At 48.5% G+C, this 222800-nt stretch overlaps 7 protein-coding genes across 20 annotated transcripts; 4 read left to right on the top strand and 3 right to left on the bottom strand.

The window, feature by feature from the left end:
• Window positions 1-663: 663 nt before the first annotated feature.
• FAM78A (family with sequence similarity 78 member A) lies at window positions 664-10517 on the bottom strand. The gene is made up of 2 exons (XM_082295104.1): window positions 9378-10517; window positions 664-2086 (listed from the first exon to the last, which is right to left on the bottom strand). The coding sequence occupies exons 1-2, from the start codon at window positions 9638-9640 to the stop codon at window positions 1558-1560; spliced, it is 792 nt and encodes a 263-aa protein (XP_082151230.1). The 5' UTR covers window positions 9641-10517; the 3' UTR covers window positions 664-1557.
• A 7162-nt stretch (window positions 10518-17679) lies between these two features.
• Window positions 17680-31068, top strand: PLPP7 (phospholipid phosphatase 7 (inactive)). The gene is made up of 2 exons (XM_082295045.1): window positions 17680-18279; window positions 30232-31068. Exons 1-2 carry the CDS (start codon window positions 17829-17831, stop codon window positions 30594-30596), a joined length of 816 nt encoding a protein of 271 aa, XP_082151171.1. The 5' UTR covers window positions 17680-17828; the 3' UTR covers window positions 30597-31068.
• A 14897-nt stretch (window positions 31069-45965) lies between these two features.
• PRRC2B (proline rich coiled-coil 2B) lies at window positions 45966-92900 on the top strand. Of its 10 annotated transcripts, none has more exons than XR_014227018.1 (32): window positions 45966-46150; window positions 59476-59643; window positions 60568-60745; window positions 60962-61064; window positions 62003-62075; window positions 64777-64920; window positions 65548-65789; window positions 66151-66272; window positions 66728-66870; window positions 67470-67560; window positions 67963-68155; window positions 68514-68829; window positions 69440-69636; window positions 72048-72252; window positions 72941-73160; window positions 73793-75853; window positions 75986-76185; window positions 76872-77017; window positions 77463-77604; window positions 78213-78295; window positions 78989-79180; window positions 79320-79514; window positions 79939-80025; window positions 80970-81074; window positions 81668-81860; window positions 83040-83137; window positions 83787-83914; window positions 84522-84759; window positions 86157-86333; window positions 86611-86702; window positions 87006-87097; window positions 87664-87745. XR_014227018.1 is itself a non-coding variant. In XM_082295328.1 (32 exons), exons 2-32 carry the CDS (start codon window positions 59529-59531, stop codon window positions 88278-88280), a joined length of 6741 nt encoding a protein of 2246 aa, XP_082151454.1. In that variant the 5' UTR covers window positions 45966-46102; window positions 59480-59528; the 3' UTR covers window positions 88281-92900. The 10 variants fall into 10 exon arrangements, 8 of the variants coding, with proteins under 8 accessions (XP_082151454.1, XP_082151451.1, XP_082151452.1 ...); XR_014227019.1 differs by having other exon boundaries at window positions 87625-87733; XM_082295328.1 differs by lacking the exon at window positions 86611-86702 and adding an exon at window positions 88140-92900 and having other exon boundaries at window positions 45966-46102; window positions 59480-59643; window positions 87625-87745.
• Window positions 92901-93917: 1017 nt separating this feature from the next.
• Window positions 93918-105742, top strand: POMT1 (protein O-mannosyltransferase 1). Its single transcript, XM_082295186.1, has 20 exons — window positions 93918-94043; window positions 94654-94797; window positions 95467-95573; window positions 96150-96200; window positions 96544-96690; window positions 97651-97762; window positions 98245-98310; window positions 98438-98531; window positions 98963-99118; window positions 99689-99819; window positions 100045-100140; window positions 101459-101551; window positions 102558-102654; window positions 102744-102836; window positions 103347-103467; window positions 103730-103827; window positions 104342-104455; window positions 104948-105074; window positions 105158-105335; window positions 105542-105742. Exons 2-20 carry the CDS (start codon window positions 94676-94678, stop codon window positions 105714-105716), a joined length of 2178 nt encoding a protein of 725 aa, XP_082151312.1. The 5' UTR covers window positions 93918-94043; window positions 94654-94675; the 3' UTR covers window positions 105717-105742.
• A 62-nt stretch (window positions 105743-105804) lies between these two features.
• On the bottom strand, window positions 105805-112831 carry UCK1 (uridine-cytidine kinase 1). The gene is made up of 7 exons (XM_082295187.1): window positions 112730-112831; window positions 112334-112493; window positions 111481-111577; window positions 111216-111358; window positions 111044-111138; window positions 109911-109959; window positions 105805-108941 (listed from the first exon to the last, which is right to left on the bottom strand). Exons 1-7 carry the CDS (start codon window positions 112814-112816, stop codon window positions 108754-108756), a joined length of 819 nt encoding a protein of 272 aa, XP_082151313.1. The 5' UTR covers window positions 112817-112831; the 3' UTR covers window positions 105805-108753.
• Window positions 112832-114098: 1267 nt separating this feature from the next.
• On the top strand, window positions 114099-115001 carry PRRT1B (proline rich transmembrane protein 1B; the record flags this gene model as incomplete). Its single annotated transcript, XM_082295487.1, has 3 exons — window positions 114099-114446; window positions 114627-114767; window positions 114855-115001. The coding sequence occupies 3 exons, from the start codon at window positions 114099-114101 to the stop codon at window positions 114999-115001; spliced, it is 636 nt and encodes a 211-aa protein (XP_082151613.1).
• A 4668-nt stretch (window positions 115002-119669) lies between these two features.
• Window positions 119670-201948, bottom strand: RAPGEF1 (Rap guanine nucleotide exchange factor 1). Of its 5 annotated transcripts, none has more exons than XM_082295439.1 (26): window positions 201767-201948; window positions 169893-170032; window positions 165457-165635; window positions 162607-162763; window positions 158153-158241; window positions 157621-157773; window positions 156122-156245; window positions 154648-154831; window positions 153559-154074; window positions 147002-147204; window positions 144403-144561; window positions 135014-135295; window positions 133622-133714; window positions 131891-131979; window positions 130520-130631; window positions 128806-128881; window positions 125704-125788; window positions 124153-124245; window positions 123590-123775; window positions 123350-123434; window positions 123034-123128; window positions 122505-122583; window positions 122260-122361; window positions 121728-121825; window positions 121223-121351; window positions 119670-120726 (listed from the first exon to the last, which is right to left on the bottom strand). In XM_082295439.1, the coding sequence occupies exons 1-26, from the start codon at window positions 201789-201791 to the stop codon at window positions 120576-120578; spliced, it is 3684 nt and encodes a 1227-aa protein (XP_082151565.1). In that variant the 5' UTR covers window positions 201792-201948; the 3' UTR covers window positions 119670-120575. The 5 variants fall into 5 exon arrangements, with proteins under 5 accessions (XP_082151565.1, XP_082151566.1, XP_082151567.1 ...); XM_082295440.1 differs by having other exon boundaries at window positions 144403-144558; XM_082295441.1 differs by lacking the exon at window positions 201767-201948 and adding an exon at window positions 186559-186582.
• Between the last annotated feature and the right edge of the window lie 20852 nt (window positions 201949-222800).

Raw genomic sequence — 222800 nt, 5'->3', positions numbered from 1 at the left:
CATCTGGTTATCTCAGAAGCCATCTGGTCCTCATTAAAACCTACAGATTTCACCTCCTCCTCCAAACGCTCCTTCCTCACTGAGGATCCACACCCAAGGCTCAGGTGTTGCCCTGCCTGCACCTTCTCGTGCGTTACCCTTTGCTACAATGGATGTTTGTGCCATGACAGACAGGGACGGTGTCAAGGTCCTGTCTGTACCTCATTCCTGACAGTCAGGTAGATTGTGAGGTCATTGGCAAGAAAATTATCTACTGATCCCAATGTGATTCATTACCACAGAAGGAAGAGTTTTCCACAGCTGTCGCTGCTGTGTTTGCCGGGAATGGATGCTGTTACTTCCAGACGTGGCTGCTCCTGAGCTACAGATCTTGCTGGGTAGACTCGGTAGGTAAGATCTGCCCTCACTGACACCTGTGTGTCTCCACTGGCCTCAGAAGGATCCTTTTTACATCCTGCTCTTCGTACAGCACCATCATTGGGATTTCACGGGCAAATGGGGCAACAGGGCTTCACCCAACAACAGCAGGCACACGAGCCCTTGGCTCTTACCCATGAGAAGGTGGGACTGTGGGCTAGCTGGGAAAACAACTGTGTGTCCTAAAGACAAACCCAGTGGCACATCCCCCCCCCCCCCCCCCATTGGTGTTGACTCCCAGGGCCACAATTACAGCTGTGAGGTTATTCCATATTAAACTGCTAACGGGAGGCTGCAATCACCACAGGTGAACAGCAACGAGGAGCTTCCCACCCCTCCTGCAAAGCAGGGAGATGGCCTGGGAGCTCCCCCTCAAGAGCCACCTGACAGCAGGTTTGTTATTTGCATTGCTTTGAAACTGAGATTATTTCCGTGCTTCCTTGTTCCAGGTTTTGAAAAGAGGAAGATTTTCTGGCTTCTTCCAATTTCATGCCCTTTTCATCCATCAGCCCATGCTGACAATCTATTCCTTGTTCCAAAACTTTTTCTCCAAAATTCTGTAGAAAGGACATTCTGCCTGGCGGTGTTGTTGTTGGTTTTTTTCAAACATAGCTTTAAGGCAAAAGTTTGGCAATGCAAAGCAAAGTCTACATAAGGCCGCATGACTTGGATTTGCAACTCAGAACCTTACAGCTTAAAAAAAAATACCTTATCTTAAATAGTCAACTTTTTGCTCCAGGAACTTGTTTCATTCTCAACCAAAAAGAAAAAAAAAATAATTCTTAAAATCCCAAATAAAATGTTCTTATTGTTCTGGGCAGTTCTGGACAAGCTAATGAGACTGAAGTTCAAACGGGAACTAAAGTAGGGAAGAAAAAAAAAGCTATAGGATAGACATCAGTGTTAGTTTCTTCCCTTAGGAATCCAGTGATGAGACAGACCCAGTCCAAGGTCTCCTCTTTAGCTTTAGCACAGTGAAATCCGTCCCAATGGGAGAAGGTAGAATGGTTGCATTTGTTGAATGAATAAAAAGTGCATTTTGATTTTGCTCAGATTATACGCGTGTATCCTAATACCTAAGTGATTGTTTTGCTTCGGGTTTCGTTTTCTCCCTTCCGGTGCCAGGACGCCAGGTGTGTATTATCGATGTTTTGGGGGTATCACCACGAGTGGTGGTCCATCCTTTGGCCTCCACATGAGTACCTGAGCATCATTGGCATTGGGTTTGACAAGGGCACTGGGTGGTATTGGCTCATTCTTGCTAAGGACCTGGGGCTGCTCTTGAGCAGAGGGCTCCTGCAGCTTGGCACGCTGCCCCAGGGGCCTGCTGGGGTTCACCTCGATGCCCAGCCTCATGCGCCATTTGATAGTCTGCAAGGTCACCATCTCATTGGTGGCCGTGTTGGTTGCCACCAGCCAGGTGGTGAAGCTCTGATCCCGGTGGATGCTCGTGAGCTTGGCCACGTTGCTCTCGCTGACGGGCACTGCCCACGTCACGCTCGGGTAGAAGTTGTCGTTCATGCTGATGTTGAACTTGGACTCCTTCTTGGTGGGACCCACAATGGTGCAGGTTTCTGTGGTGTTCCCATACCAGGGATAGTTCACTCCATCTGAGTCACTGATGGCCTGGATTTTACCATCCAGTAGATCTGGAAGCTCCCAACTTGACCTGCCATGATCAATAGCAAATTATGGACAATGCATTAATTAATTAGTTTAGAAACATGTCAGACTTCAGACAGGAGACAGAAGAGCTGTGGATGCATTCCCTCTCCAGCTTTTACTGGAATTTGTGCCCTTCGTGCCATCCTGCTCAAAGAGCTCATCCCTGCCATTAAAAGCATCCTTCTCGTCAGGCTTGCTCTCAATCCATTCATCCCCTAAATTTCTCTCTGGATGAGCCACTGTCCCTCCCCGCTGTCTGCCTGGCACTGTAAGTGTAACCCATCCTCCTCCAGCCCTTGGAAGGACCCAGCTCGAGGGCTGCACAGCAGGCTCTGGGCTGGGGATGGTGTTACAGTAATCAGAGAGCCCGAGGTCGAGCTGCTGGTGAAACTGCCCACGCCGGTCACCTGCGAGAGGGACAGAAAGGTCAGTGTTTCTAGCAAGAATGTAAGTGAAAACAGTCCCCTGTCACCTTGTACTGCTGATGCACAACTTGGAGTGGGTTTTTTCATTAAATTCTAATTTAATTTTTAAGATTAGATTTGCCAATAGAAGGAAACTGCAGTAAATGTCTCAAAAGAAGGGTTGGATGTTTGCTCGGAGGCAGCACAACCACAGATCGCTCAGTGCACACCAGCTGTTCTAAGGACAGTCTTTCACAAACCAGGCTGGCAGAGGTGGCTCTCATGTACCTTCTCCCTCTTGCTCATGAATCAGCACTCCCCACCACCCAGGGATGATGTCCCAGCCATCAAGGTGGCAGAAGGGACTGGGTGGCAGCAGCAGTGGCGTTTGCACCTGACCCCGCCACGGGACTGACTGTGCTCCAGTCCCCCAAGCCTTGTGGCTCCCTGCTGCAGGCTGGGACATGGGAAATTATTTATCTTGGAGAGACACAGAGGGGACGCCCTGAGGCTCGTCAGGGACAGGGTGACTGTCCAAGCCTTTCATAAGTCTGGTGCTGCAGCTTAAAATAGCCCCTTGATTGCAGAGGAGGCTGTGGCTGGGGGTACTCGTTGGCCTGGCTGGCTCTTACACAGCTTTGGGATGAGCTGCTCTGGCCAGGACTGATGTGACTGTCTCATAAGGCTGTTTTGACTGTTAATTAGTTAATGACCGTGAAGTGCCTCCATGTTTGTACCCGCTGGATCGTTCAGCACTTAGCTGTGTCCGGCTCTGGCTAGAGGATACCGTGGGGGATTTAAAGGTCTCATTTATATTTTTTCTATGCAAGCAGGGGGTCCTGGCAAACACCTCCCCAGTGGGAGATGAAGTGCGAGACAGGACGTGGGGTGCCCCGGGGGCTGCAGGGATGCTGGGAGCGGCAGGACCAGGGGATGCTCGGAGCGTCAGGACCAGGGGATGCAGGGATGCTCTGAGCCGCAGGAGCAGGGGTTATGCAAGCACAACATCTCCCTGCACAGATTTACAGGCTGCTGTCCGCTACGGCACCGCAGCTGCAGCAATCCCTTCCTCCCGAGCTCATCGCCAGCAGGCAGAGGGAGTCCTTTCCCTGGAAGAAAATTTTTAGTGAAGGCAGCCAAAAGGAGATCCCTGAGCAGTCCTGCCAGGACCCTTGTGCACTGCAGAGATGTTTATACACTCTGCTCTGCAAACCGGAGTCATCCTGGCTCCCCACCCCTTGCGCCCTTCAGGAGGAGCTGAGCAGGGGAAGGCCCCGGGAAGGCTCCAGAAGGCTCTGGGGATGTTGGGTGACCCAGCCCTCGCTGATGGATGAGTGGAGGTCACGCTCTGCAGCCCCCACCCCTTCCCACTGCATAACCCAGCTCTGAAACCCCATCTGGGGGCTCTTCTCTCCCTTTCAGGAGCTGGTTTAGGATTACTTTCCATTCAGACAGTGGCCAGTCCTCAGCTTGGCTGTCACCCAGGGATGAGATGTGACAGTGTCCCAGAGGTTGACTCTGAGGTGACAGGAGTGGTGCAGCCACAGCATCTCTGCAGGTACAGAGGTGCCAAACCAGGGGGAGCTGAGATGCTACAGAGGGTGATAATCCTCCTGGGCTGCTCCAGCTAAATCAGATCAGAGCTGGTGGGTGAATGGCAGGAGAATCTGGTAGAGTAAGCTCAGTCCTCTAAGACCTGCTTGTCCCCATCTTCATTCCCAGTGCCCCAGGTCAGTATGGATTTGCCCAGGGTTTAAGCAAGAGCACAAAGGTGGAGCTGTGCCTGGGGCCTGGGCAGGATGCTGAAAGCAGGATGGTGCCTGCAGAGCCTGCAGCATCCCAGGAGAAAGATGAGCATGGCTGGGCTCAGGGTGGTCCAGGAGGGCACCCAGCTTGAGGAAAGGCGTGGGCAGGAACACGGAAGGAGAAACCAGCCTGTGTTTCATCACAGAGCACGCTGTGCCTAATTCTAGCCAGTGTGGTTAACCCCAGGGTTTCAAAACAATCACGCTTGAGCTGCACAGCTTGGAATGAGCAGAAAAACGAGGCCTTGTGATGATCCATGAGCAAAGCAGAGGCTGCATGGTGGTTGCTCCTGGCAGTTGCCCCTCGCCTGGTGCTACAGCAAAGCCTCTGTGCCAGCCAGGCTGGCAGCCTCTGCTTGCAGAGCATGTCCATGTTGAATAATATGCCAACAACTGGATGATTTTGGAAAGAATGCTGTGGAATGATCTTTGGCTGCATCAGCATCTTTCTCTGGTAGTGTCGAGCCAAGGAGAGACCAGAAAGTGCCCAGTAAACACTTTGCTGACAATAGCAGGAAAGAGGCATGAAAAGAAACCAAGCTATCTGGTTTCGTGGATTCACTGATCAGCTCCAAGATCAGTAGGTTCTGGCTTATAACAGTGACAAGCCTGTTTCTGCCTCTTCTGAAACCTCCAGAGTCTGGGCATTGCCAGAGACTGGAGCTGCCAAGAAACCTCTCTTAACAAATGTCTTCTTGCTACCAGAAGGAACTTTGAGCTATTTCTTGTGGTACAACCGGAGCCCTGCTGCTGACAGCCAAGCAGCTTTATGTAGGTTTTAGCTTCCCAGTCCTCATTCAGACACTTTTTTCCTGTTCTGTCACACGGAATGAATCCCCCAGCTCATCCTGAGCTCCCAGATGTCTGTCCCACAGCACCCACCAGGGCAGTGACAGCAAACCCAGCACAGCAGCCTCCAGCCCTGGGCACCCAGCAGTGTGGATACATCCAGTTAACCTTTTCAGACAGGCACCAGGTACTATTGAATCCTCAGCTCTAATTGCTTAAAGCCAGCTCCTAATTAGTCACAGGCCAGATGGACTTGCATAACCTTGTGCTTTCCAACACCTTCCTCTCCAGCAGCTCCCTAAATAAGAGCAGCCCCTCTGGGACACAGCCCCTGCTCGGTGCAGGGACCAGGGCCATGTGTGGGTGCAGTAAAACTCAGGCATTTCACATCCCTGCTCCTGCCTCCCTCCACCACTGGCCTGCACTGGGGACTCACTGAGAGAAAGAAAACCTGATAGCCAGAACTGCTTAATTTTAAATTCTCCTTTACAGTGCCTCTCTCACCTACTCCAGCACGTCAGGCAAGTCAAGGCAGGGTTAGAAGGAAGAACAGGAAGGAAATTTAAGATGCTGTTCCCCAGCTGACAGAGCTGTGCTGTTGTGGTCCCTCTTCCTCCCACCCTCCAGCTGCGTGTTCCTGCATCTCTTGAACCAGCAGCAGCGTTTGATGGCTGGGTCAGGGAGTAAAACTAGCACAAAACTGGCATTAGGAAAAAGGGAACAATTTCTGCTGGTTTAGGGGAGCAGACTCAAGTCCGACTGGACAGCCTGTGTAACTGGGCTACGCTGGCTGCTCACAGCACAGGTGAGAGCCAGGGGCCATTCCAGGGCAGCAAAGCCTTTTCCTCTAAATCCCTTGAGGGGTAAATTCCCACAGTGAACTGACCTCCCTTCACTTCCTTTGGAAGAGATACCCTTGTGCGTTTTTTGGTGAATTTTGATTTTGTCCTCCCTCCTGGGGACTGGGGGTTTATTCTCTTGACAAGTTGAGTTCATTGTGTCCCTGCTGCAGGGCATGGAAGATTTAATCTCACCAGGGAGAGATGCCTGGTAAGATGAAGTGATGGTGTAATGATGCAAGTGCTCCACTGGGCCTTCCAGGGGGAGGAACATCCACATGAAACTTCTCCAGATTCTTGCCTGATCATATTCCAACTCCAATTTATTTATCTCTCTCTTTTGCGTATCTCCATCTGCACCGCTTCTTGCACATCTCCATGGAGATGAAGGAGCTGGATAATGCCATTCCAGCATGGCCCAGCCGCTGACACAGGTGCAGAATCCAGCACCCACCCCAGGAGATGCCAGCAGGGACCTGGTCCCACTGCTCCTGCACAGGTCACGGCTCTGGCCTGATCCTGATGTCTCCCTCTGCAAAGCAGCGTCGCTCTCTAAGGACAAGGGTAAAATCCTGCATGGGAGGAGCAGCAATACCAGCCACAGGGTGAACAGGAGTTTGCCCCAGTCCTGCACAGAGAGGGGTCAGAGAGCACATCCACCTCCTCATCCTGGGAGTCTTAATGTTCCCTGCAGCATCTACCGACTCACATGTAAAGTAATGCCAGCATTTATGGGTTATCTGAGCTTTAATTCTTTCCCTTTACATTTAAAAATGCTGCATTTAGCCCCCAAATTGTCAGTGCCACTTTAAACGTGCGTGTCTAAATTATCCCCTCCGTAGCTCCCATCCCTATAGCAGCATTATGCACAGCTCCATCTGCTCCAGTATTTCTCAGCTGTTTCCATCCTCAATGTAATGGCCAGCTTATGCACAGCTAACAACTTCCCAGCAGAGGAGTGAAAAATTAATCCAAAGCCTGCTGTAAGTATTGGTGCTTCAGTTGGCTGACTGATTTTTGATTATTTGGAGTTTTTTGTTTGCCGGTCACCACAGGGATTAAAAACATGGATGTGGCAGTAGCCTCTCCTGAATCATGGAAAGTTGGGACTCTGTTGGCATCTATTGATGCAGCTCTGTGGAGGTCAGTGGGATTACATCCAGTTACACCAGCTAAAGCCTTGGTCCATCCTTTCTCTTAGGTTTGTGTCCTCTCTCTCTCTGTAAAGGTCTTCCAAGCCCATGTTTCAATGGCATTGAAGAGGCCTTTCCTCCTAAATGCCTTTATTTATAGCCTTCAGATGGCAATGAGTCTATAGAAAGAGAGTGCAGGAACAGACCAATTCCTGCTTGTGTTTGGGTAACTTTTTTTTTGTATCAGTTAAATGTCAATGAACCTCCTAGGGAAAAATCTTTGTTTCCATGATTTTCTGGCTAAAAGCTCTCATACATAGCTGCAGTGTTTAATTCCACCTGTTTACAGCAGCAGCTACTAGATACCCCTTTTTTGGTTTTTTGTCCCAAAACATTCCAGCAAGGGCAGACTGTACCAAGTCCTCATTTTAAGCACAGGGAAACTCAGGTGCAGGGAAATAAAAGGCCACACAGAGGTTTGCAGCCCACAGCAGCACAGGCAGCATCACTGTGCCCAGTCCTCTCTATTTCGGTGCATCTGAGCTGTATTTATATAAAGTGCACTTTTCTATTTTCCTTTGCAGCTGGTCACTAAAGACAGGATTCCTAAATGAGCCTGAGAATTACACATGCAAATCCCAAAGGCCTGGAATTGGGAACATCTGAGCAACAAATTGTCCTTGCTAAAGATGCTTTCGGAGCCAAAAAGCCTACAGATTTCGGGCCTGCTGTAAGTACATTTAAAATCAGGATCAGCCGGTCTGCACTGCTGGTGTTTGCCAGGTGCCAGTTCGCTTCTCAAGGCACTTTCTGCTTGAGCAGAGAGGCGACACGGGGACAGGAGGGGGGGCAGCCTGTCGCTTCGGGCTGCTCCTCCCGTGCCCTTCCCTCTGGTCCACATCTTGCAGCCTATCCGTGTGATGCCGAGCTGCTGAACCCGTGTCCTCGGCGGGGCTTAGAGGCAGCGGGGAGGGAAGGAGGGCCGGGCTGTGCGTGCAGATGTTCAGGCCGTCAGGAAGGCACTGCATTAAGTCAGAGCTTGTCCTGCTCCCCAGCCCCCCGTGTCCCCCTCCTCCCTCAGCACTCCTCATTCAGGGATTTTTTAAGCCGCCCAGACTGACCCTCAGGGGCTGAGCCAGCATCCCCCTGACTCGGAGCACTCAGGATGAGCAGGGAGAGGATTGCTCAGACCTGACCTTCCCGTCCTTCCTCCCTCACCCCCAGAGGCTGGGCAGCATCAGCACCTCCAGCCACTGACCCATCTGCCAGCACTGGCTCTGCGGTCAGGTTCTGTCCCCGTGGCTGGACAGACACATTTCTGCTGCGCCAGGAGGCTGCACCTGGTGCTGCCCAGCACCGTGAGTTGCAGAATTGCTGTTCTGTGCAGGCATTTGGGGATCAGGTGCTGGGGCTGCCTTAGCTGTGGGCCAAAGCCTGCAATGTTTGGAGAACAATCTGGTGGGGGACTGGGGAGAGATGACTTTTCTCGGCAGGGAGGTGACATTCTGATTTGACTCATTCCTGTCTCACTATGACTGTCTGACCAGTAACGTGGGGATTTTTGGTGTGCAAACAGCCCCTGGATTCCTCCCACCTCTCACATATACCTATATATTCCCTTTCACATTACCCATAAGGAGGGTAACGTGAAATTTGCGCCCTGCTCCAAGGTGATGCAGATAGTTTAATTACCAATGGGTTAAATCCAGCTTGTGCTTTCCCTGTGGGCTGCCTGCTACCGTGGGCAAAGCAAGCAGGATTCCTCTCGTGACGTTAAATGTGCTCCCAAAGCTGGTGGGCTACCGAGCTCCCAGCCACAGCTCACTGCAGCAGCAGCAGCACAGCACTCCAGGGACGGCTCCGTGCCACAAGTGGCAGCCCTTGGCTCTCCCTGGGGCTCCTCAATGCGCAGTTTTGGGATGGGGAGGGATGCAGGCAAGAGGAGCTGGAGGTCAGGAGAACCACTCGTGTCAAACACGTACCAAAGCAGGGGTGCCTGTCATGGCAGGGCTGCCCCCAGGGTTTCAGGATCCCCTGTGCAGCCCAAAAGCTGTTGTGAAATAGTGTTGGTTTTGGGTTCCTACCAGAACAAGTGGGGTTTTGCTGGGGCTTGGGCAAATTCCCACTACTCCTTTAAAAGGGCAGGGACAAGCTCTCCTGTATTTTAATCACACGAGAAAGTCCTGTTAAGTTTCAGAGGGGCTGGGTTTTCAAATATGGATTATAATTTTTGGTTTAATCCACTATTTCCCAAGCAGGCCATGGTCCTCCCGCTCCCTCTTCCCTCTAGGCAAACGCACCGCACGCGCTCTTGGAAATACTTACATTCCCTGTTCCCCGTAGTGATTGTAAAATTCCATGTGGCTGCAAGCCTGGATCCAGCCCACGATCCAGGTCTCCTTCTTGGGAAGAGGGGGCACCAACACTTGCGCAGAGGCTCGGAAGTGAGGGGTCCGGTAGCGCAGGACCACGCTGGAGGACTCGTCAATGCTGGTGGGAATGGGATCAATGGAGGCTTTGACTTCAATCACCGAAATACTTTCACGGAAAACTTTGGATTTGCAGCTAATACTCTGAATACAGCCCATGGCATACCCCGAGTACAGTCTGACGCAGCTCCTAGGGTACTCCAGCAATCCTGGGGAATATTAGGCATTGAAATTATCTGGTGCTAGATCAATTACAGATCTTCTTGGTTTGTAATTTCAAAACTGATATCCATAGGATAGAAAATTCATCATGTAAAGCCTTAATTTGAATATCTGTCTTACAAGTACTGCTTCTATTTTTGAGGTTAGCTGCGCTTCAGAAGCAAAAGGGCCTTTAAATTTTTTTCCCCTTTTAATGACCCATTAAATCTCTTGCTCAAACAGTCTTTGGGTTAAAAAAAAGTCTCTTGAGTTCAATAAATAACGGTGGTGTTCTTAGCTGATATATTTAGTCCTTTCTTTTGCTCAGATGCAGTCTGTCATTCACCGTCAAACATAGGACCAGCCGGTATTTCCCTTTATTCTTTGGATGAAAAGCAGAATGTTGATAGACACATCTATATAAATAATGAAATAGTTTTTAGCTCCAGCTTGTCACAACCGGTGTGGATTTCCACTTCCTGACTTGCAGTTGTTCATAACTTCCTTTCGCGCAAAATTACAATAATAACAGAAAGAAACGACGGCTGGAAAATGCAAAAAGTCGCCAAATCTCCGATTCTGGAGGCTCCTCTGCCAGCAATGTCTGGGCTTTGGGGATTAATTTTTTTTTTTTTTTTCTTCCCCTTAGAAATAGCCGGACGCAGAGGGAACCGACCGCGGTGCCGGTGGGGCCGGCGGCTCCGGGAGCGCAGCGGGGCAGGCGGCGATGGAGCCTCCCCCGCGCCCGCCGGGGCCGCGCCGCTCCGCGCCCGCTCAGCGCCGCGGAACCGCCGCCCGTGACATCCCCCGCCACGCACCGGCCCGGGGGGCGCCGTCCCCGCCGCTCCCCTTCCTCCTCCTCCTCCTCCTCCTCCTTCTTCTCCTCCTCGGCGAGCGGCTCTCCGCAGGGGTGTCCGACCTTCCTCCTCCTCTCCTCCTCCTCCTCCTGCCGCCGCTGCTGCCGCCGCTCCCGGGCGAGCCGGCTGTGGCTCAGCCGGCGGGGCTCATGGGCGGGCGGCGGGGCTGCCCCGCACACGCGTGGGCCCCGCAGGGCGTCACAGCATCCCGGGGAGCCGCGCCGAGCCCCGGCCGCGCCGCCGAGCCCCGGCTCCTGCGCTGCGGGGGCGAGCAGCGGCGCGGGGCGGGGGGAAGGCTCCTTCTCTCGCTGGGTTTTTTTTTCCCTTCGCCTCTTTGCTGGCTGCCCGGGGAGGTGAGCGGAGCAGGGTCGGTGCCTCCGCCTCCCGGCTGCCACAGGCTTCCTCTCCCGCAATACATTCACGCACCCGGGGACGGCGCCGGCCCCGGGTCTCAGCCTCGCCGGGGGAGTGGGGGGGCGCGGGGGGGCTCCCGCTCCGCTCGCCGCCGCAGCATCAAAAAGGCAACGGGGTCAAACTTTGCAGAAACTCCCTCGCAGCCCCTCGCTGCCCCCGGGCGTGCGCGGCCGCTGCCGCCGGCTGCCCGGGCAGGGAGCGCCGCATGCCCGTGGCTCCCGTGGCTCCCGTGGCTCCCGTGGCACCGGCTGCGGGTCCGGGCCCCCCCGCGCCCCCCGCCGCCCTGTCCTCCCTCCTTCTCCCAGTCCCATCCCTCCCCCTGTATTTCGCTTTTAAACTGCAGCTGTTGAAGCTAAACCTCCTTTGCAAAAAAACAGCATTTCCTCCCACACGTCCGTGAATTGTGGGTAATGTAGTTTTTTTATTTTAGAAACGCCTTCCCCCCCCCCCCCCCTTATTATTATTATTTTTTAATTTAGCTGCAATGTGTTTTTTCTTGGGGTTTCAGATTAAGATTTTCCTCTCCCGGCTGGAGCCTGCTGGGTAGATTTGGTACCAACCAAAGGGCACCAGAGGGGACGGTCTCCTTATTTGCAGAACCTCTAGCCCCAGGTTGGATGTGATTCCAGCAACGAATAATGTAAAGCTCTCCATAGCAGCAGTGGGACTGAGGAGCAGCTGGAGCAGGGAGTGAGAAGCGTCTGAGGTAGCAGTGGCCTGTGGGAAAGTTGTAAACTTCTATTACAGGCAGTTTTAGGAGTAATGCTGCCGGCTGGTCCTGCCGGCCCTCAGCTGGCTGAGGATCTGAGCACCAGGTGAGGTGAAATTGTCTGGCTTTTCAGCAATAGCTGATGGACATTGGACATTCGGTGGGTGTGTCCTCTGTCACTTGTTTCTAAATGGGAAACTTGGGGAAATGAGAGGTAAAAATCTCTTTGCTGGTGCTGCCTGTGGTGTGGCACAGCAGCGCAGAGCTGCTGTAAATGTCTTTTAGTCCTTCCCACCTGGCACTCTCAGCAGGCTGGATTAGCCCTTAGCAGGTAGGACAGACCGGAGCTGCCAGGTGATCCTAACAAGTGAATGTCACAGGGCGAGGGGAGGCAGATTTGCTCCTTTCCACCCACAGCAGGTAGAAAAACTACTGTATATTGTCATGTTTTTCCTCCTTGTGTGTTTCTCAAAGCATTGAGAAGTATTTATTTTAAACTTCCCAGTTGCTGTGAAAGGCACAAGTTAGACACTAGTCCTGTGACAGAGAAACACTAAGAACGTGCTCAAGTTACAAGCCACTTACTATCATGTAGTACAAGGAAGACTGAAATTAGCATCTTCCAAATGAAATATCCAGCAGCCTCCAGAAGGTGCTGAAATCCTTTGACATTTCCAAGACTCTTTCACACTTTTCAAACAAGCTTGTCACAGTTTCCCAGAGCATCATGAGTCTGGTGAAACTGCATATTCTGCGACTCTAGTTTCACTGAAGTTTCAGCCAGGTCTTGCTTCAACTTGGCTGTCTCTGGTGCTCTGGTCAACTAGGAAATTGCATTATCTCGTTCTAATTAAATCAGCTTTTCATCTTCAGCTGGAGTTTTCATTGGGTTTTGGTCATGCCCGTTTCCATCCCGCTGCTGTGAGTGATTAAGGCATTAGCACATCCCACCCCGGAGTGGCTGCTTTAGGCCATGTGCAGAAGGGCTCCTGTGCCTGAGCTCGTGGTTCTCTCTGATGGCATTGCTGGATATGTGAGGCCAGGCTGTGATAAATAAGAATTAGGAGTGGCTGGTGATGCTGTGAGTTGTGTTTCCTTCTGCTGCTCATTTGATGAACCTGACCATGTCTCCTTGTAGCCCGGCCATGCTCCATTCCTGCGGCCACTCCCCCTGGCATCATGGCCTGCACTGTGCCTCCGTGTCTTTCCAGCATGTTTTCCAGGTTTATAAAGGACAGGCTCTCCCCTCACTAGCCCACCAGAGACTGCATGCTGTAAATACTGCAGGATATTATATTTTATTTTGGCCAAGCTTTCTTTTTTGTCCCTAGAAGAATCCTACCCGGGAACTCTGCAGGTTTGCTGGGTACACTTTGGTTGCAAGTGCTGCTTCTCGGCCAGCTGCTGCCAGAGGCTGGGATGCACCAACACTGCCAGTGAATTGCAGAGAAAGGGGATGGGGCTGTCACTCCTGTCCCACCCACATTCCAGCGCGGTTTGCCTGGCCATGCTGGCCACTGACACCGCGTGTGGCCAGGGCTGTGCAGGGAATTGTGGCCAGCAGCCCTGCAGGCGGGGTGGGCAGGACAGCAGGGAGCACAGCCAGGGCTGAGCAGACTGGGCACAGAGAGCATGCCGGATTTGTCTGTCTGGGTGTTCTCCCAGGTGCCCGATGGCCCCTATGGATCATGTGTCAGGACTGGAATAGCCCCACCGGAGCAGGGAGCCTGTCTACAGGGATATTTATAAACCCCTGGGTTAGTGGCTGTTTTGCAGGATGGGGCTCGTCATGGCCCCAGTGCAATCAGGGATTTTTCCCTCCGAGCTCAGCTTCTCCAGCTGGGACTGTCAGTGACAGCCCATCTGGCTGCAGGAGAGACCAGACAGTTTTCCTTTCCCACTCCACCACTGACAGGCGTTTTGCTGGCACTGCATCCGTCCCACGCTGCCCTTCCTCCTCCAGCCCCTTCCTGCTCGGGACTCCTGCTGGAGTGCAAGGCTGGAGTCTCATGGGGAGGCTGGGGCAGAGAAATTCCCTCATATCAGTGTTAGCAGAAGAGACAGGCACCAGATTAAATTCACTCCCAGGGCTTTCAAGGTATTTTTTAACCCATGACAGCTCCTGAGGAACACGTTAAGTTGTAGCTCAGCAACCCCAGCACCAGACTGGGCAGGAGTCTCCCTGTTTCTGCGGGGTCCTGGCCACCAGTGCCCTCATCCCTCTGCCCACTGATATTTGCAGAGCCCCACAGAGCAGCAACCTTGCACAGAGTGGGAAAACCCAGGAGGCCAGCCACTGGGGAGGTGATGGCTACAGCCAAGTGCTGCAGTGGTGACAGTTCTCCCCGTGGCTGATGTCAGGTAGGCTGAGGTTTTCCACACGCCTGGCAGCCGAGCAGTGGGATGAAGGCAGGCGGATAGGGATGGGGTGCTGACTGCCCCGATAGCGTGAGAATGTGGCTGTGCAGATGGGGATCAAGCAGGAGCTGGTGGGTGTTGGTGATGTGGCAGCTCCTGTGCAACCCCAGGGTTGTCACAGCCCCACGTGGTACCTGAGCCAGGAGAGTTGTGTTTTATGGGCTGGGTAAGGGTGCCTGAGAAGGGAACGAGCTCTTCCTCCAGCTGGGATCATAGAATCACATGGTCTGGGTTGGAAGGGACCTTTAAAGGTCACTTATTCCAACACCCTGTCATTGGCAGGAACACCTTCCACTATCCCAGGTTGCTCCAAGCCCTCTCCAACATGTCCTTGGACACTTCCAGGGATGGGGCAGCCACAGCTTCTCTGGGCACCCTGTGCCAGGGCCCCCCCACCCTCATTGTACAAAATGTCTTTCCAACATCCCATCTAACCCTGCTCTCTGTCAGTGTGAAGCTATTCCCCCTTGTCCTGTCACTCCATTTCCAGCTCTCCTGGAGCCCCTTTAGGCACTGAAAGGGGCTCTGAGGTCTCCCGGGAGCCTTCTCTTCTCCAGGTGAACACCCCCAGCTCTCCCAGCCTGGCTCCAGAGCAGAGGGGCTCCAGCCCTTGGAGCATCTCCATGGCCTCCTGTGGACTTGCTCCAACAGGTCCATGTCTCCCCTGTGCTGGGGATCCCAGAGCTGGATGCAGTGCTCCAGGTGGGGTCTCGCCAGAGCAGAGTAGAAAGGTAGAATCACCTCCTTTGACTAGGGATAAGTTCCTGGAGGGTATGAATCAGAAATAAATTGATGTATATTATTTTCCCTGGAGAGAGGAAAATATGAACAAAGCCCAGGAGCGAGGGCTCCTCAGGATCTCAGATGCTTGTCCAAGTACTGCTGTCACCTGGATGGTCTGTCAGTCAGATGGGCACAGCCCGGATGCACAGTTCTCTGAGAGAACTTTGAGAGCTACATATAAAAGTGCAAAGAAGATGTAAAAATTTTGTTATTATCTTTGGAAGCCAAAGAATCACCTTCCATTTAGCACTTCAACTCCCCAGTGCATTTCGGATAAGACCTTTAAAGACACGTGGGCGCCCTGTTCCCAGGGTTACCTGTACTACCACTGACCTCTGTAAACTGGACAGTTGTGTAGGCAAATGTCACTGGCTCCAAGAGACGTGGCTGTTCTGCTCCTCACTGTAATATCCCTCTTCTCCAATTCTCCATCCACGGGGGATTTCCAGCCTATTTGCATAGGAATAATCGTGTTCCTGGGACCCGTGGGTGGTGTGGAGAGCCCATTGTCCAGGGAAGGTGATGGCAGTGCAGGTGACCTAGCTCAGAGGTTGCTGCAGCTGGGCTGTCACCTTTCAAGCAGGAGGAGCTGAGATGGATGGTCTCTCCAGAGGTGCTGGAGGCTCAGATCCACACAGCTGCGGTTCAAGGACTGTAGCGTGATTATTCAGACCTGTGAACTGGAGCTGCAGGCTCCGATGGGATGTTCCCAGGGGCTGCTCAGCGCTGGGAGATGTCTCGGGGGGGTTCGCCCCAGCTGCGACGGGGAGGTGGGAGGCTGACAGCGATGGAGCACAGGGTGTGTGGCAGGAGGGACAGCAGGTATTCCCTGTCCTCCTTGGGGCCTGGCGCAGCCTTCCTCCTCCCCGTGCCGCGATGCCCACGCTGCACAGTGCCCGTGCTGCTGTCGGGGGACACAGGCGCCGGTGTCACCTGCGTTAGCACGGGCTGCGCGGTGCTGGGACACGGCAGGGACACGGCACGGACACTGCACGGACACGGCAGGGACACGGCAAGGACACTGCACGGACACGGCACGGACACGGCACGGACACGGCAGGGACACGGCAAGGACACGGCACGGACACGGCACGGACACGGCACGGACACGGCACGGACACGGCAGGGACACGGCAGGGACACGGCAAGGACACTGCACGGACACGGCAGGGACACGGCACGGACACGGCAGGGACACGGCAGGGACACGGCAAGGACACTGCACGGACACGGCAGGGACACGGCACGGACACGGCAGGGACACGGCACGGACACGGCAGGGACACTGCACGGACACGGCACGGACACGGCAGGGACACGGCAAGGACACTGCACGGACACGGCATGGACACGGCAAGGACACTGCACGGACACTGCACGGACACTGCACGGACACGGCAGGGACACGGCAAGGACACTGCACGGACACTGCACGGACACTGCACGGACACGGCAGGGACACGGCAAGGACACTGCACGGACACTGCACGGACACGGCAGGGACACGGCACGGACACGGCAGGGACACGGCACGGACACTGCACGGACACGGCAGGGACACGGCACGGACACGGCAGGGACACGGCACGGACACGGCAGGGACACGGCAGGGACACGGCAAGGACACTGCACGGACACTGCACGGACACGGCACGGACACGGCACGGACACTGCACGGACACGGCAGGGACACGGCAAGGACACGGCACGGACACTGCACGGACACGGCAGGGACACGGCACGGACACGGCAGGGACACGGCAGGGACACGGCACGGACACGGCACGGACACGGCAGGGACACTGCACGGACACTGCACGGACACGGCAGGGACACGGCACGGACACGGCAGGGACACGGCACGGACACTGCACGGACACGGCAGGGACACGGCAGGGACACGGCACGGACACTGCACGGACACTGCACGGACACGGCAGGGACACGGCACGGACACGGCAGGGACACGGCACGGACACTGCACGGACACTGCACGGACACTGCACGGACACGGCAGGGACACGGCAGGGACACGGCAGGGACACTGCACGGACACTGCACGGACACGGCAGGGACACTGCACGGACACGGCACGGACACGGCACGGACACTGCACGGACACGGCAGGGACACGCGCGGTATCGAGGCCACGCGCAGCGCCGCGGGCAGGAGGATGGGAATTCATTAGCGGCTCCTTCGCGTGTAATCAGGAGGCAGGTGATGCTTCTCCTGCGTCCAGGAACGGGGTGAGTGATGGAAGGCGCTCCAGGGGCGCATCCTGAGCGGGGAGGGAGGGTGGGGTTAGAGGTGCTTGAAAGGTATCCATGGCAGGATGGGAGGGGGTATTCAGGGTGCCCAGGCAGGGGGGCAGAAGTTGCGGAACAGATTAATCAGGAAGATTTGGGGGAGAGCCCCTTGAGGGGAAGCCCCTGAGCAACGCCTGGTCTTGGTGCTGCAAAGCCAGGCAGCACAGCCCCCCACGGGGTGCCCTGGGGAGGGGGATGTCATCATCCCCAGCTCTGGCTCTGGTACTGAAATGTGAATTGCAGCACAAAACGAACTACGTTTCCCAGTTTCCCTTGCAGCCCAGGGGAATAAGCAATTGGAAGATTTAAATAGACCAGGCCAGAAGCAACCAACCTTTGGCACAATGTTTTTCCCTCCTCTTCTTCACATCTATTGGCTGTCCAACCTTTTTCCCTGGCACTGGAGTGGCTGCCAAGCCTGGCATTAATTTTCCTTCCAAGCTTGCTAGGCCCATGAAGTAAACAGCCATGTGCATTCCTTACTCTATATTTAACAGCTGCAGTCTGTGCTGGGGGCAACTGCAACAGAGGGGAACCTTTGTAGCTTCCCAAATTCACAGCTTGTGAGGGTGGGAGTGGGGGAAGCTTTCTGCAGGGAGAAGAGGGATTTCTCTCCTTCCCGGTATTTGCAAAGCAGGTTGCATTAAAGAGAGACTGCAATGCCAGCATCCCAGCCACGGTCCAGGGCCAGAGACAGGAACAATGTCCTCAACAGGGCTGAGTTCCTCTCCCTGAATCAGCCCTTGAAGGGGAACCAGGAGAACAGGAGCTCCAGCAGGAAGCAGAGCGGCCAGGCCGGGGCAGCCGGTGCCCAGAACACCAACCCCAAGGAGCGGAGGCAGTCGCAGCAGCTGCCCGAGGAGGATTGCATGCAGCTCAACCCCTCCTTCAAGGGAATCGCCTTCAACTCGCTGCTGGCCATCGATATCTGCATGTCCAAGAGGCTGGGAGTGTGTGCCAACAGAGCCTCCTCCTGGGGAGGTGCCCGCTCCATGATCAACCTCCTGGGGATAACGGGGCACGGGATCCCCTGGATTGCGGGTACGCTCATCTGCCTGGTGAAGAGCAGCACACTGGCAGGACAAGAGGTCCTCATGAACCTGCTGCTAGGTGAGTGGCAAACCTCCCTCCCTGCCGGGAAAGCCCAGCCCTGGTCACAATGGACAGCAGCACTGGGACTCCTCCTCTGGCTGTTCCCAGCATCAGATGTGGTTGGGTAGCAGGGAGGGACCTTTAGGGTAAATGTTGCACTTATTGGCCCTCTTAGTCCCAGGTACTGTGGGTGGTGGATGTCACAAGAAGTTGTCTAAGAGGGATGGAGTAATGGTGGTAGGTGGGGGCACCCATGGAGCAGGGACAGGCCTCTGGTCCTGCATGGGGCAGGGTTGTCCAGTCAGACCAAGGGAGTGTCCGTGGTGGGAGGGTGGATACCAGCAGTGATGTCTTTTATTTAATCTGTGGTCATCTGCCTTGGTGTTTGATAGGTGAGGAAAACATAAAGATATTAGTCTTTGATATCTGGATCAATTCCTGAGGACGTTATTTCCATCCCCTCGCCACCTTCTTGACCAGACCCTGGCTCCACGTGATGGAGTCCTGTCACCTTCCCTGCTGCAGTTCTCTCTCACATCCTCCTTCCCTTGGGTACCCTTCTTGCTGCTGTCCCCATTTCCATGTGCTAATTTGACCCAGAGGCTGCATAGGCAGGCTGGGATGCCTCTGGCTCTCCTGCTAGTCATTCCTTGCATGGTGGTGGTCAGTGTCCCTGGTTCTGGAGATTGGGATGTGTTGAAGGGTTTGGCTTCTCCATTGTGCAGGGCCCATCCCACCCTGATGTCCCTCTAACTTACCTTAGATCCTGGCCCCAACCTGCCCTGGCCATGTATACCTGAGGACCTTGCTCTTCTTGCTCTTCTGCCTTTGGCACAGGGTCCAGTTATTCTATTTTTCCTTGTGACTAATTACCCTCTCCTCTGGCTGTGACCCACTCTGGCGTTTCACCCTCCCTAAAAACTCAGCAATCCCACTTTTGGTTGGTGGGAGAAATTGAAAACATTGGATTTAGACACTTCCTTCTCAGGGAGCGTTTTGAGGGGCAGAAGGGACACTTTTATTTCACAGGCACCACAGGAAAGGGACATCCTGTCTGCAGGGGCTGACTGTGATGTGATACAGCTCAGCAACGTGGCCTCAGGTTTTGGGTTTTTTTCACAAATTCATCCTTCAGAGAGGGTGAAGACTGAGCTGGACTGGCTTGAAAGGCACAGTGGTAGCTGTCCTCCCCTGTGCCTTTGGAGGAGACTGTCCTCGTGCTGTGGCATCTCATGGCGGGAGGCCGTGGCAGGGAAGAAGCCAGAATAGCACCAGCGTGATGCAGAGCCCGCCAACGTCAGCAGTTCTTCCAGGGGCTCCTCGGTGCGCGGGGTCAGCCCCTCGCTGGGAAGAGAAGATCCATTTAAAAGGGCACGAGGATGAAATAGTAGGTGACTAACAGGGGCCAGCACAGTTTCCAGGTGTCTCTTGACCCAAGAGCCTCTGACAGGGCTGGAGTCTGAACACCGACCTCTTTGACTCCAAAATATTTGAGATCCTTGCAAAGAGCTAATGCCCCTTTTGGCCTAAAAACAAGGAAAGTTTTCTCACCTTTCTGTTGCTGTATGAGGAGGCCAAATGCAAAGGCACCTCGGGGTCGTGTTCTAACTTTATTGCGTGGTGGCTGGGAGAGCTCAGCCCTGCATCACTACCCACATCTCCAGGTCTCCTGAGCTCCAACGCAGTGCCCAGGGACAAGTTGGGGGTTCTGGAGTCTTGCATCCTTGCCTAGACACACTACTCCCACCCCTCCTCTCCCCCTGCCAAGAAAGGAAATAGTTAATTGGTGTAAAGGACCAGTTCCATAGGTCTGGCAGCCTCCAAAGAGCTCCACTGCTCCCTCTGAAAAGACAGCACTGACTGGTGGGACTGCCCAAGGTGCCCTCAGCCTCTCTTGTGAGAGCTCCTGCAGCAGGACTTGTGTCACCCCACAGAGCAGATCTCTGCTGTGAGAGTGGCCTTGGGCTGATATTTAAGATTGCAGTCAGGAACTCTGAGTATCTGAGTAGCTGCTGCCATGATACCTGCACTGCTGGTGGAGAAGGAGCCTGGCTGGGAGCCTGGGGCTGGTGGACCTCAACAGGTCTCAGGAAAAGTGGGGTCTTGTGTAGACAGGAAGGTCATGGCACCACTGCTGCATCTGGCATCCTTGGTCCCTCTTGCTGCTGCTTTCCTGTGGTTCAAATCCACTGGGATGTGGTGAAAAGCCCTCCTGGACAGGCACAGGTCAAAGGGAAGGGAACCTCCTGGTGCTTCCCTGCTGGAAGAGGGAAGCCGGGAAGTTGGGGTTGTCTGTGGCACCCCTTCCGTACCTCCCCGGGCTCTCCTCCCTTCCCCCTGCTTGCTGAGGGTTTGATACATCAAGCAGAATTTCTGATGCAGTCTCTGGGCAGGGAGCCAGCCCATCATAGAGCACTTGTTTAGGATTTGCAATCAGGCTTCCAAGGCGAGGAGACAGGAGACTGCTGAAATGGGACTGGGAACCTGGCAGAAGCACCACTGCAGATGGAGGAGGAGCTCTTGACGGGGGCTTTGCCAACACATGTGGGAGCATTCCAGGTGAAGGGGTCTGACCCTGGGCTGCTCCATCCATCCCCACTGCAGATGTTGATTAGCAACCCCAAGCAATGTTTTCCCTCCATGTTTATCATCTGTGATGGAATTTATTGATTCCCCTTCTCGCAGTAATCTTTTCCAGCAAATGCCAAACAGCCAGAGAAGCACACACAGCCTGTTACTGAAAAGATGGAAGAAACCAGATATGTGTGCCCACTGTGAAAATCTCTGCCAGGATATGCTTTCAGGAACACTGTCTCAGCATCACCAGCCCTGGCTGAGCAAAAGTCAGGGAGAAGGTCCACACCTCTTTGGCTAAATTGAGAACATCACAACTCAGGAAATCCCCAGGTTATAAAGTTCATTTTATTTGTCTGCCAGTGTTGGAACTTTTAGGACCATTCAAGCTTTTCTCTGCAATCACAAGTTTCATGAAAACTGAGGTGCTTAGAAAGTAATTTGAACCTTGCAATTGGGCTTGCAGGGGGAAAGTAGTTATAAAACTTTCAGTAAAATGCCCAGATCTGCTTCAGAACCAGACATAAACTCCATTAAACCCTGGGGCCAGTGGTACCTTGGTTTCTGATTCTGATCCATCTGGTGAGGATGTGAATCCAAATTTAGTGATTCATTGACTGCAAAGCCAGCAAAGAACATTTGGATCATCGATCTAACCCACGGCAAAATACAGGCTGTAGCACATCCTTTAATTTATTCCTGTTCAATTTGTTAAGGGAAAAAACCCAAACACTCAATCTGATGTCCAGTTAAAGTGAGGGTGAACTTGTCAGAGTCATTTCTGTATTACTGCAGTGGTAGGGATTCTCACAAGTGCTTGTAGTTGGATTCTTCCCTTCATTGTGTCTCCATACCCTTCTCCCTCCAGCTGAACAGCTCTTTCAGCCAACATCTCTTCCGCCTTTCAGTATTTTGGATAGTGCTCAAGTAATTTCTTCACCTCCTATTTATTAAGCTAAACAGATTGATCTCGTTAAACTGATGGTCTTTGCAGATCCAGGCACCTTCTCACTGCAGTGGGGTTGGAATATGGTCACTGGGGATGGAATATGGTAACCCACCCACAGTGGTCACTCCAGTAAAGTCCATCTTTTGTGTTGTGAGCCAAACCACCACTGTGTTTAGTTATTTTCAGTCCAGCTGGGTGCCTTTGCTGTTGGGAGGTATCTGCTTGCACATAGAATTGTATTTGTGCTTGGTTTGAAGTACCAGTAACTGGTTCTGCTGTGCTCATGGCTCTCTGGAATAGGTATCCAGACTAGGAGAAGAGAAAGCCCTTGTCTTCTCTTTGCTTGCAGTCTCAGTGACACTGGTCCCAGTGCCCAGCCATCTCCAGCTGGCTCTGCATCCCGCTTGGAGGGGCAGGATGGCTCTTTGGTGCTGTCACTAAGCATTTATCCCATTAAGTAAAGCAGTGCCTCGGGGCGTGGATGTATCATCGAGCAGTGTGTCAGGCTGGGGATGGGTGAATGCCACAGGAGGAGGAAAGGAGGGAGCCCAGGACCGCCTCTCCACTCCTGGAGGTCAGCAAGGAGGAAGTTCTTGCTCTGTCCAGCCTTCTTTCTGAATACTGACATAGCTTCACTCTGACCAGGAACCAAGCCATGATCTTCTGAAGCATAGTCCCCTGCAGACCCCCTAAAAAAGATTATAAATACATATATATGGTCAGAACTCTGTGGTCCCACCCTGGCAGCTTCCAAGCAAGACCAGAAATTGGTGGATTAGGAAGGAAAGAGAGCAAGAAATGCCTTCACCAAGCCCCTCGAGACCCCACTGACCCTGTTCTGACAGTATGGATGTGCTTCAGGTATTGTCGTGCTTCTCTTTGGAGGCTGTGTGATGAAAACCCTGACAGTACAGCCCGTTGCTGGTAAAGGTCACCAGGCAGATGAAATGCCCAGGCAGTGAGATGAGCTGATCCTGTCGAGCCTCAGGGAAGCCCAGACCCAGCAGAGAGGCCGGGGAGCTGCACAGCAGATGGATCAGTCCATATGCGGCAGAGATTGCTCAGCCCAGAGCCCCAGAGATGGTTTGGGGCCAAATGTGTTTGTTTTCTTCCCTTTCATTTTTCCACTGTGAGAGCAGGGATTTTCTGAGCCAGGCAGGGCAGAGGACACTCCCATCAGGGAAGGGGAGAGCAACTCGGGAGCTGGTGCTCCATCGGAAGCATCCCTCCTTGGACAACCTGGCACATGGAGGGGGCTCAGCCGCTGTCCCACTCCCCTCCCTGCCCTGCCAGTGCCCACCAAGGTCTCACTGAGCCAGCAGCACGTCTGCCCAGTGAGGTGGAAACATTTAAATGCCAAATAACCCAACATGAGTGACTCATGGAGGGTGCCAGGCAGAGGGAACAACGCAGATGCCCACTCCCTGTATCCAGCATTTAGACGCAGGTCCTCTTCAGCATTCCTCTTCATCACTCCAGGCTGCTAATCTGCCTCTGTTCTGCCCAGATACAGCAGTTGAAGTCCGTGGCCCTTTGGTGGGTGCCGTGCTCAGCCTTCATCCCTTCACAGCTGATGAGCTCAGGCATCTCTGAACAGCCAGCAATGCCCAGCTCTCCCGGCTTCCCTGCCCCCCTTCCTGCCTGCTTCCTCTACAGGAATGTATCTTGCTCACTGCAGGGCAGGCTGGCGTGCCTGCAGTGTCCCTTTGCATAAAGGACGCTCAGTGACAGGCTGGGACTCTTCTGATTGTGGCTGGAGCAGGCACGGGGGTATTTCCAGGGACCTGCACAGTGTCTCCATCAGACCCAGGGTCTGATCAGCCCCTCGGGACCAGGCAGCACCGATTTGCTTAGGTCCTGGCAGGCTGCTGGGGATGCTGCGAGCCCTGCAGGCATCAGTGTGCAGCCCTTGGGGAGCGTGCAGCGAGCTGGAATCCAACCCTCGCAGAGCAAACAGCGAAACGTTCCCGAGCCTGAATGCAGAGCGAAAGAGAAAAGAAGTGCGAGGGTTGTTGAATGGGAAGAGGGGGAATAAACATGGGAAATGAGTCATCCTTATGTCTGTCACTCTGGGAACAACTTCCCATTGCCCCTGCCTGCAGCTCAGAGGGGACAGTAGCTGTTTCACTCAGGCAGAGCTGGAGAAGCTGAGCCGGGCTCTGGCCCGAAGGGAGATCCCAGGAAATGGGTGAGTGTGTTTGCCTCTAACACGCCTTGACCGGAGCAGTGGTTGGGAAGAGGAAGGTGGGGGGATGAGGTGAGTTGTTGGGAGGAGCAGCAGGCAGGGAGAGCCCGTCGGGTCTCCTGCTCCGGGTCAGGATTGGTGGAGGATGGGGTGGGAAAGGCGGGTCAGATGGACTCTCCTTTTTTCCTCCGCTTTGAGGAACCCTCCATGTTTTAACCTGGAGCAGAGAACCAATTCCATCTCTACATGGATGCTGGCAGATGTACCTGATCTGGGTCCACACTGTGAGTGGTGGTTGGAGAGCCTCTGAGCATCACTGAATCAGACTTTTTTTTTTTTTTTTTTTTTTTTTTGCCAGTTTGCCTCTTTGAAAGCAGTGGGGTGTAGATCCAAGCCCAAACTACACTGAGGCCGAGCAAGGAGCCCAGCCTTTGTGGGCTAGGCCATGCTGCTGGTCCTCAGCCCAAGGCACTTTTCTTCCTCCACCTCATCCCATACAGTGCTGTTGGTGCTGGTGCATGTGGTTCTGGGCTGTGCTGATGGTACCTGTGCTGCTGCCATGGAGTACGGGGGCATTTCAAGCTGTCAGAGCCCTTCTGGGAGGCAGATGAGCCATCCTGGTACTGCTCAGCTCCTTCTCCCCAGCGGCATAAGCCCTTTTCACTGTGCTCCCCCTCTTGCCTGCATCTTGTCCCAGCCTGTGCAGACCGCCAGTGAAGCAGCCACACTCAGTATTTGATGCTGAGTACAAATTTCCCAGCTCCCAGGGCACAGTGTTTCCAAGGGGGGAACTCCAGGCAGCCTGTGTTTGCACTCAGGGCTGCTTCTAATCATCTAGAATATAGCAAATCTATTTTTAGTTGTTGTGGGTTTTAATTTTAATTAATTGCACAATTCTGCTCTCCACCATTTTTTCACCTCCCCATGACCACTTACCCCACACTGCTGCTTGTTCAGCCAAAAAATAACCCCCCCACCAAACGCTACAATGCCTGATTCATTGGCTCTTCAATGTGTCATGCCATCTGTGCTTTTTGTCAGCTCTTACGCCCAATAGTGCCACATTTGGGGGACAAAATGAAATGGCGGGGTTCATTTCCAGAGGAGTGGACCTCTTCCAGCTGCCACTGACTCCACTGGAGAGAGGGTGAAGATTTTTCTTTTATTAATGTCAATGAGATAAGGCTTCAAACAGCTCATTTACCAGGTCAGGGAGCCTAATGCCTGTGGGAGATTTGGGAAGTTCAGAAGGAGTAGGAGGGGGCATATAACTAAAAAGAAAAATGGGGGAAAATTTACGAATTCTAACTATGGAGCTAAAGAAACTGTTTCCTGGGAATGGTGGCATTTGTCCAGAGTTCGCTCCTGAGTGAGGGTGGGTAATCTGGGCAATACAGCACCTTCAAAGCCAGTCTTGGCCCTACACGTGGCCTCAGCAGCTGCAGTAGGGAGCACATGCCACCTCCAGCACGGTGGGTTTGAAGCCCAGGCCATGAGTTGTCACTAGCTTGGCTCTGCTCTGTGCACATCTTGTCTGAGGCACATCTGCTCCCACACTGGGAGCCTCCTGAGTTCATGAGATGGGTTCTCTCTTAATTCCTGGGTATTTACCTCCCTGTTTTCCTCTCCCCATGTGCTCAGCTGCAGTTCTGGAAGGCTGAGTCCAGCTTGTGACTGTTTCTGATCCCGACCTCACAGGCTGGGCTCTGGAGAGCTGCCTTGTCTCATCCAAGCAGCCCCATGTGTGTGAAGTCATGTGGATCTTGGCTGCAGGAGCAGATAAGGCCAAGGGCTTTTTTGGCTTTCTCCTCTTTTCCTCCCCCCCTGCCCCCAGCACTGCACCCAGGTTGTTTTTCAGCTGTGGTTTTGATAACTTGTTTATATATAAACATCCCAGCTGGAATCTGCCTCTGTCCCTGGAGACGCTGCCTGGCTCCAGCCTGGAGCAGACGATGTCCCCAAGAGTGCTCACACCATCCACAGCCTCTTCCAGCCATAAGGGATGGCAGCAGAGGTGGCACCTCGGGGACAGAAAGGACCTTATGGTGGTTGGGGACATCCAACTATTTCAATTTCTCTTAAATACAAACTTTGGAGTTTGGTTTGGTTCTGCTGACAATGGTTCAGGTTTGTCCTTGTGCCCTGCCTGCACAGGGCTCCTCTCTGCTCACCTCTCCGCTCCTAATGGGCTCCTAACATTTGGTGGTAGGAGCAAGGCAGATAATTGTTTTCTTTTCCTTATTAATAGGTATAAAATGCCTGCCGAGGGGGCTCACTTTCAGCTCATTTACTGTGCATCCGATGCCAGATGTTGGTTTTACAATGCCAAGGTGATCTCTGATGCTAAAATTGTCACAGGCAAGAAAAGACTTGCTCTTTGTTTTTGTAATTTAGGGAAGTTTTAGATGTTAATGTAGGATTTGGGGATTGGGTGGTTTTGCATTGGAAATCTGAAGGATTCTTTCACTTAACACCAGGTCAACAAGGAAATTCCTGATCTTTTTCAGAAAAATGTGAAAGGAGCAAAAATGGGCAAGAGCTAATCCTTCCTTTGCTTGTATATACAGTGCTACCTGGATTTTACATCCAGTGCTGCCTCTGGTTTAAATCCAGTGCTGCCTGACTCTGGGGGAATGGCATGATGAAAAAAATGCTTCAAATTAAAATTTCTTGCTCTTCTCATCTCACCCTCAGTCAGGTGGCACTCTGCCATCTCTGCTGTGCTTGTGACAGCCCCGAGGGTCCCCAGAGAGCAGCCAGTGCAGGCTGGTGCATCAGTTGCAGGCTCCCTTCCACGGGCTCCCCTGGGGCTGTGTTTCTCCAGCCTCCAGTCAGGTCAGCCTGAAGGATTTGCAGGGCTCTGTGTGAGGGACCGGGGAAGGACGGAGCCAAGGTGGCCATGCTGATTTGCAGGTGGCAGGTGCAAGGCTCGGGGGCTTTGGGTTCAACAGCAAGAACAGTTCCCAGTGCAGAGACACCCACCTGCAGATGGAGCACCGAGGGGACCCATGATAAAGTTAACCCCTTATGTGCCTGATGCTGTGCCCACCTGAGGAGGGAGGGTTTGATGTGCATTAAGGGTAGGAAGGAAGCGAGCCGAGGTCCAGGCGGGTATGTAGGTCATGGGATTGCAAGGGAATAGGGCTGGGGATGGGGCTGCTGGGCAACGGCACTGTTTGTATCTGTTCCTGAAGGATGGGCCCTTGGCAGCACCGTCGGCAGCAGTACTGCCTGCTGATTCACCCTGCCAGCACCGGCGGCAGCAGCAGGAGCAGGAGAGGGAAGGGGAACAGCAGAGACCCAGCACTGGGAGAGGGCCATGGGACCCCCATGCCTCGGGGACCAGGGCAGGGCAGGCTGCTGGGGCTGTTTGATAAAGAAATCTCCATAAAAGGAACAGAAAGTGCAAGGGGAAGTGACAGAAAAAGCACCAGACGGAGGGATCTTTGGTGTTTTTTTCTTTTAACGGCAAATTAACCCCCGGTTTTAATGCTGTCATGCTTTCCAATCTTGAAATGTGGGCAAATGAGGCTTTTTGCTTTCTGTGCATCATTTGACGAAAATCAAAGCTAGCAGTACTGAAGGCCCATTTTATTCATCTTCTGAATGAAAGGATTATTAAAACTGCTCTTTGGCTCGTTCTCCATGCCCTGAACACCTCCATGCACACATGCCTGCATCCCTCGAGTTGCCCTGACATCACCTTTGACCATAAAAAAATATTGCCGGTGCAAAATACTGATGAGCAATGGTGAACACCACACATTGCTAAAGCATATGGCACTTATGCTCTGATCCATGGGCAGGTTTGGTGGTGAATTTATTGAACACCATGGAGAAGACACTGGGATCTGTTGAGGTGCCCAGACTCCTTCTGGAGCTGTGGCAACGCAATGGGTGCTGACTTCAGCAGGAGCAGCTTGGGCCAGAGTCTTCTCTTGGCAGCGCTGGCGCATAATCTCTCCGATGCTTCTGGGTTCCCAAGAATTTGATGAGTCTGGGTTCCCGAGAGACCATCCCAGAGCTTTGGTTTCACACAGTTCTCATCCAGGGTGAGATGGGACTGGAGGGAAATGCAGCCAATGAGCTCTGAAAATCATCTCCTGAAGCACTTTGTTGGATCAGGGCTGCGGCGGGGTCATTTGGTGGGGTGGGGGGTTGGGCTGGGGGTGATTTAGGAAGCTGAGCCTGAGCAGAGCCGTGCGCAGCGGGGCAGCCCTGTAATGGTGAGCCAGGTCCGGGCTGACAGCATTTGACCTTAACAGGGAGCCAGGGTGAGTGGCTGCTCCAGGGCTCCACAGCCTGTGTCTGAAATCCCTCCGTCCCTTTCTCCCCCCTGGCCAGCATGTCAAAAAAGAAATCAGCAAATTGCAGAAACTGCTCTGCTGAGTGCTGGGGTCCTGGTGGGCTGCAGACTTCCCCCTGCTCTCTCCCTGTCTGCCGGTCACATCCAGCAGGATCTGGGCAATCCCTGGTTGTCCTTGTCCTCCTAAACCTATCGCTAGTGCTACAGCCCCAGTGCTGTGACCAGCCTCCTTGCCACCTGCAGCCTCAATGCCTTTGTTCAGGTGCCACCCATGAACCTTTCCTCCATGTCAGCCTCCTGCTTCTTGTGTCTAGCCCGGATTCCTGCTACTGTCCATGCCAGGGAGGAGCTGGTATTCAGATCTTTTCCTCTGCTCCATCTGCCTTCCACAGCTCTGAGACCCCAGGGCATGAGCTGTTGGGCAGAAGATCCAGGGAGGTCCTGCTGTCCCATTTCCCAAGCAAGATGGCCTGCAGATGAGGGAGAAGAGCGGTCTCCTGTAAGGAGAGGGTTTGGCCAGGATAAGTACCAGCCCCTTCCCAAAGCAGTGCCGGGGGCTGGGGGTGGCACACAGGGAAGGTGGGTGAGCAAAGCTGCCGTGACAGCTCCTCACTTCCCAGCTTCTGCCAGGTGCTGAGCAGGCACGAGGAGCTGCATCCCATGTGCCGTCTCATTTCCCATCCCCACCGCCACTGCACTCCCATCCATCCTCCTGAAACGTTGTCATCTCTCAAGGAATGGTCTCTACCAGGGCCTGGGAACCAAACAACTGGCCCCTGGCATTCCTGCCGAGGGAGCAGGCTGTGCTCGTGATGACAGATACGTTCTTGTCATTGCTGCGGGGAGCTGAAATCAGCACTCTGACTAATTAGGAGGGGTGGGGAAAAGCAGATGAGGGGATTAAAGAGAAATAAAATTGATGCTAGGAAATAGGAATGACAGTACCTGTCGGCTGGGACGAAGCAGGTGGGCTGAAGAGAAGGATGATGTAGACAAGTGCTGATGGGTTTCACTCCTGAAGCTGTTAGGGAAGAAAGGTGGTTTGGAGAGAGCTGCAGCTGCAGGGATGGTGCCTGTGCCATCACAAGCCTGGGTGTGCTGTGGCTGGGAGGTGTCTTACCCTCAATGCATTTGCACAGGGAAGGGGGTGTGTGGGGTGACTTGCAGGGAGAAAGTCACAGGGAGCAAGAGGTGAGCAGAAACAAGAAATGACTCGTGAGTGTTTGATGCATTGGCAGAGGAAGAAGGATGGGTGTGGGATATCAGGGAGGATGTCGCCCACCCTCCAACACACTGTGGTGCTGTTTTTAACACAGAAGCCCTTTTTTTGTTATTGCGTGGCTTTCCCCTTGGCTCACTGGTCCTAATGCTCTTTTCTCAGTGAAATCTGTCAGCGTAGTGCAATCCCCTGGCTGCTCTGGGCAGGAGGAGGTGGTGGGCTTGGGAGAAGACAAGGGACAAGAGTAGAAAATGCTGTGGGACACCTTTCCTCCAGCAGGCTGCTCACTGCAGCCTGGTCACCCTGGCACAGAGCCCCAGGCAGGGACCTTGCTGCACGAGGTTTCTAAAGCACAGGGTGGAGACAGCAAGAGAACACCCAGAGTGGTGGTTTGAGGGCCAAAAGAGTTTCAATTTTAGCTTTGCCAGTTGCTCTCTTCCTCTCCAGGTGGATCGCTCGCCTCTGCCGTTTGGGGTTCTCCTCTGTCAGATGGTGACAGTGGTATTTGCCTCCTCTGTGGGTGAACTGGGAGGGTTAATCAACATTTGGATGGTGACCTGAGGATGGAGAAGTTGTGTGCAGCTGCACCGTGGACTGCAGCTGCACTGCGTCTGGCCAGAACCGAACCCAAATTTTTTATTTAAACACTATGACAAACCATTAATGTTCTGCCTTGAAAATTTCCCTCAGCTCTGCTTCTGTCTCTCACCGTTCCCTCTCTATCTCCCTTTTTGCAGCCCTGCTGCTGGACATCATGATTGTGGCAGGTTTGCAGAAGCTGGCCAAGCGGAAGGGTCCGTACGACATCAACCCTGGCTTGTTGGACTACCTGACCATGGACACCTACGCCTTTCCCGCCGGGCACGCCAGCCGGGTGGCCATGCTCTCCAAGTTCTTCCTCAACCACCTGGTCCTGGCCATCCCTCTCCGCATCCTGCTGGTCCTCTGGGCCCTCTGCGTGGGCTTTTCCCGCGTCATGATCGGACGGCACCACATCACAGATGTTCTGTCTGGCTTTGTTTTCGGCTACTTGCAGTTCAGGCTGGTGGAGTTGATATGGATGTCTTCCAACACATGTCAGATGTTGATATCCATCTGGTGAACATGGAGGACTTGGAAACTAGAAGATACTTTGAGAGTCCCCCTCCCAGTATTTTCTACGTGTTGTCTGTTGGAAGCAGTTGTAACTTCCATGAGTAGTGGTGTTTTTTAATGTTGCTTCCCCACCTTTAAAAAAAAGTTTCTTGTAATGGATTGGGTTTTAGCAATCAAGGGCCATACCTGTGTTATGGCCGCATTCTCAAGCTGTGTTTGGACAGCAGCCTAATTAAGCTTTACAGGTGAGAGAAATGAGCTCCATGTCTGCCTTCTTTAGGTGGTTCACATTGGCACCTTGATATGTCCTCAGGATGGGCAGTGCCTGAGAGCTTCCTGAGAACACATTTGTTAACTTTTTAGAGGATAAATGATTTTGGCCACAGTGCTTTTTTTCTTTTTGTAAGCCCAGCAGTTGTGTCTTGTACAGAGTCAGGACACTGCTGGCACTTTACAGATAATAAATAATCATAAAAATCCTGCCCTGTTTGGTTCTTATCATGAGGGAAGGGAGAAAACGAACCCAGTGTGGCTTTGAGATATACATTCAGCATGGAGCAGGTCCTGCAGTCTTGCTGCCCAAGGGGATGCAAACTTTTGCTTTGGATGGGGTGGGCCTAGATGGTGCTCAGGACACTGAAGGAAAATCTGTTCTGTGAGGGTGTGTGAGGAGTTTTTGGTCTGGTAGGGAACACACGATGTCCTGACGTGGTGCTGTTTCTTCCCATTATTGACAAGTGGCCTCCTTGAAGCCTGGTGGATCCTTATCCAGGTGATGGCCATGCTCAATGTGCTGTCTCTGAAATGGATCCCCCCTCACAACTGCCATAAGAAAATCCTGTATTTTGAACAGAATGTGCCAGTGCTGTGTGGTTTATCTGTCTCTAGAAGACAGTTTGATATTTGGCAGGTGAGGGATACTATCAGACATAGCACCTTCCCTGACTGGATGAATCCTGCAAAATGGAGGGAGCCTGTCATCCCTGTCCTCCTGTGGATCCCATGTGAGGAAAATACACCTGGCTTGCAAGGTCAGGGAGGAGTCAGCTGGGTCCTGTGCCGTCATCTCGCCCTGCATGTTGGGAAGCCTCTTCCTACAGGGGCTGGTGAGAAGAAGACATTCAGCTAATGACTGTTGTTAGCTGCTGACATTTGTTGCTCTTTGATGATTAATATGAAAAGAAGCTAAACAGAAAATCTATCCCTGGCATGTGTCTCCAGCTGGGATGTCAGTGCAGAGCCCTGGGAGCTGCTGGCTTCCCGCGCTGCCGGCTCCGAGGCTGGAGCAGGAGCGTGGTAAGGAAGGCATCCATGTCCTTTAAACACAAGCCTCCCACGGAGCTCACGGATGAGCTGTCCCCTGGGAAGGGCTGTCACTGAGTGTGTTGAGGAAAGGGGAGAGCTCAGGGTTGTCCCTGGAGGCTGGTGCAGCAGCAGGCAGAGGAGCGTGGGTGGCGGGTGCTGTCCTGCTTCCCTCCTGCTGCTGCGGGTGGGAGCAGCAATGTGCTACCCTCCCATCAGCGTTTTCCTTTGCCTCCTTTCCTCCTTCTCCTGCAAAGATTTCTGTGAAGAAGTGAGCTGTGGTGCTTTTTTTTCCTTCCAGGCATTACTACACACAGAGTTTCTCCTCACCCCTAGCGAGGATGGAGCTCAGGTTCTGAGCTCTGATTGTGGGTGATGCACTGATGTGTAGCTGGAGATGACAGGTTCCTGAAGGGGCAGGGAGCAGGGGATGCATGTTCCCCCATGGCTTTGTGGGAAACTCTCACTTTGTAGCTCCAGAATTTATTGAACCTTTGCAAATAGACTGGATGATTCTACAGTCGTGTCACCTGGTCCAGGTTTCCTTGCACTTGTGTTGTCTTCTCCTGGTATATCCAGAGTGGCAGGATGGCTTTGTAGGAGTTGCTCCTGATCTTTGCTGGTGTAATCAGGAGAGCATGGCCTGGAGAAGCTGCCACAGTGGGTTAGATCAGCTGAGCTGGTCTCGTCCTAGCACATGGTTGCAAAGCAAGGCAGGAGAGCAGGAGGAGAGGAGCTGGAGTGATTCCCGTGGGTACATTGGGATTCACAGGCTGGGGCTTTCTCCCACACAGGGTTTCTCTGGGCAGTCTTCCCCTTTAGCCCCCTGCAGCCCATGCCCCTTCTCTCCCGCAGTACTTCAGTGCCCAGAGCAACTGAAGGGAAGGTTTTGGGAGACTCCCCACAAGTTGAGTGTGGATTTGGGCAAGAGGGACCAGGAGAGGTCTGGCAGACCTTGCCTCAGCCATGGCTGCCCTCCCAGCAAGCCAAGACATTCCTGATCCCTCCCTCCCTGCCTGCCACACCGAAGGTAGCGCTCAGAATCAACCAGCATCACTGTGGAGAAAAGCAGCTTCTGTCTCTATAGCAACAGCAAGGGATGGTGGGTGCCGTGTCCCCTGTCCCTGTGAGCTGGAGCAGGACACTGGGGCTGCTCTGTGCAGATGCTCACCATGGCAATGTGGGGAGACAAAAGGACAAGTGGTTTGAGCTCCTTCAGGATTGTCCAGCAACGTGTTTTGCTTGAACCTTCAGATCCAAACTGGGCCACACAGGGCTCAGCCTGTGAGGCTCGGGAGGAGGAGTGGTCCTTCCAAGCCAAGACCTGTCCAACCAGAAGGAATGAAGAAGTCCTGACCATGGCATCTTCTGCCTTTCAGTTTGTCTCACAGATTAATTAAGAAAGTGGCCAGGAGGAGGCAAATACAGTGTGTGGGCTGGGGAGTGCTGCCATCAGCAGTCCATGGTGCCACTGGGAGAGTCCCAGGCTGCTGTGACAGTGATTTCGTGTGTGATCCTGCAGGGGACAGTGAAAGGCCCCTCCTCCCCTCACCCTAATGCTGATTATGCTTAGCAGCAAAAAGAGATTTTAATTTATTAAATTAAAAAAAAAATAAAAGGGTGCCAGAGCCAGGGCAAGTAGCAAATCTGGATTATATCTTTGGGCATATGTGCCAATCACGCCTGGGGTGTTTAGTTCTCTCCTTAACCTAAGCTGGTGTTTTTTTTCTGACAAGCTGTTTTGTACGTTTGTGGCTGGGGCTGTGCTGAAATGAAGGCGGGACAAATCCTTTCCCACATCAGGGCTATGCTGCCCTCCCTGCCACGGTGGGGTCCTCTCTGTTGTCCATATCCTTCCCAGGATGAGGCAGCTGAAGGGGAGGGAAGTGTGGGAGATGGCTGGAGGGTGGGTTGGCAGATTTGAGGATTGAGGGGAGCATTAGAAAGGTCTCCCAGCAGAGCACAGGTGTGGCTCTAGGTCACCCCAGGCTGGGTTTTCTTGGGCAAACACACTCCTTTTATTCAGTCAGGATGTTTCTGAGGAGGGTGAAGGGACCCATGGGTTTATCTGGCTGCCAGGAGCTCAGTGCAGCAGCCCCGGCTCCTGTCACAGCCCTGACACTGCTCCCTACAGCACCAAGCTACACAGGATGTCCCTGGCAGCCATGAACTCACTTTTGGGGCTCAAAGGTTTCATCCCAGTTAGGGAGGATCACCTGCATGGCATTCAGTTAAGATTTCCTATTAAAGTGATAATTAACCATGAAATTTCCAGGCTAAGAGTTTAATATATTGGGCAAAGCCTAAGGAAATGGGATGGTGTCTCCCCTTCACACATGTGTATTCCAGAGGCTGCTGCCCACAAAAGATACATGAACACAGATGATGCCTTTTATGTGGTTTTGGTCACCTGAACTAGAGATGCGGCCAGTTCTTGCCTCAGGACACCAGACTTCAGGCAGAGACATGGACATGGAGGCTGCAGGGTGGGAGCAGGTGACCAAAGAGGTGTTTTTCTCTGGTGTTGACCCAAGTGCCTGGCTGATGTGCCTATGTCTGCATACAGTGCTTTATTTAGGGGTGATGCTGGGGCTCTGCCCCCCAGACAGGCAGGGATGGCGTTGTTTTCATTCCGTGCCTTGCTGGGACTTGGAGCAGCAAAGATCTCCGTGCTCGTTCGTTCCCCAGGACACAGGAGTCAAAGCGGATTAAAGGTCCCTCGGCTGATCACATTTATTTCATTATTTGAGTGAAATCCCTTGTAAATGCCGCCTCCCTCCATTTTCTTATTATAAAAATAGAAGGCACGAAAGAATTGGAGATTTAGGAAAAGTTAATCACAGGAGTCGCTTGAAATCCATTAACCTCACACAGCCTGAGCGAGGCTGATCCGTGCCCGAACCCTGCTGTAGAGGGGACATGCTGAATGGCCCGGGGGGGGGGGGGGGCAGCCCCGCCAAAGAAGAGCTTTCCCTGGAAAATACCTGGTTCTTAGCAGGCTGGGTGGTATTACAGCCTTTGTTCACAGTCTGGCCATGATGAAGTGCTAATTGCAGTGTTGGAACAAATTAGCTCAAGCTCCCAGGCGGCTCCAGAGCTCTGGGCGAGCGGGATCACGTGTGGGAGCCCTGCAGCAGATGCTGCTGGCCAGCCTCTGGGCTCAGGGCCATTGGAAATGCCAGTGCTCTTCCCATTACTGTGTGGTTCCTCTGAGCCTCTCTGGAGGATGGGAACTGGGCTTTGCACAGGGATCTCCCCTAGTTTTTCTAACAAATTTCAAACAGGTGCAGCTGGTTTCCACTCCCCAGAAACTGCCCTGAGTCCTCATCCCTCCAATACCCCCACACCCTTGGGACTCTCTCTGACTTCCTCTCTTCTCCCAGGACCAGCAGTTTTGTGCAAGACCATCAGTGCTGGTAAGTCAGACCTGCAGAAATTAATTAAATGAAAAGCAATGGGAACAGAAGCTGAGAGCTAAAATGATGGATGTTCATGAAACACTTGCCCAGAGCCCAAAGTGCTCTGGGCATTCGGTGATGTTTGCTTCCAGCCAAGGAGCTGTGCAATAGTTAAACAGACTCAATGCAGTGGTGATAAGAAATCAGTCTCTGGTATCTGGGTGTGGGTCCAGAGCTGGTGCCCTCTCTCCATTGGGATTTGCACCTTGGAGCTGCCAGCACTGGTCTGTCATGGATTGCTTCTCCTGGCTGTGAGGGGGTTTATTTGCTTTAAATCCTAAACCTTGAGCTGTGTATTAATAGCACAGTAATGCATTGCTTTTGTGTCCAGCACAAGCCAGGGGTTATATAAAACACAGATTAATGGGAATCAGCAAAATACAGGAGCATGTGGAGGGATGCTGTGAGAATGCCTTGGAAGATGGGGCAGGAGGGAGGTGGCAGGTCCAGACAGTAGAGAAGGTGGCTGAGTGGGTTCAGAGCACTTCCTGGCAGGATTTGCTCCAGTAATTGTTCTGCAGCCCCCGATTCAGGCCATTTCCTGAACCAGCGTGTGTGCGATCAGGGGTCTTTTGTCCCTGGGTGATAACAAGAAGGCAGAATGGGGGTCAGGGAATTTAAGTGGAAACGGCTGCTTTTTGTTTTTTTGGTTTGGTTTTTTTTCCTTTTCCTAGCTGATATGCATCGTTTCTGCAACTGCAAAAAAGCAAACATAGTACAGGCAGAAAGATGAATGGACAAGCAGTCATCTAAAGGAAAGGCATATCTTTCACTAGGTGGTAAATGAACCTCCATTCCCAACATGGCTCGTTTCTTCTCTCCCATCACAAAAAGCAAGGTGATACTTGGGTTAAGAAAGGCTGAGAATTCTTAGAAGCTCATTCCTGCTCTTGCTCCTTGGTGATCGGCGGGAGGTTGGTGCTGATTTCCAGAGAGCCCATGCACAACCCAGAACAGCAGTTCCTCACATTTGGGCAGAACAGTGCCCTGTTGCAGACTCCTCAGCCCAGAAACATTGAAGATATGCTGAAGGGCAGCAGGGATGCTGATCCAAACCCCTCCTGCTGCTATTCCTCAGAGCAGGGACAGGACAGGAGAGAGGGAAAGCAACAGGTTTTTGGGCACCTGCCTCTGATGTGACCTTCCCTGGGAGAGCATGACCTCGGCAGCTCTGCCCTCCCCGACGGGAAGATGCCTCCCACCCCGGGAGGAAGGCACAGCTGGACTCCAACCATCAATCACATTCCGCCGGGAAGAGCTTGTATGGGTTGTGGGATTCCTGGTGGGGTGACTTTTTTTCAAAGCCTCCTGCAATAACAGCAACCGTTGCTCAGCTTCCTTTCTAGATAACCTTTTTCCTGCTGCCCAACATGTTTATCTGCTGCAGACAGGCTGGCAAGATGAACCGGAAAGCTGATACCTTATCTCTCCCCCTCAAGGAGCCTATTTAAGTGCTGGAATGTGTTGAGATGGTTAATGATTGTTAAAATCCAAGTGAGGAACATGGACCTAAGGACAGGTCCTGCTGGGAGGGAGCACTTAGTCAAAAAGGAGACTTGAGGGACTACAGCCTTTCCAGGCTCTTCTATCTGCCAAAAGATGCATCACCTAAAATGTAAAGTATTTGTTTAAAACTAAAAGGTACAGACTGGGTTTCTGGTTAATCTGGGGGTTACCACTGCAGACTGCTCCCAACTCAGTGAGGTTTGTCATGTCCCTTGGATATGGTTTTATCTGTGTCTCAGTTTACTCACTGCAGGAAATACACTGCTGTGGGTCTGCCCTGCAAGGGATGCACTGTGTGATTCCTCACTCACCCTTTAATCTGACTGCTGTGGGAAGCAGTAAGATGCTCACACATTTATAAAGGTAAATAGGATTGGAGAGCTATCGGGCTAATTGAAATGAACGGGGCTCAGCGGCTCAGACAGCCTTACACAATGAAATGAGACCTCTCCAGGGACACAGGAGTCAAGCAGAGCTTCAGCACTTCACTTATTTCACCCACTGCAAGTGGCAGCTACAGCAACAGCAATTGTAGGCACCAGGATCTGAGCACTGTGACAGGAGAGGGGCCAGGGAACGCCGGCGTGGCCAGGGTGATGTCTGTAACAGCTGCTGGGGATGGGTGAGACAAGCTTATTTTGGTCCTGACCTGGGTGAAAAAATAGCTGTTGGAGATGTTGCCAGCCTGAAACACTCTGCCAGAAAGAGCCGGGGTGCTCTCCTTCTTGATAGGCAACTGTGTCCCAGCATACCCAGGGGGGTAGGATGGGGAAAGGGGAGCAGGGCCAGGCAAACCCTCACACTGCTGCATTGTGTGGCCCTAAGGAGCTCTGGAAGTGCTCAGATCCCAGAACACAGAGCAGCAAACGATGGGAGCTCATGTGCATGCGAGGGGTCCCTGACAGCACCCCTGAGGGCTTGGCTCAGACCTGGGGATGGTTCTTTGCCACTCCATCTGCTCTTGGACTGTGTTTGCTAGAGAAACTGTTCAGCTGCAATGCACACTGCTACCATGGGCTGCTGCATCTGAAAGTTAATCTGTTCCACATCACCGACTACTTTTCCATAGCGATGCATAAGGAATCACCCTGGAGCAGACCTCAGCCTGTCTCAGCCAAGAGCTTCAACAGAAACACAGGTGATCCTGTGGCAGCCAGGATTCAACAATGTGGTTTTTGGGAGGTCTGGTCCCATCCCAACTGTGCTAGAGCTGCCCTATCCCCTGGGGCTTTTCATCCCCTGCAAAACTCTTGAAATTAGACACTGCAATGTGCATGTCTGCAAGATCCTCCAAATTCTCTTTGCCTCTTATGAGGTCCTTGGCTCCATCCTTTTGGGTAGGAGCAGGACACCAGCCTCAGTCACAGTCTTTTTGGGGGTTGCAGAGAGGACCCTGCAGGGAAGCAGGATGGGAGGCCTGTGGTACTAATTTTTCTCTCCATGATGGGATTTGATTACACTGATGAGGAATGGGGCTGTTATGGCTGCTGTGTCCTGGCATAGCTGATCAATCCTGTGTGTCTCTGCCCCCAACCTCCTTGTTTAATTCCTTTAGGACAGCTCTTGTATTTTTGGGGACATTGCAGCTCCAGTCCTCACCCTGCATCTCTGCCGGGTGCAGTGGCTATCAGGATGGGGCTGGGCTGCCCTGCAGATAGAACAAGGCCAGCTTAGCAGTTGTCCCTGTCAATGTAAAAAGCAGGAATGAGGGAGATCCATCTGAGCTGCTCGGCGCCTGTCTTGTGATCCTGAAACCCAAGAGCCCCCCCTGACTCAGCAGGTTATTAATAACCCCCTGGCTGTGCTCCCACCGCAGTGCCTGCCAGCCCTGGCACCGCCTGGCTCTCCTCCGTGGTGAAGTGAGATGCACATCCCAGGCAAGGGCAGGAGCTCCTTCCTGACAGCCCCCACACCCCATCCCCACTCACAGGGCTGGGCATGAGTCTCATGGAGGGATCTGGAGAGACCCAAGGCCTCTGCACCTCCTGCAGCACAGGAGAGGCTCCTGCTAAAGTCAGCCTCATTGCATCCTTGTCCCAGATCCTCTGGTTTTTATATCTAAAATCAATCCTGGTCCAGGCTGCAGGACAAGTGAGTTTGGCCTCCTGGAGTGTGGCATCAGCACTGCCACCTACCCCCTCCCCAGGCTGGGGTACACTGGGTGTCCCCAGGCTGCTGCAAAACCTGGTGGCACTTGGCCCGTGTCTATTTGAACAGGACAGGGTCTGCCAGCCACTGAGCATCCATCTGTCTCAGCTGAACCTTTTCTGTGGTCATGGCCTTTGCCTATGCTCCTCTTCCAGGCTTGTGAGGGCAAAGCAGATGAGCCACAGGTCCCTTGGAGACGAGGTGGGGGGAAAGAATGGCACATTCAACAAAACTGTGGTGATGATGCAATCTGACTTTGGTCTATTCCAAAGGGAGCACCCGGGCTGCAGGCAGCCTCCTGGGGGTCCCTCAGCTCTGGTGGTCCCTGCCAGCCCTGGCGTGCACAGACCAGAGCTGCCCAGGTTTCCTCCTGCCCGGGGAGGGCCGTGGCACACCCACATCCCCACCACATTACACACAACAACCCTAGCCCCAGGGACTCAGCAAAGCTGGGGGTGATTTGGTGTGAGGGTGAGTCCGGCTGTGTTCACCAGGGCTGCTGCTCGCTAGCCAGGTTCATTGGCACTCCTGGGCAGGTTTTAAACAGCAAAGTGGAGGTGCCCACAGCACCAAGAAAAACCCACTCCCACGTGGCGAAGCATCTACTCGACACCTCGGCCGCCTCTGAGCACCAGCGGTGGGTGTGAGCCCAGCGCACCGCGGGGTCTGTCCCCCGACACAGGGAGTTGAGATGCGGGGAAAGGGCTGGCCGCTGCCGGGGGCCACCCTCCGAGCCCTCCGGCCACCGGGACACGCAGCAGCCGGGACTGGGGACAATGGGGAGAGCGGGGCTCGCCCGCCGGCGGCTCCAGGCTGGGTTTGTCGCTCCATCTAGTGGGGACGCGGCGGGATGTCGCCGCCGCCCGGGATCGCGGCCCCGGGAGGGCGGCCCGGAGCAGCCCCCGGGACAGCGATGCCCCGGGCCCTGCGATCCCCCCCGCCGTGTCCCGGGAGCTGCGCCTTGTGCCCCCACTACAAGCAAAAGTCCCGTGGGAAGTCACACCCCGAGCCGTGCGGCCGTTCCCGAAGGGACAGGGACGGAGGGGCAGGAGGAGGGTGGAGCTTTTGGGGCAGAGGTTGTGTTTTCCCTGAGTAGAGGTAATTAGCACCCACTGAAATATTTAGGAATTGTGTTAATAATTAAAGAAGAAGCTGAACTCAAAAGGGACCATGTGTGATCTCCTGAGATGGGACAAATCTAGTCACGAGGAAAAAAACACTCACTAAAGAGTAGAGTTATTTCATGAATTCCCCAAGAAAAAGGAAATGCTGCAGCTCCAGAGGCGTTCCAAACAACGGCCTTGGCTTCGGGGCTCTGGAAGTGCATCCTGCAGCCTGTTAATTGCAGTTTCCATTTCTGTCTCTGCACGTGTGCAGGATTCACACGCTGGCCGGGCTGTGATCATCCCGTCAGTGATCAGAGCCACGCTCGGCAGGGACAGCAAGAGCTGGCTTGTTTACAGCAGGGGCTAAAGCTCTACCAAAATCCACCCATTTTCATCAGCTTCAGCGCATTCAGAAGCAGCTGATAGCTCCCTTTGTCCGGGTGAAGCAAGATATTTTTGAACTGTGAAACAGCAGATGTCTCGCTACACATGGAGGGGAGGAGTCAGATTGCTGTGATGGAAGGTTGGAACCATGACCTCAAATGTGTCCGTGAACTCACATCCTGACCGCAGCTATGGTCATTATGAGGGTTTCAAGGTAGCAAACAAAATTATTTGTTAGTTTAAATTTGGACTGATCTTCAGATTTAGAGTGAAAGAAGTTTGATATATTTATGTTATGAATTGTCATAAGAGTCAGACAGGTTGATCTAACACAGGAATGTTTTGACTTTCTCAGAAATATTGTGTTTTGAGATACAGCTTTCAGGACCCTATGTTAAATAACTGGATCCCCTTATTTGTCTTGGATTTTTTTTCCAACCTCTTTGAAGAAGGGGGCTTTGATAGAGTAAACAGATGTGTTAACTGAAAAAAACCCCAGGTGCTTCTGTAAGTGTTTTCCTGTGTATTTTGGAAGTGAGTGTTGTATTGAAAAAACACCCAGGTCTTTGCCTGACAAAACTTTAGTAGTTGCACCTCCATCTCCCTGTTTTCCCCTCTTTTCTGAATGTGCTGAAAACTCAGCATGTCACCAACCATCTTTGGAGTCTTTTGAAGAACACAAGCTGACACATTTTAAGAAAGGTGTATGATGTTTCTTGATTTTTTTTTTTCTTGAACCTCTTGCTATTTAAGCAACCAAGGTTGTGTAAGGGCTTCCAAGTGGACGTAGCAAGAAAGGCTGGGCTTTAAAAGCTGCCTAAAGAACAGCCTTGGTGTCTTCTGAACAGCACAGGCAGAAAAATCACAGAGCCAGGATGAGCAGAAGCAGTAGACTTGTTTTGCAGTTATGCATAAGGAAAAACTGAAGTCATGGCCAATGAAGTGCCTCCAAAATACTTGCACTATCAGGCAACTGGTATTTGGTTTTTGTTGCAAGCAAAGCTCAGTGCTCAGGCCAGCTGAAAGCAATTCACTTCTCCTTGGAAGAATAGTTTCTTCCTTTTAATCAGCTCTGTTCTAAATGATTTCCATTTTTAGTGCCTTAAATAGTCATTTTGGTTTGTCCTTCAGGCAGCCAGCATTTTCTCATGAAGAATGGAGTGGGTCTGCAGCCTTTTAAAGGACAAACAATAGCCTGGCAAACAAACAGTTCCATGGCATATTGTTTTCATACAGAGCCTGCAACTCCCATGGACTGCAAAGGAGTAAAAACCAACAGCCTCTACCTGATCTGGCAGCTAGAAGAAGCAGTAAATAACACAATTATCACAATTAACTCAGTTTGGAGTAAAGGCCAAGATTCCTGGGTTTTCATACTTTTTCCCCATTCCCAGTATTTCATACTCTATTTCAGTTTAGACTGGCGAGAGACTCCAGCTTCCTCTCTCATCAAAATACCTCTTCATACTTTTTAAAAAGCTTCTCTATTGATATTAGGTCTTAAATAAGAGGGGAAAAAATCTTTTCTATTTGAAACCCAATGTCCCTTTGTTCCACTTGAGGTCTGGCTTTCAAAACATTTCCTTATATTTGGATAACAGAGCCTAATACGTGGGATTACAGAGAGCTGCCAGAGCTACTCATGTCTTCTCTCCCACCTCTCAAATATGACAGCTCAACTCTATTGATGTTCTTGCTGACTGGGTTTTGGGTCCTAAGGCCCTGCTCACTTAGTTGCAGGCTTGAATTTCCCTGTAGCTGTCTCAGATGAGCTAATGAAGTCAGTGCAGGCATGAGGCATTCTTGATCTAGACACAACTGAATTTGAAATCATTTTCATGCTTCAGGGCATAAACAGCTCCTACTTCATGGAATTATAAAGCATATTCTCCCGTGGACAGGTTATTCCACAACTGACCATTGCGTGTTTCTCCTGCAGCAGCTGATGTTGGCTGCTCTGAGACAGAGGGAAAACTGGAAGGACTGTGACCTGACCCACTAAGGTAAATGTGTACTTTGTGGTGCCAAATGGCCTCTGGATGGGGAACAGAGAAGGATCACTTTGCTTTTTCCAAGTGTGTTGTGGAGCTTTGTGAATGACTGCGAGGGCAGTAAGGCCCTGTCCTGTGGTGCAGGCTGCCATTTACAGCTGAACAAAGTGATAGCAAAATGGCACAGGAGCACTGAGCCTGTAAATCACCCTGCTTGGTGCAAGGCAGGGGCAGATTGATGGATTCAGAGCAAATTTTTGTAGAAGCCGTAGAATATAATAGAAATTCTGTTATTTCTAGGAGGCCTTATACCAGAAGACATTTCTGTAGGTGCATGTGCTATACTAGGGCTGTAAGTCCTCTGTAATGGGTATTTTATATTTGGCAGGATTTCTCACTAGTGGAAGGATGAAGCACACAGCAGGATTTCTGCTCTCACTTGTAATTAGTCCTGCAAGGAGGAAGCAGAACATTCCTGAGTTTGACTCTCTTGTCCAGGGGATAATTTGGTAAGGTCTCTGGAACAGGTGAAAAATCAGAGTGGGTGAGCTGTTTTTCCAGAACAGACCCTGCATAGAGCTGTGCACTGAACTTCATCCAGATGAAACCTGTTCTTCAGTCTCTGCCCAAACTTCTTCTCATTGTTGACACTCCTCCCTCACAGTCTGTTGTGGGTCTCATCCTACCAGTTCTCACTTTACACCAGTTGTTTTGGTTTATACACAGGCTGGTGAGAGGTGGTGCAGGTCTTTTGAAGAGCACCAGAAGAAATTCCTCACCTTATACCAAGGTCTGATGGTGTCCCCATAGACCACACGTAGTTGACGAGGATGTAGAGGAGCCACACTCTTCCCTGTGGTGGTAGAGACAAGCTGTGTCCTCTGACTATCCAGATTGTGCCCAACTTTGAACAGTGAGGTGGTAGAAAATCCAGTTCTAATGCAGTCCTGAGCCAGACTTGCAGAATTCCAGAGCTGGCCCTGGCACACTGCTGGGCACAGGTGGAAAAGTCAGGAGCTCGTGGGCACTGCAGTGTACACACCTGGTAATGAATGTACAATTCATTTGTCTTCCATTTGTTTACTTTGGCCTTTTGATCGCCACAACTGTTTGCATTAATTTTTTCTTTAATTGGTGCATCTCTTCCCTTGGCGTTGGATCGTTGCCTTGGAAATGCACAGGAGACCTTCGGAGAACTGCTTATTACAGCAGCAGGTGTGGATAGTGCTGACCTGGACAAGCCTGTGTGAGTCACCTGCTGATGGTGAGGGTTGTAGGTGTCTGAATGAGTCACTGAAAGTGAGGGGACCCCACATTCCTGATCTCCCGAAGGGAAATGTCAATGCCTTTGGGTGGCTTCTTGTGACTGTGCACCTGTAGCTGCTCCCGTGGAGGAGGACAGTGAGGTTTGTATGGGCAGGAAGCAGGTTAGAAGAGCTATTTGTATGTGTGTACTTGTCTGACCAATGGAGAAAGAAAGAATTAAGTGGACTAGACTAATGCCCCAGCTGCCAGCGAGTTGGTGAGAGAAGGAGTTGGGAATGTCGGGAAGGAGGGTGAGCTCCTGTAAGGGGAGAAGTGGAGAGCATTGTCCTACTGTCTCTGGACAGGCAAAACACTTCTGGAAAGATGAGGTGAGATGAGACACCAAAGGGGCAGGAGTGAATACTTTGATATGCAGAAAAGGACATCTGACAACCAGATGATGGTTTTCAGCAGTGCTGGTGCATCTCTTGGTAGCTCAGTGCCTGGCAACTTCAGTAGCAGCGCAGATCAACTGTAGGAACATCCCATATGGCCCAGAAAGCTGTTCATGCATTTCTTCCCTCTGCATTACTCCTGATGACTGTTTGAGATCAGACATATCTCTCATGAGCAGTGATCCGGGTGCCCGGCCTTACGCTGTTCCTGTAACGTGGAGAGAGGTGGGAATTGTTCCTCCTGAGACATTGCCTGCACCAGGGAAACGTGCTGCAAAATTCCTCTAAAGCCACCTTCCCTTCATGGGCAAGGGCATGTGGGGTGACAGCGTATGACTGGTGACCCGTGAATAAGCTAAAGAGTGCATTTGCATGAGACCAGCAATTGCCCAGGTGTTTGTTCAATATATACAAATATACATAAATATGTGTGTGCACCATTTTTCTGAACTGCTGAACAGTCCCTAAGAAATAAATGCACGTGTACCTGCAGTCTGGCCTTCTGTCACCAAATGTCACACTGACAGACACCCGTGTGTGTTACAGGACAGGGAAGGAAAATTAAAGAGAGGCTGCTCTGTCCTTGGGTGCAAGGAGACCACATCTCCAAAGCTATAAAAGATCCACTGGGCAGAGGAACTGCAATTTGCAGTAACTTTTACAACACTATCTTTAGTGCCAATTTCTTGCCAGTGCTGCTGCTCGGGTTGTGTCGACCTGAAGCTCTTTTCATCTGAAGCAGGGACTGTGTTTGCCAGTGAGGCTACTGGAATTTTATGGCTCTGTAGAGTGTTTTGGGAGAGGAGTGACTGCCTTGCTCTACTGCATTCATTTCCATCATCTTTAATGACAGACCAAATTAAAAGATATTTCTGGACTGAAGTCCTTCCAAGGGGTAGCTCCTCCAGGTTGCCTTTGAACCTGCTGCCCATGAAACCAGGGGGGAACAGCAGGCAGCCTTCAGTGGTGTTTTCTGGTCCCTCTCAGGCTGGACAGGAATCCTCGTGGGCCTGTCATCGCCCCATGTCCCTGTCACCGCCCCATGGCTCTGGGGTCATAAAAATGTGAGGGAAAAACTTCTGGTATCCCCTTGGAGACATTGTCCCTGCCACAGGAGGTTTGAGCTGGGATGGTTGTAGCAGTGATGACCCTTGCCTCATAAGAGAGATGCTCCAGTCACCCAATCCTCCTCCATGCCCTTCCCCTGGACCCACTCCAGAAGCTCTGTGTCCCTCTGAGAGAAGCTCATAGAATCACAGATTAGTTGGGGTTGGAAGGGACCTCTGGAGATCAAGGCAGGGTCACCTGGAGCAGGGGACACAGGAATGTGCCCAGGTGGGTTTGGAATGTCTCCAGAGAGGGGGACTCCACGCCCTCCCCGGGCACCTGTTCCAGAGCTCTGCCACCTTCAACCTAAAGAAGTTCTTCCTCATGCTGAGGGGAAACTTCTCGTGTTTTAGTTTATGGCCATTGCTCCTCATTGCACCGCTGAAGAGAGTCTGGCACCATCCTCGGACATGCCGTGGAGATACTTACGTGGATTGATGAGATCCCCTCTCAGCCTCCTCTTCTTCAGACTAACCCGGCCCAGCTCCCGCAATGTCTCCTCATACGAGAGATGCTCCAGCCCCCAAATCGTCTCCGCGCCCTCCGCAGGACCCTCTCCAGCAGCTCCTTGTCCCCCTGAGGGAGCTCCCCCTCAGCGCCGCCCCCGCGGTGCCGGCGGGGCCCTGCAGGGGGCGCTGTGTGGCGGGGCCGGGCCGCCAGCGGGAGGAGGAGGAGGAGGCAGCGAGTGCCCGGATCGGCCGCAGCCGCCGCCGCCGCCCCGCGCAATCCGTCGCCATCCGCCGCGCCCCGCGCCCATTGCCTGTCCGCACCCGGCTCCGCAGGCACCCCCGGCTCCCCGCCACCACCACAGGTGGGTATCGGGGGCCGGCGGCGGCGGCGGCCGCGGATATTTGGGGCGGTGAGTGGGGCCCGGGGGGGAGGAGGAAGGGGAGGGAGAGGGAAGGTGGGACGAGGCAGCGCTAAAATGGAGCCGGAGCCAGCGGCTGCGGCACCCCGCGGCCTCCCGGCTTGGGCGGGTCCCCCGGGCGGCTTGAGGGGAGACTCCCCCCAATGTCGCGCTGCTGTAGCCGCCGGTGTTTATTGTGCGAACCGCCCCCCTTCTCCCTGCGGGAACGGGGCCGCCGCGGGGCCTGGCCGGGCCCATCCCCGGTGGGGCTGGTGGGGCCGCCCGGGCTCGGGGCCCCTTGTCCGGGCTCCGGCCCCCGGGGCCGAGCCGCCCCCGCCCCGCTGCGCTCCCCGGTGGGTGCAGCCGGGGCGGGGGGCTCCCCGCCGCAAAGGCAGGTTGTTTTTCTTCGTCGTCTGGAGTGTGACACAAAGATATTTTTGTCGCGCCGTGTGTGTGTGTGTTGTATGTGTGTGTGTGTCTGTCTCAGCAAAACAAGGGGGGGGGGGGTGGCATCCAGAAGGCTCGGCCGGTTTGTTATTGTGCGGGAGCTACAAAAGGGCCGCTGAGGCCGAAATGCGGCTGGGGCGGGGGAGCGAGGATGGAGTTTATGCGCTGGGCGAGCTCGTTCGGTAGGTTTGGAAAGATGTTTTAGGGTTTGGTTTGTTTTTTTTTTTTTTTTGTTCAAGAAGGAGTTTCTCATCTCTGTGTGGGAGCAGCTGTGCTGCAAGCTGGGGAAACCCTAATGTGGGTCCTGGGACACGTGCTGAGCATCTTCTCTGGGGGGTGGTTTTAGTCGTGTTGGTTGTGAATTTGGAGGGTTTTTTCTTTAAAAAAACCCCCATGATCTCCAAAGTCAAAGCTGCCGTAAGGGGTTTGAATGAGCTGGGAATTGTGGGGTTTGTTAGGAAAGTTGTTTTGTTTGGTTTCTGTCTTCTGAGTGTGCAAAGGGTGAGATATACATTGAGTATCTACTCATCAGATGCTTGTATATTGACGTTACTGGTGTTTGGGGTGAAAAGGTACAGTAAATATTAAACGTTTAGGAATTTAGTAGTTTTGTTTCTCTCTAGGAAGAGGTATAAAGTGTAAGCACCTTGCAGTGCCTACTTCATCTCCAGGGGGGAAGGCATCCCACCCCTTCCAGCACTGAATGCAGGTTTATAATGTAAGTTTTACTTTTGTTGAGCCTTATCTTACAGATTCACTTGAGGCCTTCACTGGAATGGGCTCTTCCATGATGGATAAATAGCTGGTCCCTGTCTTGGAGAGTGCAAGTTTGGAGAATCAGCTCCTGATGAATAGGTTTCTCAGATATAAACTGGCCAGGACAGTACTTTTGTACCTGCCTTTTCCATGTTCACTGGTCACTGGGGTACTGAAACCCCAGTGTTCCAAAGACTACTGCTCTGAGCTAGAGACTGGGGAGTAAAGTCACCTGGAAGAGGTAGGGAGGCTGGGACTATATTCTGAAAGTGGAATTTAAAGAGAGGATGAAAAGTGAAGTTTTCAGGCTGATTTCTGACTGAAAATATGAAACAATTATATGCATTTTTCACTCCAAATGAAGTGTTGGAAACGAGCCTAGGTTTTATCAGAGGCACATCTCTGGTCCATGAGATCTTCGTGGGCTCATCATGGGTGATGCTGCTTCTTTTGGGTCTCTGGCTTAAGACGTTCTTCCTAGTTAGCAGAGTATTTTGGGGTTACAATAAACAACACCTCTCCTGTAATGATTTTCTTGTTAAAATTTAAAAGTTCAGATTTAAAATCATACTCAGAAAAATCACAGATGCTATTTGGAATTGCTGCTTTGTTGTTTCCACAAGCCAGTGTGAGTACATCTGCTGTTAGCTGTATTTTGATTTTTTGCTTAATTTGCTAAGTGCCTTGAATATAAGTTGATTCCTTTTTTTTGTTCATTAGTCTGGTCTGCTTTTCTGCAGGGTTGAGTAAACTAGGTATCACACATCTGAGGATGCTTTCTGCAGTCTTCACTGTTAAGAAAACAAATTTTTACTTGAATTTGACAGATACCTTTCTTAAAGAAAAGAAATTAAACCACGTGTTAAGTATGGATTTCGAAATTTGTCATTATAGACAAATTGGTGCCTTGGTTTTTCTAAATTGGGAGAATTTTTCTTTGGTCTTACAGTGCATTTTCTGGATGAACTCTTGAGCTTTTCTTTCTTTTTTCTGTGTGTGCATGAGAGCTTAAAAGGGCAGCTCAGCCAGCTGGCTGAAACTGGAAAAGTGAGTAAATAGTCCATAAAGATGCTGGAAGGGAAATGCAGGGTTTAAAAGTATTTTTGTTTCAATAAGTGAGTAATATTCCTAAATATTTTTTATTAAAATTATTTCACTTTATAGTGACATCTCAATAAAGCCTTTTAATAAAGCTCTGTGTAAAGCCTGACTTCAAAGGCTGATTTATTTGAACAACCTCCTAAAGGTAGTAGTGGCATTAGAGTATGTTTGTCTGACGCAGCTCCCTGTGGTACCTGAGTGATGGTACAAGACAGACAACCCTCAGTGCCCGTGTGGCCTCCTCGTCCTGCCGGGGTCACACCTGAGGTGTGACTGAGGAAAACAAGGGCCCTGGTGCTGCTGGGCTTTACCTGAGCTGTGCAGTGCAGCCTGGGTGATGATCCAGTACAGAATTACCTGCCTGTTCAAGAGTGCTGCTTGCTCAAGCCTTCATTGTGCTTACCTGAGTAATTGAAAGTATTTAAGGGCAAGCTGGGCTAGGTTTAAGTGCTGTTGACAATAATAGCAAACAAACCTTTTGTATTTTTTTTTTTTTCTTTTATGATGGTAGTCTACAAAGAGATTTTGCTGTAGTGGCATTTCCACTTAAAACTGTGTATTTTCATGTTGAAGGAATAGAAGCAGTATGAGCAGGAGAAACTTAGTAATACAGGATAGTAACTTTAGGAGAGGGAAAGGGTTTATTCCAAGGGCTGGACCTCTCTGGTTCCCTGTTTCTTTTTACGGACATTCCTCATTTATTCTGCAACTTGGCACTGAGCCGTTGTCTCAGTATCAGACCTTGCTCTTCAGCTGATCCTGCCTTGTAAGTGGGTTTTGTTTTTCATGTGTCACTGACTCATTCTCCTAATAGGTCGATAAGTCCACAGCTCGTTATCACTAATTTCTCATTTGGAGCAGAAGAAATACAACGGTGGTTCTGTCAGGTATCAGACAATGAGGTGAGAGCACAGAGAGCAGGTAAAGGCTGGGGAGCTGCAGCTCTCTCCATCACAGAACAGCCTTTTCTAAGTTCTGAAATTGACTTCCTTACCAAAGGGAAGCGCCCTCTGAGGGTGGGTTTTGCACACATCTGGGTTGGTTGAAAAGTTTTTCCTTCCCCTACAAGGCTAAAATGGGGCTAAAGCAGGACATTGCATTATATTCAGCCTCACTGAAACATAGCTTGAGCTCATGTTCTGTTAGTAACTTGTACTAGAATTCAGGATGTTCCCTGCATGCACATGTAGTTCTTGTGCAAAACTAACAAAGCAACTGGAGCTTATGAGCTGTTTATTTCAGAGCAAAGCTGTTCAGATACATATAACTGTTAAATCCTGATCTGTTTTTTTTGTCTGGGAGCATTTGGACATTAACTGAAGTGGACTGGAGGCCGCTTTAGTTGTTCTGTAATTCCCTGTGGCATTGGTTGGTTGTGAAGCTGCTTGACCTGCCGTGCTGTGGGGTGTGTGGGGACAGAAGTTGTTAAAAGGTGTATATGCAGTTCTGCAGGGGGTTATTGAACTTGTGGCCAAAATCCAATGTCTGTGTTTTGATTCCAACACTTAGATTTTCAGGAAAGTGTTGGTAGGCTGGAAGGGGTGGAAAGGTAAGAAGGGGGTGGAAGGGGGGGATGTCAGCTCACTGTTACATCTTTAAGAGACTACAGGTATTAGTTTGTGGGGAACCGAAGAAAAGTCATACCTTGGGTGAAAGGGAAGAGGTAATGACCAGGTTTGAAATGTGCAGCTGAGCCGGGCTTAAGTGTGAAGAAATACGGAAAAATAACCGGGAAGAAAGTGAGGACTTGCTAACAACCCTCTAGGATCTGGCCAAGAGCCACCACTATGGTGAACCATAGTATTTCAGATGTCTGCCAGGCTTCAGTCAGCTGTTGGGAGCATCCTCAATAGCCTTCTAATTTCAGGTGGGTGGCACTTAAGAGGAGTGAACTACCTGGTATTTGCACAGTTAGCACCCTTATGGAAGAGATTTGGTGGAGGAATCCTTCCCAGGTAGCCACTGAGACATTTAGATGGGAATTGTAGTGATGGTGCTCCAAGGAGTGAATAGAGACAGATTTGAAGAGCTTGCACTGGGACTTTGCCTCCCCCAGTCACTTATTGTGTGGGAATATGGTGATTTTTTTGGAAGAGTTCTGCTGCGGGGTGAGTTCTTCAGCTCTTCCTACCTGTATGTGGGCCGGGAGGCTGCATAAAAGCCTCAAGTGATCTTGTTCAGAGTTGGGAGTGGGCTGTGAAGCAGGCAGGGGAGTAGGGACATGTTCAAGAGGTGCTGCTTCTTTGGCTACAATAATAACTATGGTTTTATCTTTTATTGAAATAACCAAGCTTCAGGAACCGTCATTCAGAAGCAGATTCATGAGAGCTTGAGTGTTATTATGGTGTTAAGTGTTCTGCATCTGAGCTAAGTGTTGCCTCTAATGATGCCTGTGATCCTATTGCAGTGAAAGCCGTGTTTGGGGTGGTTCATTTAGGAGATGTTTGCAGCATTCCCCATCCCAGCATGCAAGGACCTGCTCCTCCCAGAACTCCTCTGGAGCAGGACTTCATGCTGCTGCTGGCCCCACAGCTTCAGGCAGGCAGTGTGATTCAGAGGGTGGTTTTGAGCCCCAGAAAGTGGGAGATGCAGGCTCTATTTCTTGCTCTGCCGCTTAGCATAGCTGCCGAGTTCTGCGGTGTCATTTTCCTATCTGGAAAATAGAAGTGATGACGCGTACACACCTTGTCAGTTATGCATTGCAAATATCTGTGTAAATTAAAGCATCTGTGAAATGTTTTCACTTCCTGTCTGGCTCGGTGTAGTCCACATGTCCTGGGCATAGTCCGAGTTGCTTAGCTCTCCAGAAAAGCTGAAGCTTCCTAAAGAGTCTAAAGCCTCTTTCATCAGAATACTGAATCACAAGGCATGTGAGATGCTTTCTTACCACTTTGTACCTCTGTCCCTTTCCCATCACATTCCTGTTAACTCATTTGTAGTGCAAATGGCTCCCATGAATAGGCTTCCTGTAAGGAGAATTGCTGTGCAATGCTGCATTGTCCTAGTGCTGTTCAGATTGGGGAATCTAGAGGAAGACTTGCTTGGAAGCTTCAGCCTCTGCAGTGTTTATGAGCTGCAGGCCTGTCTGGACTGCTTGTCATCTTATTAATGGCTTGAACCAGCTGCATCAGTCTTGATGGCTGTGGGAATTGGGAGAAGTGATAGAGAAAGAGGAATTAAGCTCTTGCCAGGGCAGCTTTGTACCCTGCAGCGTGTACCTGCCAGGGGAGCTCCCAGCAGTGCCTTGGGGAGGAACAAGGCCAGAGGGATCTGCTCAGCAGGGGTGTAAAGGATCCTCTCCCTTGTGCAGTGAGGGACTGGCATTTGCTGCCTGCTGATCAGTAGCATTGGGCATATTTATCTCTTCATAAAGAAAACCTTCTGTGCATAACCTGAGTGGGAACTGAGGCCCTGAAGTCGGCAGACAACCTGAGAGAGTGGAGAGGTGTTACCAAAGTCCAGATTTTGTTGTGAGGCTCATCAGGCACAAGGTAAACATCCACATCCCCACTCCAGTGTGATCCTTCCTGAGACTGCAGAGAAAACAGTGCAGCTTACTCAACAGCTGATGGCATTTATGTGGAGAGAGCTGTATCTGTTCCTGAAAAAAGGGCTGGTAACCCAAAGGACTGCCAGCTTTGCTCTGATTTCATCTCTTGGAGCTGTGACATCTTTGATTTTCTCTCTGCTTGTTCGCTATAAAATTTATGTTCACTGCTGAGAGATGGAATAAATTGCTGAGCTTGGGACCTGGTGAAGGATTATGAAATGTTTGACAGAGGAGCATTCTCCAGTGGCCAGTGGTGGCCTTGGATGGGTAGTGCTCTCTCCAAGATAAGCTACACCTAATGATTTGGAGCCTTATGCTTGGGTTCTGCTGCTGGCAGCACAGGTGTTTCACCTATGCTACTCTGGCTGTGTCTCACCTGGTTATATGGGTATCATGGCTCTGATGACTTTTAAAAGTCTGTGTAGGCAAAAGTATCAGGACTAAGGGACTTTCACAACCTTAACATGCAGTGGTGTTTATTATTAGTGATGGAAGAGTCTTTGCTTTCACCTGTCAGACCTAAGGTGTGGTGCAGTGACTGAGAACAGTTTGTGCTTGTGTGGGTGCATCCTGGCCTTGTGGGCTCCTCGGGAGCAGTAGGCATGATTGGGTCCACTTTCTGTGCCAGTGGACAGTCTTTTCCACTGGAAGGGAGTGTTCCGGACATGGCAGGTGCTGCTGCAGTGCGTTTCTTCCTTGTTTGATTCTTCTTTGCAAATTGCTTCTTTGTGATGAAGAGCTGCATTTTCTCTGAGGGTCTCGGCATGCAGGTTTGGGTGGCTGAGTCAGGGACCTGAGCTCTGGGACTTCTTGCTCTCTACAGTCTTAGTTGAGCAAACTGTTCCTCTGCCTTGGACTGATAGTGCCAAGCCCTGTTACCCATCAAGAGATCCCCACCAGCTACTCACAGTCTGTTATTGTTGCTCAGATACCTAAATGCCCATTTACCTTACAGTTGCCAGGAGCTTTCTGAACAAGTTTTGCCAACAGAGCGTTGTGCCAGGTATTTCTTTTGTATTTGGATTTAAATTGCTTGCTTATGATCAGCCTCCTTGTTTTGGTGTTGAGGGAACGGGATGTTGCATCTCTGTGTTCCCCCTGGACACTGAGATCTCAGAGGAGCCTGAGCAGGGCAGAGTGGAAGGCAGAATCATATTGGAGGCTGAGGGTTGTGTTTTTCAACTCTGACCCTTGGTTGTAGGGGAGCCAGAGTGAAAGTACAACTCTGAAGGGTAAGGATTTGCACTTGAATATGAGCCTTGTTGGCAGGCCGCTCATGGAGATCATGAGGTCACTTCCCTTTTCTCTTGTACCAGAGGGGTCGGAATCTGGATCTGTTGAGGCCACAGGTGATCCTTGCTGAACTGAGTGGCTTTGTCCTTCCTGGGTTTGGCCTCTGAAATGTGTAACAGCAAAGAAATAGACTCTTTTACTTCAATTCGTGCTGATCCTTGTCTCCTTTAACATCCTCATGGCCTAGATGAGAGGGTAAGGAGTGTAATGTTGGTAGCTGGTGCCTCCAGGTTGTTCCACATGAGATAACCTTCCTGCTTCCCTGCAGGGTATGAAAGCCCTGCAGCACTTCCTCTTGGGTTAGAGGTAAGGTTATACCTTCCTGACCGGCTGGCATCAGTGGATCAGTTCCTTCTCTACAGCATGATGGGGCAGATGGGTGAAACTGGCTGTTTCTCTGGTGGACTGTTGTAAACAGACACTCCTTTCAAGGAAAGAATTAACTGCACACCTTGGGTTTTCTGTTGCTTGAAGAAGAGGGGGAGTTTCATGAGCACAGGATCTCGTAAGTACTTTTTGTGGGCTGTGGACCAGCCTTCTGATTGGTTTTTTTTTGCTGTGTGCCGTAGTCTTGCATACTCAGGATGAACTATTTCTTTGTCTGCATCCTCAATTACTGGAGGTCAGGGCTCCTTTCCAGGGTGTGGTATTGTCTGTCCAGCCCGCACAGAAAGGACCACTCGTTAATGTTTTTGTGTAAATACAATTGAGCTATTCTCTAGACTCCAGTCTGCTTTATCTGTTTTACAGTAAGTTACAATTCCAGCCTCTCTGGCTGCCTTTGCCTTGCTTGCCTTCCCAGCACTGGAAAAGTTGTTTAGCATAGAGGTGAAGCTTCTGTATTTTAAGACCAAACCTGACACTGTGAAGACCTGGTTTCTCTACAATGTGCAGTGATTCACTGGCAGTAGTTGTGATTCCCAACCTGTTGGTACATTTAGAAGAGGGAACAGCAGGTGAGCTTGGTGAAGGCAGAACTGAGGAAACGAGGTCACGTCATCTTACAGGACATGCCCTTTCTGTCCCCCCTCCCTGTCGTCATGTTTTACCTCTGTCTGTAGAAGTCCACAATGTGTAATTAATGATAAATCCACTGTCCAGAAGACTCCGCCTCTCCTCTTTATAGTCCTGCTCCAAGTTTCAAATCCCAGGAGGTCTGACTTAGAGATCTGAGGATGGGACTGGACTGCAGGCAAGTCCTCTGGCAGGCAACTTCCAACAGTATTGCTTGGCTAACAGCATACTTCTGCAATAAATCATGGGAGATGTGATCCTCCCATTCCCTGAGCCAAGGTTCATGGGAGATGGTGAGAAACTGTAATTGTGCAGGATTAAAAGAGCTGGTACCACCAAATACGGCTATTGAGCTAAGCAAGGAGGGTCCCTCTTGTGAATCAGGCGCTCGGCGATGGGGTGTCTTATCTCTTCTCTGCACTGCAGACTCCTGACTTGCTTTTCCCTGTCTGGCAGGATTCGGTGCCATTTTCTGGCACTACATCCAGATCTTGGCAGGGCCTTTTTCAGGTGTACCAGCAAATCTTGGCATCTCCCTCTGGAAATAATGCAGTAGAATGACAGCGAGAGGGTTTTTTGTGGCTTAGACTCTTGCTACAGCCTCTGCTTGCTGCACAAGTCTTCTGTATTGATCCCATTGACTTTGTACTTGGATGCTGATATTCTCCTGTTGCTCCCTGCCTACTAAGCAATGTGTGCTGGGAACTGAATGCTGATCTGGTCCCTTCCTTGCTAGGCTCATGATCACTGCATGGCCCAAACAGGGCTTCTGCAGGATATAAGGGCATCTGACAGCAAGTCTCTGGGCAGACAATACCAGTGTCTCACCAAAGCCCTTCCAAGTGGTGTCTTTCATCGCTGAGGCAGGTGGTGAATGTTTCACAGATAGCTGGTTCTTGGTGGGACATGGTCCAGGAAAAGTAGTGGTATCTCTGTGTTGACAGATAAATGTTTAGTTGTGGAAGTACCAGTAAAATTGACCTGTGTATATTTAAAGAAGAGTGAACGTTATTAATCTCCTGTAAAACTATGCTGTGTTTTTTAAAAGGTTTTGCATTGCTGGTGACATTAGGAACTGCAGTATATTTCAGTTTAACATGACTCCAGACACTTTTCTCTTCTGAAAGTACTGTTTAGCCTTTCCAACCTGTGAGTTTCTGAACAATTTGCATAAAGTTACACGTCAGAAATCTTCCTGCTTGTGGAGAAAAGCCTTTTCACTGTTAATCTCCATCCTGTTGCTTTGTTTTGTGTTGGTGACTGTTGCTGTGAAGTGAGCAAGGAGTGAAGGTCTGCAGTAGTCAGGACTGTGCTTGGTGTAGAGCTCAGTGGTGTGTGAGTAGCTGAAGTGATTCCTTCTAGTATGTGTGTTACCTTTCATAAATCTGTTTGCCCTGCTCAGCTAAGGCTGGCTGACTTCCAGGTACTCAAGCTCCATTGAAGTCTTGTGAATAAAACACCAGCAGCCCAGCCTCCTGCATACATAGATTTGCAAAGAGCTTTGCAGACAATCCTGTTTGTCAGGAGTTCCTCCATTTGACTGTGTTTTCCGCTCAGGAGTTTCCAGTTGTTACCAGTGCCAGGAACTCGAGGTTTTCACATGGGCTTTTGCAGGACAGGCTCGGTAGATGCCTGCTGTAGCTCCAGGACTTGTATGCTTGTAAGGCTAATGTCTTTAAGACATTAAAATGTCACTGTTGCTCTCTGGATTAGAATTTACCCTTCTAAAAGGCAGTTAGACAGGGTCAATACCTAAAAATCGGATGCAGGGCAGTACAGAGTGGACATGAGGATGCCTGGGCAGTGGAGCTCTCTGCCCAAGTGCTTCTGCTGCAGTTATTTGCATCCTAGGATCTCTAATGGAACTGGTCATACTGCAGTATTTTGTGATTGCTCAAACACTCAGTGTTTTGCTGTCTGGTGCTGTCCCTGGATATAGTAGGAGATGCTGCGAGTCCTGAGAATGGGAAGAGCTACACTCCATGCTGAAACTGATAGCAAACCTTCCCCCACAGACCTCTGTAAACCCAGAGAGAAATCTTGCAGAAATGCTGGTGATTGATTTTTTTTTTTTTTTTTTTTAATGATTTCTCTGTAACAGGGGATACTGCTTTCTTCAGGGTCAGCTGTCGGGCACAGAAACCCTGAGCACAGGTCAGAGGCTCTGCCGAGGCTGTCGGTTTTCACTTGTCAGCATCAGCGTGTACCTTCTGGTTCCAGCTCTGCTAATAATGAGCATGCAGACTGGCAGTTCAGTTCTAAATAAATCACGATTTTTATCAGAAATGGCTTTGCTCTTCAAAGCTAGAAGGCCTTTATGGTCCCTGCCTGGATTCCCTGCTTAACTGTGTGATGGGAAGATAGTCCAGTGTTGTGCCAGTCTTGGGAGGCTCTGTGGCTTCTTTGAAGTGCTGTGGGTGAGCTGGGTGATCTCCCTGGCTGATATACCCTTGGAGTAGCTGGGATCTGCAGCTGGCAGGAGGGACAGGCAGCAAGGTCCTGCTCTCCCCGCAGCTCTGACCCAGCTCAGTTCTGCTGCAGCCTCTTTGCATAGTGACTATGGAAATTGCTCCACCTCTCCATGGTCTTGTTGTCCCCTTTGGAGCACACACATAACACATAAACAAAGATGTGTTTCATGTCTTGTTGAAGGAGTTGAAAGTAAATTTCATTTATCCAGAGAGCAGTTTTGTCTGTCCCAGAAAGTTTGACAAGGGGCTTTATCCCGACGTCCCCAGCTCCTCCGCTGTGAAGTGGTTGTTTATTCTTCCTGCATCCTTTTAATGATATAAGATGTAATCAAGAGGCAGCTGAGACCTGATTACGTAACTGTTGTCAGGGTTTCTCTTTGGCAGCATTGCCCTGTGTGTTGTTTGCACATTGACTTTCAGGAACTCAGGGGTTTTCTGTTAACCAGATAACTCCTGAACCTGATCTGGTAGATGGTTTGTTGTTGTTGGGTTATTTTTAAACACCTTCTAATTTTGTCCGTTTTGAGCTTTCTAAACTTCAAAGTGGGTTTTACTGCTTTTATTGTGAGTTTGGTGCAGGGTTGACATGGTGTGGATAGGCCCTGAGCCAGGCACCCTCTGCAAGGCACAGTATACCTGTACAAGTAGGTGGCTGTGCTTTTGCCAGCACAGCACCCTCTGCTCTTTGTTCTGCTCTGGGGCTCCCCACAACTCTGCCCCTTCAAAAAGCTCATTGTTCTCAGTCCAGCTTGTGCTTTCCTGCCAAGATTGTGCTAATCAGTGTGTTTTCTCCCTCTCTCTTTTATGTCTGTCCTACTAATAAAATACAGTGCAAATGGGTAAGTGAGGGAGGAGCTGTTGTTTCCTTTGGCACATAGTGGCCATCCGAGCAAAGATGAACCAGACTGGAGCCAAAGATCTGTTTGCTACTCTGCAGGAAAAGGTGCCTCAAGACTGCCAGCCAACCCTGTTGCCTCCACAAAGCCTTCATGCTGCATCCCCATGTGGTGGTCCAGCAGAAATGCTGTGAGGGGCTTCTTGGGGAGCCCGGTGTTTTTCCTGAGCAACCCGTGGATGCTGTTGTTGAGTGACAGAAAATACTCTTCTGTCTCTCTCCCTGGCTACCTAGCACAGAGTCCATGGCTTCTTGCACCTGACAGACCTGATTTAAATCCTGCAGTGCAAGAACAAATGCTGCACAACAAATGTTGTGCCAGGCTTATTGGTCAGACATCTGCCCCCAGCATCAGCCTTTAGATGGGCTTTACTTGACCGGTTGCACTTGGCACTGCGTTCCAAGCCTGGCTCTATCCAGCGTGTTCTCAGTCTGTGCTTTAATTTGTACATAATGTGTGATGGACTAATCCTCTTACCTGCAAATTGTGTTTGATAAGGCATTGCTGATGGGAGTTGTAGCCTTTGGTCAGATAGTTTCTTTCAGAAAGTGATGCTGTCTCTGTTGGAAAAAGGCTTTCAGCTGGGTGAGTTTCAGAAAGTGTGAGGTGTGGGAAGATCTGAGGGGTGTGTGTGTATATATATACATATATATATACACATGTATGTAGTGTTTTGTTACTCCCAACACAGAGTTGAAACCCTAGGATGGGACCTAGCAGATGGTAAAATGAAACTGCCAGCAGTTTTAGGCTCAAAGTAGAGGCTTTACAACAAGAAATGTGGAAGTCTAAATTATGTGCAGAAAGGTTAGATGAAGCTGCTAGATTTGAGAAAATTTAGAACAGAATGATGCTTTAAAAAAACAAAAGACAGGTCCATTGAAAGTAAACAAAGTGTCTTTTCTGACATAAAAGTTGATGTTACGGTGTGTATTGCCCATGTTTCAGCTTTGTCCCAGGCTCCAGGAGCCAAAAAGTCAATGTAAGGAGACTGGCTGCATGATGGGTGTTACTCACAGCATGTTGTGCCAGCAAAGATCAGATTGAAAAATAACAAACTGCATCTGCTGTGAAAAGTATATTTCAAGCTAAAAATTATGTTCAAGGTGCCAGCAACAGAGGAATGTAATTTTTTGGTAATGTGTTTGGAGAATTCATAGTAGAACAGCTGAACTCACAGGCTCAAGAATCTGAATCTGGTATGGCTGAGCAGGTTTTTTTTGACTCCTTAATTCTCTTTCCTGGCCAGCCAATGTGAAAAGGGTATTTGGAGAAATAGTTCTGTTGCCTTTCAGTGATGCTGTCAAAGCATTAATTGCTGGTATAACTGTGGCCAGTGTGGAACCATAATCTAAACATTACAAACCTAGCTGCCAGCGTTTCAGGGGAAATGCAATGATAAATTGCAGTGTGGTATAAGATACAAAGATACAGTGCTTTTCTGGCTTTTATGTTTAGGAATCCCTGTGTTTAGCTGCTTATTGTCAGACTTACCCTTCTAAAGCAAGGACTTGTTGACCCCCCCTCTCGTGTTCTCATACTTAGAGCACCTCACTTCTTTCAGCACTGGAGTGGTAGGAAAAAAGATGCTGTGAGAAGTGTGTTCCTGCAGTTCTTTTCATTCAGTTTGTGAATCTTAAAGCCCAAAAGCTTCTTGTGGCTAAAGAGGAGGGAGTTAAAACCTTGTAACTTGATTCGTGTGCTCACTGAGTATGTTCAGTTCTTGCTGTTGTGTGTGTGCTGTGTTTTGCTTGTCTGTGGCTGAACAATCCTTTTGATGGGGGTTTCCTGGTTCTCTTCTGTTAAAAGGCAGATCGGGAGCGGCGCAGAGAAATTTCCTTACTAGATGACATTTCATCGCAATGTCCGATCGTTTGGGGCAAATAACCAAGGGAAAGGATGGGAAAAGCAAGTACTCGACTCTCAGCCTGTTTGATAAGTATAAAGGAAAGTCAATAGAAGCTATCAGAACTACAGGTAAGAAACACCTCCAGAAAACTTTTGATGTCTTCCAGGAGTATTGTTGCAGAACTCATTCAGGTTGTTGAGCCTGTGGGACACCACTGGGTTGCAGTGTCTGTGCAGGTGTCAAAGCCTGTGTTTCATTAAGATGTAAAGGAAAATGTCCACGACTCTTTGTGCTGCTGTTGCTGTGGAGACATAGAGGAATTACCCAGGACAGCTGGGGGGCTCTTGGCCCTTCCATTTTGCCTGTGTCCTTGCTGCAGAGTGGACAGGTAGCAGGCTTAAATGGAAGCCTTACCAGGGCCTTAAGCTGTGCCAGGGCAGGGCACCTGAGCTGACTGAAGTGCCTTAAGCTGGTCAGACCTTGTGTGAGGTGAGAGTCATGGACTGAAGGCCACTGGGAAAGAACTGAGTTGGTTTTGCAATGGAAATATGACCAAAATTAGATAGTGGGTTCAAAAAATTACCTTGCCTGGACTGGTGCTAGATTTGGTGTGACAGTAGAAAACAAAAAATAAAATACTTTCTTAATAAATGTGGTCTGGTGGATAGAGCTGGAAAATGGAGACCTCAGGATTCCCGGGTTAGGTCACCTGTTTGTCTGCTGAGATGTGGACTTGGGTGGCCATTTCCCCAAGCTGTAAAAAGGGGGTGCTGCTTCTCCTTGGTGAAATGAAAGAGCTACCTGTGCAATCCTCCAAAAAGACACTGTGAGCACTTTGTTAGGGAGAAGGATTTTTCTCCTTCCCGCTGTAGGAGCTGTTTGCCAGCTGCTACAACAGACAGCTGCATCTGTGGTCCTGTGGGAAGCAACCTGTGTGTTGACATAGCAGCAGCACTTCTGTTGAGGCTGCACCCAGCCACAGGCTTCCTAATTAAGGTTAGTTATCTAGCAGGATACAGCCCTCTGACCTGCTGCTGTTCCTTTCTCACCAGTTATTCCTAGACATGGCTTACAGAGTCTTGGGAAAGTTGCTGCTGCCCGGCGCATGCCACCTCCTGCAAATTTGCCTAGCTTGAAGTCTGAGAACAAAGGAAACGACCCCAACATCATTATAGTACCCAAGGACGGTACAGGATGGGCAAACAAGCAGGATCAGCCAGACCAAAAGAGGTGGGTAGAGTGAATCTTTGGTAAGTTTTGTCAGGCAGGCAGCAGTGGTTGTGCCCTACTGTGCTTGGTGTCAGACGTTACAGGGATCAGTTCTCTGTTGTCCAGGCCCCTGCAGAGCCAGTGTTTTAGCTTGATCTTTTAGCAACTGCCAAATTGCCCAGAGTTGTTTTCCTGCCTTCCTTCCCCTTTGGTCTCACCTCTTCTGTCTCTGCTCAGTTCCAGTGCGACGGCTGCACAGCTGCAGGAGTCGCTGCCGCAGCAGGGTTTGCAGAAATCTGTCTCCAATTTACAGAAGCCGACACAGTCAATCAGTCAGGAGGTAGGTGCCAGCAGTCTCTGACTGCCACCCTGCTTCCCCTGTCCCCAGGCAGCTTGAAGGCTTTAATTGCCTGTGCTGCCTTGCACTTAAGAAAAAGCTCCTGTATAATCGGTTCTCATGGAAGTGACTCTCTTGAGTCCCAGCTGCTGTGCACTGGGAGTGTTGTGCTGCAGGTTACAAAAGCAACATACACAGAACTATATTTCTCAAATGTGTGCAGAAAGTCTAGTTGCAGTCTAGAAAAAAAATGGCTGGAATATGGGATGGCTGGTTAGCACTTCTAAACTATTCTACTTTGGTTGTAATTCAAACGTCACTTGGTGACAACAGATCCAGCTCTTGCTCCCAGCCTGATGAGACTTGATGGGAAAGATCTGGTTATGTGGGAGAAATAGCCAGTGAAAGGACCTGAAAAAGCTACTGGCAAGCAAGAAAGTGTCTCAGAGAGTGCAAGGACCTGGCCCCATGTGTTGCAGATCTCACACTTCCTGGCTTAAAAAAAATTCCCAACCCTTGAGGTTCAGGGAAATCAGGACAGGAGTTACGTTTTGAAGAAGAGTAGTTAGTGCATGAGAAAGTAGGGTAGCCTTCAAACTGAGGTGTAGCATGGAACAAATCTGGAAGATTAAGGAGACCATTTGGAAAAATGCAGCAGAACAAAGGGAAAGCTTGATGAGAGTTCAAGTTGGGGAAACGGTGAAGATGGGCAGAGGAGACATTAGGGCAGAGCAGAGAAGAGGATTTTTGCTGTAGCTTTTGTAGTACACTGGAGTGGGGGACAGCTCACTGTAGCCCCAGCTTGAAGCTGTGGAGACCTGTGGTATCTGGGTGATCTGGAGGCCTGAACCATAGCAGGTGCCAGTCAGGAAATGAGAAACAGTCATGAATCTTAACTGATCTGTGTTGGGCTTTCTTTTTTTGCTTTGTTTTGTTTTCAGAGTACAAATTCAGTGCCAGGTGGACCAAAGTCATGGGCACAGCTGAATGGAAAGCCAGCAGGACAAGAAGGTGGTGAGTATGATAAAGAGGAATGGTGTGTGCCTGTTTTTCCCAGACAGGCATGAGATGGGGTGGTGGGCTCCATTTCTTCCTGCCCTCCCTGTCAGCCTGGTGCAGAATGGGAGTGAGGCCTTCTGAGTCCTGTTTTCAGTCTGTGTGGTGTGTCGGCTGGAATATGATGCAGCTGAATCAGGGCTGCCAGTGCAAGACAGTGCTTGAACAGAATGTGTCTCATGGCTGCATTGAACCAGAGCAAATCATGCTCTTGGGGTGCAGCAGGGAGTTCTGGGAGGGGAAGGTTCTGAAGGAGAAGGGAAATGTTTGCCCCGGCATGAGAATCTTCAGTCAGCCCAGAGCAGTGTGTAATAAAGGTGCAGTAAGCAGAGTGAAATTCGGGGCGGGGGGGATTGGTTTAGAAGAGAAGAAGAAAGGAGAAGGGACATTAGAGAGGGGAAATGTAGGCATCTCCATGGGTAGTAGCAAGAAGGGCATCTTAACCTAACTGGGTAGTCAGAAGTGAGGCTGGAATGTTCTTGTACAGAACTCCTTGGATCCATGATCCAAGGGAGTTGCAGTGGCAGTGGAGCTGCTGCAGGGTCCACCTGCCTGCACATTGGCTGAGGCCTTGCTGTTAAGTCTCCCTCAGTAACTGTGCTGCTAATGGCTTCTGCTTGACTGAGAATCCTGAAGCAGTGTTAACATGAATTGGGAGTTTAGTTGTCTTCAGATGCATCCATTTCCACACAGGAGGTGGTTTCCAGCTGCACTGAGTAGTGCCATTAAAACCATAGGGAGAATAACGGCTCAGTTCCACTTTTAATGTGAACAGACCTGGAACCATTCACTTGTCAAGTGAAATTGCAGAGAGATTTGAAAGAACTGCTGAAGAGACAGCTGCTGATTGCAGAAACAGGGGGGACAAGTTTACCCTAAATTAAATGAGGCCCTTAATGAGAGGGTGTTTCTTGAAGGCTAAATGTTAAAGCAGAAATTTGTACTTGCCTGAGGTTGGTGGCCAGTGCAAAGACTGTCTGGTTAATTGGTACTTTCTTGAGTCTTGCTGTGTAGACCTCCTGTACAGTCATTTTGAAATCTGATCATCTAACGATGTTCTTAAAAGATTTTTTGAAAACTCATTCTAGGTCACACTTAACAATGTAGAGTTCTCAATCCAAGAAAACAGTTGCCTATGTGGCTAAGGGCAGCTTAATTAGAAGATAATTGAATCACAGAAGCAGCAGAAACCTGTCTGAAAGGATTTCTTAGGCCATCCCATGCTTGCACCTCTTCTCTAGTGGCACTGAACAATGGCTTTTCCTTCTAAGCTAATTCAGATACTACTAAGAGGAGAGTCTCTTGCTTTTTATTCTTTTTTATGTCTTAGAAGAGGGCTGCACCCTCCTTTGGAGGGTGTATCCTGAAGAAAAGTGGTCTAATAAATTAATTATGGACTTCTCCATGCCTGTGTTTTCTGTATAAGGGACATTTGGAGGGAAAAAAAGAGGCACCAGACTTTTTTCAGTGTGATGCTGCTCAGGGTTAGAGTACAAATTATTAATGGCTGCACATAAATAGTTCTTACATGGTGCAGCCTTACCTGGGGGTGGATGTCTCCCCTGAAAGACACTTACCTGTGCCGTTCTAGTTCAGTAAAAATCAGAACTCTTCAGGAAGTCTTAGCTATGTTGTGATGTATTTAGGCAATGTCCTTCTCAAGTAATTTCATCTGTCTAAAATTGAGGGTGTTTCGGGCAGCTGTTGCAGAGTCTTCCCTGGAAATTTCACATGGGAGGTCTTGTGCAGTGTGCAAGTTCCAGAAAATAAAAATGACTTAAGCCAGTCTGTCTTGACTCTTCAGGGCAAGGAAGGAGAAGGATGAGACTCTTGCAAGTGTTCAGTACTCATTGCTGATGCTTCTAATATAATTCTGAAATGCCTTTTTTAGAGAGCATTAGCCAAGTAACACTGAGAAACAGTTCTCAGAAAAAGCAATTCTTCTAATGTCTAATAGTACAGTAATGCTAGCAATTTCCTTTTTTTCAGTGTTATCTTGCCAACAGATTTAGGAGAATTGCTGTGTTTTGTGTTCCAGTCACTGGCAGGTCTTTAGAATTGACAGAGAACTGTTGTTCTGGGGTGACTGATGACTCAGCAAGACAATTTCCAGTGACTAGAAATGAGCCTGGCCTGATCTGGCCAGTGATCTGCATCTTGAAAATGCTGCAGCAGGGAGGAGAGCGTAGCACGTCTGTCCTTACCTGTGATCTTTCACTGATACATCAACAGAAATTTTAACAATTTGCTTCCCTGGCAGAGTGAGGTGTGAGCAGAAAGAGTCTCAATATAAATGTCAAATACTTGATGGCAGGGTATCATTTATGAGTGATCTTGCAGAATTTTTATCTCTGCCTCTGTCTAAGTTCTGTACTTCACAAAAATATTCGGAAGCTGAGAAAGTTCACTGACTTCGTTGAATGTGAGAATAAATAAAGATCCTGAGTGTAGGAGTGCTGGGTGAGGACATGTGTTGTTGTGTTGGTGACAGTGTCTGAGAGTGTTGGGGATGTGAAGTGAGGTGCTGGTACGATAGCAATTTGGGTTTAAATATGCCAGAGGCCCAGATTCCCAGGAAACACATTTCCAGGCTGATCTCATAAGGGAGTTGAAACAGTGGAAGGATCTTCTCTGAGTCCAACACTTATTTGTCTGACAGGTTCAAGGGCCTCAAGCCGACTGTTATCCTTCTCTCCCGAGGAATTTCCGACGCTGAAAGCAGCTGGCGAGCAGGACAAGGTTGGCAAAGAAAAGGGCGCCTTAGATCCGTCGTATGGGCCAGGACCAAGCCTCCGCCCCCAAAGTGAGTGAAGGATTGTCTTTCTGCCTTATCCCAGCACATGAACCATTGAGTCTGTTTTGGGCAGGGGGTGCCAGTTTACAACAGTACCAAGTACTCCATCCTTATATTTCCTTTTATCTTTCTATGAGCTTACACGTGTCAGGCCGCTTAGCAGATGATCACGTGGTGCTGATGTTCTGTGGTCCAGACAGCCAAGTATGGATTGTCATCTACTACACTGTTTAGTAAAAATTGCTGTGTGATGTTGCAAAGCAGGCCCCTTCCTGGGCAAGGGGAGCCACAGTGAAATTAGTGTGTGGTGTAATGTGGCTTCTCTTTGAGTGTTTTTGCATCTAATTGGCCTTAATTCTGCAGGGTAAGGACTGTGGAGATGGGGAACAGAGTTGGTAGGAGTTCAGGTTTATTGGCAAATAAGGACACCACTGATGCAGCAATTACTTAGTACCAGCTGATGCTGCTCCTCTCTTAAGAAAATAAACACAGTTGGAGATTTTTATTGGTCCTTGATATTTTTCTACAACCTTAGTGTAATTAGGGCTTGACCAGAGCACTTGAGGTTTTGAGACTTTCTGGTAGAGTGGCTGCCTGCATTTACAAATATTAACATAGTTATTACCTCCCTTCCAGATGTCACCAGTTGGAGGGAGGGCGGTGGGAGGAACATCACCTCTGCCACATCTCTGACCGCCTCCCCTGCTGAGCTGGGCAGCAAGACCTCCAGCACTGGAGACGGGGCCCCCTCCTCAGCGAGCGCCAGCGATCCCAAGGAGCCGTCTCTCCGCCCAGCTCAGCCTGTCCGCAAAGGGGCTTCACAGTTCATGGGAAATGTCTACCAGCCACCCACATACCATGACATGCTACCTGCTTTTGTAAGTGACCCTTTTTCCACAAGTGTGTCCTCGATTCTTGGAATGTGTGTGTGGGTTTGAAATCAGCTGAGATGTATTTTCTGGACTCTCGGTTGGTTTTTGGGGCTTGCTCAGGGATCCTTCTCTTGACGTGTTTTTAGTTTGTGTAGCACAGCCTTGCTCAGCCCAAAGAGAAGTTGCCCCTTTGCCTCTGGAGCTGGGGAGGGAACCATTAGCATGTGGCCTGTTGGGCAGACAGATGTGAAATGTTCGTTTTCCCTTTGTGCGGGTGCCACTACTGTGCACATGTTGTAACCTCATCTGGGTAAACCTTCCTATGGCAAGGAGAAAAACCAGGCTGTTTTGCTTTGCCTCATTCCAGATGTGTCCACAACAGCCATCCGAGACCCCTGCATCGCTGGACCGAGGGTCTTTCCCCGTTCCTCAGCTTCGGCTTGAGCCCCGGGTACCTTTCAGACAATTCCAAATGAATGACCAGGATGGGTAAGGCTGCCATCACTTTCCCACTTGAGAGGCAGGTTCAGGGTGTGACATGAACCTTAAACTAGACAAGAGTTTGGGCCAAGGATGCAGCTGCATGTGTGAAGCTGCAGGCACCAAAGGGGAAACCCTGTTTTTTGCCCAAAGGAGGAGTGCTTTGCTCCAGCTACACAGCAGCTGAAATGTTGCAAGGCTGTAGGCATTGTGTGTCTGAAGAGCAGGGGGACATGGGAATTGGTGTGTGATCCTGGACTGGAGGGGTTGCAGCTCTGATCTGTAAGTTCTAGGAAGTGCATACCAGGTATACAAGGCGAAGAAACTGCTGGACAGGGAGAGAAACTCGGATGCATTGTTCATAAGTGCCCAGTAGAAAAGGACTGATTTGGTGTTACAAACTTGGCTCTGCATTCTTTAATTTTCTGTTTGCCGTTTCTGACCAAGTCTGTGTTTTCCTGCAGAAAAGAGAACAGGCTCAGCCTGTCTCGCCCAACCCGCCCAGTTCGGCAGCAGATGGAGCGAGTGCCTCGTCCCACCATCATCAACGCAGAGAACCTGAAGGGGCTGGATGAGCTGGACAATGATGCAGATGATGGATGGGCAGGTAAAGTACCTTCATGCTCTAGCTTTGTGTAGTTGTGAAATTGCTGTTGGTGTAAATGATGACACAATGGATCCTTCTGATCCTTCCATCACACTGTGCTCAAGGAACCGGATCTGAAGACTCCTAAAATCTGAAAACACCAAACACAGCAGGAGGAATAGCACTGTGGGTGCTGGGAAGGAGACTTAGTCCTGCCTTCTCAGTCATGGCATTCAGTATCCAATTGCACACAGCCTATCTTGGTGACTGTCTCCTCATTTGCAGCCCCCGTTCCCAGGCTGTTTGTGCTCCTCCTCTGGGACCAGCCCAGCTGTTCAGCAGTGTGTGTGTCCACACCGCTCACATAATTTCTTGCTTGATGGAGTTGAAGTTGTCCCTGCTCACTGAGGAGAGGGCTTGGTAGATGACATTAAAGGTCCCTTCCAACCCAAGCTATTCTGTGATTTCCAGGACCAGTGCTGGACATTTGGCTTTGCGAGTAGTTCATGCCAAGCGTGTGTGTCCTGTAATTTAGTGCTAAAGTGGGGCATAAGCTTTATCAGGACAAGAGACCTGTTTCTTTCCTCTCATAAATCCATTCTCCCTTGCTGCCTTCATAGGCATTCATGATGAAGTGGATTACTCTGAGAAACTAAAGTTTAGTGAAGATGAAGAAGAGGAAGAAACTCTTAAAGATGGACGACAGAAGTGGTAAGAAGTTGCTCTGTTTGCACCTACAGTTGTTTCAGTAAAAGTGAACAGTACCAGGGTCTTTAAAGACTTGTCCTAAATGTGGAGTCTTGATCTCTTGGATTTGTTGCTGTGACTTTGTAGATTCTACTGGCCAGTGTTTGAGTGGTCTTCAAGGATATGTGTAGGTCTAGCAGCTGACTGCCAGTTTGCCAGGCTTTTTTCCTCCTCTTTTCTCACCTTTATCCTGCTGCACAATAGTGGAGTTGATCCTTATGCACCTTAAAGAAAAGCACATCACTTCTGGTAGCGTTTCATGATCTTTCCTTTTTATTAGAGTCGGTTGCCTTTGCCACTTGATAAGGCTGCAAGTGCTTTCTGAGGCAAGTAGCAAATGCAATAATAAAGCTATTTATGTGACAGGAACAGCTGGGATCCCAGAAGGCAGCGACAGTTGTCCCTGAGCTCTGCAGACAGTGCAGATGTCAAGCACACCTTGGAGGAAGGAAAAAATTGGAATGATTCAGTTGGTTTGTCCCGGCCAGTCCGGAAAGTGCAGGATTCACAGCAGCCTCCAAGGAAGCTGAATGGCTGGAGCTCTGCCTCAGAGTACCAGGTAGGTTGAACCCACATGGGTGAGCTGGAAGCCCATCTGTGTCCTTAAGAGGCCAGTTTGACATTTTATTGAAAATGGGATGCTGATGAATTTTTCTGTTCTTAGTTTCTATCCACATCTTTATGCATAACACTTCCACTAGGGAAAAGAAATTGAAGCTGGTGCAGAACAGTGGGATTGTCAGTGAGAAAATGGAGTTACTGAACCAAATAGCAATAACTCTCCCCAGTAACGGGGATTTGTGCATGAGGCTAGAGGGGAGAGAGTCAGAAGGGGATATCCTCAGCATGGGATGCAAAGCTCTAGAGAGAGGAGCTAGCTGGGTCATGATTATGGAGGAATGTTTTTTCTCTGGCAGAAGCCTGCACTGGGAAGTGTTCTCAGGCAGCAGTCCCTCGAGGATAAAGAAGAAAAGGTGCCTGTGAGACAGAAGTTTGTGCACTCTGAGATCTCTGAGGCTGTCGAGAGAGCCAGGAGGCGACGGGAGGAGGAGGAGCGGCGTGCCAGGGAGGAGCGCCTGGCAGCCTGTGCTGCAAAGCTCAAGCAACTTGATCAGAAATGCAAACTGGCTCAGAAGAGTGGGGAGACACAGAAACACACAGGGAATGAAGATGTGCGACCTCCCAGCACCGAGAAAAACACTGCACAAGAGAATGGCCATGCTTTCCGTAAAGGTACAGAAACACTGCCTGCCTCACCCTGTAAAAATTGCTTTTTTTGCCATTGTGCTCATCTCTTACCTGGAGTGGGGGAGTTCCTGGGAGGGAGTGTTCAGAGGGCCCTTCAGCTGCCCTTGAGGGATCTGCTGCTTCTTGCATTCTGCAGAGTATTTTGCATTGGTGAGGAAGGTTGATTAAATAAAAAAAAGCTATTGAAATAAATACAAACTTCTTTAGTTGCTGTGCTCAGTGAGCTGTGCTAGCAGGGGCCTTGTTGGAATGGGCCTCATGAGCTTCTCATGATTGGGTGATAATATTAAGTGCTCATGGCTGTAGATAGAAAATCAGTAAGTGCTGGCAGATTTAAGGACTAATGGGAAAAGGACTTTCTCCCCAATGCTTAAGCAGAAGGCTGATAGCAAAGGAGGATCTCAGAATTTATCACGAAAACCAGATGGACAAAACCCTTTTTAGGCTGTCAAGATAGAGGTTGTGCTATATATGGTTGTAATAAGGTTCAGCCATGCAGTCAGGACATGCCCACACCTGTGTATGTTTGGTGGTGGTGGGGCACTCCCAGCTCTGTCATGAGCAGGCTCTTGAAGGCTTGTTTTCTTCTCTGCAGCAACCCCTGAGTTTCACACGCAGGATGCCTCTGTTGGCTATCTGGAAGAGGAGACTCCTGCTCCAGCAGCAGCAGCCCAAAGCAGCAGTGAGGAGGAGCTCAGAGAAGCTCCCTCGCCAGCACAAGAATTCAACAAATACCAGAAGTCTCTTCCCCCACGATTCCAGAGGCAGCAGCAACAGCAGCAACAGCAGCAGGTAATGGCTGTGAGCTCACAACCCTCTTTTCTGGACCCCCACTGAATCATGGGGTTCTCAACACCATCAGTCTTTGGGCTGGGAGGAGATAAATGGGTTTTTACCCTGGCCTTTTTCAGTACTTCTCATCATGGATGTATCCTGACTGATTGGGTAGAAAGGCTGTATGAGCTACATGAGTTTTCCGTGCACCCTGTGATGCTGAAGCTGTTGTGGGTAGGGCTCAGCCAGGTTTGTCACTTGCCTAGGAGAAAAATACAGTGCTGTCAGAAATGCTGACTTGTCTTGCGTGGTTGTCTGGGCATCTCCTGACAGTGGGAGCTCTTAGGACTGTGTGGTTTGTGGCAGAGCTCTGGTTTACAAATGGCATGAGCAGGAGAAGCTGGGGATGTTCTGCTTCCCACGTCCAAAACCATGAGCGCATCAGTGGCTGTCTTGGTGCTTGTGTAGGCCTGGCCCAGGGAAGCTTCTGTTCCTTGGGCTGGCGCTGAACCTGATGAACATCTCTTCTTACTCTCTGGCACAAGATGAGCTGCTGTTCTTCAGCACTGCTGCAGTGACTGAATACACAGGACAGGGGAAGGGAAGGGAAACCCTTGGGCTTCAGCTGCTTCCATTTCACTCGGTGCTTGCTGTGCTCTTACCATTGTTATGTATGGGCAGCCATTTGCTTGCCAGGGCAAACTGTGCTTAGGTTGGCAAGTTGCTGGACTGCTTCTGGACTGGGAGGGAGTTCTGGTGTGGCACGCTTCTCATTCCACCTCTTGCCTTTGCAGAGGGCCGATTCTTTGCTCTCATCTACTACCTGCTTGGGTTTTTTTCTGTGAGGCTCTTTCAAATAATTGTTTTCTTTGCACCATAAAAATGTTTGGTCTTAAATGTTTCACTTTTGTTGCATTGAAAACTCTCTTCTGGGGCACTGAGACATCAGCTGAACTGCTTTGTGCATCTTTGCTCTTGCCTGACCTTTCCGTGCTGTATGTGCCATATGTGCTGTGCAACTCTGCTTCCAGATGCAGTGAGCCTCTAAAGGCAGCAGGGCCAAACCAGGGGACAGAGGACTCAGGCTTCAGATAATGCTAAGTTAATTGCCATTCTTCATAAAATAACCACTTGAAATGTGATACAATCAACTCTGCCGCAGATCTTAGCAAAGAGCTCACAATTGGCTTTTGCTTGGAAGCTCAGTAATTGCTCTTTTATGGATGTTTCCTGTGCTCGTTGCTCAGCAGTTGACATTTTCATGATTCAGATGTACAGCAGCAAATGCTGCTTAATGTTACTCTTGAAAAGAGATGCTCTTAAACAAAAAAGAATTGGATGTCTTTGCTGTCATGCTAATAATACCACAGGTCATTGCTACTGGAAGAACACGAAGTTTTATTTTATTTTCTCTTATCCTCTGTGATGTTAGTATGTATGAGGCAGTGCATGTTTTGGCTGGCTTGTATTGCTGCTTTAGTAGCTCTATGAAAAGAATAAAATGGAAAAGTTTTGGTTTCACGAAGGAAATATTTTCTCCAAGGTACCGGAGGACTAGATAATGTAGATATAATCTGCGTTTATCAAAGCCTTCCTTGCTGTAATGATGTGTCAGATTCAAAGGTCTCTTTTTTGCTCTGCAGTTGGGGATTGGCTTTTTTAATAAACAGTTACAGTATCTGACACTTGTAAGCTTAGCAAAAAAAGATGGTGGCAAGTTTGACACATAAGTAGATGCATTTCATGTTAATTGGAGCTGTTTAGTGTTTGAAAGCTTTCTTCAATATGTAGAACTCCCTTCAAATATATATTCTTCTTGGATCTTCAGCAAAAGTTAAATGTCAAATCAAATTAACATCATGACAGTCCTCAGCTAAAGGAAGGTGGACTGGCCATGTGGGAGATATGGAAACAACCTGCAAGTGCCAGCCTGTCTCTGGAGGATGCACAGGAAACACTGTAAAATATTAACAGCTCTCTTAATTTGGTTTAGGTTGTTTTTATATAATCTGTTCAGCTGACAGGGGTGGAAGTAATATATATACACACTAAATAAGTTTCATTTCCTGAAAAAAGTGACATCTTCTAAAGTATTTGGTTCCAGTTAGGAAGTGGTGTTTGACAGGAAGCTGTCCTGTATTCATAGGAGTGTTGAGAAGATGCAAATTGTGATCTTAAAGCTGATCTGTTGTGTTTGGCCACATAGCCTGGCCCACAGTGGTGTGATAGTCTGGCTGCTCTGGTATTTACAGAATTAACAACTGCCACATTCCCAGTTGGTAGTGAATTGCCCCTCTCTGCTCCCCCCTCCTATCTGATATGGGATCGAGCCTTTGATAGATGGCATGTGTTTTCCTTTGCTTGACCAGTATGTCGGTGTGATTCCTGGCACCACAGCCATGTCCAATGGCCCATCCTCTTCCCTGCAGGAGCAGCTGTACAAGATGCAGCACTGGCAGCAGCAGGTCTATCCTCCCCCATCCCACTCCCATCCCCAGCGGACATTCTACCCGCCGCACCCACAGATGCTCGGCTTTGATCCCCGCTGGATGATGATGCCGTCCTACATGGACCCTCGCATGGCCCAGAGCCGCACCCCCGTGGATTTCTACCCTTCAGCCCTTCACCCTTCAGGTGAGGTGTTGTCAGTGTTTATCTTGGCTGTTGAGTTGGTTCATATCTGGAAAGTTGTTGTGTCTCTTAACCTCTGTCCAGACTTTGCCTTCTGGCTGGTATCCATTCTCTAGGGATGAGAAAGTTGGTTGAAATGCACTGCAGTGAGAGACCTTCCCTGACTGCTTTGTGAGCTTAGCAGATGTGACTGATCTTGCCCCTTGGAGGAAAGGGTAGCAGATCCACTGGTCTCACCTGTTGGAGAAGAAGGATGAGTTTTGGAGTTACTGTAATCATGTGAAATCTTAATAGACCCCCTTTAGGAGATGTGATGGAGAAACCATGTAGTTCCTGAGCTGTGTGCACTATGTACCTTCCTATCTTGTTACTAATCTTCAAAGGTGTGAATGCAAACATCAGGATGTATAAATCATTCCCTGGAGTTTGTGGGTTGCTTGATCCCAAGCCAGTGATGCTGTGTAGTGTCTATGTGGGTTGGGCTCTGAGAGCTATGTCATGTTCTGTATCACTCCAGGTGTGTTTCCCAGCTGTGCATTTTCCAAGCACAGGCTCCCCTTTACAAGAGAGGTTTCCATGGCTGCAGTGGCCTGCTGCCTGAGAAGGAAGGGGGAGTCCAAGCTAGGAGATTGTTAAATTCTTCTTGTCTGTGAGATCCTGGTGCTAATGGCATGAACTCTGTCGTGAGCAGGAATTATGAAGCCCATGATTCAGCAGGACTCCATTGGTGGGAGCAGCTGTCGGTCTGAAGATCAGAACTGTCAAGCAGGGCAGGCAGAGAGGAAAACTGCTCCCTTGGATCCTGTGCCAGTGTGGGGCCAGGACAGCTACACGTCTCTGCAGAGCAAAGGATACTCCCTGTCACATCAAAAACAGGCTGACAGCATGAGCATGGAGGGGCTGCATGCCAGGTGAGTGCAGAATTCCCCTGTCCTCGTGCATGCTGCCATGGGAGGTGCTGCTGTAAGTCATCTACTGAAAAGTGGGTGTAGAGCTGACCTGAAAGATGTCTGTGAACAGGCCCAGGTGCTGATCTGGGAGCACCCTTACTCTCCTGAGTGTTTTTGCTGTAGAGGTGTTTACAGACTGAGCTATTCAGAAATTCTATATCTGACCAGCTTGGAGCCTGTTCAGAGGGAGAGGGGGACTTGTCACCTCCATGGGAAAGGTATAAAAAACAATGAGGCAAAAATTCTGATGCTTTCTAGTTTGTCTCCTACATTTTTTGGACATTCTAAAACCAGTTCTTTGTTTTCAGATCTCCATGTTGTTGGAGGTAGAATCTCCGTTTATTTCTTAAGTTTGCTGCCCATCATAGGGACTGTTTTCTTTATCATGCATTGATTTAACAAACCAGGCAGTACAGCCTGGGGCCACAGCAGCTCTGCCCAGCGTTTTGGTATTTATAGGTTCAATGCCTCATGATTTAGCATAAACCCCAGTTTATTTCTTTTCACCTCTTATGTGCAGCCTGGGCCCTTGGAGCTGTGCTGTGCTCTGCATTACCTGACTTTCCTTTGTTTGTTGTTTGTTTCATTCTCAGGAATGAAAGTTACTCTGCTTCTGGAAGACCAGAGAGTCTGAGCACTCAGCGAGATCTCTTTGAGGAGAGAGGGGAGGAGTATTTGAATGCTTTTGACAAGAAGGCCCAAGCAGACTTTGACAGCTGCCTGTCTTCTCAGAGGATAGGCCAGGATCTCCTGTTTCAGCATCAGGAGAGCGTGCAGGAAGCCTGTACTGCTGGCAGCCGCCATGCGAACCTGAGGTGTTCGCCCCTCGAGCCTGATTTTATCCAAGCAGAGAAGAAGCCTGAATATAATGGTTGGGATATCAGCCACCATCAGAAACCTGCGGAGACGGCAGCAGAAGCTGCTGAAGAAGTGCCCCGGGATGAGCAGTCGTTCAGTGCTGACCCATGGAAGAAAGAAGGAGCCAGTACCAAACAGGCCACTGAAGAGACAGCAGAGTGGGCTCCTGAGAGCCGCAACACCAGCGGGCAGCACCAGGAGCAAATGGGGAGGACACGGCGGTCGGGCCCCATTAAAAAACCAGTCCTGAAAGCCCTCAAGGTGGAAGAGAAGGAGAAGGAGATGGAGAAGGTTAAACTGGAGGGAGAGGACAGCTCACGCCCACTGAAGGAGAAGGCAGCTGTTCAGAAGGCAGAAAATGAGTCAGATGACTCTGCTGCCTTGCTGAACTCCACACGTTACCTGCTGGATGACAAAGGTTGTTCCCAAACCAGTCTTGCACGAGAGGCTGAGAAATCCCAAGAAGAAGAAGAAGAGGAGGAGGAGGAAGAGAAGCCAGAAAGAACATGGGAGAAAAAACTATCCAGAGAGACCAGTGATCTCCCTCCCACTAAAAGAAACAACTGGATCTTCATTGATGAGGAGCAAGCTTTTGGTGGGAGAGGTCAAGGGCGTGGGCGAGGGAGAGGCTTCAGAGAGTTCACTTTCAGAGGCCGAGGCACAGTTGTGAACAGCAGGGGTGTCTACAACAACCAGAGGAGCAGCCGGGGCCGAGGGCTCCGGGAGTTCAACCAGCCAGAGGACTTCCCCAGAGGCAAACCAAGGCGCCGGATTGCCAGTGAGACGCACAGTGAAGGGTCAGAGTACGAGGAGCTCCCCAAGCGTCGGCGGCAGAGGGGCTCGGAAAATAGCAATGAAGGCTCTGTGCTGGACAGGGAGGACAGTGATTTGAAAAAGGGAGACTTCAAAGAGTCTTGGAGGTCCAACAAAATCTATTCAGATGATCACAATGGCCTGGATCCTAAGATGAGGGCTCCAAGAGCCTTTGGGAGATCGCTGCCACCGAGACTGAGCAACTCTGGCTATGGGCGAAGGGGGTTCCTGGGTAAGGAGCCCAGCCAGTGGCAAGGCAGGAGTGGGGGAGGAGGGTGGCAGGAGTACAGCCACACATCTCCATCAGACGCTTTTGGGAGCAGGCAGCAGTCTGACAGGGACTACATTCAGGACTCTTACAAACACACGGATTCCTTCTCCAGCCGGGTTTTTGATGAGAGTCATCTGGATGACAAAAGGCACTTTTTCCAGGAGGATTACTCAGCGGATCAGGAGAACATAGAGAACAGGCCCTTCAGGAGGCGGCGTCCCCCCCGCCAGGACAAGCCCCCACGGTTCAGGCGCCTCAGGCAAGAGAGGGAATCGGTTGGGCAGTGGAACCCCGAGGAGGGAGGCCCCAACCTGCTGCCCAGCCAGTGGCCAGGGAGACCCAAGCTGAGCCCTGCAGAGAAGAGCAGCGTCTCGGGCAGACGCTCTCCTGAGCTGTCCTACCAAAACTCTTCGGACCATGCCAATGAGGAGTGGGAGACAGCGTCTGAGAGCAGTGACTTCAGTGAGCGGCGAGAGAGAAGAGATGGAGTTCCAGAGAGTGAGAGCCAGCTGGAAGGTGGCCTTGGCACCGGGAGCTTGGGAGAGAAGAGGGAACTGGCAAAGAGGAGCTTCTCAAGCCAAAGGCCGCTGGTGGACAGGCAGAGCCGCAAGGCTGAGCCAGCAGGGTTTGCAGAGCAGTCCGTCAGGACTGGGGTGGGAGCGGCTTCCAGATACGAGAGCCAGCAGAATGGAACCCTGATAAAGAGCAAAAGGTAACGTTTTCTGATCTGTTACCTGATATGCAGATGTTGAAGGAGTGGACATACACCCCATGCATTTTCTTCTTGTCACTTTTATTCGTGTTCTACTGACAAAACTAAATTGTTTTCCTTCTTTCTGTGTAGGTCTCCAGAAGAAGGAGGAGGCCTTGGCAACACCAGTGGTGGGAGCAGCCATTCCATTTACAGCTTGGATAGGGCCTCCCATGTGAACTCAGAGAGTGCTGAGGGGCCGGGTAAAAAGCCAGAGAAGGAGCACAAATCCACTGCGCAAAGAGCAAATGAGAAGGGAGAGGCCTTGTCACAGTTTGAACTGAGTTATGGAAGTGAGTGTCTTGATTAATTTGTTTCTTTAAGGGGATAACACATTGTGGCTGACTTCCAAGCCAGACTGATTCAATCCAGTGCAATTTTTAATATCAGATTAGGGCCTTTTTTCCATTCGTTTACAGAAACGAGAAAATTCTCGTGTATCTAAATAGAAAAACATGGAAGGTAAAATTGTTGTTAATTTTTAAACGCAAACTTTTCAGCCAGATCTGACAGTGTCTCTAATGTTTCTTCTATTGAAAGGTTGTGTTGAGGGAGAATATTTCTGTAGTTCTCTCTGAGATGCTAATGTATTTTGGGCTTGAAATTTATACTGTGTGAAGGAAGTTGAGAGAGCATCCATAGAGGGGAATTAGAGGCTGAGCTAATGGCAGGGAGACAAGAAATGAGTATCTCTGAAAAGAAAATTACCTGAATTATCACACAGCTCCCGTTCCCAAGTTCTCCAGCTGAGGTGTGCTCATCTTGAAGCAGAGGAGACAGCAAAGTCCTGCAAGATAAAGTGGCTGGTAGATGTCAACAGACTATCATGATTTTGTTTTCAAAATGTAGCTGTGATGTTGCTAGGTGAACTTATTGTGGCATGGATCCTCTTTGGAGTGCACTGTTTAAATTACTGCTATTATAAAGCTTTATATGCACATACATGCACACTGTATTTTCCCCTGTGTGCTTTGTTCAGGTACCATCATTGATAATCGTGTGTCGAACACAGCAGAAGAGAATGAAGTTGGTTCCATGGCAGGGGAAGGCTTCATTGAGGTTCTTACTAAAAAGCAGCGTCGTTTGCTGGAAGAGGAGCGAAGGAAGAAGGAACAGGCTGCTCAGGTGAGGAATGGGAGGCAGAAAAGTTGGATCTTTTACATGGTTTGGATTGCAGTCAGAAACAGGGCCCCAGAAAGCGTTTGTGTGAACAAAAGAACGTACAGCTGACAGTGCCAAAGTAGTACAGATCCTGTATTGGGCCCCAGAAACATATTTAGGGCCGCTGGTCTGAAAAGGAGAGTTGGATTTCTGACTATTCTTGGCTTGCTGCAGAACTGTTAATTGGGAGTTAAGTTTGTAGAGTGGTCTTCATCCAAAGCAGCTTGGCTCTCTAAGCCAGCTGCTGGCTGTAGTTGGTGGGATGTTGCGCAGCAGGAGCAGTGGGGGACTTTGCACTCTCACTGTGTTATTGCCAGAACAAAGTCTCACACTGCAAAAGGTGGCTCTTTCCAGCCTTGTTAGACTGGGAGAACCTCCCAGTCTGACACCTGCGCCTTTCCCGTCACAGGCACCAGCCAAGGCCCGCGTCCTTCAGTCACGCATTCCACCTCGATTTGCTAAGAAACAGAACAGCCTGTGCTTGGAGCAGAGTGATGTAACAGTGTCTGGAAACAGCCTGGGCACAGAGATCTGGGAGAGCAACAGCCCAGGTAAGTTTGGGTCTCTTTGTTCCAAAGGGTTTCACAGAGGTGGGGAGTCCTTGAGTGTGCAGCAAGGATGGGGTCCATGGTTCAGAGGAGACAACCCTCTCCTGTCTGATGCTGGAAGTGGCAGGGGAGCTGGCAGACATGTGGAGTAGCATCTGTTCTAAGCTCTACTGTTCAGCCATCTTGCTCCTGTTGCTGGCCATGTCAGTCTCCTGATCTATTTCTTGAGTCTTCGTTTCACGTCAAGATCCTACTATACAGCATTTTCTAGCTGGTTGGGCTGGATCTACTTGAGGCTTCTTTTTTTTTGCTTTCCTACATTTTCTGATCTCTAGCCCTGTACAGCTAGTGCCTCTCTTGTTTCTCTCTGTCCTGTCTTTCTCTTGTTGTCATGTTCCCTAAGAAATCTGCTCCCTGTTCTCTACTCACTCCTCATACCCTGTGTTCTCTGCTGCGTCATGTCTCAGATGTCTGGGCAACACTTAACTCTCTGAGGTGGTGAAAATACCCTTTCTCATGTCTAGAAATGGAAGGTTAATGGTGTCATGTGTACAGAGTGTGCTCACAGCTGTGTTTCAAGCAGCTGAACCCTGCCCTCCATTCTTTTCCAGCACTTTCTGTTCAATCTCCTGGCAGTGATTCCTGGAGCAAGCCTGTAAATACCTTTAATGGTACCGAGTCTAGCACCACTGAGGTAAGTGGCACCTCATGTGCCCTTCAGGTATTGTGTGTTTAAAGTATTAATGCAGGTGGCTTTTATGCTTCTCATTGCTCCATCTCTGCTTAGTGACTCTCAGCTCTGCTTGTGCCATTTTAAACTGTCTCTTTGCAGTTATAATTTGAGCTTGATGCTGTTCAAATCTTGACCTAGAGAGCCAAGCACTGCTTGTGTGAGGGTATAAATCTGGAGTAACTGTGGTAGAGCTATTCCAGGGTTGTGCTCATCACTGCATGCAGACTGTGGTCGAGGAGGGTGGAATCCCATAGGTCTTGTTTGTGCCTCATGCCTGTGAGCAGTGTGTAGCTGTAGCCTTAATGCAGGGAGGGCAGAGTAGTTCCAGAGCGTTTCACCTCTGGAGACCAAGAGTTCAAATTTGGCTTGAGTCACACGTGAAGTGAGTTTGGCAGTCTCAGCCTAGTTGCTCTGTGGGACACTTTCTCCTTACTCTGAAGCCATGGTCTGGTTGGTGCATCAGTTCACCTGTCTCAGGGCTGTATAGAACTGAAGGAGCAGCCAAGGGGTGCTGCAGGTCAGGCCCAACTCCTTTGCAGTTAACCAGGACGGTGATTTGAAAAGGGGACATGGTCTTGCTGTTTTCGGGGATGTTCTTCCTCGGTGGCGCTGGGTCGGAGTCCGGGGCTTTAACACATTTCGTGCTTTGCATAGCAGGGATTTAAAGGCAGCCAGGGGGATAGTGGCATTGACTTGAGCGCGGAGTCTCGGGAATCCTCCGCGACCTCCTCCCAGCGCAGTTCTCCATATGGCACCCTCAAACCAGAGGAGATGAATGGGGCTGGCCTGGTGGACCCAAAGCCTGACTGCCAGAAGGAGCAAGTGCAGAAGCAAACTGATAAAAAGGTAATCTGGACTCGCAGCCAAGCCAGAGCGCAGAGTGAGAGACCTTGTGAAATGGTTGTGTTGTTCTTGATAGCATTTTTAAGGCTTGAGGTTGGGTTATTTGGTCTTTGTGTCTCAGCCTCTCTGCTTTCCTGTTAAGGATTCAGATCAAGGCTCAGGACAGAACAAGGAACACAAGCCTGGACCAATCGGCAACGAACGCTCCCTGAAAAACAGAAAGGGTTCGGAGGGAACGGAACGGCTGGAAGGGAATATTCCCCCTGTTAATGGGGTGGAAATTCACGTGGATTCTGTACTTCCTGTGCCACCCATTGAATTTGGAGTAAATCCTAAAGTGAGGATGGAATTTAATTTTATCTTCTTGGTGATTTGATCTTGTTGAGACATGAAAGTGGTTTGAGGCAGAAGGATTATTTAGAGGAAGCTTCCAGCTGTAGATTTGCCTTAGATTTCATTACTGACACAAACCAGGTACTCAAGATGTCCTGGCAGACATGAAGCATCCACCTGGAAATACTGTCCCGAGGACCAGCTGGGGTGGTAACAGAGATGAGGGACAAAATTATGGCCAAGCTTTTGTGTGCCTCTGGGGGTTGCCTGCTGCTGAGCGCTGAGAAATGTTTTCTGTTCCCAGCAAGGCTTATGGAGGCCAATCTTTAGTTTGTAATGTCATGATTCAAGCTAGAGTCATTAACCATGAAGAGCAGATGGGTGGTCCATGGACCTGGATTTGAATTTTATGTGTTTTGCCTTTTCAGGACTCTGACTTCAGCTTGCCACCTGGTTCTGCCTCTGGCACTGCAGCTAACCCTGTCACCAAATTGCAGGATGCCTTGGCCAGTAATGTAAGTATATTTTTTCTTCTGGCATTGATTCATTGGAGGTACTCCTCAGGTAAACCTCAGATGCTTCCAAGGAGAGCAAGCATATTTGCATCTGACTTCACATTTCATGCTTAGGTAGCACATGTCACTAAAATCCAAAATGGAAATCTCGAGGTATCTTGGTAAAATCAGTGTCACAAACTCAGAAGTGATGCAGGGAGCAACTTCATTGTCATTGTGACCTGTGTAAAGCCATCTCTGAGATTACCAGTCCCTTCCCCTGAGACACACAAGTCTTGGACACGGCCATGATGCAGATAGTGGCATGTTTAGACCCTGACTGCCCAGCTTCCTCAGAAGGTCTCATCTGCCACAGCAAGGCAGAGAACTGTAACGTGCTGGTCAGGCCTTTTTGGAGGTTTCCCAGCTTATTCCAACCATCTGGGTATTTCATATTCTGTGTGAAAGAGTGAGCACACTGAAAGCCCAGCTGGTAGCTCAACTGTGGACAGCAGTGTGAGACACACACAAAGGTGCTTTTGAAATGTCTTCAAGTTTCTAGGTTGTTTGGTTTTGATTTTGGAGATTTGTCTTAAAGGGTGTTTCTTTTCAGAAATGCTTTTTCAGAAACAGGTTTTGTTTGAAACCTCGGTAGTTTCTAAATAACGGGGCAGGAGAGACAACTCTTCTGCAAATGGAAGTTACTGATCAAACTGATTTTTTTAAGTGGAAGCTGGTATAGTTCAGCATAGAAGGGTGTCTTTGCACGTAACCAAAGCTTCCTTTATTGCAAGAGCAGAATGGATCCTGGTTGAATGTGGTACTTGGCTCCTGCAGTACTACAGGGGACTGAAGTCTTTGAGGTGCAGTTACTGGAGCTGCACAGCTGAGCCTCTGTCAGCCTCAGTGGCTCATAACATTCTCCTAAGAGTTCACAAGTTCACCTTTTACTACTCTCCCCTCAGGCAGGGTTAACACAGTCCATTCCCATCCTGCGAAGGGATCATCACCTCCAGCGCTGCATCGGCCTGAACCCCATGTCCTTCCCCACTGCAGACCTTACTCTTAAGGTAAGGAAGCTGAAGGTGTGTGCATACCATGTCTCTGTGAGCAGAGTGGTAGGGTGTGGAGAGCTTTCCCAGAGTGTTTTGTTAGGTATTGCTGAACTTGAATTAGCTTCTGTAAAAGTTGTGCCTATGTGCTATTCAGCATGAGTGCAGGGGTGTGTGTTTCAAGGCCTGGATGCAGGAAGTCCTTGCCGATTGTAGAACCAGTGCAACAGAGCTTTCCTATTTCAGTACTGGGTAAGGTGGCTGCTCAGGGATCCTGGGAAGCCTGGTGGTGTAAGGAGAGGGAAAAACCAAACAAAACCCACCCAAGTGTACAAACAAGAACAACAACAAAACCAAATAAACCAAAACAAAAACCACCTCCACCCCAAACCCAAGAAGCTGAGCAAATACCAAGGGGTTTGAGTATTTGTGAAGGATTCTTGCCCATTAGAAATTGTTGTGGAACCCCGTGACCTCAGACCTGTCAGCTTTCTACTATGTCTCTAGACTGCAGTGAATTTGAGCTCATAGGACACAGATGAGCAGCTCTGGGCTTTGGTACTGTCCTCCCCATTTGAACTGTCTGTAGTTATTGTCCTTTGTTTCCATAGATGGAGTCTGCTCGTAAAGCTTGGGAAAACTCTCCGAGTTTACCAGAACAGAGCTCCCCAGGAGGTGCAGGCTCAGGCATCCAGCCTCCTTCCAGTGTTGGAGCTTCCAACGGTGTCAGCTACAGCTCTTTTGGTGGAGTTTCTATGCCTCCTATGCCTGTGGCATCTGTAGCACCTTCTGCATCTATTCCAGGTACCTGCAAACTGCAGCAGCATTGGCATTGTCTGGTTGCTATCTGGGAGTCATCCTCTGGTTCTAGTAGATGAGAGCATGGTGAGAAGAGCTTCCATGTAGAGTAACTGGCTGGCTGGTGTTTGACAGATTCTTAACAATTCAGGCAAGACAGAGAGAGTGACTGTCTCTCCACTTAGAAGAATGTGACTGGTCTAAGCTTAATACAAAGACAACTCTACCTGTGTAGTGGCAAGTCTCTCTGATGTCTCAATAGATCTTGCTTACCCTTTACTGTGTGCCCAGTAGAATAGAAGGAGAGAGACCTATGGCTGAGAGGCTTCAACAGTCCCAGTATCAGTATCAGCCATTCCTCTGCTTGTTTTGCCATTGAAGTCACAGGTTCTGAGCACCTTCAGCTCTTTGTATGTAATAACAACAGCTGGCTTACAGCTCACAGAACTCTGGGAGGGGGGAAGAAAGCTTAACTCAGTCATGGTAGTATGTGTAATTAATGTAATAATTGCTTTTTCCTCTGGAAAGAGGAAATGTTCCGGGATTCTCTGACTCCTGGGTCCCAAAGGGCTTCTCATGTATGCACTGTCTTTCTCATGTCTCAATTCAAGAACAGAGTGAAATGTGTAGTGACTCTGTTACTAGCTTCCACTTGGTAAACAGATTGTTTCAAGTCAGGTGATTTCCTTCCTCACCCACTCTAATCTTGCTGCTTAATCCTGTGGTTGAGATCTGCACAGAAGCACAGGAGTGGCTAGCGGGTGCCACCCTTGGGGTGAATATGGCTTTTAGATCTCCTGTGTCAAGGTCTTAAATGCCGTGTTCGCTCTTTCTGTCCCTCTTAGCTGCAAAGATGAGATGGTTGCAGAGCAGATTTCTGGCATTTAGTTTGGAGTACAGGTTACTAGCTTCTGAACTGCTAGTGTCTGACTCTTTTGTGGAGGTGGGAAACCTGGGTTTACATTTAGCCTCTTAGAGAAAGGTATGATTAATTCTCAGCAATCCTGCTATTGCTGATGTTGTTATGTGGAGGTAGGAGCTTTGCAGACTCTTCTGAATGGGTACCATGTTTGTGTTGACTTGCTGAGAGGTAGGAAATAGTATTGACCTGCAGATCTCTGCAGTGTACTGTGTCTGTGTCTCCCTTGTACCTTGAATTTACAGCCTGCCTTTTCTGATGTCCAGGTAACCATATTCCACCCCTGTATCTGGATGGCCACGTGTTTGCAAGTCAGCCACGCCTGGTCCCTCAGACGATACCTCAGCAGCAAAGCTACCAACAGGTAAGGGAGCAATACAGCTTGCAAGTGGTTTTTCAAGGATTCTTCAGGGTGGCACTTAAGAAATGAGGAGTAACTTTTCCCTTTCATAGCCCAAAGGAACTTAAATGTGGCTCCCTTTAGGTTCCTTGAATGTTACTTCCCAGTGGGTGTCAGAGGTTAGTAAAACTGAAAGGAGGGAATTGAGGAGTTTTTCCCCTTCTGTACCAGTGCCCTTGGACTGGTTTTAACTGAAGCAGATGCTGAGCCTTATGTGAGATGAAGTGACTTTCAGTAAATTCCCCAGCCAGTCAATAATGATTAGTAACTTCACTAGTAAATAGGATGTTGGTAGGGCTGGGGAGAGCTCTTCCAAGGTAGAGTACAGGCAGGTGAGACCTGGGATTGTCAGTGCCTGCTTTATGTGAGGAGCATGTTGGTTCCTTTGTGTCCATCAAATGCCTCTTGCTGGCATCAACCTCTGGGTGCCTGTGCAGTGTCTTCTTCCCTGGCAGTGCTGCTGTTCTGGGGAATGATGCAGGGCTGGGTAAAGGCACGGTGTAGATAATTGTCACCGCAGATTGACTCATGCAGGAAACTGATGGGTTTTTAACCACCTTGGAGAGTTTCTGGCTCCTCTTGTACCTCTCAGTCATATTCATTTCTTCTGCAGGCTGCTGCTGCTCAACAGATTCCCATTTCCCTCCACACATCCTTACAGGCCCAAGCTCAGCTTGGACTGAGGGGTGGTCTGCCTGTTTCCCAATCCCAGGAGATGTACAGCTCCATACAGCCCTTCAGGTAACTGCTTCCAGTTTTCCTTTCCTTGTGGCTTGCTCTCTTATATTCCTGATTTCTGTGTACATTGATCAGATACTCCACACTCATCTTCCCTTTCCCCTTTGTTGGACTGCTGTTCCCTTCCCCTAATAACAGTGCCAGTGTAGGGAGCATGAGAGTGAAAAATCTGAATTAGTACTTAGTGCCTCAGAAGCCTAAACACTGAGGTTTAAAAAAAAAAATCCCTTATTTGCTATAGCTGTTGGAATCTTTAACTTCTCATTTTTTCCTGGTTTGCAAAACTGCTGCAGGCTTTTGGTACCCTGAATCCTCCCTTAACTGGTAATCCACAGGTGGTTCCGTGGGATACTGAAACATAAATATTAGATACTACTCAATGTTGTTCTGTTGGATATTCCTGCAACACAAGGACGTGGTTGTAAAAGTTTAAGAGTGGAAGTAAAAAACCCTAGTAACTAAAATGGAAAGTGGCATCACAGCTTATTTCTAAGCTGTCAGTTTAGTTGTCTGAGAACTGATGGCAGGCCAGATACGGTTTGGCAGGGTGTGTTTGTACAGTCTCCAAAGGTTTTGTGCATAATGACTGAAGCATGTTTTTCTCCTGCAGGTCTCAGGTGTATATGCACCCCAGTCTGTCCCAGCCCAGCACCATGGTCCTGACAGGAGGCACTGCTCTGAAGCCTCCGTATTCCGCCTTTCCAGGCATGCAGCCCTTGGAGGTGGTGAAAACCCAGTCTGGGTCCCCCTATCAGCCCATGAATGGAAGCCAGGCACTGGTTTATGAGGGCCAGATAAACCAGGCTGGTATGGGAGCCTCCCAGATGATGGACTCTCAGCTCACACAGGTTAGGAGCAGGACTGGCGAGCCACTCCTTTGGTCCAGGCTAATTCACAGCCACTTGTTTCTGAGAATGGGTTGTAACATGTCTGTCTGAACTAAACGCTTTGTAAAGAGGCAGAAGATTTCCCTGAGACACTGTTTTGTGAACCATGGTTTCACATATGCAGCACCTTATTTAATGAGATGGTTGCTAATGCCTTGTCTGTCCCTGCTGAGATGTCATTTTGTAACTTGGAAGTCAGACCTTCCAGTGCTGCATGCATAGGAGGCCATGATGCAATGGTTGTCCTAAAAGTACCTCTTCTGAGAGCCAAATCCCAATCATCTCTCCCATCACCTCAGCTTCCAGGGCAACTAGGAACTCGTATTAAAGGCTCATCCGTCTTCTCAGTTCATTTGTCGTCCAAGTCTTATTTACAACTTCTGCTGATCTGTTTGGCAGAATTCTAACAGGAATTTCAATGTGTGAAAATGTTTTAATAAAGCATGGTTCACATAAAAACATTGAATTCTACTGTGAGCATAGCTGTGTTTGTGGGCATGTGCTCTGATTCTCTGGAGAAATTTGATAATTTTATTAAACTCATCTTACGTTTATCTTGTGCAACTTGTTAAGGTTTATTTTTTGTTTCAGAGGGATTTTTATGTTGTGACTGACGTAAAGAGTTAATCCTGAAAGTAACTTAGGTGAGGAGGAGAATACTGGCAAAGTAAATATTTGAAGAAATGCTTTATCCATCATAAGCAAGTAACTTGGTTTCTTTTGCCAGCCTTAGATTGGTTTATATATTTATTCCAAAGTGTTGATAGAACCTCCCAAATCCAGCAATTGTGCGAAAATCTGAGGGAACAGGAGGCGCCTCAGCCCTGAGCTACGTTGTCTTTTGTAATTGCTCTTAATTACATCCATCATTGGTTTGAAGCTCACCACAAAACATGGAGCTGAGGTCCCCATCGCTTTCTCTAGAGGTCTGATCCTCAAAATGTTGTGGTGTAAAAGTGTAGGAGATTTTCTGGCTTGGGCAGCAAACACAAAAAGCACGTGACACTGCGCTGTCTGACACTGGCATTGTATCAAGGGAAAACAGACCTGTGAAGTGACCATGAGGAAGACTGGGAAACTGGGCTCTAGGAATGGAGGAAAGCCCCCATCCAAGGGCAGTTATGTTAACTTGATGGCATGTTATAAACCCAGCTGATAAGGGTGTTGGCAGCACTGCCAGAACATCCATTTCGGTGTGAAAGTCCCTCCGTTACAGTGATTTGAATTTATTCTGTGCCAGACTGCGCTGCTTGGGAGCTTCCTGTTGGCAAGGCTGTGCTGTCAGGGTATTGGGAGGCAGCATGTCAAACACGAGACTGTTACTGCCATTGAGGTAACTACATGTCCTTGTCACACAGCTGACAATGCCTGTGCCTGGCTCCCAGCTGCCTCTGCCCCGCTACGGCTCTGGCCAGCAGCCCCTGCTTCTGCCACAGTCCATCCAGCTTCCTCAGGGGCAAAACCTGCCTGTAGGAGCTCCCCGAAGAATCCTCCCTCCTGGATCCCAACCTTCTGTTCTTGCTGCCAGCAGGGAGGTAAGGATTAAGTCCTGGTGCTGCTCATGGCATTCAGTAACCCCTCCTGCGTTGAAGTTCTACTTCTTGCTTGTTAAAGGGGAGAATGGCTTGTTTGGGATCCTTAAATATCCAAGCCAAGGATTGCTGTTAAAATGAAGGAACCCTTTTCCCCTCATCTCCAAAGTGCAAGCCAGCAGTTTTCAGGTTTTGCTGCTGGTCATCATTCTGTTTCCAGGGAGCCACATCCTGCCTTGATCCAGTTTGGAGTCTCCAGTTTTATTACATGTTTACACAGGTTTCCCCAGAGTGCTTGAGGGGTGGTGAGCTCCAGACACAGTTGGAATACTGCCCAGATATTTCACTCTGTTGTGAAGCTTGTCCATTTGAGTAGGTATATTAATGTCATGTCTGGTTTGATGGATTCATATAATGAGTTTGACTTATTACAGGGGAGAGAGAGCACAGCAGTTAACTTCCAGGTTCTGTATTTGCTTGTGCTGATGGCTTGGTGCTTTAATACAAACAGATTATTTCACTTACAAGCCTCACTTTCTTCACCTGAAAAATACTACTTCTTCTAATGGGCACAATGGGGAGAAGGGCAAAGATTTGGCTTGAGTGTTTATATGAAGTAATGAGTGATTTGTAAATGCAAAGATGATACTCTCTCTCACTCATTTTCCTCTGTAGTCCTCCCAGATGGAAATGAAAGGGTTTCATTTCTCCGATGGTAAACAGAGCATGTCCTCCGGAGGGTCTGTACCATCCTCACACACGTACAGGTGAGATGTTCACAGAACTTGGGCTCCTTAGTCAGGATGGGGGAGAAACATGTGGTGCACCCATCATCCCTGTACAAGATCCACCTGGGTCTTCGTGTCTAGAATGTGCTTACTTCAATCCAAATACTCGTATCTGAGTGCATGGTCATGGCTTTCATTTTGGGCGTGGGCCAGTGTGTGTATCTGACGTGGTGCTTTGTGGGAAGTGCATAAAGTTACCTGTTCACTAAGTCTCAAAGGTTGGAATTGGTGTGTGCTTTTGTTCCTTGTGGAGGTGAGAGGATCATTGAATAAATGTTAATGGTCCTGAAGATGGGAGTGTGTATGTCTATACACATCAGGTCATTGAGGCTTTTGGGACACTCAGGTTTTTTTTGGTTTTTTTTTTTCTCTCCTAACCCACCTGTGTGTTGTGGTTTGGACTGTGGAGCTCACTGATCTGCACAGCACAAACTCGTGCCCTGTGTATTGCTGCTTTGCTGTCTCTTTTACTTTCACACATGAATAAGGCTCTCATTCCATTGTAGAATTTACTCCATGAATGTTGTCGACTCTTCGATTTCCAGGCCTAGCTCTGCCAGCCCCAGCGGGAAGCCGTCGGGACCAGCAGTGAGCATGGGCTCTGTGCAAGGACACTATGTACAACAGGTAGTGTACCTGAGTTTTTTGTACAGCCCAAAAAAATACCTGCTCTTCTACACTGTTGTGTTTGTGCCTTGGGCTGCAGAGGAGAGGCAGCAAGGTAGAAAGGCCTGTGTTAGCTGAAGGTCCATGTGGGAGCTGGTATTTTCCCCTGGCTAGGTGGGTGTTCTACTGAGTCCAAGAGTAATGCTGTGTAGTTTGAAAGTCAGGAGAGATTAGAGGATTACCTGTTCTACTGTAGAATATTTATGAGTTACTTGCATTGCCAAGTATGTGAGACACTGAGATTCTTAAATGTGAGGTGTTACAGGAGCAAATTTGATGTCTTTCATGAAGTTTGCTTATTCTGTCTGCCTGGAGGTGTCTGTCCTAGCTAATGCTTTGGTTTTTGTGTCAAAAGGCAAAGCAGCGGGTGGATGATAACAAAGCCAGTCTGGGAGCAGTGAAGCTGCAAGAAACAGCCTCCACAAACCAGATGAAGCCAGTGCGCACAGGAGCGATCAAACCTCAGGCAGTCAAAGTGGAGGAGAGCAAGGCCTAGGAGCACCTCTGATGCCCAGCTGGTCCTGCTGCCTGAGAGGCACCACAGCTTAGACTGGACCCCACTGTATGTCCTGAAAATCTCACCAGATCTATCCCCACCCCACACTGACTGACTACAGCGACATCATTCAAGCCCCTCTCCCAACAAAGCAGTTTGAAACAGTGGATATGACATTGACCTGCTTGCTTTAAAACAAACCAATCATGTGACTTTTAAGTGGCTTTAGCCATTTTTTTTTTATTTCCCCCCCCCATGCCCCATCCACAGGTAGCTGTGATCGCTCACTTGGCAAAGCCCGTCCTTCTCCTTCCTTACTTCTGTCTCAGCAGAGTGGCAACTGGGGGAGAGGGGTTAGTTTGAGGTTTTTCATTTTAAAGGCAGCTGAGGTTTTTACAAAAAAGCTGTATCTTTGTTTATAGCAGAACTTTTATATGTTCTCTCATTCCCCCCCTTTCTGCTTTCCTCATTCCTTTCAGAAAAGAATTCCCTTCAGCTAAAATGTGTTCTGACAAAACTCTGCTTAGTTTTGTATATGGTTCTGTGCTATGTTGAGAGTTTGAGTTTGTTTGGGTGTATTTCCCCAGATGATTTAGTCTTTCAGACTATTTGATTAAAAAAAAACAGGACAGTTACAGCATTTGTTAATTTTTCAGTATTTTTGTTTGAAGCTAGAAGCAGTACTTGCATTAGGAGTAAATGTGTACTAAAGACATAGTACATCAGTGCATAAATCCTGAAACTTGCACCACTTCAACACAGCTTTGGGGTGCTTTGTGCACAATAAAATTCGGCATTTTCATTTTAAGGAAAAAAAACCAAACCACCAAATTTCTGTTGCAAGCTCATACAGATCTAGGGGTTTGATTTTTCCTTTTTGCGGGTTTCGGATTTTTTTAGTGACTGCAAAACACACAAGAAGATGTAAATCATAGATTTACAAAACGTGTTTTGTAACATGTTAGGAAGAAAAAAATTCTCCTCACAGCACATGGGTCAGAAGAGTTGGCTAGAGCCAACGGGTCTGTATGGACTACTTTTTGTAGTTGTGATGCTCCCTCATGCTCCCTGCCTTGGCTGCTTGAATTCTTCATTTCTCCTGAGACTTGTCCTATATTGTGTCCGTCCCTCGGGGCTGCTCTCCTAAGCTTTGCTCTTTTCCCTGAGTCTTGCTTTCTGTTCCTCTAATCCACAGCCTTTTGTAAAATTTGCATTGAAACGTGTTGGTAAGGGAGCCCCTCTGCAAGGCACACTTGGAACCTCCTGTTTTGGGTTGGAAGTGCATGGTTACAGAGGCAGTTTGGAATCATCCTTCTCTCCTTCCCCAGGTGAACAGCAAAGGGTTCTTTACTCTGATGCAGTTGCATACAGTGTGTGTACAGCATCGTCACCTCACCACTCCTCTCCAGTATTTGATGATCTACACAAGGAAGATCCCAGTGGGAGAGGTTGGGTTTTATTTCTTTGGCTGTTTGGTTTTGGTTTATGTGCGTGTGTGTGTGTGTGTGCGCGCGTGTATACGTAGATTTTTTTAGGACGGACTTAAAAGTTCCTGAAAGGGCTTGGAGTCCTTCACCTGATGGTAGTCTAAAGTAAAAACTACTTTCAGCTAACTTGGTTTGTGTTGTTTAGCTCTTTCAAAATGTAAAGTAGGCTGGTCACTCTGAAGTGAGGGACAGAACCATTTTTGGAGATGATAGCTTGCTCATGGGCTGTGTGTCAGCCTCTGCTGGGTGGCAGAAAGTCATTTGGTGGTGGTTCCAAAGAAGATATTTTGAACAAAGAATGTATTGGGGAAGGGATCTGAAAGGTGTTCTTGTTTCTTTGTTTGCTTTTTTTTTTTTTTTTTCCCTCTTCCCTTTCTGGAAAAAGATCCTTTGTAACTTTGTAAGGATGCATTTGAAGTTTTAAGCTAGGCATAAATATGATTTTTATACAGTAGCTTTAAAGAGCTTAGAAACCTAAACTAACTTAGGCATAGTAATGTCCCCTCTGCACAGGTGTCCCCATGGATCATGGCAGAGAACCCGAAGGGAAAGGGATAGCATGGTACTTCAAGAAACAATAAGAGCTCTTTTTTTCTTAGGTTTTATGGATTTTAATTTCAGAGCAGAGTGTGCCAGCGTCTCTCTAGCATCCTCCTTAAAGTACAGGGTTTGAGATTTAGTGACAAATATTTCCCCCAACCTTCAGACATCTCCCAGACCTGCATCCTCATCTGCTAGTCCTGCTCCCAGTGTTTTCCAAAGATTGCACCACCAGTAAGTCATCCCACCTTCATTTGTATTTTCTCCCTTGAAATACCATTAAACAGCAGAATTGTCTGTTCGGGATTTTTTTATTATCCTTCTGCCCAGCTGGTCCTAGCTAATATGAGCCCACAATCTTAACTAATGGCTAAAGAGACTTACCTGAGCCCCCCTCTTCTCATCTCTTCCCTACTCTAGACACACTACTTCAGCTTTACAAAGACAGTAACCTCCTTCCTCCCACCTGTATGACTTCAAAATGGTCAAACGTGTTGGAGAAACTGGGTTATTGCAAGATCCAAGTTACTGCAGTCCCTCTGGTGTAAATGCCATCAGAACTACAAAACTTCCTGTTGAAAAAGGTCACCCTTCTTTCTCTTTTAATCCCTCCATTCCTTCCCCCAACAGAATAAAACACTAGAATTTATTTATACGTATTTGATGTTGTAGGTCTAGGTGAAAAAGTAATTGTTTCACTGCTCTATTTATATATTATGTCTGAATTATTCTGTGCAGGAAAGGCCAAGAAATGCATGTGAGCTTCATTCCATTCCTCACCTTTGTGTGACTGTCAGCTGCAGTTGGCAAGACTCTCTCACTTAGTGGAGTTTTGTGTGATGGAAAGCAGTTTTAGAGCCCAAATTTCTACGGTGCAATATCCTTCTCTGGCATATATTTTTGCTTGTTTGTTTGTTTGTTTAAAGCTAGTTCAAGGTTAGTGCAGTTTGTGGTGCTCTGGAGTCAAAAGGAAAAGCCTCTGATCCTCAAAGGAGCAGAAATGCCAAGGGAGCTGGAATGCTGATAAAAAATCCAGCATGGAGAGGAGGATGGAGATGGCACAGTATCAACAGTTACAGAGAGTCCTTCTGCTTGCTGTCTGCACTCCTGAAGGGTTGATTTATTGCTGATTCATTCCTTTGTGAGTTGCTTTTGCTTTAACTGGAAGTCAGCTACCAAATTGCAGCTTCCTTCTGCTGGGAAAGATGCAGGGTGCAGTGGGAGGGAAAGGTGGAATCCATCTTTCCAGCAACAGTGGGTGAAGCAGGAATGTTCAGAGGCTGACTTCGCTGCTCATGTTCAGCAGAGGGTCTGAAGCCCCTGTGAGATCAGTTCCCTGTCACACAGTGAGTCACGGCCAGCAGCTCCCCAGTCAGTGCTGCTTTCCTCACCACTTCTGCTGTTAGCTCTTCATTTAAAAATAAATCAACGTTGAAGTCGGGGGGGGGGGGGGGGGTAAAAAAGCACTCCAGTATATTTTAAATGACAAGCAGAAGCAGCACAGTCACCAGTGACACAGGTATTGCTGTTGATGTTCCATAGCTTGCTCCTGGCTGTGCCAGCTGTGCAGTGTCAGCACCTCTGGATGTGTTTGCTGTCCGTTGTGTGTGGTGTTCACACAGAGGCACTCACTCCATCAACACCTTCCTTGCAGGAATGCTGCAAAGCTACAAGCTGCCCTGTGGTTCCTGTGTGTTTATAGATAGGTATTCAAACTGAGCCGAGTGTTTTTGCTGTGTCTCACCTCTAGGCTACTCCAGTCACGTTGCAGCCAGCACCCTTGCATGCCAGGACCTCCTTCTGTTGCATTTTCTTAACCCTCCCTTTTACTCCAGGCTGGTTAAGCACAGGTTAATTCCTTGTAGCACTGGTTATTTTTTATTCAGCAGCCCAGTTTCTTCATAAGAAAGTTGCATTTGTGAATAAAATTTAATTCACAACAGCCACCAGCGTGCTTAGTTGTGGCCCATGGATAGAAAAGGTGCATTTTACTGAAGCAAAAAAGAGACGGTAGAGTCCAGCTATTTTTGTTGTTTATTTTAATCCAAAGACCACCAGGTTTTCCCAGTGGCCATAGACACTCGCTTGGCTTGTTCTGGCTGCTCCAGGTGTCCTTGGCTGTTCCCCCAGGAATCACAGCTGCAGCAGTGAGGCGCTCACTCTTTAGCATGTCTCGAGGCATTGTCCTTAGCTGGAATCCTCCCTCTGGTTCTGTATAAATTGCATTTGTTGTTTCTCAAGGGGATATTGTCCTCCTTAAAGCTTTTAACTTCATGACCTGTATAGTAAATTTTTTTTGGCCTTTCCTCTCTTTGTCTTTTCATGTAGACCAGATATTTGAAAGGGCAGACGATGGATAATTGTGTAACGTGCAACCTGTTTATATTTTTTGGAAACTTTTACTCGGACCGGAATTTGAATCACGGAATCACCAGGCCAGTTGCGGCACACTCTTTATTGCCCTTCTCGTTTCAGTACCTATTGTTTCTCCTTTCAAATATGTGATTGTATTAGCTCTTTCCATATGAAAGAATTCTCCTTATTTAAATAAAAAAAAATTAAAAAAAAAAAAGCAGATTATGCTTTTCTCAAATTCCCTAGTGCCTTGTCTGGTTATTTTAGTTAGAAACCTGGGCGGTTTTTTTTTTTTCCTATTAAGTTTGTGTGAATGGTGGTGCCACACCACTGATGCCCCAGAGTGGGGAGGGGGATGGACACAGTGTTTGGGGTGCTGTGGCACCCTCGGCCGCGGTCCGTGGTTATGACCGTGCGCCCTCAGAGCCGCCATTGCGGGGGGGCCGGGCCCGGTCGCTACACGCGGGCGTCGCCATGGTAACACATCCGGGTTCCCCTGGTTCCGCCCCGCATCGTGGCGTGCGCCTGACGTCACATCCGGCGTCGCCAGGTAGGGGGCGGGTGTAGCGCGGCGCGCGGAAGGGCCACGCCTCCGCCCCGGCGCGCGGGGCCCGTGAGGGGCGGGGGGGTCCCGGTCCTGATCCCGGTCTTAGTGCTGATCCTGCTCACGCTCCCCGTCTTGGTCTCCATCCCAATTCCTAGGGTCGTGGCCCCGGTCCCGCTCGCCGTCCCGATCCTAATTTCGATCCTAGTGCTGGTCCCGGTCCCGGCTCCGCGGTGCCGCCGGTCACTTGCCCCCATCACCTCCGTACAGCTGAGGGGGGTGGGCGAGGTCTGGGGGGGGGATTCGGGTCGGTGTTCCTTTGCCCCCCAAAAACACTGAAGGGAGGATCCAGGGCTGGATCTAGGGTGCGCGGTGGGTCCTAGTGACCCTCTGAGGGCGAGCTGTGCGGTCAGCAGTCCTGCTGTCCCCCCGAGAGCTTGAAAAGGGAACAAGGCGGGGTGGGGCGGTGGTCTTGCTGCCCCCTGATGAGGGGTGCAGAGCCTGGCAGGGGTTTGAGGGTGCCCTGAGGAGGAGCCCGAAGTGGTGCTGCACACCCGCTCCGAGCCCAGCTGCACTGCGGGGACCGGCGGGGCCTCCGTCAGGTGCTCCCGGGGTCCCAGCGCCTGCGAGGGGCTAACAGAGCCCAGGGGGGAGCACAGCTCTGCCAAGGGCTCCTGAAAACCTCTGTTCCACGCAGCGCTTGTGTTTTGTAGGCAGAGAGAAACCAGGCCAGTGGCACCGCTCTGGATGGTGGTGATGTGCTCGCATCCCACTTTGTTCTCTCCTGATCAAAGCCACGCAGATGGATTTGTTCTGGTAACTTTCCGTTGTGTTGAGGTGAGGAGACACAGCGCTGATTCTCTGTTATTTTCTGACCTAGCTTTTAGCACTTCTGCTTAAACAGCACCTATACCTGTGCTCCAGTAACCAGCTTTGTAAGGCAGAGGGGATTTGGAGGGGTCTGCCTCTCCCTTCCCCACCCCCAAACAAATACCTAAGTTGGCGAGGAAGTAACTTGTTTAAGGGGTTTTTTAAAGCTACCTGAGCTCTAAATAGCTCAGTTAGTGAGGTAATCTGGTGCCTGAGCACATGGGTTGTCCATCACTAGCATCAGAATTTGGGCTGTGAGGTTTGCTTGCACAAAGCAGAATATAGGCTGGAGAATTAAGCTGCTGTGTTTCTGGAGAACCAGTGTAAGAATAAACAGGATTTCTAGCTTACTACTGCAGGCAGAAGCAGGGCAGATTAAAAGTATGTCAGTTTAGTAACTTTATTTTTACAATTAGTCCTGTACATAGAATAGAAATGCAGATACATGAAGAGCAAGAGGATTTTGGGAAACGAATTACCATGAGCTGCTTGTAGCAGAAACTAGGCCTGATGCTTTCTGTGAAGTGTTCAGCTCTGTGTGCCAAAGGGTGACTGCTGGTCTCTTCTGCTCTTGAAGGTTCAGACAAACCTTTGACAGGATGTTGGGGTTTCTGAAGGAGCCAGTTGTGGTCACTGCAAAGATCAATGTGAACCTCGTGGCACTGACTGTGATGGGATTAATAAGTCGTCTTTGGGGGTTTTGCTATCCACGGGCTGTGGTGTGAGTAAAGTTTCTTTTCTACCTGAATGACACAAACTTGTTTGTCAAACATTTGTGGGTAAGAATACAGGAGCAGAAGAGCACAGCTTGGCTGATGTCAGCCTCTGTAAATCATGGAGTCACAAAATCCCAGACTGGTTTGGGTTCAAAGGGACCTTAAAGTTCATCCCATTCCACCCCCTGCCATGGGCAGGGACACCTTCCACTATCCCACGTTGCTCCAAGCCCTGTCCAACCTGGCCTTGGACACTTCCAGGGATGGGGCAGCCACAGCTTCTCTGGGCAACCTGTGCCAGGGCCTTCCCACCTTCATGGGGAAGAATTCTTTCCTAAAAATTAATCTCAGCCCACTCTCTGTCAGTGTCAAGCCATTCTCCATTGTCCTGCCACTCCAGGCTCTTGTAGTCTCTTCACATCTTTCTTGTAGGCTCCCTTCAGGTACCAGGAGGCCACAACTAAGTCACCCCTGTGGGCCTTCTCTTGTCCAGGCTGAACAATCCCAATATGGTGATAGTCTTTCCCTAATAAAACCCCCTGAGGAGGAGGGGCAAAGCCTCAGTGCTTCGTTGCATTCTTAGCTTTCTGCCAACAAGTCAGTGTTTGCTTTCCAAGTATCCCTGCAGGATAATTCCAGTTAGATTTGACATATTTCTGCCTCTGGTGTCTCAGGTTTGATGAAGTTTATTATGGCCAATTCGTTTCACTCTACATGAAGAGGATCTTCTTTGTGGATGACAGTGGCCCACCTTTTGGCCACATGCTGCTGGCCTTGGGAGGTAAGGTCTCCTGGAACTGGGAAGTGCCTGTTGCGTGTTCCTGTGGAAGAGAGAGGTGCTGGTTAGAAATGAATCATCAGATCCAGTTATGGGGGGAGGGCACAAGGCAAATGAGAGACTCTGAGCTTGACAGAATTGAGTTTTCCTTTATTTAGGATTGTTAGGGGGCTGTTGCATGAGTAGAGGGGGGATGATGAAGCCATGTATCCATCACCTCACTGCTGTCTAGTCCTTTGGATAAAGAGAAAGGTAAGATGAGAACTGCTAGTGACAAGAAATAGGCAACAAGCCTCAGTTCCTTTCTGTAGCTATCACAACATGAAAGTGTCTGTATGGGAGGGAGAGATTAAATATACATCTGACTTTGTCACTGAGAATCCCTTGTTCCCAATTTATATTCTTTGTGCCTCTGCACATTCTCAAGCATTGCTGCAGACAGAACAGTATCAAAGAGGACCCTTTTGGGAAAGAGGGCCTTCATGCAAGGAAAAGCTGTGTGTTTGGGAAATGGTTCCCAATTTAGCACCAGGTTTTATACATGTTTTGAGACTGGAAATTCTCTTGTTCATGTTGTAGGTTACTTAGGAGGATTTGATGGAAACTTCCTATGGAACAGGATCGGAGCTGGTAAGAGCTGTTTTCAACTGTCTCATTCTTTAGAGAAAATAAGCAAAATTTCAGCAACTGACAGATTCCTTTTGCCTGTCTAGTGGAAGTAACACTTTGTCCAACACCTTCACTTCTCTTTTTAAATAAGTCTTCTGCAGGTCTCTAGCACAAGTTAAAAGCACTATGAATTCATAGCACAAGCTTTCTAAATCAGCCAAGCAGTTTAAGCAATACAAGATGGACAAATTAGTACAAGTAGGAGTTAGATTCATCTAACAGCTAAGAAATTTTGTCTTGGTCTGTCCTTTGTGCAGTTAAGTTTCCAAACTGGTGGATCACTGTTTCCTGTTTTCTGTTTCAGAATACAGCATGAATGTTCCTGTGTGGTCCCTGCGACTCCTGCCAGCTCTGGCTGGTGCTCTCTGTGTGCCTTTAGCCTACCAGATTTTGGTTGAACTGCACTTCTCCCACTGTGCTGCACTTGGAGCTGCTCTTCTTATTCTCTTAGGTAAGGTTGTTCCACTGAGCCCCATTCTTCATACATGGGGAAAAGAGTCCCTTTTCCCCTTAGGAATGTTTAGGGCAGAGTAGCATCTCCCCAGAAAACACTGACAACATGTCAGCCCTGGCCTTTGTCAGTCTGTGCTGAGCCTCCCTGGTCTCCTCCATCCTCACTGCTCTGCAGCAGGCTGCCCTTCTAGGCTTTACACAAGTCCATTTCGATATTAAGCAAAGTAGGCAGCCTTAAAAGCCTCACAAGAAACCACATTTCTTGTATCCAAGGAGGCCTGTACTCCCTTCCTCAGAGGCTTGCAGGATGAGTTACAACATACTGGTTTTTAACAGCAGGATGACCCTACTTGCAGTCAGAGCTCATCAAATTTCTTCATGTCCAAACTGCAGCAAACCAGCCTATGTCCTTAGCACAGTGGTTTGACACTGTTCTGGTGTGTACAACTCAGCTGGTTCTGTTTCTCTGAGGGGCTGCTGCCAGCTGCCTGAGAGGAAAAGAGCCTCTCAGCAGCCTTTTAGCAGCCTGATAAGAGACACCTCTCCTAGCTACCAGCTGCTCTGATTCTGGCTCATTGCAGCTCCCTTTTCCGCAGTTCTGTTGCGGTGCTCATTGCTTGCTGTGCTCACTGCCTGGACTCTGCCTTGAGAAGCACCTCTCTGGATTTCCCAGTACTGATTTCCTTTGCCTTTGTAGGAAGTACAGCAGCTTTATCTGCCTCCTGACAGACTTGACTGCTCACCCAGCTCTGTCTTGGAAACAGTTATGGCCATGTAATTTGCTCCTGCTGGAAGGTTTTTGTCCCTCTAAACCCAGCACTTGCCCATTACAGCCAGTAGGAATGGGCTGTCCCTAAAAGGGCAGGTCCTTCTGTTAGATAACGATTTAAAAGTCTGAGGTAGCACTTGCCTATAGAGAAGTTTCTCTAATTTTGTGTCTGTCTCTCTTTTCCAACAGAGAACTCTCTGATCACTCAATCAAGGTTCATGCTTCTGGAATCAATACTGATTTTTTTTATCCTGCTTGCAGTTTTGTCCTACCTGAAGTTCTATAATTTGAAAAAGCACAGGTAAAGCTGAATTGTCTCCCACTTTTTTGGATATTCTCATGGTGACATTTTTTTTTGTCACAGACTGTGTTTTTCTATGCCTCTTAACCATTCTGCAACTCACTTCATCTGTCTGTAAAATCCAATGCTTTGACCTCTCGTATGGCTGCCCAGATGTTTTCTCCTGAGCAGTGTTAACTGCTGTTAGCAGTGTTAACCCTGTTAGCAGGGTTGTCTTTTTTTAATATTAAAATAGAAATAAAATCCCTTGGTAGCACTTCTTTGCCCACGCAGATTTTTTACTGGAAGGTTTCCTCCTGTGCACAGAAACTCTGGTGATATCAGGTCACTTAATGCTCCTTTATAACTGTTTACAGGCATTCAATTTAGAGATATTTGTCTCTTTTGTTCTCTGATCCTTGCAGAGGATGAAGTAATCCTTAGTACAGTAAAATTATCTTTAAACTGAGCCTAGCAAGTGATTTAATACATTTATCTTTAAGTGCCTTCTCTGGAAGCTGGTGGTTTTGGCTCCTGCTGACTGGAGTAGCCTGTTCTTGTGCAGTTGGGTAAGTGATGATGTCTTACCCGGACTTTAATGCCTCCTGTTCAAGAGAATGTTTGCATATTTATATCTTGTGTTAGGTAATTGTGTAGTTTTTAACCATGTTCATTTTTTGTGCACTTTCTTTTCAGAGTGAAATATATGGGCCTGTTTACCTATATGCTGCTCTTGGCCATTGCAGGACTCCATTTCTGGCACATGATAGGAGACCAGGACTTGTCAAATGTAGGTAGCACAGCATGCAAAATGTATTATTTGTAACTTTTCAGTGCAGGAGCCTTTCAAGCCCACAGATAACACTGCTGTCTGTAGCTGGCTTTTGTACTAAAATTCCTTGTCTGGAAACCTTCCTGTCTTAGCACAGTTCTCAGCTCAGTTGCTGGGGAAGATAGAAGTAAGTTTAAGAACAATATGTGTGTGTGATTGTCTTTTCTGCTGTTATCCGTGTCTTGGTAATGTGTGACTCAGAACATGCACTTGTCTCACACACTCCTGCCAGCTCCACTTCAAATCCTTGCTGGAAGTTATCCAGTGGCCCACAAAGTTACAGCTGAATGAACGTGGTGGGGAAAACTTAGAAAAAACAAAACAAGCTAAGTGCTCTGGAACTTTTAATATCTAGAACATGAACCAGTAAGTTTTCTCTGTTCTTCCAGGTTTCCTTGCTGTGCCATTTTCTAGCCCGGGGTCTGGCCCTCATCATCATTCCCATGGGGTTGTACCTGTCCTTCTTCTATGTTCACTTGGCTTTGCTGTATCGCTCTGGGCCTCATGACCAGATCATGACAAGTGCTTTCCAAGCCAGCTTAGAGGTAAAGGAAATGTGGTCTTGGAACTGATTTATTAGAGAGAAGAGGGGGAAATGTTCACTATTAGGCGGTGTTCAGTCCTGTTCCTCTGATCCTGCATATTTTTTCCCCTTTATGTCATTTAACTATTTTGCTGCTGTAGTACTGCTTTAAGGTGAAGCAATAATGACTGAAATCCTAATAACAGATGAAAAGCTTTTCCCAGTGAACCAAGAGCAATATATTCACTCTTCTGCTGTAGGTTTGTCCCTTCCTATGGGAAACTCCACAGAAGTAGATACAGTGCTGAACTCTCATGTGGTGACGTGGTATACGATAGGAGTTCTTAGCCTTTTAGAACATGGCTTTAGGGATTTCCTGACACCCTGTAGTCTTTTAGTTTTTTAGGTGTTTAGGTGTCTATTTACTATCTATTGAGTATGGTGCTGCAAGAATTGATTTTGGTAGATAAAACCAAATGAGAAGGCACTGTGTGAAGATACTGCTGTGTTGAAGTGGCATGTGACTCAATAGAATTTAAACAGCCTCTGGGTTGTTTCTTCTTTGTATTTATCCTGTCCTTACCCTTCTCAGGGTGGGCTGGCTCGAATCACTCAGGGTCAGCCCTTAGAGGTGGCCTACGGCTCTCAGATCACCCTGCGGAACGTGCTGGGCAAGCCCATGCAGTGCTGGCTCCATTCTCACACCAACACTTACCCCATCAGGTGAGCAATCGGGGTCTGTATGGGGAGGGTGGAAGCAGGCTCTGCTGCTTCACCTGCCAGTCCAAGTGTAGCAGTTCAGGTCCTGGCAATGTCATCATTAATCCTTCAGATTCCCTGTGTTCTGTAGGAGTGATCAGTGATGTGGTGCTGGTTTGTATTGCTGGCACTGGTGAGTGCAGCAATGTACCTTTACACTTCTGTGGGGTTTTGTAACTTCCTGTGCAGGTATGAGAATGGCCGAGGGAGTTCCCATCAACAGCAGGTGACCTGCTATCCCTTCAAGGATGTGAACAACTGGTGGATTGTCAAAGATCCTGGAATGTGAGTATGCAGGAAATTTAAATTCAATCTATATGCTTCCAAAACCCAGCCAGGGCTTGGATTGGATTTGACATAACTCTTCACTGCTTATGGGTGCAGAAGCCTTGTGTGATCTGAGCAAGTGATTGCAGCTCTTTGCACAATCCTCCTCAGTGTGGTAAAAGCATTATTGAGAACTCTCAAATCCTGTCTGAACTGCTCCTGTCGGAATGTGGGCTGTGCTGTGCACAAGGGGAACTTGAAAGACTCACAGGACCAGTGGAGATTCTTCAGGTGTTTTGCATGAAAGGGAAGCTCTGCTTTTTGAAGTGTGTGAGCCGTGGTGTTAGAGTGTCTTGATGAGTTTCATCAAACTTGAATGAGTCTCAGGAAAGAATAGAAAACACTTTTGAAAAATGAGTAGTTCTTTGTATTAGAAGCATGGAGTGAGCTGTAAGATCTGCCACATAGGGAAGGATTCCAAGTGGTGCCTTTACCTGAGAGGCCTGGTTTGTGCTGAAGTGTTTTGCCATTGTCACTGTCAGTGCAGGACTCTCTGCTCTTGTTTAGCCAGTAAAAGCCCTTGAGTGATACAATTCCATACTGATCAAAAAGTTGCTTCTGTAGGTTTCTTACATTGTTCTGGGAACTTTATAAGGAGTCCTACCAGAAGGACTGTGTGCCATTACAAGTCAAGTCCTCATTGGGAAAGTTTGTCCATGGTGCAGACCTTTCAAGTAGGGGCTTTACCAGAACCACAGACCCCAGATATATTGTTATAATTCTTCAAACTCAAAACACTCCTATGAGCACTGGAGGATGTGAAGTCCTTCAGTAAAATACAGACAGCAGTTCAGTGAACTGCAGTGTTCCCCCTTGCCATGGCCCTGCCCAGAAGCAAGGTGAGAGTTTACTCTGTATGGTGGAGAAAGCCATTAATTCTCCTATAATTGTGCCAAAGTGACATCAGCTGTAATACAGTACCCATCAGACCCAGTGAAGCACTTAGTGTTTCACACAAGCCACCAAACAGCTGTGCCACGGGAATAACCTTAATTCACTCCTGACTGACCTGGATTCAGAGACTGACCTAATGCCTGGAGTGTCAGTATCCCATTACTGATCCTCTGACTCATTCTGCCCTTAACTCACCTTTGCCTTGATGAGCTTTGTTTCCATTCTGGTACAGCCTAGATACTGCTTTAATTTCTCATTTTCTTGCCTAAATGTCTGTCCCTGCCTGCAGCTTCATGACCTAACAACTTGGTTGTGACAAGGTTGTGTTCTACATAAAGATACATATAATTTAACCATTTTCTCTTGGGTGTCCCTTCACCAGGCAGCAGCTGGTGGTGAGCAACCCACCGCGGCCCGTCAGGCACGGGCACATCGTGCAGCTGGTCCACGGCATCACAACTCGCTACCTCAACACGTAAGTCCTTTCCTCGTGCTCTGCTGTGCCAAGCCTGCTGGCTCATTCTGCTGAGTTGGCTCTCAGAATAACCACTCAGGGGTTGAAGCACAGTGAGCTTGCGTTCAGATAGGCCGTAAACTGCCTGTTATTTGTGGATTTTTACACCAGTGAGCCTAGGAGGAGCCTCATGTGGTTAGTTCCATAAAGCATCCTTGTGGCCCAGAGGAAGGGTGCTGTATGCTTATTTATTTTTTTCTGGTTGACTCGGCAGTGGAATTTGATCCTAATCACAAACTTCTTAATGGTTGCTTACTGCTTCTGTTCTTCCCTACTCGTGGCTTTTAGAGGATTTCACAGTTGTTCACATTTCACGGTAGTTTTGCAGATTCCTAAATACAGAGTCCCCTCTGTGCATCTTCATCCTCACCTCTTCACTGCCCCCACTCCAGACAGGTGCAGGTATTCAGTATTTTGGGTGACTTTTAACCCAAAGCCAACTCCACTGACTGTTGGCATGCTGCTACCCGAAGGATGTGCTCCGGAAGTTAGGAAGATGTGCTGGACAATCTGCTGTGCTGTGGCTGATTGCCAGAGATTCCTGCCTGCTTTGAAAGCCTACAGTATGAAGTTGCCTCCTGACTGCCTCCCAAAGGGCATCTGTGTGTACTTGAATATCACTCAGATTAGGAAGGGGGTTGTTCTGAGCTTGGGTTTTTGCTATGTCCCTTCCAAATCTAATTTGTTCATTATTGGAAACCCCAGTGAACAGCGTCTCTGTTTGTCACAATCAGTGCTTGTTCTCCAGCCTGGAATCGCAGGCATCTGCATTGGCTTCCTCTGAGCCTGTTCCTGGCAGCTCTTGGTTGTGGGGAATGCTCTCTCTCAGAGTAAACAGTGCAATCTCTATAAGTGAGTTACTTTTTGCTTTATTACTGAATCCAGTCTAAGCCAATTCCATATGGGTTTGCTTTTTATATGTATTTGGGAAATGGTGGTGGAGGATCTTCCTTTATTTGTTTTCTAGGCATGATGTTGCTGCCCCTCTTAGCCCCCACGCCCAAGAAGTTTCCTGCTATATTGATTATAACATCTCCATGCCAGCACAGAACCTCTGGAGAGTTGTGAGTGGTCAAAGGGAGGGGAGGAGCTGATCATGCTCCAGCAGAAACAGCTGAGACAACATGGATCAAAAGCCATCTTTCTGTTGTAGGAAATTGTAAATCGTGAGTCTGACACGGATGTGTGGAAGACAATTCTGTCAGAAGTGAGGTTTGTTCACGTGAACACCTCTGCAGTGCTAAAGGCAAGTGGGGTTATGTTTATTTGCCTGTAGCTTTTGCTTCATGCAGTTCTTGTAATCTCAAAAACTCTGCTCCAAAATAGCTAAACCACTGTAACAAATAACCCCAATAAGTAAATTAAAGGAAACAATAAACTTGCTCACTGTGACAAAAGAGCAGCGTGTGTTTTAAGGTAGTCACACTGATACTTCATCCCTTTCAGCATCAAAGCTGTGCTGCTTCTCAAGAGGTTGTGACCATTGTACACAACTGGGGCTTACAAACTGATGCTGAGTCTTTGTGTCTGTGAGACCAGCTGGAATAATTAAAGATCTTCTTCTTTACAAAGTTTACCAGAATCACTGATTTTATGGCTGTAGCATTTGTTGAGACAGTTTTGCATGGTGACTCTTCACATATTTTCTGGCAGTCCCTTGCTGTCATGCAGTGCTCAGGCAGAGCCTGGGAACTTCTTCCATCCTGAAGTTCAGATTGGCAGAATTTTTAGTTTAAAAGTTACCTTTCTCTTGTAGCTCAGTGGAGCATCTCTACCTGAGTGGGGATACCGGCAGCTGGAGGTGGTTGGAGAGAAGCTGTCCAAAGGCTACCACCAGAGCATGGTGTGGAATGTGGAAGAGCACAGATATGGGAAAAGTATGTCTCAGCCATGTTCTTGAGGCAGATTTCTGTGACTGGGGGCACATCATGGTGATGTGAAGGTGGCTCTGTGTGTATGTGTCTTCAGTTGGCTCTATCATGATGTCAGAATCATTACAAAGTCCCTCCAAGTGCTGTTGCAGTTGGATGATGTATTGGAGAAGGGCTCCTGGGAGAGTGAGGAGCCTATGTGCTCTCTCCCTTTTCTAGCTTTCTGCCTGTTATGTGGTTATTTCTGAGCTATGCTGTTTTCTTCCAGGCCAAGAGCAAAAAGAGAGGGAAGTGGAACTCCACTCTCCCACACAGATGGACATCAGTAAAAACCTCAGCTTCATGGCAAAGTTCACAGAATTGCAAGTGAGTGTCTTGTTATTCTCTTCATTTTTCCTTCTGCTGCAGAGCAGGAACCTGAGCATTTCTGCAGACTCTGGGTCTGAGGATTCATTGTTTAATCCTTGCTGATACTTTGGCTTCCTCACTGAAAAAAAAATGTGTCTGAATGCACTTATAAGGGCATTAAAGACCTGAGCTGTCCAGTAATGAATACCCGAGTGATTGTGTAACAAAAAAGGGGGAGGAAAATTGGTTGGGCACCCAGAGGCTGCCTGAAACTGAGCTGTCATGTATGGTACATGCAGTGAGTAGTGTTGATGCTCCTTTCTATCTTTATAGAAATTCACTGAGGAAAGTGCATCATTTGATAGCAAAATAAAACTGTGGTATTGGTCAGTATCCATATGAGATAAGCAAAATGTTTCTCCACTCCCAGGTTAGGAACTTAACATCTTACATCTGGAGCTCTTCACCCATGCCTGCTATCCCACCCGTTGTTCCAATTCTGAAAGCCTTCTGTTCACCTTTCTTTTTCTAGTGGAAAATACTCACATTAAAAAATGAAGACACAGAACATAAGTACAGCTCCTCTGCCCTGGACTGGATCACAATGGACACCAATATTGCCTACTGGCTCCACCCGACCTCGGGGGTAAGTACAAGAGGTAGAAGTAGCTGTGAAGCTGTTGAGAAAGCAGAACAGCTCAGATGTGAGCTCCAGGAGAGGGAGTCAGAGCAGAGCTGCAGCTTCCAGCCAAGGGACTCTTCCTGTATTAATACATTTTCCACAAGGGGTGAGGTATTTATTTTAGCATGAGATACAGCTTTGACAGTACTTGCTTTTAATTAAATCATGTCTGCTTGTGCTTTTTTTTTTTTTTTTTTTTTAAGGTATATTGCAGTATAATAGTTTCCATTCTTGATTTCATTTAGAAGATGAGTGCATCTCCAATAACATATTTTAAATGCCTTCCATTACACGAGTCTTAAAGCAGTAAAGTTTATCAACCAGCTTTGTTCCAGGTTACTAGGCAGGCACATTCTGGAGCTTAATTTAGCAGGTTTGTGTAGGTAATACTTAAACTTACCTAAAAAAACCACAGCATGTTCCTGCTTCTGGCTTAGACCATCATGTATCCTGCAGGCCCAGATCCACCTCCTTGGGAATGTTGCCACCTGGGCTTCAGCTAATGCTGCTGCTCTGGTCTACCTGTGTCTGTCCCTGTGGTACTTGCTACGGCGAAGGAGGAAGATTTACGACATCCCTGAAGGTCTGATTGCACTGTGTGTGTGTGTCCAGGTGGAGGCTTGTGGCTTGTTCTGCTCTGACATGCCCATCTCCTGTCTCCTGCAGATGCCTGGCAGCTCTGGGTGTCAGCGGGAGGCATCTGTGGTGGAGGCTGGGCTGTGAATTACCTGCCCTTCTTCCTGATGGAGAAAACACTTTTCCTGTACCACTACCTGCCTGCTCTCACATTCCAGATTCTCCTCATTCCTGTGGTACTGCAGCATCTTGGCGATCATCTCTGCAGGTATTCAGCTTCAGCAGAAAAGTTCTCTTGAACAGGACTGGCACAGTTCTTTCTCCAGGGCTGTCACCTGGGCAAGCTGCTGCAGGGAAAGCAGTGGTTTTTCTAGCAGTGGCCATACCCTGTCATTTGCCAGGCACAGGTCTTTTGCATGAAGTGTTTGGCCAGCCTTGATGTAACTTGAGTGCTCTTTCCCTCTCTCATCCCAGATCTGTGCTGCTCAAGAGCATGTTCAGTGCACTGCTTGTAGCCTGGTTCTCCTCGGTGTACTTTGTGTACTGCACCTTCAGCCCCGTGACCTACGGGCAGCCCGCGCTGGCCCTCACGGAACTCAAGGCCTTGCGCTGGAAGGACACCTGGAACATCCTCATCCGAAAGCAGTGACCACTCCAGCCTTGTTACAGCAAAAGGAAACACCTTCTGTGCAAAGCCAAGAGTTTATTGTTAACATCATGGAAATCTTATAACAGTCGCATCAGATATTTTGTGGTAGTCCAGATCTAATGATTACAGGAGAAGAAAAGAAAGGAACACTGTTACAGAAAAGGTCTCAACAGTAATACAGCTGTTAGGAGCACAGTTCCCAGTTTCTGCCCCTGTTACATGCACCCTTCACTGCCCCTCAGGGTGTGAAGGTTGCTGACTTCAGTCAGTAGCATCCCAGCTCCTTTGCTGGGAAGAGCTGCAACAATTTCTTCTCTTTCCCGGAGTATGATGGTGGTTTCTTCCTTCTGGCACTACATTGCATTTAGGGCTATTTCATGTGTTTTCTATCACTGTGGTCTGCAACCCCATGATACAAGTCACTATAAATGGACTCTTTCCAACACATCAGATACTTTTGTTCGTTTTCTTTGTTATGCCTGAAACCCAGGTTTTCCCAGCTCTAAACCTTGCCCATCTTTAACAATCAGTAGCTGGCCCTGCAGCCTTACAGCATCATCCCATGACTCTATTCCTCAACAATGCATTGTTTGCCCCCAACTTCCAGTGCTCTGCTATCACTTCTATTTATGTAAATACAGCTACATTTATAAATAGTTCATTCTGCATAGACTAATGACTTGTTACTATTATCTATTTATAATCATCTGACATAAGCATCACTTTTAAGAAGACAAGCAAAATAAAAAGACATTAAAAATTGCTGTTACAGCTGAACAAGGCTTCAGGCAAGCCAGGTACTGAACCAAAGCCAGAAGAATCCTTTGGCCTTGTGGCACTGATCTGAAGCCTGAGGCCTGTTACCAGCAGTGGCAGTATTGCCATTACACCTCAGATCCCATGGGAATAGGAACTCTGGGCAAGGTAGGACCGATCCTGCTGACAAGGAAACCTGCTCCAACTTGTGCACGTGGGTTCAGGGGAAAAACACTGAAACCCAGCCCATGGCCTGGCCTGCACCAGCAGAGAATTCACAGAGAAGGAGAATGCAGAGGTGAAGGACTGGGATTGCTCAGTGGGGAATTTCTGATGTCCCTGTACAGGTGTCCAAGCAGGGCTGTAGTACCTGGGCCACATTCCATTTCCAGGTCCTGCAGGGCAGCACAAAGCTGCCAGAGCTGCATTCCCATGCCCCAGGGGCTCTTGGCTGTGCAGTTCCTCACTGCTCTAACGAATTCTATTCAAGGCTCCCCCCCACCCCCAGAGGAAGGTATGATCCAACACCACAGTCATTCAAAGTAGGTTTTAGTGACTGTTTTGCTCCTACTGTAATCAGCCCTGAGAGCTAATGCTTCAGTGCAGTAGCTCATACTCCAAGTCTGTCCCCTTGAGCTAAACAGCACCCAGCAGCAGTCAGGAAATGATCTGCCTTCTCCTGGGCACTGCAGAAGTACCACTGAACTGTCACTGAGACACCAAACCTTCACCCCTTGCCAGTGCTGAAAAGACTATAGGGATGAAAGTGCAGACTGCATTTCTTAAGTTTTGGGTTTTTTCTCTAAATTTTCAGCCACAGCAGAACCAAAGGTAGTGATTCTGAGTTAAGGGGAGAAAAAACTGTTGAGTATAAGAGCCCCTCCAGCAGTGTTCCTTTCTGTGCCTTTGTGCTGGCATAGTGCAAGTACCAGAATTACCTTTTATAAAAATGGTCACTTCTGATCACTGTTCATTTATTTATTAGCCAAAGCAACACACCCACAACCAACACAGCCAAACCCCCCTTTTAGAAAATTAGTAAATATGAAAAAGTTCCTCTTAATAACATTTTCTTCCCACCCTCATTCTTAAAATTACACTGTAAGTTCAGACTCAAGAACGGTATCACAAGGACATTTTCAAAGGTCCAACCAGCACTTCATTGCAGATGTTTTTTTCCAGACAGACACTTCACGCTGCTGCAGTATCGCTTCTCTGGGGTAAACTACAGAAACTGGGATGTCACTGTTTGTACTTCTTGTCTGCTGTTTTTAGAAAGCCAGACATTCTTGAGTTGAAGCTGCTGGAGTGCAAGGCAAGTGCTCTGACCCTGTCTGAGGGTAGAACATGTCCAGGCAGCTGCTTGTGCCAGCAGGATGAGGGTCCTGCAAGTCCCAGTTTCCCCCCTTGCTGACCTCACCAGCCATCTCTGGAAGTGGACGGATTCTGCCCAGCAGAATTTGCAACCAGCAGTACAGAAATGCACTAAAACACACTAATACTGACAAGGTCAGGTTTCTGTTTCCATGAGCAACTCAATCCAGTTGGAGCTCACACATTCAGTAACTGTGGTACAGCACACTGTCTGGGTACAAAAAATAATCATACAGTGTAGCAAGATTCAGGAGCTTAGGAATAAATTAGGAATCAGAACCACTCAACTTCTTGGGCCTGTCCCCTGGTGAATTGCAAGTTCCCGTTTGTCCCAGCCAGCCTCTCAAGGAAGAGGTGTCTCTACAGGTCAGTCCCTCTGATCCCACAGGTTAGGAGGAGGCTGACCAGCAGCAGAGCATGGCCACAACTCAAGGTGCCAACAAGGCGGAGAAGAGTAAAAGCTGTACCTGCTTGTTAAAATTAACAGCATGTGAGCTAGTCTTGGATAGAGAAAAACACCCAAGAGGCAGATGATTTTCCTGCTACAGACGACTGTCGTCAGGGGAATGGGGTATTTTACTAGTCACCTGGTAGTGCTTAATTTTCAGGGGAGTCTCAGCATTAGATCTCACTTTGAAAATTAAAAAAAGGCAAGTAGCACTGCCTTTAACCAGTTCATCAAGTACCAACTCCAGACATCTCAGGCAGAATAGGGAGGGGTTTGAAGGGAAGAGGGATAGATGGCCAAGCCCTTCCTCTCCCCTCTGAGACAAGATTCCCACCAGGATCCCCTCCGCTGCTAGGGACGACTTAAAGGGCGCTTCACCAACCATTTCGTGGAAGTCCTTTCCCAGAGTTGTCTTCAGTGTTGGTGTGGACCAGAGGCAAACCCTTGGGACGTGCCGGGTTAGTGCGGGCGGCTGCTGGACTCCAGGTGGGAGCGCTTCCCGGCCGCCAGGACGCCGCCGCTCTCCGCCTGCTCCGGGAACGGCCGCTTGTACGTCCGGCCGTGCCCATTCAGTGCCCCCCGCTGCCACTTGCAGATGTCTCCGTTCAGGATGTCCTGAATGTGCTGCACGATGAGGTTTATGGCAACTGCAGAGAGGAACAGGGAATACAGGACATGAAGGCTTTCCTGGCTGAGTTATCTAGAAAATGTGGAGCATCCAGCCCTGCTCAACCCAAGTTTTAACAACCCAAGTTTTAACACACAAGAGTGCCGAGAATATTTCTCTGCCTGTTTTTAAGGGTTCTTACCCCCCTGAACAACACTGTTTTAGCTTCAAACCTTGGAAAAAATTACCAACAGTCAGACAACAACTAGAAAATACAGTGGTGGGAATTAGGTGATAGACTACTATGTAAGATTGTCACAGGGTGAAAAATTTAGAGGTTTTAGGCTTCTCTTTGTAGTAAATAGATAAAAAATATCAAAATGGAGGATTGTTGTTGTTCTCTAGACCTTCTTCTCCTTCTTCTACTACTCCATATTCTCCAGTAAAAGTGGTTTGGAATGACTGGATAGAAAATTCCGCAGTTCCTAGTCGTGTTACTGAATAATTGGCAGGAAAGTGAAAATAATGTACATTTTTAGTAACTATTGGTTAAAATATCTTTAAAAGGCTGTGTAAATCTTGCTGATTGGACTCACTCCTACTTTTCCTCCTTCTATGCTGTACCTGGGTCACGCTAGTGGCTCTGTTCCTCTGATAAGACTTAATAAGCAACTATCTGGAAGCACTGAAAATCAAATAAAAGTCTCTGTTTATCTTTGAAACTCCTTGCAAGGACTTTCAGCAAATTCTCTCCCATCAGGAGAGACTTGATTTATGGCACGGTAAAGTGTCAAAGCCCTTAAATTAAATTCTGCCTGCTGCCTGCAAGTGAGGTCAGACCTCAACAGGTCACTTTTCCAGAGGCTTCCAAAGGCTGAGCAGCTCCCTCCCCTCCAGCAAAAATCCCTTCCTCAGGAGCAGGCACTCAAGGCAGCGGCATGCCTCCTGCTCTCTTCCCAACCCCAAAGGTGTCTCCCCAGGGAAATCAGGGAACCCAACTCCCTTTTACCCATGTTGTCAACTCCTCGGGGGATGATCACATCCGCATACTTCTTTGTCTGCAAAACAGAAACAGCGGTGGAGCCTGTTAATGGGAAAAGTCAGCTTCATTCCAGGAAGAAGCAACCAAAGGCCAGAAAAATGGGCAAAGGTAGAAGGTCTTGGTGCTCCAGGGTTGTAAGTTAAGGCTCTCTTTCACGGCAACAACCTAAATGAATTAACACATCACACTGGCAAATGTGCACTGGATTTAAGGCCAGAGATTGTTCTTACTGTCCCTTTGCAGAGAGTCACCAGGTAGAAGCAGCAGGTCAGGTGTGGAGTCCTTGCTTTTACCCTTCTGAGCTGCCTTCAAACATTGCCCATTTCAGGCAAGGTCTGTTTGCCAAGAGCTCGTTTTAATCAGCATTTCGCAAGCCCTTGCTAAATCTCTGCTGAGAGCCAAGGTAACCAATGTGCATGTGAAATTCCTGCCTGCCTCTGATAACGTTTTGTTGATCTTTTCTACCATAGCACTCCTGCTTTTTCTTCCCCCACAGCTGGGAAAAACCTGGCAAATTCAGCATTTCTAATGAGTAGTTTTAAAATCCCAGAATTCCTTTGATCTAGAGCAAGAGGTGCCTGAGTTAGCCTTTTCCAACTTCTTTAATCCACATACTGCATTTTGTTCTCATAGGGTTTTTTACAAATTAATTTGATTATGTGAGCACCTAAATTGGCCCCATACTACATGCAGAACTAGAATGGTCTGCCCCAGGTTTTCACCAGTGTTCCCTTTGAGAAAGGCTGCTGGAAACCAAGCTTTTCTTTCTTCCTACAAGACTTAAGAATAAACTGAGAGTGGGAGTGTTTCATTCAGAGAGACCCATACTAAAATAGCCCCAGCAGCCAGCAGTGAGGAAACGTGTTCGAGGCATTTCCACAGTGCTTTGCCAGCAGAAGGGACCATTTCAGTTCCTTAACAACCAGCTTGAAATGGTTGAAGACATGAGGCAGGGGGGAAGGCATGGGATTTGTGAAATACAGATACCAAAAGCCACCATTGCTGTACCTACAGCAGCTAATTCCCAGGCAACCCTGCTCCTCTATCCCCTCCCAAAAAGAAAAAGACCCCACAAATTAAATTACTTAAAGGCCCCATACCGGTAAGCAGAACTCCTCAAAGGCAGGCTTGACAAACGTGGTGTACTGGGTGAGGATCTGCTCCAGGTCCCTCCCACGTTTCATATCTCGCAGAACTGGGATGGGGGATAAAAGCACTGAGTGTTGCCCCATGGTGAGGGTGGATAAGGAACAGGGCACGGCAGGGCTTTACCTCTGCGGGACAGCCGGACATCAGAGTCCGTGTCCACAAAGAGACGGAGGTGGAACATGTCCCGAATGTCTTGATTGTAGAAAACCAGGATCCCCTCAAACAGGACGACGTCAGCGGGATAGACCACTGTCGTCTCTGCCAGCCTGCCAGGAGAGAACAGCCAGAGCACACTGTTAAACAGGCCTCGTGCCACCACCAAGCGATCCGTCCCCAGGCTGGGGACACCCCCACACAGCCCAGGACTTCAGGCAAAGCCAGAGCCTACCGAGAATGTGTCACGAAGTCGTACGTTGGTACATCAACCGTTTTGCCCTCTACAATGTTTTTCAGGGTTGAACGCATCAAATCGTTATCGAAGGCATCTGTGAGAGGAAAGTTTAAAGAGAAGGACTTTCAGTTGCTGTTGTATCAAGCGTTCTGCTTGGATTTTTCCAGACCCAAAGGAAAAACCCTCTGCCCAGTATTTCACCAAGAAAAAAGGAACTTGTGGCTTATTCTTTCCTATCAGTAGCAACACAACACTACCTGCCCAAGTGACAATGGCTGTGCTTGGTTTCAGAGATAAGGAAGAGACAGTTTGCTGTTTCTAAGCAACTACAACACAATGAAATTAAGATCCCAAAGGTGAAGCTGGTCATTTTATAATTTTATCAACCCACTTAGTAATTGTGTAATTTTGTGCAACTTTGTTTGTCTGTTAGTCAAGAGCCAATTGGAAAACCTCAGGCATCTTTCATGGTTTCCATTACCCACCCAACAGGCACCAGACTTCAGCCAAGGGCAGCTCCCTGTCCCGCCTACAATCCACAGCACTCCCCCGGGCGAGGGAAGCAGCTGTTTGTGTGGACAAGAAATAACAGGAAAGGATTTGGGGAATGATGTGGTTTATTACGGAGCCTCTCAAGAGAGGGGAGTGGGCTGGGATGCTCTGCACCTCTCCATGGCTCCAGAAGGGCCGTCAGTAACAACGGGCACAAGGGTAGGGACAAACGGATGTTTTGGTGGGGGAAAGCACATTTCTGTTCTCCCAACACTTCCCACAAGCACTTCCCGCAAGACCTAGCTGCGCTCCAAGCACCGACTGAACCCTGCTGGGGCCAGGATGGCGAGCGGCTCACCCGGGTGGTCGAAGTTGTACTGTCCCTTCAGCGCCTTGGCCTGCTGCTCGGCCGTCAGCACCTTGTAGAAGCTGTCCTGGCTGAGGATCAGCACCTTCCGCTGCCGCTGCTCCACCTCGTTCTGCCCCAGCAGCTCCATGATCTTCTCGCACACTGTGGACTGAGCGGCACGGGGGCTCAGGACCCCGACCCTTCCCGCGGCGCCCAGCCCGGCCCGTGCCCCGGCCCGACCTCTCCCCGGTGCCGGGACGCGGGGAGCGAGCGGCGCTCGCCCAGCCCGGGGCCGGCACCGGCGATGTCCCGGCGGGCGCCGCGCAGCTCCCGCGCCACGGGGACCGGCCGGGGCGGGGGTCAGCCCCAGCACAGCCCGCACGGCCCCCGGCACGGCGGCCTCACCTTGCCGCTGGCGGTGCCGCCGCTGACGCCGATGAGGAAGGGCTTGGGGTGAGGCCGCTCCGCGTCCGGGCCGCCGGCGGACGCCATGGCGGGAGGAACGGTGGGGGCGGGGCCGGCGGGGCGGGGCCGCGTGAGGGGGCGGGGCATAGAAAGGGGTGGGAGCGCGTGAGGGGGCGTGGTTGAGAAAAGGGGGAGTGGTCGAGAAAAAGGGGGCGGGGCCCCAAAAGGGGCGGGGCCCCGTGCGCTGAGCGCGTCCGGTCTCAGCCCCGAGGCCGGAGCGTCGGCACGGACAGATGGACGCACAGATGGATGGACGGGCGGAGGGGTGGGCAGATGGGTGGGCGGACAGATGGACGGGCACACGGACGGACAGATGGACAGCCGGACGTCTCTGCCTTATTACAGACAACGCTGTCTTGCCCAGGCACTTGTGTGAGCGTTTGAGTGCACGCCTGTCCCCGGGTGTGTGTGTGACACCTGCTCCCGTGTGTTTCACACCTGCACCCACGGGTGTGTTTACACCTGTAGCCAGGGGTGCACACGCAGGTGTGTGCAGAGCGCGGTGCACGGGAACTGTGAAGGAACACCTGAAGGTACAGCAGAGACACCAGGACACACAAATACACATATGGATAACACACGGACACACAGAGTGCGCACACACGTCCTGTGCGTGGGGTGTGATACAGATATCTACACACCCACGTGTTAAATATGAATAGCTATAGCTAATATACACAGAATTTTATATGCATTTTGTGTATAAATAGAGCCAGAACACACACCACAGTCGACATGTAAATATAATATTCTAAAGCAAAACCAAATAATAAGTTTAAACGTGAACAAATCGCTGTGAAGCTCCGTGACCGCCCTGAGCCCAGGCCCGGCTCCATCGGCCGCGATGGACCTCGGACCCTCTGGCCGGGGACAGCGCAGACACCCCCCCTTTGCCTCCCCGGGATCCCGGCCCGTCCGCACCCGGAGCCCCCCGGCGCTGAGGGCCGAGGTGGCCGGCCCGGGGCGGCCCCGCCCGCAGGCCCCGGGCAAACAGCGGGTCAATGATTAACCGGCCCCGGCTGCGCTCCCGCCGCCCGCGCGGGGGCCACGCTGGGCTCGGGGGCCGCGGCGGGGCCGTACCGGGGCCGGCGGCAGTTGGGACCCCGCGGGCTCCGGCGTGAGTGGGGCCGGGAATGGGGCGCTGGGGCGGGCAGGGGACCGGGCTCTGGGGGCTCGGGGCGGCCGCGGCCCCGGGGTGGCACAAGGGGGTCCCACGGGCAGCCCGATCCCAGCCCCGAACCTGGGGTGGGTGTGCCGGGAATGTCCCGTCCCAGCAGAACCTCCCTGTCCCCGCAGGCGTCTCCGCGGGATGGACGGTGACCCGCCAGCCGGGCCCCAGGGCCCCGGCCCCACAGCCCGGGGAGCGGAGCAGGGGGGTGGCAGCGGGGCAGCCGGGGCACTGCCCACCTCCGGCACCCGCAGCGAGCCCGCCGCGGGCCCTGGGGACAGGCCCGTGGTGGTGTCGGTGGTCACCAACTCAGCCTTCGAGGGGGCCCCGCCGCCCTACTCGCCCCCGGACCCGAAGAGCTTTCACCACCTCCACCCGCCATTCCCAGCCGGCTTCTCCCAGCAAGCGCCCGTCTTTTACCAGCCGGGGCCCGGACCGCGGTCCTTCCCAGCCCCGGGCATCCCAGCCGGGACCCTGCCCTGCACCACCGTACGTATCCCCCACCCCGATGTGTTCCTGCCCCGCTCTGCAGCGGGGGTCACCCCTCATCTCCCCTCCCGGGTTTGTGGGGTTCCGTGCGGTGCCCCCAAGTGATGCTTGAGCAGCACAGCCCGGGAGGGGAGCACACCCAGGGGGCTCGCAGCTCTGATCACCCGCCCTGTGCCGCAGTACAACGCGCAGCCGGGCGCGGGGCCGTTGCCCGCCGGCCGCGGGCAGCAGTTGCCCAAGGACTACATGGTGGAGTCAGTGCTGGTGACCCTCTTCTGCTGCCTGGTGACCGGGGTCATGGCCCTCGTCTACTCCCATGAGGTAAGGAAGGACTCACCGGGCAGCCTCGAAGCCCCTCCTGGTGCTGCGGGTCTCTTCTAACCCCTCCCCTTCTCGCCCCTGCGCCAGACCCGGGCTGCGCTCGCCCGTGGGGACGTGGCCCAGGCATACGTGGCATCCAGAAAGGCGCAGTCACTGGTCCTCTTCAGCCTCCTCTTCGGGTTGTTCGCCTCCATCACCTGGATCATCTATGTCCTGGTGTCCCTGTATCTGTGACAAGGACCCTGAGCCCAAGGGACATGATGTGTGCCGAGTACTCCTTGTGGCTCACCGCCTGGGGGGCACGGGCACGTGAAGTTGCCGCAGCCTTATGTGGAAACGGGTGACAACGAAGTGTTATTGGGACTGCGGGGCAGCGTCCGTCCTTCCTGGCGGGCAGAGGAGCTGCCCCGGAGCCTTCAGCCATCTGCTAAGCCCTGCGAGCCCCGGCGAGGGCAGGAGGAAGCCAGACCAGATGCCGGTGCCGTGTCCTGCTGGATCCAGCTCTGGGCAGGGAGCTATGTCGGATCCAAGGGCGGGATCACGCTCCGCTCGCTGCAGGATGCTGAATCCCATTGCTGTGGGCTGTCCCTTGGAGCTGCCAGATGGGACTCTGGTGCAGAGGGAGCATCTTGTAGGATTGGGCTCAGACATGGAGCAAAAGTAACAAGTGTGTGGGAAGCCCTCACTGGTCATTAATGACGTGAGAAGATACAAACCCATGTATGCAGTTCTGCAGTAGTTCTGCACGCACAAGTACACACACACACACACTGCATTGCCACCTTCTTGCTGCTTCCAGATTGAAATAAAGTACAGCTGTAGCCAAAGCTTCTGTTTTCTCTGCACACCAAGGAGCTACATCTCCCCTTGCCATGACCTTTGTCCACCACAAAATTCAGGGTTAAGTGATGCGCTGGGTGTGAGGGGGGTGGAAAGAGCGGCGCGTCCATCCCGATCGCATCCCGCCGGAGCCGCTCCGGGCGGTGCTGTGCGAACGTGCTCGGACACACTCGGACACACTGACACACTCTGACACACTCTGACACACTCGGACACACTCTGACACACCGTAGAAGGCGGAATACTCGCAGCCACACACACACAGAGCCTGGGGATAAAGAGACGGGAGGGGTCCTTTGTATGGAGTTCCGAGGGGTTTATTGAGATCCTCACCCGAAGGGATCCCAGAACAAAGAGCACAGAACACTGAGTGGTTGGGGGTTTTTATCCAGATCCGCACCGAAGGAGGGGCAGAACATCAGAGCCTATCCTTTGGGAGCCAGGGGGTGGAGAGGGAGTGGGGTGACAGACAGTGACCAGTGGGAAAGGCGAGGGGTGGAACAAGGGACCTGGGAACCAGTGGGGTATCAAGGAAGGGAGAACTATCTAGAACATGAACGTAAAAAGGGTAAAAGGGGGTGGTCTTAGACCTCTGAGCCTGCCTACCAGCGGACCTCCACTGTTCTGGGGCTCTGTGGCTTCTTGGTTATTCCTGCAGTGGATTCAACCACTGCGACAGGTAAGGTCTCCTGCTATAGCTGAAATCAGGGTTTTCCCAAGAGCAGGTGGGCGCCAGGGTTCCAGCCCATTCAGGACACTGGGGGAGTCTCCACGTGGCCTCAGGCCTAGGGGTGCCACTGGCCGAGCTGCCTGGGGGGACAATGAGCTGTGGACAGACCCCTCCCGCTGTGCTGTGCCCGTGGGATGCGGCCCCACAGCCCAGCCCTGGCACGGGGGGCACGTGCTCAGTCAGTGTCTGGGCATTCTCCTCCTGAGCTGGCCCATGACAATTATTTCCAGAGGAATTTTGAACCCTGTCCAGCACTGAAATAGCACCGCAGAGCAGCTCGGCCGCTGCAGGGGTTATTTATAGCCCTCGGCTGCCGGCACACGGCCACTGCACGGGCTGGGCACACGCCGGGGGCTGGGCAGCCAAAACCCCTGACACGGGGGACACCGGTGCCCAGAGAAGGTGACAGGAGCAGATTTCCCCTCCCAGATGTATGGCCTGTATTGAGGCAAAGCCATCTTGGCAGAGGGAGGGAAGAACTTTACAGTGAGAAAATAAAGGGAAAAAGAGCCATGGGCAGAGGAGAACCACAGGGAGCACATGAGAAAACACGAGGCCACACCAGTGCCAGAGGCAGATTCGATTGTCACTTTAATCCACAGACTGTGCATGCACTGTAAACAGGATCATCAGGCAGGTTCGTTACTGGTGTTTTATTTGTCTTTAATATAAAAGTTACAGGTCTGAAATGTTCGCAGGAAGATGCCACCATCGGGGTTAGTGGTAAATCTATAATACAACGGAACTGCTTGGGGGGAGAGGCCTGGGAGCGGGGCAGGGGGCTGGTGACTGGGGGCATCACTTCTCCCCACTCCCTGCCCCGGGTGGAGAGGGGACTCACACTCTTCCCTCTCCCGAAAAAGAGGTGATGGCCTTGAGGAGGCTGCCTGGAAGATGGGAACACACTCGTGGCCAGTCTTGCACGGGGATGTTCTGGGGCTTTTGCTCCCCAGGGACTGCTCCTGGAGATGGGGGGGGGGGGGAATCTCTGCAAGCCTGGCCCAAGGTTGGGACATGAGCCAGGAGCTGTGGCTGGGACACTGCTCAGCTGGGGATGACAGCAGAGGAAGGGGAGAAGGCGGAGGAAAGCCGGTGGGCTCAGCCCCATCCCACTGAATGGAGTGCTGTGGCCACTCAGACCTGCTGTCCCCACGCCCTGGGCTGAGCCTCTGGCTCTGGGGGGGCTGGCAGAGGGCAGGGAGTGAGACCTCCTTCAGTACTAACTGGGCTCATGGGTTCAAGTGCAGGGAAGAACCTGGAACAGCTCTGACTGGCAGGGGAGGAGGGGAACACCCTGATCACAGAATCACAGAATATGCTGACTAGAAAGGGACCCATCAAGGTCACTGAGTCCAACTCCTGCCTCTGCACAGGACACCCCAAAAATCCCACCATGTGAGAGCGTTGTCCAAACGCTTCTTGATCTCAGACAGGTTTGGTGCTGTGACCACTGCCCTGGGGAGCCTCTTCAGTGCCCCACCACGCTCTGGGGGAAGGACTTTTTCCTGATATCCAGCCTAAACTTCCCCTGACTCGGCTCCAGCCGTTCCCTCAGGTCCTGTCACTGGTCACAAGTGAAGAGATCTGCACCTGCCCCTCTGCTGCCCCTTGTGAGGATGCTGAAGACCACAGTGAGGTCTCCCCTCAGTCTCCTCCAGGATGAACAAGTGCCCTCAGCTGCTCCTCACAAGGCCCCTCCAGACCCTTCCCCATCCTTATGGTCTCCTTTGAACACTCTAATAGCTTCCTGCCTTTTTTATACTGTGGTGCCCAAATTTAGTGTTGTCAGCAGATTTCCTTAGCATCCCTTCCAGTCCTGTGTCCGGGTCATTAATGAGGATGCTGAAGAGCACAGGGCCAAGGAGGAGCCCTGTGGAACCCCAGTCACTGCCACCCTGTGAGCCCAACCCACGAGCCACCTGCTCACCCCTCACGTACCACGGTCACTCGGCTGGATGAAGACAAGCTGCCCCCTCCTGTCCCTCTGCCCTCTGAACCCCCAGGGCTGTGATTCCAGAGCCACCACCACACACGGCTCTCCTAGGAGAGCCTGGCCACAGCACCCAAGGGCTGCTCAGAGCCACCAGGGTGAAGCCCACACCACATCCTGGGTGTATTCATCAGCCTTTTCACCACCTCGCCACGCTGGGCTTTTAAAAGACCTTATTTACAAAGGAAACATGGGCATTACTTCCTGGGAAGCCTTTGGGGATTGCAAAGCCTTGGCTGGACACAACACACAGCTCCAGTGCCCTCAGTGCCATGAAAATAAACCACTTTTGAAGTGTTCTGGCTCGGACACTGTGGTTCAGCACAAAAGATTCCTGCTCCTCCTGCTCTGGGGCTGCACAGAACTGTGTTGAACCCCACACGCCCCTCCCCCAGAAGATGCCCTCGTGGGCAGGGGGTCTCTCTGTGCTTGGCCACTGTATGAGTCCCATGCCTGAATGTTGAGGGAAATAGCCAAGCTGGGTACAACCCCGGGCTGTTGCTCCCTCCTGAGGGTCAGGCAGAGCCAGCCAAGGCTTTGCAATCTGCTTGGAGAAGGAAAGGAGTGCAGCTCTGATTCACCCAGAACAAACAGAGGCTTTAGCAGGCACAGAGCTGCTATTGAGAAATAAATTAAGGATGCTCTGTGGAACTCCACGTCTCTATTCCTTGGGAGCTGCTGCCCTAAACCTGCAGGATTTTGTCAGAACCCTGTAAAAACCTGTGACCACAAGACAGGGAGATGAGAGGCTTGCAAGGCTGCTGAAACCTGCAGGGCACACTCACACCCACGATCCAGCTGCAAACCACTGGAGCAGGACAGAGAGGAGGGATGTGAAATGGCCTGGCGGGGGCTGTGCTGGAGAGGACATGCTGGGTGGGACACAGAGGGGGGACAGAAGGGCTGAATAAGGCACACTGAACAGATTGGGGTTAACACTGTGTGTGGGAAATGACACCCCTGCCTTGCCCTTCCATGCTGGGCTGTCCCTGCCCTGCTGGCACCAGCACGGCAGGACTGGGGACAGGGACCTGCTGGGGGTCCTGCCAAAGTGGGGGTCTCAAAGCACAGCACCGAGGGTCCCAACGGGGAGCCCCGGAGAAAAACATTTGGCAACAGAGAGAGGAGAGAGGAGTGGGGTGGGAGGACAGGGTGGCTCAGCTGGGCACAGGGCTCCTTCCTGGTTCCCATTTCCAACCCAGAAATGGATCCTCTGGCTCCTCCACGAGGCTCCTGCCCCTGCTCTGCAGCCAGTGCCCACTTGGCCGCCCGGAGCCTCCTTTATCCAGCACTTGGAACAACATTGTCACTAGTTGTGGATTTTGTACAGACTGGTTTGCACTTTTCTTTTTTTTCCTATAAACTCATCGGTATTCAGACATGCATCAAAAATCCCCAGGGGGTTCTAAACACTAGGTATGTACAGTCTGTATCCTACAGCATTTCCTGTGCAAAAGCTAAGTACCATCGCTAAGAGACACGGGGTCACAGACAGGTGACCCCCAGTACCCAGGCAGTCCATGTTTCCAGGTTCAGAGGGATTTACCGTTGCTTAAATAATGAGATCTGAGAGGAGGAGGGGGATGTGATGACTGGAGATGGCGGGTCCCTGCCCACATTTTCAGTGCCTCTTCCGTATCTACGACCGGTGCCTTCCTCCCGTGAAGAAGGCGCCAGAGATCTGGGGTGAGCCGAGACCCCTGTAAACACAAGCAGCTCTCTGACAGCAGAGCTCCTCTGGCAGGCAGCGGGAGACGCTTCCATCCTCGTGAACACGTTGGGAAGGTGGCATTGCAGGGGAGACTCCAACCCTTGGCTTCCACGGCTGCTGCTGCCCGACGCCGCTCCGGAGATGAGTCAGTGGGTGCTGAGCTCCTTCTGCCCCTGCTTTGCGGATGGAAACAAGAGCCAGGGTACACCTGGATGCAACGGGCCAGCAAACCAGCAGCACGCTTGCGTGGGACGCTCCTTCCACACAGCTCTGTCCCCGGGGTTAAAGCTGGTTCATGGCACAGAGGGACGGGAGGAGGAGGAGGGCGAGTGCAGTGAGCACCGGCCGATCTCTGCCCTCGGCGGCTGCGCCGGCGCCTCCGGCCGGCTGCGAGCACCCGGCATTCCCACCCCCAGGGATGGCTGCCAGCTGGGAGGGAGGGTGTGTCATCCAGTGGCAGGTACAAACATTGAACTCCAGTCTCATAGCTGCCCTCGGCGCCTCTGCGGAGCAATTCTCCTCGCACAACCCCTCCTCCTAGGTTTTCTCTTCCCGATCTGTTTTCCGCCTCGTGATGTTCCGAGGTTTGATTTTCAGGGACAGTTCCCACAGGGCCTCCTCAGCCAGGTGGTCGCTGAAGTCGTTGAAGAATGACACTATGTCGTCGTTCCTTTTGATGTCGTAATGTCTGGAAAACCAAAGAGGAGCTGAAGTTAAACAAGGGCTACCTGGGGACCTCTCCCAGCTTTGGGCCACCCCTGTCCTGCTCTGAGGACATCCAGCACTATGTACTCATGACAGTGCTGTCACACCACAAAGGGGAAAAACCCATTGCTGAACTGGGGGGAAAAAGGCACCTATCACACAGAAATCAGCACTTGGATTTGCTGCCTCTGCTGCAAGACAGCACTGAAGAAAACCCCAAATATCCCAGAGAACACAGGAACCAGCAATGGCAAAACCTGAAGGCAAAACTTGTCTGGATCTCAAAACTAATATCAGAATAATGTCCTCACAATGTTTATCCAACCGAGAGGGAAGGAGATTGATTAGAGCCCTGTTGCTCCCAGCTCTCCTTACATCTCCCTTCCCCCTTGCACAGGGGCTTCCATGTCCAAGCTCCCCGCCCCAATCCCCACGGTGGTGCCCCAAAGCCAGCTCAGAACCCCCACTGCTGCACTTACACTTGCTGGAAGCACCTCATGCTGTCCAGGATGTTAAACTGCTGCCAGCGCTTGGAAAAGTTCACTTTGCTGTCAATGTAATCAGGGTTTCCCAGATGGACAAAGGTCAAGTCCTGCAGAATCAGGCCTCTGAAAGAGGGAAAGGGGCAGCAGGCCAAGGGAGTAGGCAAACAGACACAGAGGTTAGTCACACAAGGCAGGGTGGCCAGCCAAAAGGCAGCCCAACAAAATCCAACAGCCTCCCACTGCCACCAAAATGGCAACCTTATCCAGAGGGAAACATTCCCCAGCAGCAGATCCAAAGATGCAAACACCCCCAGCTGGCCACCCTGGCCCAGACAAATTGCTCCAGAGAGGGCCTGTGGGCTGACGTGGCATGGTGCTGCCTTACCCCAGATGCTGGGCAAAAGGCAAGGGCTGAGCTCAGCAGCAGCTGCTGAGAAATCCTTGAAGGAACCATTCTAATGTGTGGAAGCAATGGCAGAGGAAGGAACTGCCCACTCACAGGTAGGGGATGCAGGGGGGCTCCACGTCGGCCAGGGCTGCCCGGTAGGCGCGGAAGGACGAGGAGCTGTCGATCAGGGTGCAGTACTCAGCCAGGCCCTGCAGGACACAAATCCTGTGGTGACACCTGTCTTTGCTGCTGCAAACCCATTTTCTTTGTCACCTCCCCCCAGAGAGCCACACAGAGCAGGGAGGTAATATCATCCTGCAAACACCTCCAGCTGATTTCCTCAGCCTGACCCTGGGGTGTTCACGCAGAACATTGCTGCCTTCAGCCTCCCCAAGCCTTGGGCTGCAGGAGGAGGAAGAGGAGGAGGAGGCTGTTCTCCCCTGTGGCTGTGTTGGCACTCGTGCAGCTCAGAATGCCCAGCCACGCTGCAGGCCTCCAGCACTGTGGCATTTTACCCACTGCAGAGCAGTCATCCACCATCCCTCCACCCCGGGACACTGCTGAGCTGTTAAACCACTCAGCTGTTTCACACATAACCACACTTACCCTTCTCCCAAAGATCACAGCCCCCACTGCTCCTCACCTCTGAGGTTTGCTTCTGCCACTCCAGCCTTCGGATGGGTGCAGAATCCAGTGCAGAAAGAATGGCCAGATAGGAATTAAAATTATTCAGCTTTCGTAAGTGCTGTAAAGAAGGAGAATATTCCAGTTACTTGAGAGCTCTGAAAAGCCTTCTAGCATCAAACAGCTGTACCAAGCAGAGGGCCCCACTCCCCTGCTCCTTTAAGCAGCAGTGTGTGTGATTCACAGGAAAAACCAAGCTGATACCTTCATAATCTTTATAAATTTAAGGAGCAGCCTCTCTCGGTCCTGGGCTTTCTCTTGTAGCATAATTATTGAACGGACCCTGGAAGAACAGACAGAATAAAAGATAAACCTACTTAAGCAGAGCTCAGATTTCCTCATGTTTCATTAAGAAAACTGATCACTGACAGGGATGAGCCAATACTAAAAAGTTCACAATACCTCCAACTTAAATGGAGCATTCTAATCCACAGCAAAGACAGGGCAATTTCACAGAGTGCATTTATTTGCATGGGGAATGTTTGTTTCAAGGGCTCAGTGATACTGATAATTATTTCCTCTGGGTTACAAGGCCTTCCACAATCCTCCAGAATTTTATTTCTGCTGTGCTCTGGGGGTCTTTGGTAAGTGCTCTGCATCTACTTCCAGGCCAAAAATATACATTATCCCATTTGTAACAAAGGAACCCAAGCCTACGAGGAATATCTGGAATATTTGCAAGGCACTGGAAGTTAAGCACAGTTCAGTGCCATGGCTGTTCTGAGCTCCTTACCAGTAGGACATGTTATTAAAGTGCTCTGTGAACTGTGTCAGGTTGGGGCTCTTCTCTTCATTTTGTTCCTTTGCCCAAAGCAAAACTTCTGGGATCTGCCAAGGAAGAAGAGGAGAGAAGTGGGAAAACACCACATATTAAAATGGGATTTCTACCCCAAGATTCCGAGCTGCAGCCTGTGTTCACAGCCACTTGCTGACACAAGATCAGCTGTGCCCTACAATCCAGCAGGTGTCTGGGAGAGCTGGCAGGGAATACCAGAATTGCAGAGGGTCCAACCCCTCCCACTGCCCTCAGCCCATCCTTATCTCTGTACCTCGATTTTATAGAAGAGTTCAGCATCCAGCAGGGTCAGCTGCTCGGCTATTTCATGACTGTGGAAATCATGCAGTGTCCCTGGCCTGTGAAAAACAAGGAGGAAGTACAAAGGCTCAGAAAATGTGACCTGTTTTCTTATCTTTCTCGTATTTTGAACTGAGGAAACTCTTGTGTTCCCAGGGAAGGGATGCCCTGGCTCTCAGAGGACCAAGACATGGTTATGTGCACCTTCCCTCACCTGGCTGCCACGCCTCGGGCCGCGAGAGGTTTGATGGAGTTGGCGTAGCTCAGCATTTTCTTCTGATCCACTTTGTCCAGGATGTTCTTGCGCAGCACTCTGGCCAGGCTCAGCTCCCCGCTGCACACCAGCCGGAACACCAGGTCCATCAGCAGCTTCAGGATTTCCTCCGTCAATTCCACCAAGCTGAGAGGAAGATGGAAAATCCAGGGCTAAGACACCAAACTCTGGGGTTTGTATCTGTACTGAGTGTCACTGCTCTTTCCTACAAGCAGAATTGGGTGACTGGAATTCCTCTTCTTCCCAGCTCTTCCTTTCCCACAGATTCCCCTTTTACTTGTTATTTTAAAACCACTGACCCAGTTAGGACACACAGGAAGAACCTGTTCTTCCAACACGAGGGTTCAGCACTACAGGTGTCTTCGCTGGTCAGGGTCGGGGATTTCAGCTGTCATTATAGATAGGGTTAAAAAAACATATCTTCCCTAAAACCCACATTTTCCCAGCTGCCAGATTTCTGTGTGTTACTGACCCTGCATCCCAGAATGAAGAAGGCAACTCACCACAGCTCATCCACCACTCGCACCAGCACGAAGAAGGTGTTCTTACTGACTCGCTTCTTGAACGTGTCCGGGAAGTGGCAAAACTTCTCATATGTTGGTTGCAAATTAAAGAATCAACTCAGTGTGGCCAGACCAGCATCAGTGCAATTCCCAGCTGCCTCGAGGAACCATAAAATCATTGACTGGTTTGGGGTGGAAGGGACCTTAATAATCATCCAGTTCCACTGCCTCCCATGGGCAGGGACACCTTCCACTGTCCCAGGTTGCTCAGAGCTCCATCCAGCCTTGCCTTGAACACTTCCAGGGATGGGGCAGCCACATTAGAACACCACACTGTTCTGTCCTGATGGAAACTGGTGTTTGATTTCCAGGAGATAAGGGACACTGATATGGCTCTAATTAAGATGGTATTAAACTGATACCAGCTGCTGGTAGCAGGGGGTGTCAGGAGGTGCTTTCACCTCGCAGAATTCAGAGCAGGTGTACCCTGAAATTGTTCTCTCTAAGGTGGAATTTAATGAGCAGCACTCCCCTGCAGTGATCTCCCCCACTGGCCTGTGACATCTGGTCTCAACAGATCTCAGATGTCATCTCTACCTTCCTTGCTGCCCAATCTGCTGCAATGAGGACAGTGACAGGGGAGACAGCACAGGTTGAAAAACCTTCTGCCAGGTGGCCAAAGGGACAGAGGACAAGGTTATCAGTAAGTCAGCACTGGCAGGGACCTGCAGGGATACCCCAGATGGGATTGTCACCTGGGCCAAGCCGTGCCGTGCCCTTGGCCGCCGGTCCCAGGCGGAGCAGCGGCTCTGCTGCAGATGGCACTGATGAGCTGCAGCAGGACACGCTGACGTCAGGCTCCCTCTGACGTGGGTGCACAGCACCAGAGCCCACGAGGCCTCGGCACTGCCCGGACCCAAACCCTGCCCTGCTCCGCTGGCAGGGAAAGGAGCCACGGGAAAGGGGCCAAGGGCAGGGAATGGCAGCAGGCTGCTCAGGGAGAGGCCTTCTCCATCCTCTGCCAGGAATGCTCACCCTGCACATCAGGGCCCTGCCTTGTTACCAGTTACAAGCTCAGTTCAGGACTGGGAGGCCAAGAGCACAGCATCTTCATGGCTGAGTTTACTGCAGTAAGAGAGAGAAGGTCTTGATGGTTTAATCATCTCTACACCTGCCCATGCAGGCAATGCCCAGGGCCCCTCTGGAAGCCAGAAGGTGCTCTGGTCTCCACTCTACAAATGAGATGTCCCAAATAAAAGACCAGGTCCCCAGTGACATACAGAAACCCTGAATTGCTCCTCTTCCTAGCCAGGACCCTCAGGAGACAACTCTCAGGTCCAGTATCCACTGTGACTGGACCTGGTCTGCAGCAATTCCCATTGGAGAGACTGGAGGGGAAGGAATTCCTGCCTGGGACACCATCAGGGCAAGCACATCACTGACCATGCTCCCAGCAGGCTTTTGACCAAAAAACTTGCCACCAGCTCCCTCCATGACAACTGTCCAGCTCTGATTCCTGGTGGGAGTGAACTGTCAGTAGTAAAAGGATATCTGTACTGCAGCTTCTTGATGAGCTCTTCAGGGGTAATAAATGTCCTGTATGTAGTCAGAAAGGCTTCACAGTACAGCACCAGATCTAGGGAAAAAGGCAAGAAAGCCTCAGTCAACCTTGCTTTCAGAAAAAGGAGTTTCTTGTAAGGTTGAACCCACATGTACAGAGGAGGACATGGACACATTTTGGCACGAATGAACTTCCCAGAAATGCTGTGCTGTTGGTCCTTACCAGCAGATGGACCCTTTGGCACAAGAGCAGCAGTGACACTGCCCTGTCCCCACCGGCCTGGCCCTGCCTCCCACTTGCAGCACTCGGGCTTGTGCCTCATAAAAGGGTCAGTGAAAAACACCTGCTTGTGGGACAGGAGCTATCAATAATGTGTAAAGGAAAAACGGAGTTTAGACCTTGGGGATGCTTTAAAGAGAAGATCTGATGGCAAGAGGTGATGCCTACTCTGGCTTTGGTGCTCAGGCAGGTCACTCTGCCCTCCCCATGAGGAACACACATGTATGCTGTGGTGCTGCAGATCTGCCCTTGCTGAGTTCCAGGAAGTCCCAGGGCAGTGTAAATAGAAGATTATTCCCAGCCAAAAGAAAAGCAAATTGCACTGCAAAAACTGACGCTGCCACAACCCGTGACCCTGCCCCAACAGAGACGTGGTGCATGCAGTCAGCCTGTGTGAATTCATCTGCAGGATGGGTTGTTACAGGGCCTAAGATTGCAAAGGCTTTGGGCATTATCATGGGCACAGAGGATGGAATTTGAAGAAGCAGGAACTGCAAACAGGAATGCAGATGTCAGGTCAAGACTGCAGAACACTCGCAGTCCCAATGCCTGGTCACTGTGGACAGCAGTGCCAAAATGGGAGCATTAGGCATTAGTGCCAGTATAAAGCAGGGGCATGGCAGCAGGGTGTGCAGTGGATGGCATCCTGCCCCTGCCAGCAGCACTGCACCAAGGGCAGACAGGGAGCAAAAGCTGCTGTTGTGCCTGCCCAGGCTCGGCTGTACATGCAGAGCTTGTTCCAGCCACGACAGGAAACACCCCATACCCATGTGCTGTAACACCCAGCCACTGCTGTGAGGTGGGAAGGAGCAGGGCACAGAGGGAGAGTGGTACCTCTCTACCTGCAGTGTTTCTCTTGGCAGGAACCTCACCTTCCTCTTGCTCTTCAATCAGGAAGCGTTGCTGCCTCTTGGTTACAGACAACAGAGGCTGGGTGGTCACATCAGGGGTGAGCCCCAAGCCTTGTCCAGCTCTAATCCTGCACTCACAGCAAGTGTGTGTGGTTGTGAGCACTTAACTGACCATGGATTTTATTCCTGAAGACCACAGGTCTCTATTCCTTATGCCATTTAGCTTTTTCAGAAAACTCAAATGGACAAGACGCATCATGCACCAGGGCGTGGAGTTACATTTATTCTGGGTTCCCATCTGCCCAAAAGGCAATGTGAGGTAATACAGCTGGTCTGCTCTGGCACTTGAAGCTGCCAAGAAATTCATCTTTAAAGGAAAGCCTCTTAACTCTACCCCTCTGTGCCGTATGGCTGATTGATTTACAAGCCCCGAATTCTTCTCATTGTAAGCTTAATTCATTAACCCTCTCAGTCACCCAAACAGTGGGTTAGCATAGCACAAATTCCTCTGTGCTCCGTGGCTTGGCAGCGCCTGTGAGGCCGGGCTCAGGCACTGGAAACTGTCGCCTGCCCGAGCTCCCTCCACCCAGCTCTCCACAGCTGCACCACTGGGAGGATAAAACCCTGCTCTAGCTTTTTCCAGGTCTGAAAGGTTCTCCACAGCTCTCACCCCAGTGCTTGCAAAACCCTCAGAGCCCCCTGTTCATGAACTGGAGGTCCAGCACTCATGCCCTTATCAAGCAGCTGTCTTTCAACAGGAACAGACAGTAGAGAAGTTCTTCGTGGTGATGCTTGCTCCAGAGAACAGCAGGAGTAAAGCAGAGTTTCTCTATTCCACTTTCAGCATGTTTATAAGGGATATTTCCACCATCTCATTTAGACTATTTTCTTTAATATACATTTCCAGCCTTGGCACAACCCTCCTCTCTGGTGTGTTCCTAACTTTGGTCCTTTCTGCCTGGATTTGATGCCCAGTGCAAACTGAGAAACACAGCTGTCAGGGGAAGGATTTTCTTGCTAGCTGAATGGTGCTGGTAAGTAATTGCAAACATCTTATGCTACAGTAAAACCCCTGTCATTTAAAAACGTACATGACAGATATTTCCCCTTTGACTATCAACCTCTAAACTATGAGCGCTGAGTGATTCAGAGGGTTAGTGTTTTGCCTCCCAGGAGATAAGGAGATCAATCCTGGTTAAGGCCATCAGCACAAATGTGTTTGGCAGGTTCAAATAACTCTCTGGAAACACTGCAAAGGCTGTCTTTGCCACAGGTCTTGGAAAGGAGCTGCTTCATGTGTGTGCTGACTGGGTTTGGACAGATGAAGAGGGGTTTTAACAAATCTAGAGCTAAGGATTGCTGACATCCCCTCTCCTCACCCACGTCTCTTCTTTTGTACTGTGGATTCCCTCTCTGAACTGGTCTGGGTGGCTACCAGGACACAAATGGTACAGAGTGGCACTAGGAGGTGGCACAGTAAATTGAAAATACGGGGTGTCAGCAGAGCACCACCTGAACAGACTCCTGATGTCCACGGGTACTGCATTAGACCCAAACTAACATCCCTTTTTTCCTACTTTGATGCAACAACCATTCCAGTACATCACCACTTCCTGAAATTCAAAGGACAAAGAACACCACTAGAAACAGGATCCATGCACAACAGGCAGTGGCCCAGCTCAGCAGGTACAGGGACACCAACACAGCACTGTCACTGGTGTGCCTCATCTTCCAGATCCAGGCAAGGGCTGGGAGGAGTTAATCCCATCCCTGCTGCTAAATGGAACCACCAGGCGCTTATCCAGCTTACCTCCATCTCCCACAGATAAACACAACCTGCCAAGCTCAGAGGACCCCTGCAGACTCTCCCCCAGCCCAGCTGTGTGTGGCCATGGGGCAGAGGACAGGCAGCCAAAGCCGTGCCAGGCTGTGCCCCCAGCTCTGCCCTGCTGCTCCACGTACCTTTCCTGTCGGTCTCTGTGGCGTGCACCAGCAGAATGTCTCCAGATCCACCACGGACATCTGGCCCATCATCCCCCTGCAATGGGAACACAGCCACGTCAGGCACAGCCCAAGCTCCCTTAGGCCTAGTTTAACATCGCTGGGGTTCCAGCTCAGCAACAACTGGCAGCACACACACAGTTCCTGGCACTGCTCGCAGCACAAGCTGGGACATGGTCTTCAGTGCTGGGATAATCCTGGAATTTGAATAAAGCATTTGGTGTCCCAGATGAGGAGCTGGGCTGATCTTGGGATCTCTGACTCCTTAAGGCCAGGTTGTGAAGCTCAGTGAAAGCTGAACCTTCTGCCCACAGAAGAATGAGCAGAAATGCCACAAATACTCCCAGAAGACCTTTAACAGGGCAGCAGCACTGTGTGAACTGTCTCAAAGTGCAGGACCACGTACCACAGTGGCTGTGGGGTGGGAGGTCATGCATTCAGCTTGCATGTTCCTGGAACATCAAAACCCTGTGAGTTAATTCCCTAATCTGGAAATATTTGGCTGGAGGTCACCTGAAACGATCCAATAACTGGAAGAAGAAAACAGCCCTGTTAATTGCTTGACCCCTGCCTTGACCTGTTTTAGAAAGTCCCTGTGACTCTCTAAAACACATCTTTCTTCTAGCTACTGCATTTCACAACTTAAAATATGCAAAACTGATCCACCACTCAGCCAGCAGCTCCCATACTGCAGGAAGCAGCTTGCAGTGACAGTTCTGTACTGCTTCAAACATGTAGATCAGAAAGAAAAGGAAGAAAAAAGACACTAAGACACAGATCTGCTAGTCCCAAATGTTCAGAAATCACTGATTTTTAAATGTTTTTTAAAGGAAACAATTCATCAGAGGAGGCTGGAGTTGTGTCTGGCTTCCCTTAGGAATGTCTTTATCACTTCAATATGCAAAACAGTGAAACAGCCATGGATTACAGCCATGGAGCAGCTCTGTCTAAAATGGGAATTTTTCAGGTGACCCTCTGGCAAGAGTCATGAAATACTACTTAGAGAACAAGTAAAAGCTTCTCACTCTCTCCTGCACATCTCAGCTGACCAAAGAACACTCCTAAAGTGCCAGTAAATGATCCATTCTCTCTGTTTTTCAGCCAAGCCCCCTGACAGTCTGAAAGCTTCAAAAGCCTGCATGTTCCCTCCAGCTGCATGTCAAAGACAGCGTGGCTCAAGAGCACAGTGAGCAAAGCTGGCTGGGAGTGCACCCAAAGCTGAACACAAAGCTATTTCTCAAACACAGAAACAGTTCCTTTGGCTGCTTTTCCACATCAGTAACATCATGTCCTGCTCATTCACCTGCTGAACCTGCTGTCAGAGAGAAAGGCCAACACCATCACCCACACCCGGATTTACTGTGCTCAGGCTCTCAGGTGATTCATTTCAGACTGTTAGAGGCTGAAGAAGTGGGAAGGGGCAGACTGGGAAAAGGGCACAAGATGTGCTGGTTTTTAGGGAGACATCTCACCTTCTGCTAAATCCTCACTCACTGCTGGTGCTCCCTGCCTGCACCAGAATCTCATACTTTAACAGCTGCCTTCACACATACCCCCACTTCTGCTGCAACCTAGTTTTTCCTAGCAAATAAAAGGTGATGCCTTGTTTGTGCACACAGAGATTTCAGCTCAGAGTAAACCAAAGAGTACAAAAACAAACCCTGAATGCACCTACCTCTTGCTTCAGTGTTAATCTAGACATGATTTCACTGTGGTCAATAAGGGACAGCTCATCTACCTCTTCCTCCAGCTGTGATGACTCCAAAGTATCTGGTGACTGTGGCTGCCTGTGAAAAAAAAGGGAAATAACCTTCATCAAATGACAGTAAGTACACAGACACTCTGGAAGTAAATCTTCTGCAAACAAGTCTGGCTCTAACTCTGTTGCTTTGAGCATCTCTTGGAAAAGAGAAAGATAAACCTTTAGGACCTGAACACCTGTCTGTCCGCATTTCTGGCAGACAGGATTTTACTATAAGTACACACTTCCATGTCTCCTTAATCCACCAAATTTTTAGTGCACACAAATTTAAGCCCTTCCTCAAGCGTACAGAGACTGAGCACACTCTACACATACATATCTTAGTCAGTTCATGACCTGCTGTGCTGAGACAAGGCGAGATGACAGGCCCTTGTTCTGCAGGAAAATAGAGCAGAAAATCATGACCATTTTTTTGGTGTACATCCCCCTCTAGAATTTCTACCCCCAAAGGCTGGTACTCTTGTGCCAGGAGATGTCCTCTCTGTGCCTGTAGTTCTAAAGAAAAAAAAAAAGAAAAAGTACTGATGTTCCTTATAGCTTTCCCCAGGCACAGGCCAAAATCCCGTGCACCAGTCAGTGCTTTGAGCAGATAGTGAGCTTTGCAGAGCACTCCTGTGTTGTCTCCTTCACTGTAGGGTTTAAAACCCTCAAACCAACTGCAGGAAAATAGGAAAATGGGGGAGGGAACTTGACTGTCACACACAAATCAACGCTGTTCTCTATTTTTGCTTTAGAAATGCAATTGCAGAGCAATCTCGAGCAGCAGGGAAGCACTCACTCCACTCCTCCTGAAGCCCATCTGTTACAGCTTGCACCTCTTCATTTACATAGGCAAATGATAGCTAAGAGCATTAGAAAGGATGTAAAGCCTCCTGCTCCAGGGCCTCAGCCAGCCTCTAACGAGCAGGGTTAGGAAGAAATTTCCCTCTGGAAGACTATTCCAAACAGCAATGCAGACTCTTTTCACACATCTCCCTGGAAGCAGGAGGGAGCAGCCAGTGTCAGTGGCAGCACTGCCAATGAGATGGACTGAGGATGGCTAACACAGGCTGCATGAACCCCCACAGGCTCCTTGAGTTCAGCAAGGATATCTTGTCAGGATCCTTCTCGTTCACCAGGATCCCACCACGCACTGGCTGTGCAATAAAAGTGGGCTCAGAAGTTTAGACAACATGCAGGAGGTTTAGGGCAGAGCAGGCAGCCCCAAGGATGGTTTGGCAGAGGGGATGTTGGGACTCTGCACCCTTCAAATCTGGAAGGAGGACACCAGGGGGTCAGGCTCACCTTTCAGCACCATCTTTACCCTCCTTCCCCATGGCACTGCTGTTCAAAGCGGAGTCTTTGGAGTGGCCGTCTTTGACAGGGGGAGATTCCTGCCAAGAGAAAGGAGTTTTTCATCATTACACGGGGTCCTTGAGCCCAGCGAGCCTTGCATTTACAGTCTGCCTGCCTCTAAATGGCCCTTTACTGTAAATTCCTACAGAGCGGTTAAAGATTGATGCAAGTTAATGCCAAATGCCAGGAAAACACAGAAGTTAATCAGACAGGAAATTTGGGACCATCTCTGGAGACCAGTGTAATTAGTACTGTTTGCTTTCAACATTGTGAAATGATGCTGAAAGTTACAACACAAGTCTGCTGTTGTCTTGGATTTTAACCCTCTCACGACCTTTTATTTTTCCTCCAGCCCTTCCTGTTGAAATATACTTTGCCTCCTGCTTTAATCCAAACAGACACAGCCAGCTCTAAGCTCTCCAGTTTCAGTTCCCCTCCTGATCACAGCCCCCCCTGCCTCAGGGGGTGGATGCTCACTGCTTCCTACCTCCCTTCTCTCCCATCAGAATAGGTTTTGCAATGATGCAACGTTTCCACTCCACAACTCAGGGCTGTGGAAATGAGGCTAATGCAAAAAAGCAGAACCAGCTCAATCAGCGGCATGGAACAGCAGGTAGAGAGCTCAGAGCAAAGACACAGCATTTTAAATTAGCCATTTATTAAGGAGACAAATAGCCATGAACAGCAAATGGGAATATTAATCCAACAGTGTCAGGAGTTCAGAATTATTTAACGTCATGCAGAGTGAAGCCTGGAAATTCAAGCTCTGTTCTAGTGAACAGACAGGACTGAAGCCACCTCCACGCTATCCACTCGGCATGGAAACACCCTGCTGAGCTTGGGTTTCTTGGTGTCTGCAGGGTTTTTCCAGACTCCATCTGTAAAGCCCTTTGCTTCAAAGTTGAGAACTCGCTCACAGCTGTCCAAAAGGATGGGCCTGCCCAGATGTGTCTCCTGAGGGGAAGTGATGGGAGCACTATCTCTTGGCGTATTTAACACCACCATGGATAAAGGTCTTGGAGACATCCTGTAGGAGATGTGCCTTCCAAGAAGAGGGCAGGCAAAAGGATCACCATGGACCTCTGCCAGTTTCCTATGACCCAACAGGAAGATGAGACCTCCCTGGAATGGAAAACGCCCTGGCTCGTCTAGGAAATATCTAAGATACAAGGCTTGAGTAAAGGAAGAAACAGTGTGTGAGTACAATGCTAAATCCATCACTTACTTTGCAACCAAACAGTGAAGAGAAAAAATAAATATTTAAAGCAGAAGGCTTTCTGTATTAAAATAGGGAAGGCAAAGCAGTTACAAGAAAAGACGTGGTCCCAGGATGGCACAGGGTGCATCTCTCTGGAAGGGAACTTCACACAAGCAGCTCCAAACAGCCAGCAAAGCGCAAAGGAAACAGCGCGGCAGGAGAAGCCATCCCTGCCTCCTGCCAGGGCTCAGTGTGACCCCAAAAGCATTTCCTGCTCTGCACCTGCACCAAGAGGGCCCCCAAACCTGCAGCCAGGAGTGGGCAAGCAGAGGGATGGCCAGCAAGGGAGCCAGGGCAGCAGAAGGATAGGGAGTTCCGGGGCGTGCAGAAGAGGCCGGTGCCAAGCGCGTGAGCCCCGGCGTGAACCCGGCATGCACCAGGCAGCCCCGTCCAGGGTCCGGCCTCTGCAGGTTGTTACTTACTCCTTCAGAGCGAGGGAGTTCCCCGTTGCTCTGGCCAGAGGAATACAGATTGACATATTCACCCTCACCAGCCTCCTCACTGGCGTTTTCACTCTGAGGGAGACAGGATGAAAGGAAATCCGTGATGGTGCCCCCCACCAGCGCTTCATGGCAGAGAGAACCTGGGAGCAGAACTGCCCTCGGCAGCTGCTGTCACCTCACTCGGAGCTGTTCTCTGTCTCCGTGGCCAGCACTGGCCACTGAGGCTGCACCATCCTGGGGGTCATTATTTCTGGCTCTGGAGGACTATCCCGAGGGCCCTGGGCTGCAGGAGGGCAGCAGCAGGCACTGCTTGCAAGAGCTGTGGACTCTGGTGAGACTGCCAAAGTGCAGCGGGCAGATTTCAAGGTGCTGGAAGCGGAGTGTTCAGAGCTGGACACAGAGTGCCTGTCCTACCCAGGGCAGTCCTGCTGAGTACAGACCAGCCCTGCAGCCCCAAGGGCATCAAAGGTACGCCCCAAACAAGGCTACAAGCATGGACTAGACTCATCACACCAGAATAAACCAAACTCGAGGCCGCCTGGGATATAACAAGGACCAAAAGCAAGGAAGATGCAAAGCAAAGTCATGTCCAAAGCGTGAAAAGCTGCACATTTACTCTGTAATCAGTGACCCTCTTCCAAACTTGGCAGAGAGGCAGCACTAGCATGCCCTGTGCTGACAGCTCTAATCCCATCAACTCTCGGATTCGCAGCAGACGAAAGAGGAACTGTCTTGAAAATGAGGTGTTCAAAAAAGTATCTGTAATGGACAGACCTGCTCAGTGATCTGCAAAGTGATCTGGGACCTCAAACTAGCAGCGTGGGAACAGCGTTAGCCTAACTTCACCAACATGTGATGAGCTGCCACCAAGCACACAGCTGGGGCTGATGGGAACTGGGAAGAGCAGGAACCTGTAGAGAACAATAGCTTTTATGCACAGGAGAGACAGAGCTGGACTGCACCCACTGCTCCTGGTGACTTAGGCAGGAGCAGGTGGCAACTGCAGGATGTGAACTGCTGTTAGGAGCCCGTGTTTAGTAACTACCAACCTCACAAAACACTCCTTTACCTCCCTCAGCTTTGCATTACAACTGCAGGAAGCTACAGCCAACTCTCCCCTTCACCAGCATTTGACATTTTGTGTTTCCTACGTATGTCTTAACAGTTTCTCAAACCTGCTGAGGTTGTCCATTTTTTTCTAGCCACCATTTTTATATGAAATTTCCTCTCTGCAATTCACACTCATTTGGAAGCCAGACTAGACCACAATTTAGCATGTATTAACACAAGAGACATTTTCTTTTAAAAAACCCCAACAAATAAAGGCAGCCTTGTGTTAAGGTGCGTTATCATCTCTTTGGAGAGTCTCACCGAAGGCGTCTGGAGAGAATCAGTGAAAGAGGTTTCAGAAGGAAGGCAGACAGGAGCATTCCCGTTAAAGCTGCTCTCCTGAGAAGAGGAGTTTGGCACATCCACAGTGCTGGGTGACTGGCTGGCTGCAGCGGGCACCGCTAGGTCGGGGCTCTGGGATGGATGGACGGGTGGAAAAGGTGGGGTGGAGCAGGAGGAAGAGGTAGAAGAGAGGAAAGGAGGTATGGAGACCTGGTTGTGAGGCACAAAGTCCTGGGAGTAGGACCTAAACACAGATTTGTACTGCAGGATGCAGAGACACAACACAAAAACAAGGAAGATGGGGAAAGGAAAGAGACAGACAAAAGAAAAAGTAATTAGATTGGCAGCAGCGTAGCAGTGACAGCACAAGACATTTCTAGCACAGGCAGCACTATTTTACCATCCACACACTAGAGCAGGAATTGCTACCTGGGATACACCAGCCAGGTTTTTCCTGGAGAGGCATGTTCTTGCACAAACAGCAGCCTGGCTGCTCATCTCACAGAGGGAAAGTGAGCAGCAAGGTGTGATCCAGCCTTTGCTAGGCAGGGGAAAACCTGGGTATCTCAGTACTGCTAATGCAGTGACCCTGAAAATCCCCTGAGTGGAGGAAAGGAGGTGAAGGCACCCAGAAACCATGACTCTGAGCATGCTGGAAGTATCTACACAGAGAAAACTGCTTCAAGTGCTTATTGCTTTTCTGGGATTTTCCACAGGATCCAAATTTAAGATGCTTTTTGCTCCAGCCCTGTAATTTAACAGCTACTGTGTCAAGTCTGTTCCAGAACACACAGCTCCCAGGGAGGAGTGGCTGGATACTGCCTTCAAAGTTACACTGAAGGATAAAGGAGTTTATGCTGCTACTCCTTCCCATTCGTGAAAAACAGGGAGCAAAAATGGTAATTGCCCTCCAGAGTGATGAATTCCTTATCAAACCGATCCTTTAATGCAGTGCCTTGAAGAGTCAGCTGAAGAGATGAAAAGAGATCATCTGCGTAAAGCTTTATTTCACTATCTCTCCTAATCATCAGATTACTGTTCAGATAATATTAAACAGGGTGCAGTGGGAATATATTGTGCCAAGAAAAACAAGAGCAACCCTCTGTCTTTTAACATCTGGTGCTAGTAAGATTTGCCATCGGGGTAAGTCCAAAACAAAGCTGACAACCATTAAAAAAAAAAAAAAGACAATAATGCTAAATCTGCTGGAGAGGAGTTTATTTTAAAACCTGCAAAGCTGGTCATAGTCAAGTGGACTGAAAGAAGAATCACATCATCCAGAACACCCCAGGCTGGAACGCAGTTGTGGCGCTGCTTCATTGAGGGATCTGCTGCACAAGGACGGTGCAATACAGAGCTCTCAAGAAGCACAGACACAACTTGCTCAAACCAGGCTGAAAAGTGACACCACTGTGATGTAAAAAGAAAGAGAATCAAAGGCAGGAATTGGGGAATTCAGGCTACATTTTCTCAGGAGAGCTGAGTGGCTAAGAAAAAGCAATGCTTAGTCCATCACCTGAGCCCCAGCAGTAGCACCCAGCTCAGCAGCAGTATTTTTGTTTCTACCTAGGAAAGATGTGGGCTTAAAAATCTTAACTGAGAACAGCCTCAGGCCAGAATCCTGGTCAAAAAAGCTTTTCCACTACAAAGGAAAGGAAATGTAAAGGTCAATGGCTAGACTTTACCTTCCACCACCTTAATCCTTGAGGGGCTGCGCCTTGTGCCTTGCGTGGAGTCCAGCAGTGCTCTGGGTGTATTCTCAGGCCCCAAAACAAATTGCAGGCCATAATACAGAGGAGAGGAGGTGGATGCTTTGGAAAGAGAGCTTAAAAGACTACTGAAAAATAATTAAAATGCAAATCCCCACCACATGCCTGTGGCTAAAAGGAGACTGGCTCTAGGACGGGCTCCTCTCTCTTCCTGCTCATTTCTTTCCGGATGAGCAGCGCTGGCTCCAGGGACACTGTCAGCTTTTGGAGCTGCCTCAGTAACAATGACAAGTCTAATCTCTGTATTTACTTTCTGCCTGGATAAATGCTCTACATTTATTCATCTTCACTTGCATGGCACAAACCTCTAAATCCCTCGTAAGACACCAGGCTCATGACATCATCTTGGCTCAGCAGATTCATTATGCTGGCCTGGTATTTCATGATCTCACTGGCACTAATACACCAACCATCACCCCAAGTCCCAGCCTAGACCCCAAACCACTGCTCAACGGCTCAAGAAGGCACTCAAAAAACTGCAGTGCTGATAACAAGATCCTTTGCTCCTGTAGAGGAAATAATTAGCTCCAGCAGGAGCTCTGTGCCAGCTCCCCCATTGCTGGACTTCCTGCACCCACGACACGGGCGGCACACGCTGTCCTTCACTTTGTAGTTGATGGACATCTTCCACCCAGGAGTTCCAAGGGGTTTTGTCCCTGACCTGCCGAACCCAAAGGAAAAGCCAGGCTTTTGCAAAGCAGCAGTGGAGCTCACGCAGGGCAGGAGTGAAAGGAAATGACTGTCCTCAGCCAAGTCACTCTGGGACAAGCAGAGCCCTGCGTGAGGCACTGGCAGGGTTAGCTCAGGGCAGACTCTGCTTCCCTGCCTGCAGCCTGGACCAGCAGCTCGGGGAGATGAGTTATTGCTACTGGGGCAGGAACATTTGCACAGCTCCTGCCTTGTGGAGTTTCACACACATTAATCCTAATTTGAAGACAATTTAGACCTAAATATAACATTACATTGCAGAAATTTTAGAAGTTTGAATGCAGATGTGTCCATATTGACAATCACTGTATGTTTCTCTCTCCTAGGTCTCATAATACACCTTCAGAACAATCTCTTGGCACGAGATACTCTGAAAATGCCAGTTTAAGGCCCAGGTACCCATGAAAATGCATTAATCTTCATTATGTGATCCGTGAACAATCATTTAAGGATGCAGACAGGCTCTCAGCATGCTGTTAACAAAAGGAACAGTGCAGAGAAGCCTTTGGTGTGCTGGCATTAATTAGTCAGACTCCTCTCAACTTCCAGTCTTGTGGTAAAGTTGCATCTTGTAGAAAGGGAGCCAGGGAGCCCCCTCCTTCCTCCGGAGCCTGCAAGCAGCTCTGGAATTCCAGTTATGCAGCCGTGCTGGGACAAGAGCCAAGACTGAAGCATACTTTTCAAAGGGAAAAAAAACCCACCCTGCAGTGGAGATGATGTCCATATGGCACCCATTCCTGCTGCTCCCCAGTCTGACCCAGCCCAGCCAGCAGCTGTCCCAGGAATTGCAGCAATGGCTTCCACGGGATCTGGGTGTTGTCCATCTCTTGGAAGCCCTGTCATCCTCTAAAAGACATATATTTTTTTGGGAGGGGACAGTCCATTCAACATAACTGTCAGGAGGAAACAAGCCATCCTTTAGTGTTCCCCCCAAGAGGCAACAGTTTATCTTGGAAACAAATCACTGCTTGTTTTAATCCGCTTCTCTGAGGTTTCCTGTAGGGTCAAGTAAGGCCTTGGTTATGGCTTCACGGACACAACCTCCTACTCCACAGCTTTGCTCTAAGTGAAGTATTTCCAAATAGTCTCTGGGAAAGCTAGAAAACAGGGTGCACCAGCAATCTCTGGGAAAGGATGCTCTCCTGTATCCAAACCCTGGCCACGCTGCCAGCTCCCACCACACGAGCAGAAGGGAGTCTCCCAGCATAAGTCATCCTGACAGCAAACGGCCGAGGCAGGGAGAAGAGAGAGTTCCCTCTCCTCTCACCAGTGCAGTGGTTTTTAAAAAGACCTATCTGCCACTTTGGAAGTGCTTGCACAAAGCAAGCTTTGAGCTGGGAGCAGTCTCGTCTCCTGGGAACAGCAGGAAGAAAATGTGCCTGGCCCTGAACATTTACCACACACTGTGACACACAGAGGTCTCCCAGAGACAGCATCTTTCAACTTTTTTAATTTGCTGCCTTTGATTTTTTGCAAGGGTGAATATCTCAGAACAGCTTTCCATCATTAGAAGCCGTGTTCCAGGATGTCCCAAAGGTCAGTGACATTCCGGCTGTTTATTTGGATTAGATGGCAGGAGATAAGCACTCTAATAGAAAACTTATTTCAGGAGTGATGCTTCTTCCCACTCACTAGGCATGGCTGACCACAGCTAACAGGGACACAGGGGTATATATGCAGAGAGTCAGTGGCTGCAAGTTACAGCAGTCTCCAACCCAAATCCAAAGTTGAATTCAATTACATGGCTGACAGAGCATCTGCAGCATCAGCAGACACAGTCTTTACCTTTTAAGCACAGCCTTCTCAGTTACCCTATGGACATCTGCCAAATTAATCTGCCATCCTGCCAGACACTCCCAGATCAGGTAGAGCATCAAACTCCCAAAATATGAAGCTATCAGAGGAAAGGATCAATCTTTCAGATCTCCTCTGCTAATGCTATTAAGGGAACGATGTAGGCAACATGCCAGAACTGGATGCCCAAATTGTAACAGTGCAGAATTATGTTCACAAAATACTGGGTGTTGCAAAGTCGTTACACCCTAAGAATATAATTGCACAGACAACTATTGGAAAAGACTTCCTATCTCATGACACAATGCTGGGCTTCCAGGTACTTTTGCTAATGAGGAAGGAAATGCTCCTGCAATGAATGGCTGGAAACACAAGCTGCCAACAGAATGGCTTCAAGCACTGCCACAGGAAAGGCAGCAACTCCTCGGGCTGGAATGTTTCTCAACAAGGCCTCTGACCTGGCTGCACAGCTGACCTCCCTGGTTTTAACTGGTGGTTAGCACAGTAGATGGATGGATGGGGATTGTTGTGTCTCCTGGCTTCTACACGAGAAAACACAAAATCCAAACTTTTCCTTGTGGGGGAAAGATTCCTGCACATCTTTGCAACAAAACAAATAAGGGTGCAGCAGGGGAAGAAAACATTTGTAAGATTTATTAACCATGCTGTCATGCATCCCTCTTTGGAAAATATCCTGAGAATTCAATTCAGTTGCACCTACAGCATCAACTTTTCAGCTTGTGGAAACAACCCCCAGATCAAGATGGCAGATCTGGAAAAGACAGAGTGTGGAGACCAAGACAAGACTTCTAAAAAGTCAGTCACACAAAAACATGGGGTGTGTGGCCTATGAAGTCAACACGGGACTGTTTAGAAAAACTACAGAGATCTGCAGTGTTCCAAATGCAAGGAAAATGTATAAACTACCAGAGGAAGTGGTTTTCAGCAGCAAAATCCAGTGATGCCAGCAGGCAACAGCACTATTAATACCAGTGTCCAGGCTGCCATGGGCAGTGGAAATGAACACAAACACAGAAGGAATGCTAAACAGGAAAGGCAAAACAATACCTAAGACAGAGCAGCTGGTTAAAGGGATGCAAATCTTCTCAACCCCCCTTCCCTCTGCTCCAAATTAAGGAGCCAAAACCTTAGGACAGGAACGAACCAAACACATTATGACTTGCCAGCCGTGGTTTGTTTGAGGCTCCCACCATATGAATGAAAAGAGCTCGGTCTCTGGCGAGGGCCAGAGCCTGGGGTGTGCTGCAGGCTGGAAGTGAGCTACAGGAATGGGAGCAAGGCATGGAAAACATGGGAAGCACATGTCTGCATGGTGCACGCCTTTAATCACTTATCTGACCCCCCTTTTCCTGAACATACGTTAGCACACACACAAGAAAGAAAAACAGTTGCTGTGAATTTTCTGTGCACTTGCTCAATTTGCTCAAGAATGGTGGGAACAAGCGAGAACAGAAGCGCTGAACTGGAGCTTTCATAAGGAAATCACTTGCGCCTTCTGCTGGAATCTGACAGCCAATTGGTTTCTGGAAAAGTTTCTTAATTAAAAAGAAAACATTAAGAAAAACCCAACATTTTGAGAAAGGCAACTTGTTTCTCCACAGTGGAAGATGCAGCCAAATTTCCACTAATGGCTGTATATGCCCTGGAGATACAACTTTTCCTCGTTTCAGCAAGGAAAAGCTTCCACAAGACTTTCTGCAGCCCTTGGTGGAAAATGTGTGGATGGGCAGCAGTGGAGCTCGTCACCGGATGATTTCCTCTATCAGTGCAGAGTTCTCCAGCTGCCAGGAAGTAATGAGATTTCAAGATCTGATTATTCCTGCTGCTCGGATACCTGCCCACCCATTTCCAGGCAAACAGCAAAGGATTGATTAAACCAAGGGACAGCAGCTCTGAGTTCACGAGAAGGGAGGGAGGTGATCGGCTAGAGAGAAATTACAGCCAGCCGTAACCAAGGACAGTGCCTTCCTGTTGCACACCTCCTTTCCCACTGCTTAGTACTTTGAAAAGAGGTGGGAATCCCTTGAATGATTCTTGACAGTACAATCCAGTTGTCCTCCCAGTGTGGGATTTAATGGTTCAGCTGTCCATGGGATGGGGAACATGATGCAGTTCCTTAAAACACCAGCCCACACTACCAACACAACCCCTGCTGGCACAGAGGCCAGACACGAGTCAGACTCGGTTAAAGAACAGCTCAACTTGCCAAACCTATGAGGTCTGATCCAGTTGCTCAAGATCTGCCTCTATCCAGTAAAAGCTATTATCTCTGACACAATTTCCTGCAAAGGAGGGAAAAGCACAATTAGTGGGCTGACAGAGCAGAGGTGGCAGCTGGGCTGCAACAGCCTCTGCAGTGCTGATTGGAGGGAAAGGAGTCATGGCTCTAAAAAAATTCATGCATTAAAAATTAAAAGATGCTCTAAGCAACTTCACCTCTTTTGTGCTGTCTGAAAACAGTCTTTTTGAGCCGTGTAAATCAGTAGTAAGGCACTAATCCTTCACCTGGAGCACAGAGCTAAGGGGATAACCAGCAGAACGTGGTGCAGGCTTGGCTTCCCTGCTGCTGGCATGTGAACAGATGGGTACAGGGCCAGGTCCTCCCTCTGGGAGTGACTCCTGTGTCCTCCCCAGGCCAGTCTCCAGGGAAGGAAAAAAAGCACAGAGCACTTTCTGAAAATTGGCTACATTTGCAGGGCCTTTCTGGCACTGGGTCAGTGGACAGCCATCGAGTTTAGCAGCTCGGACTTCCTGGTATTGATCCAAGGAGGTTTTTGCTTCCTGTGCAGAATGAATAACAATTTATGTAGGAGACATATAATTTTAGAAGATCTGATAGCCACCACTGCTATCTTGGTACACAAGAGGCCAAATGCTCAGCTGGCAGCACCTAAAAGGTGTGCTCTCCCTGGCACTGACTCCCTCACTGGGGCTGGTGGGAGCTAACACTGATTTCTGCCAGGTTTATTGTTCACCAGCACTCACTTCAGTGGCCTTTCTCTAGGGAGAGAGGAGAAATGAAGGCATGAGAGTATGAGGAGCAGAACAACATCCTAAAGTTACTGGTGCAGCTCGTGGCGTCCCTGGAGTGAAACCCCACAGAGCAGATTGCAGGAGGGGCTCTTGTCCTTCCCATGCTGACAGAGGGTGTCACCCTGGGAGGGATCCAAACCTCCACAGCTGCTTCACATCTCTGTCTTATTAGGGATAGGGGAAATGGGATAAACCATGGTTATGGTATTACATGGGTCAGCTATGATGCATGTAAGGCCATTGGTATTCTGCAGCTCAAAGAGACACTTTCATAGTGAAAATCTCATTTTTGGCTGTGAAAAAAAAAAAAAAAATAGACCAGATAGAGTAATGAGAAACTATGAGATTATCCTAATTTAAAGGCACTAATGGAAAAGTCACAGTTTTTAATTCCTTATTTCCTTTGTGCATTTGACAGTGCACTGTCTCACTGTTCTCGTTGTTCCTCGTGTTCCAGCCATTTATTTTACCCCTCACTAGATCCTTGCAAAAATGCTTAAGCATTTTTAAATGAAGTTTTAACATTTCTTAAAATAATATATTCACAGTAATGTAGTCCAAAGTAAGATGGGAACGGGTCAGAGCAATTTAATAGGTAGCAACCATTTAATCCAACGAGGACGCTTTTTAAAATCAAAGTGCTCACATATTTTTAGAACATTATAGAATCATATTTATAGCCTCTCAATTAAATCAAAAATAGTCAAGTACTTTTATCTAGTCCTACAGTTCCATGTTTTGCTTGCTAGAACCACTACCAAGTAAGAGACCTGTACAATTCAGGACTTTTAGTTCAAATTTTAGAACTGTTTACCACAAATTTATGCAAACACTAACCTTGCCACCCCTCAGCCTTTTCATCTGTGCAGCAAAGCTGTGATACTGCTCTCTCTCACACAAGTAGAAGCCAAAAGCTTTCATTCTTGGCTTGTGAAGCAGCTCTACTTGCAAAGCACTTGAACACTTTCTTCTTCTTTGGACCAATGATTATCACTAATTTTTAAAGAATGAGTAAGTGCTGAAATGGGAAGATAGCAATGGCACAGTGGGAGGATACTGTTTTCAAACATTTAATATTACACTAATTGAACACTTCTGAATCTTCTCAAGTCTTCTCTGATAATTCCTTCTCCAGAAGAAGCCTAATTTACTAAACATCCAGGTCACTGTCAAAAAATAGTGTATTCTCAGTTGTCATCACATGGCAATCAGAGCATAACCACATAGTTTTACATGCAAACGAGCCCCACACTGATGAGCTGACAGAATCCCATGGTTGCATTTAATTTCATATTAACACTGTGTTATTACTACCATTTAATTTAAGCAGCTGATCAGAGATTCAAGCAGTGCTCTAATACTATTTTGATTTAAATGATTTCCAGCTCCTCCTGCCATTCTCTCTTCAGGCTGCTCAGAAGTGCCGTAGGAAGAGAAAACCCTGCTCATCCATCAGCAAATCATACAAGCAAACTAAGCTTGTTTGGGACCATGGAGATGTGAAGGGAAGCAAAACAGGCAAAAATGAGATGGAACAGCTAGCAGAGGCTGTTTTCTAGAAAAAAAATTAAGGATCTGCAGCCACTGTTCCACGTGTTTGACTAAACCCATGGATTTTGGGGACAGCATCTTGTTATTTCTCCCAAGGCCAGGCTCACACAGCAGCCTTTAATTGACTCATCCACATCACTGGCGTTATGCAATGGGACAAAAAGACTTTGCAGTTCTAGTGTGCAGCCTGGGGCACACAGAGGTCACAGGAGTGTGCCTGGGCACACAGGCCAGCTCTCCTTCCTCAGTCCCCCACTACAGACATCAACATGGACACGTAATATAAAGCAAGCTACACCTCCCCTGGCTTCGCTTAGTGAGATTTACACTTAGTGAGATTTACACAGTTTTTCCCACCTGGCTGGTTACTACAGCAGCTCAAAAGCCCCCAAAGGAACCTCCACCTTCAGCTGAGAGGGCAAGCACAGAATTTGCACACAAGTGATCAGCAGTAAGACAACACCCACGTGTTCCAGAGCGGAGAGAACTCACCGAGTGCACAGGAAAGGAGCTGTGCCGGCTGAGAAAGGAGTTAGAGACTGACATAGTGAGGCCCTGAGTGGCACCGCAGTCCTCGGGGGTGAAGGGCACTTTAGGTTGCTGGACACAGTAGGAGACAGAAGAGAAAGAAGAGGCAGCATAGGAGGCCTGCTGAGGAGGGGGGAGAAAGCAGGAGACACAAGACACAGAGAAAGAGAGCACAGAAAAGGCGATGAATAAAGGGCAAGAAACGCTAACTTAAACAATGCATATAATGGCTGGCTAAACAAACAGCTATTCATACAGTTCATCACAGCCAGACACACCAATATGCCTTTCTTGAGCTCAAGAGGCACGACAAAAATCACAATTCAAATCTTCTTTGTTTCACAAATCCCTTAAAAAATGAACTCCTGCCTCCCCCTCCCCGCTCACCCGTGGACAGCTGCTGCTGGCACAGACAAGCTGCTCCTCGCTGCCCTTTTCTCCCCGTGGCGTGGGGGCAGATGCCCAAAGGAGGAACTGCCTCTAAGCACATGATTCTTGCACACTACGATTTTTTTCTGGCAACCTGCAGATTGGGAACTTGGCCTCTCCAGTGTGAGCTATGGGTCCTCACTGGTACTGCTGGGAGACTGGGTGACAGTGATGTCCTGCCATTTCTCTGTCCAATCCAAGATTATAATAATTTGCATGGGAGGCAGCTATTACACTGGAATAAATCCTGGCAAGGAATTTCTCCTGAATCCTGGTATAGTAAGGAGACTGAGGGAGGATGAGGTATATTCAGGCTTTCTCAGACTCGCTGAATAAAACATACAATGCAAACATACAATCTTATTTTGATTAAGATCTGAAGCTGACAAGAAAGGACTTCCTCATTATTATATTACAGAGGAGTCCATCCAGCAAAACTTGCTGCTGCTAGAGAAGCTGATGCCCATTTGATTTGCCAAATCAAAAACTCCCAGGGCAGCAGGAGCAGAGGAACAAGAGTCTGGTGGCTTTTACAGGGATTGCTGAATAAGCCATCACCTGCTTGCACCTCTTTCCCAACACAGGGTTGAAGGGTGGGAGGTTGCACCTGAAGAAACCTTTGCTTCAGGAGAACTGCAAGCAACACCTTGATGGTATCAGCAGGCAAAGCAGGGACATCGTGGCTGTCCAGATAATGATTAAAGGGAAGCACAGAAATGCTCTGCTTCAGCCAACAAACTCAGGACAGGAGCAGAATTTCCCTTCTGCACAATGGCTGCAGTAAATCTGTGCTTTGCAGACTCTGATCATGACTGTGCAGCCCAAGTCACCTCTGCAAACATCACTGAAGTGCAGCCACCTCGAGGAGGGGAAGGCAGGCAAGGGACTGCAAGGTACAAGTGACAGTGCAAGGGTCACACTGATGGGGACCACAGACCCTGGAGAACTGCCTGATCCTCCAGAGAGGAGTCCTGCAGACTCTTTAGTGTCCCTGCAAAGCATTTAAGGTCTAATCCCCACAAAGAATTAATGCACAATACTCAGTTGAGCTTAGCCAATAACGTCACTTTATCTTTTTAGGATTCCTACTTGCATCATAGGAATGTAGTTGTGCAAATCCCAAAATTAGAGTTAAAAAGTAACACTCTGGGACACTCAAACTTCAGCACAGATAACACGAAGAAATATTGCAAAAGTCACCCTCATGATGGTGAGACCATGGCTCTGTTCCCACATTTCCTCCCATTTTGATAATGCCATGGCCAATTTAAGTAAGCTCCAGCAGCATGAAAGAATTTTTTTTTTAACAGAACAAATAAGATAATTAATATAAACAAAATGCCTTAGGTTGGAGCTGGGAAAAAAGGAAAAAAAAAAAGAAATTAAAGGAAAACCTTTAAAAGGAAATGAGACAAAATTCCACCTCCACCGAGGTCGGAAACAAAACTGCTGCTGCCACCACTGAGGCCAGGATTTCATCCCCCACATGGAAAATGGTCCTTTCTGTGCTGTTAAACCCACCACCCACACACATGTGGATGTGCCTTTCTGTGCTGGCAGCCTGGGGGGGCAGAAGAACTCTGAGAAACAGGTAAAATCCTGAATCACACAAGGGGACTAATGTGGAGGAAACATGCTATAAAGTACGAAGTGAAGTAGTGGCTATACCAAAGGTCTGTGCCTAACACAAAAGCAGCTATTATGTTTAAACAGTTATTATTAGTGGCATCTCTGACAACAGTTTCAAAACAGGAGTGGGAACAACAGTGCAGCAATCTCTTGAAAAGCGTTCTGCTTGCTCAGTGTGTCAAAATCTTCCAAGCAGTTGTTGTTACACAAGCCTGGCAAGATTCAGCCCTGCCATGTGGCAGACGAACGTTTCATTTTTAAGGCATTTTAGGACTTTCAATGCTTATGGGGAACAGTCTGAACATGGGGTTCAATGGGGTTAGAAAGCAGCAAAAATGATGCAAAATGCCTAAACCCACGTTCACAACCTGACAAGGAGCACGATGTGGTAACACCAGTGAGACATCCTCCCACCACGGCCGCCCGTCAGAACCAGGAGCAGGAGGAGCAGAGCTGTTCCTGGGAGCCTGGTGGCCCTGCCAGGTGTCCCTGAGGTGTCACTCACCAGCTGCCGCTGCTTGGGTGGGAGAGCAGGAGGAGGTGCCAGATCTTGAGAGGGGTCTAAGCTGATGAAGGAGTCATTGATCCCGTAGACTTCCCTGAGGTACTTGTTCTTCTCCTGGTAGATGTGCTCGTTCTGAGGGGTCTGGTAGAACATGGATGGCTGTGGCTCTGAGTAGTCTTCCACAAACTGCATGTAGGCCATCACTGCAAGGCAAGGAGAGGTCACACTCACTGCCCCTGGTCTGCAAGCCCCAGCTGAGGGTCAGCAGGCAGCTGCTCATTCTCAGAGGGACACCCACGCTGTGCTCCCAGGGAGCTCAAGCAGTTGCCATCCACCCTGCAGGAAAGGATCCAAGTATCCCATCCTGTGAGCCAGCACACAACAAACACCATCCCAGGCCACAAACACAGCTGACAGAACTCTGGAACCAGTGAGGTCTCCGAACAGCAACTTGAGAAGTCTGATTTACTGATGCTTAGCCCAAATCCTCACACAATCCATGGCAATTCTGAGAACATTCCTCAACAGCTGATGTCCAAAGTCACCAAAAAGCCAGAACAGTGTCAGTCTGCTTTTTAGGAGTGTAACAACGCAACCTTGACAATAAATCTGTAATAATTCTTGTGTTTATAGTAAGTCTCATTTCTGCAGTCAGCAAGATTTCTAGAACCAGGAGGTGTACAGTGTTTTTCCACTCTAGCAAACTGATAAAACTGTTATCAGAGAACACCTACCTGTGAGACTGGGTGTACCTCTCCCTCAGCTCTTTAAATGCCACTGCCAATACTGGTATAAAATTCCTTCTAAAAGTGCCACTGACCACGTGTTCTTGCCTCCTTAGCTCAAATCCAACACCCATTGCTCCCATCCCTTTTTAAAGCAACTTACCATCTCCAACTTTCAAATTCAACTGATTCACAAGCTTGTGTGAGATGTGGCTCAATAGAAATCTTAAATGGGATCAAACCTCGTCTAGAGGACCTTTCCATCTGTACAATATCCTTCCAAAATCTATTAAAAAACCCACACAGGTCAGCCTCTGCAGCTCTGACAGAGGATTAGTTACTGGTGCATTTTAGTGTTGCAGGGGGAGGATGACATCCAGTGCCATAGAAAGACTACTATAAACCCACCCCCATTATTAAGGATCAGAAGTGTACTGAATAACGTAAAACAAAGAAAGAACCCTCTTCTTTACACCTGAGAGCAGGATAAAAAGATGTATTTAAGTGTCATGGAAAGGACTAGCCAAGGCCTTCTTGTAAACACGCTGTCATGCACAAGGCCCTGTGGTCATCCCTCCCTTCCTCCTGATAAACAAGCAGTTGTCACTTTTTGTAAATCTGGTCATTTGGTGGCAATTATTCAGCTTCTGCTGGCATTTCAGTTGTACAGCTGAAAGGAGTGGATGACTTCAGTGAAAGCTATAAATACAACGAGCACAATGCAGGACTTGCACATCATGAAGCTGGTTCCCACACTGGCTGCAAGGCAAAGTCCTCTGTTCACCTGCCAACATAGACCCCCGGGCCAGCCTTTAAACAGGATGCAGCCCTGCAAATGTGTCAGCAGGAAGGAGTTGCGTTGCACCTGTCTTGGGCACCTTTTTTCAGATTTCCTCTAATATTTTAAACTCCATTTAGAAACGGAGCTAACACAGCTGCCCTTCCCCGAAAGAATTATAACCCTTGTCCAAAAAATAGAAAAAAGAAAGAAAGAAATGATGAAAAAAACCAGGTCGAGGCAATGGGAGTGCAGGAAATGGAGCTGATGGATTTCAGTCCTGACCGGTAACAGCTGCTGTCCCCATCCTGTGACCCCACAGGCCTGCCACTGGACAACCTGTTAGTGTCCTGCAGAACAGCCAGTCCTGCACAGCTCTGCCAAAGCTGCTAGAATTCTGACCCCCAACTCTCCCTGCCACCTGAGCCTTGCCTCTCTTCCTCCCTCAGACTCCCTGCTCCTTCCCAGCACCACTTCACAGTGAAGCATGTTCATTTGGAATCATGGTGAAGGTGTAGGAAACATGGAATTACTAAATTCCATGTTGCATTATCTTTTCAAGTATCAGTGATTCAGTTGGCTAAGGTGCTCCTACTAATACCTGGGCCCTGGAAAAAGCCCTGGTATCATACAACAACTTCTGGGGACAAGATCAAAAGGAGGCTTATGAAAGACATTTCTCTAGCAGCAAAACTGAACTAAGGATCAGGAGTCCTTGCAGAAGTGTAGAGGACAAGAGCTCGAGGGAAAGACCACATTTTGAGAGCTCATCAACTGAGCAGGACAAAAGCCAAGAAGGCAGGCCTGGCAGTGCTGGCACAATGCAGCAGACACTGCTGAATTCAGATCAACCCTTCACGTTGAGTCACCTACAAAACCAGTGCTTCACTGAACACCCACATCTGCAGACACCAGTGGGGATCGATAGCTGTGAGCTCCTGGAATGACACCAAACACTGGAATGACACCACAGCTCGGAAGTGTTGGTGAAAAGGGCATTGCATTAGACACTTGTGTAAAATTAAATCACTGTTAACTCAAGGCAGTGAGCCTGAATGCTGTCAGGAGCCTTAACTCAATCTGCAAGGGAATAATGAAGAGCTCTTTTATCTCAGCTCTTTATGGGGCTAATGCATCCCATCGTCATGGCAGCTCCTCTGCCTGGCTTGTTACAACAAGTCCTGGGCAGGTGAGCATGTCTGTGCCTCTACTTTGTCATCTTTCTTTTAAGGCAAAGTGAAAAACAGTTGGGATGGTGAAATACAAACCTGGCTCACGAGCAGGCACTGCAGAGTGCAAATCAAAATGGGCATCATCAGAATCCTGCCAATTTTGAACAGCACAGTAGGAGAGCAAGACCACTCCTGTGACTGCTGTTTGCAAAGGGTCTTCTCTCCCCCACTCCACCCTGGTTTTTAACAAGGCAGAAATTTAAAAAACAGATGGGAAATTACATCAGCAGCTCAGGCTGCATGCCCTGCAGCAACTGTGCAGAGGGAGGGATGGGGGCTGCAACCCCCCAGTGAGCAGCTGGGGTGGAGTGACAGTCTCAAGGCAGCACCCCAGGAGAGAAGGGAGGCGTGACAGAGAAACCTCTCCCACCACATGCCCAGCTTATGTCAGTCCTTAACCCAGACAGAAAATATGTGAAATTAAAAAAACCATGAAATCTCAGACTGAGGCTAGGAACACCTTCCCAGCAATCTGCTTCCAGTGCCTTGGCTGTCATTTCTGAAGGAGCTAAAGCTGCTCAGGGATTTCCAGCGTGCACCAGTTCGGCCCATATGGTAGAAGTCACAGGTACTGCTCTCCCAGGACCCAGCTCTCCCTGCAGCCACCAGTCCTGGAAGCAGCACTCAGCTGCAGGGGAGGACCAGTGCTTGCTGGAGTCTAAAGGGGTTTTTAGGAGATGATCAGCACTAAGGCACACCTGCAGTAAGGTGAGGCACAGCAGCATGCCCCTGGAGGGCTCGCTGACAGCCCAGCCCAACCCTGGTGCTGTTGGCAGCTGTACCGGGAACAGGCACAACAGATCTGTGTGCATGTGCAAGAGCCAAAATAATGGGCATTCTTAAGCTATACCACACATCAACTCACTGGAGAAGTCAAGGTCAAATGAGCCAGTCGTTGCTGTCACCTCTGGGAGGAGAGCTGTTCTTCACAGAGCTCACATTATCCGCTGGCTAAGCCCAGCCTGCCCTCAGCATGGTTCCTGCAGTTAAATACCAGCTGCTCACTGGGCACCAGGCTGCGTTTTGTTCCCACTGACAGGGAGGGAAACATGAATAAGTGCCTCACCAGTAGTTTCCAAGCTGTTTGGGGAAAGGATCTTGTTATTTCTGACTCTGGGCTCTTAATGGCAAAAGCTGTTCCCTGTCTGTGTCTTGTTCAGCAGGAGCACGATGCTGGTGCTCAAGAAGTCTGGAGTAATTTGCCCTTAGCACAGTAATGTGTACTCTTACAGCACAGTAAAATAACCGTAACTCATGTCAGACTAAAAGCCCTATCACTCCTCTGTTTAAATTATACAGAAGTCAACTCTTGGAGGTCCCTCTGAGCACAGCTCACAGCAATACACAAGGTTAACTCAAGCAGATCTTCTGTATATTACCAGTAAAAAGACCACCAGAGTCTCTGCTGCAACACTTCCTGACAGCTACCAAAAGATGACCCACAAGAAAGGCACTACAACCAAGCCCCATTTGTGTGAGCTCTGGATCTTTTTAGCAAATCCATGCATCTCCTCCAGATCTCAGGAGCTTGTTGGGGTTGTGGAAGCAGCCCTGTGTGATTACACAAGAATATCTACATGCATCAGCCTCTGGGCAAAAAATATCCTGGGTGTCACCACAGAGCCTGAGTAATGTCTGACCGACCTTTTAAATGCTGAAAATAAAAGTAAAACTAGCAACCACAAATCTGTGGAGTGATGTACTGTGGAGTAAAGACAATCTAAAACAAGTTCTCAGCATTACATGAACGCAACAAAAAAATCTGCACCAGTCAGGTATCAGCCCAAGTTTTGCAGCAAGGATGTTTTATCAAATCATCAGAGTTGACAACACATTAGGTCACAGCTCCTACCTCTCCTAACAATGCAATCTGATCAATACTCCCCAAATTTCTGATAGTGCCAGATTACAATTAACTCTAATCCAACATCAAAGAAAATTCACACAAGGCCTCAGTACTGAGGTTAAAGCTGTGCTCAGGTAATAATGCAGATTGCTTTTAAACTTGTTTTCAAGTAATTCTTTGACATCTTGTGTGATACCAGAAAACAAAGACACGGGGCTTAAAGACAAGCAAACAGCCCAGATCTCTCTTTCAAATGTCAAACTGCCTCTTACCCAAGATTCAGCCAGGAATCTCCCCTCCACTGACGCTGCCTACGTGCACAGAAGTGCATCTCCCTGCATCCATCCCAGCCTGAGTGGTGTAACAGCCATTCCTCATCACTAACAGCAGATCCACAAGGATCTGAGCCTGCATTAACATGCTCTGTATCACAGCCCCTGGCTGCTCATACTGCAGGTGAGGATTTAAACAGCACAAGCCGTAACAACCAGCCTTGGCTGTGCCCTGTGCCACCATTTACTTCCTTTCTGCTGTCCACAAACAACCATCTCAGCTCCTTTTTTAGCTCATTTTAGTGTCTTTAACTGCTTGATTACCAGAGAGGAACTAAAGAGATTTCCTGCATATGGGGAAACTGGATGACCCTCACTTTCAGGTCAGTCAAGCCTTGTGTTCTGAGTTAAATCCCTGAGGGTTACTAAAGAGGACTGGTCACTTAGAGATAATGGAAATGCTTTTAGACAAGGCATATTTTTAAAGAAGTAACTGACAAAGTGCACTACAAAGGAATGGAGAGAATACACTGTGACACCACATCTCATTCCCACCTTATCCATAGAATCACAGAATCTTAGACTGGTTTGGGTTGGAAGGGACCTTAAAGAATCCAGTTTCAATCCCCCTGCCATGGGCAGGGACACCTTCCACTAGGCCAGGTTGCTCAGTGTCCCATCCAGCCTGTCCTGGAACACCTCCAGGGACAGGGAGTCCAGAACCTTTCTGGGCAAAAATTCTTCTCAGTAAGAAGTCTATAAACTGCAGTAAGGAGCCAGAAGGCCAACTCAGCACTTTCAATCAGCTCTCCTGTTGGGCTGCCAGCTGTGCAATGTAATGCTCTTCATCCAGATCTTGGATACATTACCTCCTCATGCAACACACACTGCAAAGCCAGCCAGTGACCAGTAAACCAGTATCTGCTGGATCTCACTGTGTAGTCCACAGCCTTCCCCAGCAGAGCACTGTGGCTGCCTGTTTGGCAAGGAGGTTTCACATTTTTCAGCCATGAACATTAAGGAAATCAGAAGAAGGTTGTGAGCTTGAGATGTGGTCAGCCCTGGTGTGCCAGGAGTCTGGCTGGGGACAGGAGCCTTTGCTTTTAGAGGCTGGCTTGTTTTAATGATGTGGGAAATTCTAAGGCATCCAAAGGAAATGAGATCCCGTAGCAAAACAGCAGTACTGGACTCCAGTTAATGGTGTTGTCTTGCACAGCTATGTGGGTGACTGTGCTCCTATTGCCAAGTAACTGCTCTGGCAAGGCTGGGTTTTGGACAGAAAAGCAGTCCTTTCTGTGAGCTCTTGGACACCACCCAACACTTCTCTGCAATGGGAAAACAAAACTGGGGAAGGGGGGAGGGAATGGACTTAAAAAGGGAGAACAGACCAGAAAGATCTGCAAGGTAGAGTGCCTCAAAGATTCACATTCAAGTAAACAGAGAAGTAAAATGGTCTCACTACAGTAACGAAGATGCTGTGTGATTCCAGATCCCTTGGGCCTGGATCGATCTTGGCCCCAGGAATCACTCCCTGCCCACCACAGGTCTGACATTTCCCTTCCACGTGTTTGACATTGGCTGACTGCTTTTGACACTCAGACTCACATAAGCAAGAGCATTACCACTATCACCACTACTTAGTGATGATCAGAAGCACAAAAACTGCAAGGTAAAAGTAAAACTCAACCACAGGAACTTGCTTACTGTGTTTGTTTTTCTTCTCTGGCAGAGGTGGCGGCTTTTCTGGGTCACTGTTCGAATCTGGAGCAGCAAAATCAGCAATGAATTCCACTGGTCCTGAAGAGTTTCCTTGCTGGAAAGGCAGAACAGCAGCAAAGGGCGTGAAGGGTATTGATGGGACAACCACAGCATTCTGCAGGTCATCCTCGGAGATGTTGTCGTACTGGGAAGGGTGCCTCTCGTAGGACACCCTGCAGCCCGAGTTATCCAGAGTCTGGGAGGCTGCACTCCTCCTCTTCTTCTCTGGTAAAGCTGGAGGAGTCTCTGTTGGCTGTGCTGCTCCCGAGAGGCTGCAGAATTCCAGTGGAGGAGAGCTGCCCTGCGGGAGCTGGAAAGTGTGTCCATGGAAAGGGGAGCCAGACTCACCCAAGGACTCTGGCAATGGGCTGAGGATACCTGGCCCCTGCTGAGGTATCTGATCAGCGTTGGAGAGGTCCTGCTGCAGGAATTCATAGTCTGGATCATAGTGATCTGATTGATCTGGGTAAACAAGAGAATGATGGATTAGTTTCTTTCTTTTGCTGCTTAGCCCTTCTCAGTTCCGTCCCACCCATTCCATCAGTTAATTAATCAGTTCGTTTTAATCAGAGTGGAACTTCCTTGCAGCTGGGACCATCTTTTTACACCTTCTGTAACATCCAGACTTCATGTAACTCATAATTAATTCTTTATACTAGCAAACAAATAACAAAAAGTCAGTGGGTAGATGACTGCAGACATAATTTGTGTCATATTTATATTTTTATTTTCTTTTCTAGCATGTAGAAACAACATTGCTTTAGTCTACCAGGACTGTCATTTCTGCAGACAGGGCTGAAATGAAGAGAACATTCCACTTGAGAGCTGAATTGAGTTTGAGCACAACCACCTACAGCAAAGGAAACACAACCCCCTGGGCTTTTTCCTCGGACAGAACAGCTCTGCACTGAACTGCCTGCAGCAACTCCAGGACAACAGCTGCAAGTGCAGTGCATTTACTACATCAACTTCTGCACCTCAGCTGTGGCAGCTCCCCAGTGAGAGGGACAGGGCCCCCCCACCAGTCCCTCTTACCCAAGGTTTCACAGCTTGTGTTGCGGGAGCACTGGCCGCTGTCGCGGTCCAGAGAGGAGAGCTGCTCGTCAGACTTGCTCAGTTTGCCAATGCTGCTGCACGGAGACAGGCGAGGAGACTCCCCCCCATAGGAGTGGCTTCCACCTGACAATCTCCTCTGGGCATAGCAGTCAACATCAAAATCCTTCAGGATTTGAAAAAAAAAAAAAAAATTAAATCATCATCACTCTTGGCAGCTCGCTAGTGAGGAAGATGCAGCTCGAAGAGCAACAACCTCACAGGAGGGGAGAGGATCAGTGCTGCTGGCCCTTACTAAGCTCATGGAGAACACAGAAACCCTCTGATCTGGTAAACACCCATGCCAGGGAGCTGTGTGTGTTCTTGATTTCAAGCAGGGGTTGCTGTGGCCCACACTGGACTGCAGATGCTGAGACGATTACCAAGTTCTTCACAGCTACATGTGTCTGATGACTGCTTGTTGTGACACTGAGACAAGGGAATGACACTGCCAGATCTCTTAGGACATACCTGGGCCTTTAGCAAATACTTGGTTAGCTCAGGTGTGTGCAAAGGGAAAATAAACTGTAGTGAGATACAACTTTCTGTGCCTATGGCTGTAGTCCCATTTCAGAAATTACCTCAAGCTTATTAACCTGCGAGTGAACCCCTCAACTACTCCCACTCCATCAGAACAACCTTAGTGTGACTGTAGTTTGAACTGAAGAGTGGCCACAGCTTTATCTGGGTCAGCCAAATGACTGTAGAGACTCCCTAAGCCAGAGCTGAGGCTTAGGGGATGAGGACAAGATTTGATTTTTGTGCAATTTAATATGATTCGGGTCCTCACTGCTGAGCTAGTAAGTTCCTGAATGTGTAAAGCAAACCCAGCCATTTACAACCTCATAAACCCCAGACTAGCATAAGAAATGGAATGTGATTAACACACACAACTTTTCCATTTTTCTACCAAAAAATGTACAAATTTCCTCAAAGCACCAGCAGCGGTCAGAGCAGTAGCTCAAACTACTGCTTGAGTTAAAAGATGTTTTAAATTGTGACTGGATGAAGACACACTTCTGATCTCACTCAGCCACGTGCTCCCTTGGCCTGTGAGGAAACCCTGGTGAGATCTCAGGGAGCTCAGCCAGCTGCTGTCCCCTGATCTACTGGACATGGCAACACTCAACCACTCCCATCCTCACACTCTGCTACCGCTCAAGGCAACAAAGTTTGTAGCAATTTGTTAATTAAATCCAACAACACTGTAAAAAAAAAAATTAAGCTGTTCACATTATTTATGATACTGCTGCTCCTGCCACTGCCACTCCCACTGCAGGCTGCCTGCGCTGGGCTGCTTGGGACGAGCAGAGACGTGCAGGGATCTGTGTGGCTGCAGGTCACAGCATCTCCCTGAGCTTTTCCTCCAGTTCACAGCACGTTTCCCTTGGCTTTCACAAAGGGTTTATGCCATTACCTGTCTGTTGATCCCAACAGGTAAACTGGACCCACTGGTAGCTCGACTCATGGGGGCCACAACAGCCACTCTGGTTGGGGAAGGCGCCGACTGACGTTTTTTAGGGGGCAGTGCTGGTGGAGGGCTGCAAGACACAACAGGAATTTATGCTTCCATCACTCTTCCAGCAAAAAGACTTTCAGAGGCTTCACAAGTTGTTTTCCAGAAAGCTTTTGTCAGCCAGCAGCTATTCAGCAAAATTTATCCACTAACAAATACCAACCTAAGAATACTCGCACAGGTAAAGTCCTGTTAAGTGATTTATTTTTAAAGGTTGGAAAAGAGTTGGTATTTCTCAAACAAAAACAAATGCTGTTCTAAAAAGTATTTTTAATCCAGATAATTAGCATGGTAATTATTTCCTGAAAAAAAGCAGTGAAAATCCAAATTAAATGTTTTGGTTGACCCAAATATTGTTTCCATTCAGAGAAGTCCCTTCCCCTCCTCAAACCTTCCAGCTCTGAAAAATGCTTAAAGTTTCACAAATTTACAGGACAGGAAAATGCTTTTTTTTTTGGCCTTTGCTTTCTTGGTGAAGTTCAGGGAACAAAAGGGTCAGAGCCTCTCTCACCACGTGCACTGTGAGGGCCCCATGTTTTGGCATGAATCTGTGTCAGACCCACACATTTGCAGTAACTTGTGAGACTTTAACCCTTTGACTTTTAGTTTTTGCTTCTAATGACACATAATTCTGGTAGTCGTCAAGCCTGAGAAGTTCCCAAGGGCACACATACTCTGTTCTTAGAACATACCAGGAAATTTTTATATGACCTTTGAGAATTCATAAAATACACAGAAATGTGATTCTTTTTGTCAGCCACAGACCTTGATGCCGCATTTCCAAATTAACACGACACGTATTTTTCACACCAGCCATTAGCACCAGTACTAGAGAAGAAAAACAACACACACACACAAAAACCTGCAAACTGGGGGTTTTCTCTTCCTTCTCAAAATAGAACACAGAAACTTTCATGTGGTTACTCGTAGAACCGGGTAAGAAGAACCAAGCACAAGATTTTTTTCACACACTGTTGGCTTTCACTCTTAAGCTCACAGGCAAAGCAGAACAACTTGGCTGTGCAGGACAGGTTGGTAACTGCCCCCCGAGGTTAGAGGAACATTTCCCATCAGATACAGCAGCCCAAGACAGTTCTAAGTGTGGAATTCACACAGTTTTACATTAGGTTATTATGGCTTTATGTGATGCCTCTCATGTGTGGACGTCAGGGCACGGCACTATCCTCACATAAAAAGAAGGAGGAAAACACACAAAAAATGGTAAGAGAGACAGAACACAAAGCAAAGTCCAGGATCAGGGAACAATTACTCTGGAGGACTGGAAATTCAGAAGCAATACTAACCCTCCTCTCTTGGGCACATTTTGCAAGATTGTTTAAAAACCAACAGGCTGGTAAGAGGCACTGGTGCTCTTCACTCAGCTGGCTGGTCAGCATTACCTGTTCTCTGCCACACGAATGCTGGGCAGAGGGGGTTTAGGAGGTGCAACTTCTTCATCCATGGAGTCAGTCAGTAGCTCGTTGGATTGAGTCATATTAGTTGTTTTGTTGAGGATCTCCATTTCTCGGTCGGTAAGGGGAAGTTCTGATGGGCTGCAACATGCAAAACACAGACTGTAGATCATAAACCACAGCTGGAATGCAGCCTGATGACAAATTCAAACCTATTTTAAATCATGTGCTATCAGACAGACACCTAGAGCAGAAGGCAGAATTTGCATCTGCAGGTGGAATTCCATGTGTATGCAGAGCACAGCGTGCACGTGACACAAGGGGTGTCTCACTGCCAGATTTTGGTGTCTTTCCTATCATAGCATATTCTCTTTTAGTGATCCTACTGAAATGGATGGGGCTACATAAAGAACACTACCCACCCACTGTGAAGAATAGCTGAATGATTTAACTCAGCTGTCAGTAGTCAGAAATAATCCTTCTATATCAGTCCTACACACAGAAGAAATCAGTGACCCACCTGTCAGATTTACATGCTGGTAAACTGGGTTTAACTGGGCTTGTGGGAGAGGGATGCTCCTGCTTTTCAATAGTGAGTCTGACCAGCTCCTGATGGATGGAGAGAAGAAAAAGAGAATAATCACTATTTGCTGAATGCTGCACTTAAACATCCTAGAACACAAAGGGATGCTACTGCAGTAAACTCTTGGTTATGGCTTAATGATGGCATGGACACAGAGCTGAGCTGGGTTTAAGTCTGGTACAGAGCCTCAGAAATGATGCAGAACAGCTGCTAAGGAGCAGGCTGCATCCAGAGGAAGTTTGGCACTATTTGAGTGAAGTTCATTACCCCTGAATGTGTGGGGATTCTGCACAAACCCACGTGTGTGTCTTTTTGCTGCGCTTCCTCTTTCCTCTATCTCACAAATGTGTTCCAGACCACACAACACCCTAGATAATGGTAAATTGGCTTTACATACATAAATATAAGTACAAAACGGTCTTACCCAGTGGAGTATTTCACCTAGCCAAAAACAGCATTAAATAATTGCTTTATATTTTATAAATAAGAATGTATTTGTTTCAAAAAGCAAGTTTTCTGTAAAATGCCCGACCAAAAATTTAACAGTGAACACCTTTACGAAAAGGCCTGCTTCCCCTGAAGCCACCTTTTAACACATTAGCAATGGAAGACTTAATCATTCAAGGAGCTACTGCAGTGTCTCTGTTATAGGCAGATAAGGCTCTGGATAAAGAGATAAGGGCATGATAATCCTGAACTCTAAGTCTGCCAGCAGTCAAAGCAACAATCATTCACGCCAGGAAGATGGAGAGAACATTTTATGGATGTTTGAGGCTGACAAATAGATCTCCTGCTCACAGATACAAACACACATGCCCCTGTTACAGGCAGGCTGGAAAACTGGCAGTGTTTCCTGCCAGTATTGGCTTCCCAGCATATTACGCAAAGGAAACTATAAAGGATCAATTTTTTTTTTTTTTAAAGCAGCCTGAAGTACAGTGTCATCATTCCAGTATCATACTCGTGTCCTTCTCTATGGAGCTTGGAAACAACTGGCATTGCTCTCTCAATGCAGTAGCTGCAACTGGAACGTCATTGCCATCATCCCTCCGAGGAAGGAAAATACTCCAGTTCTGGTAGTTTTACATAAAGCTCTACTGAAAGCTGAAATTCCATGGGTTAACACACACACAGCATGAGGAACAAGGTGCAAACACCATCCAAGTGTCCACCACAGCTGACTTTGGTCTCCATGCTCTACTTACACTCTTGGTGCGAGCTGGTGCTCCAACAGAACGTACACTGGGTTACCCAAAACCAGGACACTCAGCATTCCAGAAGCTGTCCTGGAACATCCCACACAGCGGGAAGGAAGAGGGAGCACAAACAGATGTACATGGGGACTAAAGCTATGAAGATGTCCCTGCTGGGACAGAGAGCCCTGGCAAGGAACAGCATGTTCTGAGAAGTGCCCTGATGACTAACATCACTTGACTCTTTTGGCTGCATTTGGCATCATGGAGTTGAGTGATGACACAAGGGATTGCCAACTTTCTGCGCCCTGGACAAAATTCCACTGCTAAAGAGATTTTTGGAGACCCTCATGCACTTTAACAGACTCAGGGCTGGACCCTGTGGGCCTTTTGGATAGTGGCCACAAAGGACTGCAAACGTGCAGGAGCACAAGAAGAAAAATGGAATATATGGGCATTCAAACCAAAAGCCAAAATACTCCTTAAACATCCCTCTGAAAAGGCTATGGAAGGGAAAGGGTATTGTCTCCTTTTCCTGACCTTTCTTCACCACCTTAAACCAAAGGCAGGCCAACACTGCAGACTGTGGTGGTGGCTGTGCTGCAGCAGCACTGAGGAGCCCCAGACTCTCAGGGCTGGAGTGCTCCATTTTCCTATTTTGCCAGTCATAATGAACACACAGTTGTCCACCATATGTGAATGTAGGTTAAAACGGGAGAAAACCAATCCAATTTGGCTCAAACGTATCTTCAGAATGATTCAAACCTTTGGGACTGGGGGAGAAAACCCCTAAGCACCTTCCAGCAAAGGCACCAAGGCAATGCACGATTGCCATTACCTGAGAGGATCACTTTCCCTTCAAACTTTGACAAATATCACCAGACCCTGAATGTTTCTCCTCTCTGCTATCCCCAAATGAGAACTAGCATTTGGAAATCACGCCAAAATCTTTAGCATACACACAGAGGTAATCAGCACACAACTGAGCCAGATGCACATTATGCTATTCCTTATCGGCAAGGAAAGAGATTCCTGCAGCAGTAATTAGAGATAATTAAAGCCTCTCTACAAAGTATGCTACTTCAGCAAGCTGGAAATTCCACAATGAGATGGATTTTTGGGAAGTTATGTAATCAAACCAAGGATTTTTTTTTCCTGCCTAGCAAGGCCCTAAAACCTGAGATCGAAGTATCAAGTAACAGAGGTGAACAAGAGACTCCTTTATGCTCAGTTCTGAAAATAAAGAAGTAAGCACTGAAATGTGGAAGTGGATCTTGAGTGATCTGCCAGAAAAACAAAATAGGCTCTGCTGTGGAGAGAAGTGTCTATCTTCTCAGTTCTGCTTCCAGATCTGAAATGTGGCTTGGCCTTTCTAAAATAAACCTTGTTCCTTGCTGTGCAGGAGGTGAGAGGACACTGCTTCCAAATGCTGACCTCTTGATGGGCAAACACTCTCCCATCTCCTCAGATAGCCACACATCTGCTCTAAGGCTGACCAGACATGAGCCAGCTCCAACTCCAAGGCCAAAATAACTTTCAGTCTAAAAACAAAGCAGAGACTGACACAGCCATGCTGCTGAGCAGGGCTGCACAGATCAGGATCAGCACTGCATGGACATGCCCATGTTGCTCCCAGCCTGGGCTTGCTCATGAACAGACATCCAGGATCTTCCCCACCCTGAGAGCTTCCCCCAATCCACACGGGATGCAGCTCTGACTGAAAGGCAACAGGTACCAAGGGTTTAAATATTGCTTGAAGACAAAGGACAACGTGTGTCCAAGTCTCCTGCAGTAAGACCACAGAACTCTCTTCCAGATCTGGGGACAACACATCTCTCCATGGGATTGTGCAGATTCAGTCAGAGAGAACTCACCATTTGCTGGGGAATTACAGTTCAGATACCACAGCACAGATTTTCATGTACTGCAAATTGTTGCTGAATTCCAGCGCTAACAGCAGCTGAGATTTTAGGCTCAACTCTTTTCCTCTCTCCCGCTGTGCAAATTTAAGACCAGCTTTATTTTTATAATGTGTGGCTTAAAGTTAAAGAGCACACTGTGCAAAATAATCCTGGAAAATCCATCTTCTTTGAGTGATGGAAATTATTTGTTTCAAAGATATTTATTTAAAAGGCTCACAAAGTAATAGTAGATTTTAGTATCTGTGAGTAACATTAAAGAGATAGCCAGATGATGCAGACACCAAACCAAGAGGCCTGAAAATGTGACAGTCAAAGCTTGGGAGATCTACTTCATTTTTAGATTTGGCTCCATTTCATAAAACTGAGTCTGAGTACGGTGAAAGATGCCTGTTCCTGATACATAATTCCAGGTGAAACACCTGCTGCAATTCTTAAAGTACAGTCTCTATCCCAACTTTCCTTGTGTAGTCGATTTAAGCATTCTACACTAGATCCAGCCCTGCTCTTGAAAGAGCTTTAACTTCCTCTACAGTTTCCAAAATAAGATGCCCAGGAGATGTGACAGTCTGTCCACTGGTGCCCTAAGCCCAGGTCAAAGATACTTGTACCTGCAGTGCTAAGACAGGTGAGTGACCAGCCCAGAGACAAGCCTGGGACACAGAAATAATGGGTACAAGAACCTTACCAGGAGGTAGAAGGAAAGCCAACAGCTTTCCTAGGGGGAAACAGGGAGGGAATGCTACAAGCAGGTCTGACAATAGATACAAAGGTTTCTGTTAAATGTTTCCATTAGCAAAGTAAAACTAATCTCCAAGAAACTGAGTTTAGCTCATCACCTGTTCCACACCCTAATCCAGCTGCTTAGAGTGATGATGTATCACTGACAAATCCCTTGAAATTTCTCTTAAAAGATGGAGCTGGAGTCTTTCATTCTCTGTGGGCATTGACAGGGAGCATTTTCATTTTATTTTACCAAGACAGAAAATGTGCAACCCGGGTCTTGTAATCTGCATGGGAGACTGGGAATAACTCGCTGAAAATTTAATGCAATGCTGAATAAAGATTCATTGCTTCTTCCAATTCATCCAAATGCCAGGGTGAGCATGCTAAAAATTCACATTCAGAGCCAAACTGTGCTAGTCTTTAACCAGCACTCCAAGAAGGAACATTTAACTTATGGAACAGTTGATTTAAGGGGTAGTTTACTGAAGGCAGAAATAGGGCGTTCATACAATACATGTAAATAAGTAAAATTTACAGTGTTTGTCTCATGTACCTTGACTCCATCCAGAACAGCTTTTATGACATCCTTCACTGTTGTCACCATCTCCTTGTCCTCTGAATTCACCCCCTCCAGCATCACCTGATCAGACCAGCGGATGAGGTTGGCCAGGCTCTGGTACACTCGGCTGTAGCAGGATGAGATGGCAGAACTGCACAGCAGGAGAGGGAACAGTTGAGAAAAAAGAGCAAAAAGAAATTTTGGAGATGTTATCAAATGTTATGGGAGTGAGTTTCACACTGTGCATTTCACTCCTTTGCTCTCTGACACTCAGAATTTGTGTTGAGCAAGTGACAAAGCTCAGGCTTCTCCTGCACTGCAGCTGCTCTCCTGTTCTCTAGCACCAAACTATGACAGTTTGAAGGTACAAACCATCAACAGCTCATTCCCAAGTATCAGAAGGAATTATCTGGGATGCAGGTTAGCACAGCAATGCTAAAAATAACATTCTTTCCATCTTAATTTACAGCTCCATCCTATGCTTTAACTTTAAAGATAAGTATTTAAGCCCTACATTTAAGTTTAAGCTATGTTTTTTCAGCATTATCCTTCTTCCTTATTAGCGCTCCCCAAAACCACCTTGGATCATTGAGAGCTGACTCTATTCATTCCTTTACAAATCACTGCCTCACTGTTTATAATGCCTGAAAACACACAATTAAAATTACTTCTTTAGAGAAATTGAACTGAATGAATTTCAGGTTTGAAAGAGGAAGGGTGTTGCTTTGTTTTGTTTTTAATGAGAAACAGAATTGAAAGCTATTGTTCTGAAGGGCAAAAAAAGGCGTGTTTTGGAAAGATGACAAATCTAAATAAAAGTTAACTGTAACAACAATGCTCCCAGGCATCTTCCTGGCCATTCTGAAAACACTGACTTCATTACTAAACAAGGTGTGTTAACAGTACTGCTGATGGCAACGCTTCAGCAATTCTTTGTCACGTTAAATCAATTTCAAACTGCATCAAAACCATAAACAGATAAGAGAAGGTGTAATCTTGCAATCATTACTGATACAAGTTGTTCCAAATCTTCCCACTTCTCTCCAGTATCCATTTTACATTGGCTTAACTCCAGTAACTTCATTATCTGTGAGAAATGAATCAAGCCCTCGAGCTCCAATGAGTTTATTTAGGTGAATGAGGTTTGCAGACTGGGGAAAGAACTACTGTCAAGTTACAACCAGGGGATACAAACAATGGCAAGGACTTGATTGTTTGGTTGTTGTTTGGGTTTTTTTTAAAAGCTTGCTGCTTGCCATTTGTTCTCATTTCAAATGAAATTAGCTTGGTAGGAGATATTTCCTAAACATCATTTCCCTCCCCCATCTCTTTCTAAGACTTTGATTTCTTTGCCATTAATCTTCAGTCTGCTTCCTTCTAAAGAGGCAGTAATCGAAAGCCCATTTTGTGTGAGATTTAATTACTTTTTTCCTTGATGCAAATGCTTCCCCTAAAGTACAAAGAAGTCCAACAATAATTTTAAGGCTTTCTTCATCACTTTTCTTGCTCACTTTTCTTGAGGGGGATCTGATATCAGAATCACCCCTTTGTGTCCTGCCACTATAGTACACAGGTAGGGAGAGAAGGACACAGCTTTGTTGAGAAAGCTGGATCCCCTTTTGGGTTTTTCGGGAGGCTAAGCAAGGCAGGGTATGCACATGGGATCTGTGCTTTAATGCACCCTGTTTCCAGAAAGAGAGACTGATCACTGTGTAGAGGACATTCCCATTCTCACAGGTTTGCTCATTATGGTTCGACAGATCCAACCTGAACTGGATCTTACCTGTCCCAGCCACATGTGTGATACTCACCCATTTCCTCCTTCCTTCTGCCAGAAGCAGCTCTGGCCTGAGCACTGGGGCCAAACACGACTGAGCATCTCTGTTTGCAAAGTATTTGGCACCCCAGGGCTGCCTCAACTACATTATAAACCTTCCCTGTGCCAGCACTGAAATAAGCATCTTAAAAGGAAAAAATTTGGAGATATTTAATGGGAAAACAAATAGGAACAGCACAAAAACTGGCAGGATTTCAGGAACCAAACACCTGCATTTCTCTGCTTTGTTCTGTGCTCTTCTCTGTGTTAACTTTGCTCTTTCAGTATTATTCAACAATGTTTATTTGTTTTCTGTAAATCAATTGCTCCAGCATCCATGGGATGAACACCAACGAGATCTCTATGGCTTGGCAACACCACAAATTCTTATAATCCATGCTGAGCTTGGCTTTGGCAAATTTCTACTGCTTTCCTGGCTTCAAACCCATTGCTTAACTGGTAAAAACATAATGCACATTATCTGTTAAAACATAAAACAATAATCTGTTGAGTGCAGCAGGAATGAACTTGGACTGGTTAATCTGCTGAAGTACATCTATTTACTTCTGTATCTGATCCAGTAAAATCCAAAAAAGCAGTTAAGAGTGCAGGCTCAGACTTCTGTAATATCAGGGTGGATAAACTGAACACAAAAAAGGATTACTCTGAAGATAAACTCCTTTTCCAGGTGAAGCTATTAGATTTGTTAGCTTTTAGGATACCACCACGGACTGCAGAAACAGGAATAGCATCTGAAGAGAATCTCCCTCTACAAAATGATGAATTTCCAAGTTTATGCTAAGAACCATCCCTTCCTCCACTCTGAAAGAAGCCTGATTTGCTTTATCTTTCCATGGCATGAGCTTCTTGACAGCAGGGAATCTGCTTTTAAATGATGTTTGAAAACCACCAAGTAATTAGTGAAAACAGCAGTCACTTCATCGGCATCTCCTGCACGATGCGGTTCTTCAGATAAAGAAGGAGCCTGTTGGTCTCTTGTGGTCCCAAAATCCAAGAAGGAAACTCACCTTTGCTGGATGCGTGGGTCAGTTTGCACCAACGGCAGGATGGCTTCCAGCACTTTACTTGCTGAGCCTGGCAGCATCTCTAACACTTTGTTATCAATTGCCATTTTGTCCACAATAGTCTTAAAGTAGCGCAATGCACTGACAACCTCCTTCTCCTTTTCCTCTAGCCATGATACATTCTAAACAGGAGAGGAAAAAAAAGGGGAGAGATGTTAAAACTTCAGTATTTTTAAAGGCAGGGTTCCTTTAACACACTCAAAGTATGGTGACACTAAGGTATATTCCAGGAGGAGTGGAAAAAACCTCTTCTACCACAAACACTTTTAAATTGAATTACTACTCTTTCAAAGGAATAGTCAGTGCAAGATTACACCCACACTTCAACTTTCAGAATTACCTGCATTCCAAACTGAAGGCTGATCTTGATCAGTTTTAGGCTAAGATTAACACCACTGATGACATCAAGGGCACTGCTTTGAAACCCACACCCTAAACTAGGAGGGTGAAAGAAAAAACATTTCACAGAATGGTTTGGGTTGGAAGGGACCTTAAAGCCCATCTCCATCCCCTGCCATGAGCAGGGACACATTCCACTATCCCTGGTTGTCCGAGCCCCGTCCAACTTCCAGGGATGGGGCAGCCACAGCTTCTCTGGGCAACCTGTGCCAGGGCCTCCCCACCCTCACAGGGAAGAATTCCATCCCAATATCTAATCTAAACCTGCCCTCTGTCAGTTTAAAGGCAACACTCCTTGTCCAATTACTATATGTCATTGTAAAATACATGAAAACATCCACATAAACTCCACTCTGATGAGCCTCCAACCTAAATCATTTTGTGATGCTGCTGGAACAAGAGAACTGACACAATTTCCATGAGGACAAACTGTAAAAGCTAAGTTTTGGCATTGGTGAATGAATGCTGCAGAAGGGAACAATTCATTGGAATAAAGTTGAGCTGTGGTCACCAATTTCTGTGCCACCACCAACACCAGAAGAGGAAATTCAGAAGTGATACATGATACCTCAATGGCACTTTGGACTGGGGTATTTTTTGAAAGTTTACAACAGCATGCCTGGAGGACTTTTAGTGCCACAAGTAGTTCCTAAGTGAGATTTAAATTAACTACTGAACACTGCTAGAAAAGGAGCAGAGAGCTTAGCAGAGTCAGATTTCATCCATTATCTCCTCAGTAAATTCAGCTTCAAGAATTAATGACCTATGGGCATTGTGTGCTCCCCATACTCTTGTCAGCTGTTAAACCGCTGCTTTTCTGCAAAACCAGGCCAGCAGCCCAAAAGGTTTTAGGAAGAACAATTTATAGGCAGCACTGGTTAGTAATTTGGGGCCAGCTGCATAAAAGGATTAGAGTCCTAACTTCCATCTAGCTCCAACTTCAGAAGTCTAAGTCCCAATCCAAGAACTGCAAACCACCCTGTCATTTTCCATCTCATCTGGGAAGTGCCCAAACTTGGCTGCTGCTTCCCCTTTGGACAATACTTCTTGCCAGGAACCTCAAGTTCTGATCTGCAGCCCACAGTGCCCTGAACTCCCTTGCTGAGAAGCATCCTGGCAACTCACTGGGATAAAAAAAATGACATTTCCCATTTTGCAGGGATGTGCCCTCACCACTGCACAGTTCATTCCAGGATATAGAATCATAAAAACATTTAGGTTGGAAACAACCTCTAAGATCATTGAGTCCGACCATTAATCTATGGAGAGCCTTGGCCTCTCCCGAGAAGGTTTTGCACTTCATATGAAATGATCACACATTTTAGGGATCAGAGTCTGTAAAATCCCTGGGTAAGTACGACCATGGTCCAGCAGTCAAAGCTCTCAAACAGAAGTGAAAAAACACGGACTGCAGTTCCTGCTTCGATGGCTGTTTATGGGTTTCATTCAACAACTGTTTCCTGCAGAAAGGCTTGTGACTTAATAGCTTAAACACTCTCCTGGTGCACAAAAGGGATGGGCCTGCCTGAGAGTTCAGGGCTGAGAATGACAGCTGGAAACACAAATCCTTCCTCTGAGCACACCAAGGGATGCGAATCCAGCCACCGGACACTGGCTGGGACACAGCCCTTTTTTCTCTTTTGGGTTTTTTTTCCCTGCTAGTTCTTTGGGTGACATTCCACAGGAGCATGTTCTAATGAATCCTCTTCCAAGGTCCAAAGGTATCATACATAGGTGTGTGCAGGGGTGCACAGAACCATGGAATGGTTTGGGTTGGAAGGGACCTTAAATCTCACCTCCTTCCACCCCCTGCCACACCCTCCCCTAGACCAGGATGCCCCAAGCCCTGTCCAAGCAGGCCTGGAACACTTCCAGGGATGGGGCAGCCACCCATCTCTCTTTTGGGCATTAAACAAGAAAAAGTTAAAATTCAGGCAAAACAGCATCTCCTCTCCACACCCTGCCTGACACATATAGATATTTTTGGATGATTGTTGAAAGTTGCCCTTAATAATCAAATTGCAAATGCATTATGTATGAGACACAGCTGACCCAGAAAGGGTCACAGTGAGCTGTACAGAATACACCCAATTACAGAAGCTGGAATCATCCTTTTTTTCCTTACATTTTGGCAGTGTAAAACCTATCATAAGTCTGTATATAGTACTGAAGGACACTCCTGTTCCTACAATATGCCCTAGGGTAAGAATCACAGACAGAGTTCAGGGGACAAAAGGAGGTTCTGAAAACAACTCCCCCAGTGCTGCTCCTACCCAGGTATAAAGGGGAAGAGGAGAAGATGATGTTTGCACGAGCTGAGCATATCCTTCAGCTTACAAATCATGATTTTACATTAATTTTTAGTATTGCTATTTCTGCTCTACACTGATTATCTACTTCAAGAGCACAAAAATAGCATCTTAAGTACTTAAGAGGGAGAAAAGGACGATATTTGGTTTATCAAGTGAGCCTTCTGACAGAAGATCTGTCGTTTGTCAACTGATGTCTATATTACAGTAAGAAAACCTGGCGACAATCCAGGCACATCCTCTTCCCCACTCCCTTCACACAAAGCTAATGAGCTGACTACATCCAGTGAATTGATTAGTTGGACAGTAGCTATTAAAATAGGTAAGGAATGAGCCAGAAATCAACAATATTTCACAGCATAAAAATGAATGCAGCTTAAATAATCATGTACAGTAATAAAAATTATGGCAAGTGTTTTGTTTCCCAATTTTAAAAATCCCAATCTGTACATAAAAAATGGTTTTAATGTCCAGCATGGCTTATTAATATATCCTCTTGCACTGTTTTTAGGAGAAAAATAGAAGAGCAAAAACGTAATCTATTATTAACAATTGCTATAGACCACATTTTGAAAAGGGCTCTTCATTTTCTAATGTATTTAATGGGGTCACATATCAGTTTAAAGGAAGGCCTCTATATTATCTCAAGATACCATCCTGAACCATCATTGGAATTAAAAGCTTTAATGGAGTACAGTCACTGGGGTTTTTTTATTTTGTTTTTTAAATAACACTCAGCAATGCAAGGTGTTTGGCTCCCTAGAAAGCATATCCACAGCTTCCTGGGGCAAAAAACCCACAGTCTGGGGAAAAAATCCTCACCATCTTCCACCTCATGGTGCAGAATGGGGCGAGGAAGCGCTGCAGAGACTTTTCAGGGTGTTAAGCAAGTCACACAGTCTAAGAAAACTTTATCTTGCTGGCTGCTCTCAGTAACACTACAACAACTCTCAGCAGAGATAATCTGAAGAATTCTGCGTGTCTGGCACTGCACATTGGATGAGACTTTTAACAGCTGAGAATGGTGTTTAATTATCATAAACAACCTCGACTGTTCTCAACTTCTGGCTTCGATTTGTACTTGAGAACTGACTGCAACAGTGTTGTCACAGAGATATTCTCCAGCTACATAATCAGGTCACAACAGGAGAGGAGATAACACAGATCAGTTTGTGACCTCATTTCTTAGAGGACCTGGAGCACGTTTGGTCTGAGGAACACTGTGCTGGATCAGCAGCTGCCTGAACACATCTGTGTGACTCTCCCCGCTGGTGTCATCAGAGACTGAGCACATCTTTGGACCAGCTTCAAGGATGTGCTTGCTTGAGTCTGGGGTTTTTAAAAGGGTCACACCCCAAAACCAGGCAGCTATTTGGAAGCTTTAAGCATAACCCACGGGGTGTGCATGCAGAGAGGATGTGTCAGGCCATATACCACGTTCCATAAAGAGATATTTAAATGCTTGTGGAAGGAGGTCTCATCATGCTCTCCAAAGGGATTTATTTATTGATTTAATACTACACAGTGCTGTTTATAGGTAACCATAAAGTAACCCTGAGGATCCCTGAGCTGCAGAATTATGCAGGGGACAAAGTCACACACCAGAGTGTGATAAACTGAGTACCAGGAAGCAAGAAACCATCAGGATAACAGAACACGGCCTTTGCTTACTTTGTTCACTGACTTCTCTGGTGTTTTCACTGTCAGGTCAGCTTGCTTTCCTTTCTTTGAGGGTGTTCTCTTTATTTTTGGTGAATGAAACTTGCCTTTCAACTTCATTGTGAACGAGGAGAGATGAGAACGCTCAGAATCTAGAAAGACACAGAAAAGCATTACTGGATTAGGGCAATTATGCTGAAACCAGGGGCGTTGTGTTACAGCATTATCTGGAAGAGACTTGCACCACGTAAATTTATTGAGTGGAACACGATAAAGAAAATTAATAAACTGTCACTCTATATTATGTTTCAAACCACAATGCCACCATCATTTCCTGCTTTCCTCAACTACAATATCACCATCATTTCCTGCTTTCTCTCGGAAGCAGGAACGCTGCAAAGGAGAGACAGGGACAGCAGGATTGCACTGCTCTGTGCCTTGGGAGAAAAGAGGAAAAACACCTCTCTTCAAAGCACTTATCTCCAGCAGGTCCCAAAGTACTTTACAAAGGAGGCAATCATCATGCCTCTTTGGCAGATGAGCAACTGAGTCAAGGGGATGAAGTGACTCGTTCACAGACCTCTGGCAGAGCAGAGCCCTTGGCTGTGGGTCAGTGCAGGCAGAGCTCTGCCTGGTACCCACGACCCGGCTGCTTCAGGGTTGGAGAACACAACCCCAGGTAATGCCCTTCCCAGGATGCTGATCTCTACCCACCCAGCAGCATCTATTTTGAATGTGGCTCTATGGATAATCTGAACAAAAATGCCAGCCCTTGTCATCTGCAATGGATTTCACTTCCAATGTACCAGAAAAACCTGAGAACAGAGGAACCGCTTTGACACCAGGGCATCCTTCGAGGAGCTGAACTGCAGAACCGCTCAGCTCTTTTAAAAATTGTATTTTCATTGTTTTTTGAATATCTAAAAGCAGAAGTCTCAAAGGTTTGCAGTCATGCCATACTCAGACTTATTGTTGAAATACATTTTTTATCTGTTTAACCATGAAGCTAAATAAAAACTCCCTTGTAGAGAGCAATTTAGAAAGTATTTTGAGCAAAGAGCACTTTAATAAATGAAGGTCTGAATTGCTCTCTAGTGACCCAGATAACTCAGCAGAAGTTACCCAACTTGTCTGTAACTACATTATCAAGAAAAGTAAGCAGTTTTGCTGTACATTTCATTTCTCTTTTAGGTTATGTGGGCATTAACTGCACTGGCTGTAATGAGTCCAAAGGACAGCCCCATGCATGCAGCACTGCAGCACCTCGTTAGCATGCAGACTGCAAACTGCAAAGGCTGCTGAACCAAATTAGCACCCAGCAGCTAAATACCACAGAGCAGTGCAAACCCCGCTCCTCGTACTCAGAAACCACCCGACTACAGCTCAAGGAAAGGAACCCTGCTCGTCTTCCTTTAAACTTGATTTCCTGGTAGCGTGTTATGACCCTGCTGTGAGCACACGCACCAATACTCTGGTGAGGTATGTCCCCTAGACCAAGATTTTGCAGGCATCCTATGAATGGAAGCTACATGAGCACCGATCCTAATCTAGTCTGGCTGCAGACCTGTTCTCCACTTACAGAAGTAAATGTTTTCCCAGGTTTTCTTTGTATCATAAAGTCCTGTTTAGTGCACTGAGGAGGGAGGCACTAAAAACCTTGGCCACTGCAGATAAATCCAGGCGTATCAGTTGGCCTCTGAAGAATCACTTACAGCAGCTGGCACCCCAACTTAGCAACAATTTACGTCAGTGCTTTACATCCGCAAGAGGATCTCCAAACCTTTAAAACCTCTCTGTCTCCACAGGGTGCTGAAGGTCACCACTGAAGAGAGTTCCTGGCTGCTGTGATAACACTCTTGAACTCCTCCCCAAAAAATCATTTGTATTTATTCCATACACCATATGAGAATTTCCATATTTACACGCATATGCACGCTTGCCATGAGAAGTCGTGGCTCTCAATTAATTTTTCCAGAACTGGCAAACAATTACAATAATTAATCTACAGGGAAGTAATGGTGACAGCAACAAATTGTGTCTGGCTCCTCCACGGGCTGCAGTGAGATCCAAACGGCTGGTCTCAGTAAGGAAACACTCAATGCCTACAAAACCCTTGGTTACCTATGGTGATAATTTTGCATTGTAAGGACAAGATATTTGGAAGTGAGAAAGATTTCAAAAGACTACCATTTCCTTTTCTCCTTGCCACCAGACATCTCTACCCATTTTCATGGAGCAAGCACACAAATGGCTGAACCAACGTGTGTGCATGGTCAGGGACCTCCAAAAGGAGGTGTCATCAGAGAAAGTTCCTTTTCTGCTGACAGCAGATCCTCTTCACCACCACCAGCCAACCACTGCCCCTTTGTTCTTCTTACCCTTTGGTCACACCAAATCATTCGTGTGCCACACTCTGAGGGAAGATAGACACACAGAGCAAGGACAGAAGCAAGTGGCTGGAGCAGAATAGGAACTGCTTAAAATAGTACTGGCGAAGTAAACCAGCTGACATTTGCAAAAATAATAAACGTTATTGTTTGAACAGCCCTGCTAAGTCCTGCTTTGAAGATCACAAATTAATGCAGCTTTTTACTGCCATGGTCTACACCAAACACTTTCCAGCTCTCATCTGCTCACAAGTTTCTGATGCATTTGCAGTTAAACAAATGAGTCACAAACCAATATTCTCTCACACTCAATTACACTTAGCACTTACAATAGCGCTTTTCTTGTTCCAAGCACATTACAAACACATCGTTCTCATCCTTAACCAGTCAGGCCTTAACTTTACTCTGCAGATGGGAAGCAGGCACAGAGGTGAAGCAACTTGTCTAAACAGAGCAGAGGGTGAGTCAGTGACTCTGGTACAGCATCTCCATCACTCTGCAGGCCCTCAGCCCTCTCCCCCTACTCATGGATCAAGCTGCGGAGCTCCTGTGATTACGTTCAGTGAATGCCAACAGAATTATTCGGCACACTGGGCTTTACAGTTTGCAAGCTGATACATCATTCAAGCATTATAAACAGAATTTGCTTTGTAATGAATCTGGATGAAGTGGTATAAAAGAGCAGTGACACTTGAGTAGGAAGGGATTCTAGCTCACAGGTGTAAGGGACCTAAGCATTTACAGATGAAGCCTGAAACCCTCCTCTAAAGAGCACAGCTGAGCAAGACTTCTTAGACTGGTTACCACAGCACTGTCTGCCTTGAAAAAATCACTTTTTTTATACTATATCCTAATTTAAATATTTTCCATGTCCTGTGTGTCTGTCCAGTTAAAAAGTTCAAACAGCACAGCATGCCTTTACAGATTAAATAATTTGGTAACATATACAGAGGCAGAAAACAGAGACATGGCAGTGCTCAAACCACTTCTCCTGTCCCTCTGCTCCTTCCTGCCTATCTACAGTAACCAAACCCCTTAATGCAGCATTGAGGTTGTTCTGAGCTTGGGAGTTTGCCCACTGGAAATTATTCTATCATATTACCCTCGCCTCTTGTTGATGAATAGCCAGCAGTGTTTAGCTGGAGTCTCAGCACTGGCTTTCTCCTCTCTGGTGTGCAGGAGGAGGGCACCCTGCACTTCCTTTTATGCAGTGTCCAAATATTTGTGAGATGAATGGGAAAAGTCAGGGTAATAAACTCAATTGAGTGATTTCAACTGGAAGAGGGGGGAAAAAAAGTTGTATCAAAGTGTTTCTGTCTTGAAGGAACCACTGACTTTCCATCCCCTCATATTTCATCTGTCTAGATGCTCTGCTGCTGCACGCAACTCAAAGAAAAGCCCTTCAAAATGACTTTATTATGGATCTGAGTTTCTTGATTTCTGACTGGAAGCTTTATTATGTCACTCATTTCATAGCTGATTCCATCCCCCGTTAGTGAGACTCCCACTCCGCCGTGCTTGAATGTGCTCCAGCTGTTGAGTCACGGCCCTGCTCAGCTCCCAGGCTCTTCTCCCCGGCACGTGTCTGGGGTCTGACCACACACACAACACCAGAGAGCTCGCCTGACATGCCTGCTCCAACCAGCCCTGCTGTCAGGTGTGGCCAGAGGGGTTTTTCAGTATCCCTCAGGGCCCTGGACCAGGCAGATGAAGGCTAAGGAGACCACGGCCAACCAGGAGCCACCTGATTCCCCATCAGCTCCCCAAGCTCCAGCAACTGGTGCTGCTGCCAGTTTGCCAACAGAAAGCTAAATCTGGTGAGGGAAGAACTGCAGGTTTAAAACAATAGTGGATTAAAAAGGAAGGCAGATAAATCAGCTGATGTGCTTGTGGGCGAAAAAACTAAAGCTGCTTAGGAGAAAGCTGGCAAGTCAAAGCCCAACGTCCACCTCTGTCATAGTCAAATGGCCACTCCCCACTTGGGTTCAAATGAAGGCCAGAAAATAAGTCAAAACACACAAGCTGGTGAATTCCACCAACTTAAGCCAGCAGCAAATTATTTACTTTAAAGTCAAAGCGAAAGTTCAGCCTTTTACAGAGCTCAGTCACAGCAGAGTTTCCATCTGTTGGGTCCCACTCACCAGCCTCATGTAACCAGCACATGGGAGGCTTCAGAAATGGGAAATAACCCCTGCCTGTTTCTGCACCTCCTGGTCCTGTTTGTGTCACTACTGCTCCGTGGCAGGGAGGCTCCCCAGCAGCTGGGACGGGCAGTTTAACTGTTCAACTTGTCTAGTGCTTGGATCATATAAAACAAACTGAAAATAGACTTATTTTTAATTAAAACCCCACAAACTTTAGAATACAGTACTTTTTCTTTCCTTCACCTGAAAAACTAACCCCTCCATCTTCTCTCACTCTCTGTGTGTTCAGACACCAAAACCCTGCAGCTTTAGAGGAGACACAGCCTTAAAAAAGGGTTATAGTTCATTTTCCAGCTTGTCTTGACTCTTGTGGCTTGTTAGAATGAACGAAGTGGAGTCTAAAAATCTTATTCCACACATGGTTCCTTTTTCAAAGGCCATTTGGGTCTCTGCTGGATGCACATATCCAAAAGCTATCAGATTAAAAATAACAGCAGACATCTCCCCCCGTGTCATAATGAAGCTATTGTGCACATTTTTAATCAACTGCTCCTGCCACTTTTGCCACGAGTCCTTTGAAGGCAGCAGTGACTTATGTAATGAGTTACACAACGATGCCCATTAAAATGGCATTTGCTCCCTTGGGCTCAGCTCCATCATTTGAGAAGACAAAAGGCAAGTTGCAAGGCTTCAGCTAAACCCTAGCTGACAGGGACTTTAAGGGTTCTGAAGCAAAAGGCAAAAATAACAAGCTGGAGTTAAAAATGACCTTTCTGCTGAGGATGTCTGTGCTGCGATGCAGCGCCCAGCGAGAGCCTCTGGGGCTGGGGCTACTCCAGATGCAATTCTGCTCTCAGAAACACAGGAAAACAGGTGATTCAGGATGGGCAGACAGGCACATGAGAGCTTACCACAAAAATCATTAAACATACTGCAAAGCATGGGTCTGTCCAGATTTTGTATCGATATTACTAGATTCTCAACATGTTCCTTCCACCCTTAGGGCAAGGACTATATCTGTTACATACCTGTAAGCACACAGATCTGGGGGATTGTGCCCTGGCTAAAGCTTTTGGGCTCTCTTGTAATGTAAATATTAAAATCAGGGATTGACAGAAAAATCTAAGCCTTTGAGCTTTGCAGGAAACAGCCGAGTTCCTCTGCAGAAGAGCTGGCACAGGAGGCACAGTGTGATGCTCACCAGTGAGCAGTGGGCAACAAAAACCTACTGCAGGGGCACTTGTAAAAATAAATTTTAATAATCCTGTCTGTCTTGTGACAAAATGTTCAACCTTGGCAATGTGTAGCTATGAAGGTGGAGAGAAAGCATGAGGTTTTAAGGAAGGTTGAAGAAACAGATAAGGAGAACCCCCATAGGTTCTCCACCCTTCCACACCTGCAATGTGTCGCTGTCTCTCCCATTACGCAGCAAACAGCCTTCAGTTACTTTTCACACCCTCTTTCTCCAGAAGTCCTGAGGATGTTAGAAGCCTAAAAATGCTGATATGCAGCACTTGTGCAATGCTGCATGTTCCCAAAAGGATGAACTGGGATCCTGAGTACAGAAAAGACAGAATGTGACAGAACAGAATTAAAATATCCCTTATTAAAATATCCCCACTGCTGCACCACGGGTGCTCAAAAGCCTCAGACCTACTACTCCCAGCTCTGTGAGTTTACTTTTCCCAACTTTGCCATTATCCCCAGAGACTGAAGCAAAGAGAATTTATGCAGAAACAACAAAAAAAAAAACCTGGTAGGGGACCTGGAAAGGAAAAAAAAAGGGAGGGTCCGGTGTCAATCAGGAAGTTTGCCCACCCAAACTTTTGTACCTTAGGTGGAGTTGTTTGTAAGCTGCTCCAAGTCCCTCTCCAGGGAATCCAATTGCTAGGAGAGACGCCAGGTTTTAGAGGAAAACGATGGAGGAAGGGCAGCTGAGAATCAAACAATCGTTCTTGAGTGCTAAAGAAACTTTTCCTCTAACATCACGTCACCTTGGAAGCAGCCAGCTCTTAGACCGACTGCCCTTTTTCTTTTCTGGCAACATTACAGTGAATGAGCATAAACCAGTGAGCATTAATGATGTGCAATGACAGCACACAAACTTCTCTGGAAAAGGGAGGCTCAGTTCCCTCTCAGCTGGCCAGGCAATGCTCACTGACTCACAGGCTTCATTATTTTTATGCCGCCCTCTGGGGCCTCCAGAGGAAGCAAAACATTTTTATTTGTCAGAGAGCACATTTTTATTTTGATTTTTTTTTCTTTCTAAGCAACCATGAATGAGGCATCTCCAGCTGCAGCAACCTCATGTGGGAAGAGCTCACAGTGTCTGCATGGGAATTGGAAGGCAGAGAGGGCAACTTATCAATTCAGCCACGTCTCCCAACTGCAGTGAAAAGGACTAGGTTAATCAACAACATTAATTTATGGTGCATTAACATTACAGCTCTTCTTCCTTCCAGTATCATATCTGGAAGCAAATCTTCAGGTTGCAAGGAAGAGAAGATGCACATGATCAAGTAGCAAGTTCAGAGCAGATGACCAGATTCCCTTCTACTCCTCTTTTTGCCTGGTATTTCAGAACAGAGAAATCTTCTTGTATGCAGATACATAAACCAGGAATCCTTTGCCTGCTGAAAACTGCAGCAGTATCACTCAACCAGTTTACAGGGGAAAAAGAAAAGGGAAAAAGCTAAAATTAATCAAACAAGGAGGGATTTAAGGAAGTAAAATTGCTACCCAAGTTCAGTTTCCTCCAGCACACAAAAGCTGGCTTTGAGGTTTCTTTTTGAACGAGATACTGTAATTTATTGATAAGCAGCAGACAGGACTTTTGCTGTGGTTTATCAAAAGCTGCTCCAGCAGACCTGGTGCCATATCAACCCCCAAGAAGGAACACCAGCAATCCCCAGCAAACCTTTGTGCAGCATCTGGTGAGTCTCTGGTAATTTCCCATCTAAGTACTGATTTTGCACAGCCCTGCAAGCCCCAGAGAACTGATGGGATTACAACACTGGTAACATGACTCGTAACTCCCCCAGAGCCAACAGCACTAGAACAACAAGAGACTCAAGTAGCCTCCAACACCAATGTGAACAATGTGGTCCCTGCTCACCCTGTTCTACCCATGAAAGCCAAGGATGTTAACTAAACATTTAATTTTAAATGGAAAAAAATAGTCCAGCTACATGGCATAACATCTGCATTACTTCAGCAAACAGCCCCAAACACAGAAATTGCAATGCTTGCAGGGAATCTGCTGAATTTCTCTGTTCACCAAACATGACTTAATATGGGGTCCGTGGGCATCCCCACTTGTCTAGCAGCTTTTGGAGGATATGGTCATGACAGTGATTCAGACATCTAAAAATAAAGCCCTGCAGGCACAAGTGTGCGTGCGCACCACCTGAGTCACTCTGGGCTGCGGGGAGCCCGTGAGCCAAAGCTCATCTGTTTCATTGACACCACTGCCATGGCCAAGCAAAAAGCCTCGTCACCGAGCTCTGCTTCAACTCCTTCCCCCCTCCTCTCATTTTCTCAAGCACATTTAGGCTCTTTCTACACTGAAAGATCTTTGCTGGGCTTGGGTTTCAGTCGTACGGCCATCAGCTTTGAAACTCAGACCCGAAAGATTATAACCCAATGTTGCTGAAGCTGTTTATCCATCTCCAAGGTGACAGGATGTCGTCACAGGCACTCGGCAGGACACCAAGCAGAAAGGCATTATTTCAGATGCTTTAGGGAAAAGCCTAATTGCTCACAACCTGGCCACAGGTTCAACAGCTGACAAACAAGGTTGTAAATGGAGCCTTGGCTTCTTGTCTGCCCCACAGCACCGGCTCTGAATGGGAAAAACTCAGCCCTCTTTCATCCTTGGAGAGTAACCACTGCTCTCATTCATTAGGCAATGGAAAAAAAAAACCAGAGAAGCTGGCTCAGATCTGCCTGACACAATTTCCAGTTGCTTTGGACATTACTAATTATAGTCATCTTTATTTTTGACCTCTGATTACAGACTCTTTGCACATTCAGTCTGAATGGCAAAGATAACCCCTCTTTTCTAGTAGGCTTGGGAGGAACCTCATATGCTGCCCAAAAGCCACCGCCCACACTCAGCCGAGCTGAGCACAAGAAATAAGATGAAAACATGGAAAGCATTTGCTTAAACATGCTCGGTTTTACTTCCTTCTTTAGCAAGTACCATAGATCAAGGGCAGCAGTCCAGGTGAGAGTGTGATGTAAGCTCTTTTCCATGCGTGTTCCCAGATGAGCTAACTGCTCCGTGCGGGAGCCTCATTTCTCACTGTTCTGACTAGTGCTGTATCCTGGGGGCTCAGATGCTGAAAAGCAGATAGTCAGTTCAGTAAGATTAAACATGTCTGCACAACTTCGGTGCACCATGCTGGGGGCTCACATCTCTGCACGAGAGAGAAAAATTAATTTCAGGAACCAGGCCAGCACTATCTCCTACAGGCACTGCAACACCAGTGTAAACTTCCCTAATATTGCTTACTCAAGAAAACAAGGCACCACAGGAGGGCTATGCAAATCCCTCAACTTTGAAGTGCTGCTCTCCTGTTGCCCCTAAGGACCAGCTCTCTATCTCCACACACCCAGACAAGTGTGTGTGCAAAGCGATACAGTGGCACCGCAGGTGTGAAATTTCCGATGCAATCAGGTCAGAAGCTGCTTTGACATTATTGTTGTGCTGCTCCGTAAAGGGTTAAGAAGCTGCAGGCCATATCCTCAATTCCATACTCTGTTCTATACCTGATAGAATCTGCAACCAAACCACCAGCTTTATTGCCTGCCTACAGGCAGGAGGAAATATTAGTCTTCTATAAGCACAATTTGAAACATCAGTGCCTCCAGCAAGGGGAAACTGAGATGTTAATTGAACTGAACAGCCCAGGAGGGAGCTCCCTCTTCCCTTCCTCAGCTGTAGGATTAGCACATCCCTACACCACCATGGCAGGAAACATGAGGGACCTTAGGGATTCTAAGTGGGATGTCTGTCTTTCACTCTGTTGCACATAAACACTAACGTTACTTTAACAGTAAACAATTATTTGTGACAACTTCCTATTTTATCCCATCTCTTCATGCCTGAATTAAAATACGGTTACATCACTCCTACGGACAACAGGTTTCAAGGCAAAGGCATACTGACACCAACACCTGCAGTTCTCCCCACTCTTTCTGGCAAATCCTGACTTTGAAAGATACAGAATTCTGAACTTCTACAGCAGCAAACCTCAGCAGATTTGTACATCAACAACAACATGAAGGGAGTCTGAAGGAATCCATCCCATCTCTAATTCATCTGAGCCTACTGAAGACTTGAGGTTTCAGTACCAGGGAAACAGTCACAAGAATTTTACTTGTTAATTTAATTTTGAAGAAAAAGCAGCTATTCCCCAGCTACTTCAGAATATTACTCAGCCTAATGCAGTGACAAGTTTGAAAACCCACTTAACAAGGATCCCCTGATCAGACCTGAGCCTGATTTCTTTGGCACATCACTCTTTGCTGGCATGCAATGTTATTTTTTGTATCACCCTATCTGTATTTAACAGTTACTGTCATCTTTAATGGAAATTCCCAAAAGTGGGCCCTACTAATAATCAGTTTCAATTTTTCAATGAACTTCCAGTTTGCTCACATAGGAAGATGGCCTGAATTTCAAGAAGAAACACCTTCAACACTCATATACAACAACTCAACAGCTAAAGGGAACCCAGCTCAGGCTAGATTTCACCAAAACCAAAGCGGAACCTTATCTCAGCATCTCTTTACAATCTTGCTGAAACTACTCTCTTATCACAGAATAAATCTTGGTGAATTAATAGCTACTTGAATGATGTTTTTAGCAACAGCCCATTTCCTCATCATATCCCATCCCATTCAAGGCATGGCATCGGGTTTCAGAAGTGAGATCTTGCCCACAAGCCAGCCCTACTGGCCAGGAAGACACATGAATGACCCACTCCAAGAAAAAAAGCATGCTTTAAAAGCCAGTGCCCACATTCTGTGGTAGAGAGACCCTAGGATACTATAAATAAGAAATAATTCTGTAAAGTATTTCTATTTAATTTGGTTTTGACAAAACAGCAAACCCACAACTGCCAAAGCTATTTAAGTCTGTGCAACACAACGTGCGACTGTGTGGCGATGCTGCCATCAGCCCTGAAAGGTGAATCAATACTAATTTCAGTTTGTGGTCCGTTGAGCAATACTTTGGAGCTTTAGGAGGTCTGTTTGGAAAACAGCAGCCAGTTTGTAACAGGAAACTTCAGCTCCACCAAGCCTCGAGCCATGCGGTGCAGGGTCAGGCCAGGCTCTGCTCCATCGCCTCTGGAGAGCACGGCCCTTCGGTCAGGCTGAGCCTGGTGCCTTGTCAAAGCTTCACTGTGATTAACTTCACGCTCCTTCACTGTGAAAAATAGGCAATAACCCACTGCTTTCTGCAGTGCATTCAGTATGTCACACAGCTGGGTTCAGAAAGACATCGAGAGGTGTTTATAAAAATACCCGTGGTGCTGTTGCTAGAAGGACAAACACCTCCCAGACCTTCTGGGCTCAGTATTATCAACTGGTAATGCACAGCCCGCCTGCAAAAGCTTCACCCCAACCAGATTTTGAGTCTTCACCTGGATCCAGCCAGTGAGTTCAAAAAATTACACTGCAGTAAAGCAACAAGAAACACTACAAACCATCTTTCAACTAAAAAACAACCACCTATAATTGCAAGCACAGAACTGACTTCATATTTATACATGTTTATTAATACCACTTTGCAATATAAGAAGAATCTAGCACTGAACTTTGTGTCAGTGTAGTAAAAAAGCATCACTTATTTTTTTCCTGCTCAGCAGAAACAACCTTGTGTTGTGAGGAAGGGGCTGAGGGGAGTCAAACACTGCAGCCATTGACTGCAGGACGTCCACAAACATCTGCTCCACACAAGGACCACTCTCCCACGACGCTCTGCATGACTTCACAAGATTTGCAATCTGAGCTTGGACTTCATTTATTTTAGCACATGTTTTCAGGAAACTTCCCTTTCCTTTCTACCCTGTTTACAAATTTACACAGCAAATTCACTTTGCCTCCCTCCCCAAACAAACACATAAATTTTGCCTTTTTTATCTTCTGTGTACCTATGAACTCTGAAGCTCAGCAAATAAACTCTCAGCTACATCCACTTCTAAGCTGCTGATTTCTGTAGAGGAATGACAGATGGAGGAGAGCTCTCCTGCTTCATTTTTGGCAACTCTGCAGCCAGAAGTCTGAATACACTCAATGTGCCCTCATTCCTCATTAACCTGAGAGCCACTTACGTACCTACCACAAAGAGTGCAGAACTGGAAGATGGCTCAAACAAATCTTGGAAAATGCAATTGGTTTGGGAAAAGCTGCTTCATTAGTGTTGAAACTCCTAAGTCCCTCTGCAAAAGGCTCCTACAGCTTTGTATGACTTTAAACAGCACCATTTTCATGTCTATCCTGATATGACACACCAGCCATAGGTACAAAACACCCCTCAAGGCTTGATTGCTGCTATTTGACAAAAAAACCCCAACACTATGTATAGCAGTCACAATCATAATTATGAAACTGAACCCATATGGGAACTTTGAAAGGTACCCCTGACAGAAGATGCTTTCAACAGGGACTCAAATCACTCATAAAAGAGAATTTAAAGATATATAGAAAATACTTCAAGTCCAGTCAAGTTAATTTGCTACTTGTTGGCAGAAAACAGAGCAGGTGAAGAGCTGAGCTGGTTTTCTGGCAATTGTACAAACCTACTTTTAGGGAAATCACTTCAAACTATAACACATCAGAATTTATCATGATAAAACAGGCAACACTCAAAACCTCAAGAACCCTGTAGCTCAGACTTTATAGTGAGAGGGCTCCTACATCCTGGGAAGTTAGCTCAGATCAAGGTGGAAGTTGGAAACTCACACATATTATTCCCAATTAACTCCCTACATAGTCTTACTTTGGAATATGACTGTCCACTTGCAGAATGGATTTAGCTAATTAGAAGGCATAAGGACGATATTTAGAGATAGTTCTCACATATATATGGGAAGTTGTTTCTCAAAGATAAAGTCTAGCTTTGTTGAACAGAAGTAGATAACAAACCTCAAAGGAAGAGATTTTTCTTGTATGAACGATCATTTTTTTATTTAAAGGACACTCCTGTGTTATTATAAGGAACCAGGACAACATAACCCCAACATTTTCCACTGTAAAGCAGAAATCCCTGTTTTCTGCTCTCCTGTTAAGAATTGGGTCTGCATTTGCAAAACAACCCAACAAAGAAGTGCCAGCTCCACTCAAATACTTTGTCACTCAGGAACTCAGGGAAAGGAAAGGCAGCTCTAGGCCTAGCAGCAAAGCTCTAGGCTTACACTTGATCAATAGTCTAAACAAAGCCTGACCTAGCACCAAACAGGCAGCTGATGTGCACACAGAAATTTGCAGAATGTTTCTTTTGTCCCTTTAATGACAAAATTGCCATCTCTGTGCCTCCGAAACGACCGTGTGAAGGTTTTTCAGTTTACAAGCCAGAAGTTCATGGCATAAATTGATGAGGTGGGGATTCAGAGCAGGTGACACCGTCAGACACATGAAAAGCTCACGCAGAACAGTCACAAAACCACGTCACCGTTGGCAGATGACCCACCTGGGTGATAGCAGCTCAACTCCTGAAGCCATCAGGAGTGGCTTTAAAGGACAAACAGACTAACCGTGATCCTGAAGCCACAAAATATTCCTATAATGGGCTTGAAACACACTGCCAGTCACAGGCAGCACACAGTAAACAATAAAAAGAAAAGTAAGTAAAAAAAGTAAAGAAAAAAGCAAAGCTGTCCAAGCAATAGGCAGGTTACTGTGAAAGAAATGACCAATCCTCACAACAAATGACCCAGCAGAACCAATCTCACCATCCCTAACAAGCTCTCCAGATGTAACAATATGAATGCTCACAGTCATTTTCAATATTTCAAACCAAGAAACCGCTCCCTCATATTCTTAATTACCTCCCACAGCAAGACAGACGGGGATTTGGAGCCTCCGTAAATTCTCAGTAGTAGAGAAATCAACATATTAATTTTCTAACATTAGGGCTACTAGGTTTATTTTATAAAATTACTAGCCAAACCAGAGTCCAATAATGAGATGATCTATTTGGAAATAGTATTTTGCTTGGAGGAAGAAAAGAAACACTGTTTTCATCTCTAATACCCATAAATCACTGTATTTACAGACTACAGCTTGGGGACTCAGGGCCAATCTACTGATAGGATTTCTCTTCTATTTGCACTGTGTCTGCATCTGCTCTCTGCACGTGAAAACAAAAAGCTGCCCAAGGAGATTATGGCACTTTCACACCCTAGATCACCCAGGTCCCAAAGAGTCTGCCTAGTTCAGCTCGTTAAGAGCACACCACACTTTGCATTTCCTACTATTTTAATATTGTGTTTAGTGAATATAGGAGAACACTGGTAAAGCAGCTCTTGTTCAACTTCAAACAACTGCAAGACAGTTCTTTATTACAAAAGCTGAAATCAGATGCTCCAAGGCTCCTTTCACAAAGTGATCATGGGCATGACAAGGTGAACACCAGTAAGTACAATCAAACACACATCCTCCTCTCCCCAGACATGTTCCTACCGTTCAATTACACTGTGGTAGACATGGTTTATTAAAGGATTTTCACACACCTAAGGAGCCATGTCTGGCAGTGATTTCTTTATTTATTTAAATAAACATTTTATACCTATATATACATAGTGCTTTTAAAGAGAACCTCCAAAAAACATCAAAATCATTCAACTCCAGGGTAAAAGGTAACAGCAAAAGATGGGAAAAACCACAAGGAAGAAGAGAAATTAAATTCCAGAAAAAAGAGCATGTGACATGGATTTGAAAGCATGCTAGGGGCTATGCAGGGCTATACAGAGCCCACTTATCACAGATAAGAACTGAGGTTGAATTTTGGAGGTCTAATTTGAAATAAAGAGAGTCATAATATTCCTGGGGGTAAACAGCTCCAGAGAGCATCAGCGTTGCAGGAGGAGGCTTCTTTTGCCAAATTACCACCACTCTTACTCAAATTCACACCTTCTGGTAGTGCATTAACACAACAATCTTGTATTATATTAACCTCAGTCAATCATTTTACCTCCACAGAGGCAGAGGCCAGAAAGGGAATTTCAGAGTTCAAGCCCGTTCTCTTGCTAGATCATAAAAATCACAGCATTACTGTATCACACAAAGGGTCACCCACTGGGACTTGATGCAAAACAAGGAAAACCAAAACAAGGAAACAAAGCAAACAAGGAAAAATCCTTAAACAAAGAAAGAAAATCTTTAAAATCATTGGTCCATCCACTTAAGTGCTCTTAATTCATAACGATCTTGATTCCTATAGCTAGTTCTAAATTTTCAATGCAGTATGTGTCGTTTTATTTAAAAAACACGACCTACATTTGAATTTCTGAGTAAGAGCACAGACGTACACAACGCTTTGCATGCTAAAGATGGGGCTTTATAGTGGCTCAGATTTCACATGTGCCCATCCTTTGAATGGCAAATCTGTTCTGACGCTGCTCATTGTTACGGGATTTTTTAGATCCAGAGACACAGAGAGCACCTGACCCGGGAGTTCTGACAGCAACCAGGCTATTGCAGAGAGGCAGCAGGAAAAAAGAGGCCGCTCAGTCGTCAGCCAGACTCTCTTTAATCAGGCTGAAACGCTATGGAGAGGGGGGTTCAATCTCTCCAATCCACATTCCCATCGCTCACGCTGCTTTCTTAATTAGCAGCAAGTGGACAACAGCTGTCAGTAGCCTGGAGGCCAGAAAGTTATCAGCTAAAAGGGGGACGTGTTAAGAGAGAGACACAGAACGGGGCTGTTAAATGAACCAGTGGTCAATACAGGCAAGAGATCCATCCACAGCCAACATGGAATGCTTTGCGTTGGAAGGGATCTTAAAGATCATCTCATTCCAAACCCCCTGCCATGGGCAGAGACACGACCTCATCCACTGACACCGAGAGGATGCTCTTCCTGCTGGCTTTAGTCTGGATATTTTAACATATGACTAACTGTAATTCAGTTTTTTTGGTTTTTTGTTTTTTTTTTTTAGTATTCCCGTAACAGGAAAATTTAAACAGAATAGAAGGAAATGGGAAGGCCATCCTAATGTCTTGATGAAAATACATGGGGGTCAATTCAAAGGCACAGCAGAATAAAGTCTTCAAGATGGTTCCAGAGATTTTAAGCATACAAGTTGAAGCTCAAGAGAGAGGGGGGAGAAAGGATGTTTTACTTAAGCAGTAGAGAGAAAATTTAGCAGAAGATACAAACTTCATCTAGAAGCCCTAACCTCAAGCAGCACAAAAGAAAAAGACTCTACTCAGTCATTATTGTCTATGTATTAAATCCCATGAGCCCCAGTCATTGGTCTTGACCTTATTGTACCACATATCAGACTAAAGTGGGTCAAAAAGAAATTTCATTCCCAAAGAGGTGACACCCTCTGGTCATACCATGTGCTTATCTCGTAACACAACTCGCTGACTGTCTGGATGATCAAGAAATAAAGTAATTGCTTCCCTGTTGGATGTCCTGATTACTGTCATTTGTGGCAATAGGGAACTCAATGCAATTGCAAGCAATAAAATGTATTATTAAAATTCCCCGCTGCCCATTTGTTACCGATAAATTGTCATCGCCCCAACTTCTTCAGAAAAGCCAGGCTTCTTTTGAATTTGGCTTTAACCTACCCAGAAAGCAGAGATTTGGAGCAATTTTCTGAAGCCTTGCTGGCAGTTCTGCCAGTTCTAAATATATCCCAGCTTTCTGAGCTTGAACCTATGCAAGGGAAGCTGGGAGGAAAATGGAAGTATTTCCCCAAGCTGCCAGTAGAATAGCAAGACATCTAAAAGCCCTCATCAAATTAAGTGCTTAATTACAATTCAGACTTTGAGACTCTGGAAATTAGGATAATCTTCTGGGAAATTTAACAGTCTCCCACAAAAGAAATTGCAACATACAAGCCAAAAAAAGCACTGAGCTTGGAGAATGTTATCCCATCAAATCATACCTTGTACTAGATTACTCACCCTAATTCCTGGAGAATATGAGGTGAGATCCACAACTTAATTTCAGGTCCTTGAGCCATTGGGAAAGATGAGGATCAACATTTAGGAGGCTAAATCAGGAAAAGCAGTCTCATGTAAAAAGCTGAGAAATGTTTGTTGAGTTGATGGAGACCTGCCTGTGAAGGGACCTTCTCACACTTGACTTCATGACGGACTGTGAGGCAAAGCCACAAAGGGCACGGCTTGGAGAAGGTCTTGACACAGCCACTGGCATGACCACTGAAATTCTGGCAGCAAAGCATGGCTGCAGCCTTCAGCTCCATTCCTCTAGGTGGCATGATCTGTGCACGCATCACCTGGATCTTCCCACGCGGAGAGATGTCACCACTACACAGCACTACGTCTGCCACTCTCACTACCTCATGACATCCCTAAAGGCATGAACTAACAACCCACTTGCAGGCTACACAGCTCCAGTGATGACTGAAAAGCCCACAGAAGCTCATGGAGAAGTAGAGATCATCTGACCACAGTACCAAGCAAAACCACAGCAGTAAATGGAAGAAGGGCAGAAGTTGTACTCACTGTCCTTACCTCACTACAGACAGCACTTTCCACCACCACCCATCATGAAGTCAGAACTACAGAAGAAATGTTTGCACAATGCTCTAAAAATGTAAAGCTCTAGATGAACACTAAGCATTACACATCTTCCTTTTTGATTCATGAAATTATTGCAAGGGAAACAAAATCTTGATCTCAGAATAAGCCAGAACATCCCACACTTCCCATTGTTACCACCCTCATGAGCCATGACCCCAGAATCACATTCAGCAGCAAGAGGAGCTCTGCTGCTTGGGCAAGATGTGCAAGGATGTTCTTTTGCTGTGACATATGCACCCCTGCTCGCTGGCACATCCCTGTACATCTCCAGGACAACGCTGCAGAGTCAAAACCTCGTGACACAGAGGATGCACTACAAGCAACGCGAGTGTTCGCATCCAAAAAACCTGCAAACTAAGAGCAACAAGGGGCAGGGAGAGCCGACAGAGAAGAAATCATATCCTGGTTTCAAAGACAACAAGGGACAATACAAAATGAAAAGCAATTCAAACCCAGAGCTCAAATGGGGAACAAAGGAAGTGACTGACCTTGGGTTGGAGGAATCTCAGAAGCTGAGCTATGACACTGGGCTCACTTGGATAATGCAGAAGCTGTGGGTGAGAGGGTGTTTCCCATCAGCAGCTTATCTCTGCACACTCAGCTTCCAGACAGGTTCACATCTGGAGCACTGCACTCCTTGCTCACTGTTTTTTCCGTGAGCCAAAGGTCAGCAGTGCTGCTACAGCCTCTCATACCCTGGATGAGCCCACTGGAGCCTGCTGCTCACACCTGGCACTTGTAAGAGGGGTCTGGACCAAAATAATAATTTATTTTTCCAGAAAATGTAGACTGCAGAAATTCACAAAAATGTTCATTAATTCAAACCAAATCTTTTGGCAAAAAGCTATGGAAATCTATATATAATCTCATCAGAAGTCAGCTCTGTGATTAAAAACAGAGAGAATATAACAAAAAAAGTCCGAACTTGCTCATTAGGAAGCTCAGGACAGAGAGTTGACTGCATTTCCAGTGTGTGCCCTGCCTAACACAGGTCCTGGTAGAAACCCAGGCTAGGTAACAGGGTGCTACAATGCCAGAAAACGCTCAAAGCCATGCAGCCAGCAGAGATGCCTACTTGCAGGAACATAAACTGCTGCATTAACTCAACATGGAATAAATCAATTAAATTTGTACCCTGGAGCAAGAGTCTGGGGAGTGTCCAGACAAGCCTTAACAAATATTAACTAGCCTGAAGCTAAATACCTCTCTGTAAACTATCCTACAGACCTTAAGAACCAGAATTTTTTTTCCCCAATCTAAAATTCCAAGCAAGCGAAAATATGGAAGCAGTTCTTCATACAGCTTAACTAGACTTTAGTACTGATCATTTAAGCTCGCGCTGCTTCCTAGTGATATTACGGCTTTCACAAGATTTTTTTCTATAGCTTACTCACAAGAAACAGCTGCTCTGGCAACTGCTGGAGTCAGCAGGTACTTCCTGCCCTGAAAAATACTAATCAACGTATCTCATGACAGAAAATCATACTCTCTTTAAAACAATTCATGATAGGGTTTAGATATCAACTGGCTCCATGCCACTGACACTCCCTTAAACAATGGCTACACCCTCTATACAGCTAAAAATGGAACAGCTGAAAAGGAAGACGTTTATACCAGTTCCCAGGGTAAAACACATCTGAGAAGCACTGGCCTGGGACTGACATTGTTCTACTGAAAGAATAAATATCAAAGTCCAAATCGTATTTCCTTCACCACCTTCCCTGACTTGCACAACGAGAAAACCCCTCTGAGTTTTCCTTTTATTCTTCTGGTGCTCTCTAACAGAATGAAAACCCAGCGTTTTAGAAGACTGTAAATAAATTAGAAGTGCTGCAGATTATGATTTGCCCTTTTGTTAACATCACTGGTAGCACCAGTGAGCCTGTTTGCCGGCTTAGTAGAGGCCTGAAACTCTTTCAGTGTTGACTTTAAGCTGAATACAAATATTGAGTGATCTGCCTGTACACGGAGTCCTCAACCACAGCAACCTCCTCGCGTAGCAATGCTGCTTACAATGCTGCCAGTGAGCCAGGGTGTCAAAACAAACATCATTGTATTAATTGCATCTGTTGATGAACCAGCCCAAGAACAGCTTTGTTTCAATGACAGGCTTTATAAGACAGTACTGAAATGTTACTGTCAGTGTTGAGATGGATGAGTCAACAGACAAAATACAAAAGCATTTGTAAAGAGAGTCTTGCTGGAGTAATTTGAAAAGCTGCACAGCTACACAAAATGATGGCCTTAATTGACATAGCTTGCTCATAATAGTCCTTAACCCGGTTTTAGGTTTCAGTTTTGTTTTCTGCAGGCTTTCCAGTCAAGGACAGGCAAACACACAAGTATTGCTACCTTTGCAAAGGTGAAAGATCAGTAGACGCGTAACCAATCTGAAAATAGTTCAAGAAGTCATGTCAGATACTAATCCTCACTTGAGGAGTTACAAATGGCTCTTCCCTGTATTTTGGAAGCTTTCCTTGACCTTGTGGAGTGAAAGACCTCTCAAACTACCAGGTAAATATAACACTGGGGCTCGGGGTCAGACCAAGGCAGGAAGCACTGGCCACACTCCCCAGCCAGCCTCTCCTCCTGGTCTTACTCGGCTGAAATCATCTCTGCAGTGTCACATAAGGTCAGGAGATTCAGGTTACTGAAAGAATAACATTTTAAACCTGATCTCTCTCCCTCTCTCATCCAAAACCATCTGCAACTCATCTTTTAAGGCAGAGATTATTCATTCTGGGGGAATTATCCACTAATCAGTTTTTATCTCCAAACTAGGTCCTCACACTCGCAGCTAGGTCTGGCAGAGGTTTTGGTTCCTTCCACTCTCAGAGCAATCTCCCACTGGACAGACTTTAAAACACAGTTGGATACAGCTCCATGTGCTAGGGAAACTGGCCCAATTTACCAGCCAACACATCATGTGCCAGCGCAGGTACAGAGGTACAAAGCAAAGCTCCGGTTATGAGTCACCTTTACTGGGCTGGGCCTTAGCTCTTTACATCTTCAGCCCAGGGAACTGCCATGTGAGGTTTTACGCCATCCTGATTTTCTGAAGTACAATAAAAGTAAGCAAAACCAGACTGTACAACAGGAAAAGGAGGCAAGGACTCTGGTATTTCCCCCAAAACCCATATGCACATAGAGAGGTCAGCAGAGACCTCTGGCTCTCAGCACACTTGCTCACTAGCCTGGATGCTATTCTGTTCAATATGAGTCACAGCCAAGTGTGAAACTCAAGAGAAGCACGTGGTCAAGTGAGTCAGACCCCTGCATTCTGCAAGTGCTTCTCCCCTACTTATTATAGCTCAGCCTTCAGCTGCAGCTCTGCCCTGGGACACCAAAGCATTTTCTATCCACTGCTCCATCACAACATCAGTTCCTCCAGTTCCTTCCACTCACAGCACAAAATTCATGTCCATCACCTCCCAGAGGTGACATCCCTGTAGGGCCTTCCAAATATGATGTGCTCCTCATCTGCAATTATCATGCAAAAAAAACCCCACGAAAGCCCAGGCAGATAAGCTGCCTCCCACATTTCACCCAGAGGCCAAGGCAATTACTGCAGAACTTGTAGTTTGCAACAGTAAACACAGTAGTAGTTTTGGGTTATCTGATTTTCAATTTTGAGGACTATGTTAAAACAAAACCAAAACCAAACTCAACTCACCCAGATTTCTCCTGACAAGCAAATTGTTAAACTGGCCCAAAATCATATTTTACCAACTGCAAAAGAGGAATTCTAGAGATTCTTCAGCTGGTATGAATCAGGATAAAAGGCATTTCACAGCTGTAGAAGTAAGAATATTTTGGGGAAAAGAGATGTTTTTTATTCCCTCTAGTTCATTTAATAAATTCTAAACATCATAGCTTCAAATAATCCTGACAGACAAAGCAGGCAAGACCTTCCTATCCCACAGAGTGCAACTATGCACTGCCTCAGAACTATTCTCTACCCTCTCCTTGGGTAAAATAGCAAGGATGAAGGGAAAGAAACTATTTAGACTGAAGAGGAGAAACCTCTACTCAGACCCATTTGTTTTACTCTGCAAGTATTGACAGATGAGTAATGAAAACTTTGCTGCAGACACAGGCTGTTCTTCAAGGCAGCATCAGTTAATAAACCACAACCACAGCTGCAAAAATATTAAGGAATTTAACTAAATGAACTCCTTCAAGGGCAAAGAATTGCAGGAGGAGCCAGTTTTATCATCCCAAAGGTTACGATCAGAGCATGCAGCATCAACACAAACCAGTGTTACTGTTTTGGACATCAAAGCTTTGAATAACAATTTCATTAAATGTACACAACTGGCTACTAATATTTCTAGCATGACTCTTTCCCATTATGATAATATTTGAAACTTAGTATACTATGTTGCCAAAGTTTTTAGATGTGAATTATCTCATCTGAAAAGAATTAAATGGCAAAAACAAATTAACAGTAATAATAAAACTTACAGCCTGTTAGCTCTCAGAACCACAGAATCATTAAGGCTGGAACAGACCTTCAAGATGATTTGGTCCAACTGTCAACCATAATCACCCCAAAAACCACATTCCCAGGAGCCACATCCAGACATCTCTTGAACACTTCCAGAGACAGTGACTCCACCGCTCCCCTGGGCAACTTATTCCAAGGCCTGACTTCTCTTTCAGTGAAAAATCTGAGCCCTCTCACAGGACAAGCCACAGCACTGGCCTGGCAACATGGCTGAGAAGGGTGCTTTGCAGGCATTACAGACTTGGATCAGGATCTTGATCCACAGCCATGTTAACAGCTCATGCACACTGGGAATGATGTCAGGAGCAGTTATGCCCACAGCTGATGGGGGAATTTCTTGGTGACATTACCAGTGGAGCTCCAACAATGGATGACCAATGGCTCTAACCTTAGGCACTATGATTTATACCAGCCTCAAGTCCTTACAGAACCTGAGAAGCATCAAAACAATGACATGGGCAATCAACAACCTTCCAACATCCTCTTCATTGTTGCTAACATTCTTACACACCTTGTTGCCAAAAGACCCTGAGGACTCATAGATAAATTCCTCTGCCCAGAGCAAAGGAGGGTTTGGATCCCCTGGAGCTTGGCATTCACCAGGCTGCCAGCCAAATGGAAGCTCAGGGAAATTCTCCTGGGTATCACTTGTGGTGCACCTGATGTCTCCAGGGAGCCCTCCGAGTGTTACCGTGAAACACACACCTCACATTTGAGGTCTAGTGAAGCGGGTTGTATTTCAGGATAAAATCTAAGAGTAACAGCTGCCAATGAATATTTACAGAATTTATACAAGTGCTTCCACCTGAGACAGACAGAACAAAACCATCTTTGTTTAAAGCCTACCTGGAAATAGGCACAGAGAGTAACAAGAACCAAATTCTCTCTTGGCATGGTTTTTAAGTGTTCCTTTGCCCTGCAGTTTTTACCAGGCTTTTATTGGCAACCCACCCTTCACTGACCCCCGACTGGCTCCTCTGAACTGTCTCCAAAACACATGTATTTGCTTTTTTCCCCAAAGATTTTGCTTTTCCTTGGCACTCCCCATTCCAGGCCGTTCACAAGTTATGTTTGCCAAATGGCTACAAACATGGGATGGCTACATTTTCAACTTTGCTGTAAGGAAGGCCCTATTTGCAGCCTCTCTGATCTCCTCCACCTTCTTCAGAAAACGTGCAGAAATTTAAATAAATTTTAATACCCATTCCTCTGCAAATTTTGACAGAAATTGGCCAGTAAATCCAAGAGTTGTAACTGGATGAGCTATCACGACTGCCTCATGTAAGGATGTTACAGATTAAAGAAGAGAGGTGCAGACAAGGAGCAAACTTATCTCTGAGATATGTGCCAAGTTAGGTGTGAAGACTCAGTGGTTCTTCTTTAAAGGGCTTTTATGCACCTGAATATCACAAAACTGGCCAGAGCCGAGAGCACCAGCTCATGTACTTTAAATACCATTCCTTAAACTCACTCCATCATTTTAACAGGGTGGTTCTAAAATGTTCCAAAGTGTTTCTCCTGTAAAACAACATCCCAGACAGAGCAGGGGACAGAAGTGCCAGTGATTCCAGCGACAAAGAGCAAACAGTTACACACAGAAAAACCCAGAAAAACTACAAGCTGAAAACAGAGGAACTCCCCACCTAAGTTTCTATCAGTTATATTCTAGGTATTGCTCATAAAGAGACAAGATTATGGGGGTTTTTAGAGTCACGTGACTTTCAGATGCACAATGTTTTCGGGTACTGCAAATTTTTCCCACACTGTAGCCCTGGAGAAGCAATTCCAAGCAGTAAAAGTTAAATTCAACCCCTGTACTGCTCTTACCATGCTCCATCAAAACTCTGGCATCAGCCTTAACATCTGATTTCATGTGACCTTTCAAGGATATTTATACAGACAAACCACCTCCTGCACAAACCAGTGCTCTACATTTTCTGTAAATCCCTGTAAATTCATAGATGAGTTCTAATTAAACCTTCTGGCAGAATTCTCTAGTTCCTCAAACGTATTATTCTTGTATATAATTCAGTTTAAAGCTGCTTCTACTAAGAAAAGTAGAAAATGTAGACTTAAAAAAAAATTAAGATGGAAAATATATATCCAAAGAGGGATATTTCATTTTCTTACATATGAAAGTTGCAGCACACTGTGAAAAGCAAGGCTGAATTAAGCATTAAAAAGGAAAAAAAAAAGGCAAAATGCTCAAATTGACAAAGTTAACATGGTCAGAGCACAACTGAAAGGATCATAAAACACCCAAGAAGAAACTGTGTTTAAGCAGTATTGTCCTGCTAACTGAACCCACTGTCAGATGGATTCACTGAGCTCCAGAATTGATCAGAATGTACTCTACAACCAGAACTGCAATATTGATCTCCCTGGGTGCCCTTTGTGATGTTTGGTTTGTAAAGGAAACTTTCTAAATATGGAATTAATTCCTGAGGCTACTTTAGCACTTCTTGGGCAGCACAGACAGGACAGATTGGCAGATAGAACCCAAACAAACCCATCAAAAGGTAAGGGATAAAGCAGCATGTGCTGTATATTGGGAACACGCTTGTTTTGGTTCCCATTTTAATTATTAAAGACTCCCTGCAAACTACAGCTGAACAGATACAGAACTATAGATTCAGTCTCCTGGTAAAATTCTATCAAGGTTTAATCAACCAACCAAACTGCAGTATCTGCTTCCTCCAACCTTACCCGCTGTGAGTAACTATTCTTTGATTTTCACCTCCACTGATTTTTTCCTTTCTTTCCAGAAGCCTAAAAAAGAAAATTGTCATGAATTTTCTTTCAGACCCCAAGATTTTGTACACGTCAGGGATGAAATTAAAGATCTTGTTTAGAATATAAATGGGACTGGTTCAGTGAATATGTTAAGTACTCAACAAAGGGCATCCCCACATGAAGCCTTCAGAGAGAAAGAATGAGAGCATGAGAGTGCAAGCAAGCTTTAACCCCTCTCCCTGGGCAGAATAATGGATTAGGATTTCCTCAGAGGCATGATGGCCACGCCAAGATGTTAACTTACATCACAAAATGCACAGGCTTTACATGGCACCAGAAAAACTCTACTCAAAGCAGTAGAAAATGTCACCCAGGGAAAGTAAGATAACGCAAACCATGCGCTTTTTCAATTCAAAAAGCCTCAGTTTTACACGTGAGAAATCTCTTCCTCAGTGCCACCCATGCTTGTTCGACCCTCAGAGTGGTTATAAAATGGGAACCAAAAAATTATTTAGAATATAGCTCTTATCAATTCTCAGATCTTTTAGATACTTTCCTAAATATGATACAACAGAAAGCAAGTGTAGGAGAACCAGTCCTCCCAAATACTGTGAATATTGTACCTCCCACAACACCAAGTGAACACTCTGATACAGAACATCTTCTCCCTATCACTTCTCCCTTGCTCTCACAAGGAAACATTATCTTACAAACTCCAGAGAAGGTGAGCTATGGCAGCAGCTCAAACAGCAGAGATTTAACATGAAGAGACTGTTTCAAAGCTGGAGAGCTGACACTGAAATATGCAACCCAAATAAAAGTAGATCAATAACGTGATCCATCAGCCTTCTCAGGCTGCTTCACAGAACATGGGAGGACATCATTTCTCTCACACACAGATGAAATTGTTTGCTCTGTCAGTGCCAGTGTCAGACACCTTAAGAAGAGATTGGAAATGTATTTTAAGAGTGGATGCTGTGGGTCAGGGAATGAAGTTGTAATTTGTCAGGCTGCAGCAATGTGAGCAGCACAACTGCAGAACATTCCTTTGGCAGCACGTCCCAACCTGCAGGATTCCTGCAGCTTTTCCGGATTGCTGAAATTCATCTTCTGTCTCTTTGCCTTGGAACAGACTCCCATGAAAGCCGTCGGGAACGTCCTCCTTGCCTGATTTCCTCCTTTGCCATCCGTCTTGTCTTTTCTTCTCTGCTCTCCTCGCACGCAACCCAGCCCCCTGCTCCCTCCTCTTCCATCACCAGTGGGTTGGGCATCCCCTCACTTACTTTCTGGTCTTTCCAGCCATTCCACCAACATGTGGTGCCCCTTTTTTCCTTCCCTGGCCACCTTTTCATACACCTTGGAGTTCTGGGGCTGTGAATTCAAATAGCAAAGATAATATATCTAGTTTTCCTTCAACCTGTTCTCCTTTTTCCTCTGATTTCAAGCCCTGAGAATGACACACAGTTCTCCTTTGCCATCCCCTCATCCCATTATGTTCTACAGTATTTCTCAACTGTAGACCATGCAAGCCAAACTTCAGTTATTTAGAAAAAAATTACAATAACAAAGCTAATATCCTTGCAATAGCTATGTGATTTTAATATTCCTTCCATAACACTGGCTGAATCCCATAGTCATAAGCTAATAAAGAAAAAGGAAAGATGTAACTCCAAAGCAGAATTTCCCAAGTGTTCAGGCACTTATAGCATAATAAATTCTCAGTTCTTTTCAGAGAGAAAAGCCTATTCTGTCACTAATCTGAGAAGCTGAAGGACCCCTCTCCATGCATATGATTTTTCTCCAGATAATGTGAAGTCTCTACAGGCAGAATACAAGCTGGAAGGATTCATTTCATGCTAAGCAACAGTACACAGAGGACAAGAGCTTCCCAAACTACCAAAAGATCCCAAATCTCAAGTTCTAGCAGAAAAATGTTGTGATTATATCTTTGGAAAACTGAACAAGTTATATCCACTACATGTATTCAAACTATGCAAAATGATGGGTGTGGTGAGGAGGGGGAGAGGAAGGAGGCTATTAAATCACCCTACCTGTAGTTCTGACATGTAATTTGTTATTTTTAATATACAACACAGTTTCTGGTGTTTTATCTGGCACAAAGACAGAAGATGTTCTTTATCATCTTACCTTTGCTGGGGTGCAAGGGATCTTCCAGACTGGCTGCTACAGTAACAAACAATTCCAGCTCCCACTAGCTCAGCTGAGAGCTACCTATAATATACTTAAATGATTGAGTGATTGAATTAAACCTGATTAGCCATCAAGTGCCTCTGCCAAGGAAGGTACAACATCTCTCTAGCTTCTTTAAAACGAAGTCTAGAAAGTTAACTCTTCATGTTCCTCCACCTGCAGTTCAAATGCTGTAAGATTCTGGATGGAATGCTCTCCTTCCAAAGGATTTGTAAGTCAGCAGCAAAGCTCATTTTGCCAATTCTACCCTCAGGCTTTCAACTTTGGAATAAATAAGGTCTTAATTATATTTCTTTTTAAAAAAAGACCCACACTTTTGGCATCAGAGTCTATCTGCACCTACAACAGAGTTACTAGAATCAGCTGAAGCATCAATTGCAATTAAAAACTTCCAAAAATATGAACAAAACCCCAAAGAAACCTGAAAGAGGAGTTACATATTGACTCCCTTCCCTAGAAACAAACACCCAGGTTTCTTCCACTCAGGCAATACACTGCAGCAAGCAAAGCCATGCAAGTGAATCAAGAGATCTAAATGAGGGATATTTGTTTTACAATCTTGACTGACAGTGAACTTCCACTCCTCTTTCTGCTTGCCAGGAGGTTAGCAAGAGCCAGTGAGTTACCACCACATAAAAATCACAACCAAGAGATATATTTAGTCACTGTGGTTCAAGGAAAATGATTGCTTACACTGAAAATAAATTTAGCAATTGTTTCCAGTTTCTGATTTTCACTGACTAAGGCACAACCCAGCTGCTTCACATTCCAGTAGCCTTCAGCTGTCCTCTTTCTCCACTCCTTGCCCACTTACTTCTTACAACTAAGACCATCTCAATCTTGCAGCAGTTATCCCACAGGCTACGTTTCGGACCACACCACCTGTCAACCTACAATGGCTTACAAAAGATGCCAAATTCTGCTCTTTGTACCATTTTGTAGGAAAAAAACCCCACTAAGCAGCGATCATCTTGTACCTGTATTTTACCTCTACAGAAAACTGGCCTGAATGGTTGATGCTGTTTAAACAAGTTGCAGTAAATCACACGTGGGATGTCACTATGGGAGCAGCACACAGGAGGAAACAGTAGGTGTTAAAAGCCTGACTAAGGAAGAATTGGAACTGAACTGCCTTTGGGGTTGAGAGGTAAGATTTCGAAGGGTCTAATTTTCAGATTTGCAGATAACTCTTAGTTTGCTTGAAAACCACCAGCAGAGAAGCACTCAAACTAGTCAACTGCAAAATTTTCTAACCTGAAAGCCCTCACTTATATTGAGGAACATGGTACGGCTGTGAATGCACAACAGAGCTGAGGAAAGAGTCCTGCCTAGTAACTCACCTAAGCATGACAGACAAAGAGAAACTGCATAAAACTGTACAGGTATATAAAATAGGCAGGCTAATTTCCATAAAATGATCCAAGACATGATGACAGTTCAAAATATACCCTCTGCAAAAACAAAATCCCCGGGAACTTCGCATTAGTACAAAAACATTTGCAGATGAACAATTCAGAATCACATAAATTGGCATGAAGGACTCCAGATAAACACTAAATTCCTACAAAGACAGGAATAATGTGACCTCCTGAATTGTCTCTTCAATTTTGCCATTTTCTTAAGAACAGAGTTCTCCTGGGATTACCCCTAGATGTTTATCCCACCAATACTAAAGGGGGAGAATTGAGGTGAATTTGCTTATCAGGCAAGTGCTTATGAGTAAAAGTTGAAGCCAACAGCATTTTTGGTCTACTGGGAATAAATACATCCCATTGAGTCCTGAGCAGAATAGAGATGACTGCCTGCACTCCAGGTAGCTAACACCTGAAACAGTTCTCTCAAACAACCTTTAGCAGGCAGCTGTTGGAAAAGCAAGCTCACAAGGGATATGAAAACCCTGAAAGAAATTACAAGACTAAGAGTGAAAACACCAAGTAGAATAAACCTCCAAAATATGGCACCCATATGTTCTTTGGTTTTAATAAAAGGGCATTTTTGAATGGACTTGTTTCACAACAAGCTTTTGGTTTAGAGCTGATGGTGTCTAACTCCTCCCTTAGTCTCCCTGAATGATGCAGAGTAGCTGAATTCCCTGGAGCACATAATCCATCAGGTAAATAAAAACAGGAATTCATGCATTGCCATGGTAACAGGAAACCCAAGCAGAATCTGTGACCTTCTCTGCTCTTTCTTGGCATCCCTATTTTGGATTTCATATCAAAAGAGGGAGAGCAAATATTTTCTGAAAGTGAAGACAAAAAGTCACAGTTCTGGAGTACAGAGAAGCCAATGGCCATTCCTTCTCTTCAAGCCAAGGAGGGTTCTGCTTTGGAAAAGTGTCTGGAAGTCTCCTGGCTGGAGCCTAACAAAACAGGGGCTCTATAACACCAGCAAACCCCAAATATACCGTCTTATTCTACGTAACCAGATGGCTGCCCTTCACTCCAAAGCAGAGCTCTGAATTGCTCTACAGTGACCCTTCTGTTGATTAAACAGCAGCACTGAGAGGCTCCAGAGGGAGCCTTGTCTGCTCTTCCTTCATGGACAGGATGGAAGCTGTTATCTCTAATCATTTATTATTGTTCTTTATTGAGTGCCAACAAGGTGTTCCAGTTAAGGACCCAGGGAGCAGATGTACGAGGGTCTCTGGGGGTCTAACCCTGTAAGGGGTATCACATTTTTTCCAGCAGCCTGTCTAGATAGACACACGAGTCAAACCAAAGCCCAGTCCAAAGTCTGTCACCACAGCTTGTGACCAGGCACTGGTCTATTTTATTTATAACACAGTGCATGAATTCCTGTCCCCATAAGAAAAATAAATTCAAATGTACACAGCTGCACAGACCTTGGACCTCACAGCATTTGTTTCATGAGTCTGTTTCCTTTGTTCTGCTACTGTACATGTTTTGACAAACATTACCCCCGAATGGCTGTGGTATCACAGGCTGTGTTTATTCGGTGGCGCTATTAACCAAACTGTGGGTGTCAATCAGAAGTTCAAACACTCAGAAACAGAGATGGAGACGCTCCTGCTCTGGAACAGCCAGCTCCCAGCCCTCCTTCCCTGTCTCTTCTCCTCCCATTTATATTTGGACTGGATTTTTTTTTTTTAAATATCCTTCCGAAAGAAATGAAAGTACAAGCAGTTGAAAGAGGACAGATTCCCAGATTCACTGTTTCCCTCCTTCAGCTAATCATCACTGTGATAGACTTTCACTAGGACAAATGTCTCTGCATCAGGGCTTCTCCCACTGCATCTTCCAACTGCACGCTCGCAGCACCAACCTGGGGATGGATCCTGCATGATGCTTGAGTTCTTCAGTGGGAGCTCAGTGTGTCTGGTCTCTAAGCTGTGCAGGGTATGATTTTTATACGGTATTTTATTGCTGTTATATGGCATTTTATATGGTATTTATATTTATATGGTATTTCTTGGCCTCTCTGTTCTATTGTTTATGGAACCATGCTGAGTTTGTGTGTGTCTCCAGAGTCATCTTCCTGTGCTTGAACTCCTCACACTACCTCTCTGGTGTGGAGCTCTATTTACTATTCTCCCAGGGTTATTTACTGCACACGAATAAACAAAACGTGATCACTTATTTATACGTCTGTAATTACTGTCTACAGTTACTAAATCCCAAGCCAAATCCACCTCTAGCATAAACAAGTGGCAATTATTCCAGAGCTGGCCCGAGGTCTGTGTACTCTGCTGTAACACCTTCCTTGCTCGCTGGAGTAAGGGACAAGCGCGGAACAGCTCAGCAGGATCCCAGAGCAAAGCTACACCGTGATACCGTGAAGGGGATCGTGCAGCGGATTAACCTGTGATATTTCCGGAGTAACATTTGTCCCCTGATGCGGTGCACACTTGTTAGACAGTAACTCAGCGCGAAGAGCTGGAAGCATGCCGAGGTGCTGCACGGAGGAGCCGGCTGCCAGGCAGGCAGGCTGCTCATCCCCCGGGGCCGCTCCAGAACCCGCAGCACCGAGGAGAACACGCTCACACACGGTGCGGTGCAGCAGCCGGGGCGCACCAGGGTGGGATGATCAAAACCAGAACGCGCTGCTACCGACTCCACTCCTTGGAAACGCGGATCCTTCCCGCATCCGTGGCTGCTGTCCTGGAAGCCTGGATGCTCTGCACATCCCTACGCGGGCTGCTGCCCTGCGTTCCCCAGGAGGAGACAGCCTGGCTATTCCTCGCAATAAAATATACCAAACAGCATTGATTTTTCTCTGCTAATTAAACGCAACATAACTACGTAACTTCACTTCTTGATTTGCACAACACTAATTGAATCTTTAAGCGTACTACTCCCACTACAGAGAAAAACAGGGTCATTCAACCGTCTAAAGTGACAACTGAGAACCAGGCACGGCTCCAGAAGCACAGAGAGACAATATGATCCGTGCTTGAGCGTTTCCTTGTGAGACCAGGAGGAATCTCAGCAACCTCCCCTGGCTCTGGCTCTCATGAGCACCCCGGCAGAGGGGAAGAGGGAGGAAAAAACGTGCAAGTTCCCTCTGACATTTGCCCATGGACCCATCTTTTCTCATCCTGCACACACACCGGGAGAGGAAAGTTGGGAGAAGTTGAAATTAATTATTGCATGTAGGCCCCAAAGCGCTGCAGCGCCCGGCTGTGCTGATGCCTGGCTGCATGGCAAGGACGGAATGAGTGCAGGGACGTAAAAATTAAAATATAAGAATTAGGGAGAAAAAAAGGAAAGCAGCGAGCAAAAAGGAAAACGCGGAGGAGACACAAAGACCCAAACAGCGCCCGGGAAGCGCAGGACCAGCCCCCGGGGGGACGGGCAGAGCATCTCCCGTGGCCCCCCGGGCCCAGCCCCAGCCCGGGCCCCGCTCGCCGCCCGCGCTGTCAGGAGCCCCCGTGGGGACCCCGCCGGGCGCGGGGGGCCCTGCCCGGCTCCCCCCGCCCCGCCGGGCCGCGCCAGGCCCGCGGCACCGCCGGCAGCTCCCGCAGCTCCCGCAGCTCCGGCGGCTCCGGCTCCTCCGGCGGCTCCGCCGGCCGCAGCGGCTCTGCGGGGCGGGCGGCGAGCGCGGCCGCCCCGGCGCGTCCCCCCCCGCGCTGCCCCCGGGCCTCCCGGCGCTCACCTGCTTTCTCGATCTTGCCGGACATGTCGGAGCCGGCGCTCGGCGCTCAGGCCCGGCGGCGCACGGAGCCGGCCGAGGGGCTGCCGGGCTCCCGCTGCTGCCGGGCGCGATGCGGGAGCGGCTCCGGCGGCGGCGGCTCCGGCGGCGGCCGTGGAGCAGCGCCCGCCCCCGACCCGCTCCGCGGGGCCGCGACGGGAAGGGGCGGCCCGGGGCTCCCGCCGCGCACGCCCAGCGCCAGCGCCGCCTCCCGGCCGCAAAGGGAACCGCGGGGCGGGGCCGGCGGCGGGGCGGGCACGGAACCCCCGCGGGCCCGGAATCCCGGGATGGGCGTCGGGATCTCGGCGTGGGCATGGGGATCCCGGGATGGGCATCGGGATCTCGGCGTGGGAATCGGGATCCTGGGATGGGCATCATAATCCCGGGATGGGCATCGGGATCCCGGGATGAGCATCATAATCCCGGGATGGGCATCGGGATCCCGGGATGGGCATCGGGATCCCGGGATGGGATCGGGATCTCGGGATGGGCATCATAATCCCGGGATGGGATCGGAATAGCGGGATGCGCATCGGGATCCCAGGATGAGCATCGGGATCCCGGGGATGGGATTGGAATGGCGGGATGTGATCGGGATCCCAGGATGAGCATCGGGATTCTGGGATGAGGATCAAAATTCCGGGATGAGGAGCAGATCCCAAGATTGGCGTCAGGATCCCGGGATCAGGATCACTATCCCGGTATGGACATCAGGATCTCGGGATGGGACCAGAATCCTGGGATGGGCATCAGGATCCTGGAATGGGATTGGAATCCCAGAATGGGCATCAGGATCCCGGGATGGGTCTGGCTGGGAGGGACTGGAGCCAGTCAGCTGGTCTGACCTCCTGCCCAAGAAGGGTCATCTCAGAGCACACGACACTGGGCTGCGTCCAGATGGGTCTGGAATATCTGGAGTGAGGGACACTCCACGCCCTTTCTTGTCCCTGTTCCAATGCGTGGTCATTGCACAGGAAAGAAGTTCTTCCTCGTGTCCAGGTGGAACTTGGTGTGCATCAGTCTCTGCCCGTTGCCTCATGTCCGAGTGGTTGGCACCACTGGGAGACCCTGGCTGTATCTTCTCAGCATCACCCATTAAATACTTACACACATTAATGTGGTCTCTTCTCGAGGCTGAACAGCCCCAGCTCCCTCAGTCATTTCCTAGGAACCCAGGTGGTTTTGCCCCCAGAATGCAATCCTCTGGATGCGGGGTTGGAAGGAGCAGGGACACCCATCCTGAGCTGCCTGGGGATGTCCTGCTGATGCTCCTGACTCTTCAGAACCTCCTCAGGACTCACAGGTTCTGCCTTTTTCCAAATTTGCTGCCACAGCAGAATCTTTCTTTTGGAGCAGTCAGCAGCAAAATTAAAATTAATCAATTACGATTAACTCCCTACAACTATCTGAAAGGAGGTTGTGGCAAGGTGAGGGTCAGCCTCTTCCCCCGGGCAACCAGCAACAGAACAAGGGGAAACAGCTTCAAGTTATGCCAGAAGGTTCCGATTGAATATTAGGAAAAATTTCTTCATGGAAAGAGTAGGTAAGCATTGGAAAAGGATGCCCAGGGCAGTGGTGGGGTCACTGTCCCCAAAAGTGTTCAAAAAATGGATAGAAACGGTTTTATGGGCATGGTGGTACTCACTAGGAGGTTGGACTTGATGATATTGGAGGTCTTTTCCAACCTTAATGATTCTGTGATTCTATGAAAAGGGAGCAAAGGTGGGATTTGTGCAAAGCTGACTGCAACAGGACACCAGTGCTGCTGTCTCAGAGCATCCTCATGGCATCTACAGACACCCCAAATCCACACTCAGGGCAGCTGTGGCACACGTGACCCCGGGTTGCCCAGCACGGCTGCTGGCAGCCCCACAGCAGCCACAGACAAGCACTGTCATCCCATTCCTGCTCCTGCTCCTGCTCCCAGCTGCTGACACCCCCAGCTCCGTGTTTGCCATCCCAACCTACACACTTGCTTTCACCTGAGCCCAGGGAGCAGTGGCAGCTCCCTGGGGACAAGTGGGTTCACTCCAGAGGGAAGTGACAGCAGAGCCCGGGGAGAAGGGCTCCAGGCAATAATAAAATAACTATGGTTGTATTTGAAAATTAACTCATTTCTACAACTTCATTAGGGACAAACATCACAACAATGACTTGCAGGTACCCCTGTGCTACAGGCCACTAAATCTGAAGCCTGGTGAGCTGTCAGAGACTATTTACTTCCCTTATCAAATAAATCATTCACGAGGTTGCTATTTCTGTAAGCTTTACACACAACTTTGAAAGTGACTTCATGAGCCTGTTTAAACATCTCACACACCCGGGGCTCGGCAGAAGGTATAGGAGGAAATGTCTAAGAGGCAGAGTATGCATTTTTCTCTCATTTATTTTCTTCGTTGGGAAGCTTGTGGAGAGTTCCTGGGTGCATCTGCTTAATAAATCTAACAAAAAAGAAGTATCTAGGTAGAGGTTTTCCTCTGGCTCCCACAGATGTAAATGGTGGCTGTTGTAGCCACGCTGAGCTGTGCTGACTCACTCGGATTAGTGAGCAGTAGTAACGAGGAGCTGCAGCGGGTGATGCTAATGAGAGCAGACCCGACTGGGAGTACACACAGGAAGCAGACAGATGAAGTAACAAGCTGCTATTCTTACACCCTCCCGTTTTCAGACTTGGGCAATGGAGAAGGAGCGTGTGTGCAATAATATGAGATATGAACAGAACAGCTACCAAATTGGAAGGTCTTTTCATAGTCTCTGATATAAAAAGCCCCGTTGTGCCCATGATGTGTTGCCTTCCGGGGGATGCTGGAGTTTTTCTTGTGGTTTCTGCATTAAGATGTAATTCACAACGCTGGGAAAACCTGATGCTTCTAAATATCCCCTGGAGTCAGCTGGGGAAAAACACCTCAGAGCTGATTGTGCCCATCTGAGCGTGTTGTTAAGGGCAGAGCTGTGGCCAGGAGAGCAGGAGGAGATCTGTGAAGGGAGATGTCACTTTTCAGGCTGTTACAGAGCAGTGTGAAATCCCACAGGGATGGTTCTTGCAGCGCATTTGGGTAGAGAGAAAGGGCTGGCAGTGGCTGGTTACCTTCAAGAGGGAGCAATACTGGAACACGCTACGAAGAGCCAATTTTTCAGGTGCTGATGCTACATCAGGAAGAAGAAATGAGGAATATGTTGGGTACCTGCTTTGCTATCAGATGAGAGCGCAGTGCTAAAGTTCACCTTAAAGCCAGAGGCATGCAAGATGCGGGGGCAACATCTGGAGCCTCCTTTCCCAAATGTTTCTTCGCTCGGAGAAACTCCCTGGCAGCAAAACCTGCGGGGAACGCTCGGCAGATGGTGGAACCCCTCGATGGAGGCTGCCCCAGACGGGCTGACAGCACCTAGGGAAGGCCAGCAGACATAAATTGCAGCCCCACAGGGTCATTTCCTGCAGTGAGTCACTGAACTTTACAACTGACCCACTGAACAGGGGAAATTGTGCAAGAAATGCCAACAGGGCTTGAGCTGCGCAGTTAAAGAGCGCTCCTGCCCTCTAGTGAGAGCTCTGCCCAAATCCCAGCCCTGCTCCTCTCCTGCTCCCCTCCAGTTTGTGGGATCGCGGCTCAGGTCCTGCTGTGTCTGTCCCTGCAGAAATCCCAGGACGTAGCGGCCACTCACCCCAAACAATGCTGTCCAAGTGGGCTTTAGCAGCAGGGAATAACTGGGATTACTCAGGGAAACGCAATTTAGCCAACCTTGCACGATGCCTTCTGCGCCAGCACTGGCCTTGATAACATCGCCGCTCAGGATAGCTGCAGTTTGATTAAGACTCCGAGAGCTCCATAAAAACCTTCTCCAATGTGCTCGAGGACCCCCAGGTGACAAACACACCCCAATGACTCCAAGTGCCCCTGCACCACCCCTGCTCAGCCTGCAGGGGTGGAAAGTTTTGCCACTGGGAAGAGGTGAAAAAATTACTCATTCGAAGCCACTAAAGCAGAAGGGCAAGATTCTCACCTCCTGCTAATGGCTGCAACTCCTCTGAGGTGTTCAGGGGTGGAAAAAATAGGAGGGGGATGCCAGTATGTGGTGAAGGAGAGGAATTGTTCAGGGAAGGAAAAGATAGCACCATCATGGGGGACACGCTCTGGGTGAGAGACTCAGAGGAGCAGTGCAGAAAGGGACAGAGCTCAGCTCCCTGAAAAATATTCGTGATGTGAGCTACATCAAAGTTCATATGAGCAAAAAAAAGGCAAATGGGAGACACTGATCTTGGGCACATCCCCACTTTCACCTCCTCGAGGAAGGGTCAGTGTTCAGGTTTTCTCGGTGCAGCAGCTGATGGTACCTGGCCGGTGGTCCCAGCTGTGTGGCAGACCCCTGTGCTCTGTGTGCTGGAGTGAGAGACAAGTTATTATTATTAGGAGAGCTGATAGTCTGGGCAGCTGGTCAGGGTTCCCCCTGTGCATCCCCCGTGGCCGTGGGGCTGGTCCCCCCGAGGGGTCTCACCCTGCCGAGCCCCGGGGGGAGTTTCCACCGGTTCTCCCATTCTCACGCAGGATTGTCAGGACTTGCTTTCTTCCAGCTTTTTCCTTTAAAAAAGGCGAGATTTGGGTGCTGGCTCTAGAGGGCAGCATATGCCGGCACATGGGGCTGGGGGCCACCGCTGGCTCCCCCCAACCCGCGCCCTGCGCAAGCCTGGGCCAAGAGAATCAAGGAAGAGGAGAGAATCCCGGCAGAGGTTATCCCGAGGAAGCAGCTGCGAGGATGCTCCCCAAAGGTGCACGCTGTCCTCAGTCTGCAGTGGGACAAGGAGTGACAGAATCATAGAATGGTTTGGGTTGGAAGGGACCTTCAAAGGTCATTTAGTTCCAAACTCCCTGAAACGAGCAGGGACACCTTCCACCATCCCAGGTCGCTCCAAGCCCCGTCCAACCTGGCCTTGAACACTTCCAGGAATGAGGCAGCCAAAGCTGCTCCGGCCAACCTGTGCCAGGGCCTCCCCACCCCCATTGTAAAGAACTCCTTCCTTATATGTAATCTAAATTGACCCTCTTTCAGTTTAAAACCATTACCCCTTGTCCTATTGCAACATCCCAACCTTGAAATTCCTCGGTCCCTTCCCTGTTTGGTCACAGACCTTTGATTTGTTGTTTTGTTTTGTTCCCCAGACAATTTTCTGGTCCAAGACCAACAAACCCATTGGATGTCTGGGGTGGGTCACTCACTGTTTCGGGGCTCCCCATCTGTAAAACACCAATAGCCAGGTGGGCAGGAGGGTAGAGACTTGGGTCACTGGCACTAGGGGATTAGTCAAAAAGTAAATAAATTGCACTTTCACATGTTATCTGTTAAAGTGGCAGCTTAAAGTAAAGCTTTTTGATGTCCTTCTCTCAGTCTTTTGTGAGAAGAAGTAAATTGGGAAAAAAACTGTTAGCTTCACAGTGCCACAGGGGATGAGGTGGGTCTGAGGAGGGACACTGAGAAGAACCCCAGGCCCTGGGATTATTAAAAAAAAACCTGAGAGAGATATTTAACAGCTTATGACAAACCGTTTGTACATTTAAAGTAATTAGGAAGGTGAGGGTGGAAGGAGAAAGGGTGGAAGGCTGTAACGGTTCTTTCTCTGGTTTAATCTTCTCCCTCCACTGGGGACTGTATTTCACAGTGGAAACATAAGCATGTGAATCACCAGCACAATATATACTGGCTAACAAGGTGTCTGGCACTCCAAGGTGTTTCTGTCAGCAGAAACTTCCTCAGTGGTCAGACGTCTGGCTGTCCTTTCACCTCCCCACACGTGGAGGTTCACATCGATGGCTCATCCTCCTGGGGTTTATTGGGATAGTGGCAGGTAATTGAATAAAGATCTCTGCTGTGCATGGCTGGAGCTCTGCTGCTGACTTTGCTGACCCCATCATGGTCTGTCTGTGCTGCCCCTGAAGAGTAAAAGCAGCTCTGAGCAGGGTCTCTGAAGACCTGACCCTTCTGGCTCTGGAGTCTGTGTTGCTGAGGACAGGAAAGGTGGGAAGACCCTCTTTCTTTCAGAGGAAGGGAACAGGATATCCTGGGGCAGTCCTTTCCACTTGCAGATAATGAGGGCGTCTTCCCAGAGACACAGATGGTCCCAAGCCCACCCCCTTTGGATGGCTTGAACATCCCCTAGTGCCACCCTGCATCACAGACCCTGGCCAACCTCTGTGCACTGAGCAAGCAGAGGAGAGGGAATTTGTTATCTCATGGCACAGGCTGCTGGATACACCAGGTCTGTGGGAAATTTCCCTTAGACTCTGCGTGCTCCAACTGAATTCTTCCCTCATCTGAAGCATCATTACGGGTCACTGCTGAAGATGGAACACAAGGAGATGGACACATTTCTGTGGCAAACTCTGCCTTTCATCAGAAGATGGTCCTGCAGGTCCTGCTGCCAGCAAAGACTGGAGGAGTTCCACATCCAGACCTGCTTCATTGCCATGCAGTTCCCATCCACCTCTGGATGAGGGAGACAACTCACCATAAAGCCAAGGGGTATTCAGGAAGGACAGGATGGAGAGGCCCAATTTAGAGCACCAGAAGCAAACCCAGCTCATACACAAGCCCTCTTTAAAACCTGGCTTTTCTTCCAGGTCATTTTCCATGGGCAAGTGACCCTTTCCTGCCTCACACTACAGAGCAAGCAGATGCTGAAGGTGAACCAAGTCACTCCCAGCAGGAAAGAGTGAAACGAAAATGAATCAAAAAAAGGAAATCAAAATCAATATTACAAAGTCAAATAATAAAAATTGTGTTATGTAAACAAAGGTCACCCAGGGAAAAATATAATTGGACGTGACAGCCTAGATTTCCTCTCCTTGCCAATCCTGGGTGGGGAGACCTTGTGCCCAAGCCAAAGTGTCACCTGCCCACGTTGCTGAAGCTCCATACGGTCTGTACAGCTGACAGCAGCTGCAGGAAGGAGAAGCCTGGGGGAGCTGCAGGTAGTCGTGGTCTGAAATAGCAGAGGTCTTGCAGGGCAGGAATGAGCTGTGTTGGCAAATTCACCTGGGGAGCCCAGCACCGAATAAACGAGCCTGTGGCAGGTCAGGAGTGAGATGTGCTGAATCCTGAAGACTGCAGGAGATCCAGGCTCGGGTAAGGCACCGCTGCCTCTGGACAGAGAGTGGCACCAGCACGGAGGATGTGCACAGCAGAGAGGAAACTCATTTGCTTTCAGTGAAAAAGATAACTTGGGGTGGGCTGGCCTCTCTGTGCCTCAGTTTCCCCTTTTGTAAAATGGCCCTTTCACCTTTGCAATTAGACAGGAAAGGCACAGACACCTCAGGACCTCATTAATGAGTACAGCAACCAGCCTGGCAGTTGATATGAACATGAACCAGTGATTCCCACCCAGCCCCTCCAAGGTCCCTCTCGTGCAGGGTGACAAACTGCAATGTCCCATGCAAGTCTTCATTTTGGCCCTCCTGGCCTTGAAGGAGGGACTGACCGACCCCCATGTCCCTCCCATGACACCACACAAGCCCCAATACATTTCAGAGAGCATTGTAAATGTGGGGCACATCTCTCTGATAACGATGCAAACTTCAAACCATTATTCCTCAGCCCACAGTGCTTCTCTTCATCATCAAGCTGGTGCTGGTGGGTTGTTTGGTGTCTTTTTTCTTCCTTCCTTTTTTTTTTTTTTAACTTGACCTCCTGATTCCACCTGGGAATTTATGTTGGATTCTTTTTATTATTACTTTCTTTCTTTTTTGTTTTGCTTTGCACAAAGTCAGCAGCAGGGAGATAAACTTCCCATGAAGTACATTTGCCAACAAAGCTTTCTTTAGCACAACAGACAATAGAAAAGCAAAACCAGTGCTCTGGCTGGACATGACATTTCCAGCACCATGGTGACCACGGCGGCTGCTCTCTGTCCCCCCACAGCTGGCCCAAGGATGACCTTCAGCTCCATGAAATGCTGATTTCCTTGTCAGCTGAGAGCCTGCCTACCTGGGCTGGGGGGGGGGGGTCCCACTGCAGGAGCTGGAGCTTTGCAGTTTTTTGGCAGCCTCAAATGAGCAATCGCCTCTCCAATTACCTTCCCAGCTTTGTTACCTCGTTTTGCTTCTTTCGGCCTTCTGTGCTTCCCTGCAGGCTGTGGTATTTGGGGGATGTTTCCTGCATGCTTAGGGGTGGCTGGATTTAACCAAGGAGTCAGGAGAGAAAGGAAAAAGGTCACTCAGCCTCCAGTACAATTAGCATGGGACCAAATCTTGTTTTCTCCCCAGCTTAAAGGTGGGCAGGGTTTAGCTCAGTTTCTGATAAAATTGACACTGCTATGGTCTGGATGGCAGAAAACTCAGCATGCAGCACCTTTCAGATGGACATCAAGACTCATTTCCTTGTGGCTGCAACAGGAATAAAATAACCCCTCAGCAAGCTGGAAAAGCAGTAAAAGCCAAACTCCAACTTGAAGAAAACCCAAGGGATAAAATCAGGGAATCAGCCCAGTTGCCTTCCAATAACAAAAAAATGAAGTGATTCAACTACTAGTATTTAACTAATAAGTATCCAGGTGAGCTGGATGAGTGGGGAGAGCCCTTTGGCAAAGGGGCTTTGTCCCCCCAAGACCCCAAAGAGTAGGACACAAAGAGAAGGCAGTGGGGAGCCCTGCCTGCCACCCCCTGGGCTTACAAGATCTCCCAAGGACCCAAATAATTTTGTATAAATTGGGCCACCTCCCCAGTTAAACGGGAGCCTGTGCACTGCCTGCACCACCCCCTGGTGGGTTTGGATTTGCAAACACGAGGAGCTGCTGAGGCTGTGGATGTGCTGGGAGAGAGCTGGAGCGAGTCAAAGAAGGAAAACACGTTTGCTCCCCGTTACACAGGGATGCTGCTAAGGGACCACGGGGAGCAGCAGCATCACCTCTGTGTCTGGGGGGTCCAGAGGGGCTCTGGACCATGCAGCAACGAGGCCTGGAGGGATTCAAAAGAGCTCTGTGAGTCCCAGCAGTGGCTGAGGAACCGAGAACTCAAAAAAGAGCAGGGGCTGGGAAACGCGACTGCGGATCTCAACTACTGCAACAAAACACACGGAGAAAACCACAGATCCTTCTGCAGGTGGATGGGCTCTTCATGAAAGATAAACCCATAGGGAAGCAGCCTGGCACTGCTGCAGGGAGGTCCAGGAGCAGGGAATGTGATGGGCAGGAGCTGCGCCTTCCCAAAGCGAGAGGGTTTGGACAGAGCAGGGAGAGGTGGCAAAACTGCAAATGTTGCTGCTGTGACTTTATAAACTTCACCTTCAACAGAGCCTGATCATCACCCCATCATCTCAGCCAGGATAGAGCACAAATGGAAAAGATCCAAAGAATTGCAACAAATAGTATCAATAATCCATGAGAAGAGATTAAAAAGACTTAGGACTTATTTAGTTTTAGAAGAAGAGGGGACGGGATAGAGGTGAAGACGTGGAGGGCATGGCAGAGGCATACAAAGCACTGGGGTGGAGGAGGTGGCTGGGAGCACAAATTTGCCCCTGCAGCACCAAAACTGGAGCCATTCAATGCAATTTGAGGATGGTGCCTTTCAAACCAAGAGCAAGCAGAGCTGCAGGGTGCCCTGCCATGAAGATTCATAGGAATGTGGAGTTCAGCAGGATCTTCAAGGCCAATGGGCATAAACTGGAACAACAGCAGTGTTTGCCAGGATTAAATTTAATAAGCTACAAACTGTCTTGCCCAGGATCTGGGGTCTCTGGCATGGACTCAGCTGAAGACAGGACAGTGGGGTGGGGAAATAAATCTCTGGGGGTAATTCCTGTACCTTCCACATTAAATAGCCTGAGGACAGGCCTAGAGCTACTGATGGGGAAACAGGAGCTGGATTTCAGCATGTGCCTGGAATAGATCCCGTAAGCATCCTTGAGGGACTTGGCTGTGAGATGAGAGAAAGACTTTTGAGGACCTATAAAAAAGCAACAGTGAATAACAATAACGGGCATCTACGAGGTGTCCTTCATCCTGGACCTCAAAGTGAGAGCCTGTGCCTGGAGAAACTGAGGCACGATGACACAGGTGGGAGCCCACAGCTCCTGCCCACATTGCAACAACAGCTCTCCCTCCCTAGAGCTGCACACCTCCTCAGCAGCAAGAGATGTCAGTAGGGCACAGCAGAGAAAGGAAAGCAGGTTATAAATTCAGGGCCAGGTGGGTGCTCGAGGAGGGTCAAGGGGATGGAGGGAAGGATGCTGGGGGGGCTCCTATAGCATCAGCTGCATTGGCTTGTCCCCCTGCCCTGCAGCTGACAGCATCCCCAGGGCTGGGTGGGACAGGGGGGTCTGCAGCCAACACAGCCCGGCTGCCCCCTGTGTGGCAGGGGGACGGTGGCACCAGCAGGACTCGGGACAGGCTGCAACTGGCTCAGGCTGAAGGGACAAGAGGAGCAGCTGAGATCACCTGCTCCACATGGTTTATTTGAGGGTTTTGCTGGTTTGCTGTAAGAGGCCAAAAGCAGAGGAGCTGTCAGGAGGCCAGTGACATTTATTAAGTATTAATCCCTGCAGTGTGTCCCTCACCAGCCTGTTTGATAGTGGCTCTGTGCTGGCTGCCGTGGCTTCTCGCCTCTCTGCTGCTCAGGACGGGGTTTGATACACTTCAGGGACTTGCTGGATATTTTTCCCCCCATTCACTTTTTCTACCAGGAATTCCTCCTCCTCCTCCTGTCCCGCAGCCCCTCTCTCCTCCCTGATTTACCACATGGCTTGCTTTGATCATCTTCTCCCTCTCTCTTACCCCAAGCCCCCAACTTCTCCCCAGACACAATCCCCAGTGCCGTCTCTGCCAGCTCAGCCCTATTTCATCTTTAAATGAGGCTTAAAAGACTCTTTACAGGGGAAGAAACAAATATTCCTCCTCCATACGCACCCTGTAGATTCCCTGCCAGCCCAGCCCAGCCCAGAGGCTCCCGGCCACGCTGGGGCTCAGGGAGCATCACGACACGGTGACACCACCACGACAACTTGTGTTGCTTAGCTGCCCTCGGGGAAGAGAAAATGAGCAACTGTAGCTTTAAAACAAAGATTAGATGCAATTTTTTTCCCCTCTCTCCCTCCCTTTCTCTCTCCTTTTTTTAAAGGGAACTTGTCAAGGTTTCCATCAATAATAGATAATGGTGCATCACTCTGGCAGGTTACACCCTCCGGCTGTTTTGATATTTTCCAGAGAATTTGTCAGCAATCTTACAGCAAAGGAGGGCTGGGGGAAGGGTGCGGGGTGGGGGGAGAGGCCTCATTAATTTTTTGTCATTTGCATTCCTGCTGCTAAATAATGTATTGATTGCTCTTTCTCTCTCCCTCTTTAATTCTCTCTCTTCTGCGGCGTCTCGCAGCCCATGGCCCTCACTCGGTGACAGATGAGTTTGTCAGAGGCACCAGACAGCTCGTGCTCCCCAGGCTGGGAGAGCTCAATGTGACCCTGGCACCAGCTCCAGCCACGCAAGTCCCAGGCCTGGGGACACCAGCTCCTCGCAGGAGGACACCGAGGTCTCCCCCAAACCAGTTGCTGAGACATCCCAGTCTGTGCCTTAGTGATTCACCTCCACACCCAGCTCCTGCAGTTTGGGAGGTCGAGGACAGCAGCACATGGGTCCCAGCACGCTTGGATGCCACCAGAGGAGGGATTGCCAAGAAGCTGGAGGAATGGCAGCAATGCACAGCCAGGGAAACCATCGCCAGCCCAGCTCCACAGGCAGCTGTGGGGATTTGCAGGAAGGAGCCACTAGAAAAGCCAACACGGGCAGCTCTTACCTTGGGAGAACTGGAAACTGGAAATGCTGGGGGGATTTTGGTCTTCTAACTTCAGCACAAATCTGCTTCCCTGTCCCTTCGGCAGACCCGAGCCCAAGGCCCTGGGAGACACAATCAAGATCCATTGAGTTGGCAGCTGAGCTAAACAAGAATTTGCACATGATTTGGGCTTTGCTCAGCTTAATGCAGCTTGGCTTCTTTTTTAATTAATAAATACTTAATTACATAGTTAATATTTTAATATTTCCTTTTAAAAACATCTGATTTAATGGAATTACTGCCAGCTATTTGTTTTCTATGACTTTTATGTTTATTTTCCTCTTTCATTTCTTGTTTCCCCCTCCAACCCACTGCTCTAATCCCTGAAGCTCCCTGTTGATCTTTGCTACTGGAAATTAAGAGGAAATTTGCTAGAAATTGCTACTGGAAATTTCCAGGCTTTCAGCTGCAATAGAGTCTGGCCCCTGGTGGTGACACTCACCAGCCCAAGGTGTTAATGTGGGTAATTAGCACTCAGATACCTCTCTGCAAATGTTCCAGCCCCTGGGGAGGGGAGGAGAAGGGAGGGAAGGCAGTGGGGAACCGCCCAGGGAGGGGAGGGGAGGTGGGACAATGGGACGACCCCCAAGGTCATCCCCAAAGATGGGCGAACCCCGAGCCTGTGTTTGCCTTTCAGACCTTACCTGGCTGCACAGCCTGTGTCAGGAGCAGCACACCTGCACCCAGGTGAGGACGGAGAAAGGCTCCAGCTATGGGGATGGCAAAAAATGGATGTGACTTGCAGCAGTGACAGCTCCTCTCTTCTTCTCCTTAGCCCTTGGCTCCTTGCTCCAGCTCCTCGTGCTCCAGGGTAGTGCCCACGCCCAGCCCTGCAGACGATGGGTGGATGCACCGAGTCACTGAATTAAAGCAGCTACTGCTTCCTGCATCCCCTCCCTGCCCAGGCAGCCCCTACCTCCCAACCAGCACACCTGATCCCCCAAGTGCAGCTCCAAAGCACCATTCCCACGGCACAGGTGAGCTGTGCCTTACCTGGGGTGGGATATCTCCTCCAGCCTCGCTGGGGGAGCCCGCAGTGGGGAAAGGGGGTGTTTCCACAGTGATCTCCGTGAGCAGCCTGTTGGGATAATAAAACAAATAAACAGAAGAGTTACAGCCAAGGCACTTGGGGCACCATAAAACAGGCTAAAAGCAAATACAGCATCATTAATCCATCATAAAATAACAGCCTCTTACAATCCAGAATGCATCAAAAATGAACGAGAGATTGGCAGGGTCACAATTCACCCAGGGCTGCGTGGAATGTGAAGTAGGGCTGGAAGCAGCGGGTTGGAAACAAACCCCAGTCTGCTGGGTACCAGCTGAATCAGGACCCCAGGAACTCAGACCTTTCTGCCCAGGTGATTTTAAAACCAGTAACTCCAGGCCAGGAAGAGAGGTGATTAGAGATGTGCACATGCTCCTGCTGCCGGTGAAGCTGGAGGTGGTGGGGCCTCGTGTCAGGAAAGGAGGAGATGAAACCAAACCTGGATGGAAACTTAACGGGACTCTTTAGTGCTCCATCTTCCCACTAATGAGGGTTCTGCATGTGAGGGCAAGAGAAAAAAACCCACCACGCGCTAATAAAGCCCCGTGACTTTGCTGACTGGAGGCACTGGCGCTAATGAAGTCACCAGAGAGATGGGATTCCTCTGGCAGCTCTGACATTTCTCTGTAGAACTGTTATTTTAATTCAGTCTGAGGAAACAACAATAAAAATAGAAAAAAGCCACGGACTGGTGTGACATGCCCAGGCAGCAACCGATCCCTCGGGTTTGCCCAGCAGCTGTGAGCCTGTGTGGGAGATGGGTTTGGGAATGGGGGTGTTAGGAATCCATTGAGGGATGGGATGCTCGGGTCTTCTCAAAGCTGGGCTGTGAGCACCTCCCAGATGCTCACCAGGGAAATCCAAGCCCCATCCCAGAGCAAGAGATGATGACCCAGGTCTGTGCCAGGAGCCCTGAGTCAAAGATTGTTTCCTGAAAGCAATGGCTTTATACATACAGACATATATTTAAATGTATTTATACATATCACTACACTATATTAGCATGTTTATATCTAACATATCAATATATTAAATAATACCTCTAAATGTTTACCCCCCCCCATATACAGGTGTGTGTATATAGCTCAGGGCTGTAGTGTGGCACTGACAGACTGTGGCAGAGTCTGGTTTTGGGAGCCTCACAATGTCCCCAGAACCCCCAATTTCAGCAGCTTTTATTTGAGCTTTATTGAAGGGAAGGAGGATTTGCTTCACCGTCCTGGAGTCGACAGTGCCCGGTGTCCTCATTGTCACCTCCTTGAGCAGGGAGGAGCAGACAGATGCCCCCCGGGGTTCTTCAATGCCTCTTTTTAATTAGAAAGCTCGTCTCTGAGTTTTACATGCCCTTCCACAGGGTTAGCTGCTCTCACCTGCTTAATCCTGGGAGATTATTGTCTGCTCTCTTTTAAAAAATAACCCAACCACCCCAAACTCTTTGGTCTCTTTCAATTCTTTTTATTTCACCTCATTCCATTCCTTGCCAGCTTAATGACTTGGTAGTAATGAATAAGATGAAAATTAGGGCTTAATAAGAGTTAGGAAAAGACAGTTTTCTTGCTGATGAAGGGAGCGTGGTGGTGGGAAAGTGGAGCCTGGGGAGAGCGCAGAGATAACCCCAAAGCTCCTCCCGGCCTTGAGAGGGGCGATGCCAATTCCAGCTGTAACTGGTGACAATGACAAGCTGCAGCGAGACCAGGGACACGCCAATCCCAAGACAAGGATGCTGGAGGGAAGCAGGAGGGGATGGACATGAGGAGAGGCTGGCACAGGGGGTGCTGGAGGGGAGGCGACTGTGCCCAGCTCAGCCCCCCAAACACCCCATTGCTTTCTGGCCAGGGCAGGGGCTGAGCTGGGGCTGCAGCTCTGTGCAAAGCTCGATGGCTGCAGTGACCCCCATGTTTGGGGAGCCCACTGCCCCACCTGGGACACTGAAAAAAGCCCTGAAAAGCCCTGCAGCTTCTGCTGGGGTGGCACCCACTCAGTCTGTGCTCGGGGACCTCAGAGCCCAGCACGGTAAATCCAGTCCTGGGGTGATTGTGGGACCAAAACTGCCTTAACCTCACTTGTAACCTCACCTGTAACATCCCCTGTCACCAAGTGCCTGCAGGGCCGACTTCTCGTCCGGTCCCCTCCGTGCTGGCGCTACAGCGGGATCACTGTCTGGCCACAGATGACATCGGACAGATAGAAGCATCTCACTGCTGCCACCGCTTCGTCTGCCAGAGCTCGTTTGTGGCTGTTCCCCCTCGGATGCAGCGCCCGCTTTCCCAGGGGCACAGCCCGGCACCGATGGTGCTTTTGCTGACTCAGCTGGAGCGAGGATCCTGCTGACTCAGCAGCGCTGGCAGGAGCTGCTGTGTCACACAGGCAGGACCGGGAGCAGCCCGTGGTTACCTGAGCGCCGCAGGTACGAGTGTGCCCCGTGGCACTGGGAATGCTGGTGAGGGTGCCAGGATGTGCAACCGGATCAGCCCAGGATGAGCACGGCTCACGGCTCACACTGCATTAGAGGACTCTGGACATGTGTTCTAATTACTGATAATATTGGAACTGACAGGTTGATCAGGGGGAAAAAAGGTGCAGAATTAATTGACCTGCCAGAAGATGTGTCCAGCAAGATTCACCTCCCTATAACACAAACACCTCCCTGCCATCTTTCCCCAGACAGGGCAAATGCTGCTGGTGAGCCCCATGCTGGCACCGTGGGCAGCACTGGTGACTTCCTGGTGCACCCTGAGAGCTGCCTCCATCTCTGCCACCCACCACATTATTCAAGCAAGCAGCTCTTCTATCATCTTTGCAGGACCTCTGGCCATTCCCTGCTCCCAAGCTCTGTTTGGTGCTGCCAGTGCTTTTCCCTCCCAGGGACTGGTTTGCTCCTTCTGCCCCCAGCTCCTGTTGCTTCAGAGGTATTGGTCAGTTTTGAAGTGCATTTATTGCTGTTTGGCTCCTTATTTTATTTCCCTGGGAGTAACTGGGCATGACTGAGGGAGAACACGGGATCTGAGCCCCGGTGAACGCGTCTGTGTGGATCCGTGGAGGGCTCTGGGTGCCGCCCGGGTTAATTCAGGGCAGGGCTGTTTTGGAGAGAGGGTTTTGCCCCAAGCAAAAGCAGAAATCCCAACACCTCTAATTAACCCAGCGAGCCTGCTGGGTGGCTGTGCTGCAGCTCCTGCTGGGGCCCAGGAACGGGTCCGGCCCTGGTGCCATCCTGGCGTCGCTCGGCTGAGCGAGGCTGTGCCAGGAGCTGAGTGTCACCACGAGCCCAGGGAGGAACTGTTTGGGTTCAGTGTGAGAGTGTTTGCCATTAAATCCACGTGCTGGAGGCCTGGGATGGATGCACATCCCTACTCCCACGCTGGGACTGTGTGACATTACACACATGCAACTTTAATTCCAGCCTTTCCAGCTGCAATGAGACACTGAAACCCAAGGAGCGGGAAGCGTGTGCAGGCTTTGCAGAGTTGCCTTCCCAACGCCGCCTCCTTTTCCAGGTGCAGAGGGGACGATTCAGGTGACCTTTCCTGTTTCAAGGACTAGAGATGGTTAAATGGGTTTTCCCATATCATCTGAGCTGCTGAAATTCTTATCCATGGGTGGAAAAAAACTGAAGGGGAGAGTGAAGGAGGAGCTCGATGAGATGGGGGCAAACAATACCAGGCTCAGGAAATTCCCTGAGCTAAAAATACTTGACACTAAAACCTATTAGAGGGCTCAAACATATTACAGGGGATCAAAAATCCTGTTCCTGCTTGCTCCTGTGCATCTGATTGTGGCTACTACAGCAGACAGGAGACCAACAACCCACTAAAACCCTGCTATTTCGTAGCAGGCACCTCCAGCAAGACAGCACTCCCAATCCCCAAACCTTCTTTTTAATTTTTTTGAAATAATTTTTTCATTATAATCCTTATAAGTCTCCTCCAAGTCTGTTTCTGCTGTGACAGACAGCTTGAAAGAACCCCTCAACAATAAAATCAGATGCTGCTCCTGCACAGCCCAAGATCAGGAGCACCTGCAGTGGGGATCGATTGCCTGATTAGGGGGAATTGATTGCCCCAGCCTCATTAGCATATCGTTAGTACTAACCCCATGGCTGGCCCCACTCAAGCAGGCCATGACCTGGATGGATTAAAAAATGCAGTGCACTGGGGAGGGATGGGAAATCAGTAACCAGGAGAGCGGAGGCGAAGATCTTGGTCGATAACATCCACATCATTACCCAGCTGAGGCTTTGAGTGCTCAACACCCATCGCCCCTGGAGCAGCCCAGGGGGATGCAACTCCCAGGGAACAGTCCCTGACCCATAGCAGTCCCAGTGGAGCATCCCCCTGGGAACCATGGAGGGTTTCTTCAGGAGCTCCAGCCCTTTTGAACGTTGACTAACAGGTTTTTTTTAGTGCTGTGAGTCAGTAGCCCCAGATAGGATTTCCATCTGCGCCGTGCGGGGCCTCGCCAGACTGTGTTTTGGGCCTCCATCCAAATAAAGCTGAAGAACTGGTTGGGTTTGATTTGGTTTTATGGTTGGGGTTTGTTTCCTTTTTTTCTTTATCAGTTTTGCACACAAAAGAAGGGGAGAGGAACCCAGGCTGTTGCCGAGGCCCTGTCCAGCCTGAATTTCCCCAGGACCCACCTTGTGAGTGACTTACCGAGGTCAGGGGACAGCCTGCAGCAGGGAGCCTGGTCCAGCCTGGTATCCCTCGGGGATGGAGACCCCCAGCACCCAGCTTTGCAGAGTGACCTGGGTTTGTCCTGAACACCTGGGCTACGGCACATCACAGCTCTGCTGGTAGCATCTGGGGGCACACAGAACAAATACTTCAGTTTGATCAAAGGAGCAAGGACGAGCCTCTGGGAGTGGGTGGAAGGAGTGGCTTCTAGGATAGCTGCTACCCAATGCCTCAGGGTGACATTCACCCCAAACAAGCTCCAGTCCCATTCCTGGAAGCACTCAGGCCCCTTCTCTGGATTGATCCACACAGGAGCCCCTGAGCATCCTCTGCTTTTGGGTGGAGAAGCAACTCCCAGGCCCACGATGGGCAGGAGCATTACAAATGCAGTCAGACATGCAGCACCAGCCCAGCACTGGACTGTGAGCTAATGAGATCCTGGCTCCAGGCAGGAGCAGACTGGGCACTTGTGCAAGGCCCCGAGAAGCACCCAGGGCCGTTCAGGAGGAGTCAGTGCCAGCAGCCAGCCCCGGGTCCCAGCCAGGACAGGAGCCCCAGAGAGGTCACAGCCAGGCGTGCAAGAGCAGGTTGTCTGCTCCCAGACATCCTTTGAGCATCCAGGATCAGTTCTCTCCTGCATTTGTGTTTTGAAAATCTGCTGTGCAGTAACAGCTGCGAGCAGCTGGGATGGGCGAGGACCACGAGTGCAGCACAGGTGACCTTGCACAGGGCAGGTGACATTCAGGCATGGACACCCTGTGCCCATCTCTGCTGACCACACCAGAAACCAGCGTGGTCTGGACAACATCAGGAGGACACAGGGTCCCCCACAGTCCCCTGCTCTTGCTGTGCTGGGGGGATTTGGGGATCCTGTCTCCACCACCATTCCTTCCCACCTGCAGGACGGAGGTGTCCGTGTCTGATTGACAGCAGTGCTGTGGGTGTTGTTCAGGTTTATGAGGCACTTTTAAAGTCAAAGGTGCTAACAGCAAATAAATTCCGGTTCCCCAAATAATCAGCACAGATTTGGCTAAAATAAAAGAGGTTTCCTTCCTTCCACACTGGTGTCTGGGGCAGTGGAAAGCTTCAGGAGCAGCTCGGAATGCAGTGGCATTCCCACATGGGATGAAGTCCTGCCCGCTGAAGCTGTCCATCAACTCTCATTATGGTTCATTTTCTCTGTTGGGTGAATTATTGCAGGAGACTCGGCGCCGGCAGCCCTTTGCCAGACCCTGTAACACAGCAAATTAATTAGCAGCGATGTGCTAACTACCCGCAAATCTCATACTCGTAATTGCAGCGCGCGCTCCGGCCGGGAGCATTTGATCTCCTATTGATTAATGGAACCGGCTTCCTCCTCCCACAACGGGCCTCCTCTCCCACCGGCTTTTGTGCCACCATTTCTGAGGAGGAACAACTTGTCCAGGAGCACGGGAATCGCACGGGATGGATGCAGCAGCCGGAGCACGGGAATCGCACGGGATGGATGCAGCAGCCGGTGCTCATCATCCTGGCACTCGCAGCAGTGGTGGGGGAGAGGAGCACACCCAGGGACCGTGTGCATCCTGCAGCACCCCTCAGCTCCTACAGGAACCCTGGAAATGTGGGACAGAGCCTGCTCCCTTCCTGCTTTTCAGCTGTTGAACCTCTCCAAGGCCTCCCAGTCACAGCCAGCGTGGTGGTGCTGCACCTCCCTCAAGGACACAGCTTCAAGGGAAGGTGCTCTCTTCACCTCTCTGCACTGGGACAGAGCAGGCAGCTGCTCTGCTCTTCAACAAGGACCACGTTTGAAGCAGTGTTTTCCAAGAAAAGCCCCTCCCTGTGTTTTTCCAACTGCAAGAAATGTGAGTGTCCCACTCCCCTTGTCCTGCTCAGTGCTGGGCTCCACCAACCCAACATGGACATGTGTGAGCAGGATCCATCTGAGTTACAGTGACCCTTCCCAGCCCAGCTCTTCACGGGGATGATTACACACTAAGCCATGAATAAGTAATGTCTCTCCATAGACTTCCACCTATTCCAAGCTTCTCCCTGTGATCTCTGTGGCTTTCAGGAGGGGAGCTGGAAACAGAAATCTATTTTGCAGGCAGCAGAGATGTTTGAAGCCTCCTTCATCGCACATTTCAAGTGTTTATCTCCTCTGCTTGGTACAGCTGTGCCTCCTCTGTGGCAGCCGGGTGGGAATGGGCAGATCCAAGCTCTTGACGTCAAGTTTTCGCTGCTGCAGGTCCATCACCTGGTCCAAAGGAAAAGTTGTGAGCATCATTAAGCCACCAAAAAGAAACAAAATCCAGCTAAACTGCCTTGGCAGCTGGATCCCAGAGACTGATTAATTAATTGGCTGATATTGGAGATAACTTACTGTTGCTGAAGTATCTTCCTCCTCCTCTCTGGAACAGGCCAAGAATTAAAGTACAAATATTGCTTTATTGCTCTCGAGCACCTCCACCCACCCAGCAAAAGGCAGGCATATAAAAACTGCTGTGGCCTTCAGGAAAAAAAAACAACCCCAAACCAAATCGCCCCAAGCTTCCTATTTCCATCCCTTGTCAAAATAAGCAATTGAAAAAAAATACTGAGAATGTTTTGCCACTAAACCTAATGCCTCACGCTGTGTAGGTGTTCTCCTTCTTTATGAAATTAGTGTTGGCCAAATTTAGTTACTTTCACATCATTTCAAAACAAAGAGTCAAGATACTCCATCTTTTAAGGATTATGAAGAAACATTTTGACACAAAACCCAACCCCCCCATTCATCAAGTCCTCATCCAATTCGGCACAAGTTCATGAATAATTTTCATCAGCCTGATACTGCTCATGGCTGATGAGACTCAGCCCCAAGTGCCCATCAGGGTGGAATCCTCTCCCCGCTCAGGAGCTGCAGCAGGGAAAGGTCCATCAGCTCCTGGGAGCCAAGGACCTGCAGGACTTCCTGGGAATGGTGACCCCAACGTCCCTGAAGATCCCCTCCCACGTCCAATGTTTGCTACAGCAAACAAATGAAATCCTGGAAGAGTCAGGTGACGTGGTGAAAACCTCCACCACACCTTCCTCCCTGGGACACGGACACATCCCCATAAATGTTTTGCACTAGTTTTGCTGCTCTGGCCAACAAGAGCTGCTTGGAGGGACAAAGAAAAGCCCATCCTGGAGTGAAAGGCATAAACAGTGCTTGTGGAGCCACTGAGGGCCCAGCCCCATCCCTTTCCCAGGGCACGGTGAGGGTTTGCCCCTGGAGAAGATCTCAGCCGTGCAGAGCATGAGGGACACATGTCCAGTCTCAGCTCTTCTCTCTCCTTGAGGCTGCAGAACCCCCCCACCAGCTCAGCTGCAAGCCCTGTATCCCAGGAAGGGGCTTTCTGGGCTCAGACAGCAGCGCTTGGGGTGGTTTGGGGGGCAGGAAGGCAAAGAGCTCCCGCTTCACCTCCCTGCTCCCCTCCACGGCAGGCCGATGGCAGCAGCAGTGCCC

The sequence above is a fragment of the Coloeus monedula genome (genome assembly GCF_965178545.1).
Source record: "Coloeus monedula genome assembly, chromosome: 21".
In the NCBI taxonomy this organism is placed as follows: Eukaryota; Metazoa; Chordata; class Aves; order Passeriformes; family Corvidae; genus Coloeus; species Coloeus monedula.
Note: the sequence above shows the minus strand (reverse complement) of the source record. Positions and strands in the feature narration are given on the sequence as shown.

Coding starts and splice junctions, on each gene's coding strand:
- PRRC2B (XM_082295328.1), top strand. CDS start 59,529: ATGTCCGATCGTTTGGGGCAAATAACCAAGGGAAAGGATGGGAAAAGC. Junction 60,746..60,961: donor GATCAGCCAGACCAAAAGAG/GTGGGTAGAGTG, acceptor GTCTCTGCTCAG/TTCCAGTGCGACGGCTGCAC. Junction 87,746..88,139: donor AAGGACACTATGTACAACAG/GTAGTGTACCTG, acceptor TTGTGTCAAAAG/GCAAAGCAGCGGGTGGATGA.
- UCK1 (XM_082295187.1), bottom strand. CDS start 112,816: ATGGCGTCCGCCGGCGGCCCGGACGCGGAGCGGCCTCACCCCAAGCCC. Junction 111,578..112,333: donor GTACAACTTCGACCACCCGG/GTGAGCCGCTCG, acceptor TTCCTCTCACAG/ATGCCTTCGATAACGATTTG. Junction 108,942..109,910: donor CCGAGGAGTTGACAACATGG/GTAAAAGGGAGT, acceptor TCCTCTCTGCAG/TTGCCATAAACCTCATCGTG.
- FAM78A (XM_082295104.1), bottom strand. CDS start 9,640: ATGGGCTGTATTCAGAGTATTAGCTGCAAATCCAAAGTTTTCCGTGAA. Junction 2,087..9,377: donor CACTACGGGGAACAGGGAAT/GTAAGTATTTCC, acceptor TGATCATGGCAG/GTCAAGTTGGGAGCTTCCAG.
- POMT1 (XM_082295186.1), top strand. CDS start 94,676: ATGTTGGGGTTTCTGAAGGAGCCAGTTGTGGTCACTGCAAAGATCAAT. Junction 100,141..101,458: donor ATTGTCAAAGATCCTGGAAT/GTGAGTATGCAG, acceptor TCCCTTCACCAG/GCAGCAGCTGGTGGTGAGCA. Junction 102,655..102,743: donor CACAGAACCTCTGGAGAGTT/GTGAGTGGTCAA, acceptor TTTCTGTTGTAG/GAAATTGTAAATCGTGAGTC.
- RAPGEF1 (XM_082295439.1), bottom strand. CDS start 201,791: ATGTCCGGCAAGATCGAGAAAGCAG. Junction 154,832..156,121: donor CTGTTGGGATCAACAGACAG/GTAATGGCATAA, acceptor CAAATCCTGAAG/GATTTTGATGTTGACTGCTA. Junction 123,435..123,589: donor GCCCGAGGCGTGGCAGCCAG/GTGAGGGAAGGT, acceptor TGTTTTTCACAG/GCCAGGGACACTGCATGATT.
- PLPP7 (XM_082295045.1), top strand. CDS start 17,829: ATGCCAGCATCCCAGCCACGGTCCAGGGCCAGAGACAGGAACAATGTC. Junction 18,280..30,231: donor CCTCATGAACCTGCTGCTAG/GTGAGTGGCAAA, acceptor CCCTTTTTGCAG/CCCTGCTGCTGGACATCATG.